Source organism: Podarcis vaucheri (genome assembly GCF_965113315.1).
Source record: "Podarcis vaucheri genome assembly, chromosome: 2".
Taxonomy (NCBI): Eukaryota; Metazoa; Chordata; class Lepidosauria; order Squamata; family Lacertidae; genus Podarcis; species Podarcis vaucheri.
In genome coordinates this window covers 78,132,247-78,337,834 of record NC_138760.1, presented here as the reverse complement: position 1 = coordinate 78,337,834, position 205,588 = coordinate 78,132,247, and the positions used below count along the sequence as shown (strand labels likewise).

General features: G+C 42.4%; 3 protein-coding genes and 3 long non-coding RNA genes across 6 annotated transcripts in view; 4 read left to right on the top strand and 2 right to left on the bottom strand.

The window, feature by feature from the left end:
• Positions 1–22,432, bottom strand: part of DOCK3 (dedicator of cytokinesis 3) — a 141,913-nt gene extending 119,481 nt beyond the window's left edge. Inside the window, exons 1-2 of the mRNA XM_082212079.1 lie at positions 21,707–22,432; positions 4,403–4,486 (exon numbers count right to left, since the gene is read on the bottom strand). Coding sequence (XP_082068205.1) covers positions 4,403–4,486; positions 21,707–22,271 — 649 coding nt within the window. The 5' untranslated portion in view covers positions 22,272–22,432. The remainder of the gene's footprint in view (positions 1–4,402; positions 4,487–21,706) is intronic.
• A 53,259-nt stretch (positions 22,433–75,691) lies between these two features.
• MAPKAPK3 (MAPK activated protein kinase 3) lies at positions 75,692–147,432 on the bottom strand. The gene is made up of 11 exons (XM_082214570.1): positions 147,259–147,432; positions 142,329–142,715; positions 95,547–95,686; positions 92,676–92,740; positions 92,015–92,094; positions 91,469–91,595; positions 90,715–90,790; positions 90,286–90,410; positions 87,011–87,096; positions 81,358–81,438; positions 75,692–78,095 (listed from the first exon to the last, which is right to left on the bottom strand). The coding sequence occupies exons 2-11, from the start codon at positions 142,551–142,553 to the stop codon at positions 77,937–77,939; spliced, it is 1,164 nt and encodes a 387-aa protein (XP_082070696.1). The 5' UTR covers positions 142,554–142,715; positions 147,259–147,432; the 3' UTR covers positions 75,692–77,936.
• LOC309527731 lies at positions 81,479–91,450 on the top strand. The gene is made up of 3 exons (XR_014217310.1): positions 81,479–82,767; positions 90,717–90,829; positions 91,028–91,450. It is a non-coding gene; the product is annotated as an uncharacterized lncRNA (long non-coding RNA).
• Positions 100,957–121,457, top strand: LOC309527745. Its single transcript, XR_014217330.1, has 3 exons — positions 100,957–101,909; positions 115,010–115,259; positions 120,010–121,457. It is a non-coding gene; the product is annotated as an uncharacterized lncRNA (long non-coding RNA).
• Positions 147,433–149,912: 2,480 nt separating the features above from the next.
• On the top strand, positions 149,913–159,810 carry LOC309527747. The gene is made up of 2 exons (XR_014217332.1): positions 149,913–150,436; positions 156,786–159,810. It is a non-coding gene; the product is annotated as an uncharacterized lncRNA (long non-coding RNA).
• Positions 159,811–167,264: 7,454 nt separating this feature from the next.
• Positions 167,265–178,453, top strand: CISH (cytokine inducible SH2 containing protein). The gene is made up of 3 exons (XM_082214604.1): positions 167,265–168,106; positions 174,746–174,972; positions 175,754–178,453. The coding sequence occupies exons 1-3, from the start codon at positions 168,060–168,062 to the stop codon at positions 176,248–176,250; spliced, it is 771 nt and encodes a 256-aa protein (XP_082070730.1). The 5' UTR covers positions 167,265–168,059; the 3' UTR covers positions 176,251–178,453.
• The last annotated feature ends 27,135 nt before the right edge of the window (positions 178,454–205,588 follow it).

Below are 205,588 nucleotides of genomic sequence, written 5' to 3'. Positions count from 1 at the left end.
CCAGATTAAATTCTTTCTGAAGTTAAATACATAGAGCAATTAAGAACTCTCTACTGCTACTCACTTACCATTCCAAGGCAGTACACAACTTATTCTGACAGTGTCTCTAATAAGATATTTGGACTCCTCCTTTTCTTTTGTTTCTTACATTTTTAGAGAACCAACTAAAACTCTTGGGTTTAAATTGACCCAACCTATTGGTTTTAGCTTACAGAGCTTGGCAGGAATAGGAGGATCCGGGCATCAGACTACTGTTTGATGATACCATCCAGACTGTATGTTGGAAAATATTGGTGGGAGGATGGTAAGGTCTACCACTACAACATCATCATCATCATCAATTATTTTTACTCCACCTTTTCCTCTGATGGGACTAGATGGACAGATACCATAGGAAACCCTCATAAATTTGGGTGTACCAGGGGCATGTCAGTCCCCTAAATCGACAGAAGCCAAGAAACACAGGAAACTCCCATATATTGAGTCAGACAATTGGTTCATCTAGGTCAACATCTTCTGCTGATTGACAGCAACTTTCCAGGAGTTTCAGTCAGGAATCCCAGTCCAACCTGGAGACACCAGAGCTTTTTGCATGTAAACCACTGAACCATACACTCTCCTTACAAAGCAACACCCCAAGAGCCCTTAAATGGACCCTCAGTGAATAGCAGAAAGCCTCCCTCACTTTCCCAAACTATGCATCATGCTTGATGTTTCGAGTACCAGCCAGAAAGCCAATATCACAGCAAAATAGAACCAAACACACCATGAAAATATTGTTAAGAGGAAAGTAAAACCACCACAGTGTTGAAGGTCAAAATCTCCTCCTCCTACTCACTGTGCACAGCTATGGCTCTCTGGGAAACAGGGAACCAGCAATATATCTCTGCAAAAACTGACCATTAGATCTGCTTGAACATAGGAGAGTTTTAACCTGTCACTTCAAGTAGTAGGTTCAATCCCTTTTCTTCTTCATGAATAAAATTCTTAAAGTCCTTCCCCACCTACCCTTTCACATTGCACACAACAGCACTGCTGCCGGGAGAAGTCTGAGTAGTGGGCATTTAGAAGAAGAAGTACTATAATGCACACAAACCATCTCTGGAGAGAGAGGAATACAAAAAAGAGGCTTAAAAGAGGAAGAATTATTTGCAATCTTGGATGGAAAACTTTAATTGGGTAGTCTGGAATATCACTCAGCTTTCTAGAGAAGGATCCGCCTGACAGAAGTCTAAGGTACCCTCAATAGCTAAACCAACCTGTGGGACCAAATGGAAGTGACGTTGCTGATCAGTCACAGAAACGCCCTCCCCCAAATTCATTTTGCCTTTGCAGACGCCTGACAGCTTACAAACTCTACCACCTGCCCAACTAAAAGAAAGTCATTTTCATTTCTCCTTCTACCTGATACTCTGATTCTCTGCAATCATTCAAAAGGACATCCCATGTTGTATAACAAACAAACAAACAAACTCTCCAAAAAGCCAACTTCCCTCTCATCTCTGAAAGCGTTGGAGTGGAGTTCCCCACTTTACTTCCCCTCTCATGGCAATGAAAACAATGCAGTTTAAATCTCTTCATCCAGATTTTTGCACTGCTATCTTGCCACCACTTCCTCCATAGCCCCTTACAGTTCACACTATCAATTTCTGATATTAAACTGAGCTTCAGAAGGGTGATCATCTTTGCAAAATGGGAGATGACCAGAGTCCTTAGGAAAGTGCACAAGCTCTTCAGAGAATGCCATGTGGTTCAAAAATGCTAAAGTGCTTCTGAGGATGCTCAAGTGCTGTTGAGAGTACCCAGGCAATGTACAGAATGCAGAGCACTTCTGAAAGCAATGCAGAGGGGCAAAGGTGGAGCCAGACTGAGCAGTGATGCTGCACACAAAAGGCTGTAGGTGTTGAATGCTCCTGGAGTGGGAATGAGGCAGGGCCTCTGAGGAGTTTAAAGGTCTTACAGGCTGGCGCCAGCCTGTAAATAATTAGCTCCCCATCTCTCTTTTAAATAGTCTCAGGGCTTCTTCAGGGTTGCCGACTGAAATCAGATAAATATTGACAAGAGAAGACTAGATAGATTTTTGGATGTAGAAGCAGATCACTCTTCAGGCAAGACTCAAGAAGCTGACAACCAATCTATTTCTCAAGAGCCAGCAACAGAATCTGGGCAAATAACCAGGAAGGAGAAGGTAACAGGAGCAGGATAGCTCAGGTAGAAGTGTCTCTTTGCCATAAAATAGCAAGCCTGAAAGCTCCTTTACATCTCCAGGCTGCCGCACACGTTCCAGACCAGCTGACCCATTACTGAGTGGGTAAGTGCACTCAGCGTACCAAGTTGCCAGCTGGTTTGCTGCAGCTATCCACCTGCATGAAAAACAGGAGACTCTAGGACATCAGGGGCTTTGTTCTTTACTATTCAAATGTGGTTCTCTTTTATTTATTTTGTTGAATTAAACATTATTCACTCCTGATATGTGAGTGGCATGGCAAATCACCCAGTCAAAATTGGTTCTTAGGTTTTCTAGATGACAATTACACAAGCAACAAAAATCCTTCATAGTTTATGAATCAGGCCTTTGGTAGTCTAAGGGTTACACGTATATAAAGAAATAAAAATGACTAATTTATACGAATTGATTGTGAAACTCTCTTGACAGTTAATAGGTAATTGAAAGCTGGAATTCTGACTAGCTAAAACACAACCCTTTTAACTCAAAACAGAAATTCATGTGGTTTGCTCCATATATTCACAAAAATGCATATTTACCTAAAAAGATAAATGGAAGATTTATCCAAGTATACCTTAAGCTCCTTTTTCTAGGAGTTTAGCAATCAATTTAATAATGCACGAAAAAGAAAACCGTGCAATCCTATCCATGTTTACTCTCAGGGGATTGATTCAAAGCCGAATAAGTGCACATAGGATGTGCACTGGCATCTTAAGTTGTTTTGAAAAGTTCACCATTTAAGATACTAAAAGCTTGCAATGTTTGCCACGAAATATACTAAAAGCTCAATATATAGGGCATGGAGGGGAAAATATAGACATGTTTTGCTTATTGCAAACATCATGTGTTATTAGACTTTTGTCAATAGCATATGGAAAGTTGTTACTGGAAGCAATAGCAGTATGGACATATCTAACATAATTCACTAACCAATTTAGATATATTTCTGAAGTCAGTTTGATCAAGGTTCTTGCTAGACACTGTTACCACAAGATAATGAGGCCAGGGTTCAAATATTTGTAGACAGATGGTTAATAAACATGGTGACCCCCTTTCTGACTGGATTACAACCAATAATGCTCCAGCCATTATACTAGAAAGTGGGTCAGAGTAGGTTTTAGTAAGCATTTGAATAATCATGGTTCCCAAATGAGTCATTGAAATATAGGTTCTCAAACTGTGGGGTTCATCCTTCTCTGTCTGTCTGTCTGTCTGTCTGTCTCTCTCTCTCTCTCTCTCTCTGTGTGTGTGTCAGTCTGTCTGCAAATCTCCAACAGGACACAAAAGAGTTGGATTTTCCCTACCTGTTGCAAAACAAGGAGCTACAGAAGCTGGAGTTTGCTTTATTCTGTATAATCAGCAGATTAGGTGCTCAGGAGGATGCAAAGGAACACAGCAAAAGGCAAAACAGATTCTCCTATATCTGAATGTGCAATACAAATGAAGCACCCACCTCTCTGGTTGAACTACTAGCCAAAAAGCAGAAACACTACAACACTACTTCATGATTTCCCCTTTCTTATCTTGCCTTTTTTCTTCTCCATTTGGCTGCATGGAGGAGGGGAACAGCTGAATGAAAGAGAGAAGGGCTTCGCTGCAGTGCAGCTTACAGCTTTCTCCATTCAGTCAAGTAGAATAGATTCAGCAAGAGAGAAGACGTATTATACACTAGGGGTTGTACAAAGGGGGTCTCTTCAGAGAAAGGAAAGGCTCTAAAGATGTTGGAGGATAATGTGGCACAGAAACATGTGGCATTAGATTCATCACATCAGTATAACCATTTGAATGCAATAGCTGTGGCAGGAAACTCTCATATAAAGTAGAAATAAGCTAAATTGTGGCTGCAGCAGCAGCCATAGCTCTCCATTTTCCCTTGCCCCCAGAAAGTGGATCAAGCAAATACATGTGGGAGGAGTGCTGCTGCTATTTATTTATTTTTTCCAGTCTTATATTATGTAAGCATGCCTAATAGATGGGCATACAATTCCAAATGTTATATTTCACTACACAGATGTTTGCTGTATGCATGTCCTTATACACAAGATCAAGGCATGCTCACAGGTACCTCTAGGTTGGGAGTTTAAGAAAGGTGAAGTAAGTTCATATGTGAGTGAATTCAAAGAGTTTGATAGGTACTACATTATAACCAAATTACTTTTAGTACATCTTACTCACCTTCACATTTTTCCAGGATCTGGACAGTTTCTCCCAGTTCCAGAACCAAGCCTTGTGGAACAGGCCCTCGGAAGCTGCATATAACTGGGGGGGAAATAGAAAAAGGTGAGAGGCTGAGTAGCATTATACAGTGCTGCATAAAAATAGCAACTACATTCCTGTTTAAATTCCATTTATCTGAAGATTAGCAATGCCTTTGTGTCAAGATATTAGTTATGAATAATATCCCACCTTCATTACAATCACATGCATTTTTTTTTAGTGAACACAACTAATTTTAAGACTCACAAAATAATAATTAATCTGATTCAACAATATAGGCATATAAATTATTACTAAAATTCAAATTTGGTGTATACTGTATTCTTTATCAAAATCAAACATTTAAAAAGGAACAATGTGTTATTGTATATGCAAAATCCAACAATTGTCTCTTGGTTTGCATTACTAAACTAAATTCTTTTAAACCCTGATTCATGGGCTTAGTGGTGGTGCGGATGAGCCACAGATACGAACTCCCTTCAGTTTTACTTTTGGTTTTCCATTTACTGCTAACCATAGTTTGCTACAATGTCAAAACCAGCAAACTATGGTTTGCATAAAGCTGAATTGTAAACCAGTACTTTGGAGGATCATCTGAATCAGACCTTACTAAGAACTTAAGAAAAGCCATGCTAAATCAGACCAAATGCTCATCCGGCCACAATATTGTTATCAGTGCAGTCAACTAGATGCTAATGTCAATCCCACAAGAATGACATGAATTGAACAGCACTGTCATAATCTCCAGCAACTAGTATTCAGAAGCATACTTCCTCTGATCCTGGAGATAATATATACTCCATGACTAGTAGCCATTGACAGCATTATCCTCTATGAATTTGTCTAATCTTTTTTCAAAACTACCCACATTGGTGGCTATTACTATATTTTATGGTTGCAAAATTCAGTATGCACTATGTGAATAAATACTTCATTTTGCTTGTTCTGGGGCTTCCAACATTTAGCTTCATTAGGTGTCCATGGGTTCTAGTATTATAAAAAAAAGGGAGGGGAACCACCCTATCTGCTTTCTTCACACCGTGCCTAAATTCATACACCTCTACCATGTCCCTATACTCAACCTTTTTCTAACATTCCCCTTTCACTATTTTTCTGAACTAAAAAGCCTCAAATACTGTAACTTTTCCATACAGAAGAATTGTTCTGCACACTTGATTGTTATTATTGTCCTTTTCTGAAGCTTTTCCAGCTCTGCAATATCTTTTTTGAGGTGCAGAGTCCAGAACATGATTCAAAGTGTGCCGACACCACAGATCAGAAAGCAATTATGATATTGGCAGTTTTACGTTTAATCCTTTTCCGAATGATCTCCAACATGGAATATACTTTTTTTCCACAGCTGCTGCATTATAGGTCAGAATTTTCATTGTTATTCACCATGACCCTGAGATCTCTTTCCTGGTTAGTCACTGACAGTTCAGACCCTATTCATGTATATGAAGTTAGGGTTTTTCCTGCCTCAATGTGCGTTAAATTTACACCTGCTTACGTTGGACTTCATTTGCCATTTTAATTCCCATTCACCCAATCCCCTTTTTATTTTAACCACTCTAAACAATTTGGTATCATCAGCAAACATGACTAATTCACTGTGGCTCATCTCTAGCTGCAGAGCAAGATATAAGAAAGATAAAAAGCACTAGCCCCACTAGAAATCATTGGAAGGCCTCCAGGTATGTGCATTTGTGTGTCTGTACAACCAGTCCACTAAACACAGAAGTGGACTTCCGACTTCTAAATTCAAAAGTCAGCTCTGCCATGTCTCCATTCATAAGATTACTGTGAAGTTAAGAAGATAACGACTGCATTCAAACGTAACACTAAACTATAGCTTGGCGCTACATGAATGAAAAACAGGCTCATGGGCTTTCTCCTCCAACTCTGCTGTGGCTGCAAAAGAGTAGTTCTGAAGCATCTGCTTTCATTTTCAACTAACCACAGCTTGTTTTATCAAAGCAGCACAAACTGTGGTTGCTGTTAATTACCGTTCAGGTTTATTAAAATTTGTACGTCACTTGCCACTAAGAAGTCCCAAAGTGATTTAGAAATAAAGTAATATATATATAATAAAACCACATAAACATGATTAAAAACATGTTTATGTTTGTCCAAAGAAGTCAGAATAAAACCACATTTTGTCCTGATTTGAGACAAAAGGACTAACTGTGATTAATAATGTTTCAGATCTTCTTCCCACAACCATGCTGTAGGAAAAGGAGGGGAAGACAAAGCCCAAGGTTCATGCACGTAGCACTACTCCATGGTTTAAGTGTTACATTCAAATGCAGCCCATGACTATAGTCCACAACTATTTAAGAGTAACCTTGTAAACCAAACCAAAATTCAAGGTATGAATGTCCCCTACTCCATAAACTCAAGGCCTTGTTCCAGCTTCTTAACCTCAGCCATCCTGCTCCAGTTGCCTTCAACCAACCCTTGCCATTCTCCCAACTTCCAAAATACCAGAAAACAGGAAGGGAACCAGAATGGAAAGCTGGCATCATAAACTGTTTTGCACTATGATTTCATAGAATTGTGATAATAGTGACTGTTCTCTGTCTTCCTTCCAGACATATAGGAAACAACAGAAGCTATTTATAGGATACAACTCAAGTTATTTTGGTACACAGGACTTCAGCCTAGTCCTCAAGATTGCTCCTATGGTGAAATCTCAATTAAGCATTTGGAGGGGGGGGGAGGTGGAATCATACCATGTTAACCTTTTATCATTTACTATAAAATTGGCATTCATTTTATACACGTTTAAGTTTGTAGCACTTCAATCCGAATAATTTAAAGCAGTTACCGGTACATCTGTGTTCTAATAGTTTTTTATAATCACATAATATCTTTTTGGTATAAAATACCTAGAGCCCACAGAAAGTGAAATAATGATGGGTTTATTCAGCCATAAAAAACAGACCTATGCTCCAAGGCAAAGGCTCCCATCAGCTGCATTAGAATCTCTTAACAGATGCAACCATCCAAAAGATCAAATCATACACGACTGCATGTGCTCCAATACAATCATACCCATCAATATTAACATCAGGATTTTATTTTATTACATTATTGACAGAATCCTGCTTATTTTAGAAAAAAAGGACTATAAATGTTGTGTCTCCACTGAAATTCAAAGTAACACCACAAAACTGAGATTACAGATCAAATATTCCTTGATTTCCATCCTCCGAAAATCAACCTGAATTTGGAGCCCTGGCACCACATTTCTAAGTAATCCATTAGCCTGTTGTGCTCAAGTTCAACAAGCCTACATCCCTTTCCTTGGGGGCCCTCTTCTACACACAAATTAAGAGAACAGTTTACAACTGCATACAAAAATAGCACATGGTAGGAAAAGGCCAGCATATTCCTTCGTGCAGATTAAGAAATTGTTGCGTACCACAGCCATAATTTTTAAACATGTTTCAACCTGCAACAGCAATGTTTAAGGTTGGGAAAGTGAAAGTGACCTGTTTCCTAGGGCCAAAATACTTTGAGCTACTTGGCCCTGGTTTCTAGGAAGCAGACTTCAATGAGTTGGCTATTTCCCCCTATAAGGGCTCTGCAATTTCTGTTGGAATGTTCTTGTTCATGGCTCTAGCCAGCTAGATATACTTTCTTCCAGCCATTGTTTAGCACTGCAGAATTTTTGGAAAACAACTCAAGAGACTGACTTGTATTCAGTGTGAGTTACACTGAAGTGCTATACAGTGGTACCTCGGGTTACATACGCTTCAGGTTACAGACTCCGCTAACCCAGAGATAGTACCTCGGGTTAAGAACCTTGCTTCAGGATGAGAACAGAAATTGTGCTCCGGCAGTGCGGCGGCAGCGGGAGGCCCCCATTAGCTAAAGTGGTGCTTCAGGTTAAGAACAGTTTCAGGTTAAGAATGGACCTCCGGAACAAATTAAGTACTTAACCCGAGGTACCACTGTAATATGCCATTTTCTCCCAGTCACAACCCCTTCTAACCTGCAGTATGGTCAATGAACTGCATTTGCTTTGGAATGAGCAATAGCAAAGTAATTTAAGTTTCACACTAAATAAGAACAGAGCAAGAAAAAGAGTAAGAAGCCTTCTCTTTGGGGATTTGTTGAGTGGCTGGGGAAACCCAGCCAGATGAGTTTGGTATAAATAATAAAATTATTATTGTGGTTGTTGTTGTAGTAAACAAAGGCCTACAGTTACAATTACTTAAAACAGAACCCACGAACCTTTATTAAACATATGAGCCAAAACAAACAAAAGAATGGTGGCATCTTAACAAACCTGCTTGCTTCTTACCTGGCAGCAGTTATGCTACCTCACATCAGATTCCGAGAAAAACACCTTGAATCCAAGCTGCTTCTAACATTTAACTCAAAACTCATTCCCTCTGCTCCATGTCTCTCTTTGTCCTAAACGGCTGTTTCTTCACTGAGGGCTCGTCCACCCAGGCTTTCTAGACACAGGTCATTTGGCTGGAGTGGCGGTTGTGCATGTGTGACATCACACATGCACTACCCCCCCCCCCAACCTGGACATACTGCTTTGGCCCGCCATCCCCCGACCGCTTAAACTTTTTACGCAGCCGAGAGGCTGAGGCCACCTCCTCCCTCTCTGTGAGGCTTGCCAAGGCGCTTTGGCACTTTCCTCTGAGATCAACAGGACACCTTCCCAGAATGCACTCTGGAGGTCCACAAAAGGACATGCCTTGAGGGCCGTGTGTTGGACTACCATGATTTATTAAGTATGTTAGCCACATCTAAATTTAGTAGAATTAATGCTACTGAGGTGAAGGCTGCTTTTCTATGTAAAGAAGGAAACAATGAACACTATCTGCCTTGAGATGCAGCATTATAGAAAAGTATAGCCCTGATATGGGGCTTGATACGGGGATCAGAGAGTGATGAATTATCACAGACATTGGTATCCATATTTAACCAGGAAAATCCACAGATCTTAATACCCCTACAGTGGTACCTTGTGTTACGTATCGTCCCCCTTACGAATGCTGCAGGTTATGTATTCCGCTAACCTGGAAGTAGATGCCACTTCTTGCAACTTTTGCCTTGGGATGTGAACAGAAGTTGCGCTCCAGTGGTGCACGGCAGCGGGAGGCGCCATTAGAGAAAGTGTGCCTCGTGTTAAGAGCAGTTTCCTGTTACGAACAGACCTCCGGAATGGATTAAGTACGTAACACGAGGTACCACTGTATTTCATATTATTTAACAACTTTAGTTGAGCCATAGACCAGATTCTTGGCAATGCTGTGTTGCACCTTCACTCCATGCACATATTTAGTACAACTCCTCTGTAGTTCAAAACCCTGTTTTTCATTGCAACATGAATCTTGTCTTGTCCTTGATATCATCTCACTGTATCTGCATCTAAGTCTCTCTAGACTCTACACCATCTGGACAAACCCCTTTTAACATGTGCATAGGCCAAATGGCCTTTCAATTTTGGTCATGCTAAAAATAAACACCTTTGACTTGTTTCACTTGCTAAGCCCAGCTTCAGATATTGAGAACAAAATGTCAATGCCACCAAAATGTCATTGCTAGCATGCCAGGGTCTCACTGGTACAGGTGTATTGTTTGGAAGCAGCCACCATGTAACTTCCACATTTAAAAAACTCTTTGATGGTTCCATCATTCTTTAGGCACTACAAAGAGGGTGCCTACAAAAGACTGCACAAGGCCCTTTTAAAATAGGTTTTGTAACTGTCACATGTTTGGTTTTACCGACTACCATTTAGACTCTGTTTACTGTACCTTTTGGAAGTTTGGTGGTTTATATTAAACTGTATTATTTTTGTTCTCTGCCTTGAGGATTTTGAATTTAAAACTCTGAATCCCGGACAGATAGGTGGAAGATGAGGCTATCAATAGCTACTAGTCACAATGCCTATGTTACCTCCAGTATCAGAGTCAGTACACCACTAAACTGATGAGAAGCACAAGTTGGGAGTGTGCTTTTGTGCTCATGTCTGCCTTGCTGTCCTCTCAAAGGCATATGTTTGGCCACTCTAGGAAACAATGCACAGGGATAGAACTATAGGAAGCTGCCTTATACCGAAACAAATCATTAGTCCATCTACAGTCTACAATGACTGGCTGCAGGTCTCCAGGGTTTCAGACAGGAGTCTCTCTCAGAGAACTACCTTAAGATGGCAGGATTGGACTTGTTGCCTTCTTCATGCAAAGCAGATGCTCTATGACTGAGTTTACGCCCCTCTGGTCTGAGCTAAACAGGCCTCTGGTCTGATCAGATCCTGCTTATGTGCTTCCCTTGGGCATCTGGTTGGCCACTGTGAGAACAGGATGCTATATTACAGGCTTCCTCAACATCGGCCCGCCAAATGTTTTGAGACTACAATTCCCATCATCCCTGACCACTGGTCCTGCTAGCTAGGGTTCATGGGAGTTGGAGGCCAAAAGCATCTGGAGGGCCAAGGTTGAGGAAGCCTGCTGTATTAGATAGGTCATAGGTCTGATACAGCAGCCTCTTCTTACCTTCTTGTATAGAGGTGCTGAATGTGGGTTTCCTACATCCACATGGCTGTTTAAACCATTTTAGCTACATATTATGCTTGTAATAGGTAAGGCCAGCCTCAGGTCTGAATTTGGCACAGCATCTGGTCTGCCAAGCTAAAACCGGTCTTAGTTTGGTCTGAGCTTGAAAGTGAACACAGTAATGAGGAAAGAGATTCTGAGGCTCATGTTCACCCTACGCTTCAATGTGTGCTTTATATTGCAAGCTGAATGCAGCAATCTTATACCCACTTATCTGGGAGCCAACACTTATGAAAATCAATGGGATGTTCTGAGTAGACAGATATAGGATTGCACTGTTAGTTGCTCTCAATTATGATCTACATATGTAATTGGCACTTCAGAAATTGGTATGGAACTATCAGCGAATATAGGATCTTCATGCTACTTTTTCAAATCTCTATAAAGCCAAATGTTTGGATAATCTATAGTAAAAACCCAAACTATACTCCAAAGTACGGATAATCTATAGCAAATTTTAATGCGGAATTCTCATAACCTATCCTTTTCAAAGCACAGTGACTCCCATGGCAATAAACTTTTCTCTATTTTGTTAATAGTTCACATGATATCTTACATATTTGAATAGGTTCATACCACTAAGATAATTACATGTTCTACGTAAATAGGAACAACACTACCACTTGTAGTAAAGATTATGTTTAAGGAAAAGACTTGATGTACAAGTCAGGTATTGCAGACAGAACACAAAATTGAAATGAACTAATATTTTCAAGTTGTTCAAAAAATGTGGGCTATTTGAACAACCACTGGAGAACCCAAATATTCTTCCACAATTATTTGATGAACTGAAATGCCGCAGGGTTGTCTATAACAAAATTTAATTCAGAAAGACCATTTAAATTAATGGACTTGTTAGTTTTCTCCATTAATTTCAAAAGGTCTATTCTGAGTATGAATAACACTGGATACAACCCAGAGAGTAGAAATACAGCCACCAGCTGAAGCTACTCTGCAACTGTGTTTGCTCTTTGGCGCTAACACCTGCCAACAACACCCATTTTACTGACCATCACTGACCATCAAAGGTAACATAACAATGTCTACAACAAAACTCAAATTGTAGAAAGGCAATCATATAATCTCACGGCATTGCAGGAGAGTCCCATACCAGCACACTATTAGAGAAAACACACTCCTGACGTACTTCCTCCAAATAACCTCTGTCCTCTGCCCCACTTCCCCGCTAAGGAATTCAGACACAGAACATCACAAGTGGTTTATTCAAGAAAATGTTGCACTGTAGAATGCTCCGGTTCAGGATTCCAGCCGGTCATTTCCTCTTGCAGGGTGCTCAATTACATCCCCTGGGTTTTCTATGCCCCCCCCCTCATCCAGCTAGGATTCCACAACTACCAAGCAAGCTTCTCATTGGGGCATTTTGGGTTCCACCCCCTTCTTTTAAAAAGTGCGCTTCTGCAAATCTTCAGTTTTCTTCAAATCTGCTGATACTTTCCTCTTGTGCATGGATAAGAGAGCAAGTATCACAATGGCCTTATATAAATCTCTGGCACAAATGTATTTAGAATATTGTGTGATTTATTTGTTTGTTTGTTTATTTATTTAAATTGAATTATATTGTATTTACTGTTTTGGTGCATGCCACCCTGAACAACTTTGGGAGGAATGGTAGAATAACTATCTAATAACAAATAATAATGCACAAGCATTTACTATCTGAACTGTCTTCCAAAGCTGCTCACATCAAGAGAAAGAGAGGGAGAGGCTTACAAACAAAAAAAAAGACAAGACACACAAAGAAAGGGGAGTGGAAGGAAAAGCTAGATGAGAAAAATCAGTTATTAAATCAGTTATTCATGGCCAGAACAGAGTGATGAGATGCAAGTAGACATTTTTACCAAGCTGAACAAGCACAACACACACACACACTATATATTATATATATAACTTGTATGTAGCTAATTGCAAAATGTTAGCTAATTGTTAACTGCACTGAATTATGTAATGTAATGATCCATTAACTCTCTTAAAAATAGAAGATTATATTTAAGCTACCAAATAAAATTTATATTAAAAAGAATTAAAGAGTATATTCGTAGCAATTTGTATAAGGGTTGCAATGGGACCAGTGGGAGGTTCCTCCCTGCCCAGAAAAAACAACCCCTTGGGTCATCAAATACTTACCAGGAGGCTGAGAAAATGCAAGAAGACGAGTCCTGCCGCTACCAACAGAAATATGCTTAAATTGGGGGCAGGTATGAAGAGCCTACAATTACTAGTAGAGTAGCTACTCAGGTTTGGCACTCTGCTAACCTTTGCTTAAATCTTCTGTAGCCAACTGGTAGTATAAAAGCAATTATAACTTTCCCATTACATTTCCATCCCACCTTTTCTCCAAGCAGCTTAAGGCAGTATATATGGTACTTTCCACATTTATCGTCATAATAACTCTATGAAGTAGATTTAACTAAAAGAAAGTGAAGGGCCGAAGGTCACGCAGTGAGCTTCAAGGCTGGGAGAGGATTTAAAAGTGGGTCTCCAGGAATCCTTGCCCAATACATGTCCAGCCACTACACTACACAGTGTTTTCACACATTCTGAGTTTAATTACCCCCTGGGCTAGGTGCAAAATTAACTATAGAAAACATAACACTATGGGCAGTATCTATCAAAGTGGTTCTATTAGTGCATGACTTCCTTTTGTGCAATGGAACTTCCCTCCATTTTACTCTCCCTGTGTATCTCCCCAGAAATTTCTGCCCCCCGCCCTTGAATTCTGCCCCCCTCCCCCGGTTCTGCCACTGCCAACTCAGGGGACAGCCAATGACACTCCTGCAGATGATCAAGTTGGGATATAAGGGTTTAGGTGGTCCAAAAGATAATCTGCACCTAAACTGTTCAAAACTTCATAAATGGATACAACAACCTTGAATCTGGTTTGGCGTAGCTGGGCAGCAGTTATGCCACTAGATCTCAACTAGCCTAAATTTACCTGAAGAAAACACTCAAAAGGAGTGTAAGCTTCTTACAATAAATATATACTTCAAGAGATTGGAGTAGAGTACCCAATTACATTTATTTACATTTATTGAAAGGTTGTAAAACCACCTTTCAAAGTGGCACACAGAATAACTGCATAATACAAAAATATGTCATTAGATCCTGTCCCCTACTATGTCCGATTAAAAAGAATCTTTTCAAAATGCAGAAAATATTCCAGTCTCAGACACTTAAAATCCTTATGTAATAAAGGGTTTCTTGTATTTTTCTGTGCTGAATTAACTCTTTAAAGTTCACATTTTCCCTTTCTGATGAGCTATTTTAAGCACACACAAACACACAAAAAGAAGGAGGAAAAAACCAAACTCTAATACCCTTCCACATGTTCAAATGGATAAAAGATAAATGCTTATTTTTTAAAAAAAAATCTTACAGGAATACCTACAATTACAGTTTCTAGAGGAGTAGCCATATTAGTACACTGAACCAAAAACAAGTCATATGTCAACTTAAGGACTTACTAATTTATTATGATGTAAAATTTCATGGACTACAGTTCCTGCATCTGATGATATGGAATATAGTCTACAGAAGCTAGTGCCAGGAAAAAAATAAAATCCCTAAAGTACCTGTGTTCCCCATCTCCAATTTTAAATGCTTAACATAAATCAGGAATTGCTGAGTACTCTTCCCCAAAACTTGCTTTCCAACCTGGCAGAGCTCAGCCACAGAACATGCCAATAATAAACTAAAGGTAAAGGTAAAGGGATCCCTGACCATTAGGTCCAGTCATGTCCAACTCTGGGGTTGCGGCACTCATCTCGCTTTATTGGCCGAGGGAGCAAGCGTACAGCTTCCGGGTCATGTGGCCAGCATGACTAAGCCGCTTCTGGCGAACCAGAGCAGTGCACGGAAACACAGTTTACCTTCCCGCTGGAGCGGTACCTATTTATCTACTTGCACTTTGAGGTGATTTTGAACTGCTAGGTTGGGAGGAGCAGGGACCGAGCAACGGGAGCTCACCCCGTCACAGGGATTCAAACCGCCGACCTTCTAATCGGCAAGTCCTAGGCTCTGTGGTTTAACCCACAGCGCCACCCGCGTCCAATAATAAACTAAGGGGTCTCTAAACACGGACATAGCAAGGATTTGTAGGGGGGGCAGGCATTATGTTGGGGGGGGGGTTAGAACAAAGTTATTTGTGACACAATTGGTCAATTAAGGAAGCCTTTTTATTTACTTACTTTATGGGGGGGCAGCTGCCCCCCTGCCCCCCTCTGGCTACGCCCATGTCTCTAAGCATATAAGAATACCAGACTTCAAAAAGTACTGTACACGTAAAAAAAGATCTCCATCACCACACTTGAGTAAGGCTTGTATTCCAATTCTCTCTTCATAATCCCAAGTAGCCTGAGCTAAACATCAATCTCTTCACATTTTAAAACAAGCAACTGTTCACAGCAGAACTCTGCAACTGAAGATGGACATTCTTCATGCATTAACAACTCATTACTAACCTTTGCTAATGACTGAGCCTCAGGGCAAGCAAGAGCCTGACAAGAGATAAGAGCTTGTTCTAATGCTGTTGCAATTAACTGGATTTCAGTTACTCTGGAAAGATGAAGGCATTGTTTACAAAACAAAGCACGAGACTTCTGGCAGGAAGCCTTTCTCCATTTTGGGTGGAAGTATTGCAAGCAATTTACACAACCGTGGAAGTTTATGCCACAGGAGTTTTTTAAAGTCTTTAAGGTGCCACAAGACTCTTTGCTGTTTTTACTGCAAACTACTGCTCTGGACTGAGGGACGCAGGTGGTGCTGTGGGTAAAAGCCTCAGCGCTTAGGGCTTGCCGATCGCAGTTCGAATCCCCGCGGCAGGGTGTGCTCCCGTTGTTCAGTCCCAGCGCCTGCCAACCTAGCAGTTCGAAAGCACCCCCGGGTGCAAGTAGATAAATAGGGACCGCTTACTAGCGGGAAGGTAAACGGTGTTTCCGTGTGCGGCTCTGGCTCGCCAGAGCAGCGATGTCACGCTGGCAGTGGCGTAGCGTGGTGGGTGTCAGGGGTGCCGGCCGCACCGGGCGCAACATCTGGGGGGCCGCGCTCGCTGCCTCCGGAGTCGCCGAAGAGCCTCGGGCGCAGGCTTAAACTGGCCCGTACGGGCAGGGGTACCTTTACCTTTTATTCCTCTGGAAATAAGCCACAGATGTAATCTGAAAGCTGATGAAGCCCCACATGCTCCTATTTTTAAGGGGTAGGTTCACATGAGACCATGCTACAAATCGAGGGCTGGAAACTTATTACTTGGGTCATGTAGTACTCCCTTGAACAGATTAATTATCTGGAAATTTGAACCAGATATAAACATTTGAAAATGAACTTATGGTTCCTGAAAAGGCATTTTCTAAAATGTAATTGATAAGGCAGAGGTGGAACAGGCAGAAGTTGTTTTGAGTTTGTAGGTGAATGGGAGAAGCAGGTTCTGAGTTGCTAATGTTGTTTTGTGACTACTTCTACTTACTTGCAGATAAACTAAGCATCAAACACACACCATTAAATTTCCAGTGCCCTCTCCTTCAAAAAGAAACAAACCTCATAAAATGCTGACCCACAAGTTCTTAGAAAGGGGAAACACAAAATAACATTTAAATATAAATAATATTTACCTTTATATATAAGTAATATTTTAATTTTGGGAGGCTTGCTTATTGGTGCATGGTAGCTTGCACATTATTAAAGGGAGTATGATAAACAGGTCTTCTAGATATGGTATTGTAGAATATGAGTTTGAAGTTGAGCTGGGGTTGCCACTCTATAAGGAAGAGGGGGGACATTTTGAATTTTGAGAGTGCTGGGGGTTCCAGTCACAAAATAGCTAAATTGGGGGCATAGCATAACACTAAATTAGAGGGAACACAATCATGGTGGAACTTTTCCCTTAACTATTTCTATATGAAAAAGGCTTACCTGTTGAGTTTTTGCCTATTAAGTGAGGCAACACGCATTAAAGGGGAGGTGGGAAACAACAGCTCTTTGGGACCCCAGGGATTTCTACTGCCTGGTGTCTAAACAACTCACATCAATATGAAACCACTGGTAGGGTCAGGAGAAGCTGTGCAAGATCTGTATCATTGTCTGGGTAACGTGGTAGACAATTGAACTGGAACTCTGTGAATGTGGAGGCACTATGGGTTGGTGGCTCCCATGTCTGGGAGATTGGCTTGTTCTGGGTGGGATTTCACTCCCAAGTTCAGAGTTTGAGGGTACTCCTTGATCCATCTTTGTCCTTGGAGGCTCAGGTTGCCTCAATGGTTAGTAGTATCTTTTACCAGCAGTATATAAATTATTATAAACGAAGAAACATTTTAACCACCCCAGAAAAAGCCACCCACAAAACATTAACATTTTAGATCACTTTACTATGCAACAAAAAGTTGCAATTTGAATGCTAACTTGCGATTATATAAGACAGTACTGTAAAACATTAGTTTCTCTATACCAAGATATAAATTTAATGAGCAATCCTATTCATGTTTATTCAGAGGAAAGCCTGTGTTTAATAGACAAGACAAACATGTGCAGGATTGCAATCTAAAATGCAAGCATTTGGGCTTAATATTTTATTGTTTTGTCAAAAAAATACATCATAAGTTATCCTAGTTTAATATCAATGTGAGCTATAATATAATACCTGTACCTATGTAAACTAAAACAATGCAGTGTTCTAGACTTAAAGAACACTGAATTACAAATGCATAGCCAAGATTCATTAGACATCCATTACTAGGACTACACTCATCTTGATCACCATTGTAGAGAAGATGTAAACTTCAGCTCTACAAAACAAGTGCTTTTGTCTTTAACTTTTAAAAGGGGGAGGAGGTGAAAGATATCCAAAGACCTAGAAAGAGATATGGCTCACAAGAATAGACCAAGCATCCTGTTTCCTCTACTGACCAATCATATTGAGGAACTCAAAAGAAAGGCATACCAGCATGGTTATTCATCAGCAATAATAGATCTAACTTCATGAGTTTTTCTGATCACCTTTTGAAGCCATCCCAGTAGATTCAATAATTATGCACTGTGTGGAGTAATCTAAATGGATAAATGCAAAATTATCCACCTGCTAAGATTGCAAGTGGGGATCAACCAAGTTTTCCTGAGTATTTTGAAATATGCAGTTTCAATGGAGAATTTCTTTCTACTTTTTGTAGACACAAAGTCCTATTTTCAGAGGCCTATGCAGAAAGACCTAAAATGTAAGCCACAAGGTCCAAGGAAGCTACCAAATCTTAATGGGGAAGACCATGACCCAAAGGGTCTAGTTTTTGGATATATCTTTTTCACATACAGCTGCCTATAACACAGAGTATGGGAGTTTCAAAAATATGTGTGGTGTGGCACAGAGATCAGCTGTTCAAAGAAAAGTCAAACACTCCACTGGGCTAGTGCAAGCCTCTTGGGTAATCTTAAAAAGCTCTTTGGAACCAAGGCTAGGAAAGGATGCAGACCTTGAGCTTACTCTATAGTAAAAAAAAAAAAGGCTTTGAAATGCTTCCTTTTACATATGTAGTTGAAACTCCTCTCCATCCTATCCCTCTGTCATACATATTTTCTGTATGAAAATATGTTGAAAAGGTTGAAAAAGAAGACTATTCATTCATGCAATTTCCATACCTTCAATCTGAAATGAGAATAGCCCAGTAACAGCTGCAAAATGCACCTTGGCTCATTGTGTAGCTCAACACTTAGCAGTTGAAAGCATATGTGGGGGGTAATATTTATCTTTATATATCAAAGCAGGTTTTATGTTTCAGAAGGAAGTCAGACACTTTTTTTATTACAAGCTCATTCACTTGAATCTTAACTGCCCTAATTTGAAAAGAACGGAGTTCATAATCACAGAATGTGGTGTTCCTGTTTCCCAGTCCCTTGCCCTCCTTGAGTTGGGGGACCTGTGGGAATGGTAAAAGGGGCTGCAGATGGAAGGAGGAGTTGGCAGAAATTGTTCACTCAGCAGTGCAATTTTGGATGCTAGGCATTGTGAATATATGTCCACATTAAAAAATATTGTCTTAAACTTCCAAGCTAATAACCATTGCTAACATACATTTTTTACATATAAATTTGAAATATTAAATGAATTTACAACCTCTCCAAAGGAAGCCAGGGGCATATATAAATAATACAATTAAATTAAAACAATTTAAAACAGCACTATAATGTATTGCAGAATGCAGTTAAATCCAGCAGCAGAAATACTTCAGAAAACTATCAACCAAAGCCTGGACAAATAAGGAAGCATTACATATGGCCCAGATACAGGTGAAAAGGGAGACTGTCTGTTTTCTCTTAGGACGGATTATAAAAAACATCAGCAATGTAAAGTATGGGGGAAAGATTTTTGTTCAGCAGCAATCAAATTATACAGACCAGAACATTTTTTGCTGAGTTCTGAGAATTCATTTTTGACCCTTTAGTACAGCCTAAACCAGAGATTGCAGAAAGCTAGAAACTGATGGCTTTGCTAGACTCTTTTACAACACATAGTATTAATTTGAAACTGAAATCATTTTCCAGAAGTCAACAGTGTTTAATGGGGAGGGCTGGGAAGGATAGTTAGATTCCTAGAGGATATTGGTATAGTCTCCGTGTTGTATGGAGAGTAAGAAACAAAGCAGGGATAATTTAAAAAACAAAGAAAACGGTACAAAATCGAGAATTTCAGCCTCCAAAGCTACTAGAGAATTTTAACACTGCATTGCAACATGAGACAGTAAAAAGAATAGTACACCAAAATTCAACAGCTGCCCATCCATCTTGAGAAAAATGTTTCTAAATACCGTAGACTAACTTTTTAGATTTAGTATTTATTGGAGCTGTTGAAAATAAATTGTATATTTAAACTATGGCTTTAATCACTGGTTATTCTCTTTTATGAAGGCCAATTTATTAACTGTTTGTGGGCTGAAAGAAGTAGTATGATGTTTAGTCCTCAATATCTTTTTGACTACCTTATGTTAAAACTACCATGGTCATCATTGGTAGGAATTTCTCAATTTTCATTTTCTTGATTTTAGCCTTTAGCTATGCAATAACAGTTTGTCTTATGGAGTTATTACTGTGCTGACTAATCTCACACTGTACAATTCATTATGCTATAGTTATGTTTCCTGTTCATCCTGCATGCTTCCTAAAGTTCAGCTGTTGCATTAAAAACTGCATCTCCTTGGTATTAGTACATCCTGGATTTTTCTATTATTATAAAACAGAGGGTATTTAAATATGAATGATTACATGTGATTAACCACTTACTGGGTAATAAACAGTACATGTTATTGATGCTCCAAATCAATATGGAAACATTTACACAATAATTTACCTAAGCAAATCTTCAGGAATACATACAGAAACCAAGGGGGGGGGAATCAGGGGGAAAAGTCATCTGATCTACTAAACCTACAGCACACAACATTATAATTTTGATTCTCTTCTGCCACCTGCATCATATCAGCATTAGGTGTTTGCGTTTTAAAACCACCATCTGAAACAAGAGTACGTTGAAAGAGAACCCAAAACTAAGGACACCAATCCCAAAAATAAACTAAAACATGCATATATTAATAAAAATGGGCCTTTTAACTTTATATAGGAGTGGATATCCGTGTTAGTTGATAACACCAGCCCTAAGTATTATACTCGCCGTAGTTTTGTATCCGTAGGCCAAATGACTTTTTGTTGTTTGCACGTTATTGGTTGTTTTTTTTTAAGTGTAGCAAGTTGCGTTTGGGTTATCCAGCGACTGACTCAGAGCAGGTGCGTGATTGGCGCCCCCTAACGACGGTACAGTCCTAATTCCTTATCCTCAACCCTCGCAAGAGCGTCCTAGACCACCGATAAAAAGACGGGCTTTGCACGAATTAAGTGTGTTTAACAAAGATGGGACTGGGTTCCTGCTTATTTCCTGAACCCTGGCTAAGGCAGCCTGCATTTCACCCCTCCACAAATACGCGAATACACCACACGGCTGATTTTCCTATCCACTCCAGCTGCTACGACACTGGAACAAGAAGCCAACCCGGATTCCTCCCACCGAGAGCACCGATGTCCATCTTTATTTCTGAAACGCAACCTGTTCAACCAACGCGGAAAATAAAAGGGCTCCCCCCCTTCCCTTCCCGCCACAGCCGCTTTTTTCTCTTTCCATCTTGCGATGGAAGAGCAAAGAAGCCTAATGGGGAGCAGAGAGAGAGAGAGAGGAAGATACGGGCTGCAGCAGAGAGACGAATAACGCTGCACACGCCACGGTTTCCAAAAAGGAAGAGAGGGGGAGAGAGAGAGAGAGAGAGGCGCCTGGCTGCTCAAGCCATCCAACAGCAGCAACCCCGCATTTTCTCCGACACCCCCTCCTCCGACACCATCCCCAAAACGCCATTTTCTGACAAAGAATCAAGTTGGGCTCGCCGAGAGCCACACACACACACACACACACACACACACAGCGCGCCTCAAAAGTGCAAGGCGGAGGCAAGGCGCGCAACAGGGAATACGCATCAACGCCGCCAACTACCCCGCCCCCGCACTGGGAATTGTCATTATTCTACCTCGGGAGGCAACATCCCCTCCCCACCGCCCATCCCAGCGCGCCGCGGGGCGAGGGGGGGGGTAGGGGAGCAGGAGGAGCGGGGGCCGAAGGAGAAGTGTCCCGGCGGCACCTACCCACGCCGTATTTTTCCTCCTCCGTCGGGGTCCACATGCTGCCGCCCCCGCCGGGTGCGCTCCTGCAGCCGGCTGCCCCCTGCCAGAGCGGCGGCGGCGGCGGCGCTCCGGAGCCGCGGTGCTCATGGGCGAGCGGAGGCGGCTTCTCCTGGTGTGCCCGGGGACGCTGCTCCGCACAGCCCCCCGGGCACCGCGGCTGGGGCGGCGGCGACGTCTTCCCGTCTTCCCACAGGCCAGGCAGGTGCGCTGGGCGGCTGCAGGCGGAGGAGGAAGGAGAAGAAGCAGCAGCAGCAGAAGCGCCTCTTCCCTGGAGAGGCAGCGGCAGATTCCTCAGCGCAGGGCTCTCTCTCCCCCCCGCCCCGCTCTCAGGTCGGCTCTCCTCCGCCTTTAATCCAGGGGGGGGGGCTTTCCCTTCTCCCGGCCTCCCCTTCTGAATAAGGCACGGGCAGTCCCTCCGCCGCCTCCTCAGCTGCCTCCGCCGCCGCCGCTGCTGTTGTTGTCTCCGCCGCCGCCGCCGTAGCTGCTGAAGGGCTCGCGCGCCCACCCACTTGCCAGGCGGGCGCATGCGCGGATGCTTTCGGTGCCAGCCTTCCCGCGCGGCCTCGGCCAGCCTCTCCTCAGGTACCTGCTGGCGAGGAGAGGAGAGGAGCGGGAGGGAGGGCGCGCGAGGGCGCCTTCCCCGAAGAAGCGCTTCTGCCTCGGAGGCACCGACGACGCCACCGTGAGGTAAGCTGGCGGCCGGGTGAGCCGTTACAAATCTATGCCCTCCCTTCACAGACATCATATGCACAAGACTTCGTCTCCTTATGTACTGTACGAGCGAGCCAATGGAACACAGATTTGGAGGGGCGGGGGAGGGAAGAGAAATTAATTCAGGACGTTTGTTTGTCGTGGCAAATCCTTAGATTGCAAAAGTTGGCGGGGCTTTCCTTAAATGTCACTCTGCGTGACAGCAATGCATCTTTTAAACCCTTGTGGGGAAATGCTGCGCAGCACAATTACCTGGCCCTAAGGTGAATAAAAGGAAAAGGGTCACTTCGACAGGGCGGGAAGGGGTAACACTACTTGCCTGAGGTGCTGTGGCAGCACAGGTGCCCCTGGCATAGCCAGCGGAAACACCCTCTGTGTGTGATAGAGCGAAACTAACTCACCAACCAATGTCTAGAGAGAAACTGGGCACTCACAGTGGACTGCCACTGAACAGAGTGCCAGCGCAGCGCTTAGTGTGTGGCATAAGAGCATAGCTGCTGGCATAGCAATGAACAGAGTATGGTTTGGAATAGCAGCATCTGGAATATATGGACAGAACAACAGCAGGCGCAACAAGAAGAGCTCATAACACAGGGTGTGGAATGGGGCTTGGATGAAATGACAAGGTCAGATGTGAAAGAACGGCTAATCTAGAATAAAATTGTGGGAACTGATGAAGAATGCATGAGTAGTATTAAGTGTAATGAAAGCATCTGGAGTGGAACTTCAGTGTGGTTGAGGGAATATGAGGAGCAATGATGGTTTGTAGAGTGACTCATAGGATTTTCAGTGGTGCTGCCAGGGTAAAGCTTATCTAGAATACCATTATATTGGAGTTCTGAAATGGAGTCAGAACAAAATGGCAGGGTATATACAGTGGACTAACATTTGAATGCTAATTTCCAGTGTGATATGATTGTTGAATGTCAGCGTTTGTAGAGTGGTGATGGCTATGAAATAATGGACATCTTTTTTGGAAGAATGACATCTGAGCTATAACAACATAATGAAATGTCAGGATCCAGAAGAGGGTGGCAATAGAGTGGTAGGCTGTAGACTGGAAGAGGAGGGATATGACTGGATGTAGAATAAGGCAAATGATGACAGGATCTACAGTGGATTAATAAATTACAGTGTAGAAACAGTGTCATCAAGGGTGAAATTTTATGGCACCAAGTGGGATAACAGTGGAATAATATTAGCATCTGTAACTGAAATTACAGGCATTCTGTAGTATCCTACCACACAAGAAGAACTGGGGTTCAGGATTCCTTAATCTGGGTTTTTAGATTATGGATTCTGTTTTTCTAATAATATTTTTTAAAAAAAGTAGTGGCAACATGCTGATATATAATAACATGCTCTCATCTCCAGCTTTCTGATTCCAAAAACTTGCCAAATTGCTCTGCTGGAATATCTGGCCTGCCCTGCCATCCAATCTACACACAGTTATTATGATTGTACATAAAGCTTGACTTTATGAGGAAAATCTGCAGTTCTGTAAATCAATAGTCATAGTCATAAATAAAATAAAATATACAGTATTTAAACATCAAATAAACGGGGTCAGGAAGCCTTAATTCCTTGTCACCAAAATGTCTTTGTTCCTGTTACTGCTTCCTACCTTGCCAATACAGCTCTCTCATATAATGCACATTATTTTTCAAGCTCCATACATTGTGCACCATCTAACTAGAAATAAAACAAAAACAGGTGCAGTGGGAGAGGGAACACCTAGAATTTCCCATTGACACTCACAATATATTTTATAAATGCCTGGCACTGAACTGGCCCAGACCCAGTCAGTAGTCTGTTCCACTAACAGTGGACCTTTAATAGAATAGAACAGCAATAGTAGACTCCCACCCTGTTATTCAGAGTACTCTAAATGTTGAAGGATGACATCCATGAAGCCTGAGCCTATGAATGCTTTCTTTATCAAAAGTAAGGCCTACTGAGTTCAGTGGAATTTACTCCCTTATAACTGTTCTTCGGATTGCAGCCTTAATCTTTTGGAAGCTGTGTCAAGCTCTAACAGTGATTTCTGAATGCAATGTCACCAGCACCAGAGTTATTTTCTCTGCAGATGTGTATGTTTCAGAAACATATGGAGTGGCCTAGCAAAGGAGCTAGAGGACCTTTAACTGTGGTCATCAGTCAGACAAGATAAGGCTTGTTGTTTGCATTAATAACTGCACAAATGTTATTAAGGTGGCCAAGTCTGCTGATGATACTAAATTGTTTAGGCTCATTAAAACAAAAAGAGATTGTGAAGAGCTCCAAAAGGACATCTCAAAACTGAGTGAATGGGCAGTAGATAGAATGGCAAATGCAATTCATTGTTAACAAGTGTAAACAATTCATGTCAGGGCAAAAAAAATCTGTTTCACATATACACACATGGGATCTCAAAGGATGGTGATTGACCAGGTATGAGACCTTGGGATCATAATGGATAGCTTGATGAAGATGTTGATCTAGTGTGTGGCAGCTGTGGAAAAAAAGTAAATTCCATGCTAAGGATCATTAGGAAAGGGACTGAAATAAAACTGTTGATATCATAATGCCATTATACACATCTATGGTGTGAACACATTTGTAATACTGTGTACAGTTCTGGTAATCTCACCTCAAAAACAATATTGTAGAGTTGGAAAAGGTTCAGAAAAGAGGAACCAAAATGAACAAGGAGATGGAGCAACTCCCCTATGAGGAAAAGTTGCAGCATTTGGGACTTTGTAGAAAGAGGTGACACGATAGAAGTTTATCTCATTCTGTGTGCCATGGAGAAGATGGATAGAGAAAAGTTTATCTCCTTCTCATAACACTAGAACTTGTTGAAATGCTGAATGTTGAAAGATTCAGGGCAGTAAAAGAAAGTACTTCTTCACACAGCATAGAGTTAAACTATGGAACTCACTCCCACAGTAGGTAATGGTGGCCACCAAATTGAATGTCTTTAAAAGAAGAATAGACAAATTAATTGATGTTAAATCTATCACTGGCTGCTAGCCTTGATGACTATGCTCTGCCTCCACAGCTAGAGGTGATATGCTTCTGAACTAGGCGCTAGAAACAGCAGGAGGTGAGAGTGCTGTTGTGCTCAGCTCTTGCTTGTGGGTTTCCCACAGGTATCTGGTTGACCACTGTGAGAACAGGATGCTGGGTTCGTTGGGGCAGGTCCCTGATCCAGCAAGGCTCTTCTTACGTTAACTTTTGTGTGTGTTATCTATAATTTTTTAGAGCTTTCACATTATTACACTTGTTATGTGGTGTGGTGCCAGTGTGGTGTAGTGGTTAAGAGCGATAGACTCATAATCTGGGGAACCGGGTTTGTGTCTCCGCTCCTCCACATGCAGCTGCTGGGTGACCTTGGGCCAGTCACACTTCTCTGAAGTCTCTCAGCCCCACTCACCTCACAGAGTGTTTGTTGTGGGGGAGGAAGGGAAAGGAGAATGTGAGCCGCTTTGAGACTCCTTCGGGTAGTGATAAAGCGGGATATCAAATCCAAACTCCTCTTCTTCTTCTAGCCTGCTCCTAAGCTCTAGTAAATGCAGTTCTTAAATTATGAGAGAAAGGGTATGGGACCCTTTAATGAAATCCAAAAGGCCAGACCCCACTCCACCCCTGGCACCCCAGTGGTATTTCAGCCACTGATTAGAGTCAAAGCTTTTGATGAATAATTGGTTTGGGTCTGATCCAAAGATCTTCTATCATTGATCAATTGTTGAGAGGGGATGTGTGGATCCATTCTTCTGTCCCTGATTATCAACACTTCCAGAGCTGAAAGTGCTGATAGTCAGTTCAGAGCAGCTCTCAAAGTTTGGCATAAAATCACCATCACCATTATCATCTAGTTGCTCTCATCATGGGTCAGATTTGCTGAGAATTTTTACTAGGTCAGCAGCAATATTTTTGGCCTCCTAGTGTGCCATCTTTTAACAGCAACAAAAAAAATAAAATCTTGCACACCGAAGGAGAATTATAAAGGATGCCAATATCAGAAAAATTGATGGAGATGGAAAAACATAGCATGGGGAAAGCATTGTTCCTGAGAATGGCTCTCATCCCACACAAGGGCAGGTGTGAAGATGGGCTTCCCATCTGTCCCTGACACAACATAAAGAGGAGTATGAAGTGGTTCTCAAAGTTCAGGTAATGTTTATGTAGTTATTGAAATAATATTAAACTGCATAATCCAGATGTTGTGTAAAAGACCACACAGTGGCCTGCTCAGAGGTTAAGTGTGGGCAGCAGGTAAGACAGTAAGACAAATCTCCCTGCTGGTTCTTCATGTGCAGACCAATACAGTCAACCCACAGCCATTCCACTGCTGTTGGAAACAAGAAAAGCAGAAAAACATGATTTCAGCCAATGCCTGCTGGTTTCAGACTAGCAACCAGCAGGGTTGTTTGTTTGTTTTGCACTGTAGCTTCTGAGCTAACTCATTGTGAATAAAAAAGATGCAATGCAAAGTTTATTTAAGCAATGGGAATTTCAGCAGCAGAGTCCATATAGCTTTATTATAAGTATAATTATGTAAATGTGCTTAGGATTGACTAAGGCACATAACTGTTTTTACTCACTCCAGAATTTACCACTCTCACACCTTTGGGTGCAATCCAGGGTCTGAAGAAAGTTGGGCAAAGAAATAGGAGTCTGTCCTAAGTATAGAAATAACTAATTGTGGCTAGACACCATTATTCCCTGTGCCTTTTTCCTGCTGCTGCTGTTCTCCTAGGTGACTTCAGCATCAACTGAATCACACTGGATGCTTGATAGATCAAAGTGACCTCCAACAAGGACTTGACATCTTCCTTCTCTTTATCCCTGCCAGGGTTGCTATTTGCAACCATGGTGTTAAATCTACATTTGTCAAGATACTCCAGCTTGTTGAATAGAACTCCAATAACACCCAGAATAGTTATTGATCCTTGAGATTACTCAAGAATACAAGGTTATTCATACAAAGAGAGCTACTCACGAACAATGTTTTTGTCAATCTTGCTTACGATTTTCTTCCATTTGCAACTAATACCAAATATGAAATAAGCACGTTTGAATTCTATTACAAAACTTCTATTAAACGGTGTTATTTCTCAACCATGCCTGTACTTTCTGAAATATAAAAGCTTTTTTGCAGTATTACTTAGGATACAGAGGGCAGAAATAGAATCATCTGGAGGCTGTTTTGCCCATCCCACCCATTAGGCACTCATTTGAGAGCTATTTTGTCCAGAGGCTGATGTGGAGAGGACAGAAGTGGAATCACCTGGAAAATACATTATTTCAAACATGTAAAATGCAAATAAGAATTGCAACGAGACTTTTTGCTACATTAATCATTAAGCAATATGAACCAGATGTGGAAAAATTTCAATCCCCTAACTTTGGTATTCTGATACCAGTCGTTAACACTAATCATGAAAATGTTTAACCATGCACTTATTGATTTAACTGGGCTTGTGCATAAAAAGATGGGGTGTGTGTTATAATGTTGGCTTTTAAATTCTCCTTATTACAGAAAAGACCAATTATGCATCCTCTAATAAGTGTTTTATTTTAATGCTAATTCTAGTTTCACCTTTGACCCCTTTATATCAGATAACATATTGATAGATATAGATTAGATACTTTGTTATTTAGATTTAATTAAGTTGCATTTAATACTGTACCACAACATTATATTCTCTAATTTATTGTGTAAGGATTATACTCATTATATATCTACTTTTACTAAATTCTGTAACATTTTTTTCCCATTTTGAATACTGTAAAATTTGCTCAGTAGTTATTTTAGAAACCCAATTTAGATACATATACTATATCCCCCCCCAGCATATATGTTCTGCATTTATATAATGAACAGAATGAAGGGTACAGAGCTCAATGAGGTTGCTGTGGAAACCTATTCTGAATCTTTGTGCTGTGCTATGTCCTATACCATTTAGATTTGAAACGCAGTCCAGTTTAGTAGATCTGCTGAAAAGTGCAAGATCCCATATTTGTGCAGAATTGACTTTAATTAATATGGTTCTACTGTAATCAACCAAAGTTCCTAAGACTCTGAATTTTTAAAAATATTTTGTTGCTATTGCCAAGTTTGAGCAAAGTAGTACTTATTTCTTAATTAAAGAAAGATTTGGATATTAATAACTTTCCGCCATTCTGTAAAGATACTTCATGCTCTGGCAAGCCTCTGGTATTTTGCTCATTCCTTCATTTCGGATAACAAGGTTCAGAATTGACAAAAGAATATTTGTTTTGGTTTTCTCACCACCCACTATTTGTTCTCATCAGCTGTTTTGCCCAAGCCTTCATGGAGTTCAGTCTTACCGTCAGCCTGATGAAGACCCTCCATGTAGCACCATTGGTGCCCACATGCTTGAGGTGATAGGCAATTTTTTTTACATGGACTCCTCCATAACCAGCAGCCTCTCCACAACTCTGAGATTGACAAGAAGATTGGCAAGGGAGCTATGGCTTGCCTCTCTGAAAGGGTATGGGAGAATGTTATGCTAATGACCAATACCAAGATGAAGGTCAGGCTTGCGGGTGAGATGTGAAGAAGTTACACCTGGCAGGAGCAACACCTCAGTGCCTTCCACATGCTCAGCGTCAGGAAGCTTTTGGGCATCACGTGGCAGGACAACGTCTCAAAGATGTGTTCTCCCAAGCCCACATGCCCAGCATGTTCACACTTTCTTGGTGATGCCTAAGCTTCCTTGGTCATGTCCACATAATGGAAGATGGCAGGATCCCAAAGATGAACTCTATGAGGAGCTGGCTTCAGGCCCCAGGCCCATTGGTGGACTGACTCTGCATTACAAAGATGTCTGCAAACATGACATGAAGCTTGGCAACATTAACCTCACTGTGTGGGAATCTCTTGCAGATGACCGCAGTGCCTGGAGACAGTCAGTCAAGTTGTGTATCCACAGCAGTGACCAGAGGAGGAATGATTGCTGGGAGGATCGCAGAGAGAAGAAACACCATGGTCCACCTGCATCAGCACAACCAGACACCTTCATCTGCCCCAAAGCATGACTCTCCCATATTGGTGTCTACAGCCACAGTAGGCACTGTAACTCTCCAACAGTTTTACCCAAAGGCACACTCTTCCTGAGACAGACATATGCCAGTCAACTCTTTGTTCTTCTGAAAGGCTGCACTTCCTTAATATTTATTTAATTTAAAACTAGATTTTTGGGATTGATTTCAGATTTCTGAGAATGCAAACAAACTTGAATTCCAGAATGTCCTTTGCTTATAGTTCCAACACTACCTTCTACCAATTAAAATAGTGTGTATTGTAAAGATGCCACCACCAATACAATTTCCGTGTCTCAGAGGGCTGGGTCACATCAGTATCGGTGCCACTGAATTTATTCCACATTGATTTAGTAGTATGCCACACATGTGAATCATAGCAGGGAATACAGAAAATAAATTTTATTTTCAGCACAAAATTAAGCAATCTCTAGGCACTAGTAGCTGTGTAATATAGGATTTTGCTATTTAGAGACATGGTGTTGAACTGTACTGTAAAGATGCAGCAGGTGTATTGAATTTTGCAGTGGATGCAAAGGTCACATAAAAATATGTTCTCATTTTTGTGCTGTCACTTGTGCCTCTCTCTTTCACATGTTAGTCGCAGCAGTCTTGCTCCTAAATTAAATATTCCATGTTAGTTATTTTTAGATAAATTCTTCATTATCCTGGCTAGTACCCTGAATGTAGAAGCACAAACCATTCTCTAAGACCCTAGACTACCTAAATAAAACTGTTAGCTGTATAAATAATTTGTGTACCAATTTCACCAGCTCTCTCAGAAATTATAGAAAAGAAAAGCAGCATAGAGCTCTTTTCAATCATTATTTTCAGGGTAAAAAGATAAGCCACAAGGAGCTGTCCCTGGTGCTGGTGTGCACTAAGTTACTAGTGACTTCACCGAATATGTAACAAACCAATGCTGTGTATGTTAATTCTGCTACTTTGATGGAAATGGAACAAACAAACAAATAAGGGCAACACATAATCTAATTGGGCAGAACCTTTAGGAAATTCTTATGAATTCCTGGGATCAGATATAGGCCTTCTGTCTTGCTACAAACAAAATATTAATAAGACATTTTAAATGAGCAAAAACATATTTTCCTGCAATAGTAAAAAACCCATGTTATTGTTATTTGAAAAAGACATGTCTTTATATTATGTGAAATGTGGCTGATTTTTTTTTAAAGAAGCTTACCATTATCTTGATACCATAATTGGCTCCTTCAAAATTTATTGATTGGCTTGATTGATCCAATGGCCACCATTGGATCCAACCTTCCTTTTTGAATCCTGCACATAGTGACTAATAGGAATTAAAATATGTTTACAGCATCCAAGGCCAAGATAAAGCCCATTCTGATTTCATGGAATATAATTAATGGCATCCAATTAACCCATCATACTTAGTCATGACTAACTTAAGTATTGATTTCTACTTTCATTGGGCCAGATGTGGAGGTTAAATGATTATGTCCATTTAAAAATTTTGATAGTATTGTATTTAGTGGATGATGAAGAAAATGAGGTGGGGTTGTTGTTGTTTTTACATATTTTGTAAAATTCAAAATTAAGGGTTGTCTTGTTCCTGCAAGGAAGTTTGCTTGCACAACAGAACTTCCACTGCCTCTCTCCTCTTTCCCCATGCATCCCTTGAGCTCCCTCCCTAAACATGCTTCAGAAGGTTGGAGAAACCCCCAGAACAGATTTGGGGCGTGTCTGGGGGAGGAAGGGAAGTTCCATTTCATCAGAGCAAATTCTTGTGTGAAAAACAAAACCCAAAACTTTCACTGCTGCAGTAGTTTGTATTTGAGTGAAATCTTTATTATCAAAGATATCTACAATTTGATTCAGGTGCACCTATAATAAATAACTACTCTATCAACAGAAGGAGATAGTATGTCACAACAGTGCAGCCTCAGCAGTAATTAGGCATCAAAACATTTAGATGACCCCTGAACTAAAAACTGGAAATTTTGTATAGACCTATAATCAACTAATCTGTAGTCTTGAAATAAGAAAGTTCTGTAAGAATTAAAAACATTTCTGCTGTGGAACAGCAAGAATTCCCAAATATTCTGAATCACTTGATGATGCTATTGAGGGAAAACAACCCGGATTGAAAATGACTACTACAGAATAATAATTCTGCACTTTGAAGTTGAAACAGATGTTGTGAATGAATGTAACAATACATTCTGCAGGGCCATTTTACACTTAGATCCCACTATCCAAATGCAGTATGTTCTCAGCAAATCAGTTACACCCAAGTGAGTTTGACTGAGCCCAGATCATTTCAAATAGAACTCTCCTTTGAAGGCCTTCTTAGACCCAGTTAGTTGCATTCTCCAAATTTTGTTGCACAAGAAACAGATGACAAGACTAGATTTAAATCTAAATTCAAAGCTATATACACCATGTAGCCCCAGACTAATGGTAATTTCCAAAGCAATTGGTGATATTTTAAGTGGAATGTAACAAATTTCCACTGAGCTGTGCAAGCTTCCCATGTGAGCCTAAGTAGTTCTTTGGATTCTGGCCAAAATTTCTAGTAATAATTCCCTGCACATTTATTAAAAACCTTTAAGTACAAATTAATTCCAGTATCCAGCACTTCTTGGGACACAAGAACAATGTTTAAGTCTTATGCAGAGTAGCTCTCTCAATATGCTTTCCTTGATTATTCACAACTGTCATTGACAGCTCTTTTAGCTATCGATTATTCCCAGTATGTGAAATGGAAGTCACGCCTATCTAGCAGGATGGAATCCGAAACCAATATTCTGTCTCAGAGTGCAAGGTAACTTGAACTGAGCCATGGTGGTTGAAGTGGACAGTTCTATGTTTCTGAAACTAGTGGTAGAGCCAGGTTCAGGGAAACTCCTGTTGGCTTGGGCTGGTGGTACTACTTTGCCTACTTCCTGCCTGTGTGCCTTCTTGCTTTCTTCTTGCTTGACCAGTGTGATATACAGTATATAAACATGTGTGTGTGTGTGTGTGTGTGTGTGTGTGTGTAAATTTAAACAGTTGTAACAAAAGTGACAAATGTTTTGCATACTCTCTGCTCCAAATGAAAATGACCCTTAAATGCATATGCAGAAGTCCAGCTGCTTTCAACTGTGAATTATTTTTGCATAACTGTACATTAGATTGCAGTCTAGAAATACTATATAAATTGTTGATTACAACAAAAGGAACAAGAACAAAACTGAAAATAAACAGTTTTACACTTTTGACCCTTTCAATTTGTATTATATCTGAGGAACATGATGAAGAATTTAGAGAAACATGACATACCAGCACATATTTATTGCTTAGAAAGATTTTCTTGTTAATGTATGGGTTTTATTTCTGTCTAAAGTTGGTTTTCCCTGGAGCAAGGTCAATATGTCAATTTGCTGTGAGATTGCTTGACCTTATTAGCCTGAGTTCACTCATAACAGCTGTTCCTTGTTACCTTCTAGAGAATACCATCTACAATTACAGCATTAAAGGAAAATGTAAGGATTGAAACTCATGTAGGGGCTGATTGGGAGCAGTTGCAAAGAGTATTTTAGTTAATAGGTCATCTTTTACTATCCTTAACCATATTTCAACCTGTCAAACTCTTAATTTCCTTCAGGAGAATCTGGTTGTCCTTAGGGAATAGTTGAGCATATGTGCCACTTGTCATATTTACAGGTAATAGTGGCTGTGCACTTTTTCTGCAGTGAAGAAACAGGGTGTAGTTAATGGTTCCTTTGAAGATGGAGTAAATGGCCTTTGCAAAACTCAGATAAACAATGCCATTATTTGATTAAATCTGATCATTACTTATGGACTTAAATGACTTCTTTATATGGGAAGTTACCCTAAGGTAGCAGTTCCTTAATTTCTTTAGGTATAAAGGCCATTATAGCTAGTGGCTAGAGAATTCAACCTGAGGAACCTGAGTTCAAGTTCTGCCTCTGCTGTTGAAATTGGTGAAGACGAGCTGATAGCTCAGTGATAGAACATTTGCCTTGCCTGCAGAAGGTCCCAGCCTCAACCCCAGACATGTCCAAGTAGGGCTAAGAGAGACCCCCTGTCTGAAACCCTGATGATCAGTGTAGACACTTTTGAGCTAGATAGGCCAATGGTCTGACTTGGTATAAGGCAGCTTCTTATGATCCAGTGTATAGTTTCAGGTCTATCACTATCACACTGCCTCATTAGTTCGCCATCTATAAAATGGGAATAAAAGTCACCTACCTCAGAGAGAAATGTATTCGATTTTTTCATGGGAGAATAAAGTGAATTACAGGATAAAGCTAGCTGGAAGTAAGAACTAGGGCTCTTTATTCATTAGGCAAAGTGTCACCAAATGACATACATGGCAGAAATGGAAGCTGATGGCATTTTAAGCCCACAGTGGCCTTCTGAGTACTAGAGTTCTGGCTTGACCGCTAAAATAGAGAAATGGTTGGTTTCTTTTCTGGATGAAATGTCATCTATTCCCTTCCATTCACACAGCACTATGAGTTGTATTCATGGAAGGGCACTCCATATGAGCTCTTTCCCTTAACCCTCAGGTGGGTACATGGGTGTCAGGTTAAATGTAATCCACTTTGCCATCACCATGAAGGGATGTGTCCTAGAGGCCTGGAAAGGAGTGGAACCCCTGAATATGTCTATGTGAGGCCTGGAAAGGGCTCACATTAGTGATAGTCATATTAATGGTAGCATCTAGCCACATTGCATACACCACAATATGTGTACAGTGGGGGGAAGTGGAAAGGGAAGTAAAGAATTGTACGCAAAGTTTGAAGCTGAATGAACAGAGATTTTTAAATGATTTTTGGGTGAGTGTAGATATATAAAATATGTATAATTAAGAGGTTGACAGCATTAGAGTGACATACTTTACTACTACATTGCGGCTTTCATTTATGTTTGAGAAGGCATACACTGGATTGGTCTCTTAGAGATTTGTGTTCTATTTCTAAGGGAAACTTTCTGTGGCACAACACTCCAGTCAAATATAGGGTGGGGAATTACTTAGTTAAACTCTTTCACTGTTGCTCACTTGCCAATATGTGTGTAGAGTCTGTGTGTGTGTGTGTGTGTGTGTGTGTGTGTGTGTGTGTGTTTCACCACTTTTTTGGCTCATAGGTCCCCAAAGCACTAAGTGACAGATTATTGCATTTAGTGATGTTAAATTCTTGAGAATAATCTTTTGGAGAATATTCTCGAGAATATTCTCGATTAATGAGAATATTTAAAACATTTAAAACAGGAGAATATTCATTTTAATGCATTGTAAATGATATAATTAGTTAATATACATGTTTATTCATGGGTAAACTTGTTCAGATTGCAACCAAAAACTATACAGATACTTTTATTCAATGGGACAATGCAGTGAATTCACATTCTTTGATTTTTTGAACCAAACTTGAAATTGAAAATTCAACATGAATGATTCACGTTAATCAGTAAGCCTGCCACTAACCGTATATTTACCATCAAATTTGAATTCTAATTATGTTGTGTATGCATGAAATGTAGCTTTTAAAGTAAAAGGAATATTAAAAAACCCTTAGGTTCGCTACATGAGCACGTTCTTTAATAAGTGTATCTACATGGTACAGTATTTTCAGTGCAACACTAATAAAATCAATATAAAGTTTAAAATAAATGCTATTATTTCCAGAAAATACAACACAAATAATCAGTAATGGCAAGTTACATAACATCATAAATGCAAATTACTATCTGCTTAGACAAGTAAGGCAACACACAACATATTTATCATTATAACTGATAAATTGTCACATGAAATAAATTTATTTTAAAAATAGGCTTTAAGGCTACTTCACATGCGGTTGGTTACACATAATTGTATAAAGCGTTAAAGCTACTTTCTGTAAAAAAATCACACTGTATGGCCAAGGGTATAGAATTGCTAAGAATAAGGTCACACCAAAATAGAAAATACTATTAAATATACTTGAAATACATACGAATTCAAATGTTCATCAAATTAAAAGAATAGCATTTTTAAAACTTAAAAAAAAAAAGTTTTCTGTAGCTCACATTTCAGAACCGCCCACAAACATGGTGAATGACACAATGCCCAGTAACGTAACTGGATCAAAAAAATCATTATTCATTACTTACACAGGTTGACTTATAATTTACTAGATTTTTTAAAATGTGGGTTGTAAAACTTGTTCTTACATTGGAATTTACAGTTTATGGAGAATATTCCCCAGAGAATTTTCTAGCAGAGAATATTCTCACCTCACCTCACCTCACTAATTGCATTAAAGATATATGATAAAATACAGTAAGCCTGCAGTTTACACAGGGGTTACATTCTGAGGATCATGCTTAAAGCAAAAATTGTGTATAGTCAATACACACTGGGTGCAATGGCAGGCGGGTTTGCCAAAGTCTTTTTACCCAAGATACTGACCCCCTTTCCGCCCCCATTTTATTTTTATTTTATTTTATTGCCAAACCTGTGAAGCTGAATGTGCATGTTAAATGTATGTAATTTTGGGCTTACTGTACAATCAAACAACCTTCAAACAAAAAGAAAACAAGCTACTCAATAGTGGCATACCTATACAGTGAACTGTCAAAAAATTGATGGTCATTGACAAAATTAGCCCTACTTCTAAACCCAATCACTATATTCAGTGGCATAGCGTGGGGGGTGCAGGGGGGCCCGGCCGCACCGGGCGCAACATCTGGGGGTTAGGGTTAGGGGGCGCAAATCCACAGGTTAGGGGGCGCAAATCCACGGGTTAGGGGGCGCAAATTACTTGCCTTGCCCCGGGCGCTGACAACCCACGCTACGCCACTGACTATATTTCACCTGAACCTACAACTCTGTAGTCTCTAGTCCCCTCTCTCATTGCATCAGGGAAACCAGCATACTCACTCATGATTCAAGCCCACATCTGACTTGTCCTAACCCATCCTTGTCCTAGCCCAAAGGAGCCATCACATAAAGACTGCTGCTCCTAGAAGTTTCTGTGTTACAGGGCAGGTCTCAATGTTCCTGAGACCTCTAATAATTCTCAGAAACTCTCATATGCCTCTGGCCACAGCAAGCCTTTGCCCTGATCCATTTTTTATTTTTATTGCACATGTTTAACTTGAAAGCCAAAAAAAAAAAAAAAAAAAAAACCAAGAATGTGAATGTGAAATTATTTATCTGCATTAGGTTGTGGCATAATACTATTTGACACAACACAAAACAGATAGGTAAAATACTGATTTGTAATTAGATCAAAATCAGGTTAGAGATAAAAATATCATGCTAATTGGCTTGCTGAATGGCGCATAGCAGGAGAGCCCTATAGGATACCTAGAGCACTGTCTTCCTGTGGATTCGCTGCTTGACAGTGAGCAAGTCATTTATATGAAATATACCACTTGGGATTCTGATACAAAATAGGGAGTAGAGATATAGAAAGCAATCAAGAATAGAAAGCAATCTGATCTTTGCAGCAAATGTCAATATAAGAATTACTCTCCTTTTTTATTTTTTTAAAAGAAGAATCCTCCACAAATAATAAACAATACTTTTTAAACCAAGAAACAATTGAACAATGCAAACACATGTTTTCAGTTATATATAGACTGAAATCAAAAGACTAATAATTAAGTGCTCACTTGCCTCTAGCTACTTATTATTCATATATATATATATATATATATATATATATATATATAATTTCAAGTAACAAAATACCTATGCAAGGAAAACAGAGCTTAGTGGCTGTATAGAAAAGAAAGAAAAATAGCGACTGATAGTTGTAGTTGTAGACATTCCAAGATAGGCATTCAGTTGAAAGTGCCTCTTCATAAGGTGCGATGAATTGGTGGAGGGTGAAAGCCGTGTTCCAATTGTCTTAACAATGTCAATAAAAGGATACCATGTTGTAGATGTGAGTTTACCACTGCAAATCAATATTCCTTTTGTGAAATGGTTAATTTGTCCATAAGCACAATGTCCCATACTTGTGAAATCTAGGTTTCAAAAAGATTTGCATTTAAAATTTCCTATTTTTTTGGCAAATGCTAATCTAGTTGCAGTTAATAAATGAGGATGAGATCTTTATTGGTTATGTTCTATCTGAAGAGTAAAATAAGATAGTAGGGCTAATTTTGGGTCTGGTTGTGGTGAGTGTTCCATCATTTGATTAAGTGTTTGAAAACTTTTTCTGAAAAGGGTATAATTTGGGGGCAAAACTAGCAAATGTGTACTAGAGAGCCTGGTAAACTGCATTCCCACCAGCAAAGGTTGGATGTGTTACGATTAATTCTATGTAGTCTGGCTGGGCACATGTACCAGCAAAATGCTATCTTTAAAGTATTCAGCACAAAATAAAGATTCTCTGAATTCCGAAAGGGGTTAACTTCAACATTCAGAAGAAGCTATCTGTGTGTTGTTTTTGCTGTTGTTGGGGTTTTTTGCAGGTGTATTTTTCGCCTTATTTTTCTTCCTTTTTCTTTTGTTTGCTGCCAGTTTCCTTCTTTGATTTCTGTCTCTTCCTCTCTCCCCTGCCTACTTATTTCAGATGTTTGTCTTCATTTGGTTTGCATCCCAGTTGATTTAATAATTTTTTAGCATTCAATTTTGTGGAGGCAGTTTTAGTTATCGTATTTTTCGCTCTATAAGACGCACCAGACCACCCACAAGACGCACCTAGTTTTTGGAGGAGGAAAACAAGAAAAAAAATATTCTGAATCTCAGAAGCCAGAACAGCAAGAGGGATTGCTGCGCAGTGAAAGCAGCAGTCCCTCTTGCTGTTCTGGCTTCTGTGATAACTGTGCAGCCTGCATTCGCTCCATAAGACGCACACACATTTCCCCTTACTTTTTAGGAGGGAAAAAGTGAGTCTTATAGAGCAAAAAATACGGTAATTCTTCATAAGTTATTAGGATTTTGAACGGGTAACCCCATTGGAAACTTATGCCTGCTTCACAGACTGCTGTTGTGTAATTTTAAGTTCACATGTGCGTTGCAGCTTTCCTATGCAGAGATCCTGGTAGATTGTATTTTCCATTATTATTTTTTCCAGTGTTCTGAACTTTTGAAATAAGTCATGTTTAATTATGAAGGAGCTAAAACTCACAGTTTATTTGCTTTGGTCAGAGTGCATTCTGTTGATACAACCTTCTTGTATAATGGCATCAGGAAGTATTTCCTTTATCCAGGACACAAAAGCTTCAGATAGGTTGGTGTCTCCAAATCTCTCTGCAGCCTCTCAAGAGCATAGATTTTGGCAGAAGTCCCAATCTTGCACATCCTTGATCTGCAATCTGATGTCAGATTGAGTTTTGTAACAATTAGTCTTATGAGCAGTGGTTTGCATTTCTATATACCAGGTTCAAGGCACACACACAAAAGTATCGGGAAGAAGTTCCTACAAAATAAATCATTTCTGTAGACCTTAGCCTTGTGCTAAGTTAAGATAGAAAAGATTATAGAAAAGCAAGGGCACTAGAATTTTCTTCACATCTAGAGATGGATGCGCATGGCTGAGTATTTGAATGTTTTGACATCTAACCTCAACTGCATTAAAATGTCAAAATTGCTTTCTTTTTCATATGTTAAAACTATTTAAAATCACATTGTTTTGCTGCTTTTGAATTTTAAATAGTGGTTGTGAACACATTGCAGGCAGATATTTCAGGCATCGTAAGTACTGCATTAGCAGCTTTGCCTTGCTGTGTCAGTTCGCTCCTAATGATGTGTATGTGGTGTGGTGATTAAAGAGTTGGAATAGGACCTGGGAGACCAGGGTTCAAATCCCCACTCAGCCACAAAGCTCTCTGTGTGATGTTGGACCAGGGTGATGTTGCACCTAGGGGTAAAAGAGCCTTATTAACTGTATTTCAATCTGCCGCAGTTTTTTGTTTTTTTTTAAAGAATGAACCATAGTAAATAACAACTGTCCAGCACCAGTTTTGCAGTGCTAGGAGTCTGAATGCTTTGAAATATTGGGCAATCACCCAAGCATTATTAATGTGCATCCTTGATTCATCCTCAATGGGCTTGTGCACGAGCAGCACTTGATGGATTGCACCTATAATATGCTGAACTCATGGAATACTGTAGTTGTATGGAACTGTTAAAATGGAAATGATATTTAACCAACTTGGTGAGGGCAAAAGAAGGAAGACAGCAATTCAATACATCTGTCAGCTCTTAGTCTCTTTTCATTAGAAACTGAGAAAATATAGTATTTGACACTAATTAATTTGGTATGTTTATATTTGTAAGACTTATATACTTGTAAATTGTTGATAAAATTTTTTTGCTAGGAAAATGAAATAAATTATAATAGAAATATTAACTATGGAAAATATGTGCCAGATGAAGGAATAATTTTTCAGTTTAAAAATACCCTATAGATAAATGCAGGGATGGGAAACCTGCAGCCTTCTGGGTCTTGTTGAATTACAAACTCCCATCATCCTTTACTCGCCCATTGAACTTAATCGGACCTCTGTATAGACACACACAGAATTGCTCTTTCGGAGGAGACAGAAGGTTATCAAACCTGCCAGTTGCAGAGAAAGCGGATAAAAAGAAATTATTATTTAGGGTTCAAAAAGTAATTCACACAACACATAACTACTATATGGGATTCAGTTCAACAGACAAACAGAACAAGTTTTGAAATTGCATACCACAGGAAAAAGTGCTTGTGTTAAACATGTAAATTGTTAAAGGTAAAGGTACCCCTGCCCGTACGGGCCAGTCTTGACAGACTCTAGGGTTGTGCGCTCATCTCACTCTAGAGGCCGGGAGCCAGCGCTGTCCGCAGACACTTCTGGGTCACGTGGCCAGCGTGACAAGCTGCTCTGGCGAGCCAGAGCAGCACACGAAAACGCCGTTTACCTTCCTGCTAGTAAGCGGTCCCTATTTATCTACTTGCACCCGGGGGTGCTTTCAAACTGCTAGGTTGGCAGGCGCTGGGACCGAGCAACAGGAGCGCACCCCGCCGCGGGGATTTGAACCACCGACCATGCGATCGGCATGTCCTCGGCGCTGAGGTTTTACCCACAGCGCCACCCGCGTCCTGTATGTATATTGTTGCCTGTACCCTAATACCCAGAAGCAGGACATTCCAGGGTGCCAGCAGACTATTTCAGTTCACACTAAAACAAAACCTAGCTCTGTGGCCTATTGAGCTCCTTCCTACAGGAAACCTTCTGATGGAGACTTAAAATGTTTTGTAATATTTGAATTTATTTACAAGTACACCTGTAGAACACATGTGGAAACCAGCAGGATAACACTTCTACAACCAGCAGATCCACAGACTCTAATCAGATGGCCAGAAAGTGATATCTGCACTCCCAAAGGAGCCTTCCAGAGCTCAAAATGCACCCACCCACCCATCCACTCACTCTCTGTCTCATACTGCAGTTCCTTTTTGTGTCTCTGCTAAAAACCTTCCCATTGTTCAATTTACACAAAGATCTATCTTGCATCATCACTAGCTGGGAGAGGGGGAAGTATGAGTCACTTTCTCCAAAAGTATCTCACATTCCAGGGGAATCTCCATTTATCTTCTAGCCTATCTCCCCATTAAAAAATATGGCTGAAACAATTTGGCCACAGACTACTGGATTAAGGAATACCTTGCCAAACAGTTTGCCTGACCAAAGGTATGGTCAGGCCAACATTCATAACAGCATGGCAGACCTGGAAATGCTGCAGACAAGATGATAAGGTGTCAGAACACCTTTTTTTTTTAAACAAGAAAAGGAAAGGTTTTGGAAACTTTTAGTTTAAAAAAAGTCTGAAGTTGCACACTTTATTTATTTACTTGGGACATAGCATAGAATTGTAGAGTTGGAAGGAATCCTAAGGATCATCTAGACCTAACCCCTGGGTGGGCTTGAACCAAGGTTAACAGCCAAACACAGCGACCCATTATGCTGCCTGAAGTGATTTCTAGCCCACTTTTCCTTAAAGATAATTCCAGAGTGGATTCATGGTATCTTTGACATTCCTTCACATGCAGAATATTATGGCATTAAAAAACTGGACACACAATAAAAACATATAGGTCGCAGTTTGTCAGGGCAACCTGGTAGTAATAAAGCAGACTTCTATTACTAGATATGATTATGCAGCAGGACCCTGTGTTATAGCCTCCTTCCTTTCTCTTTCCTTAATAGCTCTGGACAGAAGCCTCACTATAGTAGACACAGCTAAACCTTGACAAATTACTCCTTGAACTGCCAGCTACTCTGGATTCATCTTCACAGGCTGCAAGTGCACAGAGATTACTGAGCTGCTGCAGTACAAAAATGTGTTCCATTGGCCTTTTAGTGATCTAATTTAATCTGTCTGAAGCTTCAATAGAAATGAGGATAATCTTTGCAAATAGCCCAGAGACCCCAGAATACCCTACAGTGTTTGAAAACAAACCGTCTGTCATCTTCCCCTTGAAACTATAACTTCAGTGTTCCAGATTAGCACTCCTTTTAGAGCCTCACATAGCAATGTTCTTTGTGCAGCACAGGTTTATTTCAGTTGCTGACACCTTGTAAAAATGACTAAATGCACAGCAGAAGCACAATGGTTCATTTTGTTTCCTCTTCCCTGTGAAAGCCAGAGGAATATTTTCTATCCCTCCTGTACATTGTCCCTATATACCATAGAGATGTCATGCAGTCCACTCAAGGGCTTCTCAAATTGCATGTTCCTGTGTCAGAACAATGCTTGGTTTAGGTTCAAAAGCAGAAGCAGGAGGATTATTTCCTCCTCATAGCTGATAAAGCTATGTAATTTATTAGTTGCTCTTCAGTAGGGTTCTCAAAGCAGCATATAAAATGAAATAATAAGACAATAAAATAGAACACAATAAAATCGAAGTTAACAAGCAGAATAAAATGCATGCATAAAACAACAAATAGATTAAAAACAACAACTAAAAGGCTGGGCAAATAAATAGGTTTTCAAGAAAATGAAAACAAAAATAGTACCAGACAAGCACCCTGGGAAGTGAATTCCAGAGCTCACAACTGTGAAGACTTGTCTTCTGCCATTATCTACCTTACTTCAGAAAGCTGAGGGATCAGAGCAGGGCTGCAAAAACTTATGCCAATATCTGAGCAGTTTCAATGTGGGAAAAGGTGGCTCTTCAGATTCACTGGTCCCAAGCTATTTAGGGTTTTATAAACCAATTCTGCATTTTGAATTGTGCTTAGGAATGGACCAGAAGCCAGTGTAGCTGGCAATGTATTCTCCATAGATTATTTACCTTTTAATTAGTGTGCTGCTATATTTTGCAATAGCTGTCATTTCTGAACAGTCCTCTACAAGAATCAAATGTGCTGCCCTTCAGATCTCCAGAGATAGATCTCCAGAGATAGATACCCGCAGAGAGGACTTTAGGATCTCAAAACACTCTCATCTCTGTGTCAAACTCCCAATTTCTTTTTTTCCTCTCTGCTAAAAAAATAAAAATAAATTCAGAACAGGTTGATCACCACCACCCATGGTCCAGACAAACCACCAGCCTACAGCGCCTCCATCTTATCTAGACCAAGCTTCTATTTGCTGGCTGCTATCCAGTCCATTACTGATTGCAGACAATGATTCAGCACCTCCACAGCTTCACCTCAATTTAATGAAAAAGAGAAACGAAGCTGTGCAATGACACCTCACTCCAGTTGACATAACTCATTGAATTCATGTAGATGTTAAATGGCAAGGGGCACAAAATAGTCATGGCAGAAGGTTAAAGCATAATTGCTATGAAGCAGAGTAGTAGTCCTACAGCACCACTCTCTGAAACAGATATCTAGGTAGGACAGCTCCAGAAGGATACCATGTTCGGTAGTATCAAAGACCACTGAAAGACTTAGGTGACTCAACAGGATTGCATTCCTTCAGCATAGATCACCTGTTTCCATGCCAAGCCCCAGCCTGAAAGTGGATAGAAGTAGATGTCAGAGTAAACCAGTGTCATCCAAGGGTCTCTGAAGTTGTCCAGCCATGGCCTTGTCCCCAAAGTGCATCTGGATGACTGGTAAGTAAGTTGCAAATCCAGAGTGTTCAATGTGGATTTCTTCAGAGTGGCTTGACAACTACCAATCTGAGTTGAGTCAGGATCACTGCTGCCCCATGTCACTTACACTTTGGAACTCCCTGCCTATTGATATCAAGCAGGTGCCTTCACTTTACTATTTTCGGCACCTGCTAAAAGCATTCTAGTTTAGAAAAGCCTATGCAGATGTTTAGACAGGTGAGGCAATTTTAATCTGTTTTAGTATTTTAGCTTTTGTATATTTTAAAATATTGTTGTAATTTTTAAATTGATTTTATTGTTTTATCTTTTGTAAACACTTTTATATTATTTTTTACAATCAAGCAGTGTATGAATTTTATGGAGTACATAATAAATAAATGTCAGGAGGCAACTGGTCAACTCATACAAGCCAAGACGGTCAAGGGTTGAGCATCAAAGAGGAAGGCTGTATTCCTCATACTTTATCAATGTCCACATGTTTCAATAGCTGAAATTTACCCAGCAGTACTAGACCAGACAGTGCTCAGAACACATCAAGATAATCTGCAAAAGTGGTAGAGTCCATGGTGCTGCAGCTACAATAAATTTTATCCTCAATGTACTTGGCAATTGACTCATAATGGGATTCTGAGGGTTGTGCATATCTTCCTGACAGCTGATAAAATTCTCAATCAATGCCCCCCCCCCATAAAAACCACCTTTTGGATGGCACTGGGTGAGAAGGGCCATAGCTCAGTGGGACAGCATCTGTTTTGCATGCAGAAGGTTCCAAAATCAATTCCTAGCAACTCCAAGTAAGACTGGGAATTGCCCTTGTCTGAAACCCTGGTGAGCCACTTCCTTTCAGTGTAGAAAATAGCTGAGCTAGATGGAGCTATGGTCTGGCTTGATATAAGGCAGCTTCCTATGATGTGATAGTAGTAGGGTAAATATTGCTTCTGCAATATTTTTTTGTCATGGAGTAGGTCTGAGGATGAACTCATATCTTTGTCCAGTTGTACTTACTTCAAGTTCTCCTCTTACCAGTTTCCCAAGTTTCATTGCCTCATGCTCCCGAGTATACGAGGCAGCCAACTGGGTTTAGCCCAATGGGAGAATGAACTCTTAGGAGCAATAACGTTCAGCAGAAAAGCCATCTCTATATGCCACAGAGCAGCAAAGTTTTCAACAGAAGCACTAGCCATGCTAACAGGAAACTTCCCAAGAGCTTTCACAAAACCTTCTTTTTTAAAACACTTATAGAGAACCCTGATCCCTCCTTTCCTTTATGTCTGTTGTGATCCATTCCTAATCTGCACATTTTCAACTAGTTTGCTGACGAGTTGATATTGTCATTCTAAGTATGTTGTAGGATGCCTCGACTTTTATTTTAAAATGGAAGTGTGCAATATAATTATTTTAACAGAAGATAATTATTGGCCCTCTATCCCTGAATACAGCAGCTACAGCAAATTGAAACCTTACTGGAAAGTGCTCTGACTACTACAAAGGAGTAAAGAAAAACTCCCCCACCTCTGAATCACCATCCTTCTGCCCAACTGTAAATACTAAGTTAAGAGTGTGGCCTGCCACTTGACTTTGAGAAACCCCCATGTTTGACGTGGTGGTCATGAGGTCCCAAACCGTGATGAGGCAACCTGGCCAAGCATGTTGATGTTTCCCAGGATTAGTTCAGTTTGTTTTGGAGGAAGCTAAAGAGGTGTTGCACAAACGAAAACCTGCGTAAAGATTGTTGGACCTTTTATGTAAGTTCATTAAGCACAGTGGGTTTTCTGGTGATCATTTATTCTCACTGGTAAATCAAATATGACAACTGAGTATGGAGAAAAAGAATACATTTAAGAAATAAATCTTGGCAAAAATTTTACCCTGTATTCATTCTCTTCCATCTGTCAAAACTGTTTTAGTGCCTTTTCTCATTTCTTTGCTTTGATGATCTCTGCAAAACCTACAGTTCCATCAAGATCTACCTTTAATTCTTCTTCATGAATGCTGTTTGCCTTGCTTCCAAGGGATCTGTGGCTGCTACATCAAAGTATTATCCAACATGCTGTATTAGCAATCACATTCAAGTGGGTGAGCTGATGAATAATATAATAATAATGCATAGTGACATCATTGCTTAATGATGGCACAGCATCACTTTGGAAAACAGTAAAATAACCATCAAATAGATGGTATATGAAACAAACAAAAAACAATTAAGGTTTTGGTATGGTGGCAAACCTAAAGCAAAGTGTTGGGGACAATTTCTAAGATGGGATCTGATTAAATCCACAGGCATTGAGCAAGCTCTAGCCAATCTCTTTTGTATTACTAACTGAACCAAGATTTCTAGGATGCCCAAAAGAATTACGCATTTAATCCAGCAGAAATACACAAACATGCCTAAATTATAGACATCCACAGAAGTCTCACCCTTAATTAAAGAAAGCTAATGTGAACAGAAGCATGAACTAAACTGTTTTGAAGAAAAAGGTAAAGAAGAAGAAGAGTTTGGATTTGATATCCTGCCTTTCACTCCCTTTAACGAGTCTCAAAGCGGCCAACATTCTCCTTTCCCTTCCTCCCCCACAACAAACACTCTGTGAGGTGAGTGGGGCTGAGAGACTTCAAAGAAGTGTGACTGGCCCAAGGTCACCCAGCAGCTGGATGTGGAGGAGCGGAGACGCGAACCCCGTTCCCCAGATTACGAGACTACCACTCTTAACCACTACACCACATAGGCTCTCAAGGTAAAGGACCCCTTACAGTTAAGTCCAGTCGTGAACAACTCTGTGGTTGCGGTGCTCATCTTGCTTTACTGGCCAAGGGAGCCAACATTTGTCCGCAGACAAGTACTCCCCTTTAAATTTTGGTCTGCACTTGCTAGTTGAGTGCAAGATAGAACCAACCAAAAAGGGAAGAATACTAAACAAAATATAGGCCAAAACCAGCCCCAATGATCACTATATGGAAAAGTTAATCAATGTAACTTTTCCATTAGATATTGAAATTTGGTATTGATGTACATCAGAAACGGGCTTGCTTGGAAGGTTAGCACTGGGATGTTTTTGGAATCGCACTGTTTATTCAAAAGTGTTTCTGTAATTATATTTGTTCCGTTACTGTAGTCTACAAACCTGAGATTGTACAGTGATTGAAATTTATCCATATTTGACCATTATGGGGATGCCATATAATAAATGCACAACTGACAGGAAGAGGGTAGGAAAGTACGAAGAACAAGCACTTTAAAGCCCAGAACAGTGAGATCAATGTTCCTTAAGAGCAGGATTAGGTATTTAATGCAGCAGCATAAAAGGCAAAATGGCATATTACTGAATCTGATTCTGAATATTTAATGGCAATTATTTCAGCTAATTCTTTTTATAGACCTGCATCTTTTTATGGTCCTGACTAATGAATAACATTTAGTTATTACTTACATTTGTTATCACCATTTAAAAAAACCAGTTATTGAGTTTTATAAGATACCCTCAGTGTTTGTTAAAATATTTATAGTTTTGTAATTTTAAAAAGATTCTCAATATAGTTATTAAAAAACTGTATCTGATGCTCATTTATGAAAAATCAGAGAAATTGTTCATTAAATTACATTAATGGAAGAAAGGTTTTTTTAATGAACAAGAAACTAAAGCACACATACATATTAAATGACACTAGTATAATTAAGGCAATAAGTTTCTTTTTATTATAAAAGCTCATTGCAACCATATAGAGAAAACCATAAATACATAGTGGGAGTTGGTATATACACAGGCAGTTTATCTATCACATTTAACTTCTGTGTTCCTTGCAAATGTGTAGCGGAATTGCAGGAATGCCAGTTTAGGGGGTGGGGAATGTTTAAATTGGGATGCATGCACATCTGAAAAATGAAGAGGCCAGAAAGGAAGCAAACAAATCTCAGATTGAATGTTGTTGTTGTTCATTTCACTTCTATACCACATTATATTTTTAAGAAAAATTGTTTGGCACACGTTTAGATGGGTGCAAGCCTCAGTTGGTGGAATAGAATTTAATTAGGTTTTAGCTGTTGCAACTTAATCCTAAAAATGTAAGCATGCTTTAAATTCTATTTCAAAGTGATGGAGTTGAGCCCTCCTGTTTGTGCTCGATTCCCTCCATGCTTAAACCCTACCCTGCTGAACTGCACCCTTAGATTGCTTATAAAGTTGATAAACATCAGCACCAAGCTGCTGGGTTTTTACTGATCCTTCGATGGGGGGCGGAAACACTTATTAGGGAAAACATGCATTGTTTAATGTCTCACTGTGACCACTTCTTATTGTTACAGTTTATAAATTGAGAATTCAATTAGCAAGTGATAAACTGTCACTTTTACACTATGATCATAACTATTTAGGCTGGTGTACCTCCTTGTCACATCGTCACAACGTTTGCTATGCTAACATAGAGCAATGACAGGTGGCACTGCACTCAAGGGCCACTTTATCCTCTTTGTTTATTTCCTAGCATAACAAGTATTAATACTACATTGCTAGTCTCTCCCCCCAAACCCCCCACATACAGTACTAGATATAGCAACGTTTTCCACAAAGAAAACAGACACACAGAATTCATTCTGCCTCACATGGGTCTCCTTATCCCAATGACTCAACTGTCTCCATAGCTCATTTACTTACTCTGTTGCATTTAAATAATGGTTTTATTGTTTGTCTTAATGTTTTAAGCAACATGCTCCTCATTTTTGCATCCCTAATTGTTCTCTTGTATTTTTCTTGTGTGTTCACTTTTGTTCTCATATGAGCAAGAGTTCTAATTTCTGAAGGAATCCTACTTCCCTCCGACAGTTTCCTTGATTCTTCTAATTACCCATGTTCAAATCCTCTTGGACAAGATGGCACATTTCCTATTCAGTATACATTCTAGCTGAATTTTCATTACTGTGGCTTTGAATAACTCCCAAATGTTCAACAGAAATGTGACGCTCTTAATTTTTCCTTTCCTTTTTACCAGTCTCTTCATTGTTAAGAAATTTCTTCTTTTGAAGTCAAATGTTGGTGGAAAAGCAAACAAGTGGCCTTTTCCTTGAGTGAAAGAAACACAAGTCTCCACGCTGTGATTAGTGTAAAGATCTGTTCCAGACTCTGTTTATTAAGAGAAGGTAGTTGTGTTGGAGAAGACCCACATCAGTCAGAATCTCTTCTGAACTAATCAACAGGGAGTTATTACGTACAAAGCAAACAGCTTCTTATTGGGTTGACAAACTTGTTGCAACCTGGTTAGTAAGAAACAGGTAAGAAACTAGATTTACAGGGAAAACCTCTGAAATTCCATACTTCTTTCATTCTTTCACTTTCTCTCCTACCATCATACTAACTTTATTTTTACCCTCTAAGAGAGACGTGGTCTTAAGATCTTAGCAGGGTCAGGTCTGTTACTGACCCAGTCCTATACTGTCTGCTTTCACACTTGGTTCTTCTTTAGAATGTGCATCCAAATTAAGTTGAAAAAATGGTATGTACTTTGATGTTTAAAAGCACTGTATTTTGTCCTTGAACATTTTTGAGTGCTGATGGTTGATTCGGTACTGTTTATTAGCCATTTGAAAACTAAAATAGATATTGACCATTAAAACTAGCAAGTAAGAAAATTAGCAACCTTGTACATTCATTTTGCTTATATGTCTTCTTCCTTTTTACCATATATGACAGCCAATGTCAGGGACATACACAAATTATATCAGGGTAAAATGTGCTCATGTTCCATATTGAAAACAAACTGCCCCAAACCATATTAAAACACCACCTTCCTTTTGGCAAGAACCTCCTCTTCTACACCTTCATCTTTGGGCAGGTAATGCTTCATCACATCCTTGTAAATAGCTTTAAAATACTCCCTTTTTCATGTCTGTTACTCACTGAGCTAAGGCAGACTCGTAAGTGAATTATCACAGTACAGTGGTACCTTGGGTTAAGTACTTAATTCGTTCCGGAGGTCCGTACTTAACCTGAAACTGTTCTTAACCTGAAGCACCACTTTAGCTAATGGGGCCTCCTGCTGCCACCGCGCCGCTGGAGCACGATTTCTGTTCTCATCCTGAAGCAAAGTTCTTAACCCGAGGTATTATTTCTGGGTTAGCGGAATCTGTAACCTGAAGCATATGTAACCTGAAGCGTATGTAACCTGAGGTACAGTAAATAAGAGCTACTGACTCCTTCTGAGAAGCTGTCAGGGTTGCAGGGTGTAAGCAAGGACCAAAGCATGCTTTATGTTTGTTTGGCTATTGTTTGATGCTTGTGACAATAACCCTCACAGAACAAACACAGCCATTCAGATTGGTTATAAGTTTCACAATATATTAATTTCACTGGAAAGTGACACTCACTAAAAGCACCCCTATTTTGCATTTTGGTTTATGGTGTTTTTGCATAAAAGACTAGTGCTTTCTGCCTGCTGGCTGCTATATCAGGTTTGTCCTCTGAAACCTAAGATAGGCAGCTCTGGGCCTAGACTCCCAAGCCTCTGCTTTTCCCAACTACACATATTTCTAATGGCACCTGATATCAATGCTGGCCCAACTGCCATGTTTCTTTATTGTGTACATATTTATTGTGTAGAACATGGGTAGGCAAACTACAGCCTGGGGGCCAGATCTGGCCCCATTACCTTCTAAATCCGACCCGTGGGAATCAACGTGTTTTTACATGAGTAGAATGTGCCCTTTTATTTAAAATGCATCTCTGGGTTATTTGTGGGGCCTGCTTGGTGTTTTTACATGCGTAGAATGTGTGCTTTTATTTAAAATGCATCTCTGGGTTATTTGTCGGGCATAGGAATTCATTCATATATATTTTCCCCAAAATATAGTCTGGCCCACCACATGGTCTAAGGGACAGTGGACCCAGCCCTAAGGGACAGTGGACCCCTCATTGGTCACTGCTGCACAGCATCCCATGAGCACATCATTGGGCTTGGTTGGCTCCCTGGGGGATACACCTGCAGCACAGACGAGATGGTAAACTCGCTCCTATGGTCCACATCCGGGTTATACATTCAAGCCAGGTCCATGGCTTTGACATTCAATATATAAAAGCCATTAAGTATTGGAAATGGGTAGAGGAATTAAACAGCCTATGGGGAGTGTCCTGGCTCACCGTGCCTCTCTCATTTTATTATTACATTTACATCCCACCTTTCCTCCAAGGAGTTAAAGTTCTCTTCTCTCCATTTTATCCTCACAATAACTCTGTGAATTAGGTCAGCTAAGAGACTGTGACTGACCTCAGTGAACTTGATGCCTGAATGGGGAAAACTTACGTCTAATGCACCACACTGGTTCTCTTTCAGATCTTCATTTGGACCTGCTGCCATTTAGAATAATTAGTGCAGCTGAGTCAGCCCTTAGGAAGCCCACTGCCATGCTAAGGAATTTTGGGAAGAGTAGGAGTCAGGCCTCATATATTCTCCAAGGTGTGCCCCCCATCTAAATGGCAGCTAAAAGTCCCAAGCTGTGTGTGTACGTCAGCTCACACTGAGATTGGGCTAGCCAACAAGATTGGACATGTAGCATATGAGCAAGGTTCTTTTTTGTTTTGTTTTGCCAAAAGATTTTCTTGTAAAATGCAGCTGTTTGTAATAAAACAAAGAGAGATAGGAAGATTAATAAAAAATGTGCACTTCTTCTTTTTTTCCAGTTCACCCCTCTATGGATATGTCTTTTGAGTTTGTTTTTCCTTTACATAACTATTCCAAAAGGCTGGTTAAAGGACCATGAATCTTTCATTCCCTTTTTGGCTGCTGCTACTAGACCTTTATCCTGTTGGTTTTCTAGATTCACAATGCAGCTTCATTTTTCAGAGGAATCTTCAACCCTTTTATCTCTGCTGGATAAGAGCTAATGATACCTAACTATTTTGGTTTCAACAGTGACTTAAACAGATTCAGATTATATTTGTACCTCTGCTTTTACTTTGATTAGGATTTTCCTAAAGAATGAAAACCATTCAGAGAAAAGAGGGAGATATTGAAGTCAATATATACGATGGGAACTATCATTTTTATTTGATCAATTTCTGTAGATAAGAGTTAAGAAGAATTTACACCTCAAATGTCTTTAAGGAAAATGAGAAACTAAAATAGTTCCTCATTTCACATATAGAACAAGATTGGTTAACTGTGCTTGTTATACAGTATTTATAACCTGTTCTTGCCCTGAAGAGGTCATAAAAGCCTTAATATGATTTCCAGATGGTCTCCTACCTCTACCTTACTGCTTCTGGCTATTTAGGCATTGCAAATATCATCAGTATGCTGGGCATTTATTTAAAGGCATTTGTATACCACCCTATAACCAAGGGCTCATGGTTTTCTTAAAACAATATGTAAATGGCATCAGCTAAATTGTATCCTAAGGGACAGTCATTGACATTGCACACTTATTTCAGGTTAATTAACCTAGAATATTCACACAAGTCTTTTCCTCTCTCACACTAACTTAAATTTATCTCACTATTCCACAAACAAATATGCACTTAAAATGAGAAACATCTATCCTTCTGTCATACTGGTTATGCAGTATTAAGTATTTTAACTCTAGCAGAGTTATACATTTTGGTCCCAAGTAAGTATTTTCAAGAATCTGACAGATGAAATAGTCATATTGCCAGACTCACTTACTAGTGAGTGATTATTCTCATCAACAATGATTCCTGCTTGCAGTTTAATTCACAGTACTTTAGATATTGTTATGAGGGTCATTATATGGCATTTATAGAATACTAATCTATCTCTCAATATTCTTTTCCAGCATTTGTATACTTAGGGGGCTGTTCTGAATGTGCTATATGGTTTTACCACTGATAGCCCTATTAATATGAGAAAACATGGCTAACAGACAAAAGCTACCAATCTGCATTTTGCTATTTCCCAAGAGAACACAGTCCTAAGAAGTACTTAATAGCATTAAGTTAGACAGGTTTGTGCTGCACCTCTTTGGGCACATCCAGACAGCACTAAAGGAATACACCCCCCTGCACTTATTTCCTGACAACCCATATAAGGCAAGCAAATGCACATGATTTTGCAGTGAACACAAACTGGATAGATTAGCAATAGGGAAAAGAAGAGATAGGACATACAGCCTGATTCTGTGCATCTCAGGCATTTAACACACACCCACTCCAAGAATCCTGGAAACTAATTTACCCCTTGCAGAGCTACAATCTCCAGTCCAGCAAACTTAACAAACTACAGTTCCCAGGATTTCTTGAGAGAGGGAGCATAGGCATGCAATTGGGGCATGACAGGTGTGCCCAGGCACAGCTTAGGGTTTTGTTGTTGTTTGTTGTTGAAAAACAGGGATCATAGAGAGAAGGTGAGAGTGTGGAGTAGCAACCTGGTTCCTTCAGCTGTCACAACATGTGGAGAAGTGGCAGTGGGGGAGAGACAAAGGTGGAAAGGAGGAGGACGGAAGCAGACAGAGAGAGGTGCAGGCAAAAGAAAAAGGTTGGAATGGATTTGCTTTGCAGCCTCTGCCTGTGTCTGTCTCTGGAAGCGATGGTTGTGTGATGGACTCCCATGGAGGCAGGAAGGGTTCCCTGGGACATTCTCTGGGAAGAGGGATTGACTGTTAAGCCACTCTGAGAATTTTATTTCCGTGAGGGGAATAAGGGTCTCCCAACAACTCTCCATACCCTTAACAAAATACAGTTCATAGGATTCCCAGTTTTGTGACTTTCTTCAGAGAAAGGCTGGAAGCTCGTGCGCTGAGGGAGCAGCAAGTCAAAAGTACCATGTTTGAGCAATGCTGACAAGGGGATTCTGCCAGTTTGAGGTTTCCTCTTCTTTTCAAAAATATAAGCTTTAAACATGTTTAACCTACTTGGTAAATTGATTTATGCCTATAATGCATTTAATAGAATTAGGCTAGAAAATTACATTTAGAAAAGAGAACATTAGAGTTATACATTACAAAAACGAAGGCACAGTAAACATAATTAAAACCTCTTTAAAACATGACTCATCATTCTACAAAAAGCCTTAAAACAAACATGGAAGGCATTTGTGGCTTCTGCTGGTAGCTCTGGTAGCATGGCGACCTGGCAGTTCTACAGGGGCCAAGAAACTGCGTGGTGGAACTCAAATTGATTTACTGGTTTGAATTAAAGAATTAATTTACTGGTTGTAGGCTTGTACTTCAGCAGCAAAGAAAGATGAAGGGGGAGAGATCCTAAGAAAGATTATATGGATGGTATTTTATCATTATTAATGAGAATGGGAGATGGTGGAAGAAGAGTGGGAAGCAAAAGAGGAAGCAGTGTTTTATTTCAAAGTCTGAAGATCAGATATATTTGATTTCAGTTCTAATCCATGGCTCTCACATCAGTTTTTCTGCTGAGGCAAACACTTTGATTTCCTCTTACGTATTATTTTCTATGGGCCTGTTAAACACTGAGCTTTTGTGAAGGACTTTGGAAGGAAGATGTTTTTCTAAAGTGCTCTATCAATATAAATGGGAGAATAATGCTCTACCTTCGCAGTCAGAGGCAGCAATGCTTCTGAATACCAGTTGCTCAAAACTACTGGAGGGGAGTGTGTTCTTGTACTCAGATCCTGCTTGCAGGTTTCCCACAGGCATATATATGGTTGGCCACTTTAAGAACAGGATGCTGGTTGAGATGAGCCTACTGGATCAGGCCAATGACCTATCTTAAATTTTCACATTCTTAAGAAAAGGAAAAGACTTAGTAACTGAACAGATTTGTGAGTTATGAAGTAATAAGAACAATAAACTGCCAGGGAGTTGTAATCCACATCAGGAGGGCACCACGTTGGCAACCCCTGCTCTAGTTGTTGGTGCAGCTATCACCAGAAGTGTGATTGATGCAGCATGGGCTCTAACTTTGCTGAGATGAGTTCACATAGTATTGATTTGTCTTATACAAAATCCTTCCACAGTTTTTAGTGGGTACAGTATACTTGCTGAACAAATTCCAGAATTTGGTTAAGCCCTCTAAAAGCTCAATAAATAGTTCTGTTTAAAAAGTATTTTTAAAATTGCACTCCTGTATCTTAGGTTGTCTCAGGAAACAGTGAAAGACTGTGCCTTATGGGTGGTGGGAAGTCAAGGCATTGGAGAGCACCTGCTGTGGCTGTAGAGACTGACATGGGAGAGACATATTTTGTTGCAGCTGGGGCAGATGAAGGGGTCCAGTATGCTGATGCAGGTGCACCATGACATTTCTTCTTTCTGCGCTCCTCCCAGAAGTCATTCCTCCTCTGGTCACTGCTGTGGATACATGACCTGACTGTCTCCAAGCACTGCGGTCGTCTGCAAGGGATTCCCACACAGTGGGGTTAATGTTGCCAGCCCTCATGTCATGTGTGCAGACGTCTTTGTAACACAGAGTTGCCCTACCAGCAGGCCTGGTGTCTGAAGTCAGCTCCCTGTGGAGCACATCCTTGAGATTCTGCCATTTCCATTCTGTGGACACAACTAAGCTGGTGTAGACATCACTGAGGGAGGACTGCAAACATGCTGGGGCTGTGGGCATGGAAGAGCACATCTTTGTTTGAGACTCTGTCCTGCCATGTGATGCCCAAAATCTTCCTGACGCAGCACCTGTGGAAGGTGTTGAGGCATCACCCCTGGCAGGTGTAAGTTGCCCACAACTCACTTCCATACAAGCCTGGTGGACCTTCGTCTTGGTATTCATCAAAGGTATTTTAAAAATTGCACTTCAGTATCCTAGAATTTCAGTGATGTTACTAACAAACAAATTTTTATGTATAAAGATAGTGACTTTGTTTCAGAGAAAAGAAAAGCAAGTATCAGTGTTTAGAATGGCCTTCCTCAAGGGGGTTTATAATCATTATCTATAAACCATTAATTTTGGTTGAAAGCTCTCTGGATATGGTTGATGCTCAATAGGGCAGAACTGTACTATTTCTAATGAAGCACTTACAAACAAGTTTCAAGACACAGGAGGAAAAAGTTATTAGGTGTACATGAGCAAAACAGCACTTCCTTTCTTGAGTGAATTCATATTGAAGATTAATTATTGTGATTGTTTCAGAGATCCATGTTAACACATACGTAATGGTTCTTGACTACTTCAAATCTTTTGCATCATTAACTAAACATACCATTAGCGAAGGATTTACAGCTTGCCTTACAGAAAAAAAGGAGTGTCAGCTTATTCATAAAAATTTATTGTGTGTTTTATTAGTATCACCTCTAAAAACAAATCTGTAACAAGTGCCTGACTTTAGTAACCTGAGAGGCTGCAGAGCCACTACATACTGTGAGCAGTTTATTTCTGAACTGACCCAACTGTGATAAATGCTAACTTGACAGTAATTGGTGTTCTTTCCCCTTGTGCAATTGGATTGCAGTGTTGATACCAGAACAGATTCTTAAGTATGTTTATGCTGGATACTGACTTCATGTGCTTTTTAGGACCATGGTTCACAAAGAAACATTTAATCTTACTTTCATATCAACCTCAGAAGCAATGCTTTTCAAAGAAGTAAATTCATACTTTCAGGTTCAAATCATCGTGTCAATAATGGATGATATGTGCCCATGGCTTAGATATAAACATTAGGGATTTGAGACACCTCTCTCAAAATAGGAGGCAAATCTTCTAGCCTTGCATTTCCTTTTCATATTTGAATTAAAATAGTAGCACTTTGAAAGTAAATTCTGCACCCCTGCCTATTTGTGCCACCCTTCTGCCCCTCCACCCCAAAATCAGCTGCACTATTTCAGTTCCCTAAACCATTCCCCCTCTCTTTCCCTTGTTTCTGTAGGGGCACAGGAGCAACAGCGTTGGTGTTGGAAGATTCTAGTTACAGGTAGGTAGCTGTGTTGGTCTGCCATATTCGAAACAAAATAAAAAATTCCTTCCAGTAGCACCTTAGAGACCAACTAAGTTTGTTATTGGTATGAGTTTTCATGTGCATGCACACTTTGTCAGATTGTATCTGAAGAAGTGTGCATGCACACAAAAGCTCATACCAATAACAAACTTAGTTGGTCTCTAATGTGCTACTGGAAGGATTTTTTTTATTTTGTTTCTGTGTTGGAAGAGGGGGGAAGGGGTTTTTATCCCCTCCTACAACTCTTTCCCCCTACAAACCATCATCCTAAGTGAAAGAACATGCTAAAAGTGTGTTTCAAATATGTGGAATTTTTCAGATTCATTTTTAGCACATCAGGGTCTCGCTCTCTCTGTGTGTATAAATATACAAAGAGACAGAAAGAGAGAGAGAGAACAGGTGGGCACTGACCATAGTATATTCTTCAGATCTATATCTGCCTGTTCAAGAAGCAGTCCAATCTGTTCTGAGTTGCTCTGTCTGATTCAACTTGTTATTTGGTTCTGAGGCACCTTTGTTAAAAACAAAGCTCTGTTTCATATCGTTCACTATTATGGGGAGAAAAGATCTGTTTTCTTTTTTGATCAATGTGGATGAAATTTGTAGGCATAAAGTGGATTAAGCCTGCCAACTCACAGAAAATACATCAAGCGATTTGGGAGCTCAATATGTTGACTTTTTGGGGGGGGTCATCTCTACCTTTTTTAATCTTTATTTTGGGGAAGAAATGGAACTGAAATCCACAGCCATAGGCTCCTCTTCTGAGGGCAAGAACGCTACCAAGTTTCAGAAAGATAGCTGCAGTGACTTCCTGCCTCAAGGGCAGCCGTTACAGTTGTAGACATGTAAAAAATGAATAATTTAACCTCATTATGTTTTGTGGACTATTGGTCTGAAAATTGCTGATATGAGAGAGTTACTACTGGATAACTTGTTGGCATCCATCTGTCTTGAGAGACAATGGAATGCGCCTCAGGGTGTGTCAAACCACTGCATTAGGAACACTAAAATGAGCTGCCTGGGGCATAAGACCCAGCTGGAGGACAGAGGAACACATCTGCTTTGTGCCAGACCCAAGGCTGTGAGCTTGGGGCTTCCCTGGAAACCTATGGAGAAGCAAAATTTGATGGTGTGTTAATGCTGTGAGTTCCCCCATCCTATGCTTAAGCTGTATATATGTGTAAACAAACCCATACATCCTAAAGACACTGCAGTATCCATTGACCTTCATTCCAAGGAAGCTGAACCCTCAGTTAGTGCAGGAACCCCTGGACTTCACCACTCAGAGGCTGGGGTTCTGCGCAACAACATAGTTATTCATACACATAGAGGTTCTTCATCATTTGCTATCATAGGCACCTGGTTCTGCCCAACGTTCGGAGTTCCTGGTGTGTGTGTGTGTGGTGTCACATGCTCGATACACATGTGATGTCACATGGCGGGAGGAGGCCATGAAGCCCACCGCAGCTGCAGGGAGGCCTAACGGGGCACATCACAGCCGAAGTGAGGCCCAGTTGAGCCCGCTGCAGTTGCAGAGAGGCCCGAGGGGTCCACTACAGCTGCGGAGAGGCCCAGCGCAGGCACAAGAATGCAGTGGTACTTCAGGTTAAGTACTTAAATCATTCCGGAGGTCCGTACTTAACCTGAAACTGTTCTTAACCTGAAGCACCACTTTAGCTAATGGGGCCTCCTGCTGCTGCCACGCTGCCGGAGCACGATTTCTGTTCTCATCCTGAAGCAAAGTTCTTAACCTGAAGCACTATTTCTGGGTTAGCAGAGTCTGTAACCTGAAGCATCTGTAACCTGAAGCTTATGTAGCCCGAGGTACCACTGTATAGAGGAGGGCCAGCCCCCTCCTTCAAATTTTGGGGGAAGCCCATAGCCCCTCAACACCCCCCCCCCGCCAGTGGTGCATCTGTTTACTATGTAAACTCATGATACCACAATTACTCTGATGTTGGGCCTGTGTCTGCTGCTGTAAATATGTGAAGTATGAAGGGGCACCATGCATTTTCAAATACTCATAGACACAACAGACATGTTCCAGAGGTGTTTTGAGATGTTTCTCTTTCATACATGTCAAACACTGGTGTGCCTGCTATGTCACACGAACTTGTCCTAAGTTTTATTTAGGGTTTCATCTTTTTCTCTGTTTTTCTCTGCTATCCAGCAGAAATGCACCTTGTACTTAAGAATTAGGAAGATGTGAGGAAATCACCTTTTGTTTACTGCTGTCTAGTGGGAAGGGGAGATTTTTAGGAAGAGGAAACAAGCACCCATCCTTAACAGGAAAAAGATGGTCTTGTATTATTCATATACAAAGTCATAAACATGATGTACAGGGGTATGCGATATTTTTTCCTCTGTAGGGTTTGCTATTTGTTTTGTTTGAGCTTATTGGTGTAATTACTGAGATCAGAGGTAGGCAACCTAAGGCCCGGGGGCTGGATGTGGCCCAATTGCCTTCTCAATCCGGCCCGCGGACGGTCTGGGAATCAGCGTGTTTTTACATGAGTAGAATGTGTGCTTTTATTTAAAATGCATCTCTGGGTTATTTGTGGGGCATAGGAATTCGTTCATATTTCCCCCCAGAATATAGTCTGGCCCACCACATGGTCTGAGGGACGGTGGACCGGTCCACGGCTAAAAAAGGTTGCTGACCCCTGACTTAGATGGTTCCCAGAGCGAACCAGAAGACATCATCAAAGAAAAGGCTGCTGAATTCCATAATAATCACCTCAAGGAAAAGAAAATATATTTAGTTGCCATGGGCTGATTTCCTGCATACAGTTAGGCTGCTTCAGTCTCATTTAAGACAACTAAGGGAGGCCAATTAAATGTGGCATTTGTCACATAGTTGTCCCTTTCATGTTGGATTTTTCTTTAATAAGTAGCTGACACAGGAAAGCCCAAGCTGGACTGGACCTGTGGCATGGTGGTAGGGGTTTAACCCTTTGTCCCCAGTTTAGTCCCAGTTGGAATTTGCCCCACCTACATCTTCTGTTCACAATGAGATGAATGCTCCCAAGGGAAACTTCTCACTGGAACCAATGGGGGTGATTCAAATTGGAACTGCAGTGGGGGCAGAGGATTAAAGCCCCCCCCAACTACACTACAGTCTTGATTCAGCTCTCTGCACAAGTTTTTATTCTATTTTAAAAATCAAACATGTGAGAGCAAATTGACAAATGGCATATTTACTTTGCTCTTGAGCCCACCTATTAATAGTGTGCAGGTTTGCCCCTTTAGTGCTCGTTGGACTCTGCTGTCTGTTTAAGATGGATATTTGTGTCCTACACATTATTTCATTCATTATTTCAATTGTTTAATTTAGTTTGAGGTTTTAATAACCTGATCTCTTTTACTTAGGCTTATTTTTCTGTTCCTAGAAATGCATTTAGATTAAAAAAAATGCATTCACAAAAGCTCAGGGTTGGTAATGACCTTATAAAACAAGAACCAATTGACATTCACAAATATTGATTGTAAAACAAAGAGATTTGGAAGACTAAATATGTAAGTAAAGCCTATTACTTTTCTCAATAAAATAATCACTTGGTTATCTCTGGCAATTTAATGTTTGCCGAAATAAAAATAAAATAAAATTCTACATCTCCTCTGCAAGATGATTTTTGGAACTGTCCTGAAAATATTACCTACCTTGTGAATTAAAATTCAATAAGTCTCTGTCAGGAGAATGAAAAGTAATTTAAAACCTGCTGGATTTGCATTTAGACTGACAGTTCAAATACAGTTCTGGTAGAAATTGGTCATTATGTGATATTGTCTGATAACAGTGATGCATGTGGGAAATAGTTTGTCTTTGTTCACTACCCAGCGTCAGCCATCAACCCCATTAACACCTTTTTGGAAAGATGGTAAAAGATTTAATGGAGTACTGAGATTGTACAGTACTTTCTTCTTGGTTTCCCCCCTTCATTATTTTGATGATTAACAATGCAATCCTGTGTCTGCCTGCTCAAGAATAAACTCCACTGAATTAGATGGGGCTTCCAGGAAAGTACGGTATATATAGGAATGCAGCCTAATTTATCAACGTAGTCATCCTGAGCTAGTGCTTATTTGCTTGTGTGGCAGGAGCCAAAACAGATCTTCTGCAAATTCAAACAATGTAGTGTTGAATAAAGATGGTGGAAGGGGGGAATTATTCACATTTTATGTAGATAATGTTGTGGTTACTCTGGTGAGTCCTTTATATTCTATGAGAAGGTTGTTTCAATTAATTGATGAAGTAGTGGTGCATCATATTGTTGGCACACAATCAGCACACATGGCCCTGTATGCGTTTTGCATATACAGCCAGGACTCCTGGGGCCACAGACGACTGGTGGTGTTAATAAAGGCCTGTGCAAAAAGTAGGCATAGCAGAATGAAACACATATTTATGTAATTGCTTTGCCAGAGTCTGTGGTCAGTGTTTCTGTGTTTCTTGTAAATTGGGCTTTAGGTGTTACATTGTAGGTTTCTTGAGTGACAAAAAAAATCTAGTTCTAAACATCTTATTTTCTAACTATATCAATTTTTGGACTGTATCCCTTGACCTCTTCTGTTATTACTTTTACCAAACAGGAAATGACTGACTAGGGTGGAACAAACACACATATAAAAACATTCTGGAAATGCTTTTTTAAAAAGCATTTAAAATGAATTTTCCATAAGGCTCACCATCTAGTGTCACATTGTATATTGTACTTAAAACATTTTATTTGCAGCTGTATAGCTGAGTCCCAGGTGCTATACAACACCAATTTTGATACTGCCAGTTATTGCAACTATGACACTCTTAAAAAACAAGTTAAAAAACCAGCAGCTTCCTGTCTTTTCCACTACAGTGTTTGTAGGGCAGTACTAACAAATGCTCTGCTCCGTAAGCTTCTGGGATCCTGGATTATTATTTGTGCAGCATTTTATTTCAGATCTTACTTTGTGATTTGGATACATCCGTGGCTAATTTTAGAATCTGTCATTTGGTCTATTGATTTGAAAAGATAACATTGCATTATTCAGGCCCATACCTCTATAATGTCAAATTTTGATATGTCTGTTTATACTTCTGAATAACTTATGAATCAGCCCCAATGTTTTTCTGGCAGCATTTTGGATCACCGTTGTTTCCTGTAATTTTCCTGTTCGTTTACCATTTCCGCATTAATTTAATTCCTCCTTCTCTTTCTCTGGGCACTTCTGTTCTCCAAATACCCTCAAAATTGATGTGTATCCACAAGTCATTAATTTTGTTTTGTTTTGTCCAGTCAAAATAGCAAACACACTTGGGGGGGGGCACATGCTCAAATCTTATAGGGTTTCGTGCAAAATCGCTGCAGAGGTAGAATGGCTTCTATGAATGCAACAGATAACCTCCTGCCTGTTCTCTCCTTTTGTGCCTCCCCTCAGGAAGGAGGAGAGGGAGGGGAACTTTAGTTGTGATTCCTGCACTGCTGGGAGTTGGACTAGATGATCCTTGAGGTCCCTTCCAGCTCTACAATTCTATTATTCTTTTGTGCTCACAGAAGTCATTCCACATGCACAATTTAGGTGGATACAACTGGTAGGTTTTTGTGATAATGCATGCCAGTATGGAGTACCATCACCTCTTTTGTTGTTGCCGACATCAGCCATTTTGCATTGTTCATTAAAAACCTCCCTATAATTGCATAGGCCATATACTGATCCCTTATTTTTGGCCACAGTCCTACAGAACAGGAAAGTATGCCTCCCCTCCGCCAAATAAATCTGTGTGTATCTGAATACACCACTGATTACACTGAGCTCCCAAGAACAGCTCTTACAGAAATCCTCCAGGTTGAATAGAGCCCTGATTTTGAAGTAAAAAAGCACAGAAACAAGAACACTCTGGTATCCAGGAATAGTCTACTACTATGCCACAGGACAGAGAGAATGAGAAAACATCACTTGTTGTCACTTACAGCTCCCAACTAAAACCAGTAAAATGTGTCATCATTGAGCCTGGACAGTTACTCTTCCCTCTCACAGTATCATGCAACTATAAAGAAATTTTTAATGAACACTACATTGCTTTCAGTATTCTAAATCACACAGGGAACCCTCTGTTTCAGGAGATTTCCCCCCAACTCATGTTCTTGCTTACAAATAGCTGCAAACTAAAGTAACTACTCACCGGGTAGGGTTGCCATACTTTGAAGAGCAAAAAGGAGAACACATTTGCCGACTTCTACTCTTAACTATGGATCGCTATGACAACTCTACCCATGATAAAGAGGACGTGCCCTGGAAAAAGAGGACATATGGCAACCCTACCATAGCAAGCCACATAGCAGAGATTACATGGGGACTAGAACAGAGGCAGATTTAGGGCAGCACAACCAGGGTGCAGGGGCCAAGGGGACACTTCCCACTACCTTCCCAAAGCCTAATTTCTGCCTGCCCACCTTTGAGAAGGGGGTAGGAGGGCTCTAGGACCTTGCCAAAGCCTCACACGTCCTTCCCAATGCCCTGTGCTTCCCTTACCCAGCTTTGGGCTGGGGGGCATCCACCACCAGATGCCAACTTTGTCATCTTATCTACTTGGGCAAGAAGGACCCATCAGATGACCCAGTGATGTCATCCATATTATGGGTTTATTCACCTGCTCACTTTTCAATGACATATATGCCATTGTATGCCAGCAAAGCCCTTCTGAATTCTACATAGATTAAATCATTCAGTATCAGGGGCGGGGGGAATAAATGAGCAGAAATCTAATATTAGAAATTAGAATATCCAAGAACCAGCAGGGGAACTTTTCAGCCTACCAGGCCTTGGCGTAACTGATCTTAAGGTTGCCATTCTTGAACAAAGGAACTTCAGAGGGAGACTGCAGTGGAAAACCACTGAAGTGCATTTTTCTCAAGAAATTCAAATCTATGATCTGTGACTTGAATCCAGATTGCATATTTTTTTTTATCATGCTCCATATGTTAGTATTGCCAGGATGTTTGTGTTGTCGCCAGCTAGCTGCCACCCTAGTTCGCTTTTACATAATTATCACTTCTGATCTTTTTGCATTTTGTTTTCCTCTGACCTCACTCTCCATCCATCTCCCCCTCAGCCATGTGTGTATGTAATGCCTGCCAAATTGGGATTATACTTCGTGGATCTGATGAAGTGGCCTGTAGCCCACAAAAGCTTATACCATAATAAACTCTGTTGTTTTTACTGCAATAGACTAACACAGCTAGCACTCTGAAAATCTAACCTCCTGCATTTACTGTTACGAGTAACAGTCACATGATGTGTGGATGTGATTGGAAGTGGAGAGGGGGGTTATTTTGGCAAAAACAATGCCTTCAATATGTATCCCACCTCCAGCTTTTTGCATCTCATAATTATGCAGATGAGTCATTTCATTAATCCAGGAAGGAGAAAAAAGAAGTTAATAAACTCCCTATTTCACAGCATTCTGTCTGCAGTAAAGTTGTCTCCACTGCTAGTTCCCCTGCTATTATTTTTTTAAATAAATCAACCACATGGAATTTATCAACCACCACTACCTCAAATGAACTTCAATAACTGACTCAGAGGTCATCAGGTTCAACCTGTTGCCAGTGCAGGAAGCCCACTACTACAGAACCCCTGAAAGGTGTCCGGCCTCTCCTTAAAAGCAGGGCTAGAGAGCCAGATGTTGTTGGACTCCAATTTCTGTCAGCCTTAGCCAGCATGGCCAATGGACAGTGATGATGGGAGCTGTCATTCAACAGCATCTGGAGGGTCCCAGATCCCCTAGCCCTGCTTACAAACTTCTAGCAAAGTCCACTAGGCAAAAGGTAATGTAAAGGACCCCTGGACGGGTCAAGTCAAAAAGTCCAGTCAAAAAGACTGATCCATTGTCAAGCACCTTGCACTTCCCTAACATTTAGCCTAATACTTTTTTCTTGTAATTCAAATCCACTGACTTGGCTTCTACTTGCTGGAGCAAAAGAAAATAAATTTGGGCCACCATCTAGGTGACAACACTTCAAATGTTTGAAGATGACCATCAAATTGCCAATATTCACTATTGCCAGTAATACACTAAAAAGGCAATGCAGAAGAAATACACAAGGAGAAAGTACTAGGAGAGAAATTATCCTAATCAGGAGCACAATGCAACTATGGAACATCTTCCTACAGTAATAACTGCAGGACTAGAAATGATTGCAAAAGTCACCCTAGTTCTTTGCCTAGAAAGCTGCTAACATTTAAAAATGGGACACTCACATGGGTCACTTCCTGGGTCTGAAATGATCTTCTCAGAATTGTTAGGGAAATTACTGTAATCGGCTTGGAAAACAGGAATGCATATGGGTTTAAAAACTGGATAGTGACATAGATATGATTCCTAGGTTGTTTTTAGCACCTTTAGATGATGACTGTTGTCATAATAAACATTTGTACAGTATAGCACTTTCAGTTGTTCAAAGTTATTCACATGTAATCCTTGTAATCTTTACCAGAACCCTCATAATGCAGAATTAAGTCTGAAGCTCAGAGAGAGAGGGCAGCTTGTCTAAGGCCAACCAGTAAGTTCATGGCAGAGGTGAAATTTGAACTTCCTGATCCCAGCTCAGTCTCTTAGACTTCCCCTTCCCTTCCAGATGAAGTATATTGTACACATCTATCATTTCATATAAGAAAAAGACACAATCCCTCTGTCAGCCTGGTGCTGAAGTGTGGTAATCAAACTACACAGTAAGTGGAACTGATGGAAAAGCATAGAAAATATTGCAGTAGTCTAAAACCAGCTGTAAAAGATTATAAGTAATGCAATGATATGTAAGGGAGCATTTCAGCTTTGGAATCTATTGATGTCCTTTTTAAAAAAGTAATGAGTTTCTTTGCTAAAAGTGTCTGAAAGAAAAATAAAAGATTAAGCACTAAAATATGTAAGAAGGGCTCACATTTTAAATGCTTTTAGCTTATAACTTAATTAAAAGATTTACTTGAAATTTTATTCTGCACTCAGAGAAAATGCTTTAAGCCTGGATAGCAGACAGACACTATACATAACAAGTGGTTTAATCCCTGCTTAAAGTGCAAATCTTGCCATTAGCTATGGAGCTGCTATGGCACCTCTAGAATGCATGCAGAGAGTTCTCCAATTTTTAAATTTAAATTTTTATTTATATCCCGCCCTTCCTGGTTCAGAAAACTGAGCTCAGGGCAGCTAACAACAAATTTAAAACACTTAATTGTGATACAACATAGAAGCAGCATAAAATACAGTATAAAAGCATGACTAACAATAAAATTCAAAGTTCAAAAATCAATTTGGGGGAACTCCATCCAATAAACATTAGATAATCACAGGGCTAGCTGGCTGAATTAGTCCTACTTAGGCCAGCAAGGAGGCCAAGGGAGAATTAGCTGTGGGGTCTCAGAGCGGGTAATCTTCATAAAAGGGGAGGGGGAGGGAAGAGAAGGGAAATAAAAGATCAGGTTGGATTCTGATTAAAGGCCAGGCAGAATAGCTATGTCTTACAGGCCCGGCAGAAGGAGGTTAAATCCTGAAGGGCCCTAGTTTCATGGGACAGAGCATTCCACCAGGTCTGAGCCATCACTGAAAAGGCCCTGGCCCTGGTGGAGGATAGTCTGACTTCCTTAAGGCCCGGGACCTCTAAACTATGGTTATTCATGGACCTTAAGGTCCTCTGCGGGGCAGACCAGGAGAGGCGGTCCCGTAAATACGAGGGCCCTAACCCTCAATGAAGTTGGGTTCAGTATAGCTTTAGCAGCAATGCAGTACCTGAACCCTTGTAGAAGCCATCCTGTCCAACAATTGAGAGTTTTGTATTGGCTCTTTTTGCAGTATTAATATCCCACCTTTCTATTAAAACTCTGATTGCCGTGGCTGACAAGGACCTCATTGGTTAATATTTATATGATAATATTAGGGCTTTTTTAGCTGGAACTCACCAGAACTTAGTTCCGCCACCTCTCAGGTGGGTGCCATTGTCATTATAAGAGTACCAGAGTTCATGGTTAGTTCCAGCATCTCTTTTTCTAGAAAAATAGCGCAGGATAAAATGATAAAACATACTGCAGACACCAAGGGATGAACATGCACATGTGACATACTCCACAGCATTGGTTACTTCTAGCCAATTATTTTTGTGTTCTGTATCTGTCAATTACATTTGCCTAGTAACCAATCACAATGTACTGCTAGGAAAATCAACTCCTTTCCAAAATAAATTAAGCAACAAATGATTAAAAGCATGTGAAGACAAATATCATTTAGTCTACTGCAGCCTTTGTTCAATAGCAAATAGATGAATGAATCCATTTGTCATTCAGAGTGCTTCACATCCAGTGAAAATGATGATAATGGTGATGATTATACACTAATAAAGCATCTAATATTTTAAAGTGCTGAACAGATATTAAAGAATAAGGCCCACAGGCTCACAATCTACTAGACACAATATGAAAGGGAAAAAAGAAGGGGGAAGGAAGAGAAAAGTATGCATTGGAGCAGCTGTTCCTTATCTAGCCAATGGATGGAGTCAGACTGGTCTTTACCGTGCCATTACATTCTTTCTGAGTCTGTTTGTACTTGTTTCATTTGTGTGCACAACAAGGCGAAAGGTATATAATATATAAATATTTGTATAAATATTTCTGCAAGGTGTGGCTGCCCAGTGGCCTTGATCCCCTGACCAATGGATGGGTCTGTGGTGTACCTTACCATGTGGTTGGCTGTACTGCAAAGCACAGTGCTATCTTAATTTGCCCAGAGCCAAATTTGTGTCGTGGGTCTGTGCCCCAGTACTCTTAAGAATGACCTCTCAGAAGGGAGAAGCAAATATGTGTGAGCTTTTGCTTTTATGTGTGTCATTATTAGATTCTCTCTTGCTCTTTTCAGTCACTTCTGAAAATATTCTGAAATCAAAATCTTTACATATTACAGGACACAGAAATTAAAATTAGAACAGACTATAAGGCAATTGATATAATAGCCTGTGCCCAGTTCCTGTTATATGTAATAAGAAGAAAACCTGAATGATGGAAATCAGGACACATTTATGGGCACCTTTTAAAACTAACTACATTTTTATCTCATAAGTGTGCATATCTACACATGCTGGGGAATTCATTTGAAGTCACATTTTAACCTTGATATGGTAAAAAAATAAAAATCAGCACAGTGGCTTCTGTTATCCTGGCTTCATTCTGTCAGAGCCACCGTGCAGGCCAGAAGCACATTAGAAATCTGCCTCAGCACTGAACAGCACATGTTTGCACAAGAGGCTGTTTAGCATGCCAAACAAAGCCTGTAATTCAGCTGCCTGGATGGAGTAACAGATTTTGCCACATTTCTTTTCCAACATGTTTAATCAAGTGTTGTGTGCAAATCAAATTTCTACGCAACCACAAGGCGGGGAATTTTTTTATCATATGGCTGAAGAAATGCTGTTTCGAATGCTTTCAGCAAGAGAGCTGCAGAAACAGGGGAAGTGGGGGTGGGTGGGTTAGTTGTGTTGTTACAGAGGATTTTGCTTCATATTAGTCAATAACAACTTGGTCCTCCAGGAATTTATTTGAATGTGGGAAGAAGAGTCCGAATCAATGAAATGTCATGCCGTGCCGTACTGCAACAGCTTCCTATGATTACCCTGACACTCCTGTCAGTTTAACACATATTTGTTCCACAATGTGAGAGGAGGCAGGTCTCCAGATGCCCCGTGACATGAAGGCATTTGCCTGGAGTGCACCAACTCTGTGAGGTAGTTGTGTCCTCTTGAGAGGGAGCTTTAGGAATTGAGAGTGAGCAAGAATGACGAATTAATGACAGTGGGTCTCTGAAGAAGAGCCAGCTAAGAGTGCATGGATGGAGGGGGGCAGGGAGCCAATGTATTATATAACAAGGGTATAGGTGCAGCTGTGACTATTTCAATCCAGAAATCAAAGTCCCTGACTCCTGTTTCCAATGTACATAAATATTTTAGGTCAGCTTTTTTCTCTCTCTTTCTGTCTTCTTAGAAACCTTCCTCTTTTTTTTTCTTTTTAAAAAACATGAGCCCTGAAAGAGAAAACAAGTGTAATTATTTCTGACGTACAGATCTTTATTTAGTAAAGTAATGCTTAGGGGCTTCATTCAAACTGGGATACATTTTAAACACACACACACACACACACACACACACACACACACACACACCTCTCTCCGCCTGTATGCTGGTCTAAAAATTGGTGGTTTAATGTCTGATGCTTCCTCAGATGCAATGCAGCAAATGTGAAGATCTAATTAGGTAAAAGCATAGCAGGGTCAGATGAAATGGGCCCAAGAGGATGATGAGAAACTAAGAGGAAAAATGAAAAATCCTAGTGAGAAAAATAAATTCATTTCCTTTCTATTGCACCAACCATTCCCCTATTATGGAATGGGGTCAAGATGCAGATTCATCATACAGCTTCTTGCTCTGCTTTCAGTTGCCTCTTCTTCTACAGGAAAACTGACGGTGAAAGGAATGGGTACTGTGCATGTCATAGGACATAAAATTTAGAGTGTTAACAGTGCTGATTTTCAATTCACTTTTTAATTTATTTTATTTTTTAGATAAGTCATCATCTAACAGTCATAATTAAAGAAGGCAGCAAATGATCACCTAAAGATTGTTGCCAAATAAAAGGTTGTTTTTTTATCAAAATTAGAGTTACTATCAGATTTCACCTGAAGCAATATGGTTGAAGTGAATTTGAACAGTCACACAAGGCATTCATCAGAATTTTCAGCAACACAATTTTTTTTATGAGATTAGTAATATTTCTGACATGTGTGTTCACATACCTCACCTTAGAATTCCTGTTTATTTTGAACTAGAATGATGAAGTCTTGCAGTGTATTTTCCCCTTCACAAATGTCCCCTTAGGACCAGTACATTAACATCTTAGCTTGAAAAAGTGAGCTTTCTTCAGCTTTATTTTCCCACCAACACATTCTGGTCTAATTTTAGCCTCAGAAGAAGCTTCTCTCCCAGGTCTACCCACCCCTTTTCACATTTAAATTATGTTCCAGGTTTTAAGAATGCAGGCATTTTGGTCGCTAAGCAATAAAGAGCAACACCCCCTCCAAGAACAGTCTCCCAAGCCTCCCAGAGGCATAAGAAAGGGAATTTCAGGAGAGCTGTTGTGAACTAAATACTCATTGCATTTAATTGCATGGACCTGAATAAAACTGATCAGCCAGAGAAACAACTGGGGAGCACTGATGACCTGTATTAAGATATATAAAGAGATGGCTTCCACATAGTTTGTGATGGTAATTATTTTAACAGAAATAACTTTTTAAAAATCTCATTAGTCTTAACATAGTGAAATTCAGCAGAAATCCATTTCACAGCCACTCAGGTTACCAGATAGCTTTTTGAGCTGCTATTGATTTTTATTTTTTTCCAACTTCTGATCCCCCTCTAATTTTTAGTCCTTGGACAAGTTCCAGAAGAGAAGAGTGAAAAGGAGATGCCTTGACTCCACCAAATACATTACTAAACATTAGGCAGAGTTCAGCTGGACTTGGCTGCCAGCCTAGGAAGAGAAAGGCCCTGCTTGTTTTGCTATAATTTAATTTTTCATCCCACATGGGATCAATTAGGTGCAATTCTTGGCCCTTAAGAGTGTTTTGCAGCCATTCACAATTGTACCTAAAGCTAGGGGATCCCTGAAAGAGAAAGTGAAGGTGTCCTTCTTCGACATCATCAGTACTGTTTCAATCTGAGGTACCTCAGAAGGCAAATACGGCCAATGCAGCCTCCTTGTCATGCAGGGATTCCACATTTTGAGGGCGAAAGGCCCAGCCAGGTGAGCAGTCAAATCAGATTAATGTGCAAGACTGCAGCCTGCATGTTTTCCTCTGTTTGCCCCCTTTGATATGCCTAGCCCAAATATTTTGTCATGAAAAGCTGCTTCTCTCACTGCTGGTCAATATTGCTATGGAATTTAAAGTGCTTGATAATCCCTTCTTATTTTGCAACTACTTAAGAGCTGGAGATAAATCTAGGTAATAGCATCTGCTCCTTTTTATATTTAAAGTTACACAGGGCAGAATTCCTGAAGGGGCAGCAAAGTTCTCTCTCTCTCTCTCTCTCTCTCACACACACACACACACAACCTTTTCAAAAGGTAACATATAGAGTTCAAATTTCCTTTGAGACTCTTAGCCAATAAGGTGTGGGAACTGGAATTTAGTGTCAGTTGCAAAATTGGAACCAACCAAACTGGCCTTCCCGTGTGTCGTCAGTGATTAAAAGGCTAATGATGCAGAACAGGATTGTCTATGTAGGTGATTTGCAACAGAGCTACAAGGGTTTCCAACTCCCCATTGTTTAATAATAGCCATTTTAGGGTCTAAATCTGACAGTTAGAATCTCTGATCTGTAGTAACTCAGATGCAGATTTGTATTTGTGTCTGCAGGTCATCCCAGTGTAATGCTCATGGAGAAATGTAGGTAATTGGTTCCATTCCCCACACGGCCATTTTGCAGCCAGCGTCAGCTGGCGGATCTCAGGCTTCTACTTGAATACAAAGTAAATACTGCATGTCTAAAGTTTGCCCACACCTCCCTCAAGATTACCATTAAGCCAGGGATCAGCAAACGTTTTCAGCAGGGGGCCAGTCCACTGTCCCTCAGACCTTGTGGGGGGCCAGACTATAAGCCACCCCCCCACGACTCTCCCCTCCCTTCTCCACAGCACCAGATGAGCCCTGGTGGCTGCTTACCTGTGTCTTACGAGTGGCAGGGACTGGCGGCAGCAGGATGATGAACGGAACACGAAAGGGCTCCGGAGAGGGGCTGCTTAAAATGGCGGCCGCTCAAGCACTGCTGCTGCTGGCACCAACAAAGTCCAGCCCCCTTCCTCCTCTAGGCAGGGCAGGGAGAAGCCAGGAGGAGGGAGGGAGGAGGTGGCGGTGCCGTGTGAGGTAGAGGGAGAGGGAAAGAATGTGCACACTGGTGATCCACGCAGCGTTTCCTGGATTGTCTGCAGGCCGGATCCAGAAGGCAATTGGGCCTGATCCAGCCTGTGGACCTTAGTTTGCCGACCCATGCATTAAGCTATAACTTATATTTCCAGAAATAAGCATATTGTGATTTAAGGCATAGTGGATGTGAGATAGCTCTCAGGCAAGTCAGGCCACTGGTGTTTCCTATAAGGTGACTCATCTGCCTAGTCTCATGGAAATGTCAGGTCTATTTTGTTTTTTACTTAAAGATATCCAAGGTCTCACAGTGTAACCACAAGGGGGGTCTTTTCATCACTGCATATGGAACTTTGATAAAAGACCATGCTCAGCTTACAAATGACAAGTTTCTTCCCAGATATATAAAAGTAGGTCCCACAAAGGCTAACGTTATTATTGGTAAATCACTAATGGGCAAATTCTAAATAGGCTACCTACCCAGCCTCCATGAACTTGACACATTCCATAGATATGTTTCAATCAAAGGTCAGTTGTATCTCTAGATTTAAAAAGAAATGGAAAATTGTTCTGAAATGAGGACAGGATGTTAACCTAACAGAACAGGCAGGATGATCATCCTATTATTTCAGTCTCTGGGCAAATCAGGAGCTGCTCTTTAATTGGACAGCCGACCCTGGGGCAATAAGGAGTTAAGAGAAATCCAGTCCCAGGACTGCATGCTGTGCTTCCTCAATTAGGAAATGAAGCAGTAAGACAGCGGTTTATAATTAAAAGTAGGTTTGAAGTGTAGCATGTCAAGAGAAAGGTTTGTCACACTGTATTTTTCACAGAAGTGAGGTATGGAAAGAAAATTGGGGAAGTAAGGAACTGTGACCATGCTAGAGGCCTCACATAAGAGAGATTGGGGGGGGGGCGGTTTGCAGAGCATCTTTGGAGGGGCATAAGCTGCCTCTAAGCAACAATTAAATAAGACAGTAGAAAGAGGCATGTAAGCAGTTGTACTTTTCTGCTGCTAAGAAAAATAAGGAATACCAATGGAATGCCTACATATTTTGATACTGAGTCATTGACCACAAAATTGCTCTTCAAATGTGGGAAATTTGAACCCAAAACAGATGACAAGGTAGACCATACCTGGCGTTAACGTGCTAAGGGCCATCTACAAGGTGACACGATTCAGGGCATTTGGTGTAACTAAACTGGCACTCTGAAGCAAGGGTGGCCAACATGGGGTGCTCCAGCTGTTGCTGGACCACAACGCCCATCAACTTTCATCATTGTAGGCAAATGCTTTCCATTTAAAAGGTAGTGCCTTACGTTCCTTGGATAGAAGAATGTTCAAGGAAAGGGTAGACAAGACATGGCAGTTCCCAGTGTTCAGACGCTAGAAATAATCCCACGTAGTCTATCTTTACAGAATCAAGATGAAAGGAACAAACCTCATTCAGTTAATTATGGTGTATGTTGCTGCTTACTCATTCCGAGATCCTTTACCACTTTCTTTAGTTGATATCCCCTGTGATCACCCAAGATGCATCCGCACACCCAGCAGTATTAGCTTTCCCAAGCATTCTGTTCTTTGCACATTCAGTCCTTTCTAGGGTGGTTACATTCTGCTCTGTGTTAACAGTTAACTTTTGTCATAATATCTTCAAACCACGGTAGACTTAAATAAACAGCAGTGAGATCTCCTGGTTTTGCTGCTGTTATTTTCAATTTACAATCTTTATTGTATTCAGTGAAGATTTCCCAATTCAAAGCAGGGGAACAGATCAGGGACTGCAGTCTTGTAGAGTGTCTTGAGTCCTGGGACTAGGATGAGCAATTGGAGGAGTTGCCAGCTGACAACCCCAGGGAGGAGCCCAGTAGATTGGGATAGGAGGTGTCCAGGCTTCAAGGCTTCAATCCAGAGGATTCGCTTTGGATTCACAGATGAGGAGTCCAGTATCGGGAAGGGTTCCAGCAGTGTTTCACCCCAGCATTCTGCCTCATCCCCTCTCACTTCAGCCAAGCACTCTGTGTCCCCAGTGCCCTCAGTTCTCATGCCAGCCTCACCTCCAATCCTGGTACCACCTCCAGCACTAGCTGAGATTGTCCCAAGCCATTCTCTCACGAGTCTGCTGCTCAGCCTGGTTCAGAGCTGATGCTGATGCCTCTTCCATTGCATAGGTCACAGAAGCACCAGTGTAGTTGAGAACATATAACAAATAACATATAATGGGAAACAAAGTAGTGTGTTGCTCATTGGATCAACTTCTTAGCTTATTCAGCCGTGCATAGCACTTGTACCTTTGAACTCTACTTTGCCTATGCACTGAGCATTAAAGATTTTGGCAGAAATCAAACTATGGAGTTCTTCATTCTCTAGTGAGACCTAGTACACAGAGGCCACAAAATGTTCTGACAGCAGAAACTAGGTCTTCCAAGAGCAAATCTTTGTCCACTATACAGAGAATTTCCTTTTTGTAATTAATTCCTCTAACACAGCTAATTTTAGCTTGAAGAAATATAATATGTCCCCTTCTTTCTCAAAGGAGGTAGTTGTACAATTTATCTCAACTGTTTAATTTATTCCTGTCCTTTAATAAAATTGTTGGGTGCTTCCTTAGATGTTCCCAGATGTCTCTGTATAGTGTATGACAGTTTCAACATGATTTGCATAGCATCAGTTCTGTAGTCTAATGTCTACAGATGCAGCTTCTAACAAAAAAGATTAATGTCCTTCAGACTAAATTGCTCAGGCTTTTAGTTTTAATGCAGAGGGTGGCAGAATCTGATCCAGAAGAGTTCTAGTGTTTCTGTTGCATAAGGCATAGGCAGACTATTGCAATGACATCATGCAAATTATGGCACATATTGCTCAACCAGTGAATTCCAAAGATTTTCAGTAGAAAAGGATATTCATTTATTTGCAGAATTGCCTGAATGGCAACAACCAACAAAATCTCAGAATAAATGTGGAATTTGGGCGGCAGAGTGGCGCAAACATGTGTCTTTGCATGGGGGAAAAACACAGCTCAAAAGTAGGGAACAGGAGAAAGCAAGAGAAGGAGGAGTGAGTGACAGGCTTTGTATGGCCAGAGCTACTGTGGTGTAATGTAGTGCAGTGTTACATTAGGCTTTAGGGACCTGGTTTCAAATCCCTGCTCAGTCATCAACATCACTGGCTGACCATGGCATTACCTACCTGCAGGATTTGGGGATGTTAAAATGGGCTAACCACACATGGATTGCCCTGAGCTCCTTGGAACTGGGATGGCATACCAATGAGATAAATAAACAAGTTCCCTTACTACCCTGGTTTTACATTCTCTCTCTGACCCTTATGGCTATGTGCGAAGAGAGAGCCTGGCAGTGATAGGAAAACAGAAATATAGGTAAATTAGACATTTCCCTTTCCAATCTGTCCTCACACCCCAGGCTTAAGGAAAACTGAATCAAAGCCAAAAACAATGCTTTAATTGTTTTGCTGCATCTGGATGCTTTGAGACGGACAGGTTGGGCACTGCGGTAAAAACTGAACAGGAGTTGTTCTCCCTCCTTCCCTAGCATGTCCAGCGTTTGTGCTCCTCAAGGGTAAAAGCCTTTTTACTTTGTGGCAGGATTTATCCATTGGCGACTATGTCCCAGAGGACTGAAAAATTCCACCAGTAATCAGGATTGATCCAATAAACCCCCAATCCCATTGGGAACCTCTGAATACCAAATAAGAAGCGTAAGTGATTCTGAATACCAAATGCTTGGAAGCACAAGTAGGTAGACTGTTGTATTTGGGTCCTTTCAGGCTTCCCAAGGGCATCTGGTTGGCCACTGTGAGAATAAGGATGTTGAACTAGAGGAGCTTTTGGCCTGACCCACTAGGTTCTTCTTGTTTTCAGATCTTTTTTCTGTGTAGCTTAATAGTGTTTATACTGGCAGTGACTCTCCTGGGGTTTTCATATCTTACCTGGAGATATGGATTTGTTCCTTGAACATTCTGCATGCAAAATACATCTTCTACCACTAAGCTATTGCCCTTCCACAAATCTTGGGAAATTTGTACCTTCACATTTATGGAGTCTGTCTGACATACAAACCAGTTAGAAAGTCATTCTTTTATGCCTTTTGGTTTGGGCTCACTCTTGTTCAGTTACTACTACTAACATGCTGCTTCTAAAGTTTAGTTAATTAGTAGATGGAAATAGCATTCTTATCTATATAGAAGTCCTACTGGGCAGAAACAATTCCTTCAGAATTCAAATTACATTTCTGTTCTTAAATGCAGCTTCTTTTATGGTGTGGCAGAGGTGAACATTTACTTCCTATAGCTAAAGCTGGTGCAGGGCCCCAATACAAATATAGATTAATCACAGTGAGGAAGCAGGGTCCACTTAAAAAAATGGTAAAGCACCATTTATTAACATATGCAAAATGTTAATATTTCGCAAAGAGTCAAGAGTTCATAGGTTTATCCAGTGTGTCTTAATAACAGTTTAATGTCTACCTGTACATCAAAAAGAGGCACTGAGTGAGGAATTGAGAGGTTATGCACTGCAGATTCACAAAGCCAGTAATCCTTGTAATTCTGGAATGAAATTATTACGCGGAGATCTACAAATATTGGCTTGGCTTGCCTCAGTAGCCACAAATCCCCTCCTCTGAAGTCTTCTAGCATGTGGAGAGGACTTAGGGGAGATGATGGGTTTTATCTCATTTGTGCTGCAGTTTGCAAAAGGAACAGTAGGAGTCACCTGCCACTGTTTTTACCTTTCCCAAATTGCACTAAAAGCAGAAGAAAACTCTACCTCTTCCATGAGCCCATTGACAGAAGCAGAGGCCTTGAGGCAGATCAGGGATCTCCCTTCCCTGTGCGAAGGTTTGGAAAAGTTAACAGCAACACGGGAAAATCCTTGATATTTCTTACCCTCTCCAAACCACATAGCACATCTGAGAGCTCAAGCTGGAAGTGGAGATAGATGGGCCTGCATTTGTAGGCATCTGCACCCTGTTTTTGGAAATAGCTGATGAATGATGGAATGGTTAAATAAGGATAGATGGCACGTGACCAGCATGTCATATGACCAGTCTATCATGAGATATTGTATGAGAAGATGAAAAATCTTCCTTGGTTTGAGACACTGAGGAGTGTTTGGCACAACTGCTGTTCCAGATGGATTTTGCTACCATCTTGTAATAAGTGTTTATTCAAATAACTTGAGTGTCTTTTTTTTTTTTACATTTCATCATGTCCACTCTAACCCAAAACATACTGAAAAAGAAAGTGGTTGATCATAAATTTCATCAGTCAAGTAAACCTCTAATATATGTTGAAAATTTGTGATAATGTGCATCTTGATGCAGTGATTATGAGTAGTTATTTGAATTTTGGAGCATTCTCACCAACTTTGTTAACTTTTACACTGCTTACAGGATGCTCGCAAGGTCTAACATGTGATTGCTATTAATTCAGTGCGTAGAATGGTAGAAGTTAGAAACCAGCACTCTACATTAAGTTCAAGCCCCACCTGTAACAATGGAACTGGAAGGCTTCGCTCTGGGCTACACAGGATCCTCTTTGAACTGAAATCTTGTATGTTATTCATGCAAGTGTGTTCACTTTGGATTTCAACACTGCCAAGTTTCAATAATGACTGCTGCAGTCTAATATTTGATTCTTAATTTTTTTAAATAATCAGTCTTATTAAACACTGATTGAGAGAATTATGTACCCAGAACAGTTGTAGCATACACACAAAATAAGAAAAGGGAACAGCTGAGTCATACAGATGTACAGTCCCCGAAGGAAGCCATGGTCAGTTGCAGCTTCCCAGTGTACATGGCTCTAGCAAAACAGAAATGGATGTTTACCAACACCTATGAAACCCCCATGTTTCAGTGAAAGTGGAAACAAATTATTAAGATGTAAACATTTTTCTCTTAAAGTCAAGAGCAATGCTTCTTGCTCAGGTGGGCATTGTGCGAGTTGACAGCATGAACCCTAGAAGTAAAATAAAATACAGCAAAAGTGTCAAGATCAAGAAGGAAAACATACATGAAAAGTTTACATGCCTAATTCCTTTCTGTGTGCTTCCTTACCAGACTCTTGAACTTTCTGTCCATGAGGCTTATGCCACAGGAGATGGCACAAATTCGTTTCTCTTAGAAATGCTAGACATAAATCCAGCCAAATTTAAACAGGTTTATGTCCTATTGAATCCAACTGGAAAAAATTGAGCACAGGCTTAAATATATTTTTGGCTGAAATCAAGGGGACTTAGACATCCTTAATCTTGGCTGGATTGTGCTCATTGTGAATAAGTATGGAACATGCACTGCCTCTGGTCGGTAGACTACACATCTTAAGTTCCCACTGGAATTCTAGGGTTTTCTGGAACTCTAGGGGGAAAACAAAACAATGCTAAAAACAAAACAAAATAATCCCTTAGAAAAACCCACAGTGCTCGCATAAAAAGTTCCAGAACATTGCATTTTGGATGCCACAGTGCAGTTTCTCTGTAGGTCAACTCACTTAAAGCTTCAGTGATGTACACCCTTTGTTCTTGGTGTAAAAGCTGAGCTGAACCCATTTGAATTAATAGTTCTTTTTGATATTTATCTTCTGCTCTTCTCTTTATTGGTTGTTACATCCTGGAGATGCTGAAGAGGTGCCTCCTTGCTTTTGTTTCTTGCGCCTTTTGTTGAGGAGACGGTTGTTGGATGTTTTCAAATCTTTAATCTTTACCTGGTCGTAGTCCACCCTCATGGTCGCTAAAGCACTAGTCATCTCCTCCTAAAACCCACATGAGGCAATAGTTAGGTCTTAAGAAGTAGAGGCCACTTTCCTACCATGTTCAGGTGAAAACAGAACCCTCTGGTTACAGATTTCCATTGACCTCCCCCAGCCAAGACTAAGAGTTGTGCCCTTTCCCATAAAGAGAGCTCATATTCTACCCAAGTGGACTGTGCAGCTAAATGACAAGGAACACATATGCAGAATTATACTGAACATTTCTGACAAAGAGATTAGAAGGACCAAGGTGAAATAAGTAACACAGGAATCCTTACTGAAAGCACTATATTTTAACGCTAACAATATTTTAATTCTTTAGAACAGTGTTTCCCAACTTGGGGCCATATGGCCCCCTGGGGGGGGAAGGATATTACAAGGGGGTCACAGGTGAAAATGCATAAATGGGGGGCCACAGCATGAGGCTAGGGGGCTATAGAAGGAAGTGAGAAGTGAAGGGAAAAAAATCATTTTTAAAAATCCTGATTGGCCAATTGCAAGCAGGTAAGGGGGTGGCCCACCAGGGCCTAGTACTCCTTTTTGCCATGTGCATTTTCTTGGAGCAGTCTAAGTTTGTTTCCGGCAGGAGGGGGAAATTGCTGAGGCTCCTGTTTTGGCCAGTAGAGCCTGCAGTCCAGAACCCCTCAGGTCAGGTAAGCGTGGTGGTGGGATGGCAATGGATAGGGCTGGATGAGTGGGAGCTGCTTTGTTGCTACCGCCAGTGCTGGGCCTGGTGGCAGCCTTGGCCTGACTCTGCAAGGTGCAGGGTGCAATCCACCCCAGCACCTAGTGGATCAGGGTCTTTGGATGTTGCTGAGGGGCACAGGGCCAGTTGGCAGCGTTGGCCCAGTTCTGCAAGGCGTGGGGTGCCTAGCCAAGTAGGGGCGTCTGGTGCTGTCGACTTGCATCTAGTAAATAACTAAGTGTCTACTCAGAAGAAAGGCACACTGAGTTCAGTGGGTCTTACTCCCAGGTAAGCGTGTGTGTGGCTATAGTGTTTTATCCAGGTAGCCAGGGCTCCTCCTGATGATGATATTTTTGCACTGGGTCAGTGAGGACCACTTGCTTTTAAAAATTCTCCCTGTGCACCTTTGGGACTATATCTGAAGGTTTCCCACTCTCTGTCAAATAACTTGGGTTAAATAAGTGTTGCTTGCTTTTTATAATACATGGAAGATGGATCTCCCTCAGGAGGTTCTGGACTCTCCTTCCTTGGAGGTTTCTAAGCAGAGGTTGGACGGCCATCTGTCATGGATGCTTTAGCTGAGTTTCCTACGTTGCAGGGGATTGCAGTAGAAAGATAACCCTCGGGGTCCCTTCCAGCTCCATGATTCTATGTTTTCCTGCTTTAACAATATTTCATTACGCTCCTATCATTTTGTGTAATTGTATTTTGGACAATTTATAAAAAAATTATGAATAAAACATGTTCTATTTGCAAACAAAACATTTAAATAGCTACCTTTCTACTGATTGGGGGGGGCATGGGCATAGCCAGAATTTTTGCTGGGGGTGTAGTGGAAAATGCACAACAAAAATAGAGGTGGTGTAAGTTTGGCCTTACACAGCCAAACCTTCCTGTGAGTCCTTGCAGGACTACTCCTGTCCTTGAGGGTGGCCCAACTGGGGTTTGATTGCCCTGATTAGGAGCCCTCATTGCTATGGGTGGCGACCGTGGAGATATCTAGCCCTACCTCATTGAGGCAGGTACAAATAGTGCGGGGCAATGTGGTCAGGAGGATGAGGATGGATCAAAGACTGCTGAGACAGCCCAGTTTGATCTGGTGTTGTATGTGGGTGAAGGTCTGGTAGGGGGGAATTGTTGCTTTGAAAATGTTCCTTTGGGGTTATTTCTTGGTGGTAGAAGGTTTTGTGTTGCTGTATAAGAAGCTTTAAGGAGGTTTATTACTGTGTAAGAAGGTTTAAGGAAGTTTACCATTTGAGGTTTTGTTTTTGTTTTTGTTTCAGGAGTTTGTCCTATTCTGTTGAAATAAAAATATCTTTCTCCTCATATATTGACTACCAAAGATCTTTTAAAGAACCATCAAAGTTAATTGGCAAAACAGGGCGGGGCAGGTTTTTGTTACTAGGGGCAGAATCTCAAATTTGTACTGATTTTTACTTATGGGAGCAGCTGCTCCCCTGGCGCCCCTCCCCCTGGCTACGCCCATGGGGGGCCACAGGAAGGAAGTAATGTCAGAAGGGGGGCTATGGCCGGGAAAAGGTTGGGAAACACTGTTTTAGAACATACTGTTTTGCTATGTGTAGGGCTGGAAAGTGTTTTGCCTCTGAGGGTCATGTGCAGAAGTGGGTAGTCACTCAGAGGCTGAATACCAATAAACATGGTCAGGGCAAAAAGTGACATGGCCTGGGTATGCATGTGCACACACTCAATGGCTCTCCCTATGGATCAGAAAAGGACAGACTGCTGTCTACCCCACCAGGGAGAGATGACGCTCCTGCTTGCCTGCCAAAGAGTTGTTTGGTAAGTTGGAGAACCACTGTGCTCCCCAAGACCAGCAAACAGCTATTGGCATGTTGGAAGGAGAACCACTGTGGTCCCCAAGACCAGCAAACAGCTATTGGCATGTTGGAAGGAGTGTGGTTTGCATGGAAGTTGCACAGAGAATTACTCTTTCTGTGCACCTTCCTCCCCATCACTGTGCAAAATCCAGTACAGTGGTGCCCCGCAAGACGAATGCCTCGCAAGACGGAAAACCCGCTAGATGAAAGGGTTTTCCGTTTTTGAGCTGCTTCGCAAGACGAATTTCCCTATGGGCTTGCTTCGCAAGACGAAAACGTCTTGCGAGTGTTCCGATTTTTTTCACTCCTCCCCCTTTTTCTAAGCCGCTAATAGCCTTTTAGCCACTAAGCCTTTAATAGCTGCTAAACCGCTAATAGCGCTAATCCGCTAAGCCGCTAATAGGGTTGCTTCGTAAGACGAAAAAACCGCTAGACGAAGAGACTCGCGGAACGGATTATTTTCGTCTTGCGAGGCACCACTGTATCGAGAAGGTAGACTGGGCACCCATGTGGGGGGAATGGGTAGCATGAAACCTGCAGCTCATGGTTTATTGACATGTGTGCTAGAGTTTGCCCTTGATTGAATATAGACAACATCTTAATCAGTTATTTCTGTATAGTTGGGCAATCGTTATGAAAATGCTGGTAATGAGCTGGTAAAAGATGTTCAGAAAGAAAAGCAATCAAACTATCTCTGACTGGATTTGCGAATGCCCATCCTACTAATATATGTGATCATTACCTTCACTTCATCCCAGTGATCTTTATCCTCTTGCAGAACCCGGGCAGTATGAAGAGGGGTAGGTGGCACCACCATGGATTGCTAAGGAAACCAAAGAAGCAGCTATTCGGAAACAGTAATTCTGACAATAACACACTCACACATTACGACTCATCGTCCTTGCTGATGAAGTAATTACAAGTCTTGAGAAAATTGTATAAATATGTCTCCTAAGCAACAGGAGGGAGAGAGAAAAATGTACTTAGCTGCATTGCTAAGCACAGTGGCGTTTTCAATATGACTGAAATATGTGTCATTTCCATAGGATTGCAGCTATGGAATAAGACTGAGGGGCAAACACACATTTGAAACCCCAGAGTGAAAAGCTGCCAGGGAAGAGTAAATCCGGAGCAGGAAAATAGCAGGGAGGGTAAAGGGTGATATGCTCCCTCCGTTCCTGTGCTTCTCAAATTGCACTCCTCTCCAACTCAGTAATAGGGCTTTAATAAATGTATTTCTACATAATGTGAAAGTGATCAGCACAGAAGCATGGAGGTTATGACTTCCAGGCCCTCTTGCTTTCATATCAGCTTCTGCCAGTGATAGCCAATATTGCTGGACTACAACTCCCATCATTCTTGACACTTGGTCATGCTGCCTGGGGCTGCCCCCTGCGCTTATGCAATATGGGCTAATGGAAGCATGGAAGCAATTGTGCAGCAGGAAGGTCCTTGCAGAGGAGAGCAGCTCCAGATGGCATAACCCAGCCAAGCTATGCACCATAAGACAAGGTCCAGTATAAAAGAATGGCAGATTTAGGTATTCTGCAACACGTTGGGGTCAAAATGAAATAGAAACAGTCTAATAGTGAAAAGGAGTGCAGGCTGCCACACTTCAGGCGCAAAGGAGATTTTCTTTTTCCTACACGTAACTTGCAACTCACACTTATTTAACATGCACGCTCACAACTTTATGCACATTGCTGAATAATATTTTTTTAAAGAATGATGCAAAAATTGCATGCAGGGGGGGGAATAAGAAAATAGCAGGGGAGGGGGAAAGGGGGTGGGAGAGCAGGAAAACTCTTAAAAGCACACAAAAGATCTGATTGGAGAGTTTGACCCCACCATGGAACACAGCCTCAAGATCATCTGTGGGATTACAGACACTCTGAGACTTTACATGTTTGATGAGCTCAAGAAACAGCTGCAGCTGCCAATCACAATGCTTCTGACAAAGAAACCATCACCACCAGTGGATGTGCACAGGCAACCCTCCTCTGGATCTTAACCACAGGCAAGAACGTCTTCTGGCTACCTGTCAATCCCCACCTCCCATCCCGGTCCTCATATCATTTGCAGCAAGTATCCAGTGAGGGAGAGAAGGAGGAAAACTAAGAGGAAGACTAAGGGCTGCATTTGCCCCGCACTGGTAAGTGCAGCTATTTTTAAAAAATGGTGTTTTCCTGCTTTTCTAGGGGGTGTTCTGGCTTTACATGATTTTGCTTATACACCTGATGGCCAGGAACCTATATTGTGAGTTATCTGTACTGCCTCTTTGTTTATTAGTATCACTGCCACAAAGTGCTTTCAAATCAGATTCTGCTGCCATGGATCCTACTCTGCAGCCAGAACACTGGGAACTGCAGCTTAATGTGGCTGCTGAGATCAGTATGTTCAGCAATCCCTAGCTCCTTTGCAGTTCCCAGGTTCCCTTGAGGGAAGGACTAGCTTTGACAGGTAAACCACTGGACATACTTCTGCAGTAAGTTGTACCCTTGGCATCCTGCTTATGGATCCTTCCAGGAAATCCACAAAGATGGCCCATTTTGACTCCATGTTTCTTCATGGAGATACCTCATGAGAATCCTTCCACAAGCATAGACCCGGAGGGAAATGTTACATCCAGTGGCCCCTATACCGGAGATGTACCAACAAAGAGAACTGGCAATATATAAAGGTAATTAGTTAGGTAACACAAATGTGTCTAAATGAATGTGGTTGGGAATTATCAGCAGGAACATGAGACAATCCCTTTTGTGTTTTATCCTGAGCCTTGCCAACTGTATGGAATGTTGGTCAAATCAGTATTCTACTTTCTTCCTAGGTTATTTAAATATAGAAAAAGAAACAAATGTTTCAGGGAGGACTGCAAAGATAAATTAGTGTTTATAAAGTGCTTTGAAAAAATAATGACAGATGGAGAGTATGCATGTACATTCATCGCCCCTGCAACTCCATTCGTTCTTTCCATTGCAAGATGGCTCTTAACAGCAGTGCCTGTTTAACTACTGTTGCATTTGTAATCTGTCAAGGGAAAAGGGAAAGGAGAGAGACTAAAACTGCATTGGTGGGATGTTAAGAGGCCCTGCCAGGCTCTGTGCTGCTGAGTGTTCCCTTTATGCTTTTGCCGTTCTTTTCTAGGTAAACTTTAACAAAAGGGCATGCTCTGCCACTTCTTTGATATTAAGTTCTGGAGGCAATCTAGTTCATCTGAGATTTGGAAGCACCAGGTCTCTGAGCTGAACAATATTTAGGGCTGAATTTTTGATTTTATTAGGTTGTGTGTAGGGAGAACCCGACTTCCCCCAACAGCTTACCAGAATCTGTTAACCTCACTTGCAATGTGTTCAGCCTTGTGTTTTGCAGCCGTAACACAGGATTGCCATACGCAGAACATGGTGAATAATACACTTCAGTATTGTTGTCTTATATTTAACAGCCGCACCTGTGTTCTGTATTGTGATGGCTTATAAGCAATAAATCTGAATTGATTGAAGACCAACAGATGGATAATATTTTGGTTTAAGCGGAGCCCATCCCTTTAAAGTGGTACCTTGGGTTACATACGCTTCAGGTTACAGATTCCACTAATCCAGAAATAGTACCTCAGGTTAAGAACTTTGCTTCAGGATGAGAACAGAAATCATGCTCTGGCGGCGTGGGCGGCAGCAGGAGGCCCCATTAGCTAAAGTGGTGCTTCAGATTATAAACAGTTTCAGGTTAAGAACGGACCTCCGGAACGAATTACCGTATTTTTCACCCTATAGGATGCACTTTTTCCCCTCCAAAAATGAAGGGGAAATGTGTGTGCATCCTATGGGGCGAATGCAGGCTTTCGCTGAAGCCTGGAGAGCGAGAGGGGTCAGTGCGTACCAACCTCTCTCGCTCTCCAGGCTTCAGGAAGCTCTCTGCAAGCCTAGGGAGCCCGGCGTGAAGTCGCGCCAGTCTCCCAAGGCTTCCGGAGAGCTGCCTGCATCCTGAAGCCAGGGGCGCGCTGGGATGCGAGCTCCAGGCTTCGGGCAGCTCTCCGCAAACCTGGGGAGACCGGCGCGACTTCCTGCCGGGCTCCCTAGGCTTGCAGAGAGCTTCCTGAAGCCTGGGGTCGGGGGAAGCTTGGGTTTCCCCCGCCCCAGCCCCGCGCCTGGGGGGGGATATAATTTTTTTCCTCCCCTCCAAAAAACCCCTAGGTGCGTCCTATGGGCCGATGCACCCTATGGGGCGAAAAATACTGTAAGTACTTAACCCGAGGTACCACTGTATATGGATCTGGCCTTGTTTCCCAGAATGCTCCCTAACAAATCTACGTCCTCTTCCTGATAGCACCATTTCATCTATGATGGAAACCCTTCAGCTCTGCCTATTTAGGTGGCCCTGAACATGGGATGAATAGCATTTCAGGTGAAGCTACCTTGGATGACCAGGATTTCAACTTCTTATTGTGCTCATTCACAACTTCACTTACTTATATACTCCTGGCTAATTTCCTCCAACTTCTACTTCAACCAATTAGTTTAGAAGAACATTTTTGCATGTACACTTAACTTGTCCACCTGCTTAACTATTTACCTTGACACATTGTCACTGAGGCTGAGATGATGCATCAACTGGGACTTTACTTGTTCTCATAGAGATGGCATCTAGATGTCTATTTAACCACTGTCTCTATGTAGCACACAATCCCAGGAGCTTTCAAGGCATTTCTCTTTTCAACCACATTTTTGTTTAGATGTCAGCACATGGTAGAGTTACTTCTCACTTACTTTAAACACCTCTTTTTCACTTTAGATTTGCATCAAGTATAGCATCCAATCTGCGTGACCCAATCAAGCTATTTACATTTATTACTGCTTCATTTTCCAGACCGGTTACAGATGACTTTTAGTAAGGCCAAAATCCTTTGCATTTAATACATTTTGGGATCTATGAATGAAGGCAAGTGCAGTGTAGGTTAATTAACTTTTCTGACTTTAGTATAGTCCTGCATGAAGTAAAAGCAGTCCGTAGAACAGCAGCACCGTGCTTGCCTTGAATTTGGGGCTGGGGACAGGGTCATGAAAGGAATTACTTTAGTGTGGAGGTTTGCCTGGTCCACTAAGTAGCCAAATGACCAACAGCTGTTAGGAGGTTGCATGCTATCACTTAGAGCAGCAGTTGCCAGTGTGACACTGCGGGGGAAGTGGTGCCCTTGAGGTCTTCCCCTGGCACCCTCAAAACTCTTTCGGCACACCCAGTCAATGCGTGTTGGTCACAAGGGTGGCTACTTTTTGTCCCCTGAAAAGCACATCAAATTTGAAGGAGGAAGAGTGATGCTCTTCCCCACATCCTCTTGCACCTCTATGCTTTTCACTGCACAGATTAATAAGCTTTTCCCCAGAACCCTGAGAAAAGTGAAGTGTGTGTGCCTGCATGTGTGCTTCCTCTCTTTTTGCCCGTCTGTGGTGGAGATGGCTACTCTGGGGAATGAGAAGGATCAGAGCGGGTGGTGCCCACATCACTTACTCAAAAATCCAGATCTCCCCACAGGTCTAAAAATGTTAGCCACCCCCAACAACTGCATGCCAGCTGCTCTTGGGGGCAATACATGGATTATTTAGGGACATTTAATTTCTTTGTGTTCTTTACCTTCCTTTTTATTTGTTTTACATTTTTATATAGACACATATATAGAGGGATATAACCTTAATGGCAGAAGGGAATAGAAATCTAATAAAGAAACAATAAATGCACTAAACTTCAGTGAGTCTTGCATTGCAATAGACAGAAAGGCTGCCCTGAAACTGCTCAGATTTGTAGCCTTAGCAGCGGCTTGTTTCTTGCTGGAGGCAAAGAATTCTATGACATGAGAGCCTGCCATGGCCTTTTAGTTAGCATCACCCATTAAAACCAGCTTCTGGTGTTGTTTTCTTAGAGTGCTGCACATAAACCTCCACTATCGCCCCACTCAATAACCCCAACGTTTCCAGATCTGTGCCAAAGACTAAGAACGCCCTTAAAGCAGGAGGCTCTCTATTCATATCAATAGAGAGCAGTTCAGCACGACGGTGCCTTGAATGTCTAATAATAGTCCTCCATAAATCCTACACTGATGAGGTAACATGGCTTTTTTTATAAGTGAGGGAAGGAGGGCGTGTGCATGGCGCACTGAACAGAAAATGCTAGCCGGGAGCAGTTGGGATGGGGGTGTAGTGTCCTTGACTGCCACTGACAGGGAAATTTTACCCCACCCCCAAGAGTTCTCTCACACTACAGAGTGAAAGTTATATCCCTTTTATACAGGGCAGACTCCTGGTTAAATGAGTTATACTCCCTCTTACCACAGCAGGCAGCCTCGTGTCCAAATTAAAACAAAACCAACACCAACACACACACACGAGTGTTTGTGCAGGACTTACATTAATCCAGGGGTGATTCATAAACTGAGAAATTGTCATCCTCTCTGTTGGGTCTGTCTTCAGCAGCAGACGAATTAGCTGCTTAACTGAAAAGCAAAAAGACAAACATCGATGACAAGATCCTACAAAATTCAAAAAACTAGTAAGAACCCTTGAACTCTTGTCACTTTTCCTCTGCTATCAAGTCAGAAGAAAGTCTGACACTTACAAGTGACTGTATAAAACATGGGAAACTTGCCTTATACCAAGTCCATCCATTTGGATTCTCCCATCCAGCTTCGTATTGTCTACAATGATTGGCAGCAGCTCTCCAGGGTTTGAGACAGAGGGTATTCCCAGCCCTACCTGGAATCATCAGGGATCAAACCTGGGGCCTTCTGTATGCAATGTGCATGCTCTACCACATATATAAAGGTAAAGGTAAAGGTACCCCTGCCCGAACGGGCCAGTCTTGACAGACTCTGGGGTTTGTGCGCCCATCTCACATCTATTGGCCGGGGGCCAGCGCTGTCCGAAGACACTTCCGGGTCACGTGGCCAGCGTGACAACGCTGCTCTGGCGAGCCAGAGCCGCACACGGAACGCCGTTTACCTTCCCGCTGGTAAGCGGTACCTATTTATCTACTTGCCCCCGGGGGTGCTTTCGAACTGCTAGGTTGGCAGGCGCTGGGACCGAGCAGCGGGAGCGCACCCCGCCGCGGGGATTCGAACCGCCGACCTTTCGATCGGCAAGCCCTAGGCGCTGAGGCTTTAACCCACAGCGCCACCCGCGTCCCTACCACATATATACTATTTATTTAATGATAGGTCAGGTGAAGAAGTTACCCCTGCCTGCTCCAGCTGCCCACCACAAGGCCAAGTACCAGTTACCCCATGGGAAGGATTCACAGAGAGAGTGGTTGCCTGATCCTGTGCTGAGAGGAGCCCAGACTGGCTCCTCTCTGCACAAAGCCATCTGTCACCAGCTGCCAGTGAGAAGGATCCTTATGACGTGCTAAATGTTGTAATTCCTTACAGTGTGTTTTTAAATTGCATTGATGTTACTTGGAAGGATTTGCATCCTGAAACATGGGATAGAAATAATTGCAATAAATATATAGCTGCAAAGAGAGAGCAAGAGAGATGAAAGGTGTGAAGCAGGAGAAAGAACAAAATTACAGAGTTAAACAGTTTCATAAGCTGAGCTGAAAAAAATACTCTTTGCTGCAGGTGTTTAGATCCACATTTGACTGCCCAATCCTAATCAGGTTTATACAGAAGTTCCACAAAGTTAAAAAGAACTTGCTTCTATATAGGCATGGTTAGGACTGCAGACAAAACATTTGTACCATCTTATACAAAGTTTCTACAGTTCGTTTAGTCCCATGATATGTAGGCACTGGCCACATGTTCATCCTTGTGGAAATAAATGTGAAGAAGAAGCAGGCCCCGCCCCCTACACTTTCATCCAAACCTGTGAACACAGCCTGCCTGCACAACTGTTGTAAACACATAGGCTCCATTCACAGGTTCAGCTGGAAGTGCATGTATGTGTGCCCACAGATTCACTTTTCACATGGGGCCATGATCTTATGCTATGTCCAGAAAAAAGTTAGAATCCATGACATTTTCCGAGCCTGGAGCGCAGTGAAATCTGATTTTGACATAAGAGATCAGCAGAATTTTAAATGCAGGAACGGCTTATGCTTCTAAATTTCTGCCAAAGAAATAACGTGTGGAGTACTGATCCATGCTTTTGAAATAAACCCTTGGAGCGCAGGGGTCTGACTTTGGATACCTCACATCTGCACCCCGACTAATGCGTACCTGAATTAGCCCTTCAATTCTGACTTAGGAACACTGGTAAAGTGAGATTCATTCCTAACAATGACTATAGCGACCAACAACTTAGGTTTGAGGTTCTGATTGATCACAGGTGTCTCAGGGTGGCAGAAGGGGGAGGCATTTCCCACGCATTTCCCCGCTCCCTCAACTCACTCTCTTAATGAGGTGCTCATGTCCAAGATTACACAGAAGTCCTGTAAACCACCTCCTGCTGGCCAAGCAGGACACAGCATTTCCCTGCAGCTATCCCTAGGACAGCTCAGAAAGGAGCTGGAGTTTCTAAAAGGAAACAGGATTTGGGGGTGTGGAGGATTTCTTGTGTTAGATGGATGACAGGGCCTTCTATTACTGATAAACATAGCTGTGACAGTACAGTGTGACCTGCATCAAGGTAATTGCTGCAGCTTCTCCATGAACTAAGGATGGCTCACCCATTATGTACACCAGATGCCTATGATTGTACCAACAAAGCCGGCCCGGAGGTGGCAAAATGACTTTACTGTGGTGCATCAGTAGGCTACTCACGATGCCATACACATGCTGCCTCATCCCTCTGCTACAAAATCTGCTTAGGGAGCATCATGCCTGCAAGCAGTAGGTGTTACTCAAGTTGTAGCACATGTCAACAAGGCACTAGCGCAGCCAGTTCAATAGACAAAGAAAATACCAAAGAAGTCATGATGTTGCCCTGGAACAACACTTGTTACTGGGATCCCATTCCTGCCCCCTTTTTTTTGCTGGTGCAGCACTTTTTTTCTCCCCACTCTAATGTAAGTGTTGGGTTTGAAGGAACGGTATTTGAAAAGCAGAGTTAATTTAATGGTATTCTGCGTTTCTGAAACTTCTTTACATAGTGTGTAAGAGGCAGATGTTTACTTTTCTTAACCTCTGGGAGGTTTAACAAAACCTTTTAGGAAGTTACCATCTACCATGTTAGTTCATTGGCACATCTAGTTCAGTACTATCTACAACAGAATTTCCCAAAGTGTGGCTCATAAGCATCATTTCGGTGGTCCGCAATAGCAACATTAGCATCTAGCACACAAATTACAATTGCTAGACAACAGGCAGAAGTGGTCCACCAAGATCCTCAGCAATCTTCAAGTGGTTTATACAGGGCAGACTCCTGGTTAAATGAGTTATACTCCTTCTTACCACAGCAGGCAGCCTCGTGTCCAAATTAAAACAACAACACCACACACACACAAAGTTTGGGAACCACTGGTCTATAGTATGATCCACTGGCAGCAGCAGCTCCACAAAATTTCAGACTGGGGTCTCTCCCCACCCTATGTGGGACCTTCTGCATGCCACTGAGCTACATTATTTTTATTTTAGAGATCTTCAAGTAGCATATATGCTGGGCCAGTCTCACCACAGAATATTTAAAGTGTTAAACACACACACCATTGATGCACAAGTACCAGAAAGTACACAGGGGAATTCATTTACCTTCATCAGATACCTCTGACCATTCAGGATTTGGAAATCCATACTGCCCCATCCGGATTCTTCTCTTCATTCCAGGAGAAATGGCCTGGCCAGTGTTGGAGTAGAAAGGAGGGAATCCACACAAGCTACAAAAGCGTGGGATGTAGAGAAGAAATTGTACTGTCTGGGAAATGACCACATCTTTGTCTCCTCCCTGACCTTCCCCACAACTTCAGCAGTCCCATGCACAGTCCCAGATGTCTGTCTTCTGATGGAATGTGTAATATCCCAGTCACTAATTATCTGAGTGTAGCATAAAAGGAAACATCATTTTAAAACACCATTGAGTGGGGATGGGTGTAGTTTGGGATAGAAGGGAAGCGTTTATTCATACTTGACATGTTAAGGGCTCTACTTCGTTAATCTATTTCTCCCCCACTTCACACTTACAGTATGTACATGATGACACCAAGAGACCACATATCGCAGGATTTGTCATACTTCTCAGGACCAAGGACTTCTGGGGCTGAGTGAGATGGGGAAGAGAACCAAAAGAACTATGAATGTCAGTTTCTCTTATTTTGATCACAAACTACAAATATCTGCATTTTTTTTAAATTAAAAAAGCTGTTGCTGGTTGAAAGAATACTTTAAATATTTGTACCTGAGCCCCATGGGTGCTGGTGAAGCTTGACAAATATTTCATGGCATTTCACATCTTGTGCAAGTGTGTGTGTTCTGAACTGGTGTTCCCCATGCTCAGACTTTGACTCCTGACTTCCTGCGCCATCAGTGCTCTCATCCAATGCTGGGAAGACTGAGCACTGTGCTTTGATGGTGCCATCTAAGATGCAGTAGCAGCCCATCTGAGTCATCAGACACCTGGGTCAATTTCTGCTCACTAGGCCCTGTGAAGCCCTAGCCTCATAGCATGTTCCTCAGCCTGTTCAACTTGTTTCTTGGGTAAGGACACTGGCTGCCTAAGCTCCAGCCCACTATCCTACCTGTTTTGAACCGTGCACCAGATCTGGCCCACTTGAACTGGCAAGCAAGATCTGGTACCTGACAGCCTGGAGCCTGACCGTTGCAAAGATCTGAAAATGGGAGGTGGGGAGGGGTTTTTTCTAAAGCACAATCATGTTCTCCCCCTGGACTTAACAACTAAAGAGAAAAGTGGGGGGGGGAGGGGGACATACAGACTCACCTACGTAATAGGGAGTATAACATGGGGTCTGCAGCGCATTCTGCACCGTCGTCTCTTTGGCAAATCCAAAGTCTGTAAGCTTCAGTACTGCATCCTTCGCTTTAGATGTATAAAGCAGGTTTTCTGGCTGTGATGGTGTCAAGAGAGAAACATAAAATGAGGCTGAACAGGAGAGGCTTCGGGGGGGGGGGATTTCTATTCAACTGTAGGCTTTGTTCCGTTCCTCTAGGCTGATAGGTGGTATAGTGCCCAGCATCAAGTTTTTATTTTATTATCATTAGATTGCAATGTGGTGATGCAGATTTTAAATAAACATCAGGCCTTCTTCAATAAGTCTTTTAAAAATGCACTGAGCTTCTGGACAACTGTATACTTAGAAGATACTTGGGATCCTGACCAAGATGGTTCTTCTTCACACAATTAAAAACTGGGACACACTAGTTCCTCTCAGTGTAGTAACATGGCCTGTGTCAAGTCACCACTGTCCATTTTCTTGTTATGGTTTAGGCATTTCTCTTCTCTGCCAAGGCACTTTTCAAGCCTCACCTTGACATCTCTGTGGGCGATGTTCATCCCATGTAGATACTGAATGGCTGTTCCAATGTCTCTCATTATTTCAGAGGCCTCTAGAAATAAAAATTCATGAGAAAGGTCACATTAACATTCCTTCCATACTTCAGAGATATGCAGCTAGGCAATGCTTCTGACTAACAACTAGCTTGTTTGTTTGCAGGGCTAGTGTCAAGACAGGGGAAAAACTAAAATTAGCCCCAACAGCTGTGTTTTGGGTTTTGCAAATGACTATGCCTCCACACATCTTAAACTCTCCTGCTCTGCAGCACCCTTCCTAGAAGGCAACATAAAAATGACCAGAAAGTCATGTATGGTGCATACATACTTTGTTTCCTCAAAGTGCCTGGGCAAGAAGAAGCTGCTGAGAGTTCCTGGGCAAAGCACAGTAGGGCCTCCCTTTCATGTGAATGGCTTGGCTCCACACTATCTTAGCCATTGCAGCTTGACAGAGGAGGGAGTTGTACACCTCCCCTCCAAATTATATGATCCAGACTGATTTGGGTTTTCTTTCTGACAGAAAGCCACTAGCCCCCCACCTGATCTACAAGCTCTTTATACACACACACACACACACAGAGAGAGAGAGAGAGAGAGAGAGAGAGAGAGAGAGAGAGAAAACAATTTAATGCTGTACCTTTTTCTGTGAAAGCTTGGTCGCCTCGTTCCTGGATCCTGCTGAACAGCTCCCCTCCCTCCATGCTGTGAACAAAGTGCAAACACACAGAGGATTCATAATGCAAGCACAAAGGGGGTCCCATCTCAGTAGCTTGGTTTTTTTATGTATGAATACTGCTGTTTCCACTTCCTATCTGCTGTGTGCATTTCTAATATTAGCTTTATTATACTTAAAAGGCAGCCAAGACATTGCTACTATGGCCTTATGACATAGATGAAGGCCTCAGTAACTATTTTGCCTCACAGTTGCTCAAATGCCTAAAACAGTCCTGATATAAAGAAACTATGATGCTTGTAATGTACCTGTTCTCATTGGATTCAAAGTGTCCTGCTTGCAGAGTTTTAGAGCTTTGGGGTGCTTTCTAGGGCCATTCAGATACTTGGAAGGCAAGGCTACAAAAGTACATGGGAGGGAAGGCAGCAATCTTCCCTTTGCCTACTCCTCAGATACAAGCATAGCAATATCTCTGTAAAATTCAGTTCAGCCACTTGTTACATTATATTTCATATTTACAGTGTTGTTGATTTAAAAAAATGTTTAGGGGTACTCTCATTTTCCTACTCATATTGAAATACTGCCCCTCAATGAGGCCAAACTTAGATTCACAAAATGTTTAGGGGTATGTGTACCCCCAGAAAAAAAGCACTGCGTATATATTTCCTACCACATTGCTTCTTGACCAGGTTGCAATCTTGCACACAGGCTACTTTAATCACACTAACTTCAATAGGATTTAATCTACTTTAAAGCACACAGGATCACAGCTTAAATCCTATTGAAATTAATGGGCTTTAAGGTAGCCCGTGTGCAGAATGGAACCTACATATGAATGAGCAGGAAGAAAACAAACAAAAAAAGCACAAAAAAGCTTTAAAGCCTGCGGTTTTAATATAGAGGCAGGCTCTTCAGAGAAAGCTGAATCACTGCTCTTTGTTGACCCTACTGGAAATGAGCACATCAGACAGTACTGCAGGAAGGCAAAGAGTAATCCCTGTTGTTCTGATGCCATCAAAATTCTGAAAAGTATGAGAAAAACAACAGAGGCAGCAAAAGGAGGGGAAGATAACACACAAATGAAAGATAGAGTCAAAGCTGGCCCTATCAAAACTCTGCATAAGAAACCACATAGTGATAAAGAGGAAAAATGTGATCTGAGCAAACATTTTTTGGGCCAGGAAGCTAGGCTTGCCTATATCTCCACTGATTTTGATGGAAGTCAGACAGTTTCCTATGTACCTACTCAGTGTTCAGCTTACAAATTTGGCTCTGAACAATATATTGCAGTTCAACACACCAGCACTGACTCCACCCTCTGCATCTCCTCCAGGTTTTTGAGAGCTTGCCAAAACAGCAGTTCAACTACATTCATTTATTTACCATTTCAGATCATGTCTGCACAGGATCATCATGTCTTTACAGGAGCTTTCACAAACATACAACCCCGAAAAGCCTGTCCTGGCAACACAAGGGGAATATCAACATTATTTATTCAGGAACAGCAGAATTGTTAGCCTCCTAGTATGTCTGGAGAAAGTTGGTCCAAACAAACAAGAGCCAGAGTGTGGCCGAGTGGTTGGGGTGTTGGTTTGATCCCCGTACACCAAGGTTCAATCTCCATATGGGACAGCTGCATATTCCTGCACTGCAAGGGGTTGGATCAGATAATCCTCAGAGTCTCTTCCAACTCCACAATTCTATGATTCTTTGCTATCCTGTCTCCAGCACAGCTAAGACCTTCTCACCGTCTATTTTCTCTGGCAATTTTGTTGCTTCTCTGACCTATGGCAACAGGGCATTAGTGCCTCCTTTAAGCTTAACTCCTCTCCTCTCTACTCTTGCAAGCCTGATAAACCACCCTGGAAATGTATGAACCGAATGGCAATATGCAGTTCAATCAGATCAGACACCAGCATCAACCACAGAGCAGGGAGAGCTATGCCCTTCAAATTCTGCCTTGTTGGGTTTTCTGGTTGGCCACTGTAGGAAACCAGATGCTGAACTAGACAGGCCTTTGGTCTGATCCTACAGGGATGCTCTTATATCTGCTTCCTACTACGTTAGGCAAGGTTGAGCTCAATGCAAACTTCTGAAAGGGAGTGAGTGGATCACCACAAGGTGCTGCTATTGTTTCTTCAGGGCCAGAATGGACTCTGCTCTCACGCAAACATGTGCCGTCACGGATCAAAGTCAATGCAGTGAATGGTTTGGACTGGACTAGTCTTGTGTGTGTGTAACAATTGTCACTCACAGAGAATAATGAAAGAAAAGACAAATGAAGAATGGTGCACATAGCATAGCACAGCACAGCACAGCACAGCACAGCACAGCACATTGCCTTCCTCAAGGTTCTGTGCTGTTGTTTTTGAAAAAGATTTTGGCCCCCCCATCTCCCATAATTCCAGAAAACTCTGTAAAGCCACATTCCAGTGGAGAACCATTTATGTCCATGTGGAGATGGCAGTATTGAATCAGTAGCTCATGTATTGCTAGATAGCACACTTTATAAAGATTTGAGGAGTGAGGTTATTACCCCTCTACTACTACCCGTACCAGGTCGCTCAACCATTGCTACCCTGTTTTTTTCTTCTGGCAGATCAAGATAACTAGGTGACAGCAAAAACTGCAAAATATTAGCAGGGGCAGTTAGAATAAGATCTATTATTTGATTAATTTTCTAGCATTCCTCAGCTTAAAAAAACAAAACCCAAAAAGAAAGCCTATTGGCTCCTTGTTTATCTATGGCTAAATTTTGTCAATTTTGTCATTTGTATTGATGTAAATCTCCAGAATGTATTTTGTATAGCTAACTATTTAGCTCTATCCCCATACCATTCCATGATGATCAGGATGCACCTCTTCCCATGATGTATGTTCTCATAAACATCCAGGATATGGACAATGTGTTGACAGCCCGAAGCCCGCCAATGATGATCCACTTCCTGTCGTGCTTTTGGGCTATCATACAAGAGCTGCAAAGGGAAAAGAAACAGGAATAATGGTCACATTTGCCTTCCTGGACCACCATACTTAGAATTCTGATGGACATGGAACTGAGCAAATATCTCACTGGGCTGGACAACTGCTAGAGGGGCAGCCACATATTTGTTCCCAGAACAAACATGGGGACCTGACTGCGAAGTTGCTCTGTGCCTGGGAAAATGCAATTTCACAAAATAGCACCTACCCTGTTGGACTAGAGAAACCTTAAAGCTCTATGATATCAATCCTGACCCAAATGCACTGGCTATCAATTAGTTTCTAGGCCCAATTCAAAGTGCTGGTTTTGACCTATAAAGCCTTAAACAGCTCAGGACCACAATACCTCAAGGACTGCCTCTCTGCATATGAACCTTCCTGGACCCTGCAATCATCATCTGAGACCCTGTTTTGTGTGCCTTCTCCATGAGAGATCTGGAGGGTGGCAACACGAGAACAGGCCTTTTCTGTGGTGGCTCCCTGCTTGCAGAATGCTCTCCCTAGGGAGGCTTGCCTGGTGTCTTGGTTGCAGATCTTTAGGCACCAGGAAAAAATTACCCTAGGCCTTGGGCAAATTTAATCAATTAATTATAAAGGAATTAGCCTAGGCCTTTGGCTAATTAAACAATCTATGGCCTTTTTAACTGTGTATGGGGGTATTATTTTTGTTTTCTGTTTTTATATTGGAAACCACCCTGTGATCTTCAGATGGGCAGGCATAGAAATTTTAAGAAGAGCAATAAATGTTAACCAGAGAGACCACCTTGGGGACTCTCAGCCACCCTAACTCATCCTGGAAGGGCTGAATTTTGCTGACATCTATGCCTATTGCATAGAGGCCAACAAGCTTGCCTGCAGAAGTAGATTAGTGCGGGGATGTGGAGCAGAGCTTTAACAATGGGCAGGAAAAGCAAAGGTTTTAATCTCTTCTTCCCCACTCAGGTAGGCACAGAATAACCCTTTCTCAGTATCGCACTCAGACTCTGAAATGTAAGCACTAGCAAGGAAGAATGGGGACAGAGAGAGGACTTCTTCCTGACAGCAGCAACACCTAGTTTGAATGGAGTTAGATGTTTCAGTTCTCCAGACAAAGTAAGGATGGTTTGCTTCTCTTTCTCTCTACTCCAGCCAGCACAGAAATGGGCTATTGCAAAAAGCACTTGGGGGCCTTCCAGCAACCAAGGATTGTTAAATACACAGTGACTGTATGAATATGCTTCCTGAATGTTAAACCAACCTCATGCATTCCAAGGGTCACTGACTGCGTTCTTATGCTTCAGTCCCTGCTATAAGCTGAAACAACTTTATTTTGAAGCATCCACTAACACTCCCCATTAGGGCAGAGATTTGCTTCAGCCCTCACAATAGATTTATATCTAAGTATCTATCCCCAACGATCACACTGGAAAATACTCCAAGCAGCACCGGCTTTTTTCCTAATATGACTGTTTGGCTTCTCGTGCCTCACGATCTGACCAGAGAAATCCAAACTCTGTGCAGAGAAAAGCAGGGTTCCGCAACATGTATGCGCATTAAACCAACATCTGGAAATGTTTATAACTAGTCATGGGGTGGAGCAAAGATATGAAGCACATGAAATTCGACCCCTTTGAAATGCAATATGTCTTATTCAGCCATCCCTCTGTGTTCTGAAATTTCACGATGCATTATCTCACACCCTCTGCAGTTGCAGAGATGTTGCATTAAAAAAAAAAAAGTTAAAGTTCTCATGACACAGACTCCTACATCCAATACTCCTGTTCATGTTTATTCTCCACCTGTGAGGTTTACTCAAGAGTAGGCCTATTGAAATTAATGGACTCTGAATAAAACTGAGTTGAATACCACTCCTGGAATTCTTATACCCCTAAAGTTTAGACACAACTGCTGAAGCAGAATCCTAGGGAGGCATCATAACAGCTTCTTTTCCTACACAGAGCTAATGCCCAGGTAAGGAAAGGCACACACATACACAGTCACCTATTCAGTTCTTGGCTTGCGCTTATTTTGCTATAAATACCTCTTATTGATTGTTGACATAAATAAGGCACATTCCTCTATTTAAGTAATATATTTATTTAACCTACTGTAAAACATACTGTTTTTGTTATCTGAGAGTAATGCAGTGTGTGGTGTGGCCATCTTACATGTTTTTCCTAGTACTGGGTAACACTCCTTGTTGTTATTAGATGGCGACAGCATCCTAACATGGCTGGGTGTGTGTGTGTGTGTGTGCATAATCTTCACAATCAGAACCAGCTGAATGCACCTGACTTCCCATGGTAGCCATGGGGTGGTGAAGGGGGGGGGAGCAGCAGTGACTGTACTCCCTAATTTTTTATGTGATTCCTCCCATGGCAGCCATTTTTTGATAGGCACCCATAGCACTCTTTTTTAAATTTTGTTTTTAATTTTATTTATTTGTTAGCAACAAGTACAAACATGACAACAACAGAAAGAATACAAAATTTAAAAAGAAATGCAGCTATTAGACTTACAAAATTTCCCACTCCTGACATAGAGCATACATGTACATAGCACCCACACAAGAAATGCACACACCACAATAGAGGGTGTGATAGGCACAGCGCATGTCCTGCTCTCTGCAAGCCTTCTTGTCTGTGATCTTCCTGAGGAGGCTTGCTTGGTTTCCATACTCTCCTCAGGCTTTTAAACATTTAAACCTTTTACTGCACCTGTTTTATTTGCTTTCCCTTGGAAGTTTCCATTTGTCATGTTTTTACCTGCAGTCCCCTTCTCGTAATTGTACTGTTTTTATTTTGTATTGGTTTTTTATTCTTTTTCTTAGCTCCACCAGGGAGCACTTGTGTGCTGGGGGTGTAGGGTGAAAATATGGTTAAATAAAACAAATGAATGCCTGAAAAGAAAACAGGAACCTGCTTAATTCCTTGGCCAGACTCATGCAGTACCAGGGGGCCTTGGTCCCTCACAAAGGGAAGTGACAACATCATATGTTTGCTGCCTTTACATCATGGTAAAGTGGACAGAGGGAAGGTAATAGCCACTGAACAAGGCTACAAGCCACACAAATAAGGAGCTCTACATGCTCACTTATTGTGTTACAAGCCTGGAGGGAGCACTAGCACCAAGACCGATGACAACTGGGAGATGTTCCTCAGCTGCATTCCTCCATCCAAAAGCAGGGATCAGCAGGTTGCCAGTGTTCTCTGTGGTACTAAGAAAGAAGGTCTTTTCTTTGTTACCTTGATGAACCTGTTTTTCCCAGAATTGCTCTGTTACCTACTTCTGCAATTTAGCCCTTTGTGTAGATTCCTGCCAAACTGTGACACTCAATTTCTCCAGTTGCCTTCTCACAATCTTGTCACCCATCATGTCTCACTTGACCATCCCACTGTCATTGCCCTGAGTTCAGCAGGGACAAGGACACAGAGCTGGAAGCTACACTGACATGGACTTAGGAGCCATGTAAGTGGGGGAGTGAGGTACTGAACTTGAAGCTGGCAAGCAGGAGCTCACCAAACCAAACGCAAGAGCATCCAGACCTGTAGAATTGGAGCGATGGTCCTCACAGGCACATTCTCTGCAGCCTAAGGAATCAAGTGCCTCCTGTAGTCTGTTGCTAGTCCAACAGCACAGGGAGGCACCAGGCAGCACACCACAGAATGCAAGAGAAGTGCCTGTATTCAGGGGAGAGAGCTGGTTGTTCTCTAATTCTCCCAAAGCAGGTATAGCCTGGAAGAGGGTAGAGAGTTCTAGACCTTCTCAGAGCAGGTTGCTCACTGCAGGCTCCTTCATCAGATCAAAACAAGACACCTACCCAGCATACTCTACCAACCTGATGTCAACAACTTTGCTGTGCCTAGCTTTCCCCCATTCCCACTGAAAATGGGCTGAAAATATGGCTTCTCAGCAGTTATTGAAATGGATTTTTAAATTTTATGTCCATTTTAAAATATTTTAAGTTATTCTATTCATTCAGATTTATTTCTCTTTGATTAAATAGTTAAAGGATCCAATGGAGGGGGGGGGTCATTCTGATGCAAACTTGCCGAATGTAAACTTGGCTTTTGCTCAACTGAGATCTTTCCTTCTGCTCCTCAGAAAGCTCTAGGATAACTTTGGGTAAAAGCTTAGGAAATCTAATTCCTATGAGGAAAAGTGTTATTGACCTACTTCCTCCACAGGTTCCTCCTGACAATTCTTTCTCCTCTATACAATAAGAACAATGACACTTTGATGATAACAATGATTACTGGCACAAGATTCTCGGTGTCTCTTACATTTGTGAAAATGGTATCCAGCTTGTTGTTTACATCGCTACGAAACAATTGTTTTCTCCTTTAAGAACATAAGTAGAGCCTGCTGGATCAGGCCAGTGGCCCATCTTTTCTCCAAACTGAAAGGTCTCAAATGTGGCAACCTTTCTTCAGAGGGAAGCTGCTCCACAGAGAGCATTACCAAAATACGGGGCTTTGTCATTTTGAAACATTGACTCCTTTGCACTATTCCCTCTCTCATCTTCTGGCCACAAGCCCAGATTATTATTTTTTTTCAAGTGATAAGCATTGCCTGTTGCGAAGTGGCAGTGGCAGCTGCCTAAAGGAAAGAAGCCAAGCACACAGAAAACTCTTGAGATTCACCAGGAAATGCTTGATTTAATTTAAATCACCTTGTTATACTGAATTCATTACCGATAATATGCTGCATATTTTTTTCGTAAAATTGAAAAGCAGAAAATGCACCTCGGAACAGTATGTGAGACTCAGCAGTTTGCCATGGGTAAAAATAAATAAATCCAAAACTACGCACAATGTACAGAGCCTAACAACAACATTTTTTTTTTTTTTGCATGATATGGGCCTCCATTTAACGTTTGCTTATATAATCTGTGTTGCAACCCATTTAGGTTTATACAAGGAAGAAGGATGTACAATTACCAGGCATCTAATAGAATTAAGATGTATGAAGGAAAACCTCAGAATGACCGATACAAACTGTATTGGCATCATAATCCTGCAGATAGATGCCACTGCTTCAGCCTAAGACACTGAATGGGAACCCAGTGTGAAGAGACAAGAAAAACAGCCAATCCTTTCAGAACTAATCAGTGCAAACAAAACCGCAGATCAGTCACATTAAGAAGGTAACCACTGTGAGCTACCTATCTTGGTATTGCTGGATCATGTAAACAAGCTCTTGAAATAAAATTCATCTCCTTTGATACTTAAGGGCCTACCTATTTTTTTTTTTCATATTTGTGGCTAATTTACATGGACTGAAACATTCATTATAGCTGTCAATGCTTGGAGCGTTAGAAATAGGGTTTCCTGACCAATGAGTATGCAGATAAACGGAACCTGCAGATTCAGCTTTGTTCAGAAAAGCTTCCTCTGAGCATCTCCCCTTTCCCCTCACTGTCACATTCCAGTGTGACCAAGAAACAAGAGTTATGCAGGAATAGAACTGCTTCTCAGTGGCCGGAGTCACCAGAGAGAGGAAATGGGCTTCGCCTCCCCCATAATGGTGTCCCTGAGAATACTGCTTTACTATGTCCTATACTTTAATGGATGCCGTTCATCCCTATGGGGGGAAAGAATGTTCAGCACTGAGGGATTAACACTGTTCTACGGAGAAAACCTGCTTGCAACAGGAGCACAACAGAGAACAGCAATCCTCTTCCCCTTTCTGAAGGAATGTCCAGGATTGCAGGGAAGGTGGCAACAGGCCGGTTCGGGCATTTGTCTGAAAGCACAGAGAGCAGAGTGGGATTGTGCCCATTAATGCTCCTGGCCCCTCTCCTGCCCCCTACCAGATTCCCCCATCCCCATGAGAATTCGGGGGGTGGGGAGTCTGATCAGGTGGTCTATTACCTTTCCAAAGCCTCTTGCACCTCTAAAATGCAACAGATTATTTCGGGGGGGGGGGGTATATTTTGTGAGAAGTTGCCCTAGGATTGCCCTCTTGTGAGGAGAAAGTCACATTTGAAACACACACAAACACACCCTTTATAACAATGCTATGATATCTGTACCAATGTACAAAACATTTCCTAAGATATCTACCCTGTCAAAGTGCAGCTGGGAGGAAATTGCTGTTTCTGTCATCACAGGATTTGGCTGTTTCTGCAGTATCTAGCGACAACAACAGAAGTTATTGGATTTAATGGCCACCTCCAACGAGAGAGCTTCAGGCGGTCTTGTTTGGCTGCACATTACTTAAGAACAGCAGCAGCATGTAAGTGGCTTGTATTCTCTGCACTCTCCGCCACAAGGCCTCTGCAAGCGCTGCGTCTTCGGGCTGAAGTAGGACAGTATGCCTTAATCTAAATTCTCCAGGTATACCAAATCTGAACTAGAGCAGATTAATGATGGATTTCAGTAATGCAGTTTGAGCTGCCCAGCAGTATCTGCCTGCCTTCCAGCAGGGGAGACACAGAAACACACACACCCACCCGTACCTATATTTATACATTATTTTACAGCAGCTTCACTGGTTCCTTATGTCTACCAAATGCAATTCAGTTTGTTAATGAACTGGAATCCAAATATTGTGTCTAGCAAATGCAATTCAGATTGTAAATGAACTGGGATCCAAATATTTGAAAGAGCCCTCCTCTATATCAGCCAACCTATACACAAATATCGACAGCGAAGGCTCTGCTTACTTTCCTGCCCAGTGAGCAATAGTGACACAAGACAGGGACTTCTCTGTGGTGGTACTCAATCTATAGAACTCCCGCTCCTCAGATATGTGGCTGGTGTCAACATTAACTTTTCAATGCAAACCAAAAATGTACCTCTTTATCAAGGCATTTGGTGGTGACTGATGCATTAAGGTTAGCAATATTGTGGATTGTTTGCCTGGCAGTAGCCCAGTTTGCACGTAATGCTAAGTTAAACCATGGCTTAGCATGAATGTGCAGCTTCCCAAGAGAGGATTGTGGCTGCTTTGCTCTTCCTACACTGCAGCACTGCTGTGATCTAAGCCAAGGTTTGGTTTAGCATGTAGTCTGAACTAAGCTGCATTGTGTTTTGTATGATATTTTTTAATACTATTAAAAATCTGCAGTGTGAATCTTGTTTTAATACAGTATAGAGATTTCAGTTTGTAAGCTGTCTTGGGATCATTAGATAAAGGCTGGTTTAGAAACTAATTAATGTAATAACATATGTTAGGGGTGATGTAAATTGAGCAGTTAATGTGCATAACAACCGGCCATTGTGCACATTCATCAGGCTCATACAGAATGTGCACGTAATTTGCCCACAAAATGAGAAAAAGTTGATTTTTATATGGAGCCCCACCACTTCTTCATGCTGCTCAGATGCTCAGCCCAGGGGTATGTTGGAAACTACATAAGATAAAGCGGTAGCCAGAAGCAACCCAGAGGGTGCAGATTTCACATTTTTGAACCAGAGCTAAAAAAACAAGAACATGCTTCTTGCAGACTATGCATACTGACAAACAAAATGCAGTTGAGATATGCACATTCTCCAAAGCTTACTGGGGGTTATGCACACTGGCCAGAGAGTTTACAATACGCAGTTGAGATACATACATTCCCTAAGTCCTGCTGGAGGTTATGCGCAGTGATTGGAGAATGTTCAAAATCCAATTGATATATGACTATTCCCCAACGCCTGTTGAATATTATGTATATTAGCCAGGAAATATGTGAAATTCCCTCTTCACTGATATACATGCACATTCTTCATGTGGCCTGGTGAATGTGCACAGTGGCTGGTTAATGCACATTAACAACTCAGTTAACATTACCTCTACTTCACACATATATCAAAATCCCACTCCTCCCTCTTGCTTACCTCCCTTTACCAGAAGGGAAATTTTGAGGGCATTTCCTTCAATGGCAAAGTATCGAAGTAGCATGCTAAGCATCCATGTAACAACTCACCCACTCTAAAACAGCCAAGAATGAAACCAGGGGTTGCCTAGAAACCACAATGTACTACCTACAAGGAGCAGCTAGCATTGACTCCAAACCAGCCAGGAGTGTGCTGCTGCAGTCTTTGTACACACGCATTTGATCTAATAAGGAGATCAAGAGACACTCCTTCATCCTGCTATCTGTTCTGCACTGTCACAAGTAGCTAGTGTGGATCTACAAGATCAATGAAGTTTGGGTATTGATCTTTCATCTTCCCACTGTTCCCACAAACAAAGCTTTAAATACAGTGTCTTCTGGTCTATGACCGTAATAAATTCATTCAATTCAATTCAATTCAATTCAATTAAATACAGTGGTGCCCCGCAAGACAAATGCCTCGCAAGACGAAAAACTCGCTAGACGAAAGGGTTTTGCGGTTTTTGAACTGCTTCGCAAGACGAATTTCTCTATGGGCTTGCTTCGCAAGATGAAAACATCTTGCGTTTTTTGCAAGTTTGTTTCCTTTTTCTTAACACCGTTAATACAGTTGTGACTTGACTTCGAGGAGCAACTCATAGAACGCGGTGTGGTAGCCTTTTTTGAGGTTTTTGGTGATTTTTGAAGCTTTTCCAAAACTTTTCCGACACCGTGCTTCGCAAGACGAAAAATTCGCTAGACGAAAAAACTCGCGGAATGAATTAATTTCATCTTGCGAGGCACCACTGTACCACCTATTTTGATACACATGCTGATTTTTCTGTTGTGCCCTTTAAACTCCAAGCTACCTCTGCAAAGCTGCAATTCCTTTGATGGCACAACCAATACACACTTGATGACAAAAACAAACTGTGTGCCACTGAAGAACAAAGAATACTTGGGATAAGCTGAACCAGTGGAGGAACTATAGCACCACCAACATGCTTTCTGACATGTTCCCATCAATAACTAAGCTGCATTATATTTTGCTTACTATAGGAGGGCTTGTTCTGAACTGAGATTTGGTGACTTCAGCTGCACAAAAATTTAAGGAAAGAAGAAGAGCCTGTCGATTTATTCTCAAAGTGCTGCAATTCCCAACAGGGGATCCTGTTTATTATTTCTGCTTGCTTTGAACATTATAAGTCTTTTGACCTTGAAAATAGGATCATCTGCTGAGAAGCTCAGGTATCAGATATATGATATTTCAATCATTCTGTTCTCAGGACTATTCTCAAGTGGGAGAGCAGAACAACATGCACAGTTACTGTATGTGAAAGATCTCATTTGCCTTGTACCTTCTTCCTGCAGATATGGAAACATTCAGGGGCAGGATAGAGATTTAGGGAAACACATCAACATGGATTGGGAAGAAATCTACGGATGTCAGATACTTTGTGCACATTTTCCCCTTCTAAAAAAACTTCTGATGATGGTTAATACACTCCTACATAGATGAGTAATCAATTATAACATTTTAAAAGAAACTGCAAGTAATGGTCCAGATCTAAACACGTTTACCTGCAAGCGAATCTCACGGAGTTCAGATGGACTTCCTGTGCTTAGGGCCACAACCTTAAAAAATAATCATTAGCAATGCTGATGCATAAGGGAGGGGGGAATAATTCTAGTAGTGAAATTCATTAACTAATCACACTACATAAAGCAGATCAGGACAGACATGCAAGCTTTCAGGATTAAAGGATCACATCTTCAGGCAGGAAGTCAACTACGAGGTAATAAAGAAAAAGAAGAGAGTTCACATTATCCAAGTTCCCACCCAAACCAGGATGCTTAAAAGTCAACAATTATGAATAAGGTAGGCCTGGATGAAAGTTAAAATGCTTTTGCTCCCAGGTTCCCAAATGATTTTTAATGAGGGGATATTTGGATCTCATAATTTTTGCTGTGTGCTAATGGAAAAGGAGCTCATGCTCTGTTCCTGTTGTGGAGACATCCTTTGTAGTAAAGCAATCATCTTAATCTGCAAAGAAATCAAAAGGGCTAAGAAGGGATTTAGCAAGGTTAGTAATGAAGCATTCCAGCTCCCCTTGCCCCTAAACCGCGTGCCCTGTACTTTTGGGAAAGAGGGCTCTGCCTCCCAGGATGATGGTGACAACAACACCTTTAATAAACACTGTCTTTTTAGTTCACAGGAAGAGGGAGATTAAAACTAAATTCAAGGTGTTTCCTGACAGGCAACAGCAACATTAAGATGTATGCTCTCATAACATCCTAAAGCTGTTTATCACCTCTGTGCGTAATTTGGAAAGCCTTCCCGCTTACTATATTGTGTGGATACTTCCTTCGACCTCTAATAGGGTTAATCTCCTTAAAATACAAAAAGCAATTTTGCTATCTTGAGCTAGCAACTGGGTTCCCAGAGTAGACCCATTGAAATTAACTGGCCTAACATATCATTGAATTGTAGAGTTGGAAGAAACCCCAAGGGTCATCTAGTCCAAGGGTCAGCAAACTTTTTCAGCAGGGGGCTGGTCCACTGTTCCTCAGAACTTGTGGGGGTCGGACTATATTTTGAGGAGGAAAATGAATGAATTCCTATGCCCCACAAATAACCCAGAGATGCATTTTAAATAAAAGGACACATTCTACTCATGTAAAAACATGTTGATTCCAAGACCATCTACGGGCCGGATTTAGAACGCGATTGGGCCGGATCTGGCCCCCAGGCCTTAGTTTGCCTATCCATGATCTAGTCCAACCCCCCACAATACAGGAATATTAGCTAAAGCATCTATGTCAGATGGCCATGCTTAAAAACCTCAATGGAAGCAGAGTTCACAACCTCCCGAGGGAGCTCATTCCACTGTTGAACAGCGCTTAATGTCAGAACGGTATTCCTGATGGTTAGTCAGAATCTCCTTTCTTGTAACTTAAAGCCATTTGTTCAAGTTCTACCCTTCAGAGCAGCAGAAAACCAGCTTGTTCTCTCTTCCATGTGACAGCCCTTGAGATATTGGAAGATGACTATCATATATCCTCTCAGTCTCTCCTTTTCCAGGCTAAACATACCCAACTACCTCAACCATTCCAGACCCTTGGTCATCTTGGGTCATCTACACACGTTCCAGCTTGTCAGCATCCTTCTTAAATTGTGGTGTCTAGAATTAGACACGGTATTCCAGGTGTAGTCTGACCCAGACAGAATAGAGCAATATTATTACTTCCCTTGATCTGGGCACTTCTGTTGAGGCAGCCTAGAATAGCATTACCTTTTTGTTGCTGCTGCATCACTCTGTAGACTCATGTTAAGCTTGTGGTCTGCTAAGACCCATAGATCCTTTTCACATGTAATGCCAGTAAGCCACTTAGTTGTGCCCATTTTCAATGAGTTTACTCTGAGTAGATCCAATATTGGATGCAACCCCATTTTAACCACTGAAACTGTTAACAGAATGATTGATTCAAACTTTGATAAATGAGAATACAATAATAAATTGCAACCAGACCAGCACCCTACTTACATAAATGCAAGCATCAAGGTAAAACAACTTACATACTCTGACTGGTAGGGACATATAAAACTGACCAAGCAGTTCCTGCCTTCAGTCGCCAGTATGAGAACCTTAATTGTCACTGTGACATGAAAGATTGAAAATCAGGCCTCTATAAATATTCTTGCCAGAGACAGATGCCCTGACACTCTGGTAAAGAGCTCACAGACACCTTCCCCCAACTCAGGAGAAGTCTCTTACACTGTACTAAGTGTTGGATTTCTGCAGGCTGCAGAGCTCAGCATAAGAGATTGCGCTCTGCATGTGCCAAAGGGCTTGAGAAAAAATGTCAGGGGAAGGGATGTGGGTTGTACTGCATTGAGCTTCGGCAGGAGGAAGCCCAGTATGATGAGAGTATGGAGAGGGAACCAACCATCTGGCTGACTGGTATGTGTGCGGGTGGGGGGGGAGAACCCGCTATGGAGCCCTCTAGTGGGAGGGAGGGAAGGTTCAGCACAGTTGTTACTGAGCACCAGGGCAGAAAGCATCATGCTTGCAACAACAAGCAAAGCTGCAGGCTCCAGTGATATCTGATGATGATTGCAAAAGGCTTTGGCATGTGGAGAGCAAATAAGCTGGTGAGGGATGCCCTCCCATGTTCCTGAGAGACCAGGAGGTCTTGAAAGACGAGGGAATAAGCAGGTGCAGCCTGGATTCCCTTGCAGCTGAGGTTTGATTTTGGGGCTGCTTCCCACTGTGCAGCAGTGAACTAAATTCAGCATTAAAGAATGGAAAACTCATTCTTCGGTCTCAGTTCTTGTGGCACACACAGAGGGCTTTGTAGGAAGGAGAAGGGCTGACCACTGAGTTGAACCAAGATTTGTGATTCCTGATCAAGTTACAGAGGGCTCCGCTCAATGGAGAAGGTCCCTCTGTTGTGGCCCAGAGTTTCTGACATGAGCTTAGTGGCACAGGAGCCACCACAAAGCATCCCCCTCCCATGAAAGTGAGATGGGGTCCTTGAAAGGAAAATAGGAAGTTATGTAACAAATGGCCGGGGGGGGGGGGCAGCAGGGAGACTAATCTACTTCCAAGCTGAAGGAGCAGCATGGAAATGGACACATCAACCCAATGGGCGGCAGCTGTGAAAATAGAGAATCCCATGCTGGAAAACATTAGGACAGGGTCTGAAAATAAAACTGCCAATATCGTCATGCTTTTATACAAAGCTCTACGGTGCTATCACACTTGGAATACTGTTCATCACTGAGTCACTACATCTGATGAAGGAAATTATGGAACTGGAAAGGGTGCAGGAAAGGGAAACCAAAATTATCAGGAAGCTGGAACAACTCTGCTGTGAGGAAAGGTCACAGTGTTTGGGGGCTTCTTAATTTAGGAAGGGGACACGGGTGGCACTGTGGTGTAAACCACTGAGCCTTGGGCTTCCCAATCGGAAGGTTGGCAGTTCGAATCCCCGCAACAGGGTGACCTCCTGTTGTTCGGTCCCAGCTCCTGCTAACCCAGCAGTTCAAAAGCACATCAAAGTGCAAGTAGATAAATAGGTACAGCTCCGGTGGGGACGGTAAATGGCATTTCCGTGCGCTGCTCTGGTTTTGCCAGAAGTGGCTTAGTCATGTTTGCCACATGACCTGGAAAAACTGCGGACAAATGTCGGCTCCCTCGGCCAGTAAAACAAGATGAGCGCTGTAACCCCGGAGTCATTCGCGACTGGACTTAACTGTCAGGGGTCCTTTACCTTTACCTTTTTTAATTTAGGAAAGATGCAAGTAAGCAGGGACGTGATCCAGTGTCATAAAATGACACATGGTGTGAAGAACATGTACGGTTTTCTCCCTCTCTCATAATATGAGAACCTGGGGTTACCCAGTGAATCTGAATGGTGGGAGCTTCGGAACAGACGAAATCAAGTACTTCTTCACACATTGCGTGGTTAAAATTATGGAATTCATATCCATAAACTGCAGCAATGGTCAACAACTCAAGACAGCTTCAAAAGGGGGCTGGACAAATTCATGGAGAAAAAGACAAACAATAGCTACTAGTCAAGATGGCTATGTGCTACCTCAGCCTTCTGCTATCTAGTGCCCTCCAAATATTTTGGACTACAATTTCCCCTAGTTCCATCTAGTATGGTCAATGCTCGGGGATGATGGGAGTTGGAGTCTAAAACATCCGGAGGGCACCATTCAGAAACATCTGGATGTTTCTGAATACCAGTTGCTGGGGGGGGAAGCAGCAGGGGATGACTATTGCTCTTAAGTGCTGTTTGCTGGCTTCCTCCCAGATCATACTAGGAGAAGCAACATGGCAAACCAATTAAGTTTTTCAGTCTAATCTATCAGGGCTCTTATGTGCTAACAACAGAGAGCCATTTCAGAGGCTGGAGATGGGTGAGACAATACTGACTAAAGTAGAAATACAAGTTCAGCAGGGGAGTTTCCAACAAACTGCAAAGGGAAAACACAGGAGTAAGGAAAAGCCATCAGTGAGAAGAATTCAGTAGGTTAGAAAAATACACGGGCCCTGTGCTGACACAGTAGTTAAGAAAGCTATACAAAACATATTAGATGTATATAAAGCACCATTTTCAAAACCCATTTATTTCCCTCTAAACTCTAGGCAAGATGTAAACGTTCTTGGACCCCATCTTAGATTCATAATTTTGTTTTCCAGGGAGACAGAATGAGTCGAAATTCTTCAGCTTTCGTAACAGAGGAGTTATGCTACATTTTTGTAAATAATATTTTGCATGCCTTTGGGGCTAGCTGCAAAATCTATTTCCTTCTCAACTATTTGGGTATGGGGCCAGATATTGATGAGAAAACTATTGGCAATATATTCCTGCTACTGCATCTTGTGTAACTTCGGAATGGGGTGGGGTTGGGGTTGGTCTGCTTTTTCCAATTCTTGTGCATATGATCTACCCTCTCCTGTATCAGAGCTTCACTAGGTTTCTGGTCTAAGTGTGTGGGCAGGATTTGTTTACCATGCTTCTGAACAGACTTATTAAAATGAAAGGAATGCTTTCACAAGAGATGCTTTATGAGACGCTCACACAACACCGGAAATGCACAATCAAGCAATAAACAAGCAAGATGAAAACAAAAGCCATGAACTAGGCAAGGGAGAGCATAAGGACATGATAGGCTCTGCCTACGCATATGAAAGGCAATGATGGTGGATATTATGCATTATTACTATGTATTATTTTGGAGTATTCTATTCTAGGCACGTCACACACTTTATTTCATCAGCCTAGTTCAGCCTGCTCCTCTGTTTCCATCAGTATTTTAACATGTTAGGACAGAACTATCAGTATCAAGAGAACATATTGCAAATGGATCACACATTATTAATTTGTTTTTGTCAGTAATGAGCCACTGTCAAAATCAGGCTGAAATAGGAGAGTTTTTTAAATTCACCATTACTGGGGAAAGAGAAAGGTTAACACACCAAAAGTTCACCTTAAAGGCTGAGGAAATGCAGACATGTAGATAACATGCAAAATTAGCACCAACTCAATTAAAGACCAAACTGAAATGAGCTGCAATTTCCACGCAGGTTGGAGCACACCCTTGAAGATGTCCATATGCCCTGTAATACTGCACCTGCTATAGGTAGTCTGTCATCTGTTTCCTAGGTGGTATTATCTGACAGTCTTTCTTCCCCATGGCCACATGCCATTTGGAGTAGACAGTTCAAAACATAAAATTGCTGGTATTACTACTAAAATTGGTGCCTCTCTCAGCTGCTAAAAATACCAAGACTGGGCCAAACTACAATGTACTACAGTAACTTCTTATTCATATCCCATAGCTCTTGATGGACCAAATACTGTCTAGATTTCAAAATGAACTATTCTATCACCTCTGACATGTCCTTGGCTGGCTTCCCTCACATTTTTAGCTAACAGAAAGAAGCTGAGAAATGATCTGAGTTCTACTAACTGCAAATGACATTTAGCGTCTACTGTAACTGATAGCACCTGAGAGCAAATAGCAGGAATCATTTAGGACAAGGTGGCTTTCTTTGGACTTTGTGGTTTTCCTTCATTAATTAGACTATAAAACTAAGGGTTTCTAGGTCCCATTGACATTAATGTGACTTAGTAGTGAGCAACTTGTGTTAGATTACGACCAGTTAAACAGCATCCTAAAGAGAGTAGAGAAAATATAGATCTGCAACACACTGCATTGATCTCTTCCGCTGTTCAGGAATATATAAACACACACGCACACTCTCTTCTACAATCACTGCATGGACCACTTGGGATGTGAACATTTACAAAGAGTGCTGGCATCCCGAACAGGAAAGTAGCATAATGATGCTTCAAAGCTGCTCAGATTTACTGAGATTAGAAATCCCAAGTAAAATATTTCAGAAGCTTTTCCTCTTTTCTCCAGAATGTGGCAACGACAAGCAGGAAAATATGGAAAATTGAAACTAGTCCATGAAAACACATTCTCTGAGAATGAAGAGTAGAAATTAAAATGGAAGTAGCTGCCATTAAGAAAGTTGTTTCAAAGCAAGTAGTACAGAGTATCAGAAGCAGATCGTGTGCTTACACAAGGAAAAGAAGGTAGACGAATTCAGGGAGAAGAAACCTATCAATGGCTACTAGCCATGATGGCTATGCTCTGTCTCCAAAGTTGGAGGCAGCAGTGCTTCCGAATACCAGTTAATGGAAACCACGGGAGGGGGAAATGCTCTTATGCTCTGTTCTGCTCCCTGGTTTCCCACAAGCGTCTGGATGGCCACTGTGAGAACAGGGTGCTGGATGCCATTGGCCTGATGATACAGCATGCTATTCTTATGGTCGTATGTCTCCCTAGAACAAGGCATAAATACCTGAGCCTCCTTAAGTGTAACAGCAACAAAACGGGGGGGCTGAGCAGGTAGAGCTCTCCCTTCTGCCAAGGTCTGGAGTAGACAAACAGACGGGAGAGAAAAATGAACAATCCAAGACATGTAGCCTCCTAAGAGGTACAATACAGAAGCATAAGGTAAAGGTAAAGGGACCCCTGACCATTAGGTCCAGTTGTGGCTGACTCTGGGGTTGCGGCGCTCATCTTGCTTTATTGGCCGAGGGAGCTGGCGTACAGCTTCCGGGTCATGTGGCCAGCATGACTAAACCACAACCCGGAAATGCCATTTACCTTCCCGCTGGAGCGGTACCTATTTATCTACTTGCACTTTGACATGCTTTCAAACTGCTAGGTTGGCAGGAGCAGGGACTGAGCAACGGGAGCACAACCCATTGTGGGGATTCCAACCGTCGACCTTCTGATCAGCACGTCCTAGGCTCTGTGGTTTAACCCACAGCGCCACCCGCGTCCCTTAAGCAAAAGGTACTGCAAGCCAAAATAGAGGGTTGCCTTACGGATAACCTGAAAGATTAATAGAGGAGGTGGAAGCCTTTGATCCCCAGTTCCAGGAAGTTCCCCTAAAGGAGTCCAGACCCACATCTGAAAGCGGGTTGGTGCACAGCAATGATCAAGAACAACGTTCTCCTTAAAGGCTTCATGCCTTTGGGGCCCACTATACTTCAAAATTGTACACAAAAAAGAAAACAGAACAGCTTTTCACATAATTCAATTAAAAAATACTGAATGGAGAATTATGTAACCCAAGATTCTTTTAAGTTTATTTTAAATTTTCTTCCAGTTACTTTTGACACATCCTATTCCCATCACATATAGGGGGGGTCACCTCTCCCTTTTTGGCATTTCCAGCGTGTGATTGAATAATTTTAATTAATCTTCTGTATCTGGTCCGGAGTGATATATCTTGGAACATTTCCCCCTTATTCTCATATTTAAGGAGAACTTGTGTGGCTCTTGCAAAAACTTTTCCCAGATATCTAATTGTATGTCTTCTCTAATACTTTGAACTCGTTTTATCATTTAACCTTTCATTTGTTCTGGCTCTGTATCATACCTATTAAGCAGATGATATATTTCTGTCATCATGTGTTTCATAGTTCTCATAATAAGCTGTTCAAGATCTGTCATATCTCCTACTTGCTGATTTAATCTTAAATATTACTGTACACAAGCTTTAATCTGGAAATATGCAAACCAAGGGGGATTTCTTCCCAATAATCAATTCTGTATTGCAGTGCAAGAAATCATGGCACCATGTCAGATCTTCAATCTTGAAAAGATGATTATTACTCTACAGCTGAAGAACAGGAGTTATGTCTCCTTTTATCTTATCCTGCATAGACTCCAAGGGAGAACAATCTGGGCTGTTGGTTTATAAAGCCCTGAACAGCTTGGGACCAGCCAACTTAAAGGACTGCCTTTCTCTATACATTCCTATCCATTCTTGGAGATCTGATGGAGATGCATTGCTAACTTCCTCTTATGATATCTGTCCAGTGGCCACAAAGAATCGGATGTTTAGCACAACAGCGCATATATCATGGAATTTATGGCCTTTGTATAATAGGCAAACATCCTCCGTGCTTAGTTTTATACACCAGCCGGAAACATTTTCATTTCCACAAGCTTATCTTGCCACGCAACCCAGTTTTATGTTCTTCTGATCTTTGCCTTTTTATATTTTCACTTTTGATTTTATAGAGCTTTTTATGCATAGCGTTTTGAGGAGATTTATTTTCTTGATTTAGCTGTATAGAAATTTATGTCTGTATGTATAATTATTGGTCCTATATTCCAGTATATCACAGTATATTCCAGGTGGGGTGACGACCATGTTACTCTTTGCTGCAAAAGCACCTTAAGAGCCTTGTAGAATCTTAAAACTAAAGACATCTCAAAGAATTACTAATTTATTATGGCACAAGCTTTTGTGGACTATAGGAATGAAAGTACAGTGGTACCTCGGTTTAAGAACAGTCAGGTTTAAGAACGATTTGGTTTACAAACTCTGCAAAACTGGAAATAGTGTCTTGGTTTAAGAACTTTACCTTGGTCTATGAATGGAATCCGAACGGTGGAAGGGCAGCGGCGGCGGGAGGCCTCATTAGGGAAAGTGTGCCTCAGTTTAAGAACAGTTTTGGTTTAAGAACGGACTTCTAGAACAGATTAAGTTTGTAAACCAAGGTGCCACTGTATGTTCTACAGGAAACAGGGATTAGGAAACTGGCCTGTATCACTCTACTTCAAGGGCAGTCAATGTGGTCCCCTCTAGATGTTGCTGAATTGCCACAGGGATGGCTAACCTCTGGAGGGCCACAAGTCAGCTGCCCCTAGATTACAACTCACATAATCCCTGACAACTGGATATGGTCAGCAACATCTGAAGAGCAACACATTGGTTACCTCTGCTTTTGAGATTAGACTCATCAACTGTCTATCCACCATTCTAAATACAGTTAAGCCACAATTTTACTTACAAGACCACAACTTTCATGAGTGGGGGTGGGGGGGGCAATAAATAAACAAACGGAGAGCCAGGGAAGCCCACCAGTCTCTGCTCTCCATTTATTTATTCCCCCACCCCACCCATGTACCCAGCAGGCTTTTGTCACTTACCAGGCTTTAAGAAGGTAGTGTGGGAGGGTTCTGACAGCATCCCACAGCCCTCGCATGGTCTTCCCAAAGCCCAGGAAGCATGGCACCTTCCTTGCCAGCCTCTGGGAAAGAGGTGTGAGGGCTCCGGGAGTGTCCCAAGGGCTGGTAAGGAAGGAGTCTCCTTGCCTATCTGGGCCTTGGAAGGTCACAGGAGGGCACTGGGAATCTCTAACACTGCCATTCCTCTGGGAAATATTTAGGGGACACTCTCATTTTAGAGATTGTGATGGCCTGTAGTACCAAGGTATTATATCAAGGGAGGATATAAATGTGTTAAATGTCTCAACTTCTCAGCCTGCTGAGCATTGCCCATAAAACAGCAAAGTCAGCAGCAAGGATTCAGGAATCCTCATTATCTATTTTCTCTGAGCACCCACCCACCCTGTTAAGAATTTTAAACCTACCATCTTTGTGACCTTGCTAAGATGTCTGTTTTCCTCCCCCATTCCATTCAAGGTTTTTCCATCTATGTGGAGGAGGGAAAAGACAAAAGCCATTTCCGCTTCTTCCAGGAGTCACAATTGATCCAATTTTCCAAGCATTAGTGGCAAGGCAATCTGCTTCCTTCCTCATGTCTATTGGATTACAGGGGTACTGAAGGACATGCACAACATGTGGGAGGAAAGCATCAAAGCTTTTGTACAGGTGGAACAGTCCTTGTTCTGCATAAGAGAAATCATACTATAACCAAGCATTTCCTTAACAGGTAAGATACTGGAGAAAATCTAGTTATGTGAGGGATATGCGTGCACAGGAGAAGCAGATGCTTGCTTAAATATTGACTGAGAAACATCTGATTGAAAGCCGTCACTAAAGTCAATGTTTGAGATCAGTGGATTTTTATTAGAATTCAGATATCTTCAGCCTTCATTTTTTTAATAATAAACCCTGAACAATTCTAACCTTAATGGCTAAAGAGAAAAGCTACATTTCTTATATTCCTACTATTCCTAACGAGAATACACACTTTTCACTGTAGTTGTTATTATGTAAAATATACATACAGTTATGAGTTTGAGGGTCTCAGACATACAACCCCACCCTCTAGAACTTTTGCAGAAGTTATCCCTAAACTTTAGGCTTCCAAAGCTAGCAGCATTAAATGGAAATGTGCCGTTAGCACCCTTATGCTGTTCTCCATTTCAGCTAAAGTCCCAAAACATGGACATGAGCTTATCAGGAAAAAGATAATGGGCTAGCCAACTCCTGATGTGATTCAGCAAATGTATTCTTCCAAGTCTTGGAAAGCAAAGAGAACATAACATATTTGCTTTCATCATTTTTAAGCATTTCCTGCCACCGAAAGGCTGACTCATCAGTTTTTCCAGCATTAGGGGCCATCAGTAAAAGAGCTTTCAGTTACGCCAGGAGGCTGGAATGCTCAACTGATGGAAGACTTATATTTCAGAAAAATGCCAGCACTTTCCATGCTAAAAATGAAATGCCACAGACGCCAGAGAATCATATAGCCTTTAAGGAGAAAAAGCAACCCGGACGCTGATCATCCCCCGACATCCCACTGAGAATCGAATTGTGCCAATTTGATTCAAATGGTGTTAATTAAATAAAAATGAGAAGTAGCTGCAGGTCTCAGGCTCATGAGCTCAAAACCCATGTGAAATTTAGCACATCACAAAACTGATGCAACAATGCAAGGGTAGCCAACAGACAGCCATCCAGATGTTGTTGGATTACAAAGGTAAAGGTAAAGGGACCATTAGGTTCTGTCGTGGCCGACTCTGGGGTTGCGGCGCTCATCTCGCTTTACTGGCCGAGGGAGCTGGCGTACAGCTTCCGGGTCATGTGGCCAGCATGATTAAGCCACTTCTGGCAAACCAGAGCAGTGCACAGAAACGCCGTTTACCTTCCTGCCGGAGTGGCACCTATTTATCTACTTGCACTTTGACGTGCTTTCAAACTGCTAGGTTGCCAGTTGTTGGATTACAACTGGCTGTTAATTATCTTCCTGGCTAGGTTCAAGGTGCTGGTTTTGGTGGATAAAGCCCTATACAGCTTGGGACTAGAATACCTGAAACATCACCCCTCATATACCCAATCAATCACTGTGCTCTGCAGGTGAGGGCCTCCTGCAGTTACCATCTTATCAGGAAGTCCGTACCCTTTGAAATTCTCTCGCTTTGAATATTAGACAGAGGCCATCTCTGTTATCTTTTGGGTGCTTACTGATGATGACCTTCCTCTTTCAACAAACCCTTTAAGTAGATATCTTCCCCAGTCACAAATGTCCATAGTAATCAATAAATTGTGAAGTTCCCCACTGGTCGAATCCTGAAAGAGAATTACAGCTGCATGGCTCCTTTTGGGTAAATATGAGTTAACATGGCAATGTTTCATAACATGCTATCTGTACAGTGGTGCCCCGCAAGACGAATGCCTCGCAAGACGGAAAACTCGCTAGACGAAAGAGTTTTCCGTTTTGGAGGTGCTTCGCAAAATGAATCTTCTATGGGCTTGCTTCGCAAGACGAAAATATCTTGCGAGTTCCTGTGGGTTTTTTTCCTTTTCCCCACCTTTTTCTAAGCCGCTAAGCCGCTTATCAGCTGATCCGATAAGCCGATAAACTACTAATAGCCGCTAATAGCGCTAATCCGCTAATCCGTCAATGGGCTTGCTTCGCAAGACGAAAAAACCGCTAGACGAAGAGAATCACAGAACGGATTCTTTTCGTCTTGTGAGGCACCACTGTATTCTCAGGTCACAGCAACCGCTTTAACAATATGTTTTTGAATCTGCAAACTTCCACAGCTACAGAGTGACATACCATGCCACCTTTCATCATTGTTCAGAACATGATGTGCTACAGAACTGGTAAACACGTTTCCATGTTAACTTGTGCTTATACAAAGGAAGCTTGACCAAGCCATGCAGCTGCAGTTCTCTAGAGGGGTTCAGCTGCTATTTCAAGTGACAATAGTGATGGAGAAACGAAGTCCATGACATTATATTCTGTAACTGTGTAGAGAAGCGGTAGCCTATATGGTGCCCTCAAATTGTTGAGGACATCAACTATTACTTACTACTTAGCAACCCACATCCTACCGAAGTCACTGCTGGATTATGCTCATGCTACTGGCTACGAGTAAAACAAAAGCTTACCAAAGAGTATGATAGTGTGAAATCAGTACTTGCCAGCACACTGCATAATAAGAGACTAATTCTGAATAGCAGAAGCAAGATATGGCTACGCAGCCTGTGTTCCAGCATTCTACTGTTATCTGTGTGAAAATATTTTTTTTATTCAAGTAAATATCAACAGCTGAATCTAAAAGGGACCAACTATAACCTTAGATGGAGGCAGTTTTTCTTCCAGCTCTGTGGAGGGTACAAGGTTGATATGCCTTCTCTCCAGCCTCTGCCTTTTATTGCCTTTTAAATTAAATTTATACTCCCTGTAGTGACTATGCCCACCTACAGACTTCCATAAATATTAAAAACACACAGTGCCAATGTTAACAGTGCCATCATTATTACCTTTCTACCATCTCATCACTGCCAAACACACCTGGATTCAGGGTGTCTCTGAAACAAGCTTTGATTTTTTGGAGTGGGGGAGGTACACATGCTATTATAGTTCTTTTGTTTTTTTAATTAGATTTTGAACTCCAGTTTACCCACTGCCAGGAAACATCTCTAGTAACTCAGGAGTTGAAAAGCCAAAGCTATTTTAATTCCAAAATAAGAAAAAAAAACATAATCAACTCCTCAAAAATATCTTGAAAGAAGTCTGTCACAGAATAAAATGCATACTTTAAACCCCAGCTTTCGGTTAAATATTCCTCTGAAGTGGTAGAACTACAGAATTATTTTTCACTCTGCTCATTTCGTGGATTTGTATGGATTTATAGCAATTATTTTACAAACAAACACACACTTTCCTTTATGTCTCTTGGTTTTGTTTAAAAAAACCAACAAAACTCTGGTCATGCTTTCTGTTCAAAAGGCCACCCCATATCTTTGTTGTCTTACTGTTCTTTATACAAAATGGTTCCCATAATAGATGCTAAAATGTAAGTATACGCATCCTTGGGCTGATTAGCTCCAATGAAAAATTGCATACAAACTCAACTAAGGCAGCAGTAGCGTATCAAGCTAATTAAGTTTTTTACTCTGACTTGTCTAACTATTCAGTGATTCCTACCACTGAATACATCATTAAAAAACAAAAAACAACAACCTTGTTCTAAATTTTATAACAAGTGCAAAATGTGGTTTCACCAATGGCTTCACCACAATCCTGTACGTGTTTATTCAGAAGTATGTATCATTGAATTGAATGGGACTTCCTCCCTGTTAAACGTGTATCACGGCCCGAGTCTATGTATGTTAAAGATGTAAGAGCATAGGAACAGCCCAGTCACCATCTACTAGTCCAGCATCTTTTTCCTGGTGTGGCCAACAAAATGGAGTTAGGAGGGATGGTGGGAGTTGTAGTCCAACAGCTCCTGGAGGGCTACAGGTTCCTCATCCCAAATGGTGGAGGTTCTAGGTGGAATTAAAGTTTTTAAAAAATCAAATATAATTTTAAAATGCTGCTATAATTAATATTTGCAATGCTTATATTATCTCATGCTGTAATATTGCTACTTGTAGTCTTTATTTTCCAAACAGGTTTAAAGTTTAAGTTTATAATAAGCTTAAGAGATATGATGAACTAGATTTCTGTGGCACCATTTTATAAGCATTAATAGATAAGTATTTTTTATGTTTATGATTATCTGTTTATGTCAGCGTTTCTTTAGGAAACAAGAAGTATATGCCCATAGTAGTATATGTATTGTGATCCAAATAACATAAGAAAACCAGCAAGGGAAAAAAGCTTGCTTCTCATCAAGATCAATTAGACACAAACTGAAAATAATCTGTTTTGATGACACTGATGTTTTCAGAAAATCCTGCCCAGAATTACTAACTCTGAATACTAACTGCTGGAAACTGCAGGAAGGAAGAATGCTTGTGTGCTCAGGTCTTGCTTGACGATTTCCCACAGATATTTAGTTGGCCACTGTGACAATAGGAATGCTGGACTAGATGGAGCCATTAGCCCAATCCAGCAGGCTTATGGTATGCATACTTAGGGATAGGCATTGAACTAGAAGTTGTGGCACCCTCTGAAAATGGTGGCCATGTGTCTAGTTTCCCCTCCACCATCATACCAAGCACAGGTAACCTGCCTGCCTGCATTTCTCTCCCCCTCATCAATTAAAATGTGTAGTGCAGGTGGAAAAAGGGTACACAGTGATGCCATGACGTGAGGTCAGTTGTACTAAGTTATGCATTTAGTGTATGTTTGGCCCTTATTTCAGAATATGTTCCACTCCAAGTAGGGCTTCCTGCAAAATAGACACACATGGAGTTAAGCTGTTAACTTGCTTCCATTTCAATAAAGGAAGGTTCAGGGTCTAAAATTAGGGCTTTTGTTTTCTTCCTCTAACTAGTATTTGAGATGAAAGAAATCTGAACTCTCCAAAAGGTTGAAGAAAAATAGATTTTGGGAAAACAAGCAAATCAAGACAAGTACAAAAGGATGGTTCAGATGACTTGAAGCTGCTTCTTCCAAGCAATGATGTGTGGTGCTTACATGCAGTTATAAACATGGGGTGAAATACAATGTGAACTCTAATAACCTATGTTTAAAATACTGGAATGCTGTAGTACACATTTGCTGTAACTATTATGTCAGTTTACATCAGCAGCACCATGTCTTGAGTTGTATTCACTTTCAAAGAATTATACTTTCTAGAACATCACTTTTTATTTTAAAAAGTCCAGTTATCCTACTCCTGTAGGATTGCTGATTCAAGACTTTTTCTACTTTATTAATCATGCATTTAATAAATTAAACAAATTTCTGTATCACCAAAAGCACATGTGCCTTTTTGAAAATGGTGGAATAAAGTCTATGTTAACATACAGGATTTTCTTTTTCAGTTTCCTATCACAGTTTGATGTTAGAGCCAAAATAGTTTAAACAAAGTATGCTTCTTTTCAATCTCCTCCCCATCCCCAGATTTACATTTGTCTGAACTGATGAATCAACCCAAGCATTGGTTGATTAATCTACTGATCCACTGAAGAGTTCATCCTTAAATCATTACTAAATATGGTTGTTCCACCAAATGTGCTTCAGCTTCTCATAATGTGGAAACAGAGATGGCCGAGGTGCTGATTTCCAGATATACTCCTCTACAACTGTTCCCCCCACGACAAAGGAACAGTCTGACATACAGGGCTGGCAATTCACAAAGACCGGGCACAGCATTGCACCGGAGCGAGCTTCAGGCTTATCTACCCTCTGTGGCCATACCTTAATTCTGGAATGAGAACCAGAGCCTAGGCAGATTTCAATTGGTCCTACTCACATTATATGTGTACACACACAGAGGACTAAATATAATCCTTTTCTTGGCCATAATAACCACTTCGATATTGATTTCAAAATGTTCATTTTCATTTTGGTATGAATCTGTAGCTATACCCTCAGAGCATAATTTCCATTATTTTGCATTTGCCCCAAACAATTTTATTTCTCAGCACTAAAAATACCCCCCTCATTGAATGCATCCTTCATATTTCTATTCTCTCTCCCCCCTGCCCCCACCCCACACGCTTTCAGCATTCTGTACAACAACTGCAGTGAACGCTTATAGATACCAGTCGATTATCTGTATTGGAACTTGAAATTGTTTCCATGTGTGTGTATTTTTTAAAACTGTTGCTATATATGTAACTGTTCAAATTGCTTTTATATATGCAATGGTGTTACATAAGTTTTGAGATTTTTGCAAAGATGCTTCCTAGGAAGTGTTTCATAAATAAAGAAACCTTTTAAAGAATGTATACTTTTCTCAAATGAATACATGTTGACAACATGTAATTCTAAGGCATAAAGTTGAGTATGAGCAAAAAAAATAAATAGTATTGCTACTAAAATATATAAAAAATAGAATTAAGCTTTAATCTTGTCACATATATAACCATACATACAGCATTAAAATGATATTTCTAAAATGTCTTCATTGTGAACAGAACAATGCAAGGTACTGCCTAAACATCAAGCCCATGTGACCAACAATTAGAAAATGGATGCTGAAGACCAGACACATTTCAACCCACCCATGGTCTTCCTGGGAGGTCAATAAATCATGAAATTGTCACCAGAAGTAAACAGTATGGCCAATTAATATAGATAGGGTAAGCTAACCAAATCATGTCCATAGCATTACTGTGCACATATGGTAAGCCTGGATATGCATAGGTTAATACAGAAAGTGGTATTTTTCTAAGGTATTCTCCAGGTTTCTGATTCCCAAAAATCAACCATCCCCCTGGAGATGCCATAAGTTTTGAATACGGGTGGTGACCATTTTGCATGCATCAAATTGACACACGACCACCAACATGCAGGTCATTTTGGATCCAGAAGAGGGTGAAACAGGGGAAGAATGGGATAGGGCACGCTTACGTGCACTCCACTGACATGCATGAATGCCCAGAACGCAACCCTCGTACAGAGAGTTGTCTGTACTTGAAATGTCCTAATTAAAACACGCCACACTGAGTTTCTTAGGGGATGTGAAGAACAAGAGTTGCACATTTGCTTATAAGCCTTTAATCAATAAAATCAGTTTATAATACTGAACTTTTTTCCCCATTGGTGACAAGTCAGTTATGCTTCTCAGATATTCAACACAAAATGTTTTTAATAGTAATGGGCATGTAGCTTCAGGAGCATCTGTCAAATTCTGAAGCATAGCTGTCTTTCAAGCTACTCCAAATCTTTTCCTTGCTCATCCCACTCCTTTCACACTCAGTAAGCCACTGAGCACCTTAGCAACAAGAAGATAATACAGCATTGAGACTGGAGGAAATTTCCACACCATATCAATCCATCATAATTGCAGCAGTTTCTAAATGAATTGACCTTCTCATCAATCCTTTTCTATCTGTCTTTTCTCAGGCTGCTTTTGGAAATCCTGTGGGATGACATTTTGTCACTTTCCAAATTTAGCAAGCCTCCACTGAAACCCAACCCAGCTAATCCTTCAGCAAGCTTACCTGGTACAATAAATTTCAGAAGTACAGGCAGCTAACAGTTTTGTCCCTTTGTGCTTCACTAATTATTTGTGTACTGTAAATAATTGGAGGGCTCTGACAGAATGTAAGGCGCCTGTCTGAAGTGATTAACCAATACGCAGATAAATCCAACTTCAGAAGCGGCTGCCTTTCCAGAATCTGAAGCTCTTACAGCTGTTTATATTACTATGAAAAACTAAAGGGGATTAATTTAATTGTGTGTACATCTGACAATGTTTTATGCGTCCGAAACAAATGATATAAAAAAGAGCAAACAGTTTCTCACAAGTTTAGAACTAGGATTGTTGAGTTAAGAGGGGGAAAAACATAGCAGGAACTGTATGCAAATAGCTTCTTCTAAAAGCTCAGATCAATTGCACAAAGTGCTCCAATATCAAGATTTTCAATTAACAAGAGCAATTAGTACTATGTTGTGCCTGTCTTCAGAACAGATACTGGAACAGAAATGCCCCAATACAGTCATACCTCGGGTTGAAGTAGCTTCAAGTTAAGTATTTTTGGGTTGCACTCCACGGCGACCCGGAAGTAACGAAGCATGTTACTTCCGGGTTTCGCCCCTCGCGCATGCGCAGATGCTCAAAATGATGTCACGCGCATGTGTGGAAGCGGCGAAATGCGACCCACGCACTTGCATGTTATGTTTACTTCAGGATGTGAACGGGGCTCCAGAACGGATCCCGTTCATATCCAGAGGTACCACTGTGCTGGTAAGTCTTACATGGGAGAATCTTTGCTAAAAGGGACAAAGAATCACACTATTGTAGAGTTGAAAGGGACTTGTTACCTCTTACAGATAATCCATTAGATCAAGGGTCCAGTACCATGCACATGGACACTGATGCCTAGACAACACTGCTGGAAACCTGAATACAAGTCTTGTTGCTACGATGTGGTGACCTTGAGAGAGCCTAAATCTCCAAATCTGTAAGAAGAGAGCAGCAGTAATTTTTCTCCCAAGGCTGAGTCAGCACATTCATGTTTGTACAGCTCTTGGAAATGAAAGCAAATACATTAAGTACTGCAGTACTCTATCCTACAACTGGAAAAGGCTTTCAACCAAAATATGAAATTATCTATCATCATGAATTTCTAGATTTAAAGTGTATTTGAAAGGCATTATCCCAGTCTTTCTGAAGAGCTCAGGAAGAAAAGGTGATTCCATAAATCTGGGTCATACTAACCTCAACCCAAAGCTGTTTTTAATGAAATTAAACTCTGAACCCATTGCTCTATTTTCTACCAGCAAACAGCTGTCTTCCCTCTTGTTTCTGATAGCTTTTTACATACTGCTAATGCTGTGATATCCTTCTGTGCTGCTTCTTTTAAAAATGGCCAGTCTTTGTAATTTTATTCCATGTGTCATCTTTACTAAATTTCTACCTGTTTTCTATACACATTGGGTGTAGATGCAATCTACTTTGCATTTTGTGAAATTTCCATTACTAAGACTGGTGCACAACACAAAACTATTAAAACCAAAAACCTTTAACAATGAAAACTTAAAGAAGAAAGGGAAGCTGATGTTGGATTTGCAGGATTTCAGTCCATCCACATTTTTGACATGGGGCAAAGCTGAAGCAAGAGCAGAAGCCACACTGAAGTCTAGGAAGGTTGAGCCTACAGTGATAGAGAATTGCAGCAAAAATGGCACAGGTGCAATAGAACATGGCATGGCAAGACAAATTTACCCTGGAATTCAAAATGTTATGTGGGAAACAGCTAGCAAGCAAGCATCCAATAGCCTCCTCTTTGAGCTTTCCTGTAAAATCCAGGTGGGCTATTTATTCTAGCAATTCTCTCCTCTAGAAGTAATATTTTTTTTGGAAAGATATGCAAATTTTAAATGCCAAATTTCCCCTAATACTTCTTCCTGTACTTATAGAACAATTTCTAATTGTAATGCCTTTGGCGTGTGTGCATGTGTTTGTGTGTTATAGATAGATATTCATGGAATTCCTTGTGCTTCTATAGCAATGTGTCCCCCATCCTAATAATTTACATTCTCTCTTGTGTTTCCTAAACATTGCATCAAGTCACATGACTACTACATAAATTTAGAACATGACAGAAGGATGTTCCATGAATATAATAGACTCCAAGTTTTTTCCTTCCTTAAGCAAATTAATTTAAGTGTCACTTTCAGTTTCTCATTTTTCTAATCTTCAGTTCAGTTTGCCGTTTCTGCATCAATTTGATTTGAGGGGTGGGGGGGAAGTGCCACAAAAATCATATTCATTCTTGTACACATTTCTCCTAATGTACACATTACTGCAAGCAGTTTTTCCTAAGATAATGCATTTGTATATGCTTTTTTTTCCAAATACGTGATTTTTGTGTGAACTTCTCCTAATACATGGTTTCTTCATATGCATTTTTTTCCTGTATGGCCAGGAATGTGCACATTTCAAAAGACAGTTTGCATTCTGGCTTGCCTAATGCAAATTAAAAACGTTAAATTAAAATGCAAACCAAATTTCTGCCATGTGCATAAATTCTATACACAGTGACCTGTGAGTAAGTACAACTAATCTCAATGGAACTTATGTCTCAGTATATATTTATATAGGGCTACACTATTAGACAGTTGTGATCTCTTGTGACAGATGCACAATCACAGCCGGTCTTCCTGGTTATGAAAAGTAGGAACTTCGATATGGAAAGAGAAATAAAAATTCATTCCTGTGTAAGTCTCAATACCGGCATTATTACTGCACGCTTTGGCAAAAGCACAACATAACTCTTAATAGTTTCAAAATATCAAACCTGCAGAATTTAATATGCTTCCAGAGGTGCATATTTATTACCTCTCATAAAATAATCCTTGCTGTGTAAAAATTCATTGTATTTTCTCAACTTCCTGCAGGAGTGAACACTACAGGTTTCCTATAAATTAGGTTTGTAGCTTGACATGTATTTTAAGACTGAAATCTTTAAAAAGTCTCTTTAAGGGATTTGTCTGCACAGCAGTTTGTCCTGTATAACTGGGAGAGGTTAGGAAAAGATCACTTTGTTTTACCCTGCTGTGATACCCCTGTGACTTAATCAGAAATAAAGACAAAGTTCCTCATATGAATGACAATGAGGCCCTGCAAAGAGGGACAGAAATTACCATATTTTTCGCTCTATAGGACGCACCAGACCACAAGACAAACCTAGTTTTTGGAGGAGGAAAACAAGAAAAAAAATATTCTGAATCTCAGAAGCCAGAACAGCAAGAGGGATCGCTGCGCAGTGAAAGCAGCAATCCCTCTTGCTGTTCTGGCTTCTGGGATAGCTGCGCAGCCTGCATTCGCTCCATAAGACGCACACACATTTCCCCTTACTTTTTAGGAAGGAAAAAGTGAGTCTTAGAGAGCAAAAAATACGGTACTATACAGTATTTGTGATGAAAGCCATTTAGTCTCTTTAAGAATATTTTAAATTATATTTGTTATATATTAAAATATTTTATGCTAAAAATTGTATCTGAACTGTTATTAACACATTAATTTCTTTAATTAAAAAAACACCTCCTCAAGTTTTATTTCACAGGTTTATAACATTGGGTATGAAATTTGAACTTCCTTTCTTTTCAACAATACTCTTCATTCCTAATACTCTTTATTCCGATTCCCCCCCTCATTTTAGTAAGTTTCTTGAAACCTTATATTAACTTTACAAAAAATAATAATCCAATTTTCAAAAATATTACTCAAAGTGGTTCATTGGGCCTTCTTCCTGACAACATGCATGGAACTGTAATGTAAATAGATGTAAAATAATACACTATATATCCACAACCAACGCACTATTGTTTCATTAGTGATCTTCAGAATATACCCACAAAAAGCACCAGTATAGATGGGCCCTTCTTCTGCCCCATTTTCTGCCAGATGTATGTGCTCAACAGGACAATCTTAACAATGTTTCCTCAAAAGTAAGTCCTACTGAATTCAGTGGGGATTACTCTCAGGTAAGTAGGGTTACAATTACAGTGGTACCTCGGGTTAAGTACTTAATTCGTTCTGGAGGTCTGTTCTTAACCTGAAACTGTTCTTAACCTGAAGCACCACTTTAGCTAATGGGGCCTCCTGCTGCCACCGTGCTGCTGGAGCACGATTTCTGTTCTTATTCTGAAGCAAAGTTTTTAACCTGAAGCACTATTTCTGGGTTAGCGGAGTCTGTAACCTGAAGCGTATGTAACCTGAAGCGTATGTAACCTGAGGTACCACTGTACAGCCTGTGCTCCTCCATATGTTGTTAGACTCCAACTGCCATGAGCCCTGGTCCCTATGGCCAATGGTAGGGGGTGATGAGATTTGCAACATCAGGAGGACCTCAGTTCAGCTATATCTTCCCTTGCTCCCGCAATAAACCATTTGCTAACAAACTCTGAACAGGACTGGATTGCTCAACAATACAGCTGCGATCAGAAACATAGCTTCTTGAAAACTGTCCCAGAAGAATACTTGTAATTTACTGCAGTTTAACCATTGTTAGGATTGTGCTTTGACTGAAGTCCTATACAATACATGTGAGAGTAAGCGCCCAATAAATTCACAGAATTGCAGAGTTAAAAGGTACCCCCAAAAGCCATCTAGTCCAACCCTTGAAACAAGAATCTCAACTAGTGTATCCATGGCAGAAGGCCATCCAGCCTCTGCTGAAAAACTTCCAAGGAAGTAGAGTCGACAACCTCTGGTCCACTGTTTAAATATCTGTTCTGGGACATTTCCTGGTATTGATGACAAGCTCACCATGGGTAGTTAGTTGCCCATGGGACTTCAAATAAATATTCACAGGACTGGGCTGAAATTTTAAATAATAAATTTATAATTCCCCCAATAATTCCTAAATATCACTGGTACATCTATATTTAATATCCCAATTACAAATACAACAGCTTTCCTAAAAGCCTATATACTTTGATTTTGGGGAGTTTTCAAATATTACTTCAAGCTCTTTAACACAGTTTATATTTTCTCTGAGCCCTTCCTCCCGATGAATACCTTCATAGTATTCTCTTTTGGACTGTAATTAATTGCTGTAGACTTAAATTGAACATGCTCTAAGCCTTCCCCATGGTTTACTGCCATCATTTATCTTGTGCAGATATCGTCAGCGTTCCAAATACCGTCAACTTTATTTATCCCTCTATGCAAATTAAGAAATGTGGACATGTGAGCTCGTGAGTCCTTCCACCCCTCTCTCCTTTTTAAAAACCAACAAAGGATTTAGAAAATGTTGATCAATTATAATCCATATAAGCTCGGGCTGCAATTCCTGGGGATGCTTTTCCTCTTATCCTGCATCTGCGCTCCTTGTGCCTGGCCCACTGCCTTCAACTGCTGCTGCTTATTGTTCAGAATTCCCAAAGTGCAGCTGAACTGTCTTCTGTTGGAGGGGGCACAGGTGGTTGGAAGAAACAGCTTCCCCACCCCCCGCAAATCAAGAGGGGTTGCTCAATGTTCTTCCGATTGTCCCATCACCACAAGCATTTCGGCTTGTCAGGCAGAACGATCCCCCTTCTCTTTCCCTAGTGTGCTGTTCCGAGGGCTCTCCTGGTCCCTCCAGAGCCAACTTGGTGGGTGGCAGGGCTAGCGCAACTCCTTCTGCTCACAGGTGAATTCTGCCCAAGGTTTTCCTGCATATTCCTCCCCTGTCTCTGCACCCATTTTCCTACTCAACACATTGCCCTCCTCCCCATACAGCATACTTACTGGTAGTTAACTATCAGAAGGAGGTGCACATTTGACATCATACCTATTTTGGCCCAGGGGACGTGGGTGGCGCTGTGGGTTAAACCACAGAGCCTAGGACTTGCCGATCAGAAGGTCGGCGGTTCGAATCCCCGCAACGGGGTGAGCTCCCATTGCTCGGTCCCTGCTCCTGCCAACCTAGCAGTTCAAAACACGTTGAAGTGCAAGTAGATAAATAGGTACTGCTCTGGCGGGAAGGTAAACGGTGTTTCCGTGTGCTGCTCTGGTTCGCCAGAAGCGGCTTAGTCATGCTGGCCACATGGACCGGAAGCTGTACGCCGGCTCCGTCGGCCAATAAAGCGAGATGAGCGCCGCAACCCCAGAGTCGGCCACAACTGGACCTAAGGGTCAGGGGTCCCTTTACCTTTACCTATTTTGGCCCTCGGTGCTAAAGCACATGCTTCACATGCAGAAGGTCCCAGGTTCAATCCCTGGCAGCATCTCCAGCTAAAAGGAACAGGTAGCAGGTGATGGGAAGGACCTCTGCCTGAGACTACGAAGAAGAGAAGAAGAGTTTGGATTTGATATCCCACTTTATCACTACCCGAAGGAGTCTCAAAGCGGCTAACATTCTCCTTTCCCTTCCTCCCCCACAACAAACACTCTGCAAGGTGAGTGGGGCTGAGAGACTTCAGAGAAGTGTGACTAGCCCAAGGTCACCCAGCAGCTGCATGTGGAGGAGCGGAGAACCGAACCCGGTTCCCCAGATTACGAATCTACTGCTCTTAACCACTACACCACACTGGCCAAGCACCAGAAACTTATTCAGCTGACGTTATGAACAAGTTCATCTAAGTAATAAGGCTGGTTTGCCAGGGCCCTTGGCAGTTCCCCCTTGGCATTGACAAGTGGTGGTAGCAGCAACAGGAACTTTCCCAAGTGGCAATGCTAGAAGTAGAGGAACGAGCAAAGTCGCCCCAAGGCAGCAGCTCTCATCCACCTTACGTTGAGGCAGGTGGCACCAGCCCAACAGCAGTTTCTAAAAGGGTGGCAATCTTTTAAGGTGCCACAAAATGCTCTGTTGTTTGGAGTATTGCCCAGTGAATTTGTGGGTCAGGTAAACTTTGAACCAGGGACTCTCAGATTCACAGATCATTTTCCTGGTCACTACTCTAGTGTAATGCAGCAAGGGAGGGTGGAATCATGACCAATGACCATAGCTGTCAACTTTTCCCTTTTCCCTTTTCGGAATAAGGGAATTTCCCTTTAAAAAAGGAAAAAGTTGACAGCTATGCCAATGACATTTGGGGTTACTACAAAGATTGCCAAGACAAACCCACTGGCTGCAGATCAAGGCCTTTGAGCGTGCTCTGCTTTACACACAAACTCCCCATTTGGTCAGAAAGCAGGCCTGGCGAAGAGAATAGAGAGCTTCACCAGATCAAGCACCTCCCCAAGTGTCAAAGTGTGACTGTAACTAGATCTAAAAGGGAAAGGGGAGGAGGAGCATTATAAAAAGGCTTTTGCTCATCAGACACAATAGGGCCCTTGTACTCTAATGTGGCTGCAATCGGGGTTTCTGCTGTAGAGACACAGCTGAGCCAGAGAAACCCATCCCCCCTTCTCCCTACCTTCAAGCAATGACATCTTTAGTGTTAACAGCTCTGTTGCTGTGGCAACCAGACTGCTTTTGACAAAGCCACATTGACTGAAAGCAACATGTGGGAAACTGGAATCGCTAAAGCCCTGTGAGAAATGGATTCTAAAAGAAAAATTAGAATTGAAATTTTGGGGGTGGTTAAAACACAAACACACAACAGCTCAGTCGGTAGAGCATGAGGCTCTTAATCTCAGGGCCACAGGTTCGAGACCCAACATTGGGCAAAAGACTTCTGCACTGCAGGGGGGTGGACTAGATGGCCCTTGTGGTCCCTTCTAACTCTATGATTCTTTGCAGCATGCATGAGAGGGGACCATCTGTGCACCATCCAGAAGATAGAATTAATTCTAGTAATATTTTGAACAAGTTCAGAACAGGCCCCATAGTGCCAGCACTAAGATGATCTCTTGCATCTTTTGGGTCTGGGTAGGTAGCATAGCATAAGTGTCTATCACTAGCTGTTTATGCCAAAACATCTTCTTGTGTCAGCTATGCCTGGGGGGAACTGGTGAGCTGGGATCATAATTCCTCTTGCCAGTAATAGCCAACCCACTGTTTTCCAGAGTTTTAATGTGTCATTTGTTTCATTCATGCCGTTCATAATTTCACTATAATATGGGTTAAGACTCATTGGGATGATACAAGAACATTATCTGGTCAGATGAATTTTAATTCCAAAAGATTACTGGATGACCAATATTTAATATTCTTATTCCAAATATAAGAAATTACCTACAAGAATATGGTTAGCCACAGAGTGATTTGTTTTGAGCCACTTTCCTTTTCATATTATTTTGGTAAAGAGCAATGAATTCAGAGGTGCACAGCATTATAGCTGCAAAGAAAAGTCTTGACTCACAATTCACCAGTGAGCAAAAAAATATCAGGAGCTTTTTTAGCTCCTCCAAGAGTAGTGTCCGTTCTTTTTTCGTATTTTAAACAGTACACACTAATGTTCATCTTTATCCCTGGATAAATGTAAACCAAAGATTAAAAATGACTCAAATGTCAAGCCCTGAATTCTCTCTCATGAATATCTTGAAATATGGACTCAGAAGAAATCATATTTCTCGGGGGAAGCTTGAAACTATCAGGCAGAGTTTAAAGGTGATGACTATGAACTTGCTCCAGCTATCCTGGATTTGAATCAGCTCTCTGGAAGTTAGGAACCCCCACCCCTTCTATTTCTGAACTATAGATATATTCTGTGGATTAGTCAGACAATGAACAAGAGAGGCCCTCTTTAATTAGATATTCTTGCCTTGCTTCCATTCCAAGGTAACTAATTGTGTAAATTATAGCAGAGGTTTCATCTTGAATATGTAAGGTAGAAACTCATTGCAAGCAAGCATCTTGGAAGTGACTGAGGTAGCAAGCATGTGCTATTTAAAATGCTCAAGTATTGCATATCCATTTAAACAAGGGCTGTTAATTCTGTATAATCAACAACTACAGAAGGGAAATGTATCAGGTACGCCATATTTATGGAAAGGGATTCAGAGGAGATATGGCTAGCTCGCATAATACTATTCATTGTTGCTTTAAATGTAACACTTTCAAATTGGTTTGTGGGCATTCTGCCACAGCAGTTTTTAAAAACAAATATTACATATATATTTGCCACTTCTTGTTATCTCTCCCTAAGCATAATTTGTTTAACATCCCTGCATGAGCTGCCACATTGTAAAGAGTCATATTATAGGAAGTGCAGAGCTAATTTGCATGCTGAACTACGCTTCTTTCCCTCTGCATTTACAATGTATTAAAATGCAAGAGAGTTATAGCTTAATCTCATTGAGAAAGCTTTGAATCATCTTAAACACTTAGGATGTCTTGTATAAAATACCACCAGCCAGATAATTTGTGTGCTTCCATAGAGAAAGGCAGCACCCCAGGTTTCTACTGATTACAAAAAGGAAGGAGTTCTCATTATTTTCCAACTCATTAAAGAGGCCATCTACTCTATTCCATCTTCATTGGATGAAACACAGCTTGCAGTGGATCTAGAACCAGGAAATGTAGCCAGTAAGGGCTGGTTGAAACATCCCATCCCAACACATCACTGCCAGTGTTCCATGCATAATGCTTAAAATGACATGATCCGATATCCTATGTGTGAGGAGTGTCTGACCACAGGCATTTTACATCCCCGGCAGTGGTTACTTTGGTGTTCAGACAACGCATATATACAGGCTCTTTCAATGGTGGAGAGCATTCTACCACACTGAGATAGTTCAGTTGGTAGACTCATAATCTCAGAGTTGTGGGTTTCAGCCCCATGCTGCGCAAAAGATGCCTGCATTGAAAGAGATTGAACTAGATGGCCCTCATGGTTCCTTCCAACTCCACAATTCTATGATTCATAAAACTATAACCTGTGGCCACCCAATGACGCTGAATGATACAAAATTCAGGGCAGGCAAAAGGAAAGTAGCTTTTCAAACAGCACCTAATTGCTATGGAATTTGCTCCCATAGGAGGTAGTGACAACCACCAGTTTGGATGCCTTTTTATTTTTAAGGGGATTAGACAAATTCATGGAATATAAAGCCATCAATGGCTACTAGGCATGCTGCCACAGGCTTTCCACCACATGCATCTGGTTGGCCACTATGGAAACAGGATGCTGGACTAGATGTTCTTATGGTAGAGCTCTAACTGTGGACACCCTCTTCAAAGAAGTTTGGCTGGTGTCAGCATAAAACTTGCTTATTTTCCCAAGCATTGAAGCATTGGCAGTTTATGGAAGTATCCACAGCATTGTTGGTTCTCCAACCTTGTTTGCGTATTTGTTTTAATTTCACTTCCCATGTATTACTATGATTTAATGCATAGAACATTTGTAAACCACCCCAGGGCCAAGATAGACGATGGACGGAATAAAATGCTCCTTTAAAAATGCCCCATTTGGCTTCTTTTCTACTGTTAAGTATAATCATAAATAATTACAGCAAAACAAACATCATCTAGGCAGACAAGGAATCTTCTGTTGCTTATTGCAACAGATATGCCAACATGAACTCCGTTTTCTGAGTGAAGGTTCTTATGTAGCTAAAAGGGCACCATCTACAAACAAGAGGGAGGAATGAGCAGGTTCGGGGTATCCCCAAGGTTTGCAGAAGAACAGAAAGTCTTTATGGAAAACACACTAAAGGGGTGGGTGGAGGGAGAAGCAAAATGATCATGTTCTGTGGACATGAAATGCTGGGAATGGAATGGAAAACTCTGAACAAGGACATTCCACATTGCAACACTTTGTTGCAAGTTCCACTTGTAACTTGCCCAAAAGTTGGTTGCCAACACCCAGTTATCAGTGATGATAATTTTAGGATTCCAGCTTGTGCAAGTTACAGAGGAAGTATGATTCACTCAGGTTTCCTTTGCTGTTACTTGTCTATAATGTGCGGTGGTGCCTAAAGTCACCTTCTAAAAGTCATAAGTTGCCTGCTAGTTTGATAAGGGAAGTGGCAAAAGGGTTGAGGTTGTTCACTGGTGACTGGTTGCCACTGGGACTCATAGGCAAGGGAAGCAACAGCTGGTGGAGCTATGGTCAATGATAGGCAAAGCCGACCAATCCTAGTTTTCTCCCCATCCTCTCCCCTGATGCATTCTAGAAAGGCAACACTGAGACTAAGAAGGAGGAAGCTAACAATTACTACCTCCCTTGGGTTTATTGTAAGTAAGAAGGCAGTTAAGTGAGGCTGGACTGCCAGAAGACAAAAGTTAGTGGGGCAGTGACCAAATGGACCAACCTCCATAGGCCTGGTCTTTAACCTTCCCCACATACCATACCAAGAAAAACCACAAACATAAGGTGGCGGGGAGAATTAAAACACACCAGCTCCTGCAATTCTTCCCTGAATGAATTACCTTAGGTCTAACACATGAATGAATGATACACACCCAACAAACACATAGTGTGGTGCGATAGTTCAACATCCTATGACAGATCTTCAAATGTGCTGAAGTTGTAGAAAGGTACCTTGATCTTCCTAAGGCTCCAGCTAAGCCGTAAATCTGGATAAACTTGTTTCAGTTTGTTGGCAGATTGGAAAATAACATAATAAAGGGAGCAGCCGCATGGCCTGTTTTACAAAGACACATTATGGTTTATACAGACTCTCTACCTCCCCCAATTCCTGCATTTCCACTTTGATAAATTAGAATCAACTTGCTTGAACTCTCTTAAGCAATTCTTCTTCTTTTTTTTTTTACAAGGCAGCCAACATCATAACTTTAAACATTTAACAATGCAAAACAGTTAATCAGTTAACTTGGGGTTATATCGAATGCTAGTCCTACTCACAGTCAACCCACTGAAATTAATGACCATGACCAACTTAGGTCCATTATTTTCAGTGTGTTTACTCTGAGTAGGACTAGCACCAGGCACAATCCTTCGACTCCAAACTATCTGGTTACTAATAGCTCCATTGGTTAGAGCGCGGTTCTGATACCAGCAAGGTTGCAGTTTCGATCTCCATATGAGACAGCTGCATATTCCTGTATTGCAGTGGGTTGCTCTAGATCAGCCTTTCTCAACCTGTGGGTCCCCAGATGTTGTTGAACTACAACTCCCATCACCCCTAGCTAGCAAGGCCAGAGCTCAGGGATGATGGGAGTTGTAGTTCAACAACATCTGGGGACCCACAGATTGAGAACCGCTGCTCTAGATGATTCTCAGGGTTCCTTACAATTCTATGATTCTAAGGTAATTTAAGCCTCACACCACCATCTGCAAGCACCCACAGCATCACCAGAATGTAGCATAATTAATAACATATCAAAGCCACAGGTTTAGGTGCTGCACCAAAATCATAATGAACTGACATAAGAAATAAGCTTTAACAGAAATGTATGTTGTCAGCCTTTGTAAGATACATTTTTAAAATACACCTAGGTAACTCCCCTGGAAGCCTTGTAAAGACTGGGATTTACTACATTAATCTCTCTATGGGAATTATCACCTAGCTGTAAGAGACATGTTTAGCATAATGAGAAATGAGGAGTGTTTTGCAAATGATACACTATAGGAAACAAGCATTTCTTACACATATATTATTTCCTTGCAGCCAGACTCTTAATGTGCATTTGTAGCCTTTAGTAGATTGCCTGGGATCTTGGACAGGGCATAGAAGAGTTCAGTCAATCAGGGTTAGTCACACTACACTTCCTCCGCCATTTAAACTGGATTTCACCATGTTCACACCCATATGAAAGCTGTGGGAAGTTTTGTACTGTTAAGCATTTGAAATGTTTCACTCTAGATTTGACTGTTATTCCTCTGGCAGGAGAGGCCATGCGGATCAGTATCAGACCAGCTATAACAAAATTTCTTGTTCTGCAACAAGTCATTAGCTCACAATATATTAGCTCCCTGAAAGGAAGAGTTTTGATCCCTCATAATCAAAGGAGACTTCAAATATTCCATGAAACTACTGTTGAACTCATTATCGAGGGGCTGACTTCACCTGTACTAATCATTATTAGTGCCAAAATATGACCTTTTTTAAAGAAATGCTTATCCATATTTTATTTCTTAGGTGTCTAACCATCAATTAATATTGAGCAAAGCTAAATAAAAACATATGAATATATTCTTCAAAGGAGCTATTTCAAGATCTGCAATATAGCTTCCTGCAATACATATTGCTGAGTCTCTAACCTCTGCAATATGCTACTTTCATGTGACCTGGAGTAATAGTTTGAATTCATTGATAATTAAAAAGGGGATTGCCTATTATGTGTATGATTCAGTATAATGATTTGTTTTTCTTTCCTGCAAATCAAATCCTTTAATGTTGCTTTAGGGAACCACTGACAGGGCTAAAAATGCAACTGTTTGCTTCGTCCCAACAAATAATGTCATTTGGAGCAATAGAAAGACCCACTGCCCCAGCTTGCTAAATCTGGTTAATATGTCCCTTTGATTATTTATATTATTTTATCAAAACTAATAAGGGGGACCCCCTGCACACCATGCAATGAAATGCACCGTAGTCTAATGCACCTCTCCCTCAATCATTAAATACTGTGAATTATAATTCAGTGTATTCAGTATCTGATAGACATTGTATTTTCCAAATAAGGAGAGAGTGGGAAAAGAAGGAGATTTTATGTGCACACAAAAGCAGCCTGCTCTGAGCTGTCACTGAGTCATGTTAAAGCAGTTAACAGGAAGAGGCCACATAAGAAGCAGTATGAGCCCTTGGCCATCATGTTGGCCTGGATGGCATGAACTAGCCATGCTTATCCTTCTGTCCTTTTAATTCCATGCATTCCTTCCACTTGGAAATGCTGCCCTTAAGTAGTTTGGCTTACGAGCAAGAAAACCAGTTTGGGTTTTCTAGACTAAGCCAGCAGTGTGTGTGGCATTTCATTCGAAGGGAAACAAAGTTGACAGCACTTCTAAGAAGTGCATAGATAATTGCTATGCCAAGCGGGGCAAATCAAACCACTTAACACTTTAGGAAAATAACCAAAGCCACAGTTAAAGCTCCTGCAATGTCTTTGGGGAAGCCACATTTTATATTCCCAGACTAAAATTATTAGTGAGCATTTTGAAAAGGTTCCTCTAACAGGAACTATACGAAACAACATGGACCTCTCAATCACAATGTGCAGTGGTTGAGTGACATATGGCTCTGTGGTTGTGTGTTTCAGTCCATTAAAAACCTTTTGCATCAAGTACTTAAGTAAAAACAATAAAAATCTTTCTATTGAATAGTCTGTCCAGATACAGACTGTTCTGATTTGGTTCCCACAGTGAAAGAAAGCTTTTTGGCAAAGGGAAGCCATCTGCCAAGTCCAGAAAAGCCTTGATGGGGAGAGTTTGGTGATGTTGGAAGCCTACTGTGAAACAGCATTCCCAGCAACAGAAACCACCTTGGATCTCAGAGCACTGGTGCAGATTATCTGGTTGTGTGTGCCCATGTATCTCTGCAAATAATGGATTTCCCCCACTCCTACTTTCTGAATACAAAGATGAAAACACAAAATGAAAGCATTTGTATTTTATTGTGTATTGAGTGTTCCTTCCTACTTATAATTATCTGGGATTGTTTAGATGAGCTCAAATGACAGTGCTGGGACTATTTTAAAGTTGTGATTTTTAAAAAAAGAATATAATTGCATATATAATCCTTTCAAGAGGGTGTGAATAAGACATTGAGAAAGGCTACTTGCTCTCCCAGCAATGCCATTCCTCTTGGCTTCTCTTTTTAGTCATTAAAGATTGAAATTTAGTAGGTCTAGACAAGTCATTTTGTGACCCTGGCCAGAACCCAAGGTCAGCAAGGTCCCACATCTGCTAGGGTGTCACATCCCAGCAGGGAGACCACCGACAACAGCCTCCACCTCTCACTCTGCCCCAGACAATAGTGGTGGTGAGAAAGTGGAGCAGTAGATGCCACACTGCCTGCTTGCTGGGGGCAAGCAAGCAGACAGAAGTTATGATGAGAAAGAGGACCAGCAGCTGCTGCTAAGGGCAGTGAGGAGGCAGATTTACCAAGGAAGTGGGGGGTGGGGGGTGTCTTATTTAGTTTAAAATATCTATCAAACACTAACATTATAAAGTATCAGACTAGTGCACAGAAAACCAAAGATAAGTGCAAAATATACACAAAAATTTATGGTACAACACCAGAAGATGGTCACTGGGCAATAATCTAATATTTCATTCAGAAAAGCTTTAGGTAAATAAAAGGGCCTGGAGCATGCATATGAAAGAGTAGATGGTTGGAATGTGCCTCATCTCGGATGGTAATGAATTCCACATTTAAGGGGCTACAATACTCAAAGCTCTACCAGTGGTGGACTGCAAGACGAACAGTAGGAACTCTTGGAGCCACCAGGAAGTCCTCTACCATGGAACATAGTGGCTAGGGAGGGATGTAAGGGGAGAGGTGGCTTCTTAAGTAGCCTGGACCCCAGTTGTTCAGGGAGTTGAAAATAAGTAACAGCACCTTGAACCTGGCCTGGTAACATATAGGCAGCCACTGCAGCTGGATTGATTAAGGTGTAATGTGTTGATGATAGCATCCTTAAAACAATGTTTTGCACTAATTGCAGCTTCCAGATCAACTTCAAGGGCAGTCACACAGAAATTGCATTGGAGTCAAGCCTTGAGTAGACAAATGCATGGCCACTGTGGCCAGATTATCACTGTCCAAGAACGGCTACAGCTGGGGTTCCAGCTGGAACCAATGGAGCCTTTAGCGACAGAGATGAAACCGAGGAGTACCCCCACAGTATGAACCTGTGTCTTCAAAGGGAGTGCAATACTGTCCAGACAAGGCAAGTGCCAAATTTCCCAGACCTAGGAACCACCCAGTAAGGTCTGCATCTTGCCAGGATTCGGCCTCAGTTTATTGGCCCTTATCCAGCCTGCCACCACATCCAGGCACCAATTCTGGACTTATTCCCAATTCAATTGTTACAGAGAAATAGCGGTGAGTGTCAGCAGCATACTGAAGACATCATGCTCCAAATCTCCCAATGGCTTCATAGATGTTCAATAGCACTGGGAACAAAATAGTGCCCTGTGACATCTCACAATTTAACAGTCAGGGTGCTGACACACAGTCACTCACACTACTCTCTGTAACCAGCCCTACAGGTGAGAGAAGAACCACTGAAAAATGGTGCCTCCAACCCCCAACTCACAGAACTGATCCAGGAGAATACCATGGTCAACAGCATCTGAAGGGCCTTACAAAACCTGGAGTGAACCCTGAATTTCAGCATTCTGTATACTCACAGGGCCAGAGGAAACAACTGCAATTAGGATATGGATTAACAGGATTGTCGTTTGCTCTCCCAACCCTGCTGCTAACTGTAGATAGCAACATTGAGTTGGAGTTAGTGCCATGGAAGCACATTTCTCTTCCAATATTATTGTTGATACACAATTAGAATCAACATCAATATGTATAGACAAGGCTCCCAGGTGTGACAGAAATTGATCAGAAACAAGACCTTTGCTATGCCAAGACAACAGTTTTCAGAAATCATGAGCATCTTAAGTTTTGAATATGCAAAGTGAATGAAAAACCTACAGTGACTAGAATACACATTTTGAAACAAATCTTTTAACATAACCACTATTAAACACACCCAATTGACTTATTCCATGCTAAAGATGCTCTTAATGTCACTTGTGAAAAAATGTCCCCAAAATTCTAGTTTGTTTAACACAGAGAGGGATCTATAACAACTAGTTAGGAGAATGAATGAATATGTGAACGTTTATGGTTAACGGCAAATAAACTGAGGCCAAATAAGAGTATGGGCAATCAGCTTCTTGCTGTAATAAACATAAAGAAAGTAATTGATCAGCATTTCTCTGTGAAAAATAATGATACTATCACGTTTTATATTATATAAAATATGGGAAGGAAGGAGAGGGAGAGGGAGAGAGGATTGAACTACAAATCACTGAAGGGTGCGTGGCAGAAGGAATGTGCTTTGCTTAACACTTAACACACTGTGTGCAGGGAATTGTTTTGTGCGTAGCATCCCATTGTGTAAAACCCTCCCCTCCAGTTCCCTCCCCTCCAGTTGACAGTATGAAGTGGTACAGTTCAGGTACAGAGTTACCTCCTCATCTGCTGTTTTGAGAACCAGGCTTCAGCCTCTCTGTAGAGATCCAGCTCAACAGTCTCTCAACACTGCAATCTTACTCTCAAGGTCCACCGAGCAACAGTACTTATTCCAAATAAGTTTATATGCTACATGGGATCGCAGCCTAAATGTTACAGTTGCATGCAGAGCCTTGCAAACAGAGAAGCATTTCTAATTATGAAATTGTGACTGAATGACCTTGCAAAGAGCCAAAAAATAAACATAGGGCAGGGGTAACCAACATTGCACAAGAACATCTTGATGGCCTCACACTGGCGTATTCATTCAGGTGAAAATAATACTTGTGTCACCCATGCTTGTGTGTTCTTATGCATGTGCTTTCAGCAGAAAGCCCAACTGAGTTCAGCTGGACATGCTTCTTGGTGAAGGTGTCTAAATGGCAATGTTAGTGAACAGACTCACCTTATACATGTTTCCTCAAAAGCAAGACCCACTGTGTTCAAAAGGTCTTATTCCCAAGTATACGATCGAAGCCTTAAATTTGCTTCTTTGGGTACAAAAGCGCAGATTATGTACTACAGATGCCTATACCAATCTGCAGTAGTATTTGTCTGAAGAATGAGGGGCTTTAAAAACATCAAGAAAACACTTATGAAAAGGTGCCTCAGCACGCATGGAGACTTGGTTAACATCTTTCTTTGCACATCAAGTCCAGCCTGCAGCATAATCAGGTAACACAATATTGATGTGACATTCAATTGCATCAACATGCACATACAATGGGCTAAGCGCATATATTAAAAAAGCACATCCATACTACTATACTTGAGACAGATCGTAAGAGATTTACCCTACATGTCTACTGAGGAAAAGGTTTCATTTTTTCAGTGGTGCTTCCTTCCAGGTAGGTGTGCAAAAAACCCAGCAGTTTCAGGCTGCAACCATATTCCAACCTACTAGGGAGTAAGCTGCATTGATCTCAAAGGTAATTCTGAGTAAGGATTGCACTGTGAATATATCCGCTACTTACTCTTGATTTAGCAAAGACAAGGCAGTGCCAAGTATGATGATGTCCTGGTCAAGATGCCCTCCAATGGCCCTTTGGTGACCACCTGACCCAAGCTTACCAAAGGATGGATGGGGAGAAATGACAGAAGAGATGGCAGCCAGCCACAATGAGAGTAGCATAGCTCCTACCACCTGACAATCCCTTAACCCAGTGCTGTAAAGAGAAGCACTTGGCAAGTCAACTCCAGATGGTACTGCCACTGGCACCATCTTCCTAACAGCCAACAGGCTCCTTTCCCACCACCTCATATCCTCCAAAACTTTGCTTGTGGAATATTGGGGACACCTGCAGAGGAGTGTGCAATTTCATGCCTCCCCTCCAGGCCTAGCTAAAAACGTAAGAAGACTCTTATTTGATGAGGCCGATGTCCTACCTAGTCCAGCATTCAGTTCTCACAGCAGCCAACCAGATGGCAAGTGGAAGTCTACAAGCAAGACACGAGCACAACATGCTCTGCCACTCATGAGCACTCTCCCACTCATGATCTGGTATTTAGAGGCATATTGCCTTGGATAAGGGAGAAAACATACAGCTATCATGACTAGGAACCATCAAGGCAAACCAGTATATTCCACTGCAGTTACACTTCTTGTTTGTTTGCTTGCTTACATATATATGGCAACTTAGCCATATAATTTATTCAAGGTTATATCAGGCTGGAGTATACGCCACCCTCTGATTTCATTCTCAGCATCCTTAACTGCCCAGAAGGTTCTGGCCTAGCCTGTTAGTCACGACCTTGTTTTGTCACCAGTGTCAGTTCCATAAGTATAATAAGTGCACCATATAATTGGATGTTTACTCTTTCAATAATTAATGCAACTTAATTATTCTAATCATCATCTGTTGAAAACATTTTTGGCAAATAAAAAACAACAACAAAACTCTGTTAAACATTCCAACAGTGCTCCCCCAAAAGTGCTTTAAAGTATAGCAGTGGATTAACACTCATCCCTGCAGTGGAAATTACCACAATATTAACTATGTATGAAATATATATAGTTATACATCTTGAAGCAGCATTTGTTACACTGCACCAATGAAAAGGACTGTAAGTTCTAACAGAATAAAAATGTAACATGACGTTAAATGAAACAGGGTGCTAATAGACAGGGGTCGTTGAGTCTCAGTACTATTGGTCTTGTTGTCAAATCCACATTAAAGTGTTGTTGGAAATGCATTTTTTTAGTTTCTATCTCAGATCTTTTGCACTGCTAAACTCAGTAACTCAGGCAGTATATTTTCCTGGTTCACCACAGTGTAGCATCATCAGCATTCAAATCACTATCTGACTCACCGGCCGGGCAGGGGGAGGGAATAGAGAGAGAAGAGAAGGAAGCATATTTCAGCCCACGCAAAGGAGCAAAATAATTTTACAATTAATAATTTAAAACACTAATTCAGGGACTACTTCGGAAAGCCTTAAAGGTTTGGAACAACTAGGCCCTCAATAACATAAGGTTTCCATGCAATTTAGAGAATTTCTAATTCAAATTCTTCAGGAGCATCTAGACCACTGCAGCAGAGAGCACAACACTTGTCTTTAGCCTCCAAATAAGGAGAAACAACAGCTTGTTGTAGTTGTTTAGTCGTTTAGTCATGTCCGACTCTTCATGACCCCATGGACCAGAGCACGCCAGGCACTCTTGTCTGGAAACAACAGCTACTTACCTTTAAAGCACATTTCCTCCCTGTCGCCTTGTGAAAGCACTCCATTACTTTGCCATTGATGCCAAGGCCCAGCACCCGCTTAGAGATTTTGTAGTCATCTGTGACTGCATGTTTCTTTATTTCCCCCTTGACAGGGACAGCTCCAGCAGGCAAAGGTCTTGTGTTGCTTTTGCTGTCCTCCTGGTCCTCGGGTGGGGGTCCCTGCTGACTCTCGCCTTGTTCCATGGTAGGCAGAAGCAACAAATTCAGAAAAAGAAGTGGCCAGCCCAGCCCAGCCCAGTTCCGCCTCACATTCACCGTCTTCCGCAAGGTACCTCCATCAAGTAGGTCAAGACAAACATTTCAAGGAGCCTGGATCCATTTCCTAGGATTCCACTAAGGGATCACCTTTAAAAAAGAAGAAGTGAACAGGCATTTTTGTTGATTATAAAAAGCATGAGAACATAAGCCCTGCTATGTTAGATCAAAGTCCCATTTAGCCAATATCCTGTTTCTCAGTGGCCAGCCAGATGTTTATGGGAAGCCCTCAGGGAGGACATGAGTACAGCAATACTCTCTCGCTGTTATTCTCCACCAGCTGGTATCCAGAAACAAGTTGCTTCCAATCAAGAGTGGCCAGGAGTAGAAAAGGATAGGGCTCTTGCACCTTTAATCATAGCTGTCAACTTTTCCCTTTTCTTGCGAGGAATCCTCTTTGGGATAAGGGGATTTCCCTTTAAAAAAGGGAAAAGCTGACAGCTATGCCTTTAATGGTTGTATAAAAGAGTGAATTTTGGTATGTGTGGCTTACTAGATGTAGCTTCTGCTAAGCAAATAAACTGCACTAACTGTAACTATGGTGTGGCTTACTAGGCGTACCTTCTACTTACCAAATAAACTGCAGTAACCTGCCCTCTTTTTCACCTTATCACCCCACACTGATCCTGGTGGTAGTTTGTCTCAGGACTCGTAACCATCAATAGGAGAACAATGGACAGTTTTCCATACCAATTCCTCGCCAGGTTCTGTAGTAGGCCATGTGGCTTATAGAAAGCAAGCAAAACAATTCACATGGTAACTTCATGGCATAACATGACTGCAGCAATCAGTTTGACCTGGAGCTGCCAACGTTTTACACTGGAAGGATGTGTGTGCTTTTAACAGTTGTACAACACACAAATTCAGCATGCGAGGCCCTAGCTTTCATTGCGTTCCATGCAAGAAACGCTATTGTTGAATTCCTAACTACTGTGCATTTGCTAAACTTTTGTAAAATAAAAAGTAGCATTAGCAAAGAATGACCGCATTCCTTAACTTGCATTTAAAAAGAAAGAAAGAAAGAAAGAAAGAAAGAAAGAAAGAAAGAAAGAAAGAAAAGAATTAGCTTTATAGCATTCAAACTTCAAGAAAGGCTCATCTCAGACCTCCTGAATGTTGGGATATTTGAGAGGGCCAACACTAAAAACTGGTGAATTTTCTCCATGAAGATAGAAAAACAAGGGAAGAGCCCACATGATACTGTTTTTAGACAATGGTGCTTTGCAGGCAACATATTGTGTTTTATTTTACTTACCGTATTTTTCGTCCCATAGGACGCTACGTCCCATAGGACGCACCTAGTTTTTTTGGGGGGAAATAAAGGGGGAAAAATTCCCTTTATTTCCCCCCCAAAAGCAGGTCGGGGAAACCAAACCAGGTCGAGGAACAGCGGGATGGTGGCGCTGCGCCTCCCCGCTGTCCCCCGAGCTTGTGGGGCTGGTATATGCTTCAGGTATATGCCTCCCGCAGGACTCCCCATGCTGCGGATGTGTTCCCGAAGCGCTCTGCTTTCAGGGTGCCCGGCGCTCTGGGAAGCAGGCTGCTATCCGCAGCCTAGACAGCCCTGCGGGAACTCCCGCAGGGCTGCCTAGGCTGCTGATGTCTTCCTGAAGCCTGGAGAGCGACAGGGGTCGGTGCGCACCGACCCCTCTCGCTCTCCAAGCTTCAGCGAAAGCCTGCATTCGCCCCATAGGATGCACCCAGATTTCCCCTTCATTTTTGGAGGGGGAAAAGTGTGTCCTATAGGGCGAAAAATACGGTATATGCCATTGTTGTTAGTTACCATGGGTGTCTAAGGCAGGACATATACTTAGTAAACAAGATATTTACTTAGTAAACATCATATCTGCAAGTTAGATCAGAGTAATGTCGGTACTTGCACAGGGTAGCAAAATAATGACATAACCAATCCAGCCACCATGGTACCAAATTAACATTTAAATACTTCCTGTTCAGCTTCCAATGTTGGTGCTATTCTGATTGGAGAAGATATTACCTGAGAATGCCCCAAGATCCCAGCAGGCATGGGGAAACTGGGATGGGAAGCTGAAGGAGATTCTTACATTTTGTGGAAATATCCCCATACTCTTACTTTTAACATATATTTAAATTTGGCTACAAGTATTCTGAAGGGACGCGGTGGTGCTGTGGTCTAAACCACAGAGCCTGGGGCTTGCCGATCAGAAGGTTGGTGATTCGAATCCCTATGACGGGGTGAGCTCCCGTTGCTCGGTCCCTGCTCCTGCCAACCTAGCAGTTCAAAAGCACGTCAAAGTGCAAGTAGATAAATAGGTACTGCTCTGGCGGGAAGGTAAATGGTGTGTCCGTGCATTGCTCTGGTTCGCCAGAAGTGGCTTAGTCATGCTGGCCACATGACCCGGAAGCTGTACCCCGGCTCCCTCAGCCAGTAAAGCAAGATGAGTGCCGCAACCCCAGAGTTACCTTTACAAGTATTCTGCATGAAAAAACTGAAGGGCTATGGAAAGGACTGGGCTTTACCATTAAAGATGACTGAACCCTCTCCTTTCTTTCACCCGGGCCACCCCAAACAGCTGTCTTTAAATACAGGGGTGGTGAACCTTGGGACTTCCAGATGTTGTTGTGACTCCCAACTCCCATCAGCCAAAGCTAGCTTGGCCATTAGCCAGGAGTAGTGAGAGTTGTAGTCCAACAACCTCTGGAGGGCCATATGTTCCCCACACCTGGGCTAGACAACCCCAAATCCACCCACTCTCTGACAACAAACGAGGCAGAAGGTTACCTGTTTGTCTAAGTAAGCAAATGTGTAGGAGGCTTCAATAAGTTGCCAGCTTTAAAGCTGGAAAACTCTCCTCATCTCTTTTCAGAGATGTGCACTGGAGTTTCCCCACATGCTGCCTTCCATCATCTCAGGTCACACTGATGGAAAAAGCTTCACTTGATTAATTTTTTTGTTTCTAGGCAGCTCCCGTTTAAAGAAATGGAAACCCCTTCAAGGTCTAAACTGACAACACTCAACTTCACAGCTATGCAGTAGGTGAATAATTCCAGTACAGGAACGGTAGCATGCCAAGCAGCTCACCTGTGCGTGAAGGAAGGTCAGGGAACAGTGCTGGCTCAACGTCGAGATGAGGGGAACCATCTGGATTAGTTAACACATTGAAAGAGTGGTGGGACAGGCAATAGCTTTCCTCGCCTATCCTCCTTCGAAGACAGAGCCAGGAAAGCTCATCACCGTGGCTGTGCTAGGGAGGTAGCACTGATAACAGTAGCAGCACAGCATACACACACACATATCCAGAGGAGGGCAACATGTTTGGGATCTGAGTGCTCATTCTTCTGCATGTCTTGGCTGGGTAAGTTATTGGCAGCTGCTGAGATATCTATCTGCCTGCCCACCCCAGTATGCCAGCCACCTAGAGCGCCCACCCACCAGGAGGCAGCAGCAGAATAATGTGACGCCTAATCCAAATTGTTCCCCACATCGGATGGCCAGGCCAGCATTGCTCTTTGACCTGTCTCTACCCACAGGTGAGCTACTTGGGATGGTACCCCCCCCCCCTTTCCAGGGAGGCAGTGTTGAGGACTGCAACCCCATTGGGTCACCTTGGGCCAGTCATCCACGGTCTCTCAGCCTAACCTACTTGACAAGGGGGTTAAATGGGAAGGGGGAAAGCCATGTATGCTGCCATATGTCCTTGGAGGAAAGGTGGGATACAAACATCATAATTACACCTCAGTGGCCTTATCTACTGAGCTCATTCTGTGCCTTGAAGCTACCTGAAGGAAGGCAGAAAGAAAAGTGGGGAGGGGGGGAGAGATTAAGGCTGCAAGCCTGACTCCACCTACCTGGGAGCAAGCACTTCTGATTAGTCATTGTTAGGACTGCAGCCTTAAATAGTAAAGTTTTCAGGGCTAGATGTTTAAAGTATATGAGAAGGAGTTATCTTAAAATTTTAGTATGAGTTGTTGGAGTTGAGACTGTGTTCAAGATTCTGCTCCTTCCTTGGGGTTTCTAAGTTAAATCTCGTGTGTGTGTGTGTGTGTGTGTGTGTGTGTATGTAAATGGGTGCAAACAGTTTAGGCACCATGCAATGAACAGGTGGCCATTTTACATCCTTACTTTGAGCTGCTTATAAACATAGTACCACTTACTATGTTATTTATTTGTTCCTAGGGCCTTACATTTATTCCACCACGAAACCCAAGGCAGTACACACGTGGTTCCCACACAGTCTTCCACCCGGGCACCGACCAGACCTAGCAAAGTTGTGTCCTCCTCATGTGCCCGGAGACCATACAGGAGAAAAAACGCGGTGGCGGACGAGATCTCCCCAATTTTATTTCTCACAATATCCACACGAGGTTAGGTTAGGCTGAGAGGAGGTGGAGAAAGCGGGAGGGGACCATCTACTGGGAAGCCTCAGGTACAAATATGTCCTGGCCCGCCTGGCACTGCCAGGGAGAAAAGTAGTTCTCGAGGCAAAGAGTCCTCCAACCCACCGAAGTCGCAAAGCCCGAGGAAAGGAGGTTTCCTCAGGTGAGCGGCCAAGGTGGGGGCGGAGGAAGAGAGAACAAAAGCGTGGGAGCGGAGCAGTTGGAGAAGCGCAAGGCGAGAGATGCCGGTGGCGGGAGGGTGGGGGTGTTGTATTACCTGCGTTAAGCGCATGCTCCTCACAGGTGGTCGCTCTGTTGCTGCTCCATCAAACGAGCGGGACGGAAGGAGGGGCGGGGATGGGGGCCAGCAGCCGCGCAGCGCCTCGCCACCTCCGCGGCCCAGCCGAGGCTTTTCCTCGAGCCGCGTAGGGCAGACTTGGGCGGCCGCTCATGTGACTCCCCGGCCCAACCCGGTCCCGGCAGAGGCACCCGCCGGGGAGGAGGGAGGGAGGGAGGGGCATGCGGGAGTGGTGCGGAGCGGGGGGTGGGGGGGAGAGCACGTGCTCCGGGACACCTGGCGGGGGCGGGCGGGCGGAGGGGGCTCCTCTGGTGGCGGCGGCAGGTGGGCGGCAGGACGGAGCCCGGGCAGCGCGAGCCGGGGCAAGACCAATGTGGAAGGCAAGGAGCGGAGGAGAGCAACCTCGGCACGGCTGCCGCTTCGCTCACTGCAAAAAGGGGCAGCCGAGGAAACGGCGGCTCGGCCGGGGCTCGCCAGCTTCGTGGAAACAACTCCATGAAGCAAAGAGCCAGGAGTTCCCCGTTGACCCAAATGGACGGTTCGGCGGGGGCGGGGGGCGCTGCGTTCAAAAGAAGGCGCGCGAAATGGAGCCGATGCTGTTCCCACCCCTTTTTCCCCCTTCCTTGCAGCACATGTCTGCAAAGGGCTTGGCCTGGGAGAAAGCTCCCCTTTGCTCTTCATGCTGTCGTGGTGAATCGCGCTACTGTCTCCGGCTGCTTTGTTTCGCGGTGACGCTTCTCCGTGGCGGAGTTTGCGCTGAGAACAAAGGGGCTCGCGGGAGGGAGAGGGAGCAGCGGCACCCTCGAGAGCAAAGTCTGCAACTGCATCGCCGCGCTCCGAGGGCTTAGCTTTTTATTTGTTTTAAAGGGGACAACTGGAAAGCGGCGGCGGGGGGGTGGAGGGAGAAAGCAACCGCGAAGCGATTTCATGGGCCATGAGACTGCTCAGCGAGGAAGAAGCAGGGGGGCGGGCTATTTACAACAACCCTCTTATTATTCTGTAGCTTTGGGTTCACGCAAACAACACGGATTGTCTACAGCGCGCTGCGCCGATGGTAGCAGAGCAGCACCTGCTGGTCGGAAGTGGGCACGGCCAGGAAGATGCCGGAAGGCAAGCAAGCAAGATGGTGACACTTGCACATTTCAAAGCTATGTCGACTGTGTGTCTTTCCCTTCCGTTATTTTGGAAAGCGAAAAAAAGAGCGGTGTGCTCTGGACACAATATCCTATGGATGTCCAAGGTTGGCTTTTCTTAGTGCCCCCAGGGATGGGGGTGGGGTGGGCTGGATGGTCATTTGCCCCCTGCTGCTTCAAACTCAAAGGGAGCCTCAAATCCAGACACTTGTTAATGCTATGGCGTTTGACAAGGGCATCCTGATCAAATTTGCAGATGACACCAAACTGGGAGGGGTGGCTAACACCCCAGAGGACAGGAACACACTTCAAAACGACCTTGACAGATTAGAGAACTGGGCCAAAACAAACAAGATGAACTTTAACAGGGAGAAATGTAAAGTATTGCACTTGGGCAAAATAATAATAATGAGAGGCACAAATACAAGATGGGTGACACCTGGCTTGAGAGCAGTACATGTGAAAAGGATCTAGGAGTCTTGGTTGACCACAAACTTGACATGAGCCAACAGTGTGACGCGGCAGCTAAAAAAAGCCAATGCAATTCTGGGCTGCATCAATAGGAGTATAGCATCTAGATCAAGGGAAGTAATAGTGCCACTGTATTCTGCTCTGGTCAGACCTCACCTGGAGTACTGTGTCCAGTTCTGGGCACCACAGTTCAAGAAGGACACTGACAAACTGGAACGTGTCCAGAGGAGGGCAACCAAAATGGTCAAAGGCCTGGAAACGATGCCTTATGAGGAACGGCTAAGGGAGCTGGGCATGTTTAGCGAAGCGCTTCTTCCCCGCTGCCCCCGGACGTCTTTTGCAGCAAGGGGCTGCGGGGAGATAGCGATCTCCCCGCAGCCCCTTGCTGCAAAAGAGGTCTGGGGGCAGCGGGAAGCGAAGCGCTTCTTCCCCGCTGCCCTCGGACCTCTTTTGAAGCAAGGGGCTGCGGGGAGATCGCTTCTCCCGGTGCTCCGAAGCCGGGCGGGGGGCAGGGGACACCTCCCGCCGCCGCGGGGACACCTTTTGAAGGCAGGCGGGGGAAGCAAAGACTTTCGCCCCCCGCCCGCCTTCAGAAGAGGTCCAGGACTTCTTCTGAAGGCTGGCGGGGGGCAAAAGTCTTTGTCCCCCCTGCCTGCCTTCCCAGGGGCTTTTAAATCGCCCCGGACAGCGGAGAAGTCCTCCGCTGTCCGGGGCGATTTTAAAATGCTGCCCGCCAGCATTTTAAGATCGCCCGGACAGCGGAGAAGTCCTCCGCTGTCCCGGGGTTTTTTAAAATGCTGGGGGTGGGAAGAAAAGCCCTTGTCCCCCCCCCCCCAGCCTTCAGAAGAGGTCCGGGGACAGACTGTCCCCGGACCTGGTCTGAAGGCGGTTTCCCTAGGAACGCATTAATTGATTTTCAATGCATTCCTATGGGAAACCGTGCATCGCAAGACGAAAAAACCGCAAGACGAGACTTGCAGAACGAATTAATTTCGTCTTGCGAGGCACCACTGTATCCCTTAAGTATTAATAAAACTGCAATGTTTAAAGTTCCCACTACAGTCGTACCTCCGCTTACATATCCCTCTGGATACGTAAACTTTAGGGTGCGAACGCAGCAAACCTGAAGTATTTTTCTGGGTTTCGCCATGTGCGCATGCGCAGAAGCGGTCCTCCAGTTGCGAATTCCTTGGGATGAGGCCAGACCTCTGGAATGGATCCCGTTTGCAACCAGAGGTACCACTGTATTTCTTTGTAAAGAAGAGGATGGGGAGAAAACCAGAACAGGTGGAGACCACACAATTTTTCTCCCAGCAGAAAAGCAGCTTTGACAGCAGGGACCACTTTTGAACCAAAGTGACACTTTTCAAATGCAGAACAACTTGTTCAAGCTCCTGTGACCTCATTGGCTACATCCCTGTGAACTAGCAGCCATACTGGGTCACCACAGGCTAAGGGGCCTTAAAAGCTGCAAGTGGCCTGGGCCTCTGAGAAGGCCTGAGTGCAACAACTCCTAATCCCACTTGGATTGGGATCACTTGTCAAGTTATGAGGTATGTTATTAACTCTCTGCTATGCTCAGTTGCTTTTTGCATTTGCAATACAGGATTTGTATCTTGCTAAGCCTCAGCTTGTTTTGTATTGTGTTAGGGTACAAATTGTTTGTATCCTTATACTGCTATTTAAAAGCAACACTTCATCCGTTTAACTGACTTTTGGACCGGCTTGGCATGCTACTTGGTTAATGGAAAAGGACGGACAAATTTGAGATATTTAACTGTGCTCTGTCAACCAGTTGATCGAACCAGTAACTGATCCTAAAAGCCACTGTTGCAGAATATCGATACATCTCCAGAGAGCCTTTCTGTGCCTCCCCCACCCCAGCAGAATCCTCTCTGCTTGTCTAGACCTGCTGGTAACCTCTGCCCTGGAACCAAGTTCCTCCCTAGATGCAGAAAAGGCCACTGGAGATTAATGGGAGTGTTGTTTTCCCTCTCTAACGAAGCCATTAACCAGTTAGTTATACTGATTAATCAAGACATGCTTTCAGTTTGAGGCAAAAATAATGTGCAGAAATTTGTTTGGGGGGGGGGTTAAATGCTCAGTGAAGACATAAAAGTTACCGTTTCCACAGCAACTGTCCATCAGCGCTGATAAGATTTTTACATCGTAGTAAAATTTTCAGCTTCTAATGTTCAGCATGTTAACTTCACAAGGGAACAAATGATGCTACATTTTTATCAGAACAAGGAGGGCCAGCGAAGATGTTGTATCTAGTCTCATGCACATGAATGTGTGTTTATATTAGGGCATTTCCCCAGTACTCATAATTCCACTTCAATGGGGAGGAGATGAGAGGAAAAGCAAACTGTGTGTGACAGATGTTAATGTTGCTTAATGCACTAATGGGAGAGGCACTAAGACACTGATAATGAGAGCAGCATAAAACCCCATCGGGAATTCAATTAAATGCCTTGGGGATCAAACCGGATTTTGCATTCTGCACATCAGCAGCTATATGGGTTAGGACAGAAGTTACAAGTACTAATGAATCCTCTTTCCTTAAAATACAAGATGAGCACTCGCTTAGGTTACTAGAATCATTCTGTTAAAACTGGAAAAAAATAAAAACCCTGTACAGATGAAGGAAAGGTTGGTATGTCCAGGCTGTGAGAGGATCCCTATTATATCTATAATCTTTGCACAAAAGGAAGGAAGTGAGATGTGGCTTTTTCTGTTTGAATGCTGCAGCAATAGGAGAAACTGAATGGTGGACTTGTCTATTTCAAGGCAACTCTTGATACTAGAGCCTTCTCACATCATTTGTGAATATGAGGTGTTAATACTTAGGTCAGTGATTTACCTTGATCAATAATTCAAAATTATTATTAATAGCTTCATTTTTATATGCTTTATATTTTTAAGTAAAAAAATCTCATTGGTTTATAACACATTAAAACATCAAATAAAAAGATCCAGAATAAAACATTACTAAAGAAAATGAAATACAAAGTATATGTTGAAAGCAACATAATTAACAGGAAACTGACATATGATCTTAAAGATTTCAAAACATTACAAAAGATGTAAACGACAGGATGCACATTTATTGCATGATGATGAGGAACCGTTAGTGAGCACTGTTTGGGTTTGATCAACCAGCTACAAATCCACCTAACTAACCTAATCCGGCCCACATTTTACCAGTTTCTCCACATAAATATGGGGAACTTTGTAAAGAAAAGGAAAAAAACCTGATTGAAATCAAGATACACTACTCCCACAGTATTCCCCTGATCCACCAAGCTTGAATCAAAAAAAGAAACGAGATTCATCTGGCATGACTTGCTTTTGAGAAACCCATTCTGGGCCTTAGTAATCACAGCATCCTTTTCTAAGTGCTCACAGATCAACTTTAATTATCTGTTCCATGACCTTTATTGGTATTGACATCAAGTTGACTTGTTAGTAGTTATCTGGGTCTTCTTTCCCCCCTTTTTGAAGATGGAGACAACATTTGCCAAGCTCCAGTCTGCAGGGACCTCACCTGTTCTTCAATAATTCTCAAGGATTATAGACAGAGGCTCTGCGATTGCATCTGCAAACTTCTTTAGTACCCTTGGTTGCAGCTCATCAGACCCTGGAGATTTGAATTCATTTAAAGTAGTTAGGTGTTCCCTTACCACCTTTTTTCCTATCTTTGGCTGCTGCTCCCTCCTTCCATCATATATTCTGTGATCACCAGGTTAGGCACTTCTTTCCTTTTGGGTGAAGACAAGCAAAGGAAGTGTTAAGCAGTTCTGCCTGTCGCCCAATAGCATTTCTCTGCCTTCTCCATGCAGAGGGCTTACTATTTGCTTGTTCTTCCTCTTGCTTCTAGCATAGCCAAATAAACCTTATTATTATTATTATTATTATTATTATAATTTTTTTTATTGGTTTTACAACATTTTTTAAACAGTACAAACATATAAAAAGACAAACAAACATGTATAATTTCATAACCTTTTTTTTCATAACCCTCATTTCTCGGACTCCCCCATACCTCCCCTTTCTGCATCCCAATTTCCAAAGTTGTTTCAGCAGCTTCTAAATAATTTTATCAATTATGTGTCCTCTTAGTCTTTTCTTCGGCTTAATCTTATGTCACTGTAATCCCTTTTTCTTTCTCAACACCTCGACATTTTAACATTCATCAATTTTGTAATAGTTCTTAAGATAAACTTTAAATTTCTTCCAATCCTCTTCCACCGTCTCTTTTCTCTGATCACGGATTCTGCCAGTCATCTCAGCCAGTGTCATGTAGTCCATCACTTTCATCTGCCATTCTTCCCTGGTGGGTAGATCTTGTGTCTTCCAATACTTTGCAATAAGTATTCTTGCTGCTGTCGTAGCATACATAAAGAAAGTTCTATTATTATTATTTTTAACCTCTCTTGCAAGCCTGAGCTCATTCTGAGCGTTAGTCCTCCTGAACTGCAACAGTTAGCTAATGACTATAGTGTATTTAGGATATAAGGTTTTATTTTCACACAAACACACTCATATGTATATAAAACTCAATCATAGGATGCATGGGCTTACAGCATCAACCTCTTTGAAGCTCAATCAGAGCAAATGGCAATCTGAAGAAAAACCAAATTGTCATTTGCTCCAATTGAGCTTTAAAGGGCTGGTTTTCGTGGGAAAAACTCAGACATGGAGTTTGAAAGCATGGACCTGTAACTGGAAGGCGCAAGGCAAAAGGCAAGTACGGATAACCCCTAGTTAAACTATGGAATTCACTTCCACCAGATGTGATGGCCACCAGCTTAGACAGCTTTAAAAGAGGATTAGACAAATTCATGGAGAACAAGGTTCTCAATTCCTAGTGAAGATAGCTGTATATTCCACAATCAGAAGAACCATGCCTCTGAATACCAGTTGCTGGAAAGCAATAGGAGTAAAGAGCATTTGAACTGGTGTCCTGCTTGTGGTCTTCCCAAAGGCACCTGGTTAGCCACTGTGAGGAACAAGATGTTGGACTAAATAAGTCTTTGTTCTGATCCAGCAGCACTCTTTTTATGTTAATATATTCATTTTAACATGGGATGAAGTCCAGGTATTCCTGCTGTTGCTTTTGTACCAGAGAACTCACAGAAAAACCTTTGAGATAAATGTGAGATTGAAGTCAATTCTTCTCAGTAAAATATATTCCTCAGGTGAGCACAAAGTCCTTACAGCATATTGCAAGGGTAGTACATTTTTCTTATCTCTGTTTAGGTCAAAGATCCAGTTTCTAATACTTCACCTATTACTACTGGCTTTTTATACTGGTGATTAATATTGTACATTTAGTATATAATAAATAGAAGGTATACAAATGTAAATGAGGAACTGCTGCAAAATCTTACAAGGAAATGGATAAACAGTTCTAACTTTGGATTGCAACCAGGGGAAGTTTCTTTGGTGGTGTGGCTAACCTTCAGCCCTCCCCCCGCATCATAGAAACCAGTTCCTAGGGGCCAAAGTCCCTTCACCTCCCCCCTAAAATATTTGAGGGGCAAAGTTGATAGGCATTGCCATTCAAATGGTGTGTATGTGCCACGTATTGTGATCGATTATGGGGGGTGGGGCTTACCTGGTTTCCCCAATATTTTATTCAAGTTGGCACCTCCACCCCCAATCCATCTACCCATTGTTTTCTTTTGTGCAGATGCTCTATACTCTGAGCCAGTTAACATTTTACCATTTTCCTGCCCAGCTTGTTCTTGCAGCAACAAAAGTGCTAGGTCATAAATTCCTTTGAGTTAGCAATGAACCATTGCCACTTGGGAACAGAGAGAAGACTAGCCTGGTTCCTTCGGCTGTATTTGTTTGCACCTCATAGGAGTATTCCCCAAATAGTGCTGTGACCTCAAATCCAGATCTCAGATCTTCCTTTAGATATATATTTATTGTGATAAAAATCAAACCCTTTGTAATTTCCTTTGTGCTCATAGGGATTCAAAGAGCTAAGGATTCCTGTGAGACAGGGATGAAGGATATGTTGATGGGCCCGTAGGAGTTGTGAGTGCCATAGGATCTTTTCACTCATTTGAATTATATTTATTGATGTTCGCTTTTTATTTTTTTGAAGATTTGGAAAGTAGAAGTGCCCAGAAGGCAAAAGTTCCCTTTCTTCTTTAATCTTTCATGAGTCTGGAAATTAAATATTAATTTAAAGTTTATTTTGCTAAAGGCCCTTATTTGACAACTTCCAAACTTTAAATCAGTTCCCCTCAACTGTGTTAGTAGTTTATCACATTCTAGCTTTTGTAGCATAGTTCTTTGAGTCTTGATTCACAGGTAACCATGATATGTAATCTGTTTGTTTGAATGTCTGGCCCTAGCCCAGCAGCCCATGGGTTGTTCTCTGGCAGCAAACCATGTTTTGAAGCCTTGGTTTGCTGTTGGCTAATGATCAAAGGCTTGTGTGAACTTTTGTCTGAACCCAACAGCCTTGCGTATCATTGGTTTGTTTGGCCATCCCACTCCAGACGCTTGCCAAGCTTCAAAGCCAGCTAGAAATTAAACCAAGCTTTGGTGGAACAAGCAGAAGACAGAATCTGGATTCAAGATGACCTTAACAGATTGGAGAACTGGGCCCATACTAACAAAATGAATTTCAGTAGGGACAAATGTAAGGTTCTACATTTAGGCAGGAAGAACCAGCTGTACAAATATAAGATGGGGGAGGACACCTGGCTTGCTAGTAGTACATGTGAAAAGGATCTAGGTGTCTTCGTGGGCCACAAGCTTAACATGAGTCAACAGTGCAATGCAGCAACGAAAAAAGCTAATGCTATTATAGGCTGCATCAACAGAGGTATATTACTTCAAGAGAAGTAATAGTTCCACTCTATTCTGCCTTGGTTAGACCATACCTATAGTACTGTGTCCACTTCTGGGCACTACAATTTAAAAAGGATATCGCCAAGCTGGTATATGTGCAGAGGAGGGGAACCAATATGATAAAGGGTCTGGAAACTAAGACTTATGAGGAATGGTTGAGGGATATGGGTATGTTTAGCCTGGATAAGAGGAGACTGAGAGGCGATATGATAGCCATCTTCAAATATCTAAAGGGCCCTCACATGGAAGATGGAGCAAGTTTGTTTTCTCCTATTCTGGAGAAAACAATTGTTTAGAATGCTGGACTCGTTTGAACAGAAGCACACCTTCATTGGTGCCTGGCCTGTTGCAAAGTCTTTGCAGTTGCCACTTCCTTGCTTGTAAGGTGTGCAGCTTAAGGGGTGGAATGTCACTTCCTCACTTCATGTATGCGGCCTGGGGGTGGGCTGACTTGTATGCTGTTGCAGCAGTTGCCTTGCTTCTGTTGAGGCACAGAGTAGTGGATGGTTCATCACCTTGCTTCCTTGTTCAGGGAGTGCAGGGTGATGGATGGCTGTCAGGGGCTGGGCAGAGGAGGAGGAATGGTGGAGACCGCCTTCCCATCCTGACCCTTCCAGGGAGGAGGAAAAGGAAGACAGTATAGATTTACAACAGGGGTTTATGGGAGGTCACAGCTCAGAGACAGATGAGGGTGAAAGTTGGGAAATAATGGGAGATGAGGAGCAGGCAGAGCCAGAGCAGCTGGCTGACACATTACCACTAGAAAGCATTCCAGATTCACCATCCCCCAGAACCCGGTGAGCCTTAAAAGTAGGAGAGCAAAGAGCTCAAAGACAGGGGGGCACTTAGCGGCACCCATAGAGGAGATAATGATGTTGACAAATGAGGAAGTGGGACAGCAAGGGGGTGGATATTCATTCAGGAGAATGCCATTACCCAAGAGGCTGGGTTCTATAGCCACTCTCTGTAAAATCTGAAATAAAGAAGGACTGTAATAATTTTTTGTCTTTATACTTTCCTGGGAGCCAGTGACAGCATCCTGACAGTGACATGCACAATGCAGCAGCAGCCACCAACATACCTGAAGCCCTGCAACTATTGGAGAACCTCGGACTTAACCCTCCACCAGAATGGCAACCATCAGATCCACCGAACAACAACCAAGATGAAAATACAGCGAACGACTGGACGACAGTCAACAAGGGAAAGAAGAAACAACAGAAACAACATGGCAGTGCAAACCAAGATAGTCAAGTACCTCTCACAGAACAGCCCTGCCAAACACACAACACAAGATTATGAACCAACTTCAGCTAAAGCCACACACCACAGATTGACAACCCTACAACATCAACTAATGCCAAATGAAGCACACAGAAACTACCTCAAAGCAATGGACTGGTGAACCCCACTTTTTTATTTCCTCTCCTCCCCCTTGCTATCCACAGAGACCCCTCCCACAGCAACACCAACCCAGATGACACTCACCACTGCCACCCCTCCCGCCCCATGCCTCCATAGGCCAACCCAGATGACACTCCTCCAATCTCTCCAACTCCACCCACCCCAACAACCCATCACCCCAACCACACGCACCCCTCGCTCCAATAACTATACACAAAAAATAAGCACACAAACAAAAATAGAGCCCACCTCCGCCCCCAACCTCTCCGTCCCCTTCCTCACATGAAAAAAGCAAAATACGCAGGTAAAAGAAGGAAAACAGAAAAAGGTGAACTCATACTAACTAAAACAACACCCCAACCCCAATTAAATAACCAGCAAACAGGCTAAAAACTGACAAATAACTAACATAATGATGGCACCCGAGCGTGCCCATACTCACATCCCTACCCTAATACCCCAGCAAATCAATAATGTTGTTAACAATACTGACATTGTTTATAAACTTTATACCCAACACAAGTGCCCCAAAGGCGCTTGGCACTGTCTCACTGATCCACCCCTATCACAAGCGAAAGGGAGGATGGCCTGTTCTCAAACAAGGCCATCCATGTCAGCTGAGACACAGGACCAGGACCAACTGGCTGGGAGCCAAATGGTCCAAGCTACCACAAACAAACACCTATATAACTACCTATAGGCTACTCTCTATAACCTACCCCCAATCTTCAGTCCATCCCTAACTTTAACCTCCTACCCCCACCCACCACACTATATGTCAGCACAACACACAGGTTCGATAGACAATATAAGGTGAGAAACACAGAACAACCCAGACGGGTTGGCAGGGAATCACCCTATAAAAAAGACATACAAAAGCAATTACACTAAATGCGAGGGGATTGATAAACTACAAGATATTCACATCAGTCCTTGCTAACTGCCTAAAAATCTTCCTACACAAACTAATCACCCCAGACCAGGCAGGCTTTGTCCCTGGTCACAACATAACAGACCCCATTAGGAAACTACTGAATCTGGGAGAACACAGCAAAACGACCAAACTCCCTCTGATGATCATGTCCCTAGATATCCTTAAAGCCTTTGATTGCTTAGAATGGAAAGGAGTATTACCTAACATGAAATTTGGCCCCAACTTCCTACAAATCCTCAAAGAAATTTACTCCCAAGCCTTGACAAAATGCAGAATTAACAATATGGACTCCAGTACCATAGCAACCCAAAGAGGCACAAAATAAGGATGCCCACTGTCTCCCTTCCTATTAATCTTGGCCCTGGAACCCCTAGCAGTCCGACTCCAAGCAGCCCCAGATATCAAGGGTGTGGAAATAAAAGGTAAAAGCTACAAACGAGGGCTCTTCACAGATGACATGATGGTCACAACACCAGACCCCATAAGCACAGCAACCACCCTAACATTTGCAATGGCATCAGGCCTACAAGTAAACTTTGCAAAATCTGAGGCTATGTGCTTCAACATCCCCCACCTCCCGCATACCCAAAAGGAATTCACCAACATCACTGCTGTACCAAATTCAGGTACCTAGTGGTTCAAATAACCAGAAACTTCAACAAACTGTACTTCCACAATTACAAGCCCCTGTGGCGACAAATAACAGAGACTTGAGGAAATGTAACAACACCAACTTCACCCTCTCAAACAAAATAGCCATGATCAAAATGATCACCCTCCCAAAACTAACCTATTTATTCTAAACCCTCCCAATCTGGATTCCCTCAACCCAGCTCCAGAAGTGGCAGATGGTATCAAATTGTATGGGAAACGCCCTTACTAGAAAAGCTAAGCAATAAACTGAAACTGATACGGGGACAAATAAAAGAGGGCACCTTCAACCCAGTATGTCTCCCCTTTATCACATACCTGAAGGAGCATCTCCACCCCCATCGTTCAGCCCGGACACTGAGATCCAGTGCTGAGGCCTTCTGGCGGTTCCCTCATTGCGAGAAGTGAGGTTACAGGGAACCAGACAGAGGGCCTTCTCGGTAGTGGTGCCTGCCCTGTGGAAAGCCCTCCCTTCAGATGTAAAGGAAATAAGCAGCTATCTTATTTTTAAAAGACATCTGAAGGCAGCCCTGTTTGGGGAAGTTTTTAATATTTAATGCTGTATTGTTTTTAACACTCGACTGGAAGCTGCCCAGAATGGCTGGGGAAACTCAGCCAGATGGGCGGGGTATAAATTATTATTAATATTAATATTACACATTTCAACAAGAAAACAAGAACCCACTGACAGCATACAAACCAATATGGCTTACCTGATCCAACAAACCCTCCCCCCTCATAAATGCAAACAAACCCCACTGCAGTTAACCAGAGACAACCAACCACACCCTGCCCCCCAATACCTCCCACTACCAAGGAAATGTAACAGATAGAAAGAGAACCTTCCCAGTTGATGCTGACACAAAAACCACACACGTACTCTATACAAAAGAATATAAACTCACCACCTCACCTCTCGTCTCCCCCCTCTTCTTCCCCAACCTTATCCTATACTCAACACTAATGCCTCACAACAAATGTCACTGGTTTGTAAGAAAGACTGTACAACCTGAAAAAAGAGACAAGGCATGTGCTTTTGTAAACCAATAAAATCTTTAATAAAAATATTTTTTTTAAAAAAATAGTTATTGTGGAGCTGGAAAATGCCATCCAAGAAGAGTCAACCAAAATGATCAAGGGGCTGGAACAACTCCCTTATGAGGACCGGTTATATAGCATTTGGTGCTTTAGAGAAAAGGCAAGTAAGGGGTGGGGGGACGCAATAAGAGATGTGTAAAATTTGGTGGGCAGAAAGTGGGTAGATGATCATTATTCTCCCTCTCTTGTAATACTACAACCTGTGGTCATCCCATGAAGCTGAATGTTGAGAGATTCAGGGCAGACGAAAGAAAATACTTCACACAGTGCATAGTTAAACTATGGCATTCGCTCCCCCAGGATGTAGTAATGGCCACCATCTTGGATAGCTTTACAAGGTAATTAGAAAAATTCATGGAGGGTATCAATGGCTAAGGGACGCGGGTGGCGCTGTGGGTAAAACCTCAGTGCCTAGGACTTGCCGGTCGTATGGTCAGCGGTTCGAATCCCCGCGGTGGGGTGAGCTCCCGTCGTTCGGTCCCAGCTCCTGCCCACCTAGCAGTTTGAAAGCACATCAAAGTGCAAGTAGATAAATAGGTACCGCTTTATAGCGGGAAGGTAAACGGCGTTCCGTGTGCTGCGCTGGCTCGCCAGATGCAGCTTCGTCACGCTGGCCACGTGACCCGGAAGTGTCTGCGGACAGCGCTGGCTCCCGGCCTCTTAAGCGAGATGAGCACGCAACCCCAGAGTCGGTCACGACTGGCCCGTACGGGCAGGGGTATCTTTACCTTTATCAATGCCTACTAGTATTCATTCCTGCTGGGGATCACAAAAGGGGAAGGTGCTGTTGCACAGGCATCTGGCCACTATGAAAATAGAATACTGGATTAGATGAGACTTTGGTCTTAGCCAGTAGACCTGTTCTTATAGTTATTTCTGGCTGGATGCCTGACATTCCTAGACATTCCATGCGCTTTGGTGCCTCAGAACAAAACAATCTTTAAATGTTCTTAACCTAGGGTTGAAGCGTGTTCATCGATCAAAGCCTGCTCCACCAGAATTAGTTGGATGTTCCCTATTGACATCAATAGATGCCCACTAAATATCCTGCACTACAGACATAAGTACTGCAAATATAATTGAAAGTTGACCATGCCATATATATTATCCATATGCACTCACATCCCAACTGGTGTTCTAGTTCCCTAATACATATGTCCTACTTGTTTTCACATTGAGATACTTTTACCAGCAGATGGTAGTATTGTAGTGTTGAAACCTAGAATGCAATGTGCAGGAATTATTTTTAGCGCTCTCTTTTTGGAACTTTCCAGTAATGTTGCTCCACGATTTTCTCAGAATGTTTGTAATAGAGTTCTTTCTAAGTGTGTTTATATAGTGAATCAACACGTCTTTCATTCACGACCTTGTATGCAATTGGATTGTTCACCGATCATCTATGATGTCAGCAGCAATATACCAGCAGACATTTAACCTGGAGGTAATTTGCAGAGTTTAGAAGCCTGATGCATTAAACATACATGTGGTACAAACAATATGACTGCAAGTAATTCCTAGAAAATAGTTTTTGAGGCATGAACTGTAGTTAAACATAATAGATACTGGACTAAAAACTAGAATCATGAAAATATGACCAGGCAATCCTTTCATTATGTCTGATAAATGCAAAAGCTTTCATACTTTCCTCCCACCAACAGGCAGAGAAATAACATGTATTTCTGAACCAATTAGAGAACTAGTCTGTAAAAGCTACCCAACTTGAGTATACACACATACTGCTGTCACAATTTGCTCCCTTAAAAGGTTAATGAAAGCTACTGAGCTATTAACTATATTTTCAAAGAGAATGAGCATGAAACCTCACCATGTAGAGCTGGAAGTAATTTGTCAGATTCTGACTACTAGATTGCGCTTTGCTAACAAGTCTAGGAAGTTTGCAGACACCAATAGAAAGCGCCTCTGCTATACTTTTAGGTTCAAAATCAGCTGGAGTGATCATAGCATTTATGTGTCTATAATTTCAAAGAACTCCACTTTGAAATGGGAACAGTATGACTTTATGAAAGGTTAATTGGGGCTGCGGGAAACAACAGCCTTCACACAGCTCATTTTAAAATGTGATCTGGCTAATTGGCTGCTTTTCTTTCACTGAAATGAGACCTATTTATGAGTGTGAAAGAACAGACTAGCTACCCACGAGACACTGGAAGCCAGGTCTCAAACTGGCTCCCACAGCAGCAAGGCTCTGCTGCCTTACCTTCTATGCTAAAGGTAAAGGTAAAGGGACCCCTAACAGTTAAGTCCAGTCACGGACGACTCTGGGGTTGAGGCACTCATCTCGCTTTACTGGCCGAGGGAGCTAACGTTTGTCCGGGTCATGTGGCTAGCATGACAAAGCCGCTTCTGGCAAACTAGAGCAGCGCATGGAAACGCCGTTTACCTTCCCACCAAAGCGGTACCTATTTACTTGCACTTTGACGTGCTTTTGAACTGCTAAGTTGGCAGGAGCATGGATGGAGCAACGGGAGCTCACCCTGTTGCGGGGATTCGAACTGCCGACCTTCTGATTGGCAAGCCCTAGGCTCTGTGGTTTAGACCACAGTACCACCCGTGTCCCGGCATGTGCCTTCCAGACTAAGCTCTGTTTCTCAAGGGTGCCATCTAGGCTTCAGTGGCAAGCTGGCAAGGATTAGTCTGGCTCCACCAACCAGCCTCACAATGTGATTTTCAGTCACAGCAGGACCTTGTCCTCCTCTCTCATGCTAAGCCTACCTGTCTTGAACAATGTTGTTCACTAAACCTGGATTGTGCCACTGGTCCCATTAGACTGACTGTTACTTTCCACCCCCTAAACCCTGAAACCTGATTACTTGGGGCCTGAGACCTCTTGAATCAGGAGCGTACCAGCACATACACACACACCCTTTGTAAGGGTTTCTGCACACAGGCTATTATGCTGGTGCTGTTACATTATTGATATGTCTTGGAGTCAAGAAACTTGATCTCCCAAAGGCCTTTGATGGTATCTTCCTGGACCAACTTAGTGGGATGGATAATGGAGGCACTGTATTTTGGTGGTTCCACTCATAACTTCAGGGTTGTGTCCAGACAGTAGCACTGGAGGAGTGTTCCTTGGCCCTCTGGCACTTCTGCTATGGGGTTCCACAGAGTGCTATTCTCCCTCAGTGCTATTTAATACTTTCAAAGCCATTGGGCGCAGTCATTAGGAATTTTGGAGCAAGGTGTCATCAGTACACTGATGATGCACAGCTCAACTTCTCCATAACATGGGAATCAGAGGCATTTCAGTTCTTTTGCCATCAGTTCTAAAAGATCCAGGTAGCTATCAGCCTGGATATATAGCAGATAATTCCTTCCTATAGCAAAATCAGTCTGAGTGCCAACAGGAATGTAAGTGGAAAGCACAGAGGAATATATATATATATATATATATATATATATATATATATATATATGCAGGTTTTGGTGTCTTCGGGTGTCTTCCCGTGTAAGAGTCGGGGTGGATTTCTAGTTTCTCGTAGGTTCTTGTCAGCTGGAAGGTTTCCTCCCCGTAGAGGTGAGATATTTGCTTTCGTAGATTTTCACGGGTACAGGAATGCAGGTTTTGGTGTCTTCGGGTGTCTTCCCGTGTAAGAGTCGGGGAAGACTCTTACACGGGAAGACACCCGAAGACACCAAAACCTGCATTCCTGTACCCGTGAAAATCTACGAAAGCAAATATATATATATATATATATATATATATATATATATATATATATATATATATTTGCTTTCGTAGATTTTCACGGGTATAGGAATGCAGGTTTTGGTGTCTTCGGGTGTCTTCCCGTGTAAGAGTTGGGGTGTCTGTGCGACGTTTCGACGAGGTCTCACTCGTCATCTTCAGGCTGGTGCTTTCGGCTTCTTGTTACTGGAACAGAGCAGAGTCTGGTGTTTGAGTTCCTATAAATACTGTTGAGGGGTGTGGTGTATAGCCTCCAACGTTCTGGGTAGAGAGGAAGTTCCTAGATTAGTGTGCCTTTTCTTCTTTTGTTCCTTAATTACTTGAGGGATATCTTGGGTGATTTCATGAGTGATATTCTGAATATCACTGGGTGGGTCATTAAGTGTAGATTAGATTGCTAAAGCTCTCGTGTCTTGACCTCTTGAGCTTGTGAAGAGTTTTTCTGAGAAGATGGCTGTGCTGCATTTAGTTGTGCTCTGGCTTGGCTTCGTGTATAGGGGCGAGCTATGGTTTTGTGCCTTGTGCCAGCCAGATCTGTGTAGGGATTGCAGGGGGGTGCAGCATCCGGAGGTGCCACTATAGTTTGGTTGCTGGATGGAGTCTGTAATATGTCTGTGGAGAGGGTCTGGGTTTGGGTCTGGTGTGGTTGATTGGTGACGGCGTTCTGTGTGCCTCTGGTTCTGGTGTCGGTTTTTGTGGGGAGGGCTAATTTCCAGATGTCTGGCAGGCGGGACGTGTCGTCACGCTTGTTCATGTTGTGAGGGTGTTTCTCTATCTCGATGGCTTCCATGATTATTCTCTTGTGGTGATGTTCCATGTTAAAGAGCAATTTGGAATCTGCAAAATTAATTTAGCACAACTAAATGCAGCACAGCCATCTTCTCAGAAAAACTCTTCACAAGCTCAAGAGGTCAAGACACGAGAGCTTTAGCAATCTAATCTACACTTAATGACCCACCCAGTGATATTCAGAATATCACTCATGAAATCACCCAAGATATCCCTCAAGTAATTAAGGAACAAAAGAAGAAAAGGCACACTAATCTAGGAACTTCCTCTCTACCCAGAACGTTGGAGGCTATACACCACACCCCTCAACAGTATTTATAGGAACTCAAACACCAGACTCTGCTCTGTTCCAGTAACAAGAAGCCGAAAGCACCAGCCTGAAGATGACGAGTGAGACCTCGTCGAAACGTCGCACAGACACCCCAACTCTTACACGGGAAGACACCCGAAGACACCAAAACCTGCATATATATATATATATATATATATATATATATATATAATCTTTCATATTTAATTTTCATAAGGTCAAGTGTATCGTCACTCTGTAGCAAGATTGTGCCTTGCCATACACACACACACACACACCATATTCAGGTGAACCTCATAGTATACAGAAATACAAAACATTTTCTTTTCTTTCAAATAAAAGGCACTGTGGAATGAAGTCCATTGTGGAACAGACAAACAAACATGTTCAGTGGATTCCAGGAGCTATGGAGCATTGAGTGACAGAAAAGAAAACCAACGGCAAGGGAATGAATTTGTCTGTTTGCAAGGCACAATCTTGCTACAGAGTGATGATACACTTGACCTTATGAAAATTAAATATGAAAGAGATGTTTTAAAAATACTCTTCTCTCAAGGAGGAAATTCCTCTCAGAATGGATTTCCAGATTTCTCAGAATGTGCAGGATCAATTCACGTGGAAAATCAGCAATGTCTTCCTGAGAACCTTGAAATGCAATCTGGCAGTGGTTGTTCCACATGTCGTCTGCAGCAGCATGCTGAGCAACTCTGGTTATTTTCACTACTCCACTGCAAGCCACACGCCAATGAAAACATGGACTTCAAGATGGGAGGGATTCAATTAGCAAGCCTCACCATCAGAAGCCTGCACAACAGCTTTTGCTAGTGCAGTGAGGCCTATCTTGTCTCATGGCTCCAAACAGTTAACTTGGGAGGGGGGGGGATCAGGAACAGTGCATAGTGAGAGGAGTAGACAGATAATATCATCAGTCTACAGAAATGCTTGTGCTGATGGAGTGATCTGCCTAGTGCTATACTGAATTTCTTCCCCTACATCTGAAACTTGTGCTTTGAAACTGGACTATGGCCCTGCCCTTTAATAAAATGAGAAAACCTTGCTATATATGCACTCTTGAAAATACACCATTATAGCCCAGTGTTGCTTGATCTGGGTAGTAATGACTCCAGTCTATGGTCTCAGGAATGGGTGTTCTCCTGCTTTGCCACTGAAATATTTTAAGTGGAAAGTCTAGGAATTCAGTTTAAGGAAAGTCTAAGCTCCTCTCAGCCAGGAGAGTTTGAAATCACAACCCAATAGACAACAAGCAAACAAGCGTGCCACAATTAGTCCAGTGAGTCATAGGTGGAATAGCCTCCACATTGTGGCATTTCAAGCAGCCAGCACATGGCTGCTTATTCTTTGAACTGGGCCCGGGATGACATTCTCATTCAACTCTAAAGAAAGCATGTGAAGAATCATGGCCTTTGGCCTTGACTCTCAAAGCAGCATCATGGTGCAAGTCTCATGGGCTGCCAGCAGAGTGCTTGTGGGGAAATAATATTACCAACTAGTTCTACGTGGAGCACCATACTGGATGTCTTGAAAATAAGGATTTCAGGCTGTAAAATAAAATAAAATAAAATAATAAAAATAAAATAAAATAAAATAAAAATAAAATAAAAATAAAATAAAAATAAAATAAAAATAAAAATAAAATAAAAATAAAATAAAATAAATCAGGTTATGGTTGGGAATGGATTGATAATAAAATTGTGAGCCCCCCCCCTTAAAAAAGGGTAAAGGACCCCTGACAGTTAAGCCCAATCGCAAACGACTCTGGGGTTGTGGCGCTCATATCGCTTTACCCACCCCTTAGGCATCTCAAATACACCCCACAATTATTGTTCTTTTTTTCGGTGGCTTGTAACTATTTCAGGTATGACATTTGTTGTGGCCATGTTCGATTCACTCCCAAGCTTTATGAAATTGTACTTGAAAGGGGCGAAATCACATGATTAGTGGGGTGAGAGTATTTTTTTTAGTGGGGTGTGTGATTCTCATCTACTCTCGAATTAAAGGAAGAGCGAAATTCCGGGAAGAGGACGTGCCTTATCTTTCAGCAGCAATGACTCCACTTTCTGCAGAGCGTTATAAAACTGCTGTCGTCCAACTATTATTTATTTCCCAATGCAGCGCCAGGAACAAACGTGGGGTGTAAATCACAGGCTTTTTCAAAACTTCGGCGGAATGAAACCATCAGCCTAATAAAAGAGGCGGCCGGCAGCTGCCCCACTACTCAAGGTAGGGAAATGTGCTGCTGCTCCTCGCACTGTCGGGGAGCCTCCAGAGAAAAGCGGCGGGCGCTTGGCCCCTCTTGCCAAATGGCTACTAGCAACGCCCGCCAGGCTTCCCGCTGCTGATCCCCGCCTCTCCAGCCCTTCCCTTTCTGCCTCCGCGTTGGCGTGCGGGTTTCTCCGCGTGTCTACTGGGCTAGGATCATTGCAGCATCCGACGTCATCCGCCCCTGATTGGCAGGGCTCCGAGGCCCGGCCCTGCCCTCCTTCGCTCTGATTGGCAGAAGGACGCGGTCCGGCCCCGCTTTCCTGGAAAGTTCTTGGAAATCTATCAAAGGTATTTCCTTGAACGCAGAGAGCGGCGGCAGCCAATGCTGGATAAGCCTGAAAACAACCAGCAACTTTTTCAGCCGGATCCCTTGAAAAACCCTCTCCCTTTCCAGCTGGGGGATATTTTGGTGATCTGTTGGGGGGGGTTATTTTAACTCTCGGAGAGCAAGCCTGACAGCAAGGTCTCTGCTACGGACGCATCTATTTATATATTTCTCTCTTTTTTGTTGTTAATGTCGGCACAGTGATGTGAATACAATACAATTCCAGGAATCCACCACTTCCTGGAATAGATTAAAAGGGAGCAAACAAAAGATTACTTAGTAGTGGCTTCCCCCCTCCCAGAGCTTCAAGATTACTTCAAGAGCCAGCGTCGAGGCGAGCTGCAACTCTCTCTGCTCACTTCTTCCACGCGTTTAAGACGAGAGAGAGATTTATTTATTGAGACGTATTTATTGATTTTTCTTTCCAGTTGTTGCTGGTGATTTTATACGCCACCGAGAAGGAGATTTCTTTCCTTCTCTCATATTCTTTTCTTTTCCCCGTGTAATTTTTTTTTTTTAAAATTCACCTCTGCAAGAGTTCAGTGGAAAACTGCTAAGGTTACGTACCTTTTCTTACTCGTAACTTGCTGAGCAAAGACTTTCTGGATACCTCAAACTGTCTGCTTTTCAGCGAGTGATCTCCAAGGTGCTTTTGAGAAGGCTTCTGGGTCTTCATCCAGCCTTCTTTTTCCGAGTCACTTACTGGCCGATTGTGGTACCTCCTGTTTGGGAACAAAGACCGACCATAAAGAAGACAACCAAAAGAGGGAGAGCTTTTTCCCCAGTTCCCCGAAGACTTGATGCTCTTTCCTTGGTCCTGGAGTGACATGATCCTCTGTGTTCAAGGGTAAGATCCCTCAAAGACTTTACAATTTTCTTATCCCACTTTAAAAAGTACTGAAAAGGTATTGTGGAACAAGTCCTCAAACCCCCTTTTCTTTAAATAAGAGATTTCAATTCAAATCAGTGTGTGTGTTTAAGTTACTTTATTTCAGTTGAAGGTCACCCTTTGTGCAGGTTCCCATTTTTAAAAAAGGTAAACATACAGCACATCAAGTTAACAAAATTCAATACACTTTTAAAAGAAGTGGAAGGAAGAGAGTTGCTGTTTCTATTGTGTGTGTTTGATTAAAGATGGACAGTGCAATCTTGTCCACTCAGAAAAAAGGCCCACTGAGTTCAGTAGGCCTTACTAGATAAGTGGGCATGCAATTGCAGCAAAAAGGCTTTATAATCCTACTTAAACTGGGCAGCAGTGTGTGGGGATCAACTGGAAGAGAATTCCAAACATACAGAAAATACTCTTGAGTTGGTACAGAACAGTTTGTTGTGCGTAGTAAGGGGCTACTGTTTTAAACATCTTCAGATAATTAAAAAAACCCCAACAACACTGCAAAAATATACATAGATTGCTGTAACTGATAATAGCTTATCTACCCAAGACTCGTGTGTGTGTGTGTGTGTGTGTGTGTGTGTGTGTGTGTGTGTGTGTGATGTATACATGGCACGCTGGTCACGCAACTATCTACATGTTACTGCATTTGTGAAACTTAAGGACAGCACAATTTTTCAGTTTGACTAGATGTATCCCACTGTTCTTACTATCACACCAAAGAGTCCCAACTAGAACTCATACTTGTGCTGCCAGGCTAACATTTACAGTTGCTTCAGACATCAAGGGGTGGTACCTGTACACTAAGACTGCATGTTGTCTGACATTCCACACTCAAGCAATGTAAAATACTTACCTAGCTATAGTCATTAAGAGCTATGCCATTTAAAACTATTCCAAAAGAGAATCTAGAAGTTTTTGCCCCTTTCCACTCTGGCAGAGGTGGGGGTTTCCACCTCCTCTATTGCTTCTATGTATTGCTGGCTAGACACCACAGCGATTTTCCAGTTTCTTTGTTTTCATTGCTAATACTTTGTTCGTGTGATGAGTCTTAAAACACATTTGCTCTAATTTAGTCTTTGTCCTCATTCACACCATACATTTAAAGCACTTCGAGACCACTTCAGTCATGGCTTCCCCCAAATAATTCTGGGAGTTGTAGTTTGTTAAGGGTGCTCCTCCCCCCCACCAGCAACAATTCCCTGAGTGATTTTACAATCAATCCCTCTTCACAGGGAACTCTGGGATGGGAGGGGAATAGGGGTCTCCTAACAACTCCCAGAATTCTTTGGAGGAAGCCATGACTGTTTAAAGCGGTATCATATTGCTTTAAGTGTAAAGCATTTAAAATGTAACACATTTTAAAATTGCTATAATGGTGTGAATGTGGCCAAAGACTAATTTTATGTTTTAAATAAATAAAGTGCCAGTAGCATATCTCATTCCTCTTCCTCTGTTGGTTTACAGTTCATTTGCTTCCTGTGCTGGCTTTTAACCTGGGGCTCTCTAGAATTTTGTGCAGGTTAGAAGCCACTTGTCTCCTGCTCACTTAAGCAGAATTCCCAAGGGAGAATAGAAAAGCACTCAATAAAGCACAGGGCTGGAGAATTTCCTGAAGCTTCCTATATTGCCATTTAACTTTGGTTTGCTGGGGAAGTAAGCAACCCCAGAACTTTCAGCTTTAGTTTCGGTGCTGCTAATTTATTTTTTATTCCCCAGAACTAATAATTCTTTGGAGAAGGTTTGCAACCTTTCTTTAAAAGTGTGGAATGCCTTTCACATTTTCCTAAGTAGCTCAGCTTGAGAAGTATACTGGTTGTTGTGTTAATTTCTGATTAAACCGTTGTTGCTATTTTGATAGGTTCACCATTCCTTAATTTAGAACTAGCTAATAGACCACATGGCTCATATCTCTTTAATCCTAGAAAGACTGACATTCCCCCAAAGGGCCCAGGTGATAGACATGTGGTTCATCCTCAGAACAAACCTGCAAAGTACATAGATCCATTGGGCTTCATGGATATAAGTAGAGCTGTGAACCAGTCCAGAATGATCAACTACAGCACACTGGTTCTCAGTCTGTGTCCTTCCTCTGAGCAATCACACTTTGATGATGTAGAAGCTTTTCTGATACTCCCTAAAAAAGATACCTTTTTTTGCCGGGAGGATACAATTTCATTTTTATTATTGTCCTGTCTGCCCTATGTTTATGCCCAGTCTGTTTCAGTTTATGTTCCTCTCAGATCATATTTAGAAAGCTACTACCTCATTTGGCATGAACATTTTTATCTTCTTATCTTCTTGCACACCTACTCAAAGATATTCCCCGGCTTACTACTCACACCAGCCTTTCTCGTATTCCCAGTTGCACTGGCAGAGGAAGGCGGGTGCGGTGCGCACCAGGTGTCAGCTGTGAGGGCGGGTGACATCGCTGTACCACCCCCCACCCCCATGCTCATCGTGCGGGCGGCAGGCCACTAGGGATGATGCTGCGGTGGCAGCTCTCACACGTCTTCATCATTCATTCTTTGCTGCAAATGCCTTTCTGTCACACCCTGGAGCCCTTCACTTGGTTGAAGCACAAAATTTCACTCTTGTCTCCCTTTCATACCCTAGTAAAGCAGCCAGGATGCATGGACTGCAAGGACTGTTTCTCTAAAGACACCAAATGAGGGAAAGACCTAGCAAAAAATGGTATTAACATCACAGAGCACAGCATCACTCCCCCTGCTGCAAAAACAAAACAAAACAAAACAAGGGGCAGACTAGAATGCTTTTAAAACGTTATTTTAAAGAAGGGACATGTGTTGCAAACTCTACGAATAAGATTTAAAGGACTGGGATAAGGTTATTTATTTCTACAAACAACAGAGGTTTGGGTTCAGTTACAGAGGAGACCGTTTCCACCATGCCAGGCCCTTTGCCCTCTCTGCCTAGTATTTGTAATCCCAGCAAGCAGACCTATGGTTCAAAGAAGCCCATGCCAAGTATCCAGTTCAGAAAATAAGATGGGTTACAGGGCCTCATGCCCTCTTCTCCTTTTGGCCAAGAAACTCTGAGGCCTTTAGAGCCTGCCAGCTGGAGTGGCTGTTTTGTTAGCTACTATTTGGGGTTGGTGCGTAAGGCTAGCTCATTGTCCGTTTGCTCATATGAGTGGTAAACATCCATCTCTAGGAGGGTGAAAGGAAAGGACAATGACGTTACATCTTGTGCAAGAAAGATGAAACCACGCAACAAAAGCAGAAGCTGATATTATTAGGATTTCCCTCCACCCTTACTATCAGAAATATATGTCAGCTTATTAGGACCTGATTTGGCCATTCTGTTCCTATAATATATGGGACAGGGTTTCCTAAGAATCTCTGGATTTTGTTTTGTTTTGTTAATCTTTTAAATTATTTATTATTTACGTATGAGCCATTAAAATATATGTAGCTCTGCTGAGTTTCATAAGCAAATAAATGCAAAAACAAAACCCAGACTGAGAGCTTACAGTCTAAACTAGGCAAGGAAGAAGACAGAGGAATGGGTGGCAGAGACAAGGGCTGCAAGGGAATTATGGGCACAGATGCTTAAACTTGATTCCAGTTGGGAATGAGAATTAAAGGTTATGCCGAAGATTTAAATATATAGATTTCTACACATGTAGCAGAATTCCCAGGACTGCTCAACATTTCCCTCATGAACCCAGTGGCGTAGCGTGGGTTGTCAGCACCCGGGGCAAGGCAAGTAATTTGCGCCCCCTAGCCCGTGGATTTGCACCCCCTAACCCGTGGATTTGCGCCCCCTAACCCTAACCCCCAGATGTTGCGCCCGGTGCGGCCGGCCCCCCCCTGCACCCCCCACGCTACGCCACTGCATGAACCAGATATTTCCGAAAACAGATGGGCACTTTCGTTTGTGAGCATGAACCCTCCTACCTCATTATCTCTAATTCTGTGTGACCCCACATCTCCCCTCCCACAGAAAAGTATTAAGAACAAAGCAGATTCAGGTAATTGTGACATTCAATGACATTTCTCTCTTCCCCGTATGGGTGGAAGCAAAAATGAGTGCATCACAACAGAGAAAAGATCAGTCCAAAGTATACAGTATTCCCTATTACAGGTAATCTTTATGGACTGCTCATTATAGTAACATTCAGGTCCAGTGATGGACCTGAACCAACTGAATTTAGAACTGAGAACTCCTGTAACGAAGCCTTGCTGGTAATTACAGCTACTTCCTGCCTTTTCACTTTGTTAGTCATTTACTACCATGCAAATTACTGATACGTTCAGATTTGCCGGTTGCTATCACACCCACTTTGGAGAGTAAGGTGGTTACACAAGGTACAAAGAAACTAAGATCCCGGGCCAACATGCGTAGGTGCTTTTGAAAGGCGGCATTAGAAAAGCTATGGAGTGGAACAGAATTGAGAAACTGAGCTGGCAAATGGTTCTTGGCCATGGTTTGCCTGAGAAGGACTTTGTCTCATGGTTATGGAGGAAAGGTGTGGCCCACTGCAAAGCTTTAGCACTGTGAATTTCTAGCAATGTCTAAATTTAGCACACAAATCATATTTGTTACTGTACTGCCTGCCGCCTTGCAGTGGGTGTGTTCCAGATAAGGTTTTTGTGTTTTCGTGCATTTCCCCTTTTGGGGAGGTGCAAAAGCTTGCAGCTCAGAAAACAATTGCTTAGAAGAAGAAAAAGATGATGATCTTGGTATTCACATCCCTTGTGGGTGATACATGCACTTTTCTCTGTGCTTTTTTTGTTGACTCATCTTTAGACTTCCATATTCAACTGGGTTAATTGAAGGGAGGCAAGCAGCAAGACCACCAGGCTATGTGGAGGGAAAAAATAACAACCAGCAGAATACAGTGGTACCTCGGGTTACAGACGCTTCAGGTTACATACGCTTCACGTTACAGACTCCGCTAACCCAGAAATAGTACCTCGGGTTAAGAACTTTGCTTGAGGATGAGAACAGAAATTGTGCTCTGGCGGCGCAGCGGCAGCAGGAAGCCCCATTAGCTAAAGTGGTGCTTCAGGTTAAGAACAGTTTCAGGTTAAGTACGGACCTCCGGACCGAATTAAGTACTTAACCTGAGCTACCACTGTACCGATGGGATAGGATGGATATGTAACCTTATCCCTTGTTTTCATCAAGGTGTCGTTGACACTGCATGCAATGTCTGCCATACGTTGGGGTGGGTTTTTTTAACCAAAAAAGTGGCAGGCTGTACAACCAAAGCAGAAAGGCCTTTTGCAAATGGGACTCAAACACTTTGACTTTGCTGCCTGTGTACCTCACCAGCAAAGCTGGATTTAGGGCAATGCAGGCCATTGCCCTGCACAAGAATGCCCGGCAAAATCATTCTTCTTTAACCAGGCCTTTGGCCAATGCCCTTTTAAAATGTGTTGTGGAAGCGGTGTGTGTGTGTGTGTGTGTGTTTATTGGGTTGTCTTTGTTTTTATTACCCATTATTACCCTGTTTTTTATATTGTAAATTTATGTCCTGAGATCTATGGGTATAGGGCAGTATACTACTACTACTACTACTACTACTAATAATAATAATAATACTCAGAGTGAAAGAGGGGAGGGCACCCAATTTTGTCCTCACTCAGGGCGCCATATTACCAGAGTCCACCCCTGTTGCCAGTTCCACAGGTTTTCAGACAAGTTCACTTGGGGCTAATGAACGAGCTTCCAGTTTGTATTTCCTGATGGGTGCAGTCTTGTGGGTAGCTGGAAAAGAGTAGTGGGACATGGAACTGGCAGGGGAGGAGGAGAGGGGCCAGACAATAAGTGTAGCAAGAACAGATCTGACTGTAGGCTGCCTGTAAGCGCATATGCTATTCTTTGACTCTTCAGCTCTTAGAGATGTTGCGTAAGACACGTGTACACACAAAATCACTTCAACACTTTCCCCTGCATATGTGTTGGTAATTATTATTCAGGCACAGTAATGTTTGAGATGCAGTAGAAAATAGAGCACTATATTTGAAAAGCATAAGAGTGAGTTTTAAAACTTATTCCAAATTTCTCTTTTAGTGGATTTGATTTTTAATGGGATTTAGTCAGGGAATCAAGTGAAGTTCAGTATGCATCTACTCAGAAGAAAGTGGATTCAGTGAGACTTGTTCCCAGCTAAATGTTTATGGGTTGCAATCAAAGAGAAAGAAAAAGACTGGGTCTATAGGACCGAAAAGCCACAGGCATGGAAAGAGTGTTTGAGGCTGCAATCCTATATACAGTAATCTGGGAGCAGTTCCACCGAACTCAATAGGACTCTTTCTGAATAGACATGCATAGGTTTGTGCTGTCAGTTATGCTCTGTCTGGGGACAAGCCTGCACGACTCCATTTATGTTTACTCAAAAGCAGATCCCACTCCCTTCAGTGGGTCTTAGTCCTTTGTGTGCTTATTATCACAGTTAAGTGGTGTGCATTTCTTCCCTTTCTTCCTCTGTTTATCTGCTTGTGCAGTGTAACAGGATGTCACATAGTGGGTTAGTACAGTAGGAAGCAATGTGTTGATGCAACCTGGTTGCCAGGCAAGGTAAAAAAAACCAAAAAAACTAATTCTAAATGCCCTTCCTTTCAGATCCCATCCTTTGCTGGCAGAGGAGAAGATCAGGAGCCTATCGCTTGGAGGCCTTGCAGCGAATCTGTCAGAGCAAGTCATGCAGCCTCTGTCAGTCACACCTTTCCAAGAAGAGCCTGCTCCACCCTTCGTGGCGCCCACACCGGACAACAGCCCGCCTCAAGCACGAGACCCAGAAGAGGATCTGCTATGCATTGCCAAAACATTTTCATATCTGCGGGAATCTGGTAAGAGCCCTCGGAGACTTGGTAGTGGAGCGTGCCATGTGTGCTAGAGGTGCAAATAACAAGGAAGTGGAAGCATTCCTGCGGTTGATGGGCAACAATGTTGAAAGCTGCTTGCAGTGGAGATATGGATGACACACCAATGGGTGGCAATGGCGACAGTTCAGAAGGGCATTATGGGCCTTGAGACCTGGTTGGCTTTTCATTAGATCTCAGTGCAGCCAGGCAAATGGCGCCATGTTCTTCTGAAAAGCTGGCTTGGGGAGACTGGACCTGCAGCACTACACCATCAATCCCTGCTTAGCTCATTGGGACTTACCATGTGGGCTAGTGGGTAGAGGGTCCAGCTTGGGAAAATGGGATCTGGATTCAAATCCATATTCAGCCACAAGGCTGCCTTAGACTGTCAACCTGGATAAGTGGGGAAATCCCATAGAAGCCACCGTGAACGTACTGCAGTGTGCAGTAGTAAACAAATACATCTCCTTTCCCTCTATTGCTTTCCGTTATGATCATAGATCAGGGTTTTCTAAACTTGGGTCTCCAGCTGTTTTTGGACTACAGTTCCCATCATCCCTGACTACTGGTCCTGCTAGCTAGGGATGATGGGAGTTGTTGTCCCAAAGCAGCTGAAAACCCAAGTTTGGGAAACCCTGTTGTAGACCCTGCACTGAGCAGGGGGTTGGAATAGAGGACCTCCAGGTCCCTTCCACAACCCTATTATTCTTTGACAAGTTTGTACTTTTTCTTCTATGTTTTTCTTATCTCTCTGCCTCTCTTCTAGGCTGGTACTGGGGCTCTATCACAGCCAGCGAAGCTAAGCAGCAGCTCCAGAAGATGCCCGAGGGGACTTTCCTGGTACGGGACAGCACTCACCCCAGCTACTTGTTCACCCTCTCAGTCAAGACCAACCGAGGCCCCACCAACGTGCGCATCGAATATGCCGACAGCAAGTTCCGGCTAGACTCAAACTGCCTCTCCAAGCCTCGCATTCTGACCTTCCCAGACGTGGTCAGCCTGATCCAACATTACGTTCTTTCCTGCACCGTGGAGAGCAAAACGGACGCACCTTACCCACCTCCCATGCCTTTGCCTCCTATGCAGAAGGAGGTCTCGGCTGTGCACCTGAAACTCATCCAGCCTCTCAAGCGCAGGGACAGCCCTCCTAGCCTCCAGCACTTCTGCAGGCTACGGATCAACCGGTCGACTGCCGAGACAGACCAGTTGCCTCTACCAAAGAGAATGAATGACTATTTGAAAGAGTACCCTTTCCAGCTTTGAGGGCGCTGCTGGTTTGCCCCAAGACAGACTATAGAAGCAATTTTTTAAAAAAACAACAAAAACTATATACATAAAATAAAAATTAAAAACCTGATGGGACAGTGATGGGGCTTTGTCCCACTGCCATGGTGTGGTATTATTTTAAGTGGGCACAGTAAGTTAACGGCCAGCAGAAGAGATGGCGTCCATTATCCCCTCCCCGTATTTTCTCCCCAGCTTTCCTAATTCCATTCCTGTGCCAAGGAGGAGGTGCTGGAATTGTGGCCTTTCCAGTGCCCAAACCTCAGAGCTTGTCTTTATGTTCTGACTTTGTCTTTGAGGAAAACACACTTGGCATGTGCACACTACTTGAATTTCAGAGTCACCATCACACCGGGAATGTCGAAGCATTGTTACTGTCGTTATTTATAAACATGGTAGCTTTTATTCTTTTTCACTACTACTAAGTATGATATAGATTACTACTACTACTACTATTATTATTACTACGTTTGCTTCTTTTTCAAACAAACTTGTAGCTATCCATAGTAACCCTTGGGGGACTTTGAATATCGACCAGTTAAGTTGTCTTGCTGTAGCCATCTCCTTAATCTATGATAGTGCATTCGTACCCAGATGCCATTGGAAGCCCATGAAAGGTTGGCTCTAGTCAGCTGTCAACATCTAGACTTCAGGTCCCATCATTGTAGCACACAGAATACTTCCTTCCCTCCCAAACAAGCCTATTGGGCTCGGACAAATGAGCGTATTTTTGACTCTTTCTATCTTCCCCTCTTGATTTGCTTTTTAAAAAAATAACACAGTGAAGGCTGCTGAGTACATTCTGCATGGGGCTGAAGCATTTGTCTTGGTGGGGTGATCCCATCTACAGTACTCAGACATAGCAAACTTCTATACATATATTTATATATTTATTCCTTCCTTCCTTCCTTTGGGGGAAGGAGCCCAGCAGAAAACAGGGTACCTTTCTTCCATCCCAATAGCGCCACCAACCAGTTGGTTCTTAAGTTTTTATGTCACTGCTTTGTTTAGCACCATGCGGCTTCAGAAAAAGCTGGATTCTGTTGTTATTCACTACCTCATTGGCTAGGGGTAGCTTGACTCGCAGGTTGAAGCGGATAGTTGCTTTTTGAATAATGTAGTGAAATCAAAAAAATTTAAACTTTAATGTACCTCTTTTTTCTTTTTTTTGCTTCACTAAAGTTTGCCTGTGGACACTTAATCCACTTTTATTCTGATCTTTGTAGGGAGAGGGAGAAAGAAGCAATCAAGTGTTACCCCAGCTTCCATCTAGGGTACCATATCCAGGCAACTCTAGCACACTTTGTATTTCTTAAGGAGCTGGTGGTGCCCAAGACCCCAGAATTTGCTGCGTCTGGGCCAAGATAACAAGCTTGTCATTCATTCTGCCTTCCTCAGCCTTGTGACCTGATCACTGGGGGCAGAGGATTTGTACATTCAAACTAGAATGGTTGGTCTCCCATTATATATCTAAATCCTCAGGACAATGATGGATACACTTTCCCCATAAGCCTAGAGCAGAGCTGGAGAAGAGAGATTTCTGCTATGTCAAGAGACTGAGATTCAGGTAGGGCTAAGGCCCCTTTGTATCAGAGATGGGGAACCTGGAGCCCTCCATGTATTGTTGAACCACAGCTCCCATAATCCTTGACTGTCGGGTCATTTCTGATGGGGCAGGTATCCAACAATGCATTGGAGAGCCACAGTTTCCCCGTCCCCACCTTAAAACAGGCTTGACCAACCAAAAGTTTTCCAAAGGATTTTGGACTACATCCACCGTCAGCCAACAGCCATACTGGCCGGGGCCTGATGTATGCTGTGGTCCAAAATGGCTGAAGGGCACCATGTGGACAAGTTCTACAGAGTAATTTGAAAGATATATCAAACCTTCTGCTCCCATTGCTAACCCAACATGACCTGGGATATTTAGCTAATGTCTGTTTCTTTTTGTGTCCCCTTAACCCCTCTGCCTGGATTTCTTTTGTATTTCTGGTTTTATTTTGGATACTTTGATGACTGACAGAGAATGTGTGCCTGTGTGATGTCTGGTTTGTTGCTCACTGAGCTCTCCCCTGTTTCTGTTCACTGTGGCAGACTGAGCAAGGGCAAATGAATGAGAACAGAGAATATATTTAAAAAAACAACAAAATACAATAAATGATATTTTTAAATATAAACAAAACACTGCAATGTTTTATTTCTAGCCTGTTGCAGAAGCCTTTTAAGCATGTTTCACTTTGCTCTACTAAAAGTATTGTAGTTACTTCAGGAAACTCACCTGCTAATATTGCAGTCCTAAATCCTGGCACCAGTGTGTCAGTTTGCTACAGTACAGGGATGGGGAACCAGTGACTGTCTAGGCTTGGCTGGACTGCAACTCCCATAATCCCTGACCATTGGCCATGCAGGCTGAGGCTGCTGAGAGCTGGAGGGCTACAAATTCCCCATCTCTGCTGTATAATTGTCTATTGTGACATTGCAAGGTATTAGTCAAGGTGCCAGTGTAAAGCTAAGGTGCCAGTATAAACCTAAGGTCACTTTTCATTGAAGAAGGTATTGCATCTGTTGTGTAGAGGTTGGAAGCAGAGGAATGGTAGAACCAGCTGGGGAACCATCATGGGAAGAAGGCTCAGAACCCAGGGAGTGGTGGTGGGATGACAGGGGTCAGAGGAAGTAACAGGGCTTAGTGAGGTGGGAGAGGTTGTGGTGGAGAGAAGTCCAGAATCGGAGGCAGAAGCTGAAGCAGGTGAGTGGGAGGAGGGAGGCCAAGAGGCAGAAATGAATCAAGCTGGTGAAGAGTCACGAGTCTTGCCCCCTCCTGCTGCAACAAGCTCCCCTCCCACATTGTCTCCCAGAACGAGAAGAGGCATGAAAAGGACAGAGAAGAAGTTGTGAAAAGCCACATCATCATAATAGCACAATTTCTTACAACAGGACAACCCCCAAGAGTTTTATTACATCTTTACATTATTATAGTAGGTCTTCAGAGCTAAAGCAGCCTGTCTGGTCATGCCTCCCTAGCTGATCTCCTATAGGAATATACCCCACATACCTTTGTGGGCAAACATCCAGGGGCCACATGCCACTTGATGGGTGTGGGTGGAGCCACAGGCAAAATAGGTGGAGCAATAGATGTGATTCTTGCATTTGTGCAGTAGGCTATGCAGCAAACAGCCATGAAAAACCCAGATACACCCACCCACCCACCCAACCTCCAATCAGACAAGCAAGAGGGATTATCATAGTTCAAGGGTACATTCCAATCAGACAAAAGCATTCAATGAGGGCATAGAGAAGGCTAGTGTGACTGTGGAATGATTCCCAGGAGTGTCCCAGAAGCTAACTAAAGATGACTGGAGAGTCACATTTGACCTCTAGGCCAGGTGCAGGTGGTTCTTCCTGCTTAAGTATAGAACCTTACATATGTCCCTAGTGAAATTAATTCTGTTAGTTTTGCCCCAGTTTTCCATTCTGTTAGGGTCATCTTGAACCCCAATTCTACCTTCTGCAGCACTAGCTCCACCTCCCAATTTGGTGTCATCTCCAAGTTTGATGAACACCCTCTCAATTCCTTAATCCAAGTTATTTATAAAGACGTTGAACAACAACGGGTGCAGGACGGTATCCCACAGCAGTGGCGGAGGAAGGGGGCGGTGGGGGCAGCCCACCCTGGATGTCCTCCCTGATGGGGGGGGGGTAACATTGGCACGCCTGCCCCCTGGGACGCTCACCACTCACAGCGGGCTGCACCTCCCTGTGACGCTTGCCATGGGATGTCCTCCCTGATGGGGGGGTAACATTGGCACGCCTCCCCCCTGGGACGCTCACCATTCACAGCGGGCTGCACCTCCCTGTGACGCTTGCCTTGGGTGCACAGCATGTGCGCTGCTCCGGGTGCCAGAGCAGCTAGTTCCACCTCTGTTCTGCAGCACCCTACTTGTCACTTTTTGCCAGGATGATGAGGAACCATTAATGTCAGTCAACAAGCTACAAATCCACCTACCGTATTTTTCGCACCATAGGACACAGTTTTTCCCTCCTAAAAAGAAAGGGAAAATGTGTGTGCGTCCTATGGAGCGAATACAGGGGGGAGGCAGGCGGGGAAAGTCCCCAAGAGCCGCACACAAGCTCCGTGCACTCTTGCGGGCTTTTCCACAGGAGGGAGAAGGGAATGACTGGCCGCATCAGTCCCTTCTCCCACCTCCCAGAAAAGCCAGGAGAAGCCGCGGTCTCTTTAAAGGGGTTGCGCGGCTTCTGCGGGCTTTTGCGAGAGGTGAGGGAATCCCCCCACCTCACAGTAAAGCCAGGAAAGCCCTGCACAGTGTCTCCTGGCAAGGAGAGGTTGCGCAGGGCTAAAGAGGAAGTCAAAACAGCGAGCGGGATCCATCCCGCTCTCTGCTTTGGCTTGTGCCATAGCCGCATGCAACCCCTCCGGCAGGGAGAGGTTGTGTGCAGCCTGTACGCTGCTCTTTGGGGTTGAGGGGGGGGAAAATATTTTTTTTCTTGATTTCCCCCCCTAAAAACTGGGTGCACCCTATGATCCGGTGCGCCCTATGGTGCGAAAAATACGGTAACTAATCCACATTTTACCAGCTTCTTTGCAAGAATATCATTGGGGACTTTGTCAAAAGCCTTTCTGAAATCAGGATACACTATGTCCACAGCATCCCCATGATCCACCAAGCTTGTAACTCTATCAAAAAAAGAAATGAATTTTGTCCTGCGGGACTTGCTTTTGAGAAACCCATCCTGGGTCTTAGTAATCACAGCATCCTTTTTCTAGGTGCTCACAGATTGTTTAATTATTTGTCCTAGGACCTTTACTGGCATTGATGTCAAGCTCCCCAGTTGGTAGTAAACTGGGTCTTCTTCCCCACCCTATTTAAAAATAGGGACATTTGCCTGTCTCCAGTCTGCAGGGACCTCACCTGTTTTCCAAGAATTTTCAACGACTGTAAACAGAAGCTCTGAGATTTCTTTAGTACCCTTGGGTGCAGCTCATAAATGCGGGTATCAGGACCACACCTTACTGCATGCACAGTTTTTACTCCCTGCCTTTTAGCCTTGGCCATGTTCCATTGCTCTCCTTTGAAGGCAAAGGAGTGGGGAGAGACTGAAGTGTGCCAGTTGGCTAATAGTAAAGGAAGAAACTCCCTCAACAGCAATTTCTGGCTTAGAAGGCATCGTGCTCATCATACTTTTTCATATGGTGAATAGAAATCCAGAGACAGAATGCTGGCTTAAAGCCACAAGAGCCCTAGAAGGTTTGGCCAATATTATACTCCACACCAGAGGGGCCATGTTTGTGAGGGTGCTGAAGCATTGATGGTAAGGTGAGTCAGGGAAAAGCACACTGGGTCCAGGAGACCTGGCTTTGAATTCTAGCTAATACCACTGGCAGTCATCTTTGAGAATTCCTGGAGAACAGGCGAAGTCCCGGCAGACTGGAGGAGGGCAAATGTTGTCCCTATTTTCAAAAAGGGGAAAAGAGAGGACCCAAATAATTATTGCCCAGTCAGTCTGACATCAATACCAGGGAAGATTCTGGAGCAGATCATTAAGCAAACAGTCTGTGAGCACCTAGAAAGGAATGCTGTGATCACCAATAGTCAGCATGGATTTCTGAAAAATAAGTCATGTCAGACTAACCTGATCTCGTTTTTTGACAGAATTACAAGCCTGGTAGATGAAGGGAACGCAGTGGATGTAGCCTACCTTGATTTCAGCAAGGCATTTGACAAGGTGCCCCATGATATTCTTGTAAAGAAGCTGGTAAAATGTGATCTTGACTATGCTACCACTCAGTGGATTTGTAACTGGCTGACTGACCGAACCCAAAGGGTGCTCATCAATGGTTCCTCTTCATCCTAGAGAAGAGTGACTAGTGGGGTGCCACAGGGTTCTGTCTTGGGCCCGGTCTTATTCAACATCTTTATCAACGACTTAGATGATGGACTCAAGGGCATCCTGATCAAATTTGCAGATGACACCAAACTGGGAGGGGTGGCTAACACCCCAGAGGACAGGATCACACTTCAAAATGACCTTGACAGATTAGAGAACTGGGCCAAAACAAACAAGATGAACTTTAACAAGGAGAAATGTAAAGTATTGCACTTGGGCAAAAAAAATGAGAGGCACAAATACAAGATGGGTGACACCTGGCTTGAGAGCAGTACATGTGAAAAGGATCTAGGAGTCTTGGTTGACCACAAACTTGACATGAGCCAACAGTGTGACACGGCAGCTTAAAAAGCCAATGCAATTCTGGGCTGCATCAATAGGAGTATAGCATCTAGATCAAGGGAAGTAATAGTGCCACTGTATTCTGCTCTGGTCAGACCTCACCTGGAGTACTGTGTCCAGTTCTGGGCACCACAGTTCAAGAAGGACACTGACAAACTGGAACGTGTCCAGAGGAGGGCAACCAAAATGGTCAAAGGCCTGGAAACGATGCCTTATGAGGAACGGCTAAGGGAGCTGGGCATGTTTAGCCTGGAGAAGAGGAGGTTAAGGGGTGATATGATAGCCATGTTCAAATATCTAAAAGGATGTCATATAGAGGAGGGAGAAAGGTTGTTTTCTGCTGCTCCAGAGAAGCGGAGACGGAGCAATGGATCCAAACTACAAGAAAGAAGATTCCACCTAAACATTAGGAAGAACTTCCTGAGAGTAAGAGCTGTTCAACAGTGGAATTTGCTGCCTAGGAGTGTGGTGGAGTCTCCTACTTTGGAGGTCTTTAAGCAGAGGCTTGACAACCATATGTCAGGAGTGCTCTGATGGTGTTTCCTGCTTGGCAGGGGGTTGGACTCGATGGCCCTTGTGGTCTCTTCCAACTCTATGATTCTATGATTCTAAGACAAAGACCTGAAGCCTACATGTGACCTTGGACCAGCCTCGGTCTTGCAGACTAACTTATTTCATGGGGTTGTAGTAAGGATAAAATGGGATAATCCTATGCAGGCCACTGCCCTGAGCTCCTTGGAGGAAGAGAGGAATCCATGTAATAAACAGATGCCATACTCTACTGGCTTCCAACATTTCACCAGGAAAAGCAAAGGCATTCTTGTGTGCACATAATACAAAGTCTCATTTACCTGGGAGTAAATCCCATTAGACTCAGTTGTGCTGTAAACATCCACACCAAAATAAGAATGATTCCAACTGACAATAGAACTTGACATTGCATCATTTCCCTCCAGCCTTTTCAATAAACATTAATAACAAACAGAGTGGTTCAGATTCTTACTCTTCAGTTGAAGGGCCTCATTAATTTTAATTTTCAAAGAAGTGCTATTAGGATCACAGCTTTAGCCACAATATGAATGTGGCCCCAGGGAAAACTGTGTTGTGTTACATTGGTATAAATTTGGAGTAATTCAGAACAAAATTTGGGATCAAAACATGTAACCCACTCAGCTGCCCCACTTCTAAACATGTTGCTGCAATGTAGCAGAAACTGCAAAAAAAGAAGCTTTGTTCTAATTACAGTATAGGCCCCTATTTTTCTAGATGCCAAGGGCTTCACATGAACACATTGCCTTGCTTGCTGTCACAATAAGTTGTAGAGGTCAGGGATGTATCTCTCTTGCTGACTCCAACTTATTTTATCTTTAATGACCATTTCCCGTTCCTGCTTGCTCTGGATCAAAGAACACCAATTTTCAGTAGAGACTGAATTCATTTGTACAGCTAAGTTATAAATCCCTGCAAACAGAGGTGTGAATGGCTATGCAAGCAGGCCTTTAATTATACCAGCATGAGATTCCCTGCTACAATATGCCTTTCACTGCGATAAGCCATTCATGTGATGTTTGCACAATGAAGCACACAAATTAGATTAGAGCAGCAGATTTTGCACAAGCAGTATATTGAATAAAGATTATAGGCATGTGGGGAGTGCATACAAAGCACAACTCAGGTTAGTTCATTGGGGGAGGAAGTAGGGGTAGAGGGGAGGCAGAGGTCGTTGGGGGTGGTAGATTCAGCCCGACTGTCACTGTGCAATGTGTCCAAGTGGAGTCAGTTGATTTTCCTGCCAAATGGTAAAGGAGACTCACACCACTTTTCTTCACCTGATCAGAAACCTCTTGTACATGAACCCTAGAGGCTCATAGCGTGAGGTGACTGCTAAATATAACACAGAAATAAATAGTAAAAGAAATTGGCAGGCCCAATACAGATAACCAGTCTACTGCAAAGCAATTACTTGCACTCTGCAGCAAACCACTACTAGGGAATTGCCTCTTTTATCAGGCCTGAGCCACATCTGTCCATGTGCTCATCCACCACTACCACCAAATTCTAAAGTGTCTAAAACTATTAGGGCTCGCCCACACTTCTTCTTTTCCCTAGAAAGCACAGGTCTGAATGGTTTTGCGTTTGCCTTGCTGCTTCCCCTTGGGAAATCCACTCTTTAGTGCTAAATCGGAGCAAACATCAATCCAGAGAAAACCCTATTGACGTTTGCTCCAGTTCAGCGGTAAAGAGCAGGTTTTCCCAGAGGAAAGTGGCAGGGCAGGCGGAGCGCTTTAAAAAGTAATGATTCCCTGCCCTTAGGTTCACACTCTAAAATCAGCAAAAACCAGTGCCAGCAGAATGAGGCCATCTCAGCATCAGCATCAGCTGCATGTGGCCTGCCCTGCAGCCTAGTCAGGTGCCTTCAGGTGCACAGGAGGATGCTGCTGTCCTGTCTCCAGTACTGAAGAAAGACCAGTTGGCTCCTGAACACACAACTGGGGGTGGGACACATGCCATCTTATCCTTTGCCTCAGGCAGCAAAGTGTATTGAGCCATTCCCGAACAATGCAATAGACTAAGAGGATTAAGAGACTAGGCGGGAGGGATGAGGAAACATGAGCTTATAGAAAACAATGCAGTGCAGAATACACAGGTGTTTTGTTTTTTTGTTGAAATGTTGAAAAGAAGAAAGAGAGGAGGAAAGATGATAGATACCCTACCAAGTTCATATGCGCACTGTCAAGGCTGGAGTCAGATGCAGGTCAGAAATCCTTACTGTGCAGTTCAGCCACCAACACACCAGGAAATCAAAGGGTTAACTCATCCTTATTTTGGTCTCATCTAGATTACATGCCACTCACATCCACCTCTGGGACATTCAGCACTCAGCTGACTAGTTACCACTTGCCATCAAAAGAAAGGATTGGCTTTTTTTTATAAGTGACTTAGAGGTTTCATTACAATGGATTCATCACACCCACTTGCACAGTTCGGGATTAATTTCTGGGTTCATCTGACCTGCTGGGTAAGGAATGCCATGTGGTGTATATGTTACTGGTGGAAAACTTGCTGGAGAGTATCATGTGTCGGTTGACACTGACAGGGTAACCCTATGCATATTCTCTCAGAAGCAAGTCCCAACTAGTTTGAGAGGGTGAAGTGGACATTGAATTGGGCTGTGAAAGCCATTTCCCAATCCCCCACAGTTCTTGAGCCTTGTGGAGGAGGAGCGCATAACTACATAGGAAGAGGCTGTTGGATCAGACCAACAGCCCATTTAGTCCAGCATCTTGTTCTCACAGTGGCCAACCTGTGTGAAGACAGATGTGTTATTTTTTAAATGGTGATTATAAAATTGAAAAAAAAATCAAAGGATTATTCAACACAACTTTCTAAAATGTACACTGCTGGCTACAAATAACTTGGAGGAAATACGAAGTGTTAAGCCAAAACAAAACAGTCAATGATGACTTGACTGACAGGAGTGCTCTGGACTTCACTATTTTGGTCTTATTGTTCCTCAATCACTTGCTGTGGCCCAGATGGGCAAGCAAACAGACTTCCGGGTTAGCGCGATCGGCTAATGGCGGATTCCCTCCGAGCTCCGGAGGGAATCAGCTCCGTAGAAGACGGGTCTTGCCGCGCCGGCGACCCTCAGAAACCACAGGCGCTGAAGCCTGTAGACTTGGTGACTCGGCGGGCACCATTTGCGCCCCCAACCTGCGAAGGAGCCTTTTTAAAGGCTCCGGAGCGGGGGACGGGGAGAGGCGTGGTGCTGAGAGTGGACCGCTTCTTCTACGGAGCGAAGCCGCATGCCATGGCCGGAGAGCGCTGACTTCTTTTCCTGAACATTTGGACTTTAAAAGTAACAACCCGTGAGTAGTACGGAAATTGAAACTAAATTTTTTTCTTTTGAATTAAGCACGATTGGGGGAGGTGCTAAAAGGAAGTCCGCCTCCCCGTCTTGTAGATAAATTAAAGCAAGAAGTAGACAACTAAGGTCGAGAGAACATTCTTCTCTTTATTGGATAAAAGCTACTAATTTCATGACTTGGCAGTATAAGTAATTTTGCTGGAGGGTAAGAGTCGACTTTAAGAGCTGAAGTGCAACCCCCCGGGACCCAGGAGGGAACTGCGAGAGAGCCTGTTGAGAAGACATAAAGAGTTTGACAGCTGTCAAATTAACTGTCAAAGTTGGGGGAAAAAAGAAAATTGGGCTTCTGTTATCTTTGCTGGTTATTTTTGTTACAACTTGATTTTAAACTGTTGAAAACAAAGAAGAATAGAAACAAATTAACTTGACTGTTGGATTGGAGTTGGAAGGAATATTAAGTAACCAGAATCCCTCTAGAGGGGTTCTGAGTCATTACAATGGCTGCAGGTGGAAAAATACAGGCTGAGCTGGACAGAATGTTTTTTCTCTTGGGAAAGTTACATGGTCAGAGTGAAGCTTTGGCTACAAATGCTACAACTTTGAATTCAAAAGTAAACAAACTTGCTGAATTTGCCAAGGACTTGACTCAAGGAACCTATGCAGCTGAACAAGAAGAGATATGTGTTGTTTCAGAGGAGTGGGAAGGAGGAGCTGAAATGCCGCAGACGACAAAGGAGAGCCAGAGGCCTGCTAAGATGGACATTAAGAAAAACAAGACCTGGATGATGAGAATTTGGTTTGAATCGGAGAATGAAGAGTGGAGGGATCTCCCTATGGGGAGATCTGAAGACCTATGGATTACAAATCTGATCAAGGCGAAAGTTGGAGCTTTTGGGACATTTGGGACATTTGAACTTAAAAGGAACAAGAAACAAGATTTGGGCTCCACTTTTGAATATGGAGGTCTGGTTGGAAGAAACATAGACCCTATTGGGACAGAACTTCTCCGAGACTTGATGTCTAATGTAAAGGACTACCAAAAAAACCGGCAGAGAGGAACTGAGAGAGATTTGAGGGCCTTGGACGTGAGATCTCCAGGCTGATAGCTGATAGATAGAGGGACATTTTTTGGGGATCAAAACCGGGAAAGGGGGGTGAGAGTTTTGGAATCCAAAGGGTGTATAGTTATATCTTGTCTCTTTGTTATTTTGTTTTGTAATTAATATAAAAATTGGGAAATTGGTGGAAGGGAATTAGGGTCGACCTTAGAAAAGGGTGTAAAGAATGAGTATTGTCGTTTAAATTGAGGTCTATAAGTTAAAATTGGTTAATTAAGATGAATTAAATATAATAATAATAAGGTAAAAGTTGGGGACAAGAACTCGCTGAGCTAACTATTGGAATTGGAATATAAAAAGGGGAGGTGTGGGGAAGTCAGGGAAAGATGTTAAGAAAATAAGGATCTGAAATCATACTTGTTATTTGTGTTGTGTTTGTTTGTGTTTTTATGTTTGTCTAAAAATTTGTGAAACTTTAATAAAAATGTATATAAAAAAACAGATGGGCAAGCAAACAACGACTGTGGTGAGGTGGAGGAAGGGAAGCAGCTGCAACTGCTGGCTTGCTTATTGGTTCTGGCAAGCAAGAAGGTGGCACAGCTGTGATGAGGCCAAGGAGCAGGAACATCTGTCAGCAATGGCAGTGGGAAGGTAGGCTCCCTGCAGGAGGAAGAGCCTATGGAGAATGTCTTGCCCAAGGACCCCTCAAGACCTGGAGCTGGCACTGGCTTTTTTCCAACAGCAATTAAATTCCTCGCAGAGCTCCTTATTGCTGCATTCAGTTTAACCCGTTTTTCCAGATCACCTTGCAATTCTTGCTGCTTGCCTTAATTAAACTGAGATCCTCGCGGCAAAGACTCTAATAGCAACAGAAAGTACTATTAAGTCATTCCTTGACTTAAGGAGATTATGCGGTTTCACCCGGGAGACTTTCGTATTTGGTCCATTAATTTGTCACGGCTTCAGGCTTAGACTGAAGGTAATGTCTGCAGACGGTATGTTCCCCAACACCCGTCTCCATCTGACACGGAGGTCCTCCTGACTCTGAAGCTTCTGGGCCATCGCAAGAAGTTCAAGCTCACCCCCATTCCCACCTGCTGCGACAGATGTCAAAATATATCGACAATTTTATTTCAGCTGAGCACTGTTGCCAGAAAGCAAGCTATCAAATTTTTTTGCTCCAAAATACAAAATGTCTGTTAGCTTTCAGTACAAAATGGAAGGAAAGCGGTCTTTAAGGAAGAGACCTGTTGTGGCTGGGTAGCCTGCATCTGGTGTGATGGGTGGGCCTCAGTTATAGTCCCACAAATTTACAGTGAAGATGGGAACAAGTTCAGCTGTGACCTGAAGCTTTAGTTACTTCATTGTTCCAGAACCAGTGGCAATACCATGGTGGGGCAGCTGCGGACAGCCCACTGACACTTGAACAAGGCCCCTTGCCTGGTCCCGAATTTACCAAATGGCTGCAGTGGTTTGGTAATTCACTATAAAACAACCTTTTGATATCACCACAATGTCCCAGAATGATGCTGTACCAGGGTCTTAGGGGAGGGAGCATGAAAAGAGGAGGTTGCTTGCAGGCACCTACTGCAGATCATAGTGATGCAAGTGCGTCTGCAGACACTTACTGCAGATGTCGGTGTTTCAGGAGTTGGGACCTGCAGGATTTCACTTGGGGGTTGAAATTGCACCTGGAGCTGGCTTTGAATTGGACTATCAATTAAAACTTGAAGTTCTCCCTTCAGCTTTAAATGCATTGCACCCACAGTTATTTTGCACAACTAAAGAAGAACCAAACTACATGGCTACTCTGTCAAATGTGATCTATGACAGCAGCTCCTCAGTCATTAAACGACTTTACTATACGAATGATAACCAATGAAAAGTAAGCAAGTAAGGGGGAGAGAGGGAGAGAAATGCTCAGTCTCCCACATTTGGTTCTTGTGTCAGAAGTTTTCATCTCAATGTTGTTTTATTTGGTAATAATTTCTAAAGCATTTACACTGAGGTGGGATAATAAATAATAAAATTTTTTATTTATATCCCGCCCTCCCCAGCCGAGGCTGGGCTCAGGGTGGCTAACAACAATCAAAATAATCCAACGTTCTAAAAACATTTCATTATAAAACTTAATTAAAATCAAATTGATGGCAACCATTAAGCAAAGTTCTGTGCAGATTGCCAGAGGAGGTGGTCAGGCTGCGCCTTGACAAAAGGCCTGGTGGAACAGCTCTGTCTTACAGGCCCTGCGGAAAGATGTCAAGTCCCGCAGGGCCCTAGTCTCTTGTGACAGAGCGTTCCACCAGATTGGAGCCGCGGCCGAGTAAGCCCTGGCTCTAGTTGAGGCCACTCCTAATAGGAGTGGCTGGCAGGGTGGTACAGAGCTGCCCTACAAACCACTTACCTGAAGGGTGAAGAGGTGCAGCGGGCAGGTGGAAAGATCAAGGCTGGGCATGGATACCTTTTTCAGCCTGAAGGCAACTTACCTGAAGGGTGAAGAGGTGCAGCGGGCAGGTGGAAAGATCAAGGCTGGGCATGGATACCTTTTTCAGCCTGAAGGCAACTTACCTGAAGGGTGAAGAGGTGCAGCGGGCAGGTGGAAAGATCAAGGCTGAGCATGGATACCTTTTTCAGCCTGAAGGCAACATTTAACACTATCAGCAATATTTATACAGATCTTCTTGTGCCGCTTATGCTTTTCATTCTTATCTAACAACAGCCCAGTTCTCAAGGAGCCCTGTGGGTGCAAACCTGATTGCACTGAATTTCGTGCTCCTCCAGGTGGCCTTTTTCATCCCAGTTTGCTTGCTCAAAACAGGGAGTTTATATGACAACAAGCATTCATCCTAATTTGCTTGCAGGATATTCCCAGTGCTGTTTTTCCAGAGAAAGAGGTGCTGGATCTTACTATGAATGTCTCCCTCGTTCTCTAATGATGGCAACGGCACCCACATGAGAGGTGCAGGTTCCGGCTGAAAAGAAGGCCCTGCATCTTCCCATTAATTGTTTGTTCGCTGCATTTTCAGTGCATTTCCCTATCACTTTCCTAACTGCAAAACTTGTGTTTCTTTTTCCAAAAGCAGATTTCCTGTGCTAGGGCAACAAAGCACTTTAATCCATTTTGAATGCACCAACTTCAGTTTCCCAATATGTGCTTGAATCCCTTCTGCCAAATATGGACAGCCTGGAGGCATCCTCAGTCATCTGAGGATAGTTTGCACAACAATCCTTCTAGCAATCATGAGAGAACCTGCTGCTATTGAACTCCTTTGTTCATCTTGGAAACTTTTGCAATCTAGAGAAACTTCAAGACACCTCAAATCAGCATAAGTCTATAATCTGTTTATCTATATTTTGTTTCATTGTTCCATGGTTGCTTGTTGTCCTGATTGGTAGGTCATGATTGTGAAAACACATGGATGTGTGTGCTGAAAACACATGGATCATATGGGATCTCTTATTCCTGCTGTGATAGCTCAGCAGTTGATAGGGCATGGGCTCTGAATCTCAGGGTTGTGGGTTCGAGCCCCACATTGGGCAAAAGTTTCCTGCGTTGTAGGAGGCTGGACTAGATGATCCTCATGGTCCCTTCCAACTCTACAATGTTGGACTGGCTGCAGGTTCCTGGGTTTGCTCCCATGCAAGGTGTGAAGGGGATTTGAATTCATTTCTCAAAAGAAAGAGGGCAAGCAAGCAAGCAAGAAAGAAAGGCTAAGAAGTGAGTGGTAGCACAAGCACATTCATAAACAACCTCCGTGATTATTTTTTAGACCTTGATTTAAGCACCAGCCATGAAATCTGTTGTCACTTGGGAGCTTAGCTGTGCCAGGTCAGTAATGCCCACACTATTTAGTACTACCTGTTCCCACTGCAATTTGTCCATTAGTGCACAAGCCGTTCTCTCCTTTTTTTAACTGTGTGAGTAACTTCTTGTTAAATAAGCCACCTGCCCCCCCTCCTACGCTATCTGCTGCAGTCATTCATAGGCACTATGTACTCAATAACTCGCAGAAGTTGTAGCCATTCCAGCTTGCTGTTATCTACAATGGTGCTCTAGCTATTCATTAGTGTAGCTCAGAAGAAAACTGGGCCAGAGACTGTAGGCCTAAGACGCAACAGCCCTTGACTTCCTGAGAAAAGGATGAGGTCTGCTTGCCAGCCAAAAAGTTCATGTAAAACATGAGGAGGAGGAGGAGGAGGAGGAGGAGGAGGAGGAGACGACAATGTGACTATTAAGCATTTTACAGGCTGTTGCAATCAGACCTGGAATCTTATTCAGAAAATAGCCATCAAAATGATCAAGGGGATGGAGCATCTCCCCTATGAGGAAAGTTATGACATTTGGGGCTTGTTAGTTTAAGAAATGGCGAGTGAGAGGCAACATGACAGACATTTATAAAATTATGCATGACATGAAGGAAGTGGAGAGAGAGAGAGAATTATTGGATATCCAATGAAGCTGAATATTGGAAAATTTAAAAGAAAAGCACTTCTTCACACAGTGTGTAGCTAAACCAAGCATCCCCAACCTGCGGCCCTCCAGATGTTTTGGCCTACAACTCCCATGATCCCTAGCTAACAGGACCAGTGGTTAGGGATGATGGGAATTGTAGTCCAAAACATCTGGAGGGCCGAAGGTTGGGGGTGCCTGAGCTAAACCATAGAATTTGTTCCCACAGGATGCAGTGGTGGCCACCAAAAGAGGATTACATACTGTTGCACAGGTGGTGCGCCAGCCCCTCAACTTCTGCTGAGTGGTAGCAAGAGTCCTTGGGGTTCCAGGTCCTCACTCTTGAGAATCAAGACACAGTGGAGGCTGTCGTAGCTTTAAGAAACAGAATCACAGAATGGTAGAACGGCAGAGCCCAATCCCCTGCAATGCAACCATCTCAATATGCAGTCTCCCATCCAATTTGAAACCATACTGGAACCTGCTTAGCTCTTCAGATGTGCTAACAGTTTTATTGCTGCACCACTATTTATTGACATATTTAGACAGCTGGAGTTCAGCTCTTACAGAATGGTTATCTCAAGAGGGCCTTGTTCATGGGTGTAGCCAGGATTTTTGTTAGGGGGAGCAGGCCTTTTGTTGGGGAGGGGGGGGGACAGAACCTCAGTTTGCCATGTATTTTTATTGATTTTTTATTGATTTTTTTTGGGGGGCAGCTGCCCCTCCCTACCCACCTGGCTACACCCATGGGCTTATTCCCCACAGCAGTGCAGTCAAAGGCATTTCTCCAAGCCAGCCTTCTGCCAGCCTGCCAAGATCATTCTGGCCTTTGTTCCCTTTCTTCTTCCCAAGCAACTCCTCCTCATCCATCAATTATCCCAAGCCTTTTTTAAAAAGAGGCACATTTTCCCTCTGAGCACAGCCTGCCCCCTCCCCTCCCCCTGACAACCTCTGTCTGCCCAGGCCCAAGGATTCCTCTTCTATGTGGATCAACAACACCTTTTGTCATGTTAAGGCTTGAAAAGGAAGCTTAGCTTGTACTTTTCCACTGGCCTGGAATCTCCCCTTCAATTCTCCAAATATTAACTAGATTCTGACATTCATTAAATTATTGGGTTTAGGGGGTCTTCCCTGCAAACCTATAACAATACATTCGTGAAAGGTAATGCTAACTATGGCTACTAGCCACAATGTCTATGCTCTGCCTCTTGTGTTTGGGTCCTGCTTATCACAGAATCATAGAACTGTAGAATTGGAAGGGACCTCAATGCAGGACTAGTTAGATCCAGCAGTGCTATTTTTTCTAGAAAAAGAGGTGCCAGAACTCACCACGAATGCCTCCCCTGTTTTCTTATAATGGCAATGGTACCCACCTGAGAGCGTCGGTGAGTTCTGGCTGAAGGGAAAAAAAGCCCTGGCTGTTCCTATTTTCTTATGATTCTAATCTCCTCTGGCACATAAATAAATAAATGAGCAGAGTGATATTTAACAACACCGAGAGATGAAACAAATCCGTGGTGTTATATAAAGGCAGCAGGAAGATCGACGTTATGCTGTTGTGTAACTAGCTTTTCCAAGAATACTATCTTAGTCAGACGTCAGTTAAGTGGAGGCAGGGTGGAATAGGACTTGCCTTTGTAATATTATGAAAAGGGAGTGGCTCATTAATAATAGAGCTGGCTTTCCATGAGAAGCCCATTAGCTACCAAAAGCAATCCATCTGCGCAAGCATTTTGAGCACTGCAAAATAGTGACAGCTATGGCTGGATGAATTCCCACAGCACTTCTCCACATTCGGTTATGGATTTCCAAACTGCTGTCTCTTGCAGTTTTCCCTTTGAGTGATGTGGGGCTGGCTTTACAAGCCCAAGCAAGTGGGGGGGGGACCCTGTTAGATTTTAGAACTACAGCAGCTCATTTGCCACTGGAAGGAAATGAATAGACTTCCTAGCAGGATGAATAAATAGGGGGTGGGCGGGATCAGAAACAGATTTGTCTAGAGCTTGAGGACATGCTTGTTGATTTTTGTTAAGCAATTTCTAACAGGAAACTCACCAAGCAAAGGCAGGAAATTGTTTTGTTCCATTGTAGTGGGGATTCCCCAATGGAACTTTTTTTTAAAATGTTTTTATTATGTTTTCTGCAAAATTTTACAGACAAACCACACAAGAGAAACACTAACAACTTTATGAAAAAATAAAGGCAGAACAAAAAGCGAGTGCCTGCTATTTATATCCTGCTCTACGGGGAAAGTTAGTTTGGAAAGCATTGACAAAATACATCATAAAATTAACAACAACAACAACAATAATAATAAAAGTTCAAGCTGGAGACCAACAGTGTTGTAGAATTGTACCTAATCCAAACTGAGCTTTTTAATTTAGGTGGAAGGATTTAACCACCTTACTGCAACACATGAACGATCAGTTGGTACCCTGTACTGCCAAGGGTTCGTTTTGATTTTACTCATCTCAATAGTCCATTACGTTATGTTACTTTATCTGCCATGGTCAAAAAACATACTTTCCTCAAATGGAACTTAAGAGAATATATGACGGGTGTTTGGGGAGTTTCCAGAAAATTGGGACGATGCCAGAGTCCTGAAACCCCACTGTGTTGTTTTCCTGGGAACAGAAAGTTGGATAGGACCATGGAGGTTATCTTTTCCAACCTACTGCTCAGTGCAGGAGATCCAGAGCTAGAATATACCAAAAAATGAATAGTTACTCAGTCTCCGCCTAAAGACCTCCAATGGCAGAGACAACTTCCTCAGCTTCCCCCTGAATTGCTGGTATGTTGAGCTGGACTCCTTGCATACCTTACACAGCAGTCTTCTGAATGTTCAGTCATGTAGCTACCACACCATCTGTGCTCTCCTACTGGATAACTACAGTAGTAGCTTTGCTGGGCGTCACTTGATGAGGAAAATGGAGATCAGGGCAGGGTTTAAGCCCTCCTCTAACAACCACTTAGCACAGTGCACCCCCAATCATATTTAGGCCCATCATTTATGATTTGTTCATGGATCTTACGGTGTCTCTTTTCGTGGCTTCCACAGTGCAAAGACCTTTGGAATTCCCACCTCCCCCTTATATTGGTGTCACAGGCTCTGTGACATAGCCAAAGAGCCACAGGACAACAGCCCTTTGCCTTTTGCTCTTCAGTTTGTGCCACAAATAAAAATAAAGCAAATCATTTGCTTGTGAGTTCTTAAATCTCTTTTTATAGAAGCCTTTCTGATTATCTGCCTTGCACAGATCACTGGCCATGCACTCTACTCTCATGAGCAAAGTAAAGTTGCAGTGGAAACCCCACATGAGCCTCTTCCATGAAGGGGTGGAGACCTCAACGTGTAATATCTATCCATGAAAGTGATATTGTGATCTTACCTCAGCTCCGTCATCCTCATGTGAATATAACACTTGCATTGGCTGTAATTTGCTTTAGCAAGACAGCAGCTGATGATCATGGGAACAAATCCTTCCATTATATTTTTGTTTCCCACCCTTATCCCATGCCTGAGGTAATACGCACCTGGGATAGCTGTGGAAAATGTGTACCATCTTTTATCCATCCCACCCAAGTAATTTCTAATCCAGCAGGCTGTATTCTACTATGAAGGACAAGGAGCGCAGACCATTAGCTCCTGAAGCTGGCCTGAGAAGATGTTTATAGCATTTGTAGTCCATGTATTCAATAAATAAATAAATTTGGCTTCAACAGCATTACCCCAGGCCATTGTGAATTCAGTTACTCCTAATTTTCAGGGCCCCCCCTGCCTTGGCATATGAATGGTTTCCACTCCATCTAATACTATTTTCTTATGGTTATAGCATCCCTCTGATACTTTCTGCCATTTTATGTGGCGTGTATTTCTCTTCAGTGTATTTTTACATTCGTTCAGGATATAAGATCAGGGCCTTTTGTTATGGTATGGAATTCCCTCCCCAGAGAGTTCCAGCTGTCCTTTACATGAATTGCTTCTGAGTTCTAGCTCAAGACATAGCTGGTCTCTTGGGCCTATGGAATTGGTTGAAAGGTTTGTTTGTTTTTGACTGGCTGGAGGACTGCTTTAAATGTCTTGTTTTTGTTTTAATATTTGGCTTATGTTGCTGCTTTATGGCATTTCTACATTTTAAATTCTGTCCTGTACTACCCTGAGAACCTTTGAATGGAAGGGTGGAACATGAATTTACTAAATGATCATCATCATACAAAGTAGAGTGATTATATTCTTCATTGCTGGACCTGTGCCAGTACTCATGTCCATAGAATGGCTCCTTTCTGCTACACAAATCGGTGTGTTTGAAAGAATATGCCAAATGAAAAGCAAAGCTCTATTGGGATTCTGCTAATGCCATCTCTTCAGTGAAGTACAGGAGCGTTAGAAAGGTAATTCGCTGTGACATAGCTAGCAAACACTCAGTTGACAAAAGGAAAAACAGAACGAGTTTCTCGTTTCCTGCATAGACATACCTTTCACAAGAACCAGGCCTCTAATTCCCAGAGTCAATTATACTTTCATCATTCATGCTTTTCCAGGAATTCTAACCAGATTACCGAAGAAACCTAATTAAGCATGTTTTATTGCAACAATGCCTTTGTTACTTCTTGGGAGGTTGTTTTGTGAGCCAATACCCTGTAGTAGCACAAAAGAGAAGGGGCTCTCCTATTCTTGGCTTAGGTGCAGATGGGAAAGTCAAGCATAGTCGATAAAACATTGGTGCCCAAAGGTGTAAATGTGCACACACCTGTATAACCTCCCACAGCAGAATGCAGCAACTGTTCATCAAGTCACAGTACCTTTAGGAGAGCCAAAGAAGAAATTAATAGCAGAATAATAATATAGAATGCAATCCCTTGAAGGCACACCCATTTAATAAGCAAAAGCAAAAAAGCAGTGACTATACCTATTCCCCGTAAGGGAGTTAATTAAAAATATCCTAAAGCTTAGGTTATTAACACTTCACCTGAATGACATTTTTAATTACACCTGCAGTTACATGACAATGACCTGCTAGTAAGGACTCTGCTTCTTACTGAAGAATAATTAGTCATTTCTAGAAAGTCTCTTATTTACATTACTCATAACCCTGCCTAATCTTGCCTAGTTGGATTGTGAGAAGGTTCACACCATGACCTGTCATGGTTGCAGGATGCACTGACTTGATTTCGGTCTTTTTTTCTAATATTCTGGGTTTGTCCAGACAAGCGACCTTGTCACGTGAGTGTGTGTTGTGAATTTTGTAATCCAACCTTTGTATGTTTATTAAGTATCACATTTCTTATTTCGAGAATGGCATGCCTGAGGTTGTTACCCCACCACCATTCCTAATTAATGCTTGTTTTGCTGCATTTTCCAGAAATAAAGACAGATGACATATTGGCTAGGAAAAAGGGAAGCACGAGGCATCTGTGCAGGTGGTGACAAAGTAGTGATGCTGGCGAGACCCTGACATACTTTCCCCTGCAAATGGCAGCCAAAGTACACTTTTCTTCTGAAGTTAGACTGGAAACACACTTCACTTTATCTCCTGAACTAGTTTACTTTCAAATTGTCAGAGAGCAAGGATCACTGAGAGGAACCCATTCCCATGTCACTGAGTCACTGATGTCGGTGTGCTTTCTCTAGTAACAACATCAAAAAGCAACAACACTAAAAGCAGTATGGGGGGAAATAACAAGAAAAGAGGTAGTGTAAAAACATTGGCAGTGTCATCCACAGTATACACAAGAATTCTGTTGCCACCTGCAAATCTGCCATGCTTCAGGAAATCTGATCCCACCCACCCACGGCAGGCTGCCAGTAACAGATAGACAAGAAGATCTTACCAATGTCTTTTTTCAATATTCACAGAGAGAGGCTTAGAAATGCTGCCTCTTGGAGTAATGGTGTTGATCCGAATAAGCTCTACCCCCCTGCCTTCTCAATTGTCAGCAGCAGCACCGCCCTTACAGTGGCTGCTTAAGGCCATTTGCCTCTTAGCTCTCTGCTCTCCTACTTTCACTGCTCGCCATGTTCTGGGAGAAGGGGGTCTGGAATGCTTTCTAGTGATAACGTGTCAGCCAGCTGCTCTGGCTCTGCTTCTCCCCCCTCCTCTTCTCCCATTATCCCCCAGCTTTGCCCCTCTTCTATCTCTGAGCCGTGACCTTCTGCAAACCACTGTTGTAAATCTATACTGTCTTCCTCTTCTCCAGAAGGTTGAGGAGGAGTGGGAGGGGGTCTCCACCATTCCTCCTCAGTCTAGTCCCTGACAAAATCACAACACCACTCACTAAATGACACCCTGCATTATCCCTGCATAGAAATCACCAGCCAGCAAGAGGCAGTGACATGAATGCCAATATGACCATGCATTTCACACCCTCCCTCACGCATTGTCCCGCCAGGAAGAAACCATGCCTCCCTAAATATACCATAACTAACACCCTAATCCCGTGGAAAGCCATATAATTAGATTTTAATTTGATCCTGACTTGTTTTCAGGAGGTAATTTAATTTTTGTTTAATTTTATACCAATGTTATATATTTGATGTTAGCCGCCCTGAGCCCGGTTTTGGTCAGCGAGGGTGGGATACAAATAAAAGTTGTTGTTGTTGTTGTTATCATTATCACCCATGGATTAGGTGAGAAGCAACCTACACCTTCAGTGGCAAGTCCCCACCCTCTGACAGGAGTGCCAATCTCCTAGTAGCCCAACCTCCACGTTTGCCAGTGACTAGAAAGAGATACACTCTGATCATCACAGTCAGCAAACAAGAAAGCCCAGTATCATAGAATCATAGAATTGAAGAGTTGCCAGTGTAAGGGGTTTAGTAGCCATCCTACTGTCATCCAGCAAGTGTCACTTAAAGGTAGGACTGCACCATTCAAAACCATTGAAAGAAAGCTGTGAAACAGAACCATTTCCTGTGAGAACTGTGCATAAGAATTGATAGTGTAAAAACCATGCTACCGCTGCAAATTGCAGCTTGTCCTAATGAACTTCCTGCCATGTCACCCGCAGTGATTCTATGGAATGGCAATCAATTGCACTGTCTTTCCTGTGTAGAAATCCACCACAGATTATATGCTTAGTGTTTGAGCCTTCACTGTTGTTTTAACATGAAGTACCTTTGGTGTAAAATGTGCAGCATGTTATGTAGTAGCCCGCTTACTTTTGGATGAGTTGTTTATTGTATTGATTTTCCCTCATTACTCTGTTGCAGATTTCAGATTGTTCCAAGGAAGATAACAGAGTATCTATCTCAGCTCATAGGAAATGTCCTAGCATTCTGAGAAATATGTTCCTTTCTCCATAAACCAGGGAGGGGGACTCTGTACTGCTCTCTGAACTGCTGGAGAGCAAATGACAACTGAAAGCGCCTTAGTGGATATATTACCTTAATAGCTTTTCAGTTTTTATGCCATTTCTTGCTCTGAAGAAAAAGAGCATGTGACAGTTGCCTGAATGTGGGGAAATGGTTGTAAAATTAACAGAGGGAGACAACATCAAAAAACAACACTTGCTTGAAGAACCTTCATCATGAAACACCCAGATTCTCTTCACGTATTACATTTGTTGATCTGCCTTCCTAAGCTGCTTCAGTGTACAGCTGTGAGAGGAGTGCATGAAATGGCTCTCAGGTCACTTTTTGCAGATGAGACTTAAATACATCTTGTTGAAAATCTGTCCCTAATTTAAAAGCAAAACAGTGGCCAAGATGTACATTCCCATTTCGTCTTCAAATTTCTTTCCTGCATCAACAGCACCACAAACACCAAAACTGGAGGTTCAAAAGTGCTTCTCATTGTCATGCACGAAATTATTTTGATACACACACACACACACACACACACACACACACACACACACACACACAGTAGCTTTTATGTTGATCTTGTTCTGTGAACCACCCTGAGACCTCTGGGTATAGGGTGGTATAGTTAGTTAGTTAGTTAGTTAGTTAGTTAGTTAGTTAGTAAGTAAATAAATAAGGTTACACACACACCTATGATCCTGGGATAAAGACACATCAGTCCAACAACTCGAATGAAACACACAGGATGGATCAGCAGAGAACAGAAGCAAGGAGAACTTCAACTGTCTTTGATTTAGCAAAGCCAGACATTAATTTTGGTGGTGTACAAGGTAAAAAAAAGTCAACTAGAGTTTAATTGTACAGTATTACTTAGTGGTTGGAAGGGAAATAGCCCTTCTAATTCAAATTCCATATTCAAGGAGAGAAAATGCATCTTCCTTTGGCCGTAGCTTCGGCCCTGAACAAGCTAGATTCAGAATTTATTTTGATGCTGTTTCTGAAGTGTGCTGAGTAGCATGCGAACGTGTTCCCTTCTGCTTCAAAACCCACCTCACTCCTGAATTTATTAGGTGGATTTAACTATCTCTCAGGCCTGCCCCACATGCCTTGTCCTCATTTGCAATGCAGTACTGTAATACTGATCAGCCTTGCCGTATTGATGTGAGGATCACTGAGATAATGTAAGGGGAACACAATGTAATTGTGACTATTATTATTTCTTTTTGCAACAATTGTGGCCACTACTTGATTTTTTGAAGGGGAAAGTGTGTATCTGTATGGATTTCCAGCATGCTCAGAGCACTGTTGACTGCTTAGAGTCTGCCACCCTGGCTAACCTCTCAGGAAGCTACGATCAATAGCTGAAAACCTTTACCCATTAACCTGATATCCTCTTTCCAAAGTCCTGCACCCCTCGGGGGTTAAATCTTCCTTCTCCGTTTCCACAGTCTCTCAGAGTTTCAGAGCTAAATGAAGTAAGAACATACCCACACACACACCACCCCCGCCACTGCTTGGCCCTGGTTTTATAATTAAGCCAGCCAGACAACCAAAACAAAATAAACTATTCTGCCTCTTTTATCCCTCCCCTCCACTATAGGCTCTTAAAACTGCTTAAGGTCACTGTGACAGCTCTTTTGCATCTGCGTTCCATGGAATGGCAGAGAGGATTCCAGGAAGTTTCTCTTCAAGACCAGCAGCCACGATTCCTAGAACTGGAATTCACAGCTGCTGACTCCACAAAGCTCTTCCTAGAAAAACTGGCCTTTTAATTGCCTTAGGGAGGAGGCGGAGGGTGAGGTGGGGGAGCGGAGGAGAAAATAGACACGTCATGAGGGAATGGGAGGTCATTGGCTCCCAAATTGGAGGGGCCCCCTCCTTTTCCATCAAAACACAGTGGACATTCCTATATTATTTCCTTCTGTGTTTACTCCAGTCTCAGTAGAAATGTTTTTCATTGTATTCCCTAAAGGCTGAAGTCTCTCAAGGCATATCTTGGCCCTCAACTCTCCACTGGAACTTTAACACAGCATTATGGCATGCTTTTCGACAGGGTTCCTGTGTCTTTAATAGCTGCAAAACAGGCAGACATTCAGGAGATGAAGCTTTTTTCCCTGAATTACATTGATTGGACTTGAGACTTCCAAATGTTCTGGGCCCTTGAATTTTCTGAAATAGAAGACAGTAGTGACAGTGTGTGGTTTCTAAGCCTGTTTTTGAATTATGAGGCCCAGAATGATCTGAAATAAATCCTTCACTTATCAGTCACGCAGCGCCACAAGTGCTGTGTTTAATGCTCTGCTTAAATGTTTTCTGTGGAGGACAACAAATGGCTGATTCTGTACGGCATAATCATAAGTTTGGCCTCAAATATAAAGGTTGCAAAAAGCTAATACTCCAATTCTAAACATATTTTTGTTGATACGTGCAGTGGATTTTAGTGGAATTTATTTCCATGCAACTGACTTCAGGATCATGGTCTGAAACTGTTTTCACATATGGCACCGAAATTACATACCCTCCAACATTTCTCTGATGAAAATAGGGACGTCCCATTCCATAATGATAATTTTACCCTTCATACCTCACGCATCTTACTGTGTTGCCCCAGCCACTCTGGGCCACTTCCAACATATATAAAAACATTATAAAGCATTAAACATTTTAAAAAAACCTTTCCTGTACAGTGGCACCTCGGTTTACGAACTTAATCTGTTCCGGAAGTCCATTCTTAAACCAAAACCATTCTTAAACTGAGGTATGCTTTCCCTAATGAGGCCTCATGCTGCTGGTGCCCTTCCACCGTGTGGATTCTGTTCTTAGATCGAGGTAAAGTTTGCAAACCGGGACACTACTTCAGGTTTTTCGGAGTTCATAAACTGAATAATTCTTAAACAGGGCTGTTCTTAAACCAAGGCACCACTGTACAGGATTGCCTTCAGACAGCTCAGGGGTCGCATAACTCCATACCCTCCAACATTTCTCCAATGAAAATAGGGACATCTTAAGGAAAAGTGGGACATTCCAGGATCAAATCAGAAACCGGGACAGTTTCTCTAAAGCAGGATGTCCCTGGAAAATAGGGACAATTGGAGGGTCTGAAATTATGCTTGCTTACCTTGCACCTGCAGTTTGCATGTAAATTTTACACAGACTAGAATGTAGATTTTATTTTTTAAAAATCTCTCTTCAGTCTCATTCACTGTCATGTACATGTACAAATATTATAATGAAGTCTGAAAGGCATATTTAGCATTGTGTGTGAAAATCAGGGCTGTGGAAGCTTCACCCAACATTTGGAGATTTGGGTTGGACCCTGACTTGGTACAGATAGATTCAGATATGATCTATCTCAATTCAGACCCCAAATCTGAATCAAAATTTGGAACCAAAACAACCACAACCATTTTGGATTTTAACAGAGGTGCATGGGATTCAGAGATGTGGCAGGCCCCTTAAGAGGGGATTAATCCTGACATGCAGGTGGATCCAGGGAGTTTTCTGCAAGTAATCTTTAAGGCACCCCCAAACAACCTGTTTATTGAGAACTTCCGATTTGTTAGCACAAAATCATGCAACCTTGGCTGCTCATTGAGCACCCCCCCTTTTTTTTCAGGGAGTGCATATCCCTGTCACTTTCCTTACTGCAAAAAAATCTGGGGATTTTTGCAGGGAAGTGTGTTTGTTGCACAAGAACTCCAAATCCACTTTAATTGTGCAGCCTGAATTCACTGATATGCCACAGAATCCTAGAGATTAATCTGGAAGCTCCCAAGGTGAGGCAGCAGCAAAAGGTCTGGGAATCATTTAACAGAAGCGGGGGAAACAAATAATGATGATAAAACTCCTCCTCTCTCTTAATACAGAGGTTGGAATTTCATCAGTTGCCTGTGATATAGTGCCTTGTAAAAACTAGTATTCAATGAGAGGAAGTGCCTTCATCATCAGACAGTAAACTCAGATAGCAGGCCTTGTCTAACCCTTTCATCTACCCATGCCAGTTTACACACATTCTGTTGCTTGCCCACTTGGAGCAGCTGCGAGGATTAGCAACCTGAGAGTGTTCTGTCCTAAATCACTTTAGGGGAAGAGGGATTACAAACCGTCCTGGGAGGTACTGTGTCTTAAACTATGCACATGGAGCAAGTCTTCCACCCCCAACCCCTCCCACCCACAAATGGAATCTAGATGAAAAAACGACACCATTCCAATCTCCAAAGAGTGAAATCTTTGTTCTTGACAGTGAGTAAAGAGAAGGGTATCAGGGGCAGCTGAAACAAGGGTGGAGAAAGGGAGGGCATCACTGATGAGCCATGGCGACATTCTGTTTTTTGAAAAATTGGTGCGTGGGTTTTATTCAGAGCTGAAGCTAATATTTACAGATTTTCAAAATTTGTCATTTTTTTAAAAAATTAAAAGTTAAATACTGTATGCAATTTTGGGACCTGGACTTTTTACAGTGCAGTCCTATGCAGTTTTACTCAGAAGTGAGTCTCACTGGGTTCAGTAGGGATTACTCCTCCAAGTGGGTTTTCTTAGGATTTTTTAGCCGTAATATAAACATTTGCTTCCACAGCAGAATTTATAGTGTTTTAAATCACGTGGAATCTCTTGGATTGTAATCTTGGGAGTAAGCAATAACATAGAATAGACATACATAGGCTTGCTCTGTTGGTTGTTTTTTTAATTTCTTCAAGTTTCTAATATATAATTTCCACCATCATATGCTCAATACCGCTGGGTGTCAACAATTGAATATTTTCAGATACAAAATACTATTGCATGTCAGCTATCAAATTCTGTTGGAACACTGAAATCAATTGTAAACAATATCAAACACTTGGTGAACATTCAACATAAACAATTACTGAGGAGACTGTCAGGAAGGAAATATACTTGACCTCTGGTTTTGCTCATGCATAAGGGCTTTTTGCCAAACTGATGCTACCGATGTGAAAATGTCGCAGTGTAGAGTGTTGCTGTTGAGGATTCCAAGCATTCCTTGGGGAGGGGGTTGTCCCTCCTTTTTGCACACTCCTGCAAACTCAGGATTCCCCCAAGGCTGCTGAAACATCCCTCTTGTGTGAGGGTGGTGCCAGTTGGGATTGATAGGTATCAGCACTCAATTACTGAGAATATGAAATAGATGAAACTACCATAGGCTTGCCATACGCCAGGAAAATTCCTGACATGTCTTGGTTTTCGGGTGTCAAAATGGTGTAGGGGGGGAAAGCTCAACAATTAGGGTTCGTTCCCTAAAAAAGCTCAACAATTTTGGTGGTTTCCTTAGAAAAGCTCAACAATTTTGGGGTCTTCCTAAAAAAAAGCTTTGCGGGTGTCAGGAACTTTACTTTTTGAAATATGGCAGCCCTAAGATAACCATGCACACATGCCATGCACATGTCTGTAGCACTATGTGATCTGGAATGAATCATTTGTGGCGATTATTGGGAGTGTTCCTTCCTTCTGGCGAGGGGTTGGACTCAACACTTTTTTTTGCTCCTTTCGCACAATATGATTTATGAGCAGGCATCAGAATTTGATCTCCCATCTCTGGTTAGGTTTCACTCTGCAGCCTCATTTTACACAGATGCCAGAGTCTGTAGGCAGTAAAGGATGCATAAAGCACTACCCATTTTCCCCGGTCCAGTTCACAGTACAAAGTACAAGTATCAATAAGTGTCGTATTACCAACAGTTACCTCCCATGGCCATAAACACAGTGGAGCAGGTTGATGAAATTCCTAACTTTAGATTTAGGAGTTAGGGTTGCCTCATCCTACCACCACACCAGTCATTTTGGGAAGCTATAATCACTAGAAACTCCGTGAATCAATCTGGATATCTCCTAGTGTGAGTCAGTGCTGGATATAAGTGGGAGGCAAAAGGGGGCATGAGCACTGTGCTGTAGGATGTGGGGGCACAGCAAAATTACCGCAATGCACTCTATGTGGGGCTACCTTTGAAGGTGACCTGGAAACTACAATTAATCCAGAATGTGGCAGCTAGACTGGTGACTGGGAGTGGCTGCTGAGACTATATAACACCGGTCCTGAAAGACCTACCATACATTGGCTCCCGGTACCTTTCCGAGCACAATTCAAAGTGTTAGTGCTGACCTTTAAAGCCTCAAACGGCCTTGGCACAGTATACCTGAAAGAGCGTCTCCACCCCCATCGTTCAGCCCGGACACTGAGCTCCAGTGCCAAGGGCCTTCTGGTGGTTCCCTCCCTGCGAGAAGTGAGGTTACAGGGCACCTCCCATCAGATGTCAAGGAAATAAACAACTATCTAACTTTTAGAAGACAGCCCAGTTTAGGGAAGTTTTTAATGTTTGATGTTTTTAATATTCTGTTGGGAGCCGCCCAGAGTGGCTGGGAAAACCACTCGGGTA

What these genes read in the sequence shown, in the direction of transcription:
- MAPKAPK3 (XM_082214570.1), bottom strand. Translation starts at nt 142,553, where the DNA reads ATGGAACAAGGCGAGAGTCAGCAGGGACCCCCACCCGAGGACCAGGAG. An exon ending in ATCCTGATCATCATGGAATG is followed by an intron (nt 92,741 to 95,546) that starts GTATGGGGATAG and finishes CTTTGTTCACAG; the next exon opens with CATGGAGGGAGGGGAGCTGT. An exon ending in TTATACTCCCTATTACGTAG is followed by an intron (nt 90,791 to 91,468) that starts GTGAGTCTGTAT and finishes CATCTCACTCAG; the next exon opens with CCCCAGAAGTCCTTGGTCCT.
- CISH (XM_082214604.1), top strand. Translation starts at nt 168,060, where the DNA reads ATGCTCTTTCCTTGGTCCTGGAGTGACATGATCCTCTGTGTTCAAGG. An exon ending in ATGATCCTCTGTGTTCAAGG is followed by an intron (nt 168,107 to 174,745) that starts GTAAGATCCCTC and finishes CCTTCCTTTCAG; the next exon opens with ATCCCATCCTTTGCTGGCAG. An exon ending in TTCATATCTGCGGGAATCTG is followed by an intron (nt 174,973 to 175,753) that starts GTAAGAGCCCTC and finishes CCTCTCTTCTAG; the next exon opens with GCTGGTACTGGGGCTCTATC.